The sequence below is a fragment of the Triturus cristatus genome, chromosome 3_1 (assembly GCF_964204655.1).
Source record: "Triturus cristatus chromosome 3_1, aTriCri1.1, whole genome shotgun sequence".
Lineage (NCBI taxonomy): Eukaryota > Metazoa > Chordata > Amphibia > Caudata > Salamandridae > Triturus > Triturus cristatus.
In genome coordinates this window covers 273,822,302-274,110,659 of record NC_140583.1, presented here as the reverse complement: position 1 = coordinate 274,110,659, position 288,358 = coordinate 273,822,302, and the positions used below count along the sequence as shown (strand labels likewise).

The following is a 288,358-nucleotide window of genomic DNA, read 5'->3' as shown; positions in this document are numbered from 1 at the left end:
AAAGTAGAAGACTACAGCTTGCAGCCAGTGGCCTGCCATCTTACAGCAGTGACCAAACGTCTGCAATTTTGATAACTAAATATTTTAACTCTGGGGTTATCATGGCTTGCATTTTAAAAGCTCAATTATGATTTAAAAAGCTAATTTAGCTAAACAAAATGTGAATCACAATCAAAGGGCGTAGTGCACATCTAACATTTGATGATAAATATGGTAAACATAAAATATATTCATGCTTTATATTTCAATAACACGTCATTCAAAACATATTCAACACCGGCTCACATTTCTCTTATTTTGGGTGTTATTCGTACTTGTGAACCAGAAACTAACTAAAGGAAGATGCTTAGGATTGGACTGAATTGTTATAGTCCCTTTTCTGTTTCCATAACATCTCCTGTATCAATGAGTTCTGATAAAAAAAACAGAGCATTACCTTTCCTCACCTATTGTACCTACACTAGAAGCCATGCCGGGTGACACAGTAAACTGTGGGACCTGATCAGGCCGGACTTCCTGGACCTCTACGAGGAAATGGTGGGCAAGGGCAGTATGCCGCAATCCCTGCGAGAGGGTATGATAACACTCTTGTACAAACAGAAGGGAGAGAGAGAAGACCTCAAAAACTGGAGGCCCATCTCTCTCCTCAATGTGGACTACAAGATTCTCGTGAAGGTGATGGCCAACTGCCTAAAGAAAGTGATAGCGAAGATAGTTCACCCTGACCAGTCCTGTGGGATATCGGGTCGGCAAATCGCAGACAGCGTGGCTCTGGTCCGGGACACGATCGAGCACATCAAGGGCCGCAAGATCCCAACGGCCTTGGTCAGCCTGGACCAGGAAAAGGCGTTCGACTGCGTTTTCCATGAGTTCATAGACCGGACACTCAGAGCACTGGGACTGGGAGACTTCTTCTGTGACGTGGTGACCACACTGCATAGAGACATCTCCAGCACGGCGTTGGTAAATGGCTGGAGAACTGACCCCTTCCCCGTCCTGTCAGGGGTGAGGCAGGGCTACCTGCTCCCCCCCTCCTGTTCATCTGCATTATTGAGCTCCTCGCCGAACGCATTTGGCAGAACAAAAAGCTCAGAGGAGTGAAGGCACCAGGAAGCAGGGGACAAGGCAAAGTGAAGTGCTCCCTCTACATGGACGACGTCTCAGTCGTCTGCGCGGACGGACCATCTGTGAAAGAGCTGGAGAGGACTTGTATTGAGGTTGGGAAAGCATCAGGAGCAAAGATCAACAGCATCAAATCGGAAACCCTACTCTTCGGACACTGGACCCCCACCCAAGACCCACTGTCATTCCCCATCAAGCAGGACTTCCTTAAGATCCTTGGCGCCTGGTTCGGCGGAGAATGTGCAGCAGAGAAGACATGGGAAGAGAGACTGGCGAAGACGAGGCAGAAGCTGGGACTTTGGAGCCTCCGGAAGCTGACGATCGAAGGGAAGTCTCTGGTCCTGCGGAACGATACTCTGTCAGTACTCCCGTACGACGCTCAAGTGTGGCCTGTGCAGACAGCCAAGGCCATCACGAGAATGATCTTCTACTTCATCTGGAGCTCAAAGATGGACAGAGTGAAGAGAGCGGTGATGTTCAAGACCCACGACAAGGGAGGCTAGGGAGTGCCAGATATCACCACCATCCTGAGGGGGATCTTCGTGTGCCACTACATGAGAGCACCCGGAGGACCGAAGATGAGAGCCATGTCAGCTTTCTGATGGCACGCATCTTCCTGTTGCGAACGTGGAATCACCTTGGATGAGCAAAGTGGGTGAGCGCCGACCCTTACACCTGAGAGACCCTGTGGTTCTACAAGGAAGTAGAGAAGTTTGTGAAGGAGTTCGGGTTGGAGGCTGCCGCCCCGCCACATGGACCCCGAAGCTTGTACAACACCACATATGATCAGTGAGCCGATCGGCACCCTCCCCTCTGCCACAGCAGACCACGTGTGGGGAGAGGTCGCATCCAAGCGCCTGACGAACCAGCACAAAGACATCGTCTGGATGGCCATCCAAGGAGGACTTCCCGAGGGAGCCTTCATGCACGCAAGAGGACTCAACCGATACAAGACCTGCCCGAGAGGGTGCACCACGGACGAGACAACAAACCATCTCTTCTGGGAGTGCACATACGCACAGGACCTGCTGAAGACCCTAGGCCTAGATCTTAGGGCCTGGATTCCTACTTCATGCATCACCACAGACTCTGTGATGCATGGTTTGTTCCCAGGGACACATGCACTAGGTGACCTCCAGAGCTGCTGGAGGCTCCTGTGCTGTTTTAAAGATGTTTGTCTGTTTTCCAAAAACTGCCTGGTAGTAGGGAAGAAGGAGACATCGACCCTGGTGTGCCGGAAGATGATCTACAGCATCCTGCGTGACTACGCTGCACTGGACGGATCAGATGAAAACAACGGCGACGACTGAGGACCCAAAAGGCTCACTTTGTATCATAGCATAGGGGGCCCTGGAGCGGCCACTAACCTATTTTTGTCCTTTTTAGGTCTCGGCTGCGAAGGCTGCGCTTGCGCAGTCTCGCTCCGAGATTTAATGACTTTGAGAAGAGGGGCTCGCACCCACCCCACTTCTCTCCTGTTCTCCATTGGCTGGCCTCTTAAATGCTGGCCAGCCACTGGAGAAGATGTCCAGTCACTCCGTTGAAGCCCCGTCCTTTTCGGATCGGGGGGCGTGTTTTTTGCGAGAAGTCTCAGGGAGGAGACAACAGCAAAACACGCCCCCAAATCCGAAAAGGACGTGGCGTTTCTCCGAGGCATTTTCTGCTGTGCCTCGGAGAAAGGCGGTGGTGTCCCGGCGTTGCTCCCTCACCTGATCTCCTTCGTACTCCCACGCTGGCTCCTGCGTGGTGTCTCCGGTCTTGCTGTTTAGGCCCAGCTCGCCCGGCAGCCTATTGCCTTCCTCCGCCATCCTTACCGGAAGTAGATCTCGCCCGCCACCGGCTCCTAAGGCACCGGAAAACAGACAGCACAGACTGAGATGGTGGCCCTTTTCTGAAAACATAGACACCTCCCCGTGATTCCTCCTGGTTACAAACGACACCCACATGCGGGGTTGCACACTGAGGAGAGTGCGCGAGTTCCCGCGAGAACTGGCTGCCTCGCGAGAACTCAACGGTCGTTTCCCAATCGAGGTTCAGCAACCGAAAGTACGAAGCGTCCGAAGTACCAGTGGAAAGAGACGGAGATACCGAGCCAACTGACGACGGCTGCTAACACGCTAAAAGCAAATCCTGACAGGAATAAATCTCGTTTCCATGGCCATAGAAACAAAAGGACAGTTTTTGTGTCACGCAGTCCTTTCAATGTAACGGGGCCTACCATCTTGGGATAGTGACGTGTTTCTTAATGACTCTCCCATCAATTACAGCATCTTGAATTACAAGTTGGAAGTGCTCCAAACATATGGCATTCTACCAGGCCAAACGAACATTTTTTGTATTTGTATTCTTTAAAAATTGTGAAATGATTAACACTCGTGAGGATGATCAAAGTTAGACATGGAGTGTTTAAAAATTATTTGCGACATGCTTCTCAGATTCACACTCGTTTCTCGTCAAAGTGCTTTTGATTGCCCGGCCTCTCTGGACGAGGCTTACAAGATGGCTGTCGTTCTTGCTATAATGTGCCCGTTTTTTCCAATCGAGGTTCAGCAACCGAAAGTACGAAGCGTCCGAAGTACCAGTGGAAAGAGACGGAGATACCGAGCCAACTGACGACGGCTGCTAACACGCTAAAAGCAAATCCTGACAGGAATAAATCTCGTTTCCATGGCCATAGAAACAAAAGGACAGTTTTTGTGTCACGCAGTCCTTTCAATGTAACGGGGCCTACCATCTTGGGATAGTGACGTGTTTCAGAACAAGCATTTACAATGCAATGGTCTCGGCATTGGTTAAGTTAGAGCTATTGGCATTGCTCATGACAATGCCGTTTCTTTACATGTTTTAAAAACAAAAACATAAACAAAAATAATGTCATGAGCAATGCCAATAGCTCTAACTTTACCAATGCCGAGACCATTGCATTGTAAATGCTTGTTTCTTTAACCCAGGAAGCGGTTGACGACAGGGGAGAGGAGAAGGCGGATGAAGACAGGTGGAGTAAATGTAGTTATTTACTGTATGTATTTGACTAACGTGACCTTTTCCCTTCACAGGTAAAATGTCAATGGGATAGCTTTCGCACTTGTTGCCAAGTTTGCTACCAATGACTGAAAAATAAATAGGGTGTTGTGGAAGGTGACGATTGATGTATCTGAACCAGAAACAACGCCCTGACAAGAGGAAAAAAAACCTCCTTTGGCTGAAACTACAAAGCGGGCATGGGTGAAGGAGTACTGTGGATGCATGGAGAGGAATGTGGATATATGCATTAGCACATTGTGACAATAAAGTGCTGTGACCATAAAGATGTGAGGGAACGGAAAGAGCTGCGGATTTGAGGAACTGTGTTTGAGTCTCTGCATGGGCTCAACATTCTGTGATCCTGGACACATTACGCAATCTCCCCAGTGGCTTAAAAATCAAATAAAGCACTCCAATACCTTTGTTTCATGTACAGCAGGAGGTGGGGTTGTGGTCAAACTATGGGAGTGGGTGAGGGTGAAAGAGAGAACTGTGGAGGTAGGGAGAGGACGCGAGGCACAAGTACTCTCTAAGAGTGCATGAGGAAAATTAAATAAGGTGAACACGCAGTGACCGTCCTTTGTTCTCATTCGTGCTTCACAGTGTGAGAAATGTTAAACTGAGCACTTTTACCTGGGGCTGGTGGAACGCGATTCATTTTGCAGGATCGAAATTCAACACGTTTCCCATACACGTCAGAGTGCAGCCCATGAACTCATAAACAGATAAGCAGAGACATTAAAACACGAGGCAAATCCTGCAAGCCCGGTGATGTTTGTCAGGCAAACACGCGAGATATGTGAGGTGGGTGTAATTGGGTGCCACTGCGGACAACATCGACGGCCTGAGGTAGTTTAATATATAAAATCTGGGTTGTAGGCGACATGCCTTGTTAATTATCAGTCGGGAGGTGCTTCTATTTCATTGGCTTTAGCCGGCCCGCTGGGTTGTAGGCGACATTGTCCTGTTTTGCCCTGCCTTGTGTTCTGCCAATAAAATTGATTTAATACTAAAATCTGTTACCGAATGCATTGCGCGGCCCGTTGGGCACGTGCATCCAGGAGACTGTAAAGCCACGCCAGGAACTGTATCACATCAAAGCAGCGTCGGTGATGTCCACGTGAAGGGCAGCGAGAAATAAGCGCTGTGAATTGTAAACCTTGGGCTAAAGCAGTGTCTGTGAGTACCAAGCCCCGATTTCCCTTTCTCCCTCAATTGTCTCTGATTGCTGCATGCAAAATCTGGGGGCGGGGCTCAGGGCTGAAAGCGAGGCTTGGGAATGATGCGTTCCAAGCCTCGTGGAAGAGAAATTACAGTTAAATAGCAAACACATAAATTGCCCTTTGACATGCATGCTAAAAAAGGTTAAATAAAAGACATTGGAGAATGCAGGAAAAGCAGGTATCAAGGGAGTGATAAGGAACAAGCATTGGTAAATGCAGGAAAATATGAAACAGCTAATAGAAATGAAGTAAAAGAAAGTGGCAAGCAGAGGAACCAATGAAAAGCCAATGAAAAGCCAGGAAAGCAAGGGAGCGGGATGAAAGCCCCTTTTAAGATTTATATTAAAACAATAGATACAGCAAGCGCTGTGAAGGAGAAACCTAATAAAGGATCCAATAGTGTCATGTAAGCATCTTGCCCATGATCTGCCCTTTAGAACGATAGTCCTTATACAACCTTTGAACACAAACACATTAGTAAGTTCTTGTTCATGCAAAGTCGAGGTATGCTATAAGGAAAAAATGACTATTATACTTTTTCATCATCTCACTAAATAATTGGGGAGAGGATGTGGGGTTACGGGCAGAGCTTCTGACTTAGGAACTGGAAAACCAGGTTTGTGTGTCAACCTGACACCGTTGAGGGGAAGGAACCGCCGGACAAGGAGTCTTAGGTTCTACCCGCCGTATTAAGATGCGACCGCTAGCACCATAGGTTGGCGGTTTTGACACCCTGCAGTCGCAAACTTCCATTTCCATCGGAAGCTTGTTGTGCGGCGGGCGGAAACTGCCCACAGAACAAGCTCCCATTGGAAAATGGAAGTTTGTAAACATCCCTGCCCATGTGGCAGGTAAACGTTAATGGTACACAATATAAAAAAAAAATGCCATTAATAATATAGCAATTCAATAGTATAAACATGTAGAGGTGACAGGTGTTAAATGACAGTTTAAAGTGACGCTGTAGTTAGAAATTATAATAATATCTATATTTACACTTTTTTTTTTTTTTAAATCACTGAAGAAACCAAGGGGTAACATCAGGCAAAACATAATGTTTTACACTAACAAAATCGCTGATATTTATCAGTTATAGTTGAGCAAGCTAGCTATAAGTTGTGCCACCCATGCACTGCTAATAACCGCTCTCATTACATCACTCATGACATGTTTAATAACATTGTTGATGATACCTCAAATGACATCATTGATAACATCACTGTAGACATCTTGCCCCAACTACTGTTGAATTTACTCTAGATACCAATACAATCTTAAAAAAATATAAATAAGTACTAAATGGAGCAGAAACATGTAAACCATAAATTACACGAAAATATGTGCTCATATAAAGTAATTGTACTTCAGCCCACTCTGTCTTCACACAAGCACCATTAGATCGAGTTGAGTCCTATTCTCTTTGGTTGGTTGATGGTTCAATGACATGCAAAGGCACGAGTGCGTATCTGTGAGAGTTGACATCAGAATGATGAGCGGGCAATGATGCGCAATGTGCTGGAGGGCTCATTCACTCCTCGCAAGAGTCGGCAGGATGATATAGTAAGTATACTCTGCATATTAGCTTGGACAAGCATGGATTGTAGTCACTGTGCACCAAGAAGCAGCGAGCGATGGTCAGCTCCAATCACTCACTCATGTAAGCTTCGGTTCGAGGGTGCATGCAGGTACCATTGGGTCAAACTGTAGTGCATGCCTGTATTTTCTTAACAGAATTGGTCCTTATTTGAAATCAAATGCAAACTGAAGACACATAATTCTGCTTCCTGTTGTAGACTCCCCCAACACCGTATTATTATTTATTTATTATTTAAACATTTGTTAGGTGCAGGACGAATCATTTCAACAGGGATCTCTCGGCACCACAAAGTCAGAGGCAGAAGGGAAAAGAAGATGAATAAATGACTAAACAGCCATGTTTTCAGACTTTTTTAAATAGCCCAAAAAGTAGGGCTAGCATGGACATTGTCTGGCAGCCTGCTCCAGTGGTAGGGCGCAAGATAAGAAAAGGAGCGCCCTCCCATCCTAGTTTTGTGGATCCTCGTTGGACACAACAGACCGCAATTGCTTGACCTTAATTGCCAGCAGGGTATATAGAGTATCGTTTTTTTCCTAAAGTAGACCAGACCCTGCCCCGGTAGTGTTTTAAATACCCAACAAAGAAGCTTAAACAGAGCTCGCTTCCTAATGGGCAGCCAATGAAGTTGGCGCAGAAGAGGTTCCGAAGGCGAGAGGGATGGCCGGTTAAGAGCAAGACGTGCAGCAATATTCTGCACGATCTGCAGTCTAGAAAAAAGATCTTCCCTGATTCCTACCAGTAAAGAGTTGCCGTAATCCAGCCTGCACCCTAGTAGAGCCTGAATGAACGACTTTCTTGCAGAAAGGGGAAATCCATGGGAAGATCTTTCTAAGCATACTCATCAGGCCAAAGCAAGTGCCCGACATGCTGTTAACGAGTTGTTCCATGGAAAGTTTATTATCCACGATGACACCTACGTTTCTAACCCATTTTTTTGAATCTTTCTCTGGTCAATGCGGGATCTGAATCGATGGTAATAATCAGTTGTGTATCAATAAGATACGGTGTTAAAAACCACAAGATCTAATAATGGAGGCCAGAGAGGATACATAGATGTTAAATAACGTGGGGCTTAAGATGGAGCCCTGTGGGACCCCTTTATCCACAGCCGAAGTCTGGGAGGTAAACGATTCCAGCTGGACTTGCTGCGTTCTGTCTGCAAGGAAGCTTTTAAACCAACTAAGTTCCTTTCCTCTGACACCAATCTCTCGTAGTCTATACATTAGGGTTTGATGAGAGATGGTGTCAAATGCAGCCAACAGATCAAGAAGAATCACCATGGCAGGGGTCCCATTGTCCAGAGTCAGCTTGATTGTATCTGTGACTTCAGTTAATGCAGACTCTGTACTGTGTGATGCACGGAAACCTGACTGGGAGGGATCAAGCAGATTATTTGATTTCAAATATTGAACTAACTGCTTATTCACTAAGGCTTTCATGACTTTAGAGAGCAGAGGGAGAAGAGAGATCGGTCTTTAATTTTGAAGGTCCGATGGATCAGCCGTAGCTTTTTTTAGCATAGGTGTAATTTGCGCCCGCTTCCATTTCTGAGGGAAAGTGGGCGTGGATAAGGATAGATTACATAATTTCGTGATGGGAGCTGAAAGAGCTGGGGCCAACACTGTGGTAATGAAAGGGGGGGGGCAAGTCAAGAGGGGAGCCAGATTTTAGATAAGCCAATAACGAGTAGACTTGGTCCACAGTTATAACCTCAAAGGTTTCCAAAGAGGCATCGATGGAATCCTCATGGTTATCTAATACCCCACTAGGGTCTACCTGTGGGTTAAAGGAGCTATAGATTTGATCTATCTTTAGCTTGAAATTATTGGCCAAATCGTCACAGAGCTGTTGAGTCTGCGGGGAGGATGGATTATTAAATCTGGGGTTAGTGAAATCTTTCAAGATTTTAAACACTTCTTTGGACGAGTTCTTTGCTTCGGTAATTTTTGTCCCCAAGTAAGACCTTCTTGCACTCTTGCATTTCTTTAGGTATTTTCTGAGAGCCATTCTATATACTAGTTTATCTGCCTCCTGTTTGGATTTTCTCCATATCCTTTCCGTTTTCCAACAGCCAGCTTTTTAGGTCTCGCCCGACCCAGCGCATGCGCTGGTCTGGCGAGACTTATTGAGAGGGTTCCAAAAAGTGCTACCAGGCCAGCCTAGAGCTACAGTGCATGTGCGCGGGCGCGCGCGCCACTTTTACCGCGATTACTTTCACTTTCGCAGCCGCACGGCCGCTTTGACGTTTGATCGCGATCACTTTCAAGTGTTTAGTTATGCAACTGTTGCATGGCTAAACACTGATAAGGTCCCAAAGGCGAGACCTATTGGCTATGCCAATGATTGTTCTTTCTTGAGATTGTCATTGTACCAGGGTGCTGGAGCTGGCTTTAACCTAGGTCTTACAGAGTTTAATTGGGGCGATCGGGTCCAAGGCTTTGGACAGGGAGCCCTCTAGTGGTTCCAGAGCCTCATCACTGTCTCTACAGTTCTGAAGGGCAGGAGCTTCAAACACAGGGATGAAAGAGGCTGGGGTCACCTTCCTCCATGATCTTTGTAGTCGTTGAATAGGATGAGATTTATTTTTCACCCTAAGTAAGTTAAACTCAAATTTTAACGCCGAGGGATCAGTCCAAGTCAGGACTATAGGGGGCCACCACTACATCCTGTATATTAGAAAAGATGTTGTCCAATGTGTGACCTGCTATATGAGTTGGGCTAAATACTTTGGGAAAAAGACCAAGAGATTCCAAAGCTGCTATCAGCCCACTGGAGTCTGGGTCGGAGGTAGAGTCAAAGTCCTATTGTTGATCACTTCGTCACGTGATGTTAAATACAAAGTAGGATCACTCATACTCCCAACAAAAGCATTGCGGCAGGGCAGCACTTGTCAATTTCTGTAGTGTGCGTCCACTGCACAGGGAATCATTGCAGTGCAAAAGTGGTTTGTTGAGGCCCCTAAAACGTAGAGTCATCAGTACTATTCAAGGAAATACAAGGGTATAACTTGCACATCGAATGCAATGCTTCTGACCTCTCAAAATTTATACCAATAAATAAATACCAATATATAACACCTAAAAGCTAAATGTGATCTAACAACAACACATAAACCATTAATGATAATACATTCGTAGTCATCTAAGTCACAGTGGTAAGGGTAATGTGATACGTAATGTCATCTGTAAAATGGTTTACATTTGTAATTGCATTTTTTTCATTAAGGATGAGATCATGAACATTACATTTGATATATAAGTTATTGTTTGATTGACTGTTTGAGTTATGGATTGTGCTCATATCTATAACTTACGAATGTCATTGTTTTTTACATGTAAATTCTGCACTCTGCATTTTTCTAAGTTGAGTGTATAGGCACATATCAGAAAACCTTCATATCCGCACGCAGTTCAGTGTGTGGTTGTTTCTCTGCATCCACATATGCATGTATATCGCTCTGGAACCCGGTTGGCTTGAGTTTGCTATGGAAGACAAGGACATAAATACCACTAAGTCATTATGGTAAATGCTGCCCGATTCAACCTGCATTTACTGTGGGAAGAGCTACTGTCATTCCTTTATATACATTTCTTGAATTGTTCCTAGGGCCGGCACTAGGGCGCTGTGACCGGTGCCACTGCACCAGGTACTGACTTTGGGTGAGGGCGCCTGTTTGCAAGTATATTATGGTTTTTAAAGCACCTGCTGCAGCGTTCCTGGCCTCCAGCAATTTTCAGGCAAGACTAAAAATGTCAAGATAACTCCAGTAACTGATGCTCTTCCTGGCGAGAGATCGGAGTTTTGTCTAGAGGAATTTTTGACTCATGGAGGTTTAGATTCATCGTTAGGTAGCGCAGAGGGTTAATATTTCTGTTGCAACATTTACCATGCAGATCATAAAGTGAATATAATATAAATAGGTCAGTGGGTTACTGCTTCTGTCAGAGACTTCCTTTTGTTACTTGCAGTTTATAAGTTAAAATCCTAATATAGAACAGTTTTCTATGAATTGTCATAAAAGGACTGCATGCAGACTGAAAGGTATAGATTAGAGCTTTAGGATTTTATCCCCAGTCTTTCATCCTAATGTTGCAAAAAGAGTTCATTTGGGTAGAAGTCAATTATTATTATTAAAGAGAACCCCCAACCATGGTGCTATGTTAATATTCTGAGGTTGTGCTTCACCAGACCAAGCATTCTTAAAAGATAAGGCTTACCAGTATGGATGACAGGTGACTCCTACACCTTGTAGTCTCTTATGTAGCATTTCCTATACACTGATGAACACAACTATGATTGTCTCTGTGTGTGTGATGTAAAGTGCTCCGACACCTTTCATTTTTAGGTCGAGGACTACCGGTCTGCCGAAGGCAGAACCGGAAGTCGGAAGATTTAATGTTTCCTAGAGTGGCTGTTTAGCCCGCCTCTCTTTTAGCTTCTCCTCCATTGGCTGGCTTCCTAAACGGAGGCCAGCCATTGGAGGAGAGAGCCGTCCCTCCAAATAGGCTCCGTCTTTTCCAGATTCGGGGGCGTGTTCCTTGCTGTTCTTTCCACTTTTTAGCCACGCCCTTTTAGAACAGCAGGAACACGCCCTCGAAGCCGAAAAAGTTTTGGAGCTTCCATCCGTCCTTTTCGGATTCGGGGGCGTGTTTTTGTTTTTCTCTCCTCCAGCCAATGGCAAGAGGAGAGAAAAAGAAACACGCCCCCGAATCCGAAAACGTCACTGCGTTTCTCCGAGGCATTTCTGCTTCGCCTCGGAGAAAGGCAGTTGGTTTAATGGCGTCCTCTCCCCCTGCTCTCGGTCCCCGTGTGGTGAATTACTTGGCTGGCTGTTGTTCCGTCGTCCTGAATGCACTGTCTGTACTTGTTGTAATTGTATCGCATCCTCGGCTGCTAGTAGGGGTTGACAATTGCGCAACAAAGTGGCTGCTGGTGGCAGGACAGGGCACTGAGATCCGGCCTGATTAGACAATCGTTAAAACCGATTTGGCGCTCCAAAGGTAATCTGATGTCAAGGCTCCGTGATCTGCATCCGGATTTGTTGTGTCCGCCGAGAGTTCTGCAGGCTGTGACGGCTGCATGTGTAATGGAGTCTGATGTGTTGAAAGTAAACTGCAGGATTCTTTACCCTACTGAAGCTCAGTACGTCAGTGTGCGCTGGGATTTTGGGAACCGGTTAGTCGGCGGTGCGCGTTTTCCCGCAGCTTGATGTAAAAGTGCAGCCTGTAAACCCCCCCCCCCCCCCCCCCCCCGCCTTCGTCCGAACCATGAGCGTTCGGAAGCTGACCATTGCTCCATTTGTCAGTGCGTCCCGATCCAGTGTACCTCAGTGTAAACCTGACCTGTCTTTTGCTTGGAGCCTTCCAACGCTTGCGCAGTAATCCAAGCATTAAAAGCATACGCTGTCACTGTTTTTTGTGCCAGGTGGCGGGATGGCTTTTGTATTTCGATTTTCTTCTCCACCCGCCCCCCCCCCCCCCTGATGTTCGCATAGCTGCTGGTGCGCTCTTTCCTCAACCCACCCTTGGGAATGTTGGCCTCCATGTTGAGCACTGTTCCATGGGGCTCAGCTCACTGAGATGCCTCTGCACCAGTGTGCTTGTTTCTAGCGCTCATTCCACTGCACGGGCCATTCCCTTGCTTCACCTGACACTTGTACCCTTATTACAATTTAGTGGGAAACAGTATCTTTATTTCTCATAGAAGCCAGACTTGTTCCACGAATTAAAGAGTCACTTTAGCTTATTTTTAAAATCACCTTTTTAAAAAAAATGCAATCAGTGGCCACGTTTTCGAGTCTGGGCAACATAACTGTTGTCTTATTTGTGCTGGGTCCTGGCAGCCACGGGTGTTCCTCGTTCTGGAGGATTCTTTTACTTGCCCCACGCATGCCATCTCTGGTTAAAGTTGTGGCGCAGTAGAGCCGTGTTACCTAGGCCAGTGTTCTAGTTTTGTGCTGGGCCTTGGCCCAAGGTTCTACGCTGAACTGGTACAGTGTGACTGTATTGTGGCATCTGTGGACCGTGAAGGGCTGAGGATTGGGGCCTCTCTATTGGAGCTAGGCTTTCAGAATAAACTAAAGGGCATGTTTACGTCCCTTCTAGTGACGTTCTGGTAGTGTTCACTCCTTCGCCTTATTTACACAGTATCGTTAAGCCACTTTAAGTGGCTTAACCCCGCCATGCAAATAATGCCCCTGTTCACGCAGCACTTAGCGTGAAAGGGACAGGCAACGGACAGGCAACGGGTGTTGCAGTGGGCTTTCGGCCACAACACCCATTGGTTTTTGATGCTGACCCATATCTACAAGCTATGGGCATGCGCCAAAAATGAGGCCAGGAAATACCTGGTCTTAAACAGGTGCTCCACAGAGATGTTTTATTTCTCATCTTGTATTACTCTTTCCACGTGTGCTGCATTCTGCAGCTCACATGGATAGAGCAAATCGCCTGTTAACATTATGTGCAGGAAGATATCCATTCCTTCACATAAACAATTGCTCCTGCAGCACAGGCACCCAAGCAAAATGGCAGCAGAGTGCCTGCGCTGGCGCTAGGCTGCTCCAGCGCTAAGGGAAATGCTGGGGTGCACCATATTTTTGTAAATACGGTGCATCCCTGCGTTTTGAAACTGATGAAGTGCGGTGTTACAATTTTTGGCATAACACCGCGCTTGGCCAGTTTCTTGTACATACGCCCCTAGGTTTGGTTTTAGCCCCTATGTCCTGGAGTTTATTGGACAACACTTCAAGCACCTGTTTCTGAAAGCAGTATTCAGTTAGTACTCCAAGAGTGAGTTCAGGTTCCCGAAGTGACAAACCAGTTTTTAATTTTTTACTCTTTAGGTCATGCAGTATTGAATGTTCTTTGAAATGTAGTGCGTTTGGTCTTTTTACATCTCTCCTGAGACCGCGCATGTACTTTAACTTGCAGGCCTTTTTTTTTTTTTTTTTTTTAAACTTACAGCTGATTTGGAGAGGGCTCGTTGCTTACCACTGGTTGACTTCTTCGTTTCTCATTTCCTTGTTTCTTTGGTCTGCACTTGCTGGCTTCACTACCTCTTTGTGTGTTTGTCCCTCAGCTGGAGCATTGTCCAACCTTTCATTGTAATTTTATTATTTTAGTTTTTTTGTTGAAGGGCTCCATAAGAGTGCCTAAGCTTGCAGGCAGTCTCCCTCATGTGCTGCTACATCATTTCGTTCTGTTGCATTCCCCCCTCCCACCCTCCTGTCCCTTTGTATTGTCACTTGCTCTCTTTCCTTACCCACTCCCTTATTGTTGCTTGCCCCCTCCTGCTCCTTCCTACTTTGTTGCATGCCTACCTCCACCCTCCTGCATTGTCCGCCCCCTCCTGGCAGGGGAACAAAAAAAGCATTGACAAAGCCAGTAGTTCTCACCAACACAAACTGTTGGTTTTGTCCATGTTAATAGACAAGTTGCACAAAAGTGTGGCTGCAATGCAACATGGCTAACAAGTAAAAACAAATTTTTAAAAAAGCGCTATGATCTGGCCAGAGATGGCTCACTCTCTCTCTGCTAATGCATTAGGTATCACATATGCAAAAAAAAAGCTAATGCCAATAGAAATGACAATGCCATTTATTTAGGGATACAAAAATAATAAAAAAATAATGAGCAATACCAATAGCTCTACCTATAATATTGCCGAGACCATTGCATTGTAAATGCTTGTTATGTATGACGCTATAAAAAATAACTAAATACATCTCAATGAGAGTGATCGTAGAGCCCTGAGGGGCAGTGCTAAAGGGTGGTAATGAGGGAATCTGTGGTGGAGGTGCTCACTGGGGGGCGCCAGCAAACATTGTCGCACCGGGCCCACCAGCGCTAAAGCAGGCCATGATTGTGGCGACTGCTTTCAATCCGTACAGGCCGCATAACTTGTGTCAACCTAGAGCACGGCAACACACGGGCAGAGTGGAGGAAGCTGCAGCTCATCAGGGCAGAGCTACGGCCAACTGACTCAAATGTTCCTTGGCGCAGACAGAACTGCTTACGTCGTAGAGAGACAAGGAAAGTGTTCCACACACACACAGCATTCCGAAAGAATCAAACTAAACCGAGGCAATAACACCACAGAACCCAGCATGGCCTCTGAGTGAGTAATGCTCTGTGGCAGCCAACAGCTCCGTTCGGAGAGGCCCTGCACACACCCGCCTCCCGTTGGGGGCTCTGTTTGGAGACTCCTGGCTGCCTCCCGTTGGGGGCTCTGTTTGGAGACTCCTGGCTGCCTCACCGCGTTTGCTGTGCGTACAGTGCAGGTAATTACACTGCTTACAGCCTCTCAGAGGCTAGCATAATGCAGCTGGAAAGGAAGCATCTTATTAACTTCAAAGCCCACCTTGGCAGGAAGGGCCTGCATGAAATGAACAGCAGTTTCAGGCGGCACCGAAGAGCGAGGGCCCAGAGCGGAGGGCGGCTAGGCCGGTCTGGGACGCAAGCAGTAGCTGCCGTGGAAAGGTTAGGGGTGCACACTTACGCCGAGGCAGGGCTGGGACGCAAGCAGTAGCTGCCGTGGAAAGGCAGAGCGCAGGCGCGCAACACCCATTGGACTCACAGGGCTTCAGACCCCCCCCCCCCCTCGTGTGTGGCAGCCCGGGATGAGACACCTTCCCGGGCAAAAAAGCAGCCGCACCCGAGCACTTCACAGGTCTTTAAAAGACCATTTGCATGTTAATGAGGCCTTGCTGTTGTTTCACCCCTTCTAAGAGCCCCTGCAGCTCCACTCTGCCTATTGGTTAAAGTTCAGCCCCCCCCCCGAAATTTTTGCTCAGCCCCCCCCCCGAAATTTTTGCTCAGCCCCCCCCGAAATTTGGCTCTAGTTGCGCCTTTGGGCAGAGGTGCACACTTACACCAAGACAGGGCTGGGACGCAAGCAGTAACTGCCGTGGAAAGGCTAGAGGTGCACACCAGAGGCGCAACTAGAGCCAAATTTCGGGGGGGGCTAAGAAAAAAATTCGGGGGTGCTGAGTCTTTCAAGCCATAGGCAGAGTGGAGCTGCAGGGGCTCTTAGAAGGGGTGAAACAACAGCGGGCCCTCATTAACATGCAAATGGTCTTTTAAAGACCTGTGAAGTGCTCGGGTGCGGCTGTGTGTGCATCGCGAGGCTGTCTCATCCCGGGCTGCCACACACGAGGGGGGGGGGGGGGCTGAAGCCCTGTGAGTCCAATGGGTGTTGCGCGCCTGGTGCACACTTTCACCAATGCAGGGCTGGGGTGCAAGCCGTGGAACGGTTAGGGAGGGGTGCACACTTACATCGAGGCAGGGCTGGGGGTGCAAGCAGTAGCTGCCGTGGAAAGGTTAAGGTGGGGATGCACACTTACACCGAGGCGGGGTTGGGATACAAGCAGTAGCTGCCATGGAAAGGCTAGGGGTGCACACTTACACTGAGGCAGGGCTAGGGTGCAAGCAGTAGCTGCAGTGGAAAGGTTAGGGTGGGGATTCCCTCAGGCTTTTGGCAATTTTGCACGCTCTGATCAGAGCTATCAATTCAGCAGTTTTGGCAGAATTTACCCCTTTTAGACAGGATGCTTCTAAAACGCCCGCTATGGTGCAAACAGCATAGGCAATGCATAATGCACCTTTCTCATTCCTTAAACATGATCCATCAACAAACATCTCACAGTCTGATTCTTCCAATGGGACATCGTCTATGTCTGGCCTGGGTTTTGTGCACAATTCTGTCACATCCAGACAATCCTGATCCGCTCCCTCTCTCAATTCCTCAGAATATGAATTCGGCAACAGGGTTGCAAGATCTACGGTTGTGCACCATATCACAGACACATTTTCAGCTGACTAGAAGATATGTACTGCGTCCTCTTGCGTGTCAAAAGGATCTCAACTGAATGCAGCACATACACCTTGACTGGATGTCCCATCACAATTGCTTCACTCTGTTCCAGACTCGCACAAGTTGCATTCTACTGCTTTCAAACAGCCTGGTAACGCTGCCGCCCCTGAATCCAAAGTAGCAGAAAAATATGCTACTGGACGTCGTACCATTCCATGTTTCTGAGTTAGGAATGAAAGTGCACACCCATTTCTTTCACAGCAGTTCAATGCAAAATCCTTGGCACAGTCTGGCATTCCCAACGCAGGTGCTCGACAAAGACTGTTTCTCAATTTAGTAAAAGCTTCCATACTTTCATCATCCAGAACAATCGGATCTTTCACATCTTTTCGTGGCAACCTCTGTAGAGGTTTTGCAATCAGTGAGAAACCACTGATCCACTGCCTACAGTATCCAACCATTACCAAAAACATTCAAACTTCTTTCTGAGTTTTAGGTGGGCTCATTTATTTAATCACACTAATTCTTTCTGGTGTCACCTTTCAATGAATCAATCAATAAGGGATTTATAAAGCGCACTACTCACCCGTGAGGGTCTTAAGGCGCTGGGGTGGGGGGGGGGGCGGGGTGCAGCTCCGGTTCAGTCGAAGGGCCAGGTCTTAAGGTTCTTCCTGAAGGTATGGAGGGTGGGGGAGCATCTGATGTTGACAGGGAGCTGGTTCCAGGCTTTGGCTGCAACGTAGGAGAAAGCTCTTCCACCTGCTCTGGTTCTGCGGATGCGGGGGGTTTCTGCAAGGGCGAGGTCTGCGGAACGAAGGTTCCTCTTGGGTACGTGGAAGGAGACTCTCTCGTTGAGGTATTTGGATCCGATGTTGTCGAATGATTTGTAGGTGTAGGTGAGCAGTTTGAAGGTTACTCTCTTCTCAACGGGGAGCCAGTGGAGGTCACATAGGTGTTGGGTCATGTGTTCGAGCCATGGGGGTCCGAGGACAAGTCTGGCTGCGGCGTTCTGGATGGTTTGGAGCTTGTGGAGAAGGGTATTGTTGATTCTGGCGTAGAGGGCATTGCCGTAGTCCAGGCTGCTGGTTATGAGAGCGTGGGTGATGGTTTTTCTGCATTCCGGGGGTATCCATTTGAAGGTCTTGCAGAGGATCCGAAGGCAGTTGAAGCTGGTGGAGGCGGTGGAGTTGATCTGGCGGGTCATAGTGAAGGACGAGTTGAGGATGATGCCGAGGTTCAGTACGTGGTCTGTCGGGGTGGGCGGACTTCCGAGGGGGAGGGCCACCAGGTGTTGTCCCAGGCAAAGGTGGAGGGTCTGAGGATGAGGACCTTGGTCTTTACCGAGTTGAGCTTCAGGCAGCTGCTTTTCATCCAGGCGGCTACGTCCCTCATTCCTTCCTGGAAGCAGTGTCTGGTGTCCTCGGGGTTCTTTGTGAGGGAGAGGATGAGCTGGGTGTCATCGGTGTATAATACTATGCTAGAGCCTGTGTTGTCTGATGATAGCGGCGAGGAGAGCCATGCAGATGTTGAAGAGCATGGGACTGAGCGATGATCCTTGGCGTACTCCGCAGTTGATCTGTGTGGGTAGGGAGACGAATGGAGGGAGTCTGATCCTCTGGGTTCTGCCAGAGAGAAAGGATTGGATCCAGGAGAGGGCGGTTCGTTGTAGCCCAGAGTCGTGGAGTCTGGCTGCAAGAGTGCGATGTGAGACGGTGTCAAAGGCTGCGGAGAGGTCTACTAGGATGAGGGCTGCGGTGTGTCCCTCATCTAGTAGCATGCGAATGTCGTCGGTGGCAGCGAGGAGGGCCGTCTCAGTGCTGTGGTTGCTGCGGAATCTGGACTGGGAGGCATCTAGGATGGAGTTCTCTTTGATGAAGGCGATCAGCTGGGTGACTTTGGCTGCGAAGGGGAGAAGAGAGATGGGCCAGTAGTTTTTCAGGTCTGTCGGGTTGACCGTGGGCTTCTTGAGGAGGGGTTTGACCTCTGCCCGCTTCCAGTCATCGGGGAAGATGCCAGATTCGAAAGAGGCGTTGATGGTATGTCCTAGTTTGGGTGCGATGGCGGCGACAGGCCTGTGGTGGATGTGTGGTGGGCAGGGGTCCGTGGTGGCTCCTGAGTGAGTGCTCTTCATGGTCACTGTGGTGTGTTCGACGGTGGCCGAATTCCAGGTTGTGATGATAGGCTCTGTGTCTTTGGTGGTGGCGAGAAGGGGGGTGTCCGGTGTCTGTTCACTGAAGATGTCGTAGAGGGCCTTGATCTTCAGATGGAAGTAGGAACTGAGCTGGTTGCAGAGTTCCTGGGATGGTGTGATGTCGGTGACTTTGCTGGGGGGTATGGTGAGTTGCTGTATGACGTTGAAGAGTTCTTTACGGTTAGTCACGTTGGTGTGGATCTTGTTCTTGATGAAAGTCCACTTGGTGTCTCTTAGGCGCTGGTGGTATTCCTTCAGGGCGTCCCGGTAGCTGTTCTGGTCTTCTGTGGTTTTCTGGTTTTGTTAGGTTTTCTCGAGTTGTCTGCAGGAGTGCCTAGCTACTTGGAGTTCGGTGGTGAACCAGGCGGCTTTCAGGGGTCGTTTTTGCCGGGGTGGCGGAGAGGTGCAAGCTTGTCGGCGCAGCTGGAGATCCAGCGGTGAAATTCCTTGGCTGCGGAGTTGGTGTCGGTCATGGCACAGGGTGGGTCTAGGAGAAGGGTGATTTTAAAGTGCTCATCTGTGATCTTGCTCCGGGTTGCAGGGAAATAAAAATAAAATTAAATACACCAGGGGAATGATATCTGTGGGTAGCGGGAGGGAAACGAAAAAAGGCAGGCAGAAGAAGGCAGCAAGTAGCAGACGGGAACATATGATGTTATCCCACTAACTATTACCCTGCATACTATCATTTTGTGCAACAGGGGTGCAATTACTCTGCAATACCATCACCCTGCAAACTTTTACACCGCATATGACTTTACCACGCATGCCATTACAACGCAAATACATGCATGGTGAAGTCATAAACATTTGTAAAAGTACTTACCCTATATATATATATATATATATATATATATATATAAATATATATACATATACATACATAAATATGTATATGTATATATATATATATAAACATATTTATATATATTTTTTAAATATATCCTAAAAAAAATAAAAATTAAAATTATATTTATATATAGATTTTTTTTAATTACCCTTTGCACCCAAAAAACAAAACCCACCCTGATCCCTTAAAATACACCTGCACCCCAAAATCCTAACACACCCTTCCCCCTAAAAATACCCCTGCTCCACAAAACCTAAACCCACCCTGACCCCTAAAGCTTCCCCTGCACTCCAAAACCCACCCTAAACCCTAAAAATGCCCCTGTACACCAAAACCCACCCTGATCCCTTAAAATACATCTGCACCCCAAAATCCTAACACACCCTTACCCCCAAAATACCCCACCACCTCAAAACCCAAACCCACCCTTAACCCTAAAAATACTCCTTCACCCCAAAACCTAAACCCACCCTGAACCCTAAAAATGCCCCTGTAACCCTAATCCTAAATACCCCCTAAACCCTAAAAATACCCAAGCACCCCAAAATCCAAGCCCACACTATACCCTGAAATTACCCTGTGCACCCCATAACCCAAACCCACCCTTAACCTTAAAAATACCCCCCTGCACCCCAAAACATATACCCCTACACCCCAATACCAAAACCATATACTTACCTTAAACTTAAATTTAAGAAACATATGCTTTTACCATTCATGCCTTTACGACTAATTTCATTGTAAAAGCATGCGTGGTAAAAGCATATAATATGAAATGCCATGCGTTATAATGGTATTGCGGGGTAATGGTACTTGCGTTATCTTTGTATGCGGAGTGATGTATGCGGGGTAAAAGTTTTGTTGTAAAGGTTGATTACCAGGAGAGGGAGCACTTCTGTTCACCTCTGCAGAGGAGCGGGCTGCGGGTGCGAACCCTGCTCTGGGGAGGTGCTCTGGGCTCGGGCGATGCGGAGGAGGAAACAGAGCTGCTGGGGAGTCTGCTGGCCTGGACCGAGGTCTAGGGTCACAAGCGCTCCCCCGCAGCGGCCACCATTAAGTAGGGGCGGGATTGGAGGTAGGGAGGCATGGGCTGTGTCGGAGGAGGGGCCGAAGGGGAGCAGCAGTAGGAAAACCGGCGGGTTGCAGGGAAAAAAATTAAATTAAATACACCAGGGGAATGATATCTGTGGGCAGCGGGAGGGAAACGAAAAAAGGCAGGCTGAAGAAGGCAGCAAGTAGTGGAGGGAGCACTTCGGTTCACCTCTTTAGAGGAGCGGGCTGCGGGTGCAAACCCTGCTCTGGGGAGGCACTCTGGGCTCGGGCGATGTGGAGGAGGAAGCGGAGCTGCTGGGGAGAGTGCTGGCCTGGACCGAGGTCTAGGATCACCCCTTTCTGACTTTTGTGTACTAGGTATTGGACTTCCTGCTTTCTCAAATTGTAATTTTGCTAGTGACACTTTGTGTCCTCCTTCTGCCAAATGGTTCAATAAGGCAACTGTATCTGTCACACATGCCTCTAGTGTCTTTGATACCAATAACAGGTAATCAATATATTGAAGTGAGACTGAATTTCCTGGTATGATTAGAGTCTCCAGACACATTTCCAGAATCTCATTAAAAATTGAAGGACTTTCTGTGTACCCTTGAGGAACTCGGCACCATGCCAAAACACGGCCTCCGAACCGGGATGCAAATAAACACTAGCTTTCCGGATGTAAAGGAATCGAAAAAAATGCTTGGCACAAATCAATTACTGTGTACCATTCAGCATCACAGGGAATTTGGTAAAGGATCACTGCTGGATTTGGCACTACTGGACAACAGAGTGCTACAATTTTATTTATCTTTCTCAAATCCTGCACTATTCTGTATTTTCCACTGGGCTTCTTAATTCCTATAATAGGCGAATTATAAGGACTGCCCAGTATTTCTTTCAGAATTCCCTGTTCAATCATTTGGTCAATTACAGGAGTGACTCCTGCAATTACTTCCGGACTCATTTTGTACTGAGGTGTATTTGGATACATAGCACCCTCTTTCACCGTAACCTGAATCAGATCTACATTTGTCATTAGGTCAATTTCCTTTCCTGTAAAATCCCACACATCCGATCTTACTGCACTTTTTAATTCTTCGGGCAAATTCTCTTCTGTGAGAAGTGAAAACAACTCATCCACTTCAGTCCTTTGCTTCGCTAGCATCATCTTGAATGTGACATCCTCATCAGGAGTCTGAAACGCAATACTATCTGGAATACAATAGATGGTACAATTCATTTTGCACAATAAATCTCTTCCCAAGAGATTTACTGGACTCGAGTCACATACCACGAAACAATGCATGTCTCTGAAATTCTCAATATGAACTTCTTTTGGATATGTGACTGGTGTTCTAATATGCTTATTCGAGACTCCTACAACTTGGATAGTTTCTCCCAATAGGGGTAGGTTCGGAATTTCTGCTGCTCTCACAGTAGAACGGGTAGCACTAGTGTCCACTAAGAAAGTAATATCATTACCTTCCACCTTTCCGTAAACAAATGGACCTGACTGATCTACAGCCAAAGATACACCAGGTACACACTTTTCCTCCCCCCTCAGGCACCGTCATTGAGATGAGTTTGAATCACTCTCATTGCACTGCAACCAGCATTGCGGAACCATTTGCACAGTTTGATTCTTACCAACTTGATCACCTCCGTGAAATCCTGTGTTTGCACTGTACCTCTGCACTTGAGCATTCACATTATTTGGCATGGGAGCTTGTGGCACCTGTTACTGTGGAGTAACTACCTGCTGCTGCTGTTGATTCACAACCACTGCATTCTGCATCTGTGGATTTAAATTTTGATTTACCCCATTATTCTTTTGAGCAGATCTACACTTGTTCTTCCAATGTCCATATTTTCCGCACGTATGACAAAGAAGTTTCTTCTTAACTTCCTCTCTACTCATTTTACCACTACCTTTACCTCCACTGGGTACTTGACCATTTTGATTCTGACCAGTCATCTGATATCCTGTTTGAGAACTATTGTTTGTTTCTTGTTGCTCTGCTACCTTCACTTGCGCCCACATTTTTTCTCTTTTAACTTTTTATGTCTCGAATCAATGTCATCACTACAATACTTCGCATACCTTAAGATTTCGTCAATTGTTTTGCTCTGCCAACAGATCAAATGCTGCTGAATCATATTACTAATCTCCTATTTCAATCAAAAAAAAAACGATACACAAAATGTCCCATATCTTTGTCTCCAATATTCTCAAATCCACTGTACTGTTTGAATACCGGCAACAACCTTTCAAAATAGGCATGTACTGATTTCATTGGTTCTTGGGTCGTTCTGTTAATCTTAACCCCCACCCTGTTTCTTTTGGATACATTTTCCCTTTCAAAAAGGTGGTTACCTGATTATCCTTTTTCATCACTTCCTCAGATGGTGCACCTGTTTTAGGATCTCTAGGATATTCTTCTTTTGGCCAATTGACAGTGATTTTACACTCTGTCCACAAATCTGCTGGAACGACAATCTCAAACAAACCATCTAGATCCTTTAACAACACTTTTGAAACTTTCACAAACCTCTCTACCTGTTTGTACCACTCAACTGGTTTCTCCCTTAACCTGGGAAAATCATTTTAAAAAGATAATATATCCTGTCTCGTCCATTGAACGTGAACATATCCACGACCTGGAACTTCTCTCATCAGACACGCCCTTTCAACTTGTTCTGTCTCTTTCAATGGAAACATAAACGCTCCTTTACCAGCTGCTTCTTATTTCTTTCTTGTCCATCTACCTTTCCATCGTTCTACATCTCCCCATTTCTTCAAAATATTCATCAACTCCTTTATCTGCAACCTTTTTCCAGACGCATTCAAACTCTCTAAATCCTTATCAGTAAAGGCCAATCTGTATGATTTGTGCAACACCTTTGCCTTCTCTATGTCTTCCATACTCACTAGCAGCTTCTGATATTTTCTCATGAAGATTCCTCGGTCTCCAAGTATTATTTTCACACAAAAACAACAGTTCTTCATCTCGGTAAGTCCCTACTCTGTCTGGATTCATTGTAACCATAATCATCTCTTCAAAATCTACTTTCAATTGGCTCACATTTATACTCTGTGGTTGAGGTTTCGGCTTTACCATTTCCTTTATCCAATCATTTAATTCCTCTGGTGAAGGACCTGCTGAACTCCCTGCCATTGGAGTGACACTCGGCCCTATTCTCCTTTGGACTATTTGTATACTTCTTTTAGGGGTTTCTGTTATCATCTTACAAACCGGAAGATCTATCAATGTAGTATTCGGGTCAGCCTGTCCACTCTCATTCGCTACCGTCACCATTCCACTCCTTACATTACTTTTTGGAACTGCCAATGTATGTACTTTTGATAGATTCTTTTTTTCTCCATATAGTGGAACTACGGGACCAATTGTTATCGGTACGGTCAATGCTTCTGCATTCAGACTTAACTGAGTTAATTTCTGAATCTGATCTATTCTTGCCTTATTCAATAAATTCATTTCATTTTCTCGTACTACTCTAGCTATTTCAGTGACTTGTGGAGTTATTGGGGTTCTCATTTGTGGTGCACTTGGAGTCACCTCCCCTGTATTTTATTCATATGGCGGAGGTCTTTTGGTCATAATGTCCTCTAACAACTCATCATCGGAATCATTTAGATCATCCCTTAAACTTGAAGTCTCTATATTTTTCTTTTTCTCTTTACATTTGCCTCCTGTCTGGTCTTCTGCAACTAAAACTGGGTACAAACCTTCTGTTATCACAGCTCCTCTCCAGCTTTTCAGCTTATCTTCCCTCCTCTCAAAAGGATATCCAAACATCATATTTCTATAACTTCTGTTACCTCTAAATTTCTCTCTTTCGAATGCCTCAACTTCCCATTCCTCTAAATCTTCATACTGTGTAAGTCTGTGAATCAGTTCTAGTGAATTCATTTGCTCTCTCAAATTCTGCAATATCCTTACATTAAATGAACCATACTGTGGAAAACCTATAACACCATTATCCTTTGTATATTCTGCTCAATTCTCTAACCAAGTACACGTATGATATCCTCACTCCAACATCATAAGAGAAGCAGGCGTTCTTGGAGGTGGAATAGGAATTCCCTCTCTAGTCACAATTGGTTTATCCTTGTTAAAGAAATCCTTTATTTTCTTAAGCAACTTCATTTTTCTGACTCTTTACACTAATGTATCTCAACAAAACAAACAAGGAAACCTTTCCGTAGTTCTACTTATTCTATTTGTCAGTTCTCGTCCTATACCCGCGCGATTCACACCAACCGTCCAATCACGTCTCTCTACATATCTGCTATCTCGACCAATACTAGTGCGGCTCACACTAACCAACCAATCAAAGCCCAGTACACGCCCGCTGCCTGACCAATGCCAGAGCGGCCTTTTTGTGACGTCAGTATTACTCCTAGTACTGACCTTCCCTTTACAAAATGTCACAGCAATATTTTTCTAAGTTTAATGAATCAAAATGTCTTGTTAGTAACAAAATAAAATAATGCTACTTTGTCTGCTCCACTAAATAAAGAGATAGTCTTCACCTTTTCAAAGAGAAATTCTTTCACTTCAAGTAAAAATAATGACCAGCGTTATTTTACCCTTCAGACAAGCTCCGGGAGGACCTGGTACTCCTCCAGGGATAAGGCCAAAGTTTCACAAGCGGACTTTATTTAAAGAGGTTTTGTTACCCCCCTGGGGATAAGGCTATAGTTTCGGAAGTGGGCCCTTCGCTATTTCAGTCACTCTACTCATATACAAAATTGTCCCTAAATATAACACCTACAGCCCTCCGTAGCTTCGGTATTATTACAAAAGATAAAGTACTTCTGCAGTGTGATTTCTTTATCCACTCTCTTCTTCTGCCTAATTCAGGCTAAATTTCCATTCCCGGGATTCCTCAGGTAACTCCGTACCTGTACTTCTCGACAACTTAGAAAAGGACACTAACTTTTCATGTTAAGTACATATAATCAATAATCAAAAATCATTACCAAACGAATCAATAATTAAACCGTCCTCTGCTACCAGAAAACTGATCCAGCACTAATAGCTAATCAGGGATCAATACTCAATAACATCACAATACAATGGCCCATACACATTCAACTAAATCCCTGATGTGTTCGGGTTCAAGTTTTAATGACGTTACTATTTGTTTTGTTCACAGGTTCATGTTTAACATCTCTAAATACATGACTAAACCTCAGCTACCGGAAGATCACGCTCTAGACCACACCCATAAAGGCACCCCAGTTATACCCTAAAACCTACATGACCGTCTTACATCAGTTGAAACAATTCACGAAATTCGACAGCTCATTGGTGGATTTGGGAGGTGGTCTGTCACACCACTAGGTTCCAATTCAGAATTTCTGCATGCTCTTTGTTCTATATCCTTTCACATGACATAAGGTTTGACTCGTTCAGTTATTCCAGTACTTGAAACATTTCATTATTTTCACATAGAGTTCTCAGCTTTGTCCGCGGAAGGAGTCTTTTAGTCCCACGGCCAGTCTCATCTTTTGGCAGGCGAACGATGCACTGTGAGCTGAACATCCTTGAACTTTTATTTTTCCTCTGCAGTGCTCAGCGCTTCTGTCTGTCTTGCCATGCCATTCTTGCTCACTCTACAGCCCCTCATCTATCAGGCCAATTTAAGAATAATGGAGGCCCATTCGGCTCAACATGGCAAATGAAACAAACATTCATTAATTATACAGAAATGCACTTTTCTCTACTTACCACCCACTTTTGCATTATCCCATGTTAATATATTTTTTCCTAGCAAAGTTTCAGGTAAAAGCGCCATTATTTAATATTTTGAAGCAAGATGTGGCCTAGTCATGCCATATTTCTCGTTTCTTTCAAAGTACAATGTAAATACGACTTAGTTCTTTCCTGCATTATTTTATGTTAGTGCATGCATGCGCAAAGCAGTTTCCCACATGTTTCATTGTGTTTTCGTGTGTTAGTCTTTACTGCACACTGTTAGTATGTACTATGGGGAAGTTAATAGGAGCAGGTTTCATTTTGCAATCACCCTGCTCCATCAGGAGTGATGTCCACTAACTCTCGGGATGCCGCAGAGTACAGTTTCTATAGTTGCCTTGGCTTTCTTAGGTCGTGTGTCTACCAATAAATCGCATTAGTTACTGCTTCTCCTAAAAGCAAGTAGAAGTTTCTAAAGATTTTCTTAGCCAGTATTTAAAATGTTCCAGTGCTTAATAATTAAACTTTTAATGGTGTTGGAGTTACTAGAATATGTACTCACCCGTACCAATCTATCTGTTGGTAATTTAGGGATAAAGTCCAACAATGCCTGTCTTTTGTTATTTTTCACTCCTTTACACGCTTTCTTGATAATATGCTCGGGATAAGATCTTTTTTGTAATTGTTTGTGTAAAATATCAGATTCTTTGATGAATTATATTTTAACAGAGCAATTACGGCATAAAAGCAGGAACTGCCCGACTATAAGATTGTCTCTTAGTGCTTTTGGGTGTTAACTATCATAACTTGATAGTGAATTCCTGTCGGTTTTCAAAAAAAGAATTGTGGCCAACTACCAATCTTTATGATAAATCAAAAGATCCAAGAAAGGTAAACTAAATTTGTCAGAATGCCAAGTAAATGTTAAATGTGGGTTAAGAATATTGATCCACTGACAGAAATCACAGACATTGTTTGTATCTCCAGTGGATTGGGATGCAGCCCGAGTAATTACCAGTGGCCAAGATTAATTCAAGCATTCAATCTATCCCTTTTGTGTATAATTCTGTTTGTCGCCCTAAGTGGGATGAGTATGCCCAGATGTGGGTCCCGTGCACATTGTGTACTGGAATCAAGCGATACCCGGCTGATAAGACCATAACTAGGGCAAAATCGGTCCCTGGGCTGCTTGTGTTTTCCAGATCATTATATGTTATTTTGTTCCACATCATTATATGTCAGAGTTATATTTACTGTTTAATTGGTTCTAAGACCTTTGGTGGCAAACATGTGGGTATATATATATATATATATGGAAAACCAAAAGTCCTGGAACGGGTTTAGATAGAACCCAAAAGCAGGTACGGACCACAGCGTGGGGTTCAAAATTTTCTTTATTTAGTTTGCAGATTTAAAGTGCATGGTGCCTAAAATTCACTCGCAAGTGCTCAGCCTGACGCGTTTCGACTGCCTCACGGCAGTCTTGATCACAATATATATATATATATTTCCAGACCACCATGTACATAAATGCACATGCGCAATCTCTCCGCCAAAAAATTATCACGTACTCAGAAGCGCTTGGGAATCCTTTTAATTTTCATAGCACCAAGCCGAGAAAAACCCAACGCGTTTCAGCGTCAACACAACCTTGCTCACGGGTGAATTCAATGTGTTACAATATAAACATGTATACACATTTTATCACGTACAACGTGACCTCACAGTAAACACAAAAAATTGACAAATAGTGAAAGTGTAGCAGCAATCAGTGGAGAAACATCGGCCATTTTGTAGTATGTTCATAAATCCATAATTAATACTTTCAGTATTCTAAATACTATATCACTCCTGATTTTCACAAACAAAAAATTATTAAGCTGATGTAAAACGATCCACAGATACCCTTAAAGCATCTAATGGAAAATTATTATGACATCTATGACAAATACAGTTTACATTAATAGTCTCTTCAAATTGCGATTCCCAATACTATTCATTGAGAGTTGATAGCAACAATCAGAACCATTTCGCCCCCAATTTCTTAAAATAATAATTTAAACAAAACCTTTAATGAAACACCAATATGTTAATCAATTAAACTTCACGCTACTCTATATTAGTCACATGACGGGCATTATATATCTATTTCATGTCATTTACTTTCAATATTGCGAAAACATTTTTGAAACTTTGGTTATCAATGATTTAAAACTGTTAGCTAAGAAAAGGAAATGGCAGCAAGATAACCTAAACAAAGAAGAGAGATTGACTTTTAAAACGTTACAAATGGATCAAAACATAGTCATTCGCCAATCAGATAAGGGCGGCAATGTTGTTGTTTTAAATGTTGAGGACTATGTACAGGAAAGATTACGACAGCTAGAGAACCTTGAATGCTATGAAAAGGTCCCCAAAGATGATATTGAGAATGCTAATATGACTTACCATGGTATGCTAAAAATGTGGCAGACGCAGGGAATTCTGGAATGGGATGAATATTCTTATCTGTTGAATCGTTCCCCCAAGAGAAGCAATTCTCTACTTACTGCCGAAATTGCACAAGAACCTGCTCAGACCACCGGGGAGACCCATTGCGTCATCTATTGACTCACTGTTGGAAAAAACCTCGAGATATATTGATTATTTTTTGCGTTCGTATGTAGAGACACTTCCGTCTTACATTCAAGACAGCAAGGACTTTTTAAATAAGACTAATGGTTTGACATGGCAGGAAGGCTACATATTGATAACTTTAGATGTATGCAGTTTGTATACATCTATCAAGCATGCCGATGGTATTCAAGCTTGCAAATATTTCTTAAAGACACAGTAAATTTCCTTCTTGCAATATAATGAAATGATATTAACGATGATCACGTTTTGTCTTGAGAATAATTTTTTTATTTTTAATGAAGCTTTCTACAGACAAAAGCAGGGTACTGCGATGGGCAGCTGTTTTGCTCCCAGTTATGCCAACCTCTTTATGGGGTGATGGGAGCAACGGGTGCCCAGAGCTTACACTCAATATATTGACCATGTCAAGATATGGATACGTGATATTGACGACCTTTTTATCATTTGGCAAGGCAGTCAGGAACAAGCAACAGAATTTGTTAAATTTCTTAACACTAACGATGTCAATCTTAAATTTGAATGTAATATGAGTAAGATCAATGTTGATTTTTTGGATTTACAGTTGAAAGTGGTGGATGGCCAGATTACATCTAGACTTTTCCGAAGAAAACTGCAGGAAATACACTTCTCCATGCAGAGAGTGGACACTCTAGGACGCTTATTCAAAGCATACCATATGGGGAGCTCCTTCGATCTCGGAGGAACTGTAGTTTAGAGAGAGATTTTGAAAAGGAGTGTGAGTGCATCACTAGTAGATTTCTAGAGAGAGGCTATAATGCCAGATTGATCAAAAGGGCACTTGAGAAAGTAGCAATCCTTGATAGAGATGAACTGCTAGCTCCTAGGAACACTGACACCAAGAAGGAAGCTGATGATGTAATTAGGTATATAACTACCATTAATTGCGGCTCACATGAACTGAGAATAATTGTTAAAAAACATTGGAAAATTCTTAAAACTGAGTCTACTTTAGATGAGGTGTTGGAAGAATCTCCTAACATCTCATTCAGGAAAGCTAATTCTCTTAAAGATAGGCTCTGTAGAAATGAAGTTTCATTAACTAAAAATTTGAAAACAGGGATTCAAGTTTTTTTTTACCTGTATGGCATGCAAGGCGTGTAAATATAGCTCCAATATGAAGAAAGTCTTGTATCCTATTACTAACACAGAAAAAGACATAGAAAAACTTCTGACTTGTCTCTGACTTTTGTGTATATGTGCTGAGATGCCCTTGTCCCAAACAATATGTGGGCAGCACAATGTTCCCAGCAAAGAAACGTGTGTTGGAGCACATGCGGGCAATTAAAAACAAGGACAAGGGATCTCCAGTGCCACGCCACTTTGAGGAATCCCATAGAAGTAACCGCAATCTCTTACACTTTTTTGTAATTGATCAATTTCCGACTAACATTAGAGGTGGTAATAGGATTCGCCGTCTCCGTCAACTAGAATCCAAATACATTTTGGAGCTAGATACAAAAATTCCACGAGGCTTGAACGCGGAAGAATTGTCCTGGTTCTTAGGTGATTTAGTAGTAAATAATGAGGTCTACATCTGGATATTTAAACAATTGTCTCAGCTTATCTCCTTTCAATAGTGATCCTAGAGATTACGATTATGTGCAGTCTGTATCAGAAAATAGTGTTTTTTAACTTGCACTATTGTTTAGCGTAGCAAATTTTATTTGGGTAGAATAGGCCTTGACATATGAAGTTGAAAACCTTCTGATTTTTTCTCTTCTACTTAATTGGACAGTAGTGATATTGATACAGTATGAAGATCTGTTTCGATTGTGTATTATGATGAAAGATATATTTGACGAAGAAAATTGTTTGGGTTTGAGAGGCTTCGAATAATTAGGAGGAAAGCAAAAAGCTGGGAATTACTTCTATTAGTGTATTATGATTGGACATTATGCCCACTTGGGTGTTATAATGATTGACATCTCCGGGTATTTTGATAAATTCCGTTCCTTTCTTTACGCCTTTCCCCCTGTTTTTCTCTTCTCTGTCGCGTTAGGTCATTTTGCTTATCACCTTTTGGTCCCACTTGGGATAAATGTATCTATGTAACTAAGCATGAGTATAGGTATATTTGTGGAGTGATAATTAAAATTAAAAGCCACTTGGCAGATTATGTTTTCGCAATATTGAAAGTAAATGACATGAAATAGATATACAATGCCCGTCATGTGACTAATATAGAGTAGCGTGAAGTTTAATTGATTAACATATTGGTGTTTCATTAAAGCTATTAATGTAAACTGTATTTGTCACAGATGTCATAATAATTTTCCATTAGATGCTTTAAGGGTATCTGTATATCGTTTTACATCAGCTTAATAATGTTTTGTTTGAGAAAATCAGGAGTGATATAGTATTTAAAATACTGAAAGTATTAATTATGGATTTATGAACATACTACAAAATGGCCGATGTTTCTCCACTGATTGTTGCCACACTTTCACTATTTGTCCATTTTTTGTGTTTACTGTGAGGTCATGTTGTACGTGATAAAATATGTATATATGTTTATATTGGAGCACATTGAATTCACCCGTGAGCAAGGCATGTTGACGCCAAAACGCGTTGGGTTTTTCTCTGCTCGGTGCCATAAAAATAAAAAGGATTCCCAAGCGCTTCTGAGTACGTGATAATTTTTTGGCGGAGAGAGTGCGCGTGTGCATTTATGTACATGGTGGTTTGGAAGTAAACACAGGGACGCCTCGGACCCTGACGTGCACCGCTACGAAGAGTCCCGGATTACACGAGGAAGTGGAACGGTAATATATTTATATATATATCTTAGGTGACAAAGGCAGCTGCGCTGTCGAAATGCGTCCTGTACGTTGAAACCTGATGTAATAAACACATGCTGATCTTCATCCGCCCCAGAGTGTGGTTTCTTTCATGAATTGGGAAAGATTGTTGGAATATATTTATATATATATATATATATATATATATATATATATATATTATCTACTGGCGGTCGCCAGTAGATAGTTATAGTTAGGACCGTGTTTCCATAGGAAATCTCAAAATTCTATTTTGAATAACTTTGGCGCCGGTTGACGAATCTTCGCGAAATTTTCAAAACTAATGGGGCGCTCCGCTCAGCTCCTACCCTGAAAGTCTCGGGGGATTCGTCAAGCGGGGGCCGAGAAAAAAGGGGGGTCCCAAAATGCGTTTTCCCCATGCATTTTCCCATAGGACCTTTAGTCGAAGGTACAGCCCGAACGGCTGAACAGAATTACTTGAAATTTGGCAGAGAGGTAGTCCTCAGGTCAGGGAAGTGCCTTTTGCATATATGGAGTCAATCTGTTCAGTATTTCCAGAGAAAATTGCATTTAAAAGCACATACATATCTATAGCCACGCACCATGCGCGCACCGTGCCCGAGCGTAATTCTGATTGGTTGTTACCTGTCAGTCAACGTTCGAATCGGTCGAAATCAGGAAGTGTCGGCCGCCATTTTGTTTGTTTTCAGTGCGAGAGTGGAAAAGGAAGGTGGCGAACGTGAAAAGGGGGCAGGGTAGAGAGTTCCTGACCCCCTAGCCTTTGTCAGTTCTTCTTTGCACCCGAGGTATCGGATTGCTCCAGCCCACCACGTTAGCACGAGTCAAGCAGGGTAGCTGCCAACCGGCAGCTCGTGACTTCACGGAAAGGTTTGGATATTTTACCGGCCTATGATTCGGCTAAACTAGTGCTGAGGTGGCTATGACGTATGCGGGGACCCAGGGAAGCCCGAGGACTTCATTTGCACTAGCACCAGTGCGCCCCGCTCTGCAATGCACCAATATCACATGAACTTGAATCATCCATTCCCCTCGCAGCACCTACCCAGAGATGATGCTTTCTGGGAGCTGTAGGACTGACAGCACTACAGCAGGTGAGCGATCACATGGCAGGGGAGGTGCTTCCTCTCTGAAGTGGGAGGTCTGCAGTTGGATTTTAAAGTGGAGGCGTGGGGCTGGTTCTCAGTGTGGCAGTGGCATCTGAGGAAGACCACAAGGTCGAAATGCATTATGCCTTACCTGCTTGTCCATTAAAGGCTTCTTTCCTGAATTCCTCGTGTGGCCTCTTCCTACAGTTCTGCTGGAGGGTTCGTGGACATTTTCAGCGTCAGCCAGGGACGCTTCAAGAGGCCCCGTCTGTCAAGTGGCTGTAGCATTACTGGCGTCTGCGTGAGCAGTTCTTCTTTGCACCCGAGGTATCGGATTGCTCCAGCCCACCACGTTAGCACGAGTCAAGCAGGGTAGCTGCCAACCGGCAGCTCGTGACTTCACGGAAAGGTTTGGATATTTTACCGGCCTATGATTCGGCTAAACTAGTGCTGAGGTGGCTATGACGTATGCGGGGACCCAGGGAAGCCCGAGGACTTAATTTGCACTAGCACCAGTGCGCCCCGCTCTGCAATGCACCAATATCACATGAACTTGAATCATCCATTCCCCTCGCAGCACCTACCCAGAGATGATGCTTTCTGGGAGCTGTAGGACTGACAGCACTACAGCAGGTGAGCGATCACATGGCAGGGGAGGTGCTTCCTCTCTGAAGTGGGAGGTCTGCAGTTGGATTTTAAAGTGGAGGCGTGGGGCTGGTTCTCAGTGTGGCAGTGGCATCTGAGGAAGACCACAAGGTCGAAATGCATTATGCCTTACCTGCTTGTCCATTAAAGGCTTCTTTCCTGAATTCCTCGTGTGGCCTCTTCCTACAGTTCTGCTGGAGGGTTCGTGGATATATATATATATATATATATATATATATATATATATATATATATATATATATATATTTTTTCTATTTTTCTATTTCAGGATTTGGTGAAGCGCAGCAGCTACCCCGGCAAAGGGGTGTCCCGGCGCTAAGAACAGGCGCGCAAACTGAGGATAGAGGGGGAGGGGGGGAGGGGGAAACTAGGGAGCGGGGAATAGGTGAGTCTTAATTGCTTTGCGAAAGGCAGGGAGGGAGTCAATGGAGCGAATGCTAAGGGGGAGATCGTTCCACAGTGTGGGGGCAAGGACGCTAAAGGAGCGGCCTCCAGTTCGGCAGAGTCGAATCCTAGGGATTGTCAGGAGGAGTTGGTTGGCAGAGCGTAAAGCACGGCCAGGAACGTAAGGTTGGGCAAGGCTACGGAGCAGAGGGGGATTTCCTTGTTTCACGATCTTAAAGATCGTGACTAAGGCCTTGAATTTGATTCGGCGATCCACGGGCAGCCAGTGGAGCTTACGGATGGTAGCTCTGGCTGAACATCTGCGTGGGAGGCCAACCAGCGTTCTGGCTGCCGCATTTTGTATGCGTTGGAACCTAGCGGTATCCGCTTTATTAGCTCCCAAAAGGAGGACGTTAGCGTAGTCCAGGCGCGATAGAATGGTGGCCTGGACGATAAGCTGGCGGGCCTTAGAATCGAAGAGCCCAAGTATGGGCCTGAGGTTCCTTAAAAGGCCTATGCAGGTGGCGGCCACCTTTTTGGTGTGGGACTGGAAGCTAAGGTTGGCGTCAACCCAGACTCCCAGATTTTTGACACAATTTTTGGGGAGTGGAGTGGCGCCTAGGGATGACGGCCACCAGTGCTCGTTCCAAAGGCTGGTGTTACGGCCTAGGAGGAGCACCTCGGTTTTCCCGGCGTTGAGTTGGAGGTAGTTGTCCGTCATCCATCGGGCCACAGCAGTCATACCCTCTTTAAAGTTGGATGCCACGAGGGACGGGCTTTCCGAGAGGGTGACAACCAGCTGGGTGTCGTCCGCGTACGAGACAAGCGTGAGCCCCCACTCTCTAGCCACGTCCGTGAGTGGCTGGACGTATAGATTAAAGAGGGAGGGGCTCAACGCTGAACCCTGGGGGACACCTTGAGCGATGGGGTGAGGTTTAGAAAGATAAGGAGGAGCCGACACCTTGAAGGATCTATCCTTAAGAAAGGATCGGAACCATGCAAGTGCAAGGCCAGTCACCCCGGTCATCTCCAGACGTTTCAGAAGGATGTCATGGGATACCGTGTCAAAGGCCGCGCTGAGATCAAGGAGAATCAGCGCAGCACTATGACCGGAATCTAAAATCATCCGGAGATGCTCCGTAGTGGCCAGTAGGGCAGACTCCGTACTATGGCCTGCACGGAAGCCATTTTGGGAGGGGTCTAGAATTCCATGACTTTCCACATGTTTCGAAAGAATGTCATTAACATGGGTTTCGGCAATTTTGGACATCCAGGGGAGAAGGGATATGGGCCGAAAATTTTCTGGCTTGGTGGGGTCGAGGGTAGGTTTTTTAATTATCGGTGATACCCATGCTTGTTTCCAAGCTATGGGTACGAATCCTGTAGAAAAGGAGAGGTTGAGGATGTTCAGCATGGGGGATAGAAAAAAGTCCATCGAGGCCAGGAAATGAGAAGGACTCATGGGGTCGGCTGGGGAACCAGTCTTCACTTTCTTGCCTAGTCTGATCAGGTCTGCAGCGGTGATGGCAGAAATTTGGGACAGAGGTAAGATGTTAGGGGCTGTGGTCATAGAAACTCCATTGAAAGGAGCGATCTGTGGAAAGGTTGCATAAATTTTCTGGACTTTTATATATATATATAATATATATATATAATATATATATATATATATATATTATCTACTGGCGGTCGCCAGTAGATAGTTATAGTTAGGACCGTGTTTCCATAGGAAATCTCAAAATTCTATTTTGAATAACTTTGGCGCCGGTTGACGAATCTTCGCGAAATTTTCAAAACTAATGGGGCGCTCCGCTCAGCTCCTACCCTGAAAGTCTCGGGGGATTCGTCAAGCGGGGGCCGAGAAAAAAGGGGGGTCCCAAAACGCGTTTTCCCCATGCATTTTCCCATAGGACCTTTAGTCGAAGGTACAGCCCGAACGGCTGAACAGAATTACTTGAAATTTGGCAGAGCGGTAGTCCTCAGGTCAGGGAAGTGCCTTTTGCATATATGGAGTCAATCTGTTCAGTATTTCCAGAGAAAATTGCATTTAAAAGCACATACATATCTATAGCCACGCACCATGCGCGCACCCTAACGTGCCCGAGCGTAATTCTGATTGGTTGTTACCTGTCAGTCAACGTTCGAATCGGTCGAAATCAGGAAGTGTCGGCCGCCATTTTGTTTGTTTTCAGTGCGAGAGTGGAAAAGGAAGGTGGCGAACGTGAAAAGGGGGCAGGGTAGAGAGTTCCTGACCCCCTAGCCTTTGTCAGGGGGTTCCTGAAGGACCCCGAAGGCAGAAAAAAACATTTACATTTTTTTTAAAAAAATCGCGGGGGTGCGCGCACCGTGCACGCACGGTGAAAAACCCCCAAAAAAATGTTATACGTAGTTTATTGAAAAATAAATAAATAATATACATATACAAAAAAATACATACATAACTTAGCATTTAAAAAACCTTACAAATTCACTGAAAAAACCATAGGTTTCACACACGTTATAGTTAGGAATTAGCATTTAAAAAACCTTGCAAATTCACTTAAAAAACCATAGGTTTCACACGTTATAGTTAGGTGGATATTTCACTCGTAAAAAACCAATGAAATTCCCCTGTTATAGTTACTTCAGATAACTATAACTCGCGCGACCGCCACTCTATCACAAGGATGATGTCATCAGTGATGCCACTGACCATGTCATGAGTGATGTAATATGTGACGTCATGAGCAGGGGATTATCTGAAGTAACTATAACGGGGGAATTTCATTGGTTTTTTACGAGTGGTTGTTGCAAGGCGAGTCCACCGTAGAATTTACAATACACAGGATTGACAACATGTTACCATTTACTAAGCATGCTAAGAGGTTTTCCACCATTGACCTATCTTTGGCATCTCACTAGGTTCCCTTGCATCCAGAGTTCGAAGTGCATTAAAGGAAGTATGAGAACTGTTATTATGCATGCAATGGGGGTGAGGGTAGTGAGAGTGGGGGTGGGGTCAAAGGTGTGACCAAAAAACCCTAAAATATGTACTATTTTGTTCTTTCGCCATCAGGTAGCCACATATAAAATAAAATGCAGCATAAATGAAAAATACATCTTAAAAAATGTTACTCAGTGGGAAGTGCACTGTGGTACATTATGAAACCTCTATTAGTTAATGCACTGCAGAGGTCTGTGTGTAACCAGAGAGCCACGGAATTAAATCTTGGTTGGTCCAGTGGAGAATACTGATTTGTGTGTTTTTAGTGCTGCAAAGTCACAGATAGTGACAGAAAGCACTGTGGATACCCAAGTCATTATTTTAAACTTGTATTACACAAAGTATAAAATAGATTGCTACAAAATAGGTAAAAAGGTTTAAGATAAAATGGTGCTTCCAAAATACAGATTTTAGTAATACCCAGAGTATACGTATTGCAATTGTGTTACATAACTGTCCCTTCAACACCTCATCTGGGGTAGTAAGCGCTATATAAATACAATTACAATTAAAAGCATGCACTTCACAGCTCAGTTGCCTATTCTCTGCACTACCACTTAAAAAGAACACATCTTTGTCAACACAAAGCATTGAGTTGATTCGACCACTTAAAGCCAGTACAGGCTTCTAAGCACCCTCTGCATTTGCAGATTAACTTGTTGCTCACATTTACATTTCTTTCATGCACTCTGGCAAAAAGTCCTAATTAGCTATCTGCCTGGCTTCGGTTTACCAGCACAGACACACAGCTGAAGCATTTAAACTATCGCAATCGACCGTCCTCAGATGGTTGTCTTTTATACAAAAAGTAGGGGGAACGGTTTCTTATAAATCAAAAAAGTATGGGCATGTCGTGTCCCTCCGATCATGCCCACTTCGACCTCTGCTTGTATCCCGTTAGTAGGCATTTTTTACTCCATTTGATTTTTTTCAGTTCCGTCGTATGCCTTTTGGCCATGCTTCTGAGGTTTTCCAAAGATTTATGATGGAACCGTTTAGTGATATTTCGGGGTTTGGGTTTTACCAGATGACATTTTAGTCATTGGTCGTAGTATGGAACAGCACGAGGAAAGGGTGAGAAATATTTTGGGTGTTACGAGAGAAATGTTTGACAGTGGAAATCTCGAACCTATTTGGGTCATAAAATTAGTGATAAGGGTATCACACCCAACGAAAAATGTGTGGATGCCACTGTGAATGCGCCCGACACCCCAACCAAAGGATGATCTAAGGTCGTATTGGGGTTTGCTGGGATTTTATTTTAATTTTGTGGATAATTTTGGTGTGGAAACGCATGCCATGGAAGCTTTGTTGATAACCAATGCTAATTTTATTTGGTCCAAGGAATGTCAAAGTTAGTTTATGGCAATCAAAAATGCTATTACTAGAGCACCCAACTTACAAGGGTTCGATCCTGCAGCTATCACTATATAACTAAAGATGCAAGTAGTAAAGTATTGGGAAGTGTAATCACACAACCTGATGAGCAATGCAAAGAGGTGTTTGTTGCTTATGCACCCTGTTCACTGTCACCGACAGAAGAAAAATATTCTGTTATCGGAAGAGAAGCTTTAGCCTGTGTCTGGGCTTTAGAACATTTCTACAAATGTTTGTGGGGACAGAAATTCACTTTCAGAAGTGATCACAATCCTTCAACCAAATTAATAACTACTGAAGGGTTGTTCAGAGCTTATGCCAGAATAGCCAGATTGTTCATTCACCTACCCGATTTAAGATAGGATGTTCAATATGTACCAGGTGCAAAGACTGTTACTGCTGACTTTTAAAGTAGAATGGCACTTCTCCTCAAGGAGATTGATAAAGAACCATGGAATGAGTACTCACTCAGTGAATGGATTAAGCTTGGCACAGTGGGTTTAGATAATTTGAGAGGATTTTGGGAAAGGATGAGCTTGCTGTGTCATACTTTTGTGGTTAAAGGAGATACATGTATCCCTCCCAAAGGTATGCGTGAGAACATTATTAACCTTTGTCATGAGGGACATTTTGGCATTTCTGGAACTAAACATAATGAGAGTGAGTTGTATTGGTGGATTAAGGTGGGTATGTATTGATTGTGGGAGAGAGCTGATTAGACTCAGAAAACCCTAAACCCACCACTGACTTCTTTAGGTTGTCCTAATCTACCTTGAGAATAAGTAGATTTGAACATCATGAGACCAGTTAGATGGCTAGATCGATGTTTTAGAATCATTATAGTTTTAGTTGATATTTTCTAGATGGATAGAATTGTGTGGTGGAGAAAGTTGTTGCTAAAGCGGTGACTGCATTTTTTAATGAAGTAATTTTGAGAGAGGGATTTCCTGCATTTATCCTTACAGACAAAGGTGTACAATTTAAGTCTGTAGAGATGACAGATTATTGAGGGTCTAGCTAGGTCAGTCGCTTTCTGGATTACGTTCCCCCTGTCCCTTATGGGACGTGTGGCAGTGGCAAAAATGTTGTTTGTGCTGCGCTGCCTTTATGCCCTCCAATACTCCTTTGACACGCTTCCAAGAACAGTTTTTAAATACGTTCACTCCCTGTTAATAACATTGGTGTGGGCAGGAGATAGTAGAAGAGTGAACCGAGAGATACTTCAGTTGCCTCTGGGAGATGGAGGGTTGGCGCTCCCCAATACGGAACTGCACTACTTGGCCTCACAGCTGCAGCACCCGGCACACAGGATGACTGAAGGGGATAATTGGGAAAAGGATCTACTTGTAGATGGAACAAGAGTAAAGACCTTGTCATAGTTGCTGCACGGGGCAGGAGCGGTCAGGAGGTGGTCCCCTATTTAATCAAACATACCGCTAATTTATGGGAAAGGGTGGTGAAGATGGTGCTGAAGCGTGCCTCCTTTGCAAGAGTTTGTATTCTGGGAACTCCCAGCATTCCTCCACCTGATGTCTGATATTACTCGCTGGAGAGAAGAGGCGTGTTTGACCCTGGGTGACATTTACCCCATTGACACTTTTATCACATTTGAGGCCGTGCAAAAGACCTTTGGGTTGGGGGGGGCAGTTCCTACTGTATGCAAGCATTGCAGACATAGTCCGTGGTATCTGGCCCACATACCCCGAGGCACCCAGATCCTCTGACTTGTTTAAGATGCTCCTGGAATTTGGAAAGGGTAGGCACCTGGTCTCCCACTTATACAGAGCCATGATTACGGATAAGCCTAAGCCAGTGTTTCAATCTAGGGCAGTCTGGGAGGAATAACTAAAAGCCCCGATAAAGGACCTGTGCTGGAAGGGGGCCTGCATGTAGGTTAAACAGGGCACATGTAACACACGGTTCAAACTAGTCCATTTCAATTACATACATTGTACATACATCACCCCGGTGTTATTACACCGCATAGACCCGTAGTAAGTAAGTAGACACTGCTAAATTGGACAGATTCCCTAGGTGCCAGGCCAGCCCAGCCCAGCCACCTTTCTCCACCTGGCTTGGTACTGCCCTCTGGTGTATGCCTTTTCAGAAACTTGTGTTCCAAAGATTGCAACGTATTGAGGGGGTAGCACTCGAGCTGAAACCTACCACATGCCTGTTGGGGACTATCAAACCGTGCAAGGGTGGGAAAATGCAGTGGAAGTTTATGCAACTAGCCTCTTGCTGGCAAAAAGACGGGTGGCTATTACATGGATGAGCCCAGTGGGTCCGAACGAACAGGGATGGATTAGGGATATTAAGAAATGGGTGGTGGCAGCGGAGGTCCGGCTTCGCCGGTGTAGGACAGACGAACATGCAGAAGAGGACTTTAGTAGTTGGGGGGAAGTCCTGATGGGCTTCAATGAGAATGAGGAGATGCACACAGCTGATGGCTCAGGACCTGAATAATGGGGTTAACTCAGTGCTTATAGAGAATTACATGAATGTGTGGGTGGGAGGCTTAGATGTTTTAACTACTGAGAGCACTGTCTGGATTATCATTGGTCCATGTCTTGGGGGAACTTTCTGACTTTTTTACAAGATTGGGAGGGACGGCTACTTTGTTTATGTTTGACTTTGTTCATGCTACAAGGTCATGAAATGTACTCGAGAAACTGATGAAATGAAAATAATTACATTAAAATTTTTTTTAAAGATCTTCTGGTACGTAAAATTGAGAAGAAGATTCAGCAATTTGAGAATGACATGAGCCCCTGGTGTCTAAGGTGGACCAGATCTTCAATGATTAATGTCCCCGAGTAGGAACCTCTGGGTACTTGAGCGTGGCCAGGCACCACAAGTAAATGACAGTGAGCAAGAACCTTAGCATGCCCTGGTGAAACAAAGCCATTGGGACAAGCAGGAGCCTTGAAGACCTCGGAGTGAGCAGGGTTTTGGGTAGCTTGGAGTAAGCATAAACCTCAGGACCGTGAGGGTGAACCTGAGGCTCGGGGACCTAAACTCAGCTATGCCTATGAAGCATATGTCACCTCCCAGTGCCCACAGCGAGGATTGAGAGTGAGCAGGAGCTTCAGCCGTCTGGTGGTGACAATACACCTCATGCCCTTAGGGGGAGCAAAACATCAAGGAAGCTATACGGATATATAAATAATGTGGAATCTCATGGTAAACATGATCTTCAAAGAAATTATGATGTCCTGGAGCTTCCAAGTAAGAGGGAGCAAGAGCTACAGGGTCTGACAGTGAACAGGGAAATCAGGTGACCAGATGATAGACTGGACTCCAAAGGCAGCTGAGAGTGAGCTGGAACCATAAGGATCTGAGCCTGAGCAGGAGTCTCAGAAGACCGGAGAGTGAAAATGAGCTTCAGGATCCTTTTAATAAGCGAGCACTTTCGAGGCCAACTGATGGTGAGCAAGAGTCTAAAGGCCTTAGGAGCAGCACCTATGGATTCTTAAGTGTGAACAGGAGCCTACAGACAAAAGGATACACATGACAGGGATGTGGAATTCCTATAGCCCGACGCCCAGGACATATTGTTTGGGGTCAAGGGCAACAAGTTTTAATGTGCATTAATGTAAGTTCTGACTGCACTACTGACAGTGGTTCTAGTATATAAATGTGTACAAACGGTTTCAACGTTTAGCAATATGAGGCTATGCATAATGCTCCCAGAATGCTCTCTGATTAGATGCAAATATTTGCAGAAGCTTGAAAGCAAGATTAATGATTCTTTGCTTTCAATATAAAAAGTAGGAAACATTTTTTTTTGCTAACCTACTGTAAAATTTCAGGTAACATTTCTTTTCAGCATCATTTAGTAAAATGTGTTGATGCATGCTAGTATTTCCCAAAAATATTCATATTGGAAAATCAGTGTAACCAGATTCAATAAGATTTTGGGAAACATAAAAATAAACAAGCATTGGCAAAGCCAATAGGTCTGAAATGGTGGTCAGCTTTTTAGTTTTGGCAATGCGTGACTTGTGTTGGCATGGTTTTTGTAAAACCTTATTGATGTGAGAGCTGCCATTATAACAAACATTGGCAAAAGCAAAAATTGTTTCTGGTCTCAAAAAAGCACACACTGCCACATTAGTTACTGGCACTGAACAAAACTAATTTGTGTGCCGATATGCTCTTTGTGAAAGAGCAGAATGCTGTCACTCACCGTGAAGCCAGGAGAGAGAGAGAGAGAGAGAGAGAGAGAGAGAGAGAGAGAGAAGGAGAGTGAATTTTAATAAACACAAAAGGTCAGGGTTAACGCCAGACCAAATTAGGGGCCCAATTATTAAAGAAAGTCTCAAAAGTGCACCCTTGGTATATGTCCTTGCATTAAGGGCAGCAATATGGCTTTCGTGAATTCACAAGAATTTACATCAGTAGGGCAAGAGATAGTACTCCTAGAAAATATTTTTGCGTAGATTTGCTCATGCGAAAACCTGAGTGTTTGCAAGATTATTTTCCCTCTAACCACTTTTTTCCCATTTCTGGAAGAAGGTTTACTTCTGCCATTGTCAGGAGTACATTTCCAACATTTCTCAGTATAGGAAAAGATTAGAGAAATGTTGTAGAAAACCCTTAAAACATGCAAGTTAGTAGGTTTGCACAGATTCAAAAGGACATTCCAACCCTTGAACTATTGTTTACCACTACCTTCAGTCCCAGTATGTAGATCTGCGGAAACGTAGCAACATAAAGGGATTGCTAGTATTCAAACACTATTTTGGTATGAGCCCTGGCATAATCAGAGAGGCTATATAAGAGCTCTTATATAATGAGATTGCTGCCATAATTTGTCGCCGCACAACATGGCACCAATGGGACAAGTGGATTTTGTTACAGGGTAAGTAGATTTATGAAGCAACCTGCCCCATGGACAATTAGATATTTTAATAAATTCCACACCCCTGCATGAGCTTCTGGAGTCATGTTGGTCAGGGCCATGCTAGGATCCATAAGAATGACCAGGAGTTTTAGGTCCTGATTGCAAAGAGAGGATTCAGAGATCGGAGGGCGAGTGAGGGCTTAGAGCACAGTTCTTCAATCAGTGGGGCGCCACCCACAGGGGGGCTGTGGAGTCATGGGAAGGGGGTCGCGCATCCCTAGTTTCAATTGTCCCTAGCTAACCAAAACGTTTTGGAAAAAGACAGTGGGAGGATCCTTATCAGCTGCTTGCCTGAATGTGTGCACTGTAAGTTAATCCAATCTTTGTGATGCTTTTCATTTTAACTGCATCAACACAGCTCTTAGTACCATTTACACACCCTCTGGTATTACTAAAATCTACATTTTATTGTTAAACTATTTGCACGTTTTGCAGCATTCTATCTTACTATGTGTCATGCAAGTATAACATATTGACTTACATATTCACAGTGCTTTCTGTCACCGGATGTGACCTTGTATCACTAAAAATACACATCACTATTTTCCACTGCACCAATCAAGATTTAATTCTGTAGCTCTCTGGTTACACACAGACCTCTGCAGTGCATTAATTACTAGAGATTTCATAATGTACTACAGTGCATTTCCCACTAACAACTTTTTAAATTTATTTTTAAGTTACGCTGCCCATTATTTTATATGTAGCTACCTGATGGTGAAAGACCTAAAAAACGTACAGAATATTTTGGGGCTTATTTATGAGAGGCTTGCATGGCCAGAGCATCACTTTTTCGACGCTCCAGTGGCGCAAGCGTCTCAACCATACCTATGAGGCAGTGCAAAGTCACCCTGCATGACTTTGCATGGCCTCATAGATATGGAGTAAGACATAGCAGTGCAAGTCACTGAGTTACCTTACTGTGCACCAAGGAGGTGTTCCATGAGCTTTGCGTAGGGTTCCCACACAACACCCATGGATTTTCATGCTGCCCCATATTTACAAAATCACGTAAACCTGGGAAAGCTCCAAAAACTGACGCCTCCCCAGCGGAGGCATAATGAGGAGAAAGGTTTTCCTCTTTCCATGAGTCCTGCATTCTGCAGCTCACACAGAAAGAGTAAACCGTCTCTCTGGATTGTTTTTGTGAAGGAAGGTGCCCCTTTCTGTACAAAAATAATCCTGCCTATATTGGTGCTAGGCAGGAATTTGTGCGCCAACACAAGGGAAAAGAACTGAAATGCAGCGTATTTCAAAAATACGGTGCATTACTGCCCTTTCACATAGGCATAGGGCAGCACCGCGCCGCAAAAAGACTTGAGGCGCTGCCCTACGCCAACTCATAAATGAGACCCTTTGTTTTTAGCTACACCTTTGACCACGCCCCCATGCTCACTTTGGTTTGCTAAACACTATTTAATATTATTTCCCCATCGTAAAAATTATTTGCTGTGGGAATTGGGGGCGTTTATTGGTGTCGATAGTTGTCGAAGGAGTACCAGGTTCTAGAAATGTTTGTCAGAAGGGGGTCCTTACGCTTAAAGGTATTTGATAAGGGGGTCTCGGCATCAAAATGTTTGAAGACCTCAGGCTTGGAGGATCGAAGAGTGAACAACCAATTCAGGGACAGAAATATTGGAAGACGTGTGAGTGAGCTGCAGAGAAATAAGTGTTTCCAGCAAGTGGATAATGCTAACGGTCCTAGAACATTTGAAAAGTTTAATTTATCACAAATGTCTCCCCAGATTAGCTCCCTGATACTATCGAAGCATAAGTTTGTCCGCCACCTGGTACCAGGCAGCCTTAAAGGAGGCAAATCTAATTTGTAGGCAACTGGAAAGGAAATGGTGGCGGCATTATCTAGATGAAGAAAAGATCCATATAAAGATATCATTAAATGATTACAAAAATTAAGTTAGGAAAGTAAGAGCTGATTACTACTGTGGGTTAATTTTGGCCGTCTCTAATAAAGCTAAAAAGATCTTTGAAATACTTTGTGATCTCACAAACCCTTCCTGTCTCAAGCAAGAGATCACATCATCACAGAAGCTATGTGATGATCTATCAGACTTTGTTTTAAAATAAAATCAGGTTAATTTTAAAAGATAATAAAAACTCTTATGAATTAGAGACTTCAGCCTTCAATACAGGTGGCTCACCCTGGCATGCCACCGACTTTAACAGTGGTATCAATGAGCTTCCCAATCTTTGGAACAACATACCACTGTTGTCCGACTTCTCTAAAGCAAAGTTAAACAGCTTCTACCCAATCACCAGAGGTGTGTTTAACAAACTATTTAGTTCGATTAGGTCTGGATCCTCTTGACCCCCTTGCTCCAAAACAATGGAAAAGATGTTATAACTTTGTAACCAGCCACTTGAAACCAGTATGGTGCCAAAATGCTGGAAAAGTGCTATAGTCAAGCCACTATTAACCCCTTCAGCGCGGCGGGAATTCCCCCGCGGTGCTGAAGGATTCGAGCGCGGGCGGGGCCATGACGGAACGGTTCCATCATGAGCACAGCGCAACCGATGCTCATGACGGAACCGTTCCGTCATGGGCATGGAAGGGGTTAAATAAAGCCTCAGCGGATCCTACAATTTTGGCCAGCTATATACCAATCTCCCTCCTCCCTTTTCCAGTAAAGATACTAAACGACATGTTACCAAAATTGTGTCCAAATTTTTGGAGTACCACTCATGGCTAGAGGAAGAGCACTGTGCCATGGCATTGAGATCACATTGCTGAAAAGAATAGGATGACAGATAGCTGGCACTCAGGGGTACTAGTCATCCTTGATCTGTCAGCAGCCTTTGACACGGTGAACCACCACACTCTACTTTCTAGACTATCCTTAGTGGGTGTTGGTGGTCCCATGGCAATGCGGCTAAAGCCATATTTACAGGCTGTGGCTATACCCCCGTTCTGCTCTAAATTCAGAACAATTCAAAATGGCGTGCCCCAGGGATCCTCACTCAGTCCAATTTTGTTTAATGTCTATATCAAGCCAATAATCTCTCTCATCAATTCCTATAAGATCAAGATTAATTATGCAGATGACACTCATCAGATTCTTTCACTTAACAATAATCAGTTGAACCAGATTAGTAATTTTCAGGCCTCTATATTAGACATTTCTAATAGGATGAGTGTAAATTCCCTCAAGCTAAATGGAGGTAAAACTGAGCTCCTCTGCTGTCCTCCCAGTAAAATCCCAGAATCTGTACCCTCCAATTTTTGGCCTCTGCCTACAGAAACCCCTCTTGGTGTCTCAACGATGGTCCAGGATCTGGGAATAATGCTAGATGAAAATCTTTCACTTGAGAAGCACGTGAATGGAGTAGTTGGGGTTTGCATCGCCCTTGTTCGGGGACTCAGGAAACTTTACCCAATGCTACCTGCCTAAGCAAGATCCCTAATTTCCAGGTGCGTAGTACTCAGTAGGTTGGATTCTTGTAATGCCCGCCTTCTGGGAGCCCCTAACTACCTGTTAAAGCAATTGGAACTAGTCCAGGTAGTTAAAGCCACATTAACATTAACAGACCTCTAAACTCCTCCGCCTCTGGTGCTCTTAAAAATCTCCATTGTCTACCCATTGAACAGAGGATTATTTTCAAATCACTCTGTTTTGGTTCTAAAGCTCTGAAAAATAGAGAACCAACGCTACTGCAGGCTAGGCTAAGGAAATAGATCCCAGGAAGGTCGCTTCCTTTAGCCACACTCAATTTTGTTCAAGAAAAGACATTCAACAAAGTGCGTCAAGGAGGATGTGCCTTTACTGTCAAAGCGGCACAGATATGGAACAAGTTACCATCCCGAGTAAGATCCCAGACTGACTTGCTCAAGTAAAGGAAGGCCCTTAAAACTTGACTCTTCCCTAATTAACATTGGCAGGACATTTTGGACTTCTGCTGCTGTATCCTTTTCTCTATTTCTGCTCCCATCTATGAGTTTTAGTAATATTAGTGCCAGGATACCATTCTGATCACATTGCGCTCTATAAATTACAGATACACATGTTTCATGAAAGGTTGCAATCTGCAATGGTGGGCCGCTTGCTTTTGGGTTCCCCGGCCAATTTTTGGTCCTGAGTCAACTCAGGACAGAGGCTACTTTCAGGGCTGGGGACAGGTGTGATGTCAGCAGGGATGGTAGCTGTTGCATGCACAAATGAACAGCACAGATATCCTGAACACTCTCACATGCTCCATTTGCATCATAACACTAAGATTACTTTTTTCAAAAGCACATTACCTTATGTATTTAAGTGCTTTAAAGATAGGTGTTTTAAGGTTCATAGCGCACACCCGTTGTACCGTTAACGCCTGTGGATGCCTTTTTTTATTATATAAGTGGCTAATCAGAGCTAGTGCACAGTTTAGTGTTGTCCAGTCTGAATATGTTTGTTTAGTACAGGGTGCTGAATTTCTGTTTTCCAGAATAAAGCTTCTTTTATTACTTAGTACACGTTAATTACCATTTACACATTGCAAACCAAATACATGACACAAAACAACCGGACAACTCAATACTAGCAGTTTAAGCATGTTGTTATTTCTTCCACTAAGAGGGAGATGTGAATGCTGTAAGTATTACCACTACAGGAAAGACTGCCAGGGGCTACAATGGCCAAATAGACAATAGCTCTGGAAAAAAAACTTGGACGGACTCAAAACAAATGGGAGATAGACCCAGGCCCCGTTGAGAATCGGTTTTGAGTATGACAGGCAACGTTCGTTATGGCCTGTATTGTGTGTGTTGATTACCACAACTGGTGAGTTTCCTTAAGTTTTGCACTTTTGTCAAAAACATAACTCAGTTTTTAACTGTGTTTATTTAATTACAGTGCACAGAAAGGGAGGATAAAATAATTGTAAACTATGCATTATTTTATTAGGTACGGGTGTGCAAAGTTGTCAGAGGGCTTACTGCACCACACTTTTAAACTTCAGTGCTTTGCAAACTGTAAAACGGACAATTTTGTTTTTATAAAAACATGAAAAGCTGCAGAGATGTGTGGCAGCAGGAATGTACATGACCAGGAGCAGGATGCAGCATCCCACCCCTTACACAAAGCCAGAAGCGAAGAAGGGAAAGCTAAATAGGTACCTCGTTGGTTGGTAATTGTAGTGTTAAAATGTCAGAAGTTTACAATGTCAGTGCTCAAAATATGAGATTTGTACAAAACTTTGTACCACTGCCCATTCATCTTCGTGGCCCACTCATCTGTTATGTTGTGGGGATCACCCATATCGGCTCGCTATTGAAGTGGTGTCCTTTATACCCACCTGTGTGTGTGAATAACTTGGTACAGCCCAGAGCGGAAGCTGCGGAAAGTAATAAAGTATAGGTCATGACCGGATATCCGGGTCAGATCGAGTTTCACACCAAGAAAGTGTTGGTATCTTCTTCAATTACCCCTGCCGATAATTACAATCATCAGGCCGCAGTTGCTAATCAGGGAGCCCCCCCGGGCACGCAACAACTGGCGACGAGGGAGGTCTCTTTTTCATAGGACCCGCGAGCGCTGTGCCTGCGCTCGCGTGCCCGCCATGTTTTGGTGCGCATCAACTGTAGGATTGGCTGCGGTGCGGCGAAACATCATCGGGCGCCGGACCCACCTGTTTCACGGCGAGCGCCCTCGCCTCTTCTGCGCGTCCATTAAGCCGGACCCCCATACGCCCCGGAGTGGCTGCCCGGCTGCATCAGAGGTTTAATCAGCACGACCCCCGCACACGTGGGCTGTGTGCGCGTGCACGCCCTGATCAGCGCGGAGGCGGGGGGCGGTATCTGAATTGTCTCGCCCTGCATTTGTCCGTATTCACGGCAGGCAGGGACTCACATGGAAACCAGGGCATGGACCCCTGCGGAATACCCAGAAATCTCACAGCGTAAAGTGTTGAATGTGCAAAGAACAGGAGAGCACAACGTGCAGATACATTAATCGGCCATCTTCAAAAGAAATAAGAAGGGGTGCAAGAATCATTCAGTCAGCCCGTGCAAAGTACTGCACCTCTACCAGGACATCCAGTGAGCACTCCAGGGGACAAGTTTTTTCCCAACCAGCCACCAGAAGGCAGCTCGAAGGCGTGCAGAGCTGTGACGTGCTGCTGCATGGTCCAGACCCATATTTAATTAACCACAGGCGTGGTCCTCCTGCTTCAGGTTGGGTTAATTCGATGACGTATCCCTGAGTGGACTGGAGTGTGCAGTATGGCGACTGTTCCCCCTGTTGTGGCTTTTGTAGTCGATGGCCCACCTTTTGCGCAGGTGGCCAAATGGAAAGACTGGCTGGAGCTCCTCAAGAACTACTTCGCTGCGGTGGGCCTGAAGCAGGAGCGCCAACGACCCATGTTGTTGCACCTGGGCGATCCTGCGATCCACAAGTTGGGTAAATCAGTAGTGGAGGCTGGTCCGTCCCACACCTACACTACACTCCAAGCTGCACTCACCTCGCACTTCGAACCTCTAGCCAATCCAGATTTTGAACGCTTTCTATTACGCCAGGCACAGCAGCTCCCCGAGGAATCGGTAGACACATTCTATGCCCGCTTAAAGGAACTGGCAAGCATGTGCACGTTGCCGGAAGTGGACGATGAAATAAGAGCACGGTTCATTCAAGGGTGCTCGTCCATCAAGCTGCGAGAAAACATACTCCAAACCCCAGGAATCTCCATGGCAGACATCTTGACGATGGGCCGGTCCAAAGAACTGTCGAAGGTGCGTGCTGCGCACATGGAAGCTGCCCTCCAACGACAAGTAAAGATTGAACCTGTGGATGCGGTGACAGCCGCATCCCCTACGAGACATTCCCCGAGGAAGCCAGAACGCAGCAAGCCACCATCCACAACCAGGACATGCTATATGTGCGGGGGAACTTACCCTCATCAAGGACCGTGCCCTGCTCAAGGGAAGAGATGTTCATTGTGTCGCAGGCTAAACCACCTGGCAAAGGTGTGTCGCTCAGCTGGGCAAAGACAACAGCAAGGCCGACATGTCAACGCCGTGGATACCCCGAATACAGGAGAAGATGAAGATGACATGGATGACGATGATGTGGAGGGGGCAGTCCACGTCATTCATGCCCTGCAGCCGAACGGACGCCCCAAGCGGTGAATCCCAAAATGCAGCGTAAGTGTTGCTGGACACCCAATACAGGCGATGATCGACACAAGTGCCTCCATAAACATTATGGAGCAGTCCATGCTAAGGGCGCTTCCAATACAGCCGACCCTGCGACCAACTTCCACACAGGTTTTTGCGTATGGCTCCACGACGCCTCTTTCTTTGGCCGGCGTATTCACAACGAACATCTCACACGAGTCAAGATCCACCCGCACCAAAGTCTATGTCACTCAGGAAGGGTCTGGGATGCTACTAAGCTGCCGCACGGCGGAGCACTTACAGCTGGTAGCCTTTGCATTCGCTGTACACCAGGAAGATGTGGAATCTTTAGTGGAAGAGTTAAAATCCAATATTTCTTTATTTCGGTATTTCACCATCAAATCCCTCTTCGAAGGCATAGGGTGCCTCAAGGACCATATGGTGCGGCTCCACGTGGATCTGTCTATCCAGCCGGTTGCTCTCAATCACCGACGAGTGGCTTTTAATCTGCGGCCAAAAGTCGAAGAGGAGCTAAGGAAACTAGAGGCAGCTGACATCATTGAGCGCCTGGAGGGTACGACTCCCTGAGTGTCTCCTATCGTGATAGCCCGAAAACCTAAGCAACCAGGTGAGATCAGGATCTGTGTCGACATGGGCCTACCGAACCACGCGATAAAAAGAGAACGCCATCTCACCCCTACGGTAGAAGACATAGTCGCTGAAGTCAGTGGTTCGCAGTGGTTTTCAAAGATAGATCTATGGGCGGGCTATCACCAGCTACTGTTAGACCCTGAATCGAGAGCCATCTCCACTTTCTCCACACGTGGGACTGCGCAGATACAAGCATCTCAGTTTTGGTGTCTCCAGTGCGGCGGAGGTTTTTCAAGACACCATTAGAGAGGTGCTCTCTGGCCTCAGAGGAGTCATAAATGTCAGTGATGATATTTTGGTACATGCCCAAACACTAGAAGAACACATGGACTGCCTCCACGACTTCTTCCAGAGACTGCAAGACAGCGGCCTCACCCCACATCGCGAAAAATGTGCGTTCCTCCAGAAGGAAATAGCTTTCTTCGGATACCACTTCTCCAAGCAAGGAGTGTCAACTGATCCTGCAAAAGTCTGTGACATCCAGACCGCACCCGCCCCTACCACCGTGACTGGTGTGAGAAGCTTCCTGGCATGGTCACATGCTGCAGCCGATTCATCCAGAACCTAACAGAACTAACTGCGCCATTGCGAGACCTCACGAAGAATATCACCACTTGGGAGTGGGGTCCTGTACAAGAAAAAGGTGCCCTCTCAGCGGAGACCACGTTAGTCTATTTCAACCCGGCGTACGAGTCGGAGCTGCCAGTCGATGCCAGCCCCATCGGACTCGGGCAGTACTATCCCAAAAGCAGCCGGACGGGGAGTGGGTCCCAGTAGCATATGTAAGCTGTGCTCTAACAGACACTGAACAAAGATATTCACACATCGAAAAAGAAGCAATTGTGATCTAATGGGGGTGCCGCCACTTCCATCTGTACCTGTATGGTCAAACGTTTACCGTCCACATAGACCACAAACCACTGATTCCACTCTTCATGGGAGTCTCATCAAAACCACCACCAAGGATTGAAAAGTGTTTCCTGCAGCTAGAAGAATACCAGTTCAATGTGGTCTATCCCTCAGGAACACATAATCCAGCCAATTTTCTGTCCAGGGATGCGAGGCCGGTGACCAAGGAGGAAAGCAAAGCGGAAAAGATTGAGGAATATGTGAGACTGGTGGTGGAGCGTTCTCGCCCCCGTCCCATCTCGCTGGAAGACATCGTAGAAGTAACCAAAGCAGATGGGAGCTGGGAGATGGCGATCTCTGCGGTAGTATCAGGGAAATGGCACTTTCTACTTGACAATCTGTCATGCAGGACTGAAGAAGCACAAACGGCCCTCAAGGCTCTACATAATGTCCGCACAGAATTGGCCACTTCCCAAGAAGGATGCTTAACGAGAGGGACCCGGCTGGTCATTTCCCGAACACTGCAACAACAAGTGGTGGATCTGGCACACATCGCTCACGGCTGCTCAGCAGGGTGTGGTTCCCTGATTTGGACAGCATGGTAGAGCAGACAGTCTGATCTTGCTCCCTATGTCAAGCGGTTGGCCCAGCTGAACCACCGGCACCGATTGTGACAGAAGATGTACCACCTCACCCCTGGCACAGAGCAAGTGCCGACTTCGGGAGTCTACCTAATGGGAGGCACATGCTCGTTATCGATGATTTTTCAAAATATCCGGAGGTGGAGACTCTAGAATCAATCACCGCGAGCAACACAATACCACGGATAGAGAAAACCATGGCCACCCATGAACTTATTCGAGAACTACGCACGGACAATGGCCTGCCGTTCTCTAGTCACAAATTCACTGACTACCTCCAATCCCGAGGTGTTCGACATCACAAAATCACACCTCGGTGGACCCAAGCAAATGGGGAGGCAGAGCGTTTTATGCGCACCCTTAACAAAGTCCTGAGGATAGCTGTTGCCCGAGAACAGAATGTGGAATGTGCCCTGTACACATTCCTGAAAGAGTACCGTTTGACACCTCACTCCACAACCATGGTCAGCCCTGGGTCGCTATGCATTCACCGGATGGTGGAGGATGTCATCCCTCATGTGACTCCATCCTCTAGTCTTAGTAATCAGGTTGTCGAATGGCTTCAACAACGACGGATCAAGAATGATCACATTTCCCGGCGACGGCGTGCAAAGAGATGGACTCTGTCAGTCGGCGATTTGGTGTTAGTTAGGAATTGACATCCATGAGGAAAGTTCTCACTCTCGTTTGAGCTGGACCACTGGGTCATCCAGGCAATAAAAGGCACGATGATAACTGCTAGGAGAGATGGTGAAACAATCACAAGGAACATTTCACATTTCAAGACGTATCAACATCCTGTGTCTCCCAGCGAAGGGACGCTAGATCCTGATGAGGTCGAATCCACGGTCTAGCCTGCACCTAAAAGCATCGTGCTGCCCACACGGCAAGAACTGTCTCCATCCGAGTTTTGTTGCGGCAGTTCCTCGAGGATGTCCCACGCGGAAGACTGTCGAGAAAGGGATATACGTTGCGGAGGTATCACCTCCGGACCAATCCTGCGGTGTCGTCTCGACTGAGAGGTTTCGTATTGGATTAAATGTTCTTACATGGACAATGTTCATTTTCCCATGTTATGCATCGCTCATTATTTTCTCTCTCTATATCTCTCTTTTTCTCTATCCTGTCTCTTATGTTACGCTAGATGTTTTTTGTTGTCAACCAATTTGTGGTAAAGGAGGAATGTTATGTTGTGGGGATCACCCATATCGGCTCGCTATTGAAGGGGTATCCTCCACGCCCACCTCTGTGTGTGAATAACTTGGTACAGCCCAGAGCAGAAGCTGGGAAAAGTAATAAAGTATAGGTCATGACCGGACATCCGGGTCAGACCGAGTTTCATACCAAGAGAGTGTTGGTGTCTTCTTCAATTACCCCTGCTGATAATTACATTTATCAGGCCGCAGTTGGTAATCAGGGAGCCCCCCACCCCCGGGCACGCAACACCATTCATGTTCATAGCCCTCCCTGAGCAAGAATACAAGAGCCGGGCCTGGTGGAGTCTTGGCCTCAGATAACCCAAAGACTTAAGAGGGCAGCGGGAAGTAACAGGTGCACAAAAAAATATTTTGGCAAACCAGAAACTCAGGAAAAAGCAACGGTTGACAACTGTGTTTAAAGCATGGAAAATCAAATGGCCAAAATTGGAGAGGTCTCTGAGGGAGTCAGGATCAGGGCTCCACCAACCTGAGAATCGAGTAATATGTACAGAGGACGCAATGGTGAAACAAGATTAATTTAAGGGGGAGGGGGGCAAATGTATTGTTGAAGCTATTTAGCTGGGTTAAAACCCTGCAGAAAACACAGCGTAGAGCCCAAATATAGGTTTTAGAATTTTCAAAGATGGGGTTAGGCACATCAGTCAGAGAAAATGGAGCAAGTTTCTTAAAGAATATTTTATTACTGGCTGCTAATGAGATTCAAGCATAATCTGAGCCTCCTATCCCAGTGGCGGCTCCTCCATAGGGGCGTTTGGGCGCCGCCCCCCTGCTTTCTCGCAGTGCGAGAAGGCAGAAACGTAAATGGTAATAACTACCAATTATGTTTCTGCCTTCTCGCACTGCGAGAAAGAAGAAGTGCCTGGTCGGGGCTGGGCGGTCCTGCTTGAGGGCAGGGGGGGGGAGTGGCTTACCCACTGTTGTGCACAGGGACTGTTTGGTCGGCCCTGGGGCCGATCAAACAGTCCGTATGCACAACAGTGGGCAAGCCACTCCCCCTACCCTTGAGCAGGACCGGCCCACTCTCCCTTTTCTCTATGTAGGCTGCTGCATGCAGCAGCCTACATAGAGAAAATGGCCCAGGTAGGGCGCGATCAGATTCGCCTCGCCACTTCTGATTGGTGGAGGGGAGGGAGGGCGGCTGCGTTTCCCGATGACACAAGGAGAGCTGCAGGCAGCCGGTATTCTGCTGGTGTGAATTCGGCGGCCGCGCCAAGTAATGCTGAAAAAAAAAGGATTCCCGGGCCTCTTGCCAGGAGGCACGCACCAGCCATTTCTTCTGTAACGCTGCCTAAAACAGTGAATTACTAACCAGGAAGTGGGGAGATGTGGCCTAAGGTCCGCAGCTGCTTGGTTGAAAGATGTGGTGGAGAGAGTGGAACAACCTTGTGACCAACCGATGCACTGTTCAGTTTGCAAGAATTATGCTCCGCTCCTGGGACTAGGTGAATAGCAATCCGTTGGTTTCTATTTTTCCCCTCCTATTTCTTACCTTTATTGGTAAGGACACCTTGGTCCTGAATAATCAAATATTTACCGATTACAATGAAAGTCACTGTATGAAGGATAGTAATATGTTTAGATCGGTTTCAGTTACATTGTTAGAGTCCTGGGAAATGGACTTTGGCCTTAGAGCATGAGTGGTTAGGCTCTTGTCTAATTACGTCGGCACGTCGTGAGCACCAACGTCAGCCGCGGTGGAAGCAAGCAGCTCCCGCTTTGCGCCTGAGCCTTTGGATTTGGGAAGACAGGATACCAGATGGTGCTCCCCTACTGCGGAGGCAGCCCTGTGTGGAGGAGACCTAGTGCAGCTTGTGGGTTATGGGAGTGCCTGTTACGGTGCTCTGTTCTCGGGTGGCGAGGAGGTGATTTACCTGACTACTAACCTTAACTTTCGCCACAGCCCGTAATTCCTGAGGTGCGTGACTCAGAAGGACCCAGAGGCCTACCCTGGTGAGGAGGGAGAGACTGGGATGTGAGGTGATTTGGTTTGGTTTTTCGCCTTAGAGGTTTTCGCCACCCAATCTTTGGCCCTAATGGAGACCTGAGGTGACATATAGCTCATCTTTCTTTGGCAATAAGGTCAGGCGGCTAACGCCAATGTCTAATATCGATAGTAAAATAAGTTTTTTCTCTAAGTCTATGTTCCCGACTCTAAGGGAAATCTAATCATCGGGAGGGGCACAAGAAGTCCGGGCCCATTTTCATTCAAACAGCTTCAATCAATCAATCAATCACGGCATTTGTAAAGCGCGCTACTCACCCGAGAGGGTCTCAAGGCGCTGGGGGAAGGGGAAATATCACTGCTCGAACAGCCAGGTCTTGAGCTGCTTCCTGAAGGAGAGATGGTCTTGGGTTCGCCGAAGGTGGGTGGGGAGGGAGTTCCAAGTCTTGGCTGCCAGGTAGGAGAAGGATCTTCCTCCGGCGGTGGCTCTGCGGATGCGTGGAACGGTGGCGAGGGTGTGGCTGGTCGATCGTAGCTGGCGGGTGGGCGTGTAGAAGGTCATGCGGTCGTTGAGGTACTTGGGGCCCAGGTTGTGGAGACCTATGTGTGTGTGGGTGAGGAGTCTGAACGTGATTCTCTTGCCGACGGGGAGCCAGTGCAGGTCTCTCAGGTGTCCGGTGATGTGGCTGTGTCGGGGGATTCCAGGATGAGTCGTGCGGAGGCGTTCTGGATGCGCTGGAGTCTTTTTTGAAGTTTGGCTGTGGTTCCGGCGTAGAGGGTGTTCCCGTAGTCCAGTCGGCTGGTGACGAGTGCTTGGGTGACGGTCTTCCTGGTTTCGGCGGGGATCCATCTGAAGATCTTGCGGAGCATGCGCAGGTTGTTGAAGCACGAAGATGTGACGGCGTTGACTTGTCTGGTCATCGAGAGGGAGGAGTTCAGGATGAAGCCCAGGTTGCGTGCGTGGTCTGTTGGTTTGGGAGCGGTGCCCAGGGCCGGGGGCCACCAGGAGTCGTCCCAGGCGGAGGGTGATGATCCCAGGATGAGGACCTCCGTCTTGTCCGAGTTCAGTTTGAGGCGGCTGTTCCTCATCCAGTCGGCGACGTCTTTCATCCCTTCGTGTAGGTTGGCTCTGGCGGTGGTGGGGTCGTTGGTGAGGGAGAGGATCAGCTGGGTGTCGTCGGCGTAGGAGATGATGTTGAGGTTGTGTTGGCGTGCGATGGCTGCGAGGGGGCTCATGTAGACGTTGAAGAGGGTTGGACTGAGTGAAGATCCTTGTGGTACGCCGCAGATGACTTCGGTGTCCTCGGATCTAAAGGGGGGGAGGCGGACTCTCTGGGTTCTTCCGGCGAGGAACGAGATGATCCATTCCAGTGCTTTCTCTCGGATTCCAATGTTGCTGAGGCGCTTCACTAGGGTGCGGTGGCAGAAAGTGTCGAACGCCGCAGAGAGGTCCAGGAGGATGAGGGCCGCTGTTTCCCCGTTGTCGATCAGGGTTCTGATGTCGTTGGTGGCTGCGATTAGGGCGGTCTCGGTGCTGTGGTTGACCCGAAACCCAGACTGCGAGGGGTCAAGGGAGCCGTTTGTCTCGAGGAAGGCGGCAAGCTGTCTGTTGACGGTCTTCTCGATGACTTTGGCCGGAAAAGGAAGGAGCGAGATGGGACGGTAGTTCTTGAGGTCGGTGGGGTCTGCCGTTGGTTTCTTCAGGAGGGCGGTCAGCTCGGCGTGTTTCCAGCTCTCCGGGAAGGTGGCGGTTTGGAAGGAGGAGTTGATGATGTCCCGGAGATGGGGTGCGATGATGTCGTCGGCTTTGTTGAAGACGTGGTGTGGGTAGGGGTCGGTTGGAGATCCGGAGTGGATGGAGTTCATCGTGCGGGTGGTGTCTTCGGTGCTGATCGGGGTCCAGTTGCAGAGGGTGGTGGTGGCGGGCGTTGGTTGGGTGCGTTGTCTGTGCGTCGAAGCTGTTGTGTATGTCGGCGATCTTGCGGTGGAAGAATGAGGCGAGTGAGTTGCAGAGGTCTTGCGAGGGAGTGATGTCGTTGTATCCGGCGCTGGGGTTGGAGAACTCTTTGACGATGCTGAAGAGTTCCTTGCTGTCGTGGGCGTTGTTGTCAAGTCGTTCTTTGAGTGCCGACTTCTTGGTGGCGCGGATCAGCTGATGATGTTTTCGGGTGGCGTGCTTGAGGGCGGTCCTGTTGTCTGTGGTCTGGTCAGGCTTTCTCGAGGGTGCAGCAGTTTTTCTTGGATTCCTTGAGTTTGTTGGTGAACCAGGGGGTTTTCTTGCTGCCGGGTCTGCTGGGAGGGTTCTTTAGTGGTGCGAGGTCATCGGCGCAGGCAGTCAGCCACTTGGTGAGGTTGCTGGCTGCTTCGTTGTGGTCCATTGTGCTGGCGGGAGTGTTCTGGCTGAGGGAGGCGTTGAGCTGCTTGGCGGTGATCTTGCTCCAGCTCCGGCGGGGGGCCTGTTGCGGGTGGTGGTGGGTCGTAGTTCTTCTGAAGCTGAAGTGGACGCAGCTGTGGTCGATCCAGTGGAGTCCGGTGACGTGGCTGAAGGAGATGTGCTTGCTGGATGAGAAGACGGGGTCAAGCGTGTGGCCGGCGTAGTGGGTGGGGGTGTTCACCAGTTGCTTGAGTCCGAGGTTGGCGAGGTTGTCCAGCAGGGCGGTGGTGTTCCTGTCGTTGTTGTTCTCCAGGTGGAAGTTGAGGTCCCCTAGGAGGATGTAGTCAGCGGAGGGGAGGGCGTACGGGCTGATGAAGTCTGCGATGTCTTCGCTGAATTGTGTGCGTGGTCCCAGGGGTCTGTAGATGAGGGTGCCTCGGAGGGTGGTCTTGGGGTCAGTGTGTATCTGGAAGTGCAGGTGTTCGGCGGCGGTGAAGGTTTCGTCGGAGTTAGTCGAGATGCGGATGGTGTTCTTGTGTATGATGGCGATGCCTCCTCCCGTCTGGTGGATGCGGTCCTTCTGGGTGATCTTGTATCCGTCCGGGATGGCTGTGGCGATGTCGGGCGCTGAGGAGGCGTTCATCCAGGTTTCGGTGAGGAAGGCGACGTCAGGTGCTGTCGCGTCGAGTAGGTCCCAGAGTTCCACGGCGTGCCTGTGGACGGAGCGGGTGTTGAGCAGGATGCACTTCAGGTGGTTGCTGCTGGTGCTCGACTTGGTGGTGCAGGTCCGGTAGCAGGTGAATCGGCAGGCTTGGGAGGCGAAGGGTCCGTGGGTGCGTCTCGGGGTGGCTCGGTATCAGGCAGGGTTCTGGCCGGCATGGAGTGTGTAGAGAGTGGCGGCGTCGTAGGTCCGACGGGTAGTCTTGCATCGGCGGGGGCCAGGGGTTCCGGCACTGGGCGCGGACGGGCGCAGATGGGCTTGCCTTAGGAGTTTTTAAAAATCTCCTGGATAACCCTAACCTCAGTAAAACACCCGTTAACTGTCTGACACTGTGAGCCAAATGACTGTGGGACCATGAGATCCGGTCGCCTGCGTGGAGTAATAATTAGAAAGAATGACGGTATCATCATGTGAATGGAATTTAAATCTCTGACCTTCATTTGTTGTTGTCTAGGCTTTAATGCAAGGAAAACAAGCATTTGATTTCTGCTGAACTGTGAAGCGCCCAATGGGGGTTTCTTCTAGTCCAAGGTAGGCCACTTTAAAATGTTGGCAATTGCTTTGTCTGCAGGGAGCGCCAATGACATTCGTGAGCTACTTATCTTTAACTTGCATTTTCAAGAGCAGCCTATGTGCTGCTAAATGAAGTGTAACATGTGCATCTGGCGATTATATTCAACCCTATTCTTTTAAAATAATGCAGTCAGGCTAAATGGATGGCACGGGTGGAAGCAGGAATGAAGCACGATATGAGACAGTTTTAAATGTGTTTAATTATTTCAAGTCTACATATCCTACCTACTTTTATAAATATTCTTGCTTTCTGAAATGTGGTTTAACAATTAACCTGCACCATTTGGTCCTTTTTTTTGTTCTTCAAAGTTTCCTTGGCGTGAGGGTCCTGCAGTTCCCCTTTAGTCAATCAGGCTCGCTACGACACAAAAAACATTTAGACCCTTTTTTTACGCCCTCACCACTTTCAAATGTCACCAGCCACCACTGTCCTATCCTGATACACAATGGCACCCGTACGTGCACTTTTCGCCTTCGTGGGCACAGTACCATAATACTGAAGCGTGTGTACGAAATGTTAGGCGTCAACCTAGGAACAACATAGGAAAAAAGGTGTTCCTTAACTATCACCCGGTACCCTCCCGAGTCCCGACCGCATCATGTATGGATGTCACAAAAAATACCAAATGGACTTCTTAAGACTATGTCATAAACGCCCCATTACATCCACTCGCAAATCCTGCAGCGCTACTCCACTTTGCTCCCTCTCCCTCTCCTCAGTCTTCTCATTTCCAAAACAGCAGACTGCAGCAGCCTATCCTTGCCTCACCGGCTTGAAACGGGCTGCCCATTTCAAGTACAATTTATCTCGAGCGGAGTAACAACTAATACCCATTAGTGGCTGTCACGCTTTTACCACCCGCCGCCTGTAAAACGACAAAAGCAAGCGTAGAATCCACAGCCAATGAACACTTCGCAATTCCGATTGGAGCAGTACGATTGGCTGGTGTGTCCCTAGCTCGCGAATCCTAGATTACCTTTCAAGCCTAGCAGTTACCGACCACTTCCAGACGACTCCCAAAATACGTCCAATCGTGGGATAGGTTGGTATGTGACCCGGAAGTGCTAACATTACAGACAAATGTTCGTCTAACGATCAGAAGAGGAGACTGATGTAAAGCTGAATTTATCGGCGGTCCGTGTAAGTAGCGGACGGATTTCAACGTAATTCCTCCTACCACCACAGATCCTCTAGTTAAAGAAAAGCTAAACCTTAGGTTGACCTGTGTGGGTATAGGCCCATTCCGTTTCTCACGTTTTCACTAATCAAAAAAACGCTTTAGGGCAAGCCACTCCTGGTTTATCTACATACTCCAAATCCCGCTCTGACCGTGCTGCATAGAGTAGTAAATTAGGGGAAGAGAGCGAAAGCTTCACAATAAATGCGCGCATGTATTCTGTAAATGTGAAAACAAAGTGAGAAAAGCGACCACGTTTATTGGTCTGTTGGAGGGATATAGCGTTGATCAGAGAAAACTTACTGATATTGCACTAAACTGTTCTTTGCATGTCAACAATTATATTAGACGGTAACCTTGTACTGCATTTTCTAAGTTTTATCCATCTTTGCAGATGAGTGCTATAGGGACGGGCCAAGAAAGTGATTTGCTAAAGATCACACCTTTCAGTCGTGTGGTGCTTTATATGTCGTGTCGATGTGGAATTGACCCGACTGTCCTGCCCAGCATACATTGATACCATGGTAATGTGGATATATGTATTGTCCTTTATAAATCAGACTGTGGTGCTGATCAGACTGGTACGTATTTAACCCAGATCTGTGACTGTGGGTGAATGTTTGACAATGTAGGCCCAGACTTGGGTGCCTCGCTCGATGTGTCCCTGGATTCAAGCTAGCCTGGATGATGTGGGGTGATACCCTGAAACCGGTCCCAGGATGCTTATTTTTCGGTTCAGGGCAAACCTGGCCTGGCTGTTCGGGCTGGACTGTTCCCATGAGGAGCAAGGTCAAGACTAGTTTGCATGTGTCTGGGTTCAAACTGGGGTGGCATAGTGAGCAAAAGAACAAGGGATTAAACCCAGATCTCTTGACTGGGAGTGAGTGTCTGACAAGTTTCAGCACTCCGTCCATCATCTTGTTGTGTTTGCTATACTGGTCCAACAGCCTGGTCTGTATCCACATTGGCCCATTGAGTACAGTATCTCATTTAGGACAGTAATGCCCTCATTTTATTGGGTCAGCTTTGGACTTGCAGTGGGGCCCTTCATAATGGGTTATAGAAAGTATCTCACCTTGTTATAATGCATTATTTTCTGAGTCAATGTGGAAATCTGTCTCGTTACACCAATTTACATGCTGTGCAGTACTGGCCTTGCTATAGTGATATGTATACAGGATTAATGTTGGACTTGATATTGTGCCTGACATACTCTGTTAAATCTGCATTTTTTATTATCTTTCACATCCTGAGACTTTGTGGAAGCTAGTCTTATTCTTGGGCAACATGGATAGTAGTCTCTCTGATAACCACCAGAGATGGTGAGCTTGTCTGCAAGATAAGTGGGGTGCTGGTGATGATAGTATTTTTTAAATGATGTAGCTGTTTATGAAAATGGTGTGGGCTGGCAAGTTGAGCCAATGGAGTTCCACCAGGATGGGGGTGATGTGAAAATATTTCTTCAGACCCTGGAGGAGATGTTCTGCAGTTTGTTGGATTTCCTTAAGGGTGCTAGTGTGAAGTAGCTGTTTTGAAGTCGCTTTCTGGAAGAAACATTCACTTTCTTTAGAAGAGAGAGCTATTACCATACCCTCTTTGTTTGGTGAGGTTGGTGTCCAGGGTAAATCCAGGTAACTCTGAAGTTGATGAAAGTTGGGTTTTGAAGCCATCAAGGTTCATGTCATTGAGCCAGGTTTGTACTGTTTCATGTTTGTTATTCATGTTGAATAACACAAGTTCTGTCTTTATTGGAATGAGATTCAGGTAGGTGCTGGACATCCAGGACTGGAATATGTGCATGTGGTGTTGAGGAGTTGAGTATCTGCGGCCGAGGAGAGTTTCAAGTACATTTGTCTATCATTGGCATATTGGTGTTTCCTGATGCTGTTATCGGTGAGTAGAGCACTAAGCAGCTCCACGTTTAGGATTATGATAGGCTAAAGTATGGAACCCTGGGGGACTCCGGAGGTGTTAGGGGTCTTTTGGGATAATTTTTTTTTATCCAGAGGACTTCGGTTCCCATTCAAGCCCTGCTGCAGTTTCATTGCACCTACTGCTCGACAAGGTTGGGAAAGGGTCTGCGCACTGGTTCTACATTCCTAATTCCATGGAGCCTAGTATGGCTCTGTATCCTCCTCTTAATGTAGTGGGGGGGGGGGTGTAATTGGCTGCTCTCTTGCTTCCATCGTGCTAGGATTGGTAATGGGCTGCCCCTGATTTTTAGCCCGCTCAGAGGTTAGTGCATGGACAGGCAGATGTTAAGTACCAAACTCTTCTATACTAATACACTGGAAACAAAATGATATTTTTCCCTTCATTTTGGAAATTGTGTGTTTTTGCAGAAGTACTCTCATGAAATGAAGTGAAAAGAACATTTGTGAAGCGCATAAAACTCAAGAGTAAGCGTGAAGCCAAGCAGGACACAATAATACAGACCGGCAACACTGCTTAGGAAGAAAAAAACATGTTTTCATCTATTTTTAATTTTAAATAGACCAAAACAATTAAGCTTAGCAGTGTGTGCCGGTAAGGTGTTCCATTTCCTTGCGGCCGGCCTCGAAAAGAAATAGCCGCCCCATCTGACCATGTGAAACCTAGGAATGATTATATTTTTTGTCTGAAGAGGGTCTTAGCAACCTGTGAGGAACATAGCAATTAATAGGTGCAGAGAGTTGTGTGGATTCGGGGGTATCCTCAGAAGACCACCCAAAGGTGCAGGGTCACCTTTCGTCCACGGGTCCGGAATACAAATTGAGACCAACACTGGTGCACGGAGAGAAAAGATGTTTATTTCGATCTCATGAGAGAGAGAGAGCATCCGCAACACACACCCATAGCTGTCTGAGGAGGCAGTCTGCCGGGATCCTCAGTTCAGTATCTTTTATAACCCTCACCTTTACCCTAGGTTTCTCATACAGAGAGAACACTTCATAAACACATTGTTGTTGAAAATAACCCTTCTGGGGTGGTGTATAGGCTTTGTAAATGGCGCAAATCTGATTAGGGGTGGAACGGTCTTCCAGGCAGGTACGGGCTAGACCTTCAAGGGCAAGTTTTTCCGTTTGGGTGACACAAGGTATTCGGGATCGGGCAGAGAGCGTTGGTTCGGTGTCAATTTGGGCGGGAGGAGCAGTGAGATCAGGAGGTGGGGGCTGAGCATTCTCGGGGTGTCTTTGCTCGTCCATCTGTGGGGGGGCACTGGTAATGTGAGGGACATGATATGGTGGTGGTAACGGGAGGAGGAGTTCCTCTTCATGGGGGTCTGCTAGCGCTAGTGGCGCATAACGCACAGGATACTGACCAGACACATTCAACCTGTGTTCCCTGTCCGCACATGCGACTGTCTCTCTCAGCTCCCTCCTTTTTCCATTGGCCTAGGGCGTCAAACATCGCTTGTCACGACCTTCGTCTATGGAGTTGTATTTCTACAGTCTCAATTTTTTGCGCTTCAAAAGAACCGTATATGGGCCACTGGGTCTCTATATCTTTAGATGTGTATTTGTGCCACAATGAGTTATATATTATGGGAGAAATACCATATCTATGCACATATCCCTACTCTGGGTACCCTCCAGGGGGGCTGGCTGACTTTCTTCCAACACCTTTGAGCAAGATGTGCAACAACAGCACCATCTTACAAATTTAGTAAACACGGGCATGTTTCTCTATGTTATCTTTACAGGAAAAAATCTTCTTTTACAAGTTTCTAAGTTGGACAAAAAGTCCACATTACATTACCCGTCTACCTTCACTTTTTTGCAAAGAGTGAACAAGAACCAGACAACAAAACGAACAACAAAAAGGTGTCGCAACCCAGCGACTCTACCAGAATCCTTTGTCTCGTTCTCCAGGTGGTCTATGTACTGCAAGGATCGTTCAAGTCTATCGGGAGCCCGAGTCAGGACCTGCGCCATTTGCGGGGGTCTTTTCAGACGTAGTGAAGGTCAGGTAGTGGCTACGAGGATGAGTGTCTTTTTCGCGTAGGTATACCCCATCACCGTCCGTTCAACTTCCTCGTTGGGATCCTTGGGATCCCTCGACCGGGCAGCCACGTTACTGATGGGGCCCCACGTTGGGCGCCAATTGTGGATTCGGGGGTCCCCTCAGAAGACCACCCAAAGGTGCAGGGTCACCCTTCGTCCAGGGTCCGGAATACAAATTGAGACCAACACTGGAGCACGGAGAGAAAATATGTTTATTTCGATCTCATGAGAGAGAGCATCAACAACAGACACCCGTAGCTGTCTGAGGAGGCAGTCTGCTGGGATCCTCAGTTCAGTATCTTTTATACCCCTCACCCTTACCCTAGGCGAGCAAAAGAGAACAAAGGAACCATGATTATAAAAACAGTGATAAAATCAGCAGGAGAAATACCATAATTATACAAGCAGAGGTTATTCTGATAAAATCAGCAGGTGGCAGCCGTTGAGACTCTGCAGGGTGCAGCGTGTAGGATGGAGGCAGTAAAGCACATGGGGAACTCCCTGCTGAACCGGTCTCACACGGATCATATCAGCAAACTGTAGCTGTTGGGCCCCTGTAGGGCGTAACGTGCAGGGTGAAGACGACAAGCAGGTGAGACACTCCCTGTTCGACTGGTTTGAACGGGAGCCTGACTGGTTGTGGCGGGTCGAGGCACATAACAGGGCATGTGTGTCCATGCAGGAATCAAGATGTGAAGGCCCGAGCGTTTGTGGTGCTGGTAAAAATGGCAGAGCGAAATGGCAAGGTAACAGACCTACTTTTCCTTCATGATGAAGGGCTAGAAAGACCAGGCCTAAAGCTTTAAGCCCAACCAGCTTTCTGGCAGGGAGCCAATGTAACAAGCGAATACCCTCTCTAACAGAGACACGTCTAGGTATGTTAAGAATGAGGTGAGCAGCCGCATTCTCCACCACTTGTAGTGTATTTAGCAGGGAAATCATTAATGTTCAGATAGAGAGCATTGTAATAATCCAACTTGGATACATTTAAAGCAGTGACCACTGAGTGACGCATTTCAATCAGGATAAAAGGACAATTATTTCTCAGTGTCCTGATTAAATGAAAGCAAGTACTTGCAGTATGATTAACCTGTTCCTCAAAAGTCAAAGAAGTATCAAAAATGACCCTGAGGTTTTTAGCTGCTTTCCCACGAATAGGCAAAGAAGCACGTTCTACAGCTCATCTACTATTTGTCCAAATCGAGTCTTGAGCACCAAAAACCAGGACATCACTTTTATCTGTGTTGAGCTTTAAAAAACAGATCTTTCATCCAAGTGTTTATCCTGGTCATACAGATATTGAAATTGTGATCTACAGGGCTCATGCTTTGTCCTACTAAAATATCAGTATAGAAAAGTTAATTACTGAGCAGTTCTACATATTAATTTAATGTGTACTGATTGAGGCGTGTATTTGTCACTTAATAATAACTGAATCCTGGATGAATGAATTAAACTCATGTACTTCTCCAAAGTAGGATGGTGTGCCTATTTCCAGTTATCAGTGCTATTTCACGAAGATATGCTTACAACCAGTATAAAATTGTATCCTCTGATACAACTGAATAATTAGTCATGACATGTTAGTACTCATTTTAATAAGCCACGCACCTAGTCTTGCAACATGATTACATTTCAGCATAACTTGAGTATTGTTACTTGTGCTGCATATATATTTCACCACTATATCATTTGTTGCATTAAAAGCCACATTGAATATTTTATACAACTACATAACATGCACCTATATATCACAGGAAAACTACTTCCTGAGTATTTTATTTGACTAAACACTTGCACCTAACTGCATCAAAATATTTATATAACATCATAACCAGAACTTGACCTGATTATAGTTTATTACATGAAGTTGCACCTTTCATGTTTTACATAGTTCCATAACGTACCCACATTTCATTTATAGGATAAAGTTGCACCTTGAATACGATGTAGTAGTGTATAACTTGAAAGAACTTTTTACTGACTGCATAAAGTTGATTGTTGTACATCACGGCATAATTTCCACTAATATTTTGTTTACAGCAGTAAGCTATACCTTGAATATTGTACGTCACTGCATTACATGCAACTAAATTTGACTTTAGGTCCCAAAGTAGGTCCGTAAGTACCCATTACCCAACTTGCAACTAGCTACTGTTTATTACATTAAGTGGTGCCATGAATGTTTAATGTTATTGCTTCATTTGCACAAGATTATTTATTCCTTTAAGCTCATGTGATTATTTTATGTTACTACTAAACCTCCACCTAGATATTGATGGCTGTATTAAGTTATATGTAAACTTCATTTACGATATGTTTGTTCACTTATAACTGTATATCAAAAATGATTAACTGAACATAAGGTAACCACTGCACCTTTAATATTCTATTGTTTATCTCTAGCACCCTTCTTAATAGCATTTTAAAACTGATGTGGACAGTGTCAAGGCAGAGTTTACATCCTTCTAGTTAGAATATATGTTACCTCCTATCTACTATTAAAGTATGTTGTCTAGATAGTCTATCAAATGTAAAGGTATGTATGTTGAAAAAAACCTCAAAAACTATTAAAGCACCACACCCATATCACAAATCCTCATTGCTGCCAAACATGTTATCCACATTAATGTAGCAATAACATTTTAACTAAAGATACTAATAAAAGAATCACATGTCTGTGACATTTCTTCACTAAAAATCATGACAGTACCATACTGCATGGTCACAAATTGTGTCCTGGGTCATGATGGCCACTTAGGAAACTACCTCTTACTATGCATGATAAGGGGAAGTTCATGGTGCAAGCTACAGAGATCAGCCTCTGCCTTTCTCAATTGTTTACATAGAACTCAGGCATATGCAAGGATTTATTATAAACTTGATTGCCTTGCAGGTAAATCCATTTGCCAGAAGAATCTGTCATATTTAGGCAGCCTGTTCATAATCTCATCAGTGGCATAGCATGCAGCCTCCGCAGGTGCGAAATAAGCATCGCAGGGCTGAATACAAATCCAACCTATTAAACGTCAGAGCTATGTTTCTTAATGGCCAAATCAAAGCAGCTAAAAATCGTGCTAGGAAACTCTCCGATCTTCTTAAAGCACAAACTATTAAATGCTTAAATCTGGCCTTTTCCCAGAACTGGCATGCTTCTATAACAACACGAAGCTGGACATTTGAGATTGAATTGCTTCAACAGGGCAAACGTTATCTTATCACCCTTAAAACACAAATAAAATCTCCTCCACTAAATCCCCAATCTACCCGAAGAACTCCATGCCACTCAATCTTACCAATTCAGTTAAATACTGTCACCTCCCCCTTAGGTAAAATATCATTAACTCCGCTCTCAATCAGGATCTTGTTCACATCTCTTTAGAGAGAGGTGGAATTAGAACGTATTCTAAAAATCAGACAATGAAAAACATGAAAGTTATTGTCAAAATCATGGAAAACGTATTGTTAAATAACGTAACTAATATATTAATGAAAATGGTTCACTGATTAACTTCTAGTCTGTCTTCAGTTTAGGGGAACAGATTGGACTGGATTCCGTTCCTAAGGCAGCTAGGCGTGAGTAGTCTTTTTCACTCAGTGTCTTTTGATTATTAATTGGGCATTGCGGCCTTCCATGCTAAAAAGTTGAGTATGTTTGAGTCTTCACTGGCATAACCATTTAGTAAACATGGTCATCAAAATTTTACATTTGAATTACCACCATTCACATTAAAATTGATTGAGATCTGCTATTTTGCAAAATGCAACATCATCCTCAGGATGGTCTTATTTTCAATTGACAATTTAAGACTGAAACGTCAATGTCTTTCCACACATTTCTTAATGATTTTGAGTGCCATCAAGGACTACATGGACACTAACCTATAGAGAACAGATTCTCACATATACATGGGTCACATATTCATGTATGATCTAATTATTGTAATTACACATATGTATATATGTGCTTCATTTTAGATCCCATTTGATTTTGTTTAATTTAGTATTGAAAAAAATCGACTAAATCTTCTCTTCTTTATCCTATAAGATTGTGTAAGACACTCAGTTATTAGAATAGTTTTAGTTTATATGATTGTTCTTCTAATGAAAAGTATGTGTAAGGATACAAAGTTACTCATCTCTTGATATATTGAATGAATCATGAGGTAAATCCATAAACAGTTCCTGCGGGATTGCCAGTGCGTTTATGTAGCTTCAGTACAGGGAACATCACCAAAATTGCTATTTTCAGTATTTCGACAAAGTGTTGCAGATGTTGGCTTCAGTATAAGTCACATCCAAAACTTGTTTGCACAGCATTGCTGACTAAGTGTTGCAAGTATAACAGAAAGGAAAACCGTAGCACTCTAAGCTAAATGTTCGAGAAATGAATAATAGTCCAAACAGTAAAGACTTGTATAAAACGTTTTCTTTATTGTGGAAAAACGTTGTTTATCACTCAGTATAGTCTTGTTCCACAAATCCTTATTCTCCAGTTTTCAATACATTGATAACAGGTGACGTGATTCGTCACACAGTGACTTTTTCAAGGTTGTATAACATTAATAAATAGTATTTTAGAAACATTATTCCTTGCGAAATGAAGTCAATATAAAAGATAGAAGATGAAACAGGCCTCTAAAAGAAAGCTTTTATTTTGAATTCATAGTTTCAAAGTAGGGGACTGAGTGTTGTTCCGAGGGCAGCAAGAAGTAGAGTAAGAAAATAGACCCACATCCATAATGTGACTATGTAGGTTGAGACGTGAAAAGCACAGTGGATATTATGTAAGGTGTGTGCATAGTATGCGAAAAGAGACGTGATGCAAATAGATAAGAACCATTGTGCGTGAATGCCAAGAATGAAATTACAAAATTATGTCCAAACTGGTACCCAATTGTGTCAAAAACTAAAGATTTGACCGTCTAACCTTAAATGTTACAATTCTTGGTGGTGGCAGAGTGTGCCGAACAATGCTAAACTCCATTTTGAAGTGGTTCTACCAATGGTGGCCATGTGTTCAAGATACCAACGGCTGGTCGGGTGAGAGAAAAAAGGCAGGTCTAATGAGAGTGCACCAATATCCGGTAACATAAACCCCATGTTGCCTTTATAACTTTCTGTAAAAACTGTGTCATTCACATGTGAATCACAAAATTAGTCGAGACAAGACGATGCGTATTCTATAATGGACAGTAAGTCCTCTTGTACGAGTTCACTGGCGGATCCTATGTGTTCTACACGGTTTTCAACTATAAAAGGAGTATATAAGTAAACATAAATCTCATTCTAAAAGGGAAAAGTACTAATGAGTTCACATTGTATAGCACAGGACTTAGTGGCATTTTAAGGACTCAATATGGGCTCTCTATACATTTAAGAACAAGCATTTGCAATGCAATAGGTCTGCCATTATTAAAGTTTGAGATATTGGCATTGCTAATAATAATGCAACACCAATAGCTCAAACATGCAGTAATGCGAGACCTATTGCATTGCAAATGCCTTTTGTTGTTGTTGATGTTTTATATAGAGCGAACTCGATCCAAAGGTATCAGAGTGCTTTATATGTGCACCAGTTGCATTACAGACGGAATAGAATGTAAACATTTATGAATTAGAAATGTGAATTTACAATCGTAAATCATGCAACTTCTTGGTGGAAGTCACAAATGAGCTGTAGAAAATGCAAAGCACTTAGAGGTTCAAACCAGGGCAAGTATTAATTACTAGTGTACGCATGTTAACACAAGTACTAGAAGTGTAGAGCTTCTAAACTTATACTTTAGAAATTTCTGAATGAAGATGCCAAAAACTCTGAACATGTGCCCCTAAGAGCAGACTCCAGAAATGTAGGAAGGTAGACCGTAGAAACCGGGGAATATGAACCTGGCACACCAGTAACGCAAGACATTAAAGTTTAGTCATGTATGTTGCAGACAGAGCAACTAGTAACAAATCCTAGAAATTTAGTAACACAGAGCTGAGAATGTGGAAACCCCTTATGTAAAACACACTCACCAGCACTACTTCCCCTGTGCTGTGTACGTCCTGGGGTTCCGACAGGGTCCTGGTGTGTCATCCTATGTATTTCTCTTCTATCTCATGCGGTAATGAGGCTCTAATAATTCCATATCCCTATAGTATCAGTAGCGATTGGTGGAGCAGGACAGGATAATCTGCTAATTAGAAGGAAGACCCTAAAATAAGTGAAATGTGCGTTTATCAAAAAAATCCCCATTGACCTATAAGACACTTTCTACCCCAAAATATAGACTTTAGCGGACTTAAGGCTTTGAGAAACAGAATCCTTACTAAACTAGTGTGGTGGCAAGAGTAGTAGTTAGCAGCAGTGCGCAGTGTTTGAGTATTGCAATTAATAGTTGCTTGGACGTTGCGTGTTGGTAAAGTTAATGGGATGTTTTATTATTTGTCGGCAGTACCCTGTGTAGAGTATTTAGCCTGTTGCTTACAAAGGAACAAGAGAGACAGCACTACACAAGATACACTTTTGAAGGCTTTTTAATGTGATGCTCTTCATTTTGTCATCAGACCCCCTCCTGCCACACCTACCCCTAATGCACTGCATCATATGCATACTGCACAAAACATAAGGAACACAGTAGCCCTGTCTGCAATAGAAGTGCAAAAACAGGGTGCATAGGCATGAAACATAGCAGTAGGCAATGTTCCCAAAGCACAAATATGTGGCGTAATGGATAGAGCTGTGAAGCGGAAAGCTTAACACGAACAGCTATGGGGGCTCTGTACACCCCAGTACTGTCCGTGGGGTAAAATGTTCCCACTACACAGGGAGCACTGGCAAGTGGTTAGTATATGCACACCCCGACTTAGTATACGACCCTTAAATCTATATACAGCCCTGGGGTTGCAGGAATAGCACATTGCATATTGTTCCAGCACCTAAAGATGAAAATGGCAGACAAACTGGTAGTTGTACATGCAAGAAGACGCAATGATATTGCATTTTTCTATTTGCAAAATCCATACTGATACTGCTGCACGACTGTAGCAGGGTACTAACATCAAATCATTAAGGGCAAAATTAATGCTAATAGACACCAACTAAGAACAGAAAGACACATAAACATAGTAAAGCAAAAGCACTATAACAATATAAACAAGAAACACGACAAAGCAAGCTGCTAGAAACAAACGTGCCAGACACAATACTATTCAAACAAGACAGACAGATGGCTGATGCAGCCTCGAAGGCCTCAATGCACATGGTCTATACAATAATCAGCAACGTTCAATATACATGGGGTTAGGCAGGTGGCACAGCCACCAGAATTGTAACTGTTTATGGGCAATCCACGGGTCAGGCTTATAGTCAAGGTCTAACAATATAAACAAGAAACGCGACAAAGCAAGCTGCTAGAAACAAACGTGCCAGACACAATACTGTTCAAACAAGACAGACAGATGGCTGATGCAGCCTCGAAGGCCTCAATGCACATGGTCTATACAATAATCGGCAAAGTTCAATATACATGGGGTTAGGCAGGTGGCACAGCCACCAGAATTGTAACTGTGCTTTTTATGGGCAATCCACGGGTCAGGCTTATAGTCAAGGTTTAGGGCAGTGGTTCTCAAACTTTTTTGACCCGTGGCTCCCTTGACCTAATTGGCAGTTGACCGTGGCTCCCCCCCATTTTTTTTTACCGTTGGCCGGGTGGGTGGGGATGTAAGCCTGACCTCAGGAGTACTACCTGTTGTCTTCCTTAAATTAATTGGGATGCAATGAAGGCATTTATTTAATCATATTTGTAACAAAATAAAAAGATAACAGTTGTAAAATGGTAAAAACACACTTTTGTTTTATGTGCTGATACGTTTTCTCTCATCGAGAATGTAAATGCGGCGTGAACTCAGGAGTGGGAGGCTGCATTGAAGCCAGTGACCATACTGATGTTTCAGTAATATTTGAATGTATTCCCCTTTCAGGGACCATCCGAGAATTCTACTGGGTTTGGTCTAGAATAGATTAGAAAAAGGACGATGGCCCTATCTGTAAACGCACATTTGAAGATGTTTTTTAAACGAAATACACTTTTTAAAAAAATTATTTCGTTTAAAAAACATCTTCAAATGTGCGTTTACAGACAGGCAAGTGTTGAAATATCGCGCACTCCCTTTTAATCTCTGATGTGTATTGAGTTTACTCGAGTAGCGGCGTGCTGCTAGAGGAGCGACCCCTGAACCAAGGTCGAAGAAATAACGAGAGTTGCACTATCCCTGCTAGGGTGGTGTCCCTCTATGCGCACAGCATTGTGGGGTAACGAAGTTACCAAAATTCGTTTTAGTTAAACCAAAGTTCATTTATTCATGGTTGAAAAGTTGAAATTCATTATTCCATATGACAAATTATGGCATGTTGAGTCAACAAAGGTACTGATGGATATCCTCTATGCATTTCGGGTAAAAACCCTTCGTCAGGAGGAATCCTGTAAACAGAAACAGGAGAAAAAGTTGCATATCCCCTAATCGGGTTTGTATTCCATTGAAATTAAAATGTTAAAAATGTAGAAAATGAGAAAAATATGTATCCCAGATATCAAGCTCCGAAAAAGTGCACAACGGAACAGTGTTAGAAAGAACTACGCAAACCATATTGGAAATTACACCCGAGTGACCCGGTGTTTTTCTGAAAATTTACCGCGTGTGACTCAAGTAGCAAAACAAATACAATGATAGCAGCGTATTAGTTGACTACGTTAAAAGTTGTGAAAGACGTGTACTAAATTTACCGCGTGTGACTCAAGTAGAAAAACAAATACAATGATAGCAGCGTATTAGTTGACTACGTTAAAAGTTGTGAAAGACGTGTACTAAAGTCAGGTGAAATCGTCATGCCGGTGTATAAAATAAGGGCGTGTCAAAGAATAGAACCTCATACCAAGAATCGGTACAGGGCAAGAAAGTTACCTCAGTTCACCCGTTCATGTGAGCATATCCAAAGTGCTCTGGTCCGAAGAACCATTGTTGAGCATGTGGCCGGGTTAAGAGTGTGTTTGGTAAACAGAGAAAGGAGACTCTGATATTGGCGGCCATCTTAGAATGGTCAAAAAACACTTGAATAATGATTCAAAAAAAATGACTCGGGAAGTTGGTGGAAAGTAACCAAGGTAAAATGTGAATAAAGAAAAGTGTGTGGAAGGGTGAAAATAATAAAGTTATTTTTTTAAGAAACGTGAAAAACGTAGAGAAAATATGGGTGAAAGATAGATGTAAAAAACAATTTAAATGTGAAAACGTGAAAAACGATGAACAATTTAGAAATGAATTTGATGATACAGATAAGTGTAAACTTTAGGGCATTCTGACAGACATCAATACAAAGTTAAATAAAGCAACCCAGTTCGAGACGATCATTGAGTCCAAGGGGTACCATGGAGTTCATTTTATAAATCCAAAAAGTCTCTCTTTGGATCAGAAATTTTCTGTTGTCACATCCTTCCCTTAGCGGGACCGTTTCACACACTAAGAAACGTAATTGACTGACGTTGTGTTTATGTTCGTTGAAATGTACAGCTACTGTCGAGTTCAGGTTGTTGTTACGGATATTACTTTTGTGTTCGTTTAATCGAGTTTTCATTTTCCTTTCAGTTTTGCCAATGTAAGGCAGGCCGCATGGGCACTTCAGCATGTAAACAACGTTTTTGGAATCACAGGTTGCAGATACGAAAAGTTTTATGTTGTATCCTTTGGTTGGATGTTGTATGTTCGTGCCTGTGATGATGTTGTTGCAATTCCCGCAATTATAACAAGGTCTGGTACCCTTGTATTCAGAAAAAGGCTGTGAGGAGCTAGTTGATTTCAATACCTCCATGAAGTTTTTACTCCTTTCATAGGCGAACAGAGGTTGCTGCGAAAAGATGTGATTGAAGTCAGATTCCATTTGTAGTAGGGGCCAATGTTTGAGAATGGATTTCCTGATGTTATAACTTTCTGTTGAGAATTTTGTGACCATAACCATTCTCGTGGCTGTGTCTGAGGCTGTAGGTTGTTTATCCAACAACGTTCCCCTTTCTTTGTTAGATGATTTGACGATGGCTGTTGACAGTATTTGTGATGGATAACCTCGTTTAGCAAAGCGTTGTTCCATTTCCAAAGTTTGTTGGGTTAGTTGTTGTGGTTCAGAAATGATTCTCTTTATCCTGAGAAATTGGGAAAAAGGTAAGTGTCGTTTCAGAGAAGGTTGATGAAAACTCGAATAGTGAAGTAAATTGTTTCTGTCAGTGTCTTTCCTGAAGAGTGTGGTTTGAATGTGATGATCCACAATGTAGATGTGAACATCTAAAAAATTAATGTCCGTTTGACTGATGGTGGAAGTGAACTTGAGTCGATCATTGATGGTGTTGAGATTCGTGATCGCTTCAGACAATGTGGTTTTTGAACCTCTCCAAATTAAAAAAATATCATCGATGTAACGGACAAACAATAACAAATGATTCTCCCATGGTGTGGTATGCAAGATATGATCCAACTCGAATTTGTGCATAAACAGGTTTACAGACAGGGCCATCGTCATTTATCTAATCTATTCTAGACCAAACCCAGTAGAACTCTCGGTTAATCTGTAGTTAAATTCCACCAAGTTAAGACGGAGCCACTCGGTGTTATCATTGCATACTGGAGGAAAAATGCACCCAACAGGCAAACACGCACGCCCAAATTCATTTAATACACCCCTGTCAACCCTCTCCCCCTGCCTGCCAGAACCCTGCCAACCCTCTCCCCCCTGCCACCCTCTCCCCCTGCCTGCCAGAACCCTGCCAACCCTCTCCCCCTGCCCGCGGATGCCTCCCCCGTCTCTTGTTTTATGCCTTGTGGCTGGCCCTGCGCTAGGAGTGCCGTTCTGTCAATGCTTGCTCCCTTCGTGACCTCTCCTACCCCCTCTACCCATGTCTGTCCCCCTTCGTGTCTTGAGACTGTCACTTCTTCCCATGCCTGCTCCCTTCGTGTCCTCAGACCACCCTTCTCTCCATGCCTGCTCCCTTCGCGCACTCAGACTACCCTTCTGTCCGTGCCTGCCCCCAAACCCCCTGACTACCCCCTCTGTCCATGCCTGCCCCCGCGCCCTCAGACTTCCCCTTCTGTGCATGCCTGCTCCCTTCGCGCACTCAGTCTGCTCCTTGTGTCCATGACTGCTCCATTTGTGCCCCCCTGATTGACCCATCTGGCAATGCCTGCTCCCACCGTAATTTCAGACTTCCCCTTCTGTCCATCCAGCCTCCTTCGTGCTCTCGGACTACCTAGTCTGTCCATGCCTTCTCCCTTCGTGCCCTAAGACTGCCCCTTTCCTCCATGCCTGCTCCCTTCGTGCCCTCTAACGATCCATTATCTCCATGTCTGTTCTCTTTGTGCCCTCAGACTACCCCTTCTTTCCGTGCCTGTTTCCTTAAAGCGGCGGATTTTCCATGATTATGCAGGTGGCATTTCTAGCGCTGCGGCTGCAATTTCCCACATCGTGCCACGGCGCCCCTGGCAACTAATTCCGGCGCACCGGGGTGCCGCGGCGCACAGTTTGGGAACCACAGATCTATCCTCTTGTTTCCTCATTCATCCATCATTTCACTCAACCATTCATCATTTCACTTACTCATCCACCCACCCTTTCAATCCACTCGGTTCTCCCACTTATACATCATTTACCCTTCCACTCATCACCCATCCTTTCACACATTCATCCATGCATCTATCATCCATCCTTTCACTCGCTCATCCATCCATCCTTTCTCTCATCATCCATTCACCTTTTCTTTGACACATTCATCCATCCATTCCTCCCTTCTCCCTTTCACTCATCCATCCTTACATACATCCTTTCACTCATTCATCCACGTATCTATCCATCCACCCCTTCACTCAACCACTGATCCACTTTTTCACTCACATATCCACCCACCCATCCCTTTCGTGTTAATGCAGGAGCGGCTGTGCACATAAGAGCTGTGTGACGGTGGGGCCGGGTTGAGGGGGGATTCGACAGACGACCACGAGAGTATTAAATAAATAATTAATTTCCCCTCGTCTTTGTCTGTCGAACCTGCCCCACCGCTCTTACCTGCACAGGCGCTGCTGCGTTTAATAATGAGTGAGTAGCAGACTGAAGAGGCCGTTCAGAACCCCCACCCCCGCTGTGCCGTGCCTGTATCCCTGTGCTATGCGTAGCTCCACGTGCCTGTCAGTCTTTGTGCGTGCCTGTATCCCTGTGTCATGTGTAACTCCACCTGCGTCTGTCTCTCTGCCGGGCATGGTTTCTTGTGTGCTGTGATTGTCTTGTCTATTGCCCTTGTACGCCTGTCTCACTCTGCCTTGCGGCAGATTTTCCATGATTATGCAGGTGGCATTCCTAGCGCTGCGGCTGCAATTTCCCACATCGTGCCGCGGCGCCCCTGGCAACTAATTACGGCGCACCGGGGTGCCGCGGCGCACAGTTTGGGAATCACGGGTCTAGGGACCCACTGACCTTATCCTCTTAAGCACCCCCCTCGAATTCCAGCTCCAGCCAAACAAGTCTAGCTGCTGTGTAACCAAGGTAGGCACCAATCAAGGACTGATGACCAGGCTGACCTGACCAATGGAGGGCCCACGCAAATGTGCACCAAGAGTAAAGAACCCTCTCCAGTGCATGCAGGTTAAAGCGAGTGAGGGGAGATGAGAGAGAAACGAAGCAGGCCACAAGAGAGTGCAGTCTCAGGCGTGATGCATGGATGGAACGGGGATGACAGAAAAGTGATGTTATATAGGCATAAAATCAGAGAAAGGAAGAGAGCAGGGCAAGACGTGAAGTAAAGGCGCAAGCAAGAATTGTGAACATGGATGGTGTAATGCAAGATAATGAGCAGTTATGGTGGAAACAGAGAGTAACGCCAGAAAAATGAGTAACGAGTGAAAGAAAAGGAGGAAATAAAGGAACCAAAGGAGAGAAAGACGATGAGCACGGGTGATACAGAGTAAAGCGCATGCAGAAAAGGAGGGAAATAAAGAATCGCAGTGACATAAGGAAAGTGGACTTAGAGAGTGTTGAATGGAAGAAAGCGATAGGGTGGGTAAATAGGAGGAACAAACATGCAACAATTGAGACTAAAAGGATAGGCAGAAAGAGCGATGAGGCAAAATGGAAGGAACAAAGGGGACGACAGAAAAGCAGACAGAGGGAGAAGAAATGAGAGTGAAGAACACTGCACACAGTGTGCTTACCTGGAGGAGGCGTGTACAGAATTCTGGGCCTTTGGTGACTGGGAGAGGTGCCATCAGCGCTCCCGTTGAATGAGGACATTCCAGGCCTGCTGCAGCCTAGCAGACATGATCTTGAAGCACACTGGGGACTGGCGTGACGTGTGCCGCTGCTGACTTGGCACCACCGCCTGCCTGCTGGTGCCTGTGGACGGTGATGGTGACCCCTTGGTCGTACCCCGTGTGCTGCCGGTGCCCCGCTGGGGGGGGGCGATCTGGACTGCCAGCTGAGGAGGGGCAAGACGGACCTGCAGGAACAGATGCACCGGTGAGTCCCATGGTGCGGCTTGACTTGCGCTGTGCGGCCTGGAACACTGGACGGGGCACAGCGCCGAAGACCCCGGGGGCCTTCAGTGCGGCCTCCTTGCTATCCTGGTACCGGTGCGAGTGCTGGCAGCCTGATGGGAGGTGCATGAAGGATGGTGCGGCCCCTAGCACGGCAGAACCATTCCGGAATCTTCATGATGGCAGGTGCGGTGCCCCATATCATGCGCAATCCCGCTGGTATAACCGACACAGCAGACCCACTGCAACCACTCTGCTGTTCGACCACTGGGATAACCAAGTGCTGCTGCGCAACATTGCGGTGCCCCCCCCCCCCCCCCCCCCCCCCCCCGGTTAAAAAAATCCAGGGCGAACACATCTGCTGCAAGCCGCCACATGCTGGAATATCTGCGGGCAGCGACGTAGACCACACGCTGTTTGCTCCTCTGGGGTGCACAGGATTGAGGAGATATCCAGAGGCCTAGGGAAATGGCCAGAAATATAAGACTGTCAATACCACTGCAATGGGAATGAGTGGTGCGTCCGCGCGCGCCACAGCAAGCCATGTGGTTTCACTTATCGCGCCCGTGCCTGGGCACGATAATTGAAACCACATGGCATGAATGCGCGTAATAAACACCAATAGGCCAAGGGCGCCCGCCTTTGGCCAACTGCGTGATGCTTTAAATAAAAACACGAACGGAAAGGCCAATCGCGTGGCCCAAAAGGAAAAGCACACGCACGAGCATGTGCAATTCATAGGTACGTTTTGCAGACCCCCTACAAGAGGTCTCTCGCTGCGCGAGCAGTGCTGCGCCTTGCAACTCTAGGCGTGAGACCTAAAAATAAGCATAACAAAACACATGGGAGAAATCCCTGTGAGAAATATGTCCACGTTGCATGGGCATCAATGCATGCGAACCTGTAACAATTTTCGCTAGAAAAGTATTTACAGCTGGAGCAATCAGATTTTTACCAGGCAAAGTAATGTAGTATGTCAAAAGACCTTGATAAGTCCCTATGTGAAATAGAGAGAAAGACGTTATAGCCGTTATGTCAGCTAGTTAAAATGTAATAGTATAGACACTCCGAGTATTCTTACTACGCTTGGTAGGAGATTAACCGTCCCCGATCATTCAAGTTCTTAATACGCTTGGTAGGAGATGAACTGTTCCCGAGCATTAGAGTTGCCCAAAATTTCGGGGATGAGCATTCCGAACAAGAGCCCTGCAGACTAACGTGTCCAGTGCGAGATCCTCCATCATGTGAAACTGCAGATTTGCCGAAGCGGACAACATATTTATGACGTCTCTTGGCGAATCCAGAAAGAGACAAAGGACGTAATGGCCTATGTTTAGTCCTACATGGTGGCGGCCATATTGTGCGTGTACAAAAAATAGGATGAAAGTGAAAAGTACAGACAGAAGAGTGGTGATCCAGACGAAAGTAGTGTTCGAAACGGAACAAGCCAAGTAGAAAACAGATTGTAACAGAAAAGTATAAGTATCTAGCTGCTCAGCATTATCACATTAAAATCAATAGACAAAACTTGATCCATATAGACATTACGGAAATTATTATAGTACATTCTTGATTTCACTGTGTGTATAAAGAACAGTCCTATTGATTGTCTGCCTCATTGGGAAAGCAGTCACCTTTCCCCCTAGTTATTGATTAGGAATAAGGGTATCAACATTGCATTGCACATTATTTAAAGCGTTCTGGGTACTGCCTAGTTACAAATAAAATATACCAATATGCATGAGGAGAGAAAAAGATAACATGATCACTTGGAGAAAATATACATGCATAGTGCCTAGTGCAAATATCACATCGTATTCACCATATCATCATCAAAAATTATAATGATAAAATATGAAACTTTGTATTGTAGTAACACGGAGGACATAGATTGTACTTACATTATTTTGTTAAAAATACATGTAATTCCCTATCAATATTTAAACCCCTTTCTACTGTTTCCATTTTTCTCATGGTTAAAACCCTATACCCCCCCTCTTGGATTAATTATTGCTTGTGCTATCCCATGACATTTGATATTGGTTACTTCCAGATTAGTATTACAGTTGGAAAAAATCCATAATTCTAAATTCACTGTTTAGTAAATGGAGCCTCACAGAAATTGTATGTAAAGTTGCACAATAATTTAACGTTTTGTTTCTTCAAGTGGCAATTTTTGTTGTCTATATTTTATTTTGAAAAGCAAGCAATCGCCATTCTTACCTTCATGCATGCATTTACATTTAATCATGGAGCATTCTGGGAGCCTGTATAAATTGCCTTAAATTATAAAAGTTTGCGACAAGATTTACACCTTTGTATGTTGAAACCATGGTCAGTAATTCCAGGCGTACTTGCAGCATTTCCTTAGCGTTCCTATCCTAGTAGTAAAGACTTTGCCTTAATGTTTCATGTATACAAGTTTGAACAAGTTACACATATGGATGCAAATCTTGCTATAGGAGCAGACCATCTGGTTTCACATATCCATTCTGTTGTACTGTAAACTGACAGCCAAAGGATTTGAGCTGTAGGGGGTTAAGCTCATCTGTACAGAGGACAAGCTAAATATGTAAGCCTGTTGCCCTTGACCCCAATCAAGATACCCTGGGCATCGGGCACTGACTATCTCTTGAGTTGTTGTAGAGATCTTGCCCTAGTACTGGCGTGTGAGAAACCCATAGTGCTCTCATCAGGGAGTTGCCATACACCCACCTCTACCCTGTCTCCAAAATGGGTGATGTACCTTTGAAATGCGACGACTCTACCATCATTCCCATTCTTGCTCTGGGATTGTGTTAGGAGAAGGTACCCTTCACATGAACCACCAGTGAATTCAAATGGGCAAGTCAGATACAACTGCAGACTCAGAAACTAAAACTCTGCTATGCACCAGTGGTTTTTCTTTCAGAAAAAAATTAAACTGGGTAGAGGTCCTCCTGACAGTATGGAGCAGCCTTCCACTTTCCATAGCCCAAATTATTCTGCTTTAAGTGCCTCTCTTGTGGCAAAATACCCCAAACTCGCCCATCAAGGGAGCTAAAATAGGCCTACACCACAGAGATAATTTTTTTTTACAAATGACCGATACTATGCAAAGTGTTGAGGAGGGAGCCAGATGGGAAATAAGGAGATTGAAGACTGAGGCAGATAGGGAGGAAGGACTTGAGGCAAGATGTGGAGATTGGGAGGGGTTGTAGGGGGCAGGGAAGAAAGGTAACCGGCGCAGCTAGGAAGGGGACGGGCAGGTGGTCAAACTTAAAGAGGGTGAGGAGCATGAGCACATAAACATGACTTCTGTATATCTGTCTATATATATGTGTTTGTTTGCATAGGTGGTAAATAAAATTGATTAGCCTAAATTCCCACACACCATCTGCATTTCATCTCCTGCATTAATCTCAGTAATCCAAAACTGAGGATCGAAAATGCTCCCTAGATATTGGGGATTTGTTTTCCTCCAATGGTGGATATGACAGCAAGGACCCAGCCTTCATGATACAGGGTGTTGTTCCCTCTGACACCCTTCCCCTCCTTTTCTGCAATGTATCTCAATTTGGGGATAGAAGATGGAGGGCCTTGTTTTCTCTTGTGTCCTTTGTGCCAGAGTCTGTCCCCACCCCCCCATGGACCTGAAATACCTTTCCCTGGAATATAACAGTATATTGCCATACACTTGCCTTGATTACAAAAAGTTGCCAGTTTTTGTACAGCGAACACTGTTGTCATTCTCAGAAAAAACATACTTTCACATGCAGCTCCTTTTTGACTGAAGCAAACGTTTTGTTTTTTGTCTTGGACTTATCCAAAGTAATTTTAAAATCTTCTATTTTTCATTACGCTCTCCAGCTTGTGGGGAGACGGACACAAATATAATCTGGGTATCATTTTTAAAAAAAAATATGAAGGTTAACCCCTTCGATGCTGCGCAGATTCCGCCGCTGTGCTGACGGAATCTTGCGCGGGTGTGGTCATGACGGAATGGTTCCGTCATGAGCACAGCTCAACCGTGGGTCATGACGGAACCATTCCGTCATGAGCACCGAAGGGGTTAAAGCAGGAATTTATCGAAATGTCAATAAAACGGCTTTGGGGAGAAGCGTTGGCAGGGATATTTAGCATTTACAGTTAAATGTGTGTTTACAAACTAATATGGTATGTTCTGTCTAGGCCACCGTCAAAGAAACCATTTGGATTCCCACTTGACCAGCGACAATACCACGTGTCAAGGAATTTGAAGTTTGTCTACAGGTAAATCTTATTACAGCTTGATGTTTGCATTGCTTGGAATTGATTCTCATGTTTGCCACCATTTAGTAAGTTCCGCCTAGCTGTGAAAATCCTGCAGTGACAACCATGGAAGCTCAGTAGATCTACAAGAAAACCTTTGCACCAGGTCGCACCTGTCCATCTTACTGTCATGTGGATCCTTATGTTATAAGCAGGGTTTTCCCTAAGACATCCTTTATAAAAGACCAAGGGCCAGATGTAGGTGGCTAAATACCGGTCTGTAACGCCGGAATTCAGTAAATGTCAGCGTTATCGACCGCTATTTAGCCATTCCTAATGTAGGTAAGGAATCGGTAAATAAGGAATCGGTAAATACTGATTCCTTATTGCTCTTGCATTTAAGGAATCGGTAATACCGATTCCTTAAATCAATGTAGGAAGCACATTAAAGAGTGCTTTTGAGCCTTAAGAAATCGGTAATTACCACCAACTTCAAGTTGGTGGTAATTACTGATTTCCTTTAAAACATCACTTTTTTGTTTTTTGTTAAGTGCCATGTGCCCTTAGGGCATGTATGTGCACCACATGTGCACACATGCACATTTCAGGGGTGCTACAGGGTGTCCTTTTGACACCCTGGTACCCTTGAAAGTGCTCCCGCTATTAGCAATTCGGTAATACCGAATCGCTAATAGTGACTGTCTTCACATTCATTCCTATGGGCCTCCAAGCCCATAGAAATGAATGGGTAGGTATTCCTTATTACCGAATCTCAATTACCGATTCGGTAATAAGGAATATTAAGGATTTGGTATTTTTTACCGAATCTTTACCTACATAGGAAATACCGATTTCCTAATAGCGAATGGGTAAAATGCACTATTAAGAAATCGGTATTTCAGATTTACCTACATCTGGCCCCAAGTGCAGGTGAACTTAGGCACCTTACGTAGACAGCACAGTTTAATGTTTGCATGTTAACTGTGCTTGTTGATCAGTGAGCTAAAACATTGACGCATGAATGTGTGTCTGAGATGACTTGTCTATCTTATTTCAACTAATTATTTTTCTTATTCATCATCCCGGGTTTCCCAACAATTCATCTTTAACTTGTCATACAGACACTTGTATGTTTTACACCTGGATTTACAGCACGTAGTGTTGTTTCAAGCTGTGCAAAGTCTTTTACTTAACTCCTTAATTGCAGTGAAGGCCTCCTGCATCACCCAAAAATTCCATATACATTTGTCGGTTAACAAACCGATAAAGACTCGCTCAAAGGATATTTCGATGTGTGCTCCTTACAAGAAAACTGTTAATATACTTGCTATTCTTAAGTTTGCTGTAGTTTCAGTTCTGTTGACATACAGTTGAATTTTTATCTGCCATAATGCATTTGAAACCAGTTCTGCAATTGTAAAGCAGTTGATAGACTAGTGTAAAACACACTTGGACGTTTAATAAAATATATATTGCAGTGACTGCAAATTTGAATAATGCGCAGTACCATTAATATTTATTTTGGGATAATACCCCATGAAACAATAAAACATCCCTATGTATATATCATAAAATATATACATGGTGATATTCTTTTAATATCTTGGTGTGGAAACTTTTGCTGTGCCCGGTTGCCTCTGGCTTCTGCCCTTGTTTCCACACATCACTGTGATTCTGCTGTGCTAGGAATAAATAATCTCTTATTTTCTTACATGTGACCATGACATTTCTGGGAGTTTTCTAGGTTGAAACAGTGGAAAAACATGGTGGCGATAAATGTCTTGGTTGTAACATGGCAGATATACGTTTTACATTGTAACAGTCATTCAGATTTGAAACAATGGGTTTCATTTTACAGCTTCCCTGCCACCTCTCCCAGTCTGTCTTCGCAATTCAACCCCACTCTACCCCGTTTTGAATATTAGGGCCATGATTGAAAATATACATGCATGTTTATAGATCTCCCACTTACCATGCCAATTAAAGGTTTTACTTTGATTAACTATTACTATTGGAGAGAGTTGTACATTAATAAACTTCATTCTAAAAAGTGTTTGAACACCTACACCAATCCTTCCAAATGTGTTCTCGTGAGTGTAGCTCGCTGCGGTCCGAGTACTAAATACATACATATGTATAGAGATGTCTTGCACTGGCAGTACTTGAATTTGTCTATGAATACTCACAGAATGTGAGTAATTTAGTGCTTTGAACTGCATTTACCATGATGCATTTAGGAAAACTTGTGCGTGTATGACTTCTTTGTATGCACCTCATTATTGTCCTAAATATCTACAGTTGAACCCATATTTTATGGTAATGCAATTTTAGTATAAATTGTAAAGTTGTGGACCAGTTCAACTGCCCGCTTCGCCTTAAAATTTGTTCTTACCTACTTCTCATAAGGATTACTTTTTTAGCATTATTTTATATCGAACAGTACGTGCCCTTCTCCGGAACCTAATCACACCCCCTCTCGCTTCCAGTACCTTAGAACAGTGCCATATGTTTTATCATGGCAAACTAATCCAGGTGTTCGTGGATTGCCAATTATATTCTCACATATTAAACTATATGCACCTAGGCCCAGACCACTTTAGCTTCAGGCCAAAACGAAAAAAGGACCTAAGCTGGAACTCCAGGTTTTTGATGATCACCTCCTCATTCTGACTAATCGTCGGTTGTGATCCATATTGATAGTTCGTTAGTGTCTGATATGGTGGAGAATGGAGGGGACGTGAAAGCAACAGGGGGAGGGCAGTAGTGAAAGCAACACGGGATTGGAGTAAAGCAATATTGAGGGTGTGTGGGGGAAGCAATGGGCAGCAGCACACTGGTGAGTGCAAAAGGCAGTGGGGTAGTGAGAACAAGTCTGCCATCAGAACAACACAGAATGCAGGGGAAGAGACATACGAGGGAGACCAATCAAACACACGTCCACTAATTGAGTACGTTATGCAAAAGAAAACTGTAGTGCTTGAAAAGCAAGCAATGCAAACAGCGATGCCAGACATTCAAAGTGATTGTACAGTGGCCACGCTACATCCGAGGGACAAACAGAAGATTGACAAGCTGAGACACAAATAGAAATCTGGGAAATATGTGAACAGGAAAGCCAACTAATGGTTTGCATTGGACGGGCTCCAAGCCCATCTATGTTCTTTGTAAGCCACAATATGCCTCGCAACAGACAGTACATGAGGTGTCTAGTAGCCTTGACCTAATGAAGTGTCCTGCTTGCTTGTGTTCTTAAACAGTCAGTAGTGTCCCTTCAAGTCAGTTCTTGATGGAGCAATCTGTTTAGTTGTGGCAGTAGGGTGACCGATCATATAACTTAATTCCATTTCGAGCTGAACTTTATTTTGAACTAATGGAAGCTTAAATTGCTTCTAGAATTGGTTGCATCCCTCTGCATTCTCCCTTATCCCCTGGAGAAGTGGTTTAAGGTACAGTGCGAATAGCATTGTGGAGAGGTGGCATGCCTCCCTTGTGCTTTTTGGATTGGAGTTCTGAAGAATTTCAAGCCGTTCACAATGACCCTGGCCCATGAAGCATCATGTAGAGGGTCAATCCAGTCCCTAAAACGTTTTCCGAACTTTGCCTCGACAAGAGTTGTCTTCCTCATGTCCCAGTCCACTTTATGTGGGACAAAACAGCATCTTCTTTATGGTGCTTCCGGGCTGGGATGATAATATTAAGCGTTTGTTTTGTGTCGGCTGTGGACCTTGACGGTACGAAGTCTTCCTCATCTGCATGGATCAGAAGGGGCAGTGAACATTCTAAGCTGTCTGCCAGAACCTTGGCCATGATCTTGATGTCTATATTTAATACAGAGATTGGCCTATAAGACTGGCAGAGTGTTGGATCTTTATGTGGCTTCTGGCTCAAGGTATTTATTGCCTCTGCCATCGTAGAAGGCATTCAGTGTATGCGGGACGCAAGTAAAAGAGCTAAGAGGGGCCTGGACTTTTCCTGGCTTCAGGGGCTTAATAACAGTAAGGATTTCAGCTACACTGATTAGTTCATCTAGTGCAGACTTTTCAGAGTCCGGTAGTCTGCAGAGTGAAACCGATTGCAAGGAGGTTGCCTGGGCCTCATTATAAGGACTTATTGCCATATAGTGATCCCTATAGTAGCCATGGAAGGCTTCAATCTTACCCTCCACAGCGGTATAGGTCAAGCCCGCCCTATTCTTAATCCCCCTGGGAAAACCCCAAGCTTGCTTAACTCATAAGGTTTGTTAGTAAAGGGCCAAACATGCAACCACCCTCTTGAAAATGCGCTCCCCACTCTATTTAAGATGTAATTTGGTTTGTCAAATTCGAGAGTGTAGATCTGGCCACCAATGGAGGACAATTGTCTCCAAGTCTTCGTGGAGGAGGACTGCTTGTTTTTTTTCTAGCTAGATCTGTTCATCCCTAAGCCACAGGAGCTTCGCCTCGCATATACGACAGAGGCGATTGGCTTGCTGAATACATATGTCTCATTACTGCTTTGGGGGCATTCCAGATTACTCCTGGGTCAAGATCCCCAGTATGGTTGAATGTAAGGTACTCTTTGATGGCCTCCCTTTTCTCATGAAGGACCACTGGGTCCCTCAATTATTAAGCCACCATGTACCTCACCGTTTGGGGCCATGTTGTTTCTTCCTTTCAAGGTTAAGTTGCAACGTTCCAGCTTCGGAGATAGTGATTAGGCCTTATGTGGTATCCTGAAGAAGCGGGTGATACTCTGGTCAAGGAATGAGTAATCAGTTCAATCAATCACGTTTATTATAAAGCGCGGCTACTCACCCGTGAGGGTCTCAAGGCGCTGCTGCATAGTTTTGATAAGTTGTTGAAAAGTGGGAGAAGTCTGTCGTCAGTGGATGCTAATGCCACCAAGAGTCAACCAGATCATCTAGCTTCTGCCAGTCATCCGCAGAAAGGACCGGAGTTCCCCCCACTCTGTGATGTGATTTTTCTGCTGTGGGGTGCATTACACAGTTGAGGTCACCCCAAATGATCAAGAGTGAGTTGGTTAGATTGATCAACATGCATATGGTAGGGATTAAAGATTGATTTCTGTCCAACATTGGGTGCATGTTAGGAGGCTATCGCTACTGGGGTGTTATCCCACTCCCACCCCTTGATAATAAACCATCTGCCTTGTTTGTCTGCCTTAACCAGCTTCTCCAGGAAGTTAACCTTGTATCTAATTGATACAGCGACCAAACCCTTTTTAGAAGGGTCCGAAGCGAAATTCTGTACAGGGAATAATTGGGAACAGAGGCAGTGTTTGTCCTCCTTAAGTATATGAGTCTGTTGTAGGAGACATATTGACACCTGACCTTGGAATTTCATCCAGGATAATTACGCGTTTGGTGGAATTGTTGTATGTAAGTATTTTCAACGTCCAAATTGTGGCATCTGGGCAGTGTGAGTGAAGTGGTGCCTGCTTGGGGCTAGGCCTTGTGTGCCGCAATGGCACCCCTGGGTGCCTGGTACTGTGAAAGTGAAGTGGTGCCATGAACCAGCCCCACCCAAACTCCCCCACACCCCCAGCACATGTAACATTGGAATTAAACTTAGTGATAAGAACAGAATAAACTGTAATAAAGGAGAAAAACCCATAATATTACGTGAAATTAAGGTACCGCTCACTACCATAGCACGGTTTGAAAGTTAAACTGCTCTCAGGGGATGTATCAGCCCTTTCAGGCCTCTCAAGGGCCCCACTAGGGAGTTCCTCCTTCCATCAAACATAAAGAAGCAAATTCTAGAGATCAAGGAGCTAAAGTGAAGGACTCAATGTGGGCCGGCATCCGCTTTTCCAAGTCAGTGTGCGTCAGGTCCCAGCTCAGCGGAGGGTTCCTATGATGTAGATGACTCCTCAATCACCTGGAGTTTGCTTGAGAAGACACTTTACTTGCTCCCCGTTATTTCTGTGCTGTCTGGTTTCTAGTGATGCTGCTTGCTTGTCCCAGTTGTCCAGTTTTGTCTCGAGGGTCGGCGGCAGTCGGGGGATAAAGGCGAAGTTGTCTCCTCGCCTGTGAGAATATCTAGCAGTTTGCAGACTTCCTCTAGGGAGGAGAAGGGTCATAGTTATCCCTTCCATTGAAAAAGACATTGGACGGGATGGCCCCATCCGTACAAAATCTCTTGCTGCCTTGAAGTGCGTGATTGGCTGGAAGGAATAATGTTTAATTAGAGTTATGGGGAGAGATCATGAAACAGCTCGAGGATGATTCAGTTAAAGAAATCGGTCTACTTTCCTGTGAATTGGTCACACTAGCTTATTTATCATCCTAGTAGTGAACCCAGGTGAGCACATCAGTGGGGGCACCTTTGGATGGGTGTTGTTGATTAACTCGGAGTCCTGTCCAGTTTGATGTGAGGGGAGTCTGGGTCTTCCAAGATAGCTTCAAAGAGATCTTGTACATAGTTGGGAAGTTTTGAAGCTGCAACTTTGTGCAGAAGCCATCTAATTTGAATATTATTTCAACTAGATACTCTTATTTCTACTGCAGAATGGTCTGCTGTTCCTCTAGGACACAGCTTTCCAAACTTTTCATGTTGGTGACACACCTTTTAGACAATCTCTACCTAGCGACACGGTAATGCGAGCGAGCGTGGCCGAACCACTTAAAGAGGGTTCGGGGGGGGGGGGGGCTCTCCCCGTGAAAATTTTGAAAAAATAGTGGGCAAACGGTGCATTTTCAAGCAAATTTGAGAAAGCAGGAAGGTTAATAAAGCAATTGATTGTGAATCTGTTCTAACAAAGACTGTCAAAACTGGGTGTAAGCAAGGTTAGGATTGTGCCTGAAACAAGAATATAATGATGCACACATTGACACATGCCCCAGTGATTTACGGCACAAAAAGGGCGGGTGCACGCTCTGCCAACCCTTTCAACCATGCACAAAGTCCGCCTGCTGCCTTGCTGAATATGAGTTATACAAAATTCCGTTCAGGAAGGGGGAATTGTGAGTGTTAATACAATCATTTAACTTATCAGCCGGTCTCTGCGCATTGAACTCAGATGGGACCGCTTTCCTCAGCGCATCGCGCCAGAAGGCAACAGAAAATAAGACAATTCATATGTTTTTCCATTCACTTTGAGGTAAAATTAACTGCATATAAGAGATAAGGACTAATACATATATGTCATAGAAATTGTAAATATCAAAATGTATGGGGACACAAAATATCTCACGGAAACCTTTCATTGATTTTGTTAAGAAAAAATATGGTTTGTAATATAACACACATACATTTCCAAAACATGTTGTCCTTTATGAGTAACAACATGTAAATATGTGCAAGAATGAAAAAGTTTGAATGAAAACAACAACACTTACTATTTTATTGAGATGAATGAGTTGGATAGGATGAACACAGCTGGTCAATATTTGGTGGAATATTAGATAAAGACACTCGCATTTCATCATTAAGTATTTTCAAGCTTCCAAATTTCAGTGTCATGTTTAATTTCAGCTAATTCTTCTTCAGAAAGTGAAAAGTTCCCAGTTGCAGTTGAAAGAAAGTATTTCTTATGCAATCATTATTTTTGGATTTCAAGGTTTGTGAAGTAATGATGGAGGTTCTCTCCGAGCAATGTTAAATTGTCAACAATCTGTGGGCTGATATCACATTTCAGCGGGCACTCAGCAGTTTTGGAAAACATTTAAAAATGTCCTTCTTTCACTTTGCTTTTCCAAATTGCTCTTTTGTCTCTCATAGCACCTGAATTACAAAATTGGATTAAAAACAACAGCACTTGTCTTACTATTTTAATGAGATATATGAGGCTGATAGGATGAACACAGGTGGTCAATATTTGGTTGAATATTAGATAAAGACACTCGCATTTCATCATCGAGCATTTTCAAGCATCCACGTTTCAGTGTCTTTAAGTTTGTCATAGTTGAAAAGGATACTTCACAAATGTATGTAGTAGAAAACTGCAGGAGAATTTTTAACACTTTTGTACCTATATTTGGATGCATTTTTGTAGCACGAATCCAAAAGCAGGCTAAATCACCCTCTGCATGCATCATGAACATACTTCGATCATTTTTTATTTCAGCTAATTCTTCTTCTTCAGTTAGTGAAAAGTTCCCAGTTGCAGTATAAAGAAATGGATTTCTGATCCAATCATAGTCTTGGATTTCAACATTTGGGAAGTAATGATAAACTTTCTCTCCGAGCAATGTTAAATGGTCAACAATCAGCGGGCTGATATCACAATTCAGCTGGCACTGATCAGTTTTGGAAAAACATTTCAAAACTGCCTTCTTTCACTTGCCTTTCCCAAATTGTTATTTTGTCTCTCAAAACACAAATTTTATCTACTGCTGTTAAGATATTTTCTCCTTTTCCTTGCATACTGGTGTTAATTTTATTCAAATGTTCAAATATGTCAGCAAGATATGCCAATTTTGTGCACCAAAGTTTGTTTTGAATTAGACCGCTGAATTTGTGCTGCTGATTGTCCTCAAAAAGTTTAAGCATCATTTCCCACAATTCGTATACACGACAAAGCACGCGACCTCTTGAGAGCCAACGAACGTCTGTGTGCAGTAGGAGCTTTTTAAACCTTGCCCCCATTTGTTCACAAATATGAGCAAATATTCTTGATTTAAGAGGTCGGCTTTTAATGTAATTGACCATTTGAATAACTTTGTCCATAATTTCCCTTAATTAACTTCCAATGGTTTGCGTGACTAGTGCCTCGCGATGTAAAAAGCAATGAGTAAATATGATATTTTCATTTTCTTTCTTTGCTAAAGCTATAAAACATTTTGTTGAGCCAACCATTGAGGGTGTACCATCCGTGCATATCCCGACACAATTTAACCAGCGCAAATTATTTTCCTTCATGAAGCAGTCTAAAGTTTGAAATATATCCTCACCTCTAGTTCTCAATGGAAGTTCTAGGCAACACAGGAATTGCTCAATAATTTTGTCAGTTTGAACGAAACGTATAAAAACGAGTAATTGAGCTAACCTACTGAAATCTGTTGATTCGTCTAGTTGCAATGTAAAGATCATATTGTCGTCTTGAAAAATATCCTTCATTTGCAGCTTAACGTTAGCAGACATATCTTAAATCAGTCTTCCAATTGTGTTATCTGCCAAAGGGATTTTATTAACTTCAATCTCTAATTCTGGCCCAAGCATTGTTCGAACAGTAGCACAGCAAGATTGCCTTATTGTGGTTTCGGCAACAGTGTGTTGTTCCTTGTTTTTGGCAATTATTTAAGCAACCAAGTAACTTGCCTTTTGAGCTTTCTCTGATGTCTTCATTCTCTTTGTGAATGATGCAGACTGCTTCCTTATAGATTTTGCAAGCTCAATAAAGTATTCTACTGGTTTTTCTGACAAATGGCTGTGTTTTGTGGTAAAATGGCGTAATTTATTTGGTACCATACTTTAATTTGCAAGTATTTCCCCACAAATAAAACACTGGGAACGAGGATGGTTTTCATTACCAGAAAATGTGAACCCCAGTTTCATATAAGCTTTATTATATAAACGGGGATTGGCGATTTTCCCTTTACACTTCTTACGTACTGAGACAGACCGTTCAGTTGTTTCTTGGGTACTTTGCTCAATAGCTGCTACATTTTGTTCTTCGCAAACGTCATCGTCACCAGCTTTTCGCTTCCGAATTATAAACTTATCCATTTTGAGTTTCTGTTTGCCTTCCGGGGAAAATGAAGAAATGTGGAAGTCTAGAGATAGGAAGAACATGAGATACGAAGTTTAACAATCATTACACCTTGCTTACAGTCTTCATTCTCTCCAGTAACATTTCAGGATTTGAGTAGTAGATAATCATGTTAAATCAGAGCTTTGAGCATAAGGTGGGACAGAAGTAATAACTGCATTGACGCTGGCTCAGGCAGACTCAGGATACCAAGTGAGCTATCCAGAACCCACAATTATATTCCATCCTTTATCAGAAGGCCCTTACATTTACATGCCATGGTCTTCCCCGCCAAACTAGATTGCTTACTTTCCTAAAACACAAATCAATGTCTCATTTTTAATCTACTTATTTGAAATGGAGCCAATCAAGAGATAATCACATAAACAACCACATATTGCTCCGCTATGACACTGAAGCCTTTTTGACTGGATCAGAGATAGGCAACCTAAATGAGGTAACAGTGCGGCACATGGAAAACATGCCATTGAAGGTGGAAGCACCACGCCAACATTGCTCATGGGAAATTCTAATTAAGTTGGAGGACCACGTTTCTGAAACCTCTAAAATGGTTGGGAAATCAAACTGTTGCCTAAGCTGTGTTAAAAATAATGGCTGACATCTTTCAAGAATCTAGTTCTAATCCAGTCAGTCATATCACAGGATTTGAGATTAGTCTATAAAACAATAAAGCAAACACCAGGAGATGGTGGGCGGAGCGCTGAAACTTTACAGACACTCACCCCCAGCCACAGATCTGGGTTGAATCCATCATCATTCTTTAGTTCATTTCACCACCACAGTGAAGACCCAGCTATATGGCAATAAATTTACACTGGAAGAGTAAGCAGTAAACACAGAGCTGGAATCTCAACCAATTTTGACAGTCAGAAATATAAACAAAGCATTTACTTAACAGCAAAAAAAAAAACCAGGTTGCTTGAAACATGAATTTCAGAATGTACAAACAACCAGAGTGCAACACTATCTTGATGGCTAACTGAACAACTCTAGTTTTACAGTTATATTCACAGACATCTCAATCCAGCATACAGTAAGGCTCACTTTAGTGCACAAGTAACTGAGCAGTCATAGGATGGTAAGCATGTAACACAGGTTTTTTGAACATGGTGTTTCAAGTGCGCAGCTTTACAAATGAATGTCTAGATTAGAATTAGAGAAGCCGAACTGAGGCAGCTTGCTTCTGTGACTACACTCCCGGACCACAAACAATGCCTGCATTCCGCAAAGGTAAATTTGACCCCAGCTGTTAGTCAAGACCTCAGTAATTAGAATGCGTGTTTCTCATGTATGGAGAATGTTTATGAGCTCGTATGGGGGTCAGACACTCTTAAAGTGAGGAATATGGATAGGCGTACCTATAAAAATGAGCTCCATCTATGACAAATAGCAAAGATTGTCTGGCTGCACAGGCAACTTGAAATGAAGAAGCAAACATCAGTCCTGTAACTTCAAATTACTCTCATGTCTTCTCGGGCCAAAGAAAAAAGGTGGCTGTGTGTTTAAGGCACATGGTCTAGAAAACAGAGCTAAAGTCGCGACTCCCTCACCTAATGTATATTTAACAGAAAAGAAGCGTGCTCTTCTTAAAAGGTGTAAGGTTCAGCGATCAGCAGAGACCCAGTGGAAGAGTGCAGTATAAGAGTAAGACCCCGCACCACACCCTTGCCAGGCGCAGCTGGTCAGCAGAATAACATTATCCAGTGATGACAAGAATCAAACTGAAGCATGTCATTAATGAGAGTAGCACAAGTGCTGATATTGCACATGCCAGCCTCGAAGATACGCCCCTTCCAGACCCACCCCAAGCAATGTGGTGAGTAGTGGCGCGTCTCTTTTTCCATTTAAAGCACTGCGTAAGGTTCATCGCTCCCAGCTGCAATGGTAACTAATGTGACCATACAAAGGAGGATAATGGCATAGAAAGGAGGCTGGCGAGAGAGTGGAGGTGGAGATCAGGGCATTCTTCAACACAACCTAAGAGAAAAGAGGAGAAAATGCTTTGATGAGGCGCGCCATCATCGCAAGGGAACCGGAGAATATCACCAGTCCTGTTCGACAACCAGTGGCGGCTCCACCATGGGGGTGTCACCCCACTGCTTTCTCGCAGTGCCAGAAGGCAGAAACATAAAATGGTAAAACTATCATTTTATGTTTCTGCTTCTCGCATTGCGAGAAAGCAGAAGTGCCTGGTTGTGGTAGGGAGGGGGGGCGGTCCCGCTCGAGGGCAGGGAGGAGTGGCTTACCCACTGTTGTGGGTACTGACTGTTTGGTCGGCCCCAGGGCCGAACAAAGCAGTCATGCGCACTCCCCCTTTTTCGCTATGTAGGCTGCTGCATGCAGCCTACATAGAGAAAATGGCTTGGCTGGGGCGCTATCCGCTGCGCCTCACCAATCACACCGCTGCCATTGCAGCATTGTGATTGGCTTAGGGGAGCAGGGTGTGGGAGGCTGCCTACAACTCGCCAGGACTCCAGAGCAGCAGGAGCTGAGGCAGTGGCACTGTCACGAAGAACGGTAAGATTTACTTTTTTTATTATATATAGATCCCTCACCCCTGAACCCACCCGCCTTTGACTGCTCGTCCCATGTGGTCTTCCACTTGTAGAATCCTCAGAGGTGTGTGGCGTAGTAGAGGTTCTGTGCATGAACGCTTGCACTAGTGTGCACCAGTGCAACAGGGAGCTGTGCTGTGCCCCGGATCCGCAGGGATCATGCCGTACGTGCACTTACAACGAAGCACCACTCTACCTGTGCAAGTCCTGGGAAAAAGAAGCGAATAGTTACTCGGAGCACTAAGCTGGGAAATCTGGGACTTGAGCACCTGGCGAGGTTTGTGTGTGTGTGTGAGGGGTTCTCGGTGCTGGGCTCGATAGATTTTCCCTGAGAGCATTGAAGTGGAGGAGAGACCTTTGTAATGTTTTCCTTTGGAGAAGCTGTGTACACGACCTGAGTGATGGATGACCCCGAAGGATGAATATGTCTGATATAAATATTATATTGAGCTGAATGCGAGGGAAGGTTCCATGCAGCTGTACCATTTCTATCTCCCGGCGGGCGGGTGTTACAACATGCCTGCCTCTTTGCTTAATGACCGCTTTTTCGAAGAAAGAGGTGTAGTCCGTATTTTTTGCAGTCATCTCTTCTTGCTTGACCTTGAGGTGGGTGACAGTCAGCCTACAGTGCCCTAACCAACCGAACACAGCAACACACCTCGACTGCGCAGCCTGTGCTCACTATTTCATTTGCATACAGACAGAATAGCTTTGAAGTGCACTGATAAAATCTCGTTTTGCAGAGGTGTTTCTTTTGCTTTCAAATAATGATTTTCTTTTTCTATACATACATATGAAAACAGAATATTGAAATGATCTGTGTATTTTAAATGGTAAAAATATATGTAATGCTGCAACCCATGCCAATGGTAGCCTATCTGCTGGGTATCAAGACTTCAATTATTCCTGTCCTTATTAGGGCCCTGCCTTCTTCGGAGACGAGAATACTGTTGATAACTAACTGCATCAGGTCTATCGATTTGGTCTCCCATTGAGGCTTTCGTGGCGCTAGAACAATTAAAATGCACCATTTGCCCAAAGTTTTTTTTTTTTTTTTTTTAATTCTCCGGGGAAGAACGCCCTTCCACAAACCCCTTTTATGTCAATTAGGCTTGTTCTCAACATAACTTCCACCTTTAAAACTATTACGCCCTGCCACTTTTAAATATCAGCAGCCACCCCTGTCGACAACACATGAACTGTCATTAAATGGAGGGAGTGAGCAACAAGGTGACACAAGTCCACACCCAGTACATCTGATCACACCAGTCAAGCCACAATGAATCCTGTTCAGGGGCAGACATGCCACACCCACCGAACAGTTTGAGGTGGCACAGACCTTTTAAAATCGTAATCTCATCTGTCTAAAAAAGAAAATATGCTTTAAGTCTGCATGTGACCTAAATGAGTGCCTCCCACTCGCAGCTTTCCAATGCAGCCATGCTTACTGCTCATGTAGCCAGCGGCAATAGAGGGAATCTGCAAGGCACTCAGCTGCTATTTGCTGCAATTTTGGCTAGTCAGATAAATGAAAGCCGTCTAACAATTATTCTTAAGCTTTCCAGCAGTTAACTTAGAGTTTGTCCTTGTTCAAAGGGGTGTAATTTCTGATATTTGTGTTACCCTCGTCTTCATTGCCTGATTTTTGCTCACTAGAAAGTGTCACGCATAGTCATTGAAATGGCACTCAAATTTACACAGAAATTATCAGAATATTTAACATGGCAATCTAAAACCTTGGCAGCTATGCACTTTTCTCTCTCCACAAGCTCTAGGGCCCCTCCGGCACTGTGCACTGGCGGCGGGCCCCTGGCCTTGGAACTCCAGACTGGCTCGGGGGTGGAGGAGTCAAGGAGGCCCCTCCATTTAATTTGCAGGTTCCGGGGTAACGGTGATGCACTATTTCTTCCCCAGCTAAATTAATCCAGTCGTCCAGGTCACTGCACCCTGGTGAGGCAGAGTTGCTTTGGAAGCAGCACAGCAGTTTTGCCCCCTTGAACCAGGACTCGCTGTTCCTCTCCACACCTGACGGCCTCGAGAAGCACAATAAGCTGTGCACGGTCCAGGCTGGGGCAAGCAGCGCACTGACCAGACTAACTCCAGTGCAGCTCTGCTCCACGGCCTTCGTGTCCTAATCTGTGTTTGTCCGACGGGGCTGGGACAGTCAGGCGTGCAGTTGGGTGACTCAGCCATACAAATAGGAGCGTACCGTTGTGCCAGTCGAGCTATCAGGGCAGGCCTAGGTGTTGGGAGTGGGGTCTCTCACAGGGCCAGCAGCGGGGCTAAAATAAAGCTGGACTCAGTCTCCCCCCTCAGACTGAACTATCGGCATGTATAGTAGAGACTGTGACCACCGCACAGTTTGAGGTGGCACAGATCTTTAAAAATAGTAATCTTACTTTTATGGCAATCTAACAAGTTGGCAGCTATGAAGGAGTTCGAGAAAATAAACACCGCGGTGCGATCGAGAATTTGGAGCCTTTTATCTCACAACGCAAACACAAGAGCTTTGTCGCGCAAACCGCAGGGCAGAAAACAACAAACTGTTTTTTGCAATTACAATGTAAAGAGAGACTATGCGAACAGAGCGCTCAATGGAAAACCAAGTTACAGGCTGATAACCTTACCGAGTGCCTGGGATGGGGCTCCGTGGTCACTGCTTCTCAAAGAGAACACGGCGTTCTCAGCTCTCGCTCGCCAAATGCTTCTCCTTCCACCGCCGCATACTTACCTCTGAACGCAAATGCAACGTCCAAGAGAGCATTCTCCTAATCTGCCACGCAGACATTATCGTTGCGCGACACACCCACACATGGGACGCGACACAGTACTGTGTTGCGACACACAGTTTTGAAAGCTGTGCCCTATTCTGCCACGCAGACGTCATCGTCGCGCGACACGCCCACACATGGGACTGTGTCCCGACACACAGTTTGGAAAGCTGTGCTCTAGGATAAGTATCCACTGCTAAAGTTGTTAGCAGTCATCCAGTTGCTCATGGAGGCCCTTTTCCACTTCCTGAACGAGAAAGCCCAGGTCATTTACATCCATCAGCATTTTTTAGGAGGTCCCTACAGAGGACTGTTTTTAAAAGGTCCTGGAATGCTGCAAGTAAAAAAATCCTTAGTAACTCCAGAGTCTGCAGCTGTACGTCATCACTGGGCATAACCTATAGTGCCCTCTACATCTCCTGAGGGAACCATTGTGGCTCTATGATAGACTGAGTGTTGAAGAAGGCTTTTGATAGTTTGATCCCTCTCAGCTCTACCTTTTACCATGGCTAAATCACTATTGTGGAGTGCATCATACCTCACGTGGAAGACCAGAGGGTCCTTAAAGCACTTAGTGGAAAGGGTCCTGAAGGAGTGTTATCCGCAGCAGGGGATTGTGTGTATTGTAGATCGAACGAATGGTCAGATCTCGCTATAGCAGTTGTGAGGAATAGACACTGCTGTAATATTCCCTCCGTATTCGAGGCCAAAAGGTCGAAAAATAGCTTGTGGTAAGAGGCACACCCCAGAAGTTTATACGGCGTCCCGCCACTTTTCAGGCTACTCTCCTATGGTCTGAATACTTGGGGTGGTGTGCATCTCATGTCCAGTAGGAAGCTCCTTTGAAGTGCCGGCTAAGCAGTCCGTGGTGGCTTCTAAGGTATGTTCAATTCCTTTATGAACTTAACTGGCGCTGGACATTTTCCATAGTGAGTTGAGCAGCTTGCTGTAAACTCCGAGCGACCTTCAGGGGACTACTGTGAGTTTATGAATTTGCATGGCTTCTTGATTTTTCAGTGGCACTCAAGATGCATTGTGTAATACATACAAAATGGTGACCGTCCCACCCATTTTCTATTACATTTAAAGTACAGTACACCTGAATCTATTTGATAAACCTCACACTCTATTTTAATTTCATTGCATTGTGTTTATCGATTTCAAGAATAGAGAAGAGCACATATCTCGTTCCTTTAGTTTGTAAGAAAGGTCTTTGGTAAATAAAGCATCACCTCATTTTTCTCCAAAAAACCTTGTTGGTTGACCTCCGCTTCTAATATGCGTTACATGGTTTTAGTTGGACCAGAATAATTTATTGGGTAAACTGGTTAGTTTATGTATTTGAAGTTTGAGTGGATGCTGTGGAGTAAGATTGGCAATGTATAGTTTCTAATTGTAGTAAGAGTCATCTTAATTGTTCAGCTCTGCCCCACCACGCGAGCATTTTGAGAGCAAGACTGTAATGTATGTACTGTTCTTAATAGTAAATTCATAATCAATAGAAGTGGTATTCTCTAGGTCATTAGAAAAGTAGAGATCAAGTTATTTAATTTAACCCTTTTGCCATTTTAGCCTTGTATCCATTCTAGAGTATTTATACAATATATATTCAATGGTATAACTTGAGGTTTGGATTGTTTTAAGGGAGTACTGTGATACAGAGGAACAGAATCTAATAACTTCTAATATTGTGGGGACTAAGGATTATGTTGGGTTTGAAAATGATTACCGCAAACGAATTATTGTACAATTAAAGCCCCTCTCATCTTGTAGAGCCCTTATAAAGGCATCAGATCTAATAGCAAGGGAAATGTGGATAAAGGGCAACACTGTCTGGAGCGCTGTTTCAATGTAAAAGATTCAAAAGGCTACCCGTATGCTCTGATGTTTGTTTTGGACTTGTGATAAAGTGTTGCAACAATGCTGGTGAACTAGTTTCCCAAATTTGCTCTCAACGCATTAGGACAGAGAGGTGCTTACTACATTCATCAGGAACCAGTTTGAGGTACTGGGTTAAAGGGATGACACTGAAGTTGACTATGGGGAGGGAACCATGGTAGGAACCCAGGAAGAGAGAGCTGTGGATTCAGAATGTAGGATCCCCTTAGCACAGATATATCGACACAACATACACATTACGAGTGTGTTCCCTAATGCATTTTCAATAGTTTCACCAAGACATTCACCGCCTTCAGTTTCAAGAATATATATCTCAGATGTGTACACCACCTCAAATTTCTAGGGTTCCAATGTCACCACTTCCAAGGGTGAATCCCTTGGGTGGGTTAAGTCTAGCAGAAACCCTGAGCTTGCTGTTGGCACTTCAGAAACCTAAGGCTGACGAAGATGAAATGGCCAGAGAATTCAAGAGGAAGAAGCTAAGACTAGCTCACTGGGACTAAGGTGAGAGGAGGATGGAGAGGCAGGAGAATGGGCCTGGGATGAGAAATGATGAGAGAGAGAGAGAAGGAAAACAGTGAGAAAGGGAGGAGAAGCAGACAGAGTAGGAGGGGAAACAGAAGGAAAACGAAAGAGAGCTGGAAAGGGAAAAGAGAGCTCTTGAGAGAGGATGTCAGCAATGACAACTCCATATGGGATAAGTGACTACATCCAGGTCAGGCCAGATTGTGGCCAAGGTTCCAAAAATCGTCTGCATGTAAAAGTTCAGAATATTTTGTAATGGTTTGTGGGCTTTGAGGTAGCTTGTAAGGTGCAGGCCTTAAATGAAGTTTTTAAAACGGCTGCTTTAATGGGGTGCATGCCATTAGAAGTGACAGCCGTCAGTAGGAGGATACCTGTGGCAGACCAGATGGTCTATGAGCTAATAAAGGAAGCTCTCAGGCAGTTTGGGCTGAAGCCAGCTCAATACCTGCAGAGATTCCGTGAATGCAGGAGAGCGCATGGTGTTCCGTTTTGAGACTTGGATTCATGGTGTATTACGTGATTGGAATGAGTGAGTCAGAGGGATGGACGCTAAGGATTTTCAGTCCCTTACCCAATTGATGGTGACAGAGCGACTCAAGGAGGAGTGCTCTACCCCGCTTAGGCAATACCTGTCTGATCTGACAGAGAGGGATCCAACAAAACTTGCAGTGTTAGCTGATAAATGGTTGGCTAACAGAGTTCAACAAGCATTGGCAAAGCCAATAGGTCTCGCTTTTGGTACCTTATAAGTATTTAGTTATGCAGCTCAATATCCTTGGTGCAACAACATCAACTGTTGCATGGCTAAACACTTATAAGGTCCCAAAGACGAGACCTATTGGCTATTCCAATGATTGTTGTCTCTTCCACTCAGTTTTTGGCGCTGTGTTGGAGGCCCTCAGCTCCAGCATAAGTTTCTGTCACAAATCTTCTGCACTGCCCTGTCACAGCTCAGAGTTGAGGGTTCAGCACAAACCCACAGCATTTTCAGTTAAACGCCAATGAAAACATTGACATATATTCAATGAATAATAATTGTTCTTTTTTTTTCTTTTATAAAGCCAGCGGCGGCCGTAAGTGTTTTTATAGCCTTGCGGAATTTGAGAGGCCCTCTTAGGTCAGGCTGCTCCATTCTAAATGCATGCCTAACATACAAGTCCTGACTAATTTTTTTTTCTTCTTTAAAGGTAAATTACCGCTTTGTGTACGCAATGCCCGTATAAAATAAAGGATGTTGTGTGATGATTTAGTTCTTTTGAAATGTACACTATTCCCATATACAATTTAAAGCAAGCAAGCACTTCATATGAGGCAAAATGATACACTAAGAGCCAACAGCATCAGGTGAGAGTAATACTCCTCGGGGGATTAGCAAAAGCCCACTGTGTAGATGTTTAAGTAATAGTAACAATATGTATCCTGTTGCCCCTGCAGGCAGACCTAACAAGATCTTGCTGGAAGACACTCCAGTGGTTCTTTTTCTACTAAACATTTGCATGAACTGTTGTAAAAGGCGTTGCATACAATGCCAGGTGCTCCTACATTTACTACCCTGAGTCCACCTTCAAAGCACATTTATAAAAACCCTATTTCGGAGGGGTATTCTTACGTGCCAAGCGGCCAACATACATACTGTGAGGTCAAATGTGGGTGTACTTGTAAAGCGCACTGTGACTCCCGGGAGTATCCTGGCGCTGAAGACCGCTGGGGAACCCGTCCTGGTTTTCCCTGTGAGATGATCCCTTTCTGGGTATCTCCAAGGTGAAACCAGGCATCCCCGACGTCTGTGGGGGGCCGTTGTAGAGATGAGGCAAGCTTAATGCCCAGAGTTGCCGAGTGTGTTCCTGGTTAGAGTAGGTACCGAGGCGAGAATTATCGAGTCCGTTTTGACCCTGGTCCACGACCCTGCCGCGTCGGGAATTGAACCCTGGTCCCTGGCCGATTCTCTGCTTATGGGTCTGCCGCCTCTAACCAGTGAGCCACACCAGTGAGCCACACCTCTCAAAAACAAAATGCACTCGGATACAAAAGAACATGTGGCGCCGTCAGCGTCCGCAGCAAATAACATTATTTAAATAAAAGCAGCACCCATTTTACAGTTAATACACATCATGTGGCATTTATGGAAGATTTCGCCATGCCATCCCTGTGTTCTCAGGCTGCTTTGCGTCATCTCACGATCAAAAGATGACGCAATAGTACTTCCGAAACTTCAGGAATTGAGGCACAAAAGGGGGAAAAGGGAACACCCACATTCTTACATGGTTTAAACTTGAGCTGGAGTTCACACAATGTGCGCAGAAAGCTTACAACAGCGTGGTCACGAACTGACACAGATTCCGATTAATTCTCACCACTGTGCACAGCGTTGGCTGCTGAGAACATCCCCGGAAATTGCGAAATCTAACCCCACGTGACGTCTTTGCTGCAAGAGAGCTGTGTTCAGAGAAAGCCAGGTGTACCGTAACAGAAATATCCCCACGCCTTGCACCGTCCTTCTACAACCGAATGCTATGGCATGCCTGCAAGCAAAATGCAGAGCGGGCAGCTAGTACAGGCAGAGAAGGAAAGATGAAATGTGGTTCAAAACAAAGGTTGGGGTCCCTCTGCACACCTAGGGTAAGGGTAGTATTTTTAATACCAGTCAAGGTTTTACGCAGTACATGTTCCACTTTGTAGTATGTAGTAATATAGAATCACGGAAGGGTTCCTATCCATTACCCTTCAGCCTATCGCATCAAGAGCGTTCCTTATTTTCTCAAAGTTTATTCTATACGGTTGTGCATATTCGAACTTAATCATAGGTATTGAATTATATCAAAGAAAGTAATATCAACATTTCAATCAAGGTAGTGCCGACGGAGTAAAGGAGTAAAGAAGAAATATAGGCCACGCCTACTGCAAAGGAAACAAGAGAACCCTCCGCCATTGCGGCAGAAACCAGGAGAGATACCGCCTGAGACAGGATCCAACTTCTGGGCCGAACTGGGGAACTGACGCCACCGCGCTAAGTAGAAGGGATCCGGGCGAAGCTTGGAAAGAAGTGCGAGGCCACAAGAGAACTCTTCGGCATTGCGGCAGAAACCAGGTGAGATACTGCTGAGATGAGATGCAGCATCAGGGCCCGAGCTGAGGAACTGACGCCGCTGCGCAAATTAAAAGGGATCCGGGCGACAAAGCAAAACGTGGGGAGACCGGTTGCTGGCAAGGAACACCGCACCGTAGCATACTTGCACAAATCGGCTAAAAGATATTAAAAGTGGGCCAAAAAAGTAACAAGCACTGAAACACAGCGAAGAACAGTCCCACCAAACCGAAAGCCTGAAAAAGTGTGCGATGTGAGCCCGGGAGTGGTGCGCGCGCAGTCTGCTCATTTTCAAGCACTGCACTCGTGCTTGTGGCGTGCCACTGCACGCTCCCGCAAGGTGGATGCCGCCACAAGCACGAGTGTGTGCTTGAAAATGAGCAGGACGACGGCTAAAGGCCCTCCTATGCAGTGCATGCGCGCTGCGTAGGCAAGACCTAAAATGGGCTGGAGCAGCATAGTTCTAAGCCAAAGGGGAAGACAAACTTTCCACAGACTGGTTCCAAACTAGAGGGTAATGGCAGGGGTAATTCTCATGGGACTTGGGAAAAGTCCATGAAACATAGGAATGGCAATGGTGTAGCCGGGAAGGAGCATCATGAGATAGGAAGGCAAGGAATCCCTTCCAGGTCCAAGATGGGGACTTGTTTTAAGTGCCACAATGCGGGACATTAAAAGGGAGATTATCAAGAGCAAGAACATACTTGACCCAGCAACACCCTTTATAGCAGGCATGTTACATGTGGATGAATATACCAGAGAGAGAGAGACTGGTTATGCTCAGTCTAGTAGCCATGGACATTTGAGAGAGGGGCCCAGATGGTCTACAGCATATCCATCCTAATACAATGGGATTTATGCAAGAAGTTAGTGTCAGTGGGAGCAAAGTACCTGCCCTGAGGGATACAGGAGTCTTCTGCACTATGGTGATGAGGAAGAGGAGATACTCCCTAGACCAAGGATACAGGTTTGGTAGCCAGTGAGCCAGTGGTCGAGGGAATGGAGTATCTGCTTGCCTGGGTTGAGATTGAGCTCATTGGCAAGGTGGCCACGATTGATGGCGGGGTAAGAGAAAGCAAGGAGCTTGATGTGTTTTGGGCAATGAAGTGATTGCCCCAGGATTTGTGCCAGGAGCAGAAACCTTTATGGTCTGGACAACGTCAGCTGTGTTTACCAGAGTACAGCCTGCACGTCAGTCTCCGAGTGAGGCTGGGATCATCTCTGATTGTCAGGGACCAGGGCAAGGTAGTTTGCAGGAAAGGGCAGGCTTTAGAAAGCAGTGGCCTTGGAGGTCATCGCTTCTGCTCCAGATAAGGCCCCTGAAGTGGACTGGTTGCTGGAGTCTGGGTTGTTTCCAGAGCTGCAGGGTTTGTTAGTTGCTGGAGGAGCCTACCCAAGAAGCCTTACGTGAAGCACAGGAGGTGTGGGACTTAGGAAGAAAGCCCAGGAACAGGTCAGCAAAGGAGTGGCTGGGAAACACTGTTGGCTGGGAGTTTCTACTTTATAGTGAACTTGTAAATCCTGAGCCAGGAATTAGCGAGAGGCTAATGGCTCCATTAGTGTATAGGCACTTCCTATTGTTACTAGCCCATGAAGTGCCCTTAGCAGGAAACTTGGGGATTCGAAAAACCCAGGATAGTTTGGACCCTTTGTGTCTCTGCACATCCCTGGCCAGTACACTAGAGAGGTAATGTGGAATCTGTCCTGCTTGCCAGATTAGTAGTAAGACAGGAGGGGAGGAATTGGGCACCATCAGTGCCTCTGCCAGTTAGTGTTTTTCCTTTGCACAGCCTCGTATTCAAGCAATGGAAACTTAGGAATGGTATGACCGGTAGGCTACGCAGACTATCAGGAATGTCAAGAAGTGTTGGTGCTTAAGGCTGTTTGTCCCAGGGCTTTGGAGAACAAATGGTGTGGGCCATGCAAAATATTTCAGAAGGAGTCTGAATTAAACTACTTGGTGGACACAGGTGCCACAAGGGAACCCAACAGGGTGTTCAATGTGAACAGGTTGAAGCCTTACCACCGGAATGCCATGTCATGGCTACAGCTGAGGAAGTGGAAGAAGACAGTAAGCCTCTTAACTTGCCACATAGTGACATGAAGGATGGCACTATGGAAGCAGTTCACTTGGCACCAGAGTTAACGCCTGAGCAGAAAAGAGAGTATAGAGAGGTGTTCAGACCCTTTGCCAACCTCTTCTCCCTGACTTCAGAGTTGACACCTGCCTGTGTGCATTAAATAGACACTGTTGACAGTCTATCACTGAAGGGCAGAATATACAGATTATCTGACCCGGTTCAGGGATGCATTAATATGTAAGCTAGCAAGATGCTGGACCTGGAAGTCATTGAAAGATCTCGTAGTCCTTGGTCGACTCCTGTCTACAGATTTGTTGTTCAGTGTGGACTACCAGATCCTTAATTCCAATCCCAAGCGGATGAGCTTGTGGATCAGTTAGGGGCTTCAAAATACTTGAGCACCTTGGATCTGAGCAGTGGATAGTGTCAGATCCCTTATGCACCCAATGCTAAGGACAAGACTTCATTTTCTATGCCAGAGGAACTGTATCAGTTCATGGTGGTGCAGTTTGGGTTCAAGAATGTTCCTGCCATGTTTCAGCACCTATTGAACCATGTTCTCTCAGGGCTGGAAGAGCTCTGTATTGTTTACTTGGATGATGTTACAGTGTTAAGCAATTTGTGAATGACATATGGAACCTTGGAAAGGTGTTGGCAAGGATACAGGAAACGAAACTGACCACCAAGACAACTAAGTGTCAAATTAGGTAGTCTTCTGTAGTCTACCTCGATCATGAGGTGGGGAATGGGAAGATACGACCGTTGTATGCCAAGATTGTGTCTGTGATGGAGTGGGAGTTACCTGCTACCAAGACTGAAGTGAACGCCTTTTTAGGACTCACCTGGTATTACATGAATTTTATGCCTATTATCAAAGTATAGTTGCTCAATTGACAGATTTGACATTAGGAAGCAGCCCAGGAAAGTAGTATGGACTGCATAGTGTCAAAAAGCATTTGAGGACCTGAAGATAGCCCTATGCACTGCACTGGTACTGAAAGCACCCGACTGCAGTAAGACTTTCTGTGTACAGATAGATGCCTCTGACAAAAGAGTTAGAGTGGTGTTAGCTCAACTGGATGACCGAGGTAGAGTGTGTCTGGCAGCCTTTATTGGTAGGAGATTAATACCCAAAGAGCAGACCTGGGCGGCTATTGAGAAGGAGTGATTTGCCATAGAGTGGGCCTTGCGTAAGTTCTGCCCATATTTGTTTAGCGTATATAAATCAAGCGGAGGGAGAAAGAAGGAGTTGCGACCCACTCAGCTTCTTTAACAAATATCTTTAACAAATATCTCTTTCCCCGGTATACCGGGGAAAGAGAGGTAGCGGCAGAACCAGTCGACAACTCCCTAGCGCAAGAGCGGGGTTTAGCCTCCTGTCCCCGAAGGTTTCCTCGACTAGAGTAAACAAGGTTCAAATTGAACATATTTGTGTTGGTTGGACAATTCACTCCACCCTCCTCAAGGATTTCTATGAAATTTAGATTCCTCCACAATAACACTAGGTCCTGATGAAAGCCCACCTGACCCTTAGGGGCACAAGATAGGGCTGAAACATGTCGACCACTCTTTTGGACATTCTCACTTAGTGCATCAGACCCTAAAGCGTCTGATTCTGCACGTAAATTGTTTTTAACGAACCCGAACCCAGTTTTATTAAAACTACAGACTGGTTTTACGAGTTTTTTAACCCACACTCACTGGGATTTTCTCACCACACACGGCTTTATATTTTCACTTCTACGATCACTACTGGAAAAACCAGAGGCAAGAACCTCCGGGTGGAGGAAGCACACAGTAACCCAATGATGATGCTGTCACGTTGTTAAGCACTAGCGGATAATCGAACATACCGCTACAACACCACCTTGCGATAAACGTGATTGAGGGTTTCTTAACAGTTCATGAACTGTTGATGCTAACTTTGGTTCTTTCGGGACCAGTGATCCACTCTCAACCTGATATCTACATATTTGTTTAGCACCACAGATCTTAAGCCGCTGATATGGTTGATGGCTTTGAAGGGAGAGAATCCCAAGTTATTTAGAATGTCTGTTTCTTTGCAAGGGTTAGGCTTTGTAGTGGAGCACAGAGCCAGATTGACCCAAGGGAATGCTAACAGACTTCCCACTGGTTTTACCAATCTGACCACCCAACCTCTCCAGGTCAGGAGTTGGTTCGAGGTGTTCTGATCTGTGAGGGGCTTTTGTTGGGACGGAAAAGTTCTCTCCATTATAAGAGACTTGCATCCCTGCGCTGAGTACTATTGTCTGGATCCCTAATGCTGATTTTGTTTTGTGTCATGGGCAAAAATGGTTCATGCGTGTGCGCCATGACATACGCCTGTCTCACAGATAGTGGTCTTCTTGGACTGGGAAGGGTGCCCAAAGCACTACTCTCATAGTGTTGAAAGGCTACCGCCTTCACCGAGAGTTAAGCAGCATGAGCGCGGTGGTGGCAGCATACGTACAAGTTCATTCACCTTTTTAAAGTTCCGCTACTGCGTGCTTAACTCACACTTAGCCTACATCAGGTAGATGTAGAGTGCTGCATAGTGCAGGAGTAGTGACTCCGCGTTGGATGTGTGTGTACCTAAGAAGTGTACAATAGAAAGGAACTGCATGGTTTGTGGGCGGGCCTCTGCTAGAGAACCTGACACGTAATTACAGGAAGCGCGCTTTTGTTAAAGATTTTAGCATACATTTTGCCCTCTCGATTTAGAAAGGATATTCGTCATAGCTTGCCAGGTTTAGCCGGTCCTTCCTCTTCTCTGGTAGCAACGATTGGAGGCTTTCATACGCATCCCAGGTACCATAACTGTGATACTAAAGTGATTAAAGAGGGATGGACCTGGCATTTTTGTTTTGTGTAAAATACATTGGCAAAGCAATCTTTTTCAGATATTGAAGCATTTAAATAATCCCTTTCCTGCTGACATATGCTATATGGTTGAATAATGTCTAAAATGGTACAATATTATATTTGCCACACTTATGTACAATTGTGTAAGTTGCTCATAAAATGTTTTTATGGTCTGTAGTAGTGCATTGTAAAGTGTCAAAATTTTATTATTCTTTTCAGTGGCATTAATGAGGTCCATTTTTCCACCTGTCTAGAATGAATTCGTTTGCCACAAAATCTGAGGCAACCCCTCAATTTTCTTATGGAGACTTCTAGTCACTATTTCCTCACCTCTTGAATATTCCCCAGGTGTCATACTAGATCCAGAAACTTATCATCGGTACCCCTGCCAACCGAAAGGTAGCAATTTGCGTTCCACTCTGCAATTGACATACGGGGCCAATACAGGTGCCACTCCTGTGTGCTGATGTCGGTTCCTTTCTTTCCGCGCCTCCATATGCAGACCCGGATCTCCCTCTCATCTCTTGCAGGCATTTATCTCGATTTTTCTCAAAATTCTTCAGTGTTTAAGTGATGTCTCCCCCTTAAATGACAGGTTTTAAGCCCGATAGGGACTCTTGCTTATAAATGTCTGATATAGCTCCCCATCAGGTATGTTGGTGGTGCATGTGTTTGAGCCACGAATCCAAGGTCTGCTGAGACTGTGCTCTGATGAACCAGAAGGCCAACAGGCAACTCGAGGCAAGGCTCTACGCCAAGCATACGACGACTCAGCGACATCTCATTTCAATCCCTCCTCCGCGTCCAAACTTAGCTGTCGGTCACGTTCCCGGAGCAGTTGGACGACTATATAGGTTGTCTTTGTCATGCTGCAAGTCCCCAGGTAAGCATAAAAAACACAAGAAGTTGAAGTGGGAATCCTCTGCCTTGCACCTCTTGCATTCTCCTGAACAGGTACGGGGGCCGTGCCATCCTTCACGATCTGTTTCTGGAAGTCAGTTGACTCTGGAGCAGGATCTGCAGCATGTACCGATGCAACCTGAGTTACTTGGGTCTTCAGCCATGCCGCATCAGTTCGAAGAGTTCCATGCAGCAATGCACCGGAACTTTGGATCTCTTCTGACTTCCTCTGTCACGCCTTCGGCCCCCAAAGAATCTAAAGGCCTTCAACCTGGGATACCACTTGTAGGTTCGACCTCTGCTTCAGCTGCACCCTCCACTCTTTCTTTGCCTCTGGCTCCGAATCTGATGCTGGTGCCACAACCCATGCCTGTCCCAGGCACATAGAGCTGACTTCACTGCCCGAAGACGCAGCCTGATTGTCCTCTCCAAGGACAGTCCAATCTCAGTTGATGTCCCACAGAATCTGCACGAAACATTGCTTACCCAGCTAAATGTTCAGCCTTGACAACATGCTCTACATTTCCTTTTTGGGACTGGCTCTGAAAATGATTTTGACATGCTTGACGAGCTTGCACATCCCTATCAAAATGACAATTGGTATGAAGGCTTACAAGAGGCTGGTGGCCTCAATACTTCTGCAGGAACAAGCCTGTTTTCTACAGCTGGTCCAACCACAGAAGAATCTGGCTCCTAGCCATCGTAAAGCGTAGGGCGACAAAAGTAATTGATCACCCCCCCTCCTCCCTTTAGACTGAAAACTAATGTCTTGAGGGGAGTTCTCCCTCCGAGACAAATGTCCTCTGAGCTCCTTCTGCACTTTAAAGAGACACTGATAGATACCTTATTGGAAACTTGGGCCAAAACTTTCTCTGGCACCCCAGTCAGTAGTTATATTGCCAGGCACCATTGCCCTGCTCTGAACGACCCTGTTTTTCTTTCAAAGCACTCCTCACCAGAAAGCCTAGTGGTGCAGGCTTCCACCAGCTGTTCTAATCCCAACATGTTTTCCACCACTCACCCAACAGGAAATCTAAGCTAGAGGAAATATTAGTCAGATGCGTCTTTTTTTTCTACCAGCTTGGACATCCGATCTGTTAACGCCAGCTGTTTTTTGAGACGTTACTCCCACAAGCTTTGGGACTGCGTGGTACAGGACCTCCCTGATCTGCCCAAAGACCTTCACCCCATTCTTTCTCAGGTGATCCAAGATAATTGTTGTATGCTGCCAAGTTCATTCCTTGCGGCTTGCACACAACCCATTCAATCAGACAGGCCATCAACGTTGCCATTCTACGCCATGCGTAACTGCGATCGACCATGTTCATGGCGACATCCATTCCTCCTTAATGGACATGCCCTCTGATGGGACTCGCCTGTTAGGGGAGAAAGCTGATTCCACTCTTGAGTACTTTCATGAGAGTTGAGTTGCTTGCTGTGTGGGTCTTTCCATCCGGCCAGCCCCAACAGTTCCACTGTTCTTTTCGCGGCTTTGACTGAGGCACCCTATACTGCCAACCTACCCAGCCCCCCCACAGGGAACCCAGTAGCTGTGCAATAGAGCCTATGGTGCCCAGCACCCTAAAGGCCAAGCTCCGTGCGTTGCTTAGCCCCATGCTTCCACCCCCCGCGGCACCACCTGCCAAACCTCTCTATCGTGCCCTTGCAGTGACAGGTGGGTGGCAGGACCGACAGACAATTCCATCCGACAGGTGGGTCCTGCAGATTGTTCCAAGGGATATGCCATGCCCTTTATCTCTGCTGCTGCACCTTCCCCCGTCCCACATTGACTGCCGAAGGGCCATCTCTCCGTTTTACGACTGGAAGTGCAAGCCCTTTTAACCAAAAGGCAGTCAAGAGGGTGCCAGTGCCAGAAGTAGGCGTCACTATTCCTGCTACTTTCTGGTGCCCAATAAGGATGGAGACCGTTGACCTATTCTAGACCTGGACCCTCTCAACGCCTTCCTCCAGAAGGAGAAATTAAAAATGTTCACTCTGGCCCAGGTTTTTCCTGCCCTCAACCCTGGAGACTGGATGGTGGTGTTGGACCTGAAGCCATATTCCTGTCCTGCCGACCCATCAGCTCTACCTGTGGTTCATGGCGGGAGAGGAGTATTTTTAGATTGCTGTGCTGCTCTTTGGTCTCACTGGGGCCCTTGGTTCTTTACAATGGTGGCGGCTCACTTTCGGATGAAAAGAAAAATGGACCTCATTAATGCCACTGAAAAGAATAATGACATTTTGACACATTACAACGCACTACTACAGACCATAAAAACATTTTATGAGCAACTCTACACAATTGTACATAAGTGTGGCAAATATAATATTGCACCATTTTAGACAATATTCAGCCATATAACATATGTCAGCAGGAAAGGGATTATTTAAATGCTTCAATATCGGAAAAAGATTGCTTTGCCAATGTATTTTACACAAAACAAAAAAGCCATGTCCATCCCTCTTTAATCACTTTAGTATCACAGTTATGGTACCTGGGATGCGTATGAAAGCCTCCAATCGTTGCTACCAGAGAAGAGGAAGGACCGGCTAAACCTGGCAAGCTATGACGAATATCCTTTCGAAATCGAGAGGGCAAAATTTATGCTAAAATCTTTAACAAAAGCGCGATTCCTGTAATTACGTGTCTGGTCCTATAGCAGAGGCCCACAAACCATGCAGTTCCTTTCTATTGTACACTTCTTAGGTACACACACATCCAACGCAGAGTCACGACTCCTGCGCTTTGCAGCGCTCTACATCTACCTGATGTAGGCTAAGTGTGAGCTAAGCACGCAGTAGCTGAACTTTAAAAAGGTGAATTAACTTGTACGTATATGCTGCCACCACCACGCTCATGCTGCTTAACTCTCGGTGAAGGCGGTAGCCTTCCAACACTATGAGAGTAGTGCTTTGGGCGCCCTTCCCGGTCCAAGAAGACCACAATCTGTGAGACAGGCGTATGTCATGGCAGGAACCATTTTTGGAGGACAAATGGAGGGACAGGAGAGGCCGTTTTCCACTCACAAAGGAATGGGAGGTCCAATAGAAACAGGGGCCCTAGTACAATAATAGCAAAAAATGTTCCTATAGTTCCTCAGAGAAGAAGGAGACAGAGTAGTGTAAACGCAAGAGGCTTTAGGAGGATAAAACACACCGTACAGTCAGTGTGGAAAATCCTTATGTCGGATATAAATGCCCTCACACACCCTTGCAGGTGTCATGCTTCATCATTTGGGCTGCTCCTCGTCGGGCCGGCGGTGCAATGCCCGACGGGCTCCCTAAAAAGGGGCTCTTTGGCGGAGATCTTCAATCCGACTGCCGTATAGATGAAGTGCAGGTATGGGGCCAAATGAATGTAGATAAAGATAAGTGATATTAAAATAGGGTAAGGAATGCCTATTTGAGGTAAATTTTATTCAGATGGCTTCCTACCTTAGTTAAAAACGTGTATACAGAGCACTTGTGTGAGTGTAATGTCTCCTATTCAAGTGGTATGTATATTGCAATACTGGGTCAACATGTTTCTCGCAATGAGTTATACTCGCGATTCTTCAGGACCTAAGGGGGTATGTTAACTATAAACTATCTACATTACACAACCTGGTTGGTTGGGGTTAATGATCAATCTATGTATTGAATACCTGTTGGTACCGGGAGCTACCCTAGTCAGTCAATATCCAGGTATCAACAGGACTCGGTGGAGAGGGTAGGTCGTGACATGGTACTCGAAAGGAAGACACCCTCTTAATCTAGAGGAAGTCACATTCGTGTACAACCCACCGAGTACTGTTGATACCTGGATATTGACTGACTAGGGTAGCTCCCGGTACCAACAGGTATTCAATACATAGATTGATCATTAACCCCAACCAACCAGGTTGTGTAATGTAGATAGTTTATAGTTAACATACCCCCCTAGGTCCTGAAGAATCGCGAGTATAACTTACTCATTGCGAGAAACATGTTGACCCAGTATTGCAATATACATACCACTTGAATAGGAGACATTACACTCACACAAGTGCTCTGTATACACGTTTTTAACTAAGGTAGGAAGCCATCTGAATAAAATTTACCTCAAATAGGCATTCCTTACCCTATTTTAATATCACTTATCTTTATCTACATTCATTTGGCCCCATACCCGCACTTCATCTATACGGCAGTCGGATTGAAGATCTCCGCCAAAGAGCCCCTTTTTAGGGAGCCCGTCGGGCATTGCACCGCCGGCCCGACGAGGAGCAGCCCAAATGATGAAGCATGACACCTGCAAGGGTGTGTGAGGGCATTTATATCCGACATAAGGATTTTCCACACTGACTGTACGGTGTGTTTTATCCTCCTAAAGCCTCTTGCGTTTACACTACTCTGTCTCCTTCTTCTCTGAGGAACTATAGGAACATTTTTTGCTATTAATGAACCATTTTTGCCCATGACACAAAACAAAATCAGCATTAGGGATCCAGACAATAGTACTCAGCGCAGGGACGCAAGTCTCTTATAATGGAGAGAACTTTTCCATCCCAACAAAAGCCCCTTACAGATCAGAACACCTCAAACCAACTCCTAACCTGGAGAGGTTGGGTGGTCAGATTGGTAAAACCAGTGGGATGTCTGTTAGCATTCCCTTGGCTCAATCTGGCTCTGTGCTCCACTACAAAGCCTAACCCTTGCAAAGAAACAGACATTCTAAATAACCTGGGATTCTCTCCCTTCAAAGCCATCAACCATATCAGTGGCTTAAGATCTGTGGTGCTAAACAAATATGGGCAGAACTTACGCAAGGCCCACTCTATGGCAAATCATTCCTTCTCAATAGCCGCCCAGGTCTGCTCTCTGGGTATTAATCTCCTATCAATAAAGGCTGCCAGACACTCTCTACCTCAGTCATCCAGTTGAGCTAACACCACTCCAACTCTTTTGTCAGAGGCATCTATCTGTACACTGAAAGTCTTACTGCAGTCTGGTGCTTTCAGTACCAGTGAAGTGCATAGGGCAATCTTCAGGTCCTCAAATGCTTTCTGACACTATGCAGTCCATACTACTTTCCTGGGCTGCTTCCTAATGTCAAATCTGTCAATTGGGCTACTATACTTTGATAGTAGGCATCAAATTCATGTAATACCAGGTGAGTCCTGAAAAGGTGTTCACTTCAGTCTTGGTAGTAGGTAACTCCCACTCCATCACAGACAGAATCTGGCCATACAACGGGCGTATCTTCCCATTCCCCACCTCATGATCGAGGTAGACTACAGAAGACTACCTCATTGAACACGTAGTTGCCTTGATGGTCGGTTTAGTTTCCTGTATCCTTGCCAACACCTTTCCAAGGTGCCATATGTCATTCATGAACTGCTTAACACTAACCTCATCCTGCCTTCCCCCTACTCGACGATGGGCTTGCCCCAGGTGGTTCTCAACAACCGCCAGACTATGGCGAACCTTCTGTCATCTTTGGGGTTCACTATCAACATGCTGAAGTTTCACATAACGGCTCCTCGGATGCTACCTTTCATCTGTGCCATTCTGGACACAGTTCAGTTTCATACCTTTCCCAGGAAAGAGAGTTTAGGACATTGAACCTATAAACTAGATCTTTTTTAATAAGCCTCAGTCCTGGATTTTAGTGAGGTCGACTATGAAACTGTTGTGACCCATGGCCGCTTGCATCCTGCTAGTCGAGCTCACCAGGTTGCATATGCTGGCTCTGCAGTTGGATTTGAAGTCACACTGAATCCAACATCAAGAGAACCTTTCCAACCACATTCATATTTCAGAAGAGACTAGAAAAGATCTGCAGTTTTGGTTACTGGAGCACATTAGGGTCTGTGACAAATCCCTTTCCCCCCTGACCTCCACCCCCATCCCCCAAACCTTACATTGATGACTGATCGCTTCTGGATTGGGGCAGCCACATGGGAGAGGTTGAGATCAGAGGCCTCTGATCTACCGAGGAGTCCTGGATACACATCAATCTCTGGAGCTGAGGGTCATTCACTTGGTATTGAAAGACTTCCTGCCATCCATCAAAAAGAGACTGGTTCAGGGCTCAAGAACAACAACACCGCCATGTGGTGCTGCAGCAAACAGGACAGGTGGGGGTCATGAGCCCTGTGCCGGGAGGCCATTATCCTCTGGACATGGCTGAACCACCAAGGGATTTTCCTGGAGGTGAAACATCTGGCAGGATTATTGAATGCCAGGGAGGAGGAACGCAGACATTGACGCCTAGTGGATCACGAATGGCAGCTGTACCGAGACTTGGCACAAAGTCTCTTAAGGGAATGTGTAGAACCTTGACTCGATCTGTTCACTACTGCAGAGAACTTGCAATTTGAACAGTTCTGCACGTTAGAGTTTCCAAAGCGTCTCTCTCTCACAGACGTCATTTGCTATGAACTCAGGACTCTTAAATGCCTTTCTGTCTATACCACTCCTGCTACGGGTTCTCAAGAAAATCAGGCCCATGTCATCCTAGAGGGTCCGGATTGGGCACATGGAGTATGGTATCCAGAACTTTTGGGCTCGAGCATGTGTTCTAAGATCAGACTGCCCCTCCGGGAGGAAATACTGTTGTAGCAACCGGGCAGGGTTCTGCACCCGGACCGCTGTACGCTCTGATTTCATGTGTGGAGATTGAGTGGCGACAGCTGAACACCTTCGACCATCCTCTGGAGGTGGTTGATGTCATTTTGTCAGCCAAGCTTACCTCAATGAAAACTGTATTCGCCTATCATTTAGAAAAATATTTGTGGCTTTGTGCGGAACACACCAAATTGACCCCCTTCAGGCCTAGTAAGCTGACATTCTGTTATTTGGTGCTCTGTCTCTTGCCTGGCGAGACTTAGCTTTGGGTTCAGTTAATGGTTCTCTTTCAGCCCTTTCGGCATTGTTTAGTTGCCAGATAAAGCCTTCGTTGTTGAAGTCATCCGATGTGAATCAATATTTTACAAAGGCTGCAACCCTTTTTTTCCCTTTTCCTTTTGTTATGCCCCAATGGGAACTTAATCTTGTCCTAATTTATCTGATGTGCACTCCATTCAAGCTGCATCACAGCTGTCCTTTATGGCTCCTTGCTATCAAGACTGTGTTCCTCATTCAGGCTCTTTGTGTCAATCTGACATACACTTCTTTCTTTCCAGAAAAACAGGTTCTGCGGAGATTGGTATCCTTCATGCCAAAAGTTGTGATGCTGTTCCACGTCATCCAAACCAACACCCTTTCCAGCATTCCATGCTCCTCTTCACACCACTAAGGAGGAGGAGAGACTTAATCGCTTGGCCCCCATTAAAGTGCTGAGCTTGTACATAGTTCATACCAAAGACCCCCAGGTGAGGGATCAGCTCTTTTTGGGTTTTGCTGGAGCAAAAAAAAGGAAAGGATATTCATAAGAGAACTATCTCTCGCTGGATTATGATCTGCATTAAGATCTGCTATGCATTGGCAATGAAGCAACCTCTGGAAGGACTGTGTGCTCAATTCACCAGTGCCAAAGCTGCTACCACTCACTTCCATACATGCACGCAGCACTGCCTGATCAGTGCGGTACGCCAAAAGTGGCATTTTGCCTTCTTGGGCCAGCAGGATTTTCTGGTTTGTCTATCCACGGGCTCACTTCCGATTAGGTATTGCTTTAGTATCTATTCAAAAGAGGAGGAATCTGCCGTTAGAAGATGAACAAGTTACTTACCTTAAGTAAAGCTCTTTCCGACCTTCCTGTTCCGTGGTTGGGCTCTATCCTTTTATAAGATCCCAAGTCTAGGAAACTGCACACTGCCTATTGATTAGCTTTTTAGGCTTTACATTTGGGAGAACGGATAGTCTCGAAAGCAGCTGACGTCTGGGCGTGGGAGTACTGCCCATATAGGCCCCGCACGTAATTTCCGGAGTGGAATGGTGTCAGTGCGGAGCCACAAGGTGGCACCTTCCAGCGTGCAAATTTACTGCTGAAATGTTTCTGGTACCAGTCTGACGCCTGTGAAACATTCAAAAGGTGAGGAATCTGCGGCTAGATAGTCTCTATAAAAAAGCATTAAAAATGCAATAGGTCTCGCCTTTTATTAAGTTAAAGCCATCTCCATCTGATTTGCTATACAATACCATTTGCAAAGCAAATGGCTTTAACTGAATCAAAGGCGAGACCTATTGCATTTTCAATGCTTGTCCTTATGGGAAATAATGTCCATTACACAAGTGTCCTGATACCGCAGTCAATAGTGGCATTTGTCGCAGTCCAACGTCCTCAGGGTCGCACGATGCTGTAAGGGGTCCACCTCCCGATAGCCCCTTGGTCTGGTATGTATATGACAGACACAAAAGGGTGATCAGGCGAGGGAAGGAAAGGAAGGGGACTGCGGGGAGGGAGATCTGAAAGAAAAAGCACAAGGCAATATGGTTAGGACTACCCCTAGATTCCCGTACTCAATGTTTCCCCTATTTTCCCCTGCTGTACCTGTAAAGGAAAGAAAGCACTCCTGACTGTGAGACCTGGAGAGCCGAGGAACAAGGCAGTTCGTGACCTATAGAAAGGACATGGTTTAGCCACAAGATACCCCTACTTGCTTTTTCCCTCCTTCTCCTTTATCCCCAGAACAAACGGACCTACCACAATTCCTGAACCTCGGGTATAACAGGGGGTGGGGAAGGACGTATGTCCGAAGTCCTCTCCGCCCCTGTTGGATACAAATAAACAATTGAGGTGCAGCGAAGCTTAAGCCCTGTTTGGTGCCTGCAGCTCCGTCACCGGCTTCTGTACAAACTCAGAACGCTACTCCCATACTCCTGGGATAGCGTGAACTAAAGGGAACCCCAGCGGGTGGGCCTACTATCGTTCCCCGAGAAGGTTTCCCTCTGACAGGAGAAAAAATAGGAAAGGCTCCAATCCTTGGAGTCGCTGGTATGCAATTACCATAAGCACAGTGCAATGTCTCACCGCTCGGGCGATCCCGCAATGCCTTGGAAAGGCGTCCAACGGAACCGCAGCGGTTCTATTTCACCCTCGGATTTTTAGCACGGACCGCACACACACTAGTGCGCGACAAAGGCAGCGAGAAGTCAAGGCTGGTGCGAAGCACCCCTACCAGAACGCCACTTATCGTCCGCACTCGATCTCGTCCGCACTCGAACCTGGAAATCCAAAATAACCGGCACCCGCTTGATGCCGGAAGTTCCTTTTCATCGTCTTCGCGCCGTGCGCGATGACGTCGGAGCGTCATCTCGCAAAGCGCGCTGGGATATGTAGTTCATTACGCCCGTCTCCTACGGGCATGTCGCCCTCGGGCTGTCAGTGCTCTACGGTGAGCCACAACAGCATTGACAAACAGATGTCACGTGTATTGCAGTTCCTGATCACTAAGGCAACCGTGAAAGGCAAAACCGTACATGCAAACGGACAAGGGTCAGAGGATGAAAGACTAGCGAATTTATGACAACACTGTACACTCTGAAAAGGGGCTCTATTGAACACTTGGCGGGAAGGCATGGACGCCTCTGCATTCCTCCCGGAAGGTAAAAGGAGGCACTGAACAGGTGAGAAGAGATGAGGTCCCAGACCTCTCAGAAATACAAAGACATACCACTATGAATGGCCGAGCACTCCAGGACAATAATGTAACCTCTTGGAAGCGAGAAAGCACAGCGCTTTGAAACAATCCGAGACCTGGTTTACTCTGGTCCACACCCCCCTGGCAGTCTACCCATGTAAGAAACACTAAACGTTCCCGCCCCCTCACCTGCTCACGAACCCCTGCGGTATGGTATATAAAGGTTTGTTCCATATATTGCAGTGAGAGGCTGCCTTCTCTGCCCACATTACCGCTCCTCTGTGGACCCCTGCTGGACTCACTTGGCGCACTCGTAACCTGGGGCATGGACACAGCGCAAAGATTACTCAATCAGTCTGCACAATGAAGCCATGCTAGATCCACTATCACTGGGGCGCAGCCCACTTTGTGGTACTGACTCCCAAGGAATATAAGGCGTCACGTCATCCCGTCTGCCTGGGACGGTTGTGCCACACAAAAGAATCTGTGTGGCACTGGGGTTGCCCAATGAGAAAAAACACCCCACAAGTCCATATGGGGCGGTTAGGAGCGTGCACCTGTACAGGCCTCTATAATTTAAAAAAACGCCCTGAAAAGGACAAAAATGAAATGGGTGTATGAAGAATGGCCCCTTCTGGTCATAAGGTCCCTGGTGCATGACGGATGGCAGGATGAAAAGAGGCTTTCAGCGGACGGTAGATTAATGAGTGCGCGGCCTTGACCCCAAAAGGTAAAGGTTAGCGATTCCTCAATGGTAGCCGGGCTGCCAATTTCATACCCCAGGAAGGTGACTGACAGCAACTGATGGTTTTGTTCTGAGAGACAAGCTTGTGTAAAGCTCATAGCTTTCACCCACCAGCCCCTCGTTTGGAATTCATCTCAGTGCCCTGCGGAGCCCTCACCCTCCCCTCGCCATTATCCGCTCCATGACAGTATAGCTTCCAGTTCAAAAGTTATGGCGCTTCAGCTGGGATTCGGTTTCTTTCGGTCAGCCGGCAGGGCCCCGTACATTTCAAGGGCGATAATTTACATGAGTCCTGCGCACAAACTCCAGGCCTGTGCGGCGGGAGCTCTGCTACTATGCCCTGCGCGCGAGGTCACCGCACGTGCATACGTGCAGACAAACGCTGAGCACGTGGCATCACCCCAAGCACCACTGAACAAACAACTGGCTTCCAAGGCCTGAGGTTTCTTATCTTTATGGGGCCATGTGTTTGGCCCCATAAAGTAGATAAGAAACCTTTTACGCCAGCAGGAAGTCAGGTGAACCAGTCCAACTGGGACGGCTCTAAAAGAGAAAAGTGTACGTCACTGGAAACTCTTTTCCAATGGCTGACCACCGTTTAGCATAAACAGTGACGCCAGCCAATGGAAAAGAGGGGCGGGGCTTAAACCCCGCTAGTGAAAGCTACCCAAAAACATAAAATCTCGCCAGCGAGACTGCGCATGTCTGCGCAGCCTACGCTAGCCGAGACCTAAAAAGAGCATTACTTATGGTTGCTCATTTTACTAGATTTAACATAACATTAGCTGTATACGTCTGTCAGTTCCTGCCATTGAGCAGTGTTGTCCTTTTAATATATAGTTACAACATTTGGAGTCGTGTTTAGTGGAAAGATGCAAAATATTTGGTTACTTCGGTAGACTGTAAGGATAAAGTGCCACTTACTGGACATAAGAATTCACCAAAAGGAGATTCTGAAATTGCATACAAACTGAGCTCACAACGTAATATTATCAGAAGAGTTTGCAACAAAGAATAGGCACTTAAAAATCAGCAACTCCGAATGCAACAGTAATGATTGTTGCTCAATGGTCCACTTTGTGTGGAGAGGAAGATTTGTTGGTAATGAATGTACAAGTCCTGAAGATCGATTGCCCCATAGTTTGTAAAGAGCTGGAGAAGAAATTGCTTTGGATATCAGCAGACTCCATTGTCGGGTGATTTCAAGTTAGCTTATGATCGAACACTGGCCGAGTAATTGAATCACAGCTACAGACTTCCCAAGTCTCGTAAATACCTTTGTTCTTTGCAGAGAAGAGGGTACAAAGGTGAAATTACAGAAGGCCAGGGCAGTCTGAAAAGCAGTGCTTTAAAAGTGTCGTTACTGTCCAGTACCGAGTACCTGCATTTCTTTCATGTGAAAAGCAGAGTACCGGCTCGTCTTACCACTGCTGCAATACACTAACTTGGAGAGTACGAGCAGTAGCGGTCCGAACCCTGCTAAAGTGATGCGTGGGACAGAGGAGGAGGGGAAAGGTGGGGAGGGGAGAGGTTGTGGGGTGGAATCGGGGCTTTTTTATTTTTTTAAACATACCTCAAAAGCCGCCAACGCCGCCGAATCGCGCTCTTCCTTCTGAGCATTGGCTCTCAGCCTGCACTGCGCCAATCCTGACGCTGCATGAAAGCAGCATCAGGGTGGGCCTGAGTGCTGGCAACTTGCGCTCCCAGGTAGACTGGGAGCCTGTGCCTGCTCTTTCCACCCCCAGCATTGCACATTGAACATATGACGAAGCCAGTAGGTCTGCCTTAATTAAAGTGACACACCCTTTTAACCCCTTCGGCGCTCATGACGGAACGGTTCCGTCATGAGCGTCGGTTGAGCTGTGCTCATGACGGAACCGTTCCGTCATGACCACGCCCGCGCAAGAAACGGTCAGCGCTCAGCGGGAATCGGCGCCGCATGGAAGGGGTTAAATTGTTACTTTGCAGTTAAAAACAAACTCAGAAATTGATGTTATAGTTGGGTGAAACATTTTAAAGTTTAAAAAAAAATGTAATTCAGAAATTATAGTGGAAGTAACTTTAACTCGCACACCCATCTTGCACTGCTAATGACCTTACATATTGCATCACTATTGACCTATTCTATGACATTGATGACCTCTGAAATTACATAATTGATAACAGCACTATGCATTTAAGATACATTTTCAAGTCTTTCAGCAGTTGTGACATAGCTGCCAAGTGAATGCATGTTATTTGACACCTTATCCACTCCTGGCTTTTAACGAAAATACTTACGTTCTGAGAGTTGTACATTTTATTTTAGCATTATAAGTACTGAAATGAAAACATCCACATGCAAAGTATTGCAGACTCCACAAAACATGTTTTGCTGTTTTATTGGATTACAACTAAGATACAGAGAGTGGGAATGCATTTTCGGCAGTTAGACATTTGAAATGTCTTACATTCTATGTATGATGCTATATTTGGTTACTTGTGTACCCATACCAGTGTCGCGGAATATTGAAATTCAAATGCTTATAAAATAAATATTTTTTCATGTTAAAGAATTTCTGTATAGATGTGTTTGATTTCTGTTTACTTCAGCTTTGTTATGTCATTTCTGTGAGTACAAAATATTTAGTTGCAGGATTCACTTGACTTTTTTAGGTCGAGCCTAGCACAGAGCGCATGTGCTGCTCTATGGTAGGCTTATTGTGAGCACCCAAAACTTCTCCATGTGGCTAGGACTCCCTCCCCCGCTCCCCCCCCCCCCCTGCATTAGGTTGTTTGTTGCCTGTGTCATTTATTTTTTGTAGCCTGCAAATGATTAAATGCGGGCGCATGTCCCACCTCTTTAGCAAAGGTTCACTCCCGCAGTGTTTTGTTTGAGGGAGCGAGCAGAGGCGGCAGGGTGGCAGCTGCATTCCTTATATTCCTTACAGTGCGCACGCGCACCACTCGCGGGCTAGCAGATGACCCTTTCAGCAGCACGTCGCCACTTAAACAATAGCAGCTGCGCCTAAAATTACGTGCTTTCTCTTTCGCTTGTTATTTCATGTAATACAGTTAAGTGGGGTAATGCTTTTGTTGCAGATGTCTTAATTTAGCCTGCATGTCCCAAGTTACACTCGGGTAAAATGGATCTGTGATTTTATGTCCCATTAACAAACTTATGCATGTATGCTGTGCCCCTCCTCCCTTCCCCCCCCCCGACAACATTTATGATGCCCGTCAAATGACTTTAACTCCCTTTTTAGCCACTTAACGTTGATCAGGTTGGTCGGTTGGATAGTCATTACTGTCAAACATTTTAAATTTCTTGTGTGCTATGTAAATGATTATAGATCAGCGTACTTAACATTCTACAAAGCAAACATTCTTACCAACAGAGCGCTTGGGTCTCACTTAATCTGTTGGAAACGTCTGAAGTAACAACCTGAGTACCAAGGTATGTTGCCCAACTTGGAGATCAGGTTCCTGCTGGTCCCATGAGCTCCAACTGTTTCCAGCCAAACACTCAACTGGAACAAAAGGAATTGGTGTTTTTCCTCAAAGTGCACCAGGTACTGCTTTACTGCACCTCCCCGTGCAGGTTGCAGCATCGCACGGCGAAGCAAGCTGAGAGTAGATAAACCCCCTAAGTGTTTTAACTGTTAATTACACGCCCGATGCTTTGTGCACGGTCTGGTAGCCTTATGGCAGTCAAGAGAAACCGACGATTCACCCTGTGGTTTTAGTCACCAACACACAGCGAGTACTCTCAATAGACCTAGTGCATGATATTTTTCATATTCCTCAAGGTTTTGTTTTCTTTTGTTATGTAACCCTTTACTGAGATGTAACCGAGTTCACACACTTTCATCTCCGAGTCAAGTAAGGAGGGTTTATATACGTTCACAACGTTTAACATTTCTGAGATGTAGCGTTTTTCTATATTGCTTTATCAGGTTCGTAGTAAGTACCATAGGAACACGGAGTGGTTTTCAGCAATGCAATATTAACAATATATTGATTATTTACACAGAGTTTGAGTTAACTGAGTCCATTGTACCTCGGCTGAGGGCACAAAGTATAGTTAACATGTCAAACATATTAGTGAATCTTATTTTGACCATGATTACCGCAGTAGACAGTTTAGATGAATTGTTTTAGGATACATACGATACTGGTTACAATTGGATGAGATTTTAGAACAGGAGCGCCGCCTCGCAGCTTTCCTCCATCTACTCGCCTTCAAATGCAGCTACTTAGAGATTGGAGATGCAAACCCAAGGGAGCTCTAGGGACAAGGCTGCGTGTCCTTTCCACCCACCTTCGGCATTGTTTGTTCATGCAGATACTGAAGGAGGTTGACATGCGACCTATTTAAAACCTAGTGCAAGGCTTCATAAACGTGTGTTTTCAGTGATAGTAATAAACAGCCGATTATTGCTGATTGATATTTACAATCTACAGTATACTACTACTATATGGCAACATTTAGAAGCAGAAAGAAGGGCGTTTTTGAAAACTAAATTGTGAGAATGACCGGATTATTAACGGGCTAATGTGCTGCATGGCTAAACACTTGTAAGGTTGCAAAGAGGAGACCTATTGGCTATGCCAGTGCTTGTTTTTATGGTGCAACTCATGCTGTGGCTCTTTGCGCTTAGCTTGGCTCTCATGATTTTGCTGGCAAGCCCATCTGTAGCCAAAGCTCGCTAGTGCACATCACCCTGAAGACCACTGTGGCGCATCTCATTGTGCTCCTTGATGCACACTGGGGCTTGGTGGGCAGGCATCTGTGTATTGGTTTGTTCCATCTGTAAATTGTATGCATGTACTTTACAAAAAGCAGGTACACTTAATTTGTCCGAGCAAACCAGGAAATTTCAAATAACAAGCATTGTTTGCTTCCACTTACATCACACCTATAATTTCAAATAACTGACATTGTTTGCTTCCACTTACATCACACCTCACTAAACTCCTCCTTTTTCCTCTCTCTAACACGCATCTACTGAGCGCTGCCCTCTGACATTTTCCAGTTAGATTGGTAAATATTTTGAAATCCGAAATAGCCGCACGAAAGTTCCAGCTGCCTCTAGGCATCAGATAATATTAAACCCAGAGGTCTCTGTCATATCGTATTTCAATCCTATCCCTGACTGAAGCGCAGCCATCTCCTGCTGTTAGACTGCTGGAGTTCAGGAATACCTATGAGCACATGCAACACAAATATCATTGTAGCTTTATGCTTTGCAGGCTTCCTTATCTACCACTCTTCACTCGATGATGTCAGGCAATTTCTTTTGACTGGATTGAATTTCTGGTGTTATATTTGTTTGACTCTAGTACACGGCAACACAACTCTACGTTAAGATGCTGGAGATTTACTTTGAACCAGCAGTATCATTCACATTGCTTCAGGTTCTAATAGCCCGTCACTGTATGACTTGGCCTTTTTGGTTAAAGTTCCGTAAATCTTTTGCTTTCCCTCAGACCGTTTTTCTGACATAGAGATGCCAATTTAGATGCTTTGGGTACTTTGCCACTGCTAATCAGTGTCAAAGTACAAGGGTTCCCTATGTAAAGTGTAGTGGTAATTGGTTGGCCATGATTGGTATGCTTGCCTTACTAATAAAGTCCCTAGTGATGTGCATTGTGTGTGCCAGGGCTAGTAATGCAAGGGCGCACAGAGAAGGGAACTCAGGCCTGCAGTGTAGGTAGGGCCTACGCCCACAATGCTAAGTTAGCATATTGTCCTGACGAGTGCTACCACTTATCAGGCCTGACTTTCCCTTTTACATACACATTGGGCGCCCCTGTGGTATGTCCTAGGTAACCCCTGGGCAGGGTGCAGTGTAGGTAAAAGGCAGAACATATACTGAAGTGTGTTCTATGTTCTGACAGTGAAAAACTCTTGATTTCCTTTTTCACTGCTGAAAGTCCATCCTGCCCATAGGACAGAATGGGGGATGCTGGGTGTTGTGTTTGTTAGCCTAGTTTCCTGTCAGTTTATAATGGAGAGGTGAAGTTTAATATATATGAACTCACAGTGTCATAACGCATCTTTCTGTGAAGGTGGTTTTGTCACTGTGTGTTCAGAAACCACTCTTTTAGAAAGTGGCTGAGTTTTGTGCTCTAGGCATTTCTGTGTGTCTCTGCTGAAATGTAGATTTTCTGTCTGGATCTGTGAGGTGAGAGGAGCTGGGAGAGGTCTTGACCCAGGAAGGGGGTTGAGATGGCACCAGACTGCCCTGCATCTGGAGAGTAGGGGGAGGAGAAACCCAGGAGGTGAAAAGTCCTGGGCTGGTGCTATAAGCAATTTACCCATCTCCTGCTGAGTGATTAAGGATCCAGACCCCCAGTATCAAAGGGAGAGTGGTGACACTGGGAGATAGATGCCCAGAACTGATTTACGGAGGGGTCCGGGACCCCTGAGCACAAGCGAACTTCAAAGACAGTAGGGGTTATAACTATGAGAGCTGAAACCCCTGAACGTTGGTATGAAACAGATATGGATCGAGACTGAAAAGGCTTGGACCTATTCTGTGGTCAAGAGGAACCTCTGCTAAAGAAGCAGCAACTGAAGAGCCTGCTGGGGAGAGAGCAATCCTTGCTTCGTGATCTGGGGCTGGTCCGCAGTTTGCTGTTCTAACTAAGGGAGAGGCTGTTGGGACTGTGCTTGGAGGCGCTGGATCCCCCTGCTTGAAGAAGACTGTGCTTAGTGCTGTGCCTTGTAACCCCAAGGGCCCGAGGTGAGCTGGCTCCTTGTTTGGAAATACAGGATCATAAAAGGTTCCGGAGAAGTCCCAAGCAACGCGGTGTGCACGTGGTTTTGCGGCATGAGACCCTCAGAAGTTGTGCCTTGTGATTGTGGGCACGCAGGAGTAAGCTAAATCTCGGATGCGCAGAGTGTGTGTTGTGGTGCAGGCCAAGGCGTTGGTGAGGAGCACCTGGTCGTGGTGTGCACGGGGAGACGAAGTGAGACTCGGACATGCAAAGTGCGTGTCGTGGTGCAGCCAGGGTGTTGGTGAAGAGCGCCTGGGCATTGAGTGCACCAAAAGAAGAAGTTAGTCCCGGACTCGGGGAGTTCGTGTCGTGGTGCAGCCAGGGCGTTGGTGAAGAGCACCTGGACATCGTCTGCACCGGGAGAAGAGGTGAGACTCGGTTGCGCGGAGTGTGTGTCGTGGTGCAGCCAGGGCGTTGTTGAAGAGCACCTGGACATCGTGTGCACAGGGAGAAGAGGAGATACTCGGACGCGCAAGGTGCGTGTCGAGGTGCAAGCGGGGCGTTGGTGAAGAGTGCTGGGTCGTCGTGAGCACCAGAGAAGAGGCGAGTCTCGGACGCGTGCTGTGCATGTCGAAGTGCACCCTGAGGCTCTGGTGAGGAGTGCCTGGGTAGGGTGTGCATCGAATATGAAGTAAAGTCTCCACAGTGCTGAAGGCGGATCTCGGTGTGGACTGAGACCGCTGGAAGGTGGGCCAAGTCATTGGGCCCTCGGAGTAAACCAGCAGCGCCCCGAACTGGCAGCCCCAGAAGAGCTGAGCCACAGGCCGGAGTCCGCCGCACCCCGTGACAGAGTTTTGGATCAAGGCCCAAGTCACTGATGTCGGAGAGTAGAGTGGGGTTGCGCCCCCCCAGGTAACGTGGATCAACACCTGGGGTGGGGTGCGGGCCAGGAGGGACACTCTCTTGGCCTCCCGCTTCTGCCAGCTGCACAAGCCGTTGCTTCGGCTCAGATCACGGCCTGTGCTGACCCAAGGTGGGGCAATACTGGGGCCGGAGAGGGAAGCAGTACTTTTGTGTCATCATTTGATCAATAGCGGGGGCACTGTTAACGGAGCACCTAAATCTGTCGTATTACACTTTGCATTATTTCTGTTAACGAACTATCGAACTGTCGTATGACGCCTGACCTCATTTGTGCCCGACAAACTAAATGCTTGGTGTGCTACACACTGCGTTATTTTTCCCTTGCAGATTACCTGATTGTAACCTGATGTATTGCATTATTTCTCCAGTGCACAGTATCTGATTATAACGTGGCGCAGTGTATTATCTCTTCATTGCACCGTACAGGATTGAAGCGTGGCGCATTGCTTTGTTTCTTCCTGGTACAGGGCATGCTGGTGGTGATGAGCAATGCATTATTCTTTCGATTGCAAAGAACATGACTGTGGCGCTACGTATGGCATTGTTTCTCTGTTTCACAGTATAAGAGAATATCTATACGCATTGTAGTATTTGTTTCCTTTTGCAACGTGTGTGATTCTAGCAATAAGACTGGCTTAACCTTCTGAATACGGTTAGAAGTGAGCTTAGCTGTTGGTTAGAAGCGGTGGTTGGGATTAGAACCTACCAACCCACCGGAAAGAATACTACCCATTCTTATATGTTGATTTTGTATTGTGTGGTCGTATCGTATAATTTCTTATATAATTTTTAAAGACCCGCAGGATATCTTTGGCTTCTGTATATACTTTGTCATTTTCTTCCATCCTAGTGATCGTGTTTTTAACTCTTTCCTGCTTGATTTGCAATGCCAACAACCTGCCTGCTTGTTCACCTGTTTCATATCGTTTCACCCTTGAGTTTTGATATTCACCTTTCACCTTCTGCGTTACCATCTTTTGTAAATCAGCTTTAACTGCCACCAGTTTCCTTTGGCTCTCCGTACTGTCCCCGTCTTGTGCTATATCTATAGTGTGTTGTTCCTCTGCCATTGCTAATTCCATCATTAATCTTTCGAGCTCGCTTCTGTCCTCTCTTCTCAGTCTGGCCGCGCAGCTTATTATTTCACCTCTTACGGCCGCCTTAAACGTCTCCCAGACCGCGTTTCGTGAGGTACTATATCTATTAGCTGCAAAAAAATCCCCCACCCACTTTCTAATATGTTCTACGAATCTTTCATCCAACAGTAGTCCCCTTTCAAAAGTCCATCTATTTCTTACTCTTTCTAATCTATCCAGTTCGTATGTTAATACCAATGGGTTGTGGTCCGATAATACCTTTGGGAGCTTGGATATTGCTACCCTATTTATTTCTGAAGCTGACACGAAAAAGTAATCCAACTTGGTATATCTCTGAGATGGGTATGAAAAATATGTGTAGCCTGGGTTTTTAGGTTCCTTAATTCCCCATACGTCTAACAGCCCGTGAGAACAGATAAGGGATTTAACAGCCCTAAACACCCTTGGCTTTCGTCCTAAATATGCTACATTTGGGCCCCAGTCTGCTGAAATGTTGAGATCACCACACAATATTATTGGAGTTGACCAAGTGGCTAGCTCTGTTTCAAGAAAATCATAAATTTCGGGATCGTCATAATTAGATCCATAAACTATACACAGCGTTACACCTTTTACCAGCTCGACTAAGACCCATCTCCCATTACTATCCGCTTTGGTCCGTCTAGCCCCTCCAAGGAAAGTTCTAACCAGAACTGCCACTCCCCTGTTTATCGAGGATTGTGTTGAACAGGCGACTAACTCGTAACCTCTCACAGTCATTAGATTCCTTTTAGCCCAAGAGAGATGAGTTTCTTGTAGACATAAAACGTCCACTCTATTGTGTTTCAGAAAGAGGGCTAATTTTTTACGTTTCTTCCAATCATTCAGCCCTCCAATGTTGATTGAACACACCCTAATGCTTGCCATCCTGAAAATCTATTTGAGCAACAAAAAATACCTGAAACCTTAACTGATTGTCGAATACTACATCCTTGCGCTGACTATTAACACATTCATAATATTCCAAACTGCCTCTTTTCCCACCATTTTCCAGTTTGACCCCCCCTCCGCCACCTCCCACCCCTTCCACCCTCTGTCCAACCCCCTCGGTCCCCTCCCCCCCACACCACCCCAATACAACCCCCTTTGTGAGGCGCTCAGACCTAGTCTGTGCACGTGATGGTCTGGCGGTGCTTAGCAGTGAGGGCAGACATTTTCTTGTTTATAAGAAACAACCAATAAACACCCTTAGATCAATATCAAATCGATACGTGCACCGAAAACATATCTACTAAGCATTCTGCTACACCATCCCCTGAAGAGAATATAGACACATTAATGCCATCCTTAAAAATACATAGCTCAAAGTCTAATTGCTTAAAGAGTCCAGATACTCCTTAGCTTTGATTTCTGAAGCTAAAAATAATATCTTGCCATCATTGATCACTTTCAACTGGGCTGGATTGATCAAGAAGGCTTGGCTCTTCTTATCCTGGAAAGGCTTAATCATCTCCCTAAGTCTCCACCTCCTCTCTACAGTTGAATGACAGTAGTCAGGGCGGACAAAGAAAAAGACCAAGACCGCTCTTGGTTTATCACTTTCTCTTACGTTCTTACGGATTTTGAAGGGGGTATGATGTACCCGCTGGATCTCAGTAGCCCAGTTCCAACTAGAGAGCTCTGGGAACGCTTGCTCAAAGAGCCTGATGATATAAGCCTTTATGTCGGAGCCCTCAGCCCCCTCCGCAATTCCCAATACCCTCAGATTATTCCGACGTAGCCTATTTTCCATCTCCTCCATTTTCCATTGAAGATCAATCACCTGGGCGCATTGGGCGTTGACTTTGAGAGAAGCCTCAGCTGCCTCGGCCTCGGTTGCTACCAGCCGTTCTTCCAGGTTTGAGACTCTGTCTCCAGTATTGGCACAAGCCTCAGAGAGTTTCCTGACCACGCCCTGCATCTTCCTCATTGCGGCCTGAGCTTTTCGGTTGTCCTGGCGGGTCTCTTCTCTGTGTGCTATTATCTCTTGGTGGATTGTCTCCAGAAGTGACAGTTGGATATTGTCAGTGCCCGGACTTCCCTGGAGAGACAAGCCGGTAAGTTGATCCTGACTTAGATCCAGGTGCTTATGGCTCTGAGCCTGGCTCCTTGGCGCCATTGGCGGTCTTACAGCTGTTGCTGGAACCTCTAGTTCTGGATTGCTCCCTGTATCACCCTCTGATTCAGAGTTTAAACTACCCTCATCATCCTCAGACCAACCTGCCCCTTCAGACGTAGAAAAGAAGCACTCAATGGGGTCCTTCTCCTTTTCACTGCTTGCACCTAACAGATCTAGGTCCGACTCTCCTCTTGGGAACCCCATGTCTGATAAAGCCCCTAGTGGTATTAATATCGGTGGCCCAACATTAGTCGTCGTAAAGTCTATCCCTGGTTTATCTACGCCCTCCAATGTCGTGTTATGGGGCGATAGCGTATTACCAGCTTTAGTTTGGGACAAGGGGTCGATAGTTACCATTGTGGGGGGTGACACCCGATCCGAAGATACATTGCCGCAGAATAAGGGGCTCTCATCAATATTATGCCCAAGTTTCGAATCCTCCTCTTTGCTTCTTATTGCCGGTGTAATACCGCCCTCTGCTTCCATCTCGTTAACTACCTCCTTCCCCTTCTCCTTACCAGCTTTGGGAAAGATGTCCGCGATTGAAGTGGGCCCCTGGCGAGTCCTCCCAGTGTTTTGCTGGCCCTTTTTTGCTTTCTCAATAGATGTATATCCTGGCACTAGGGCCTCGCTCCTCTCTGTCATGCCCCCAGCGTCCTCTCGTAATGCTTTCCTCCTTTGGGATGCAGGTTTAGATCCAGCCGCTATCTTAGGTGCCATCTTTCTTTTCCGCCTGAAATCCAAGCCGCTGTCACCCCCTTTCACCAGGAGAGAATCTGCTCTGCTCGTCCGGGGTCCAACACTACTCCGTCTCCGTCTTCTCCGAAACCGAGCTGTTCCGCGCTGTTCCACCTAGACTCCGCCCTGTGTTTCCACGAAGTCTGTGTCCAGACGGAGATGCCGAGAGCGCCACAGCGACTGCCCTAATTACGAAGCAGACACTACTTTCTAGATTGGGTGCAGACAGCAGCAACAGCATCCTTACAGGGGGCACAATCCACTCAGAGAACCTGTTCGGCACGTATCGATCTCTCCGCCGGTCCCGTCTCCTCTGCCCTCACTGCCTCACAGCACCTACGGCCGCTACGGAGCCGTCATCTTGCCTCGAACACCGAGGAAAATACAGGAGGTCTCCAAAGTGAGGAATATATGGACAATGGCCCTCGACTTGATAACATAGTCAGGGAAAAGCTAGAGATGGAGATTTGCGAGGGTGAGGTTATAGCAGCCTTGCAGGAATTATCCACGGGCAAGGCCGCGGGCCCTGATGGGATTCCTTTGGAGATATATAAATGCTTTGAGACAGAGATTACCCTGCTCCTTATAGATCTATTTAATGGCATAGTATGTACAGGGGTGGCCCCAGACTCATGGAGGGAAACAAACATAGTTGTTTTCCATAAAAAGGGGAAACCTAGTGAGAAACCGGGATCGTACCGCCCCATTTCGTTGATTAACGCGGACACCAAACTCTATTTCAGAATCTGGGCTAAAAGGCTGAGCGGGATCATAGGCGGCCTTGTCTCCCCTTGGCAACATGGGTTCGTACCTGGGCATGGTACTACAGACCACACTAGAAGAGCAATAGCCCTGTTCGATGCCCAGCCCATCGAGGGAGACGGGATGGCCATGATCCTGCTCGATGCAGAGAAGGCTTTGGACCGAGTGGTTTGGAGCTTTCTCTGGGGGATCCTAGAGGGGAGGGGATTTGGAGAGAAATTTATAAGAGCACTTAGGGCAATGTATGTCAACCCGGTTGCAAGAGTGGTGGTCATGGGCGAGAGCTCCGATAAAATTACTATAAATAGAGGCACGCGCCAGGGCTGCCCCTGCTCTCCAATCCTCTTCTCTCTGTACATTGATCCGTTCATTCGAAAGATACTGGGTTGTCCAACAATCAGACCTGTGGTTTGCAAGGGGTACGAAACAAAGATTTTAGCGTATGCGGATGATCTGGCTGTAGTCACCCCAGATCCGCAGCAGGCACTTTTGGTTTTGACACAAATGGCAAAGGATTTTGGCAAACATTCAGGATATCTACTAAATGAATCTAAAACATTAATAATATGCACAAAAAATATTGTCAAAACGGATGCAAGATTTGTGGACTCAGCGAGTTATCTGGGGGTCAGAATTAACGCCTCGATAGATAGAATAGTAGCTGAGAACTTTGGCCCCCTGAGTAAATCTATAGATGCAGACCTAAAAAGAATCAATGTATTACATCTATCGTTGATAGGGAGGGTCAATGTATTGAAAATGACGATGTTCCCCAAAATTCTTTATCTGTTCCGGGCCATACCTCTCTTAATTGAAGAAAAAGTGATTAAAAGCTTGGAATCTATCTTTATAAAGTTTATCTGGCAGTACGGGAGGATAAGGCGATCTACCAATCTTATGTCTCTCCCTAGGGATAGGGGTGGTCTGGCCTTACCAAATCTGAGGCTGTATCATTGGTCGTGTTTACTGATGCATATGTCCATTCTGTTTCAGTCAGAGCCACAATCTAGTCGAGAAAATCAAGAAACTCAGGTGCTCCCCTCAATTTTTGAGCTATTAGTAGGGAGAAAAGCCCTTGGTCTCTTAATGCGTGAAGTTGATCGTAGATACTATAGAAAAGACCGCTTCAAGGTATTGGGTGGTGCATGGGGGGTTTGGAGGGCAATATCAAAGTTTTGTGGAATCCCCAAGGTAAATAAATACCTTCATTTAAACAATTCTAGCTTATTCCCACAAATGGCAGCCAATAGGAATCTGCAGGTATGGGAAGAACTAGGAATTAAGACATTAGGGGAAGTAATGAGGGGAGGGGAGATTTTGGGGTTTGATGAGTTGCAGAATAGCGTTGGTATTCCCTCAAAACACTGGCTGTTGTACGTCAAATTAGTCTGTAGGCTGAAGGCATTAAGACCGAGGATTACATCACTAGCGGAATTCCCTATTGTAGATTTATTGATGAAAGGGTGTAATAAGATAAAGGAAATGTATAGTCTACTCAACAGAGAAATTCAAGACGATATAGAAAAAACCGAATCCGCTTTGGCTATAAAACTGGGAAATCCCGACGTTGATCTGGATTTGGCCCTCCTATCGAGCAAGAAAATATTACGTTCCACCAGCTTGAGGGCACAGCATTACAAAACCTTGTTCAATTTATATCACACGCCAGCTAAGTTATATGCCTGGGGGGTAAGGGCGGATGATAGCTGCCCCAGATGTTAGGAGGGTCAGGCAGATCTGCTTCATATGTTTTTTTATTGTGGGTCTCTGGCCGGTATTCAGAGGGAGATAGAAAAATTCTGGGAGGAGTTGACAGGTCAAACAATCGATATCCCCTACCCTTATGGTATTAGGTTGTGATGATATGTTGAAACTGGGGAAAGCGGAGGAAGCTTTGGTTTTCATCTTCGTCGCAGTACTTCGGATTTTAATTTCTGCTGGGTGGAAGGATATAGCAGCTCCCTCATTCCAAATGTGGCTCTCGAGATTACTCGGTTTGCATAATATTGAGATCTCTTTGTATGCTCAGAAGGGAAAGAAATCAAGAGATTTTGGGGAAAGTATCTGGGCTCCTATCTCAATCTGGAGGGGGGCCGGAATGTGAGAGGAGGAGGGAAACACGAAGAGTAACGATTGTTAAAAAGCTCTAAACAAAGAAAATGTGGCTTCTCACCCTGATTATGTTAGGTTTTGTATGGGTAAAGGATGTTTCATTACGGTATTATTACTTTCTATGAACTCTTGCACTGACGCAATGCTGTAACTATATGTTAACTGTACAAACTGCAAATAAAAATAATAATAAATAAATAAATAATTTCTTATATAAAGATTATACTCATTTTATCAAAACTCGTGTGGAGTCTATTTGTGGTGACATCATTGGGTTACTGTGAGCGTGGTTGCACATACTGTACACTCGTGCCTTGGAGATAAGCCTGGCTGCTCGTGCCAAGCTACTAAGGGGGTCGTGGACTCCCGCCTCCAGCATTTGGTGGCAGCGGTAAGCGATAAGAACCCCCACTTCCAACAGTCACCCTTAAAGCATCTCAGTAGTGGGAGTTTGGGCTTTTTTACCTGGATCCCTTTAGCTTTGAAGACCAGCTGATCCTTTGAAGAAGGGATTGCCCGGTTATTCAGTACTAGCCCTCATTCTGAAAGGGAGCATGATTGTTAACATGTAGAATAATCTTGGGATTATATGCAGTTTGCTTGCTTCGGTCTGTGGTGACGCATGAAGGAACAGTTACTTTCCGCTGTAGTGTGTATCAGTATATTCTGATATTTGAGACAGGAGAAGTAAAGGGTGAATATAAAGCCAGGTGAAAATAAGAGTAATCGGGGTGATTTATTTAGATTGTCAAATAGTAAAATAAAGAGTCATGAGAGCACTGTACTAGTCTCTTTGTGCAAATTGGATCCATCACTTTTACTACGTAGCTAATCCGGATTGCTGGTCATAGGTTTAAAACATTAGGCATTCCACCCATATGTTGTATAAGAACCGTCTTCAGTACTGGGAGTCGCTTCCGGCCACTGGTGGTATGAGTAGAGTAAGTCGGTGTGGTATTAGTGATTCAATATTGACATATTTGGCTTGAGAGTAAAAAGATCCTCTGTGTACAGAAACTGGTATGTTCGAGTGGACAATTTGTTTATGGCTCTTGACCAACTAATCAAAAAGAGTGCTTGTAGTGGCAAAAGGAATGGTAGTTAGACACCGCACAGCCCTGCCTCGCACCTCTGAATATCTTGATCAGTTTGACAGAAACCCACCACAGTTGATCTAAGCAGTTAGAGTTTCATACATCTGACTTTAGCAATGAAGTGAGTGCCCAAATCCGCCATCTCCAAAGTGTGGAAAAGATAACTCCAGCCTACCTGGTCGAATGCCCGCTCCGTATTCAGGATGAGGGCTAGTATCTCTTCGGACTGTTCTTTAGTTTGCCACAGGAAGTAATATGACATTCACAAGTGGTTTCCATAAATGGACCCCGGCACACAGCCCACTTGTGACAAGTTTACAAGTGATGGGCTAGCTCCCTTTATCTCTTTGCCAGTATCTTGGCCAGTACCTTGACGTCTGTGGTAATTACAGAGATCGGACAATAACTGTACATTGTAAGGGTGACTTACCCTCCTTGGTGAGTATGGAAATAGTGGCCTTGTAAGATACAGGATCCAAAGACCCTGTGTCTTGTATTCCGTGAGTATATTATATAGAATGGGCGCCAGTAGTTTATTCCAGGCTCTGTAGAATTCCCCAGTCAAGCCATCCGCTCCTGGAGACTTGCAAGTGGGGAAGTTTGAGACTTTCTTTTGTCTTCAAGGAGAGAGCTGGATCAGGCGCGAGGTACAGCCAGGATCTGGTGACACCCTATCAGCCCAGGCAGACACCGAGATCAGGGAATCGGGCATTATGCCACATGCTGGAATCTGCCTGGCGCACACGGGAGTTCCACTCGTTTGCATAGCTGGGTCCAGAATTGTGGAGCACTCTCTCAGAATGTCTAGGACAGTGTACCTCCCTGTCAGTATTTCGTAGAAACCTGAGGACCTGGTTATTTCAATGGCCTTGTTAGACATTTCTGCCTATGCGTAACGCCCTGAAACCCCGTTTGGGTAAACGTGCGCTGTACAAGTTGGAAATAATAATAACTGTCTCAGTTTCTTACAGGGTTATTTTTCAATCGAAGAGTGCTCATATTCTGATGTCAAGGTGGGTAGGCCCAGTGAACTCGGGAAGATGACTTACTCCTCAGAAGTGTAAACTCAGTCAAGTTATTTAATTCCCAATATCACTTGGCATTTTATTCTGTAATCTCACCTGGCTGAGTAAGCAGTGGGCTTCCACAATTGCATTTTGCCAGTATCCATACTTTTGTTGTAATTGCATGGCTAGTAGCCTGCCCACTTGTTCCTCTGTTCATAATGCCTATGTCTAAGTTTCACCCTAGGTAATGTCATAGGAGTGGGGTTGGTTTTGCATCGATTGGTAATTCTGCTTCACTGCCCACACTCTGCAGAGTTGGTATCTTGGACCCATTTTCGTGTTAACATAAGTAGATTTGCCAGCTTAGAAATGGCCGTGGGGTTGAATGACTCCTTCAGCCTCAGCAGTTCTTCACATTCTCGTGTCCATTCTTAATCTACTCCACGAATGTTGGGCTTCGAGGCAAGAAGCTCAGCCTGCCATAGAATATTCTTCCTGTACGGCTTCATAATAATTAATTCTGTATAAAATATATTGAACTTTAGAAAGACCCACGGTATTTTAAATCTCACATACCTCCTTCCTCTAATAGATTAGTCTAATACCTATCTAACAATATTGTATGTATGTGTTACCTGCCTCCATGGTTATTGCATTGTTTGAACTATTAGTAATCTCCCTAGATATTTTATGCTAAGCCAAGTAACTATCCCCACATACCTCCCAACGATATAAATCTGTTTGAGGGATGTGCAGGAGTGGTCTTTGGCGAAGGAGATACATATGAAGGCGATTAGAAAGGACGACGAGGTAGTGGAAGATGTTAATTGTTGGAGAGAGCTGTGTAGGGAACCACTCAATCCATCGGGAGGGTGGAGATATGCATAGCTGCTCTAGTATTAGTGGCTTATTTTAAAGAACAAAGGTCCTTAGCTAAAAGATAGATAATGGAAACATTTCAACATAGACTTCAATAAGAACTATGGATCGTCTTCCAATGTCCAGCCGGACAGAGGAACATTTATTTAGAGCAGATGCAAAAGGAATTAAACAAAGTGAAAGCAACAAAGAGAGTGAAACTCGGGCACAATCCTGTACTGAGCTTACAAGAAGAAAAATGAGAAGAAAACAAAGTAGCAGGCAAAAACTTTGGAGCAAGTGGTTGCTTACAATACAGTACAATCTTAAGTAATCTCTAACCAGCAGTTACCACAATACAATTTACACAGTGGATAAATTGCGGTACTGTTTGAAAAGTCGACGTTTCGATCCCTAGCTCCTAATGCAATGGGATCATCCTCAGGACTAAACAATAAACAATTGCCTGATTTGATTTAGACGCCTTATGAGTGGGCTTGTGGTGTGACAAGCCCAGGAATCATGGCACGTAGTGAGGTATTGGATCACCTTGGATTAGGGTATGTTGATTTCAGTCTGGGAGGATACGATCACGTTCTGTGTGCCCAGCCGGGCACGGCGTCTACGGGAGCGATGCAGGATTCGAGGCAGCAAGCAATGGCTACTGATATGCGAGGAGCTCAATGGAGTCTCTTAAAGACGGCGTCTGGTCTACCGTTCCTTACAGCATGGTAGCTGGAACATATTAGTGGCAGCGAGTCAGGTGATGTGCCCGGAGCAGTACCCGAATACAGCTGAAACTGCATTTATATATAATATAATGTTAACAGTCCATAAACATAACTGAACAAATTGTGTAAGAACAAAAAAGTAGATAATACCGTGTGTTACCGGTCTCTTCAATGAAAACGTATGTACTGATTGTAAGCTAAACCTGTCTGTGCCCATCCATGCTGTATGTGATTTAAAATTTAATAAAATAAAGTTTGTAAAAAACTATCCCCACATACCTCAGAAAGTTGTCTGGCCTAGATGTTGATATTGATGCGAACAATCGGCGTCTGTATCTCCCCACCAAAATCCTGGGTCTCTTTATAACTTTTTTGCTTAGGGATTTTCTCTGGAAAGGAGAGGGCAATACCTGTGCAGCCTTTAGTGTCTGCACATGAACAAAGCCTGTCAGAGACATACTCGAATGCATACACACACTCAACAGTTAGTGTCCTTCATTTTGGCATTCAATTAAATCTGGTTTGTATGTAACCCGTATATATTACCAAGAACGTCCTCCCATGTCCTTTCTAGTTTATTTGCATAGTGCTTCATGTTTGACCGTGCATCCATATGTGTGGCTTGTGAGACTGATTGTAAATTGTGTTCCTTTTTTGCATGTACATTGTAGGGTAACTGATTGTACATTGTGTTGCTTTTCTGCATGTACATTGCAGGGTAACTGTCTGATTGCATATTGTGTTACTTTTGTGCATTTATATTGCAGGGTAACTGATACAGCTCACTTAACTGCATTTTCTTCCATCTGCTTCTTGTTTGTCCTATCCTCTATGTCCTTTGAAATAACATTGTTCAGATGAGTTAGTAAAAAGCTCTTTAAAAAAAAACTCCCGTTATGAATTTACAAATTGGCTTTTTTATAATTAATAGATTTATTTTGTTGCTAGGCTCTGCACACCCCAAGAGACCCAATTAGATTATTGTATCATTCCATGCAGTTTCCCTCTCGAGGTTATAAATTAAATGATATGTGGTTTGAGTCATGACATTCTACATACTGGTATTTTAATCTGTTTTATATGGAAGATCGTCCATTACATTTGAGTAATTGCATTATATCAGGTACAGAATCGGCTTAAAATTAGATTCACGTTCATGCTTCTCGATGCCACAGAATCTTGCATCTTTAAGAAATGCTATGCAGCCTCTGCAGCATTCATCAAAAGTACAAGTTCAATTGCCGTAGTTGTCCTCAACCTGCCTTATTAGATAGCAAAACGATTGAATTACAAGCAGTGGCGTTCTCTGGTCTAATTTATAAACATAGTGGTGCGAAGGCCCAACATTTGGGTCATTTAAATGATCTTCCCAGGTTATTGCTGGACTGCACTTACTTCCTGCTTCTGGAGACTCGGCTTTCTTGTTCAGGAGGCAAATGCTTAATTTGTAAAAATATATATATATCTATTACAGGGTCTATTACTGATGTTTAAAAGACAAATGCAGTACCTGCTTAAGAATACTATGCACGGGTTTGGTGAACAATAAAATTACTTGCTAATGCCGCCGGATCCGTAGATGTGCAATAAAATACCTGCCTAATTGTTGGACGTCTGGAGCTGTTCATAAAAGTAAAATACCTGTATGCGGGAGAACTATGTATTAAGACTCTTAAAAACAACTTGGTCAAATAGCTACTGTTATTGAACTAAGCTACAAGGTCCCACATGAAGAACATCATCCTGGTAGTGCAAAACAATAGCAAACTGGTCTCCTCTTGGCAGGTCAGTTTATGGGAAGTTAAAATGTCTCAAGAAGGTATACTAGATCGAGTGTCTTATTGCATTTCTCAATCAAAGAGCTGCCCAAATATCGTAGCTATAATCTTGATGTCTTTATGTCACCAAATTGCTAGATGTCTCGATATTGCCTGTGGCACTCCCCGGTTGGTTGCAAAGGCAGAAAGGATGGAGCTCTCACTGATACAGAACCACCCAGGGTTATGTTCAGAAAATATTCTACTTGTTCAGCAAGCCTCAGGTCCTTGAACTAAAAGGGCATAAACGTAATGCCTTCACTCTCTTGTCCGCCACCCATGCTCTCATTAAAAAAATGGTTTAACATGTTATTTCGATGTAACTGGGGATTATTTAAATAGCCTTAGCTGCAAAATGTGATTGAAATATTTATTGTGATCATATAATTCATCCATTCCACCATACTTGAGGGGGGAGGTGAAGGGGGTGCAAAAGCAAGTCTATATCGTAATAATCTACACACCGGCCCTCAAAATTTTCTTCCGTGCCAGCTGGCTGGACCAAAATCTTCCTCCTTTGCTGTTAGATCTGTGCCATCTGGTACCATCCACCGGTGTGCATGTCCTTCATAGTCACACCCCCATTTAGAGGTCTTCACCTTCTCAGTTTTGCGATTTAGCAAGTCTGCCATTGCCCCAATTCTGCCTCCTTCCCCCCCTCCGCCACACATCGGTTAATTTACCTGCATTCCTGAGCCCCCTCTAAATTAGTTTCACAATGTTCTGTTTATCCATATACCATGTCCTTTTTTTAATGAACATCTGTGGTGCATTTTAAACATTTGGCTTTTAACGTTAAAGAAAACCAGAAAGAACTGAGACATACGTTGATGGGAGAGAGTACAAGCTTACACCCCTGTTGGGCGTAAGGCAAGGCAGGTGTTTGGTGAAGTCTAAGCATAGATGTTCACCCACGGTTGTGTTCACAACACTGTTACGATTTTATCATATATTGTTACAGTATCAACTGTAATCAAATGACAGAAAACCATACAAAACACAGTAATCCAACATACGTCATTTTGCTTGCAAATGGTAATTTTATGTGAGTACCGACCAGTAGTTGAAGTAGATGTTAGACACTGCAGTTGTTAAGCCTCCACATGTCTAAATACACTGTGTATCTTGTGTCTGATCAGTAATGTTTGTGAAGCTCAGTAATGCATGTAGAACTTAGGATCATGTAGACTCCTTGGTACAGTACAGCATAGTATGTGTAGCCTGATGACTTGAGGTTTACAAACTGCTAGTGTTTGGATACACTAAAAGGGTACTCATCAAAGGTGTAGGGTCACTTTTCCAGTCCAAGCAGGGTTACTTTCTATCAGCAGTAATTGTTGAGGTTCACATACCTAGACTTTCAATAGCATCTAAACCACAGAATGAAGAAACTACAGAGGCAATTTAAGAGTATCGGTGTATCCAAGTTTGTACATTCACTGAAGGGCACTAGAGAAGCACACTGACCTTGGGGGTGTCAAAGTGGAAAAAGTGTTCAAACATTCAGGAGCACACACAGCTCACAACTAGTCAGCATGGTTAGTGTACTCAGCTAGGTGGCTAGTGCTGATGGGGCAAGTGCTGGACAGCTACACAGCTCAGGTCAAGAAAAGACGGACACAAAATGGATAATGTGGAAAATCGTGTGCGTGCTTTGCTTTTGACTCCTAAAACATGGAAAAATTGGCTAATCCCTGATTGGCCTGTTTAGCTTTTCTAAAAGCCATAGTATTGTTGCAGGGATTCTGCACATATACAGAACTATGCACAGGAAAACAGGACGTCAGTGAATAGGGGTGTACCAACCTACCACATTAGTACCCAAAATCCCAAACCGATTAGCTATAGTGTCTCATTCGTTCTCCGTCTACAGTGAAGCTACCAATGATTAGAAAACCCAGAACACATCACTCTCTCTTGGGAATCGCGGGAGCCAGACACTCTTTCGCTCACTCACTCGTACTTGTCCACAATGCAAGTAATCTGAGACGCGGTATAGTTTAAAATGTTTATTTCAAGTAACACGTTCTATGGTACAGTGCACGTGCCAATACTAGCAGCAAAATACATAAACACAATATAGTCAGCATTGTTACAATTCCATAGAATACAAACGGGGATATCATTTTATAAAAAACAGTGGAAAAGGACTAAATGACCTAACCACCCTCCCCGTGGTAAGAGATAGTTTATTATAAAATCAGAAGACCTCTGTGCTTTGTCAGCAGACCCCCATACCTCAAGGCCTAGATGCAATGTTCACATCGCAGGACAAACACAGCTCTTGTCTTCGGAAAGGTGTCCCTCCAAGTGTGTCACAACATGTTGCGCTTGCAATATTAAAGCACACGATTTCCAGTAATGCAGCTGTGTGTGAGTGTTCTGTCTAGGTGCGAGGGATTGACCAGAACGGAATAACAAGGGGTATTGTTGATCGACCTTGAACATCGTGTGCAGACTAAACCACAGAGCACAGCAGAGAACGAGCAAAGTTGACAGTTCTCATGTGAAAGGGACACAGAGTTTTTTCGAAATATATGCATGCAGTGTTGTGCGCAAAAGCAGCCTCATGGCAGCGAAGTTCATGCTAACTTAGTATATGGTGTGGAAATACATACATGGCATGAAAAGTTAACTGTCACCTGTGGGCTGCAGCACTTATTGTGCCATCCAACTGTTGAACGGTAAAAAATGTATTTGTTAAGTTAGCCTCTACTCCTCTTCCATTTTGTTTACCAGCCCCATTTCGTGTTTCTGCGGGGACTTTTGTAAGTTAGAAGTCACATGTTCACTGGAAAGCTGGTTGTACTGATAATACCTGCGTGCCACAGTAAGGAGTCCTGCCCTGCCAAAGGGCCAAAGTGCACAGATGTCTAATCTGTTAGCCAACCAATGCCTGTAATCTCCCTTGCCTATCTATGAAAGTGACGTGGGTAGGGCTTTATCAGGATTCAACAGTTCCTACATGTGAAATTTCCTATGCATACACTTGTATGCCCAACATCTACACCTGAACATTATTATTTTACTCTTTCACTGTTAGATGAGAAATAGGTTTTCTTACCAGAACAATTCATTTATTCAAATGTTGCATTATACGCATAGTATTGTTAATATTTTTGATTGTTGGGTTTGTGAATTGTTGCCTGCAGACGAGGAAAAATGGGGAACTCCTCTCGTACCACTCCCATTCCCCCCAATGGCTCTTGCACGGCTTGGTTTGGAGTTTTATGAGCAGCACATGTTAGTAAGATTTTTACCTTTGGTATAGGAGGTCTTAATAAAGAGCTAAATATAGCATGTTATCCAGATGATGATGGTTACCCACAGGCAAAAGGATCAGATTTAGAAGTGGAGGAATATGGTGGTCATGGTGATTATATCACTAAGTATGTTAATATGTTCTCTTTTATGCTTTCTGTACTCATGAAGTTTTATGTATCTGTAATATATATTTGTTATTATTTAATTAGACACAATGTGTTTAGTAGAGTCTAAAAGGAGGGACTGTTGAACAGTAGAAAATGTATGCTGTTAAGTTAGCCTCTACTCCTCTTCCATTTTGTCTACCAGCCCCATTTTGTGTTTCTGCAGGGACTTTTGTAAGTTAGAAGTTACATGTTCACTGGAAAGCTGGTTTTACTGATAATACTTGTGTGCCACTTGCGTGCCGAAGGGCTAAAGTGCACAGATGTCTAATCTGTTAGCCCACCAACGACTGTACTCTCCCTTGCCTATCTATGAAAGCGACGTGTGTAGGGGTTTATCAGGATTCAACAGTTCAGCATATACACGTTATGTACGCGTTATGTAAAAATGCCATAATAGGGTTATGTAACGTGTGATGTAACCATGACAAAGGGATTGTGTAAGCATTATGTAACAATGACAAAGTGGTTTCAATGTGTTTCACGAGGCACCGAAAAGTATAAATGCCATGTATGAACTTTTACTTGCCAACACTTTCCCTCCGGCACTTGCAGTGTCTGAGTGATGAGACTCCTCTCATGAGATGTAATAAACTTGTGTTTTGTTCCACTCCAGTGTCGATCCTCTTTTGTGAACCCGTAGACTAAGGGTGTCCCTGCACCAGTGAGACAGATAAAAATCTCACTTCTACACAATAGTATGACAGAAGAAAAAGTGGCTTCAGGCCTACCTTTGTAGCTTGACTGCTGTTGTATAAAGCCTGCAGTGTAACCTGTTAAAATAACCCTGTTTGATAGGTAAAATCCTCCCTTTTAAATATTAGTAAATCACCCCGGTGTACTCCTAGTAACCCACAAGGTAGGGTGCATGATATTTAAAAGTGGGACATGTAGGAAAATGTTACTGCGTCCCCACTGAAAGCTATTTTCACTGTGTCAGGCTTATATGCCCTATGTGGTACAGATTAAAATACTAATACTCTTATTTTGGGAATGCTCCCAGCTAGAAAAATATTATACCACTGTTTTAAATAATCAAAATTCAATTCAATAGGGAAATCAGATTTTTAATAAATATATGGAAAACAACTTTGAAAAATCTAACGCTTTACCTGACTGAGTTTCCTGGAGGCTAATTTTCATTAGGTCTCTAGCTTCTCAAAGCCTGTGCTCAGCCTTGAAAAAGTTTGAATGAGGTGGGAAAGGCCTCCAAAGATCACACAATAGGATGACCTGAATGGACAGACATAACGCCTCTGAAAGCCATAGACAGGTCAGAAGATCCTGTGAGTCCACACTGTCAGATCCTGCTCGAGAGGTCTGTTGAATTGAAAGGTTTTGCCTTCCCTTTAGGTTTCACCTGCACAGCGATTGCGCTGTGCTTGTGAAATTTATTGTATTTAATACTATTGCTTTACTTTTTTCCCTTGTATATTACTATTCTCCTTGTATATTGTCTGTAAAGGTTGCTATTTACATTCTGTAACGTGCTCTTATTTCCTCGGGCCAATTTCGCGCTATATAAAACTCTAAAACTAAATAAATAAACATAGAGATTAGGATGCCAAGGCTATTATTGCAGCTCCTCTGTTTGGTTGCTGAAGGAACCTGCTGGTGGCGTACCAGATGTCTGTCTCTGGGTTTGTTATAGGTACAGTTCCTGCTTCAAACTGGAGTTTAGTGTTAGATGTGGGAGGCACTGGTGATTTCCCTATGACAATCCTTCAGAGCACAGGTTTGGTGTGGCCTATGGCTTTCACCATCTTCAAACTGCTCAGACAGATTGCCTTACTGAAAACAGGCCCAAAAGGCTAACAGGAACTACTGAAAAAGTGGGTAGGGTTGGCTCCAGTAACCCTTACTCCATTGGTTAGGGAGTGCCTAGGAGTGACCCCTCCCACTTGTTGGTAGCAGGCATAAATGTTCCTCCTCTAGCAACCCACTTTATGGACCTGCGAAAGATCAGAAGAGGACTGAGCCTGCTGTCGGTCACCTGAGCGGAGCCCTAATACACTGGACCTGCACCGACAACAAAAAAGACTCCAAGGATCCTGGGTGCCTTTAGAAGTGTACTTCTCTGGCTGATTGTGACTCAAAAGACAAAGTCAGAAGGCAACATTTTTAACCTGAATGAACCTGGTTCGTATATCTGATACACGCTCCTTTGCCGTAAGCCTGAAATTGGACCGAAGCCCCGTCTACCCTGTCCACAGTCTGTCAAGGGCACCTAGCGTTTTTTTGGTGCTATTTCAACTTTAAATTATAAAAAAAAAATGAATATCTCTGGTTTCCCTTATTGGATTTTTCTCCTTTTATTTATTAAATTCTACTCTATTTTTCTAATTCAGTTTGAAATTTTTATTGTTTGCCATTTTGACTTTATTACTGTCTTTGTACTGCATAAATACTTAACACATTGCCCTAAGTTAAGCGTGTCTGCTCTGCCATAGCTACCAGGGGGCTAAGCTTAGATTAATATAGTGACTTTGAGGATTCACCCTGATAAGGCCTGTGATTTTCCCTAGAAGTGCCCAGTCACTCACTCTTAATAATCACATTTCTTCCAGCTAGCTGGAAGAGAAGTTGGTGCAGAAATGGGTGTGCTCGCCAGTCATCAACATGTCACTTGTGCCTTGTAGGAGTTGAATTCTTTGGCAGTCCACCTAAGTGTCTGATGAGGCTCCCAGTAGATATTCACAAACATTAGTGTCATCAAGATCAATTCTTTCTGCAGCTAATCTCCATCTTGTAGTGCAGTGGTCTTCAAACTTCTTAATGCTGCACCCCGCTGTGTAAAAAAATAAACAATAAAAAAAGCTTGGAGCCCCCTCACTTTTTTCACACTTATCCTGACAAATTGGCAATGTTAAAATATTGGCAATGTTTAAATATGTCTAAACATATTTAAACATTGCCGTTCAGCTCTGTTACTCCTTTTTACACATACTCCCAGTCAGGATATAAATGACAAAAGTTGTTAGTGATGGCCCCTTAAACAGTGGTATACTGCCGCTCATGTTTTTAAAATTCAAAACAAAGCATAATGCTTCTCTTGGCCAGAGACTGGCACCCACCCTGAGGTCACTAAAGGCCCCTAGGGCCCCCTCCAGTGTGACGACCTCTGCTGTAGTGAGAGGTAGCTCAGGATTAGGCTCTTTTAAGGGATGCAGGACTTTGGGTTCAGGCTGGTGGCTTCTGTGCTGGGCAAGATTCACAGCAAAGCAAGGCTTAAGGTTTAGTCAACGCCAAAAGGAAGTTGGCAGCACGGCGGATCCACAATCTGTGATGAAATTTATATTTTCAAAGCTGTCCTTTGCCCATCGAAGACTCTTCTTGGAGAACTAACAGGTCCTGGTGGCTGGCAGGAAATCTTCCTCCACTGAGATTAAATGGCTTCTAGTCTGCCGAAGGCATTTATCTTTTCAGTTTCCATGAGTTGCTGTTTAGCTTGGCTACTCGTGCTTTCACTGTCATATTTTGGCGTTCCACATTGACCATCAGAATGCATGGATGGAAATAGAAGGTTAAAAATGACCTGCCACACACAGATATTAATCTTGCAGTCTGTTAGGGTATGTATGTGTAGAGAATATTGTTGAATCGCTGGCTGTGCGAAAAGTCACTGATAATGGTAAGTGTTGTGCAATCACTCACTTTGGAGGAGCTAGCCTGTGTATTGCATAGGAACGCTACATCTTAGTGCACTACGGTATGCTGTTGAATGACTAATAACTGGTTGTGGGAATTATGCCATATCTAGGAAATGGTGCTAAATCACTCTCTGGTGACAAATGCAACTATGCAAAGTAGTAGAGGAGTACTGGAGGTGAGTAAGTTAGCAGATAGAGAAAGCATGCTAAATAAGTAGCTGTCGAAGTGTGTACATTTATGGAATTTGGACTGTAGCACTGCATCAAGAAATACTTGCAGTCAATTCCAATTGACAAAGTAGGACTGACTTTAGAGGCTCTCTGCACAGCAAGTACTGTAGAAGAAGTGGTCATAGGTGAAGCAGAACCGAGAAGCGAGGCAAAGACGCTTGCAATCAGATTAGTTGGTATTTGCAAGCTGCTATAGGGCGCTGGCCGACGTTCAGATTGCACTCTGCGTAGAAATAAATGTTTGATAAATATATAAAGGTGACATAAATAAAGAGTCTGAAACGTGAGCTGCAGATTTAAAGGCTATTCAGAAACCATCACATACATGAACAGAGCTAAAAAAATCCAAACCTTTTTACTAGACCTGCAGGTCTAGTGACTTAAATAATCGACTCAACCTAATTATAATGCTCTTGACCCATAAACTGGTTTCAAATTATGTGATCCTGGGCAAGTATTTTAATTCACTGAGACGCCATTTTCTTCTTTATCAAATATGAGAGCACATTCAAATATGCACGTTCTGCACGTTTTCTGTACAGAAAACGTTTTTGTTTGATTTAATAGACTAAACATTAGCTCCATATAGAAGGCAAATCTAGCCAAATATAAGCTACCCTTGGCTGCAGACTTGCCTCTTAATTCATTAAATGCATTGTCATCAGGGCTTGGCCAGGAATGTCTCTCACATCATGTTTAAAAACTACCACTTTTAATAAATACATAACAAAAGCATAAAGTAGCAGCCCACTGTTATTTACAATCAGCAGATTTTACATTGAAATGTCCACAGAATGTGTCACTGACATGTTGTTTTAAAACTATTTAGTGTACAATGCTTGGAAATAAAGTTTGTGCAAATATTTGTCATTTGCACATCACCAAGTAAAGTGTCCTGATTTGTTTTTCTTCAATTTAAATCATTGTTTGCATCACAGTTCTGAATTACAAAACAAAGTTCTTTCATAATTTCTGATCTACTTGTACTATTCATTTACAAGCTGTGCAAATGTTGTTTTAGAGAAAAAAACGGGCATTTTAACGCATTTAGTTTCACACAATTATTGTCAAATAGCTCACTTGACAAAAAGCATTAACTGTAAAAAGAGAAAGAGAAGTAAACATCATTTTCCAGGAACACATGAGCAACAATTAGTAAAAAGACAAACTGACATTGGACTTCTGTCCTTGAGCAGTTGGCAAATGTGTCAAAATAAAAACAAGATTTAAAGGCATCTTAATTTCTCATTCACTTTCTGAACAAAAAGAACACCTGCTTCTTCCAGCTGAAGTTTACTCGCCAGTAGGTTCGAATACGTACTAAAAATAGCTCGACCTGCTAAGATTGAATACATCTCTTTACAACAATGTGCTTCAATGCATTCCATTACAACGCGGTCGTTACGACTGTTATTACAACGTGAACCATTCCTTCCTTCGCAAGTCGTTTCAACGACTTGCTGTAGGGGGCGCACTGGATTTAGGAATAGTATAATTTGATATTCCTACTCCAGTTTGTGCAACAGCAGGGAAGGTGTTGGATTATAAATCCAACACCAGCGCGCCCCCTACTGCAAGTCATTGAAATGACTTGCGATGTAATGGTTCGCGTTGTAACAACGCGGTCGTTGTAACTACCACGTTGTAATGGAATGTGTTGGAGCGCATTCGATGTAAACGATGTCTCCCGCAAATATTTCACTGGCAATTGCCATGGGGTGGGGATGAAAGTGGTGATTAGATTTTTCGAGGCCTGATGAATTTCACGTGTTAACTATTGTATGAGATATTTCTGACTTATAATGTCTGGTTAGTAACATTAACTTTTTGCATTAAAAACGAAAACGCTTTTGAAATCAAAGATGTGGCCTTGTAGTGTATAAAAGATGTAGGTTTATTAAGTTCAGATCAGGATGCAAGTAAATGAGGTTAAACAGGTAAAGCCCCACCAGGAGCAAGCTCCTTGCTGCTCAGTCCATCCACTCCAGCTGAACTCATCCAACCCCAAACACTCAACATTCTAATGACCTCACACACCGGCTGAGTAGCAGGAAAGAGAACATCGCTGGACAGCTATGGGGAGGATGCATCATACTTCACAGTAGATTACAACTGTACTTTACAGAACCATGTTTTTCTGGCATTAGCCAAGCTAGGCCCGACTCATCTTGAAATTTTTACATGACCACGTTTTCATTTCTTACTTTTTTTCACATGCGGCAAAATATGCACAAATGAAATACTTTGTTGCTGTGTTGTTCTTGGTGAACTCTAGAGGAAGCCTTCCAGCACAATGTAACAGTTCAAAGTTCTTCCTGACTGTTTTCAATGGGTCTATTCATATTAGGAGTCTGCCATTGTTTGTAACTCCATCATATCCAGTGATATTAGGGAACTAATTATTATTCATTTAGGGGATGGTGTTCAGGTCATGATGTATTAATCCTGTAGTGTGATCCTTTGAGCCTATGAACCTTTTGCTCACCTCAGACTGACTGTTATTTTCACTGAGTATTTTCCTCCATGTATTGCGTAGGGAGTGCTGGCTAGCAGAACCGGTTTAGCTGCGACTTGGGAAGCAGTGTGAGGTACTGGACATGGGAATCATACTGAGGAGAAGATGGAGGATTTATCTTTCCCTATGTAAACAACCTCTGTTTGGCGCCAGCTTTAAATATATTCTGTTGCTCAATGTGCGAATATAGTGCCAACATGCTCTGCATACCTCCTCCCCGCTCTCCCCCCCCCCTCCCCCCCCCCCTCCCCTGTGAATGCTTGGTGGGCTGTTCCAGACCCTCTTAAATCCTGTCAGCAGGGTCAGGCGAGAGGGGTGTACATTTTCTGTTTGGTCTTAAACGTAGACGTGACTGTGTGTGTCAGGCATGAGCTCTCCACATCCCTTCTCCTCTCTGACGCACTCCTGGTAAAGCGATCAGCAATGACTCTCTTCCGCGTCTGTCCGAAACCACCTTCTCTTGTGGCTAATCCTTTCCATTCACAGAACTTACAGCAGCGGGAACTTGCCTCTCTGAGCTTTAATATAGTCATCACTCACTCAGCCAGACAGTCAGTCATATAGATGTCAACTGGATGTACATTATCTTTTACTCCTGCTTGATTTTCGTCTACCACGGGGCAAACTGGAGCTTTCAGGCCTGGTTTCTAAGGCGAAAATTGAAACTTCAGGTTCAAGAAAGCTGGGTGCTTTTGGCTGGAAGCTGCCTAATTTGGGGAAAATGGACAGCTGTGTACTCGCTTGGTGTACAGAGTGATAGTCTAAATTTATAACCACATTTTCGCTACCTTGCTTGATCCATGGGAAAACCCTAGAATCCTAAGTGGCTGTTATAGGAAGACTAATATGCTATTTTGCTTGTGGAAGAAATTCCTCACGTTCCGCTTTGTTTTTGAAGGAAAAACATCGCCACCGAAAGGAACTTTAAAAATACTGTGTAACCTTATTGGTGTTTGCTCAGTTCTCTTTGGTGTCTGCTTGTATAAATGTGCTATTGTGTTTAGGAGTGTAGGGGTTTTGGACTCTAAAAAAAAATGCTAAAGAAGCACTGCTAAAAAATAAATTAAAAAAATGCAAAACAAGCACTGCTAAAGCCAGTGTGTGGGGTTTCCAAAGCTTGTTTTGTCAGAGCAGGCAGGCACGTTAGAACTGGGTTTCCTATTCTTTATGAAGAATGCAGTATGTACAAAGGCATTCAGAGATAGCAGCTCAGGAGTTGTTGTGCAGTACCTTATTCGTAATAAATAGGAGAGCCCATTTTAAGATGGCGGCAGCCAGCAGTTCTCTCCAGAATGTGACAGATGGCCCGGTAGAAATGCCTCGGGATCTGCCGAGCCCTCGCAAAAGTTTGAAAATAAAAACAAAAGTTTGCTGTAAAGAGGGCACACTTTGTTCCCTAGCTCTGAAGGGAGCTTATTTTATGATGACTTTGCACAAGAAAAATGCTTTTATTCACTTTGAGGGGAGCACGTGTCTCCATTGGACTGACCAAAGCCCCAAGCATTATTGTGTGCACCGTCGCGGCTGTACGAGTGCATCCTGCTTGTTGTCTATGGCACATCTGCAACCCAGACCGTCCAATGAATGAAACAGCCGAGTGCTAACCTTTCTTTAACCCCAATACAGAGACGTTGCTTATTGTTTGTTCGAGCATTAAAAATTGTTTTGCAAATCTATCAAAAAACATTTTCTTTGCACGTTTATTCCCTGTTGGGAAAGCCTTGTTCAATGGGAATTTTATCTCCAGTGTCAGACCTTGTAAGACTCGTCTGTGAGATAGCTGTTATCATTTAACAAAAAAAAAAAACTTTAAAGATGTAACGTTCTCAAGCACAGTGTGTCATTGTTTTCTGGTAACCCCACCCTTAAGGTTTCGCTACCGCTTTAAGTATTTAGAAGTAGAAGAGAGGGATTGCATGTTACTTGATTTTACCATATTTGTTTTTTTTCTCATTTATTGAGTTTGAAATGTCCAACTTTCAGAGCATTAGAATCATCTGGCCTCTCTGAAGAACAGATGGAGCACAGCTATATCAGTGCATCCTTTCCCTTAATTGCAGCAATGTAAGGTTCACGCATACAGTATTCCAAACTGACTGACAGTTCAAGTTCAACCTACCCTCACTCACCCGTTCCCTCCCAGGCAGCAGCTGACCCTTCCATCTCATGGGAAACATATTACCCATTGGGAAATAGTAGTTCATGCTATGGTTCTCTCATGAATAAACAAAATACCACTATAGCTCCGTTGCCATAACAAATTGTATAAGGAATAAACAACTCTATCATTAAAGTCCTCATATTTAATAAACTGGCTCCTATGTACAGCTTTTGCCGCCTCTTAATAAAAAATAAAAAAAAGAACGCTGTACATCGGAACAAAAGCCGATGTTTTTAGCCTAATTAAAGTGGCTGTTGTAGCTGGTCTTGATACTGTGAAAGTGCAACCGCCACCTCTCCTGGAATATCTTTAGAGGACATTTAAATGAAATAAAATCCTTCTTCACACTAAGCAATTAAAGTTTTAAAATTTGCCTCAAGTTTTTCGATACAGAAGTCCATGTCTTCAGGCGACCGATAAATTGACCGGATCGAACCGCGTCTATGCCATCCAATTAGAGAGGACAGCACATGAACTGACAAAAGTCAGTTGCCTCAAATAATAGAACCGCTTTCCCTCTAAGGCCATTTTTACCCTTACCACTTACTTTGTGAAAAATACAGTAGCCAAAAAAACTGTTACACTTATGTATGGCTGCATTGAATCATCGTGGAGCGAACAAGCTATTTTAATTGTTTATTGCAGATATATACACATGTTCACACTATATGGCACTGATGGATGTTTTTGGTACCACAGCTGTAATGTATAATTTCCTTTTTATTGCTTAACATACTCTTTATGCTTATTGATGATTCATTGTTTAAAATGTGTTTTACTGTTTTTGTGTGTATGTATAAGAAATTGGGTTATTAGTTGTAATATACGTGAGTCATTCCCAAGTAATTGATCCGCAATAATCTGCTTACTTGGAACCAAGTAGCCCATTGTAGTACTTGACTCTCTCCCGATAGAGTAGCAGCGCAGCCCATGGCCTACTCGGGGAAGGTGGTGTGGGCTAATAATCTCCATTTGCTGGTACGCAGCAACACTCAATAAATTGTCCAGTCAATGCATTAAATTACAAATATATACCTTTGTCGACACCCTCACATTGAATTTCACCTCTAGTGGGTCTTAAGGCCCATAATCAGAATGCCCCCCACCTATACCAAATGCAACACCGCAATATAAGGGAGTGTCACTTCAAAGCAGGTCTATTGTTTTTAGGAAGGGGTCATCACATCATATCACAGGCCTATCGACTTTGACAGGATGTCACCACCGTTTTAAAACCATAAGCATCTGATATGATTCACCATGTAAACCAGTTGAATCAGTAATCAAATGCATTCTATGCAAAAATGCATGGCAATGTTCACTATTACTAGTATTTATAAAACATTTGAATTTAAAGCAATGACCAACATATGGGTAAGAGTCTTTCTTTTACTCTCCTCAGGACACAGAATGCAGCCATAGGATCAACCAAGAGGGGTCCTCACTTCCCGAGCTCTTTGAATTTTTTTTTGCTGCCCTCGGACCACAAGTGTGTATTGTATTGTTGTAGGGATGACCTGGTCCCACCTGGGACACCCCGATTCTATGGTGGTTGTTGAGGAAGCTGTGAGGTAATCTCCGACGCCCATGCAACACTGCTCGACCTGCGCTGCTGGTTACCAGTGGCAGAGCCAGTATCTGTATTCTCCCTGCCTGCTCCATGCGGGCTGGACATGGATATTGTGTTGCACGCCCTGCTTGCTCATGGCACGGTGAGTGGGGGCAGCACACTGCTACGTGGGGGAGGGCCGGGTATTCTCCTCTCCCTCTCCTCCTCTAATCAGGGGAGGCAGGGGATTCAGTCCCTGACCCCAATCAAGGTTGCACTGGGCACCACATAGTAGGGTCCCACCGCTCACTTTTTGGTCCTGATGAAGTGCCACTTGACCCGCTAGGGGCAAAAGGGCACAAAACATGTTGACCCACTACACTGTGATAGCCCTTTAGGAACATTGCATCCACTTAGGGCTTGTACATATTTTAATTAACTGGAACTACCTTAGTGAATAAATTATATGTGAATAGGACTGCTCCAGACTTATTTTAATCCCATCCTCTTGTGCACTACCCAGCCCTCACACCCGCAAGCATCCTATGGCTTCTTCAAAAGATATCCGCCAAAGAGCCCCGTTTACGGGAGCCCGTCGGGCATTGCAGTGCTGGCCTGACGAGGAGCATGGCCCAATGATAAAGCATGACATCCCTCGGGTGTGTGAGGGCATCACGAAGAAAGACCTCCCTTTCCCCACTACTCCCCGTTAGGAACTGCACTCTTTGTGAAGTTACAGGTTCTGCTAGTCCTGATAAGACATGTTGAACCTTTTTTTGCTAAATGCTGTATAACCCATGGGGCAACAGAATGACAAAACCGCTTCCACAAGAGGTTCTGCGGAACGTGCTAGTGTAAAATGTATGCTCATGAACTAGAACTGGCTATGAACCTAGAATTGAAAGAGACCCTCACAATCATGCCACGCTCTTGGTGAAATGCAATTCATTACTGTACCTGTTTTTGCTTGCCTACAGACAACTTTAAGAGTCCCACTGTTGAAATACCTTTTGTGCACAATTCCAGAAACTTATAGTGGGCTTTGAGCTTTGCCTATTGCTTACCATTGATTGGCGTTCTTGTCACTTTCATCTGCTATCTTGCTTTTTCATTCGTTTCTCTTCCTCTTATTCTGTTTGTTACTCCTAGGGAGCATTAGGCCTTCCTAGCATCCTTTTGACCATTTGCTACTTCCATCCTCTTATCCTTGATCCCCCCCAACACATTCTGTAATTCTTCCTCCCCCAGCTAGTCCAGTTCTTTCCTAAACCAAAAGCTTCTCGATTTTTGTCTCACTCCCCGTCGCTTCCCTCTGCAACTTCACATCTCACCCCTTGCCCATTATACACCCCTCCCACCCCTGACTTATGCTAATGGGTGGAATCACTTTTTAACCTCCTGCTCTCCACTATTGCTCTCCTGTCCCTCTGCCGCTACTCTCCCACCATACCCATGCCCCTCATTGTAGTTTTTACCCCGCCCCCTTTTTAGGAATTCCCATCTTCAGACACATCTTGCAGCGGTAAACAACAACACTGTAGGCAGTTTCAAGCACGTCATTGTGTCATTTTTATGCTGTACAGCTACGTCAAAAACATTTTTTTCTCCTTGCCAGTGTTGAACAGCATTGGCAAAAAGCATTGCCAACGCCGGTAGGTCCTCATTATCAGTCAAAAGGCAAGACCTATTGGTTTTGCAGGTGCTTACTAAAGTCTAGCTATGGACAGAGCCCTATTACTTTATTGGAGATCTTTGCGCCCACTTGACTGTCCTTCCTTTATCTTTTACGCCATGGATGAGTTTTATTGTTTAGAAATGTCACTTTTCTGCTGTGACCTTATTTGGCTGCAGGTGTGCTTAGAGCGAAGTGGGTGTGTCGTGACCCGGTTAAACGTGATGTTACGGTGAAGTGCTTCCAGTCGCATGCAATTGGACGTCCCAGAGGTATTTTCCCGCCAGAAGCGGCGGATAATGCATTGCCCTTTTCGGGCGTCCTCGCCAACCCTCCTTCTTATCTTCCCAGCACCTTTCTGCATCCGGCGGAATCCGGATCAGCCGAGTCAACGCGCGCGGTTTTAAGTTGAGCACCGGTCCTGTGTCGACGCCGCTGCCTTGTTTACCATGCCGTTGTGCCTGCTCCCTCGTGCTGTAGCCCAGATGTTTCTGCTTGGCTAGAGGGTAGCTGCTGCTCGGATGGCAGCTCCAGATGTTCCGCACAGTGCGGAGACAGCAGTTCTGCGCAGATGGGAGCTGTTGCTGCCATGCCCAGGGCGAGCACTCGGAGCGTACAGCGGTAGAGCCTATGAGACGACCAAAGCAGCTATTTTTAGCCCTCAGTTTGAACGCTGGAGTACAATTAAAGTTTTGATTTCGACAACGCTGGACTGTGGTTCAAGTCTACCACCTGTATATTTAGTAGACATTTATCTGCAGCACACACGTGCTAAGTTTTCAGAGTTTGTGTAGTTTATGGTCTAGTGTGTGCCATTTGTGTGCCCTCGTTTCGGTGTATGTTGGAATGTTTATCTCTTATGTCGTTTTCTGGATAGCTCTAAAGTACTGGGTTAGTTCCAGTATTCTGTTTTCAGCGAGGGTTTGTGCTCTCGTTATTAAAAGAAGGTTTTATCGGCAGTAAAATAATTGGTTGGATTTTGTTTCTACTTGAGGCGATGCACTATGCCAGCGCCCCGTATGTTTCCGGGCTTATACTTAACTTTTACGGTGCCTGTTGTAAAGATGTTCATGTTACTATCTGGGTTGCACACATTAAATGTTGCGGCGGTGCTCAGATCACATGGACATAACATCTAAATGTGAGACCGAGCGCAATAATGATGGCAAAGCAATTGTACACTTACGTACCCCCAACATTGACTTCCCCGTTTATGTGCGTACCATTAAAAACGAAAACGGAAGTGTATTTATGGGAAAGCATTGAACTTCGACGGAGTTCTGTGCTTTAATGCGATATTTTACTCATTATGTGTAACATTATTGTAAATTTCAAATCACATTGTACATACCTGAAAGAAACATGGAAACTCTACCCCAGCTCAGAACAAGCATTTTTTAGTGCAATAGGTCTCGTATTTGCGAGAGTTAGAACTATTGGCGTAAATGACAATGACCTTTACCTATGTGTTTTGGTTTGGAGTGTAATGGATGTATGTGGTGTGGAGAGGAATTATGTGGGTTGTATTGGAATTGTTACTTGTGGTAAGAAGTGTAAATCTGTGGTGTGTATTGGCAGTATGTGGTGTGTTGTGGAATTGTGTTGTTTGGTGTGGAATTATGTGGTGTATATTGGAAATGTGTGTAGTTGAATTGTGTGGCGGGAAGTGTGTGGCGTTGAGCGAAATCATGCTCATTGGAAATGTGTTATGGTGCATTTATGTGGATTGCTGGTATGTGACAGAGTGCATTTATGTGGGGTGTATTTAAGTTGTATTTAACTAGATTGTAATTATGTAGCGCTGAGTGGTATTATGTGGAGTGTAATTATGTTGTGTGGTGCAGAATTATGTGGTTTTGAATTGTGTATAATTTTGTGGCATTGTTTCTAGTGGTATGTGGCATGGTGTGGAGTAGAATATTGGGTAGAATTATGTGGCATGTTGCAAAGGTGACATTTTATTTGTAGAGTGTAATTATGTGTTGGAATTGAGTGGATATATGAGTAGTGTAAATAAATTGCATGACATGTAGATTGGAGTGTAATTATGTGTATTGGAATTATGTGGAGTTGAATTGTGTTGTGCGAAGTGTAATTATACGGTTTGGAGTGGAGTGGAATTCTGTATCAGAGTGGTATTATGTGAATTGGAATTTTGTGGCATGGAGCCGAGTTGAATTATGTGTAGTTTAATGGTTTGTAAATTATGTGGGATGGAGTGGAATGATGTGGTGCGGAAGTGTGTATAGTTGAATTATGTGGCATGTTATGAGATGTTAAAATGTGTAGTGGATTTATGCAGCATGGATTTGTGTGTTGTAGCATTGTGTGACACCTTAAGCCAGTTCTGAAGCTTTACCCCAGATGCTTTACCCAATAGAAAAAGTGAAACTACAAGTTCTGACAATCAAAATGCTACTGAATATGTATTTCACTTACCTATATTATCAATATTAAAACATTTTTTTATTCAGTGCCTAGCATATTTTGGAAAATAAGGGAATACAAAAGGATGTGTTTAAAGTTAAAATTTTGCAGTTGAAATTCCTAATAACATTTATTTTTTTATAATTCTTTTTATTAAACATTTGCTCAATACATCTACATATGCAATGTAAATACAAGGTATGACGAATCAGCGGTGGCTGAGGGAGTAGTACCTGTTCAAACAATTAGTCTTAACCCCGTCTTCACAAGTTTATAGTCACCTGTTTAAACAATTCCCTGGCTCTGTACAATTAACTTCTGTATTTTTCCCACTGGGTCCAGATCTTTTCCCATTTTTTGGGGAACCCTCTACTTTGATAAACCACTTTCTCCGCATGCTGACACCAGTCTAAATCTTACGTCCAGGCTCCAACCCGTGGTGGATCGGCTACCCTCCATGATCGTGCATTATTTCCTTTTGCCACTCCAGAGGACTATAAAAGTCATGTTTTGGTATATTTGGGTCAGGTTGACTCCCCTGTCACTCCCAATAAGTGCCATTGTGCCTCAACTGGGACCTGCGTGCCCACTACAGTAGATATGAACCTGGACACCTCATCCTAGTATCTTGGGATATCGGGACAGGCCCAAAGTATGTGAAAGTAGGTACCCACCTCCCCTAATACATTAGCTGAAATCACACCGGCCCAAACTGTGTTGGAGTGTTCGCGCAGTATATGACCTGTGTAGGATCCTAAGCTGGATCAGTCTGAACCTCGCCTGTATAGCAATTTCCCTAGGACTCTGAATGGCCTCATCCCAATCATCGTCTTCCAATAATCCCAGGTCCGTTTCCCACGCTTCTCTTACTGGATCCAGTAAGTTGTTCATTAGTTTACCGTATGTCAGCGAAACAACCTTACCCAGCATCGGGTCCTGCAACAGCCTATCCTCTAGTGGGGATTAGTCGGGCAGTAGCTCTCCCTTCTGTGTATGACACCGCAGGGCATGTCTCAACTGTAAATATCGGACAGGGGTGTGGAATTTAATAAAATATTTACTTATCCATGGGGCTGGTTGCTTCATAAATTTACTTGTCCTGTTACAAATTCCACTGGTCTCTTTTGTGCCATGTAATGCGGCAACAAATAATCACAGCAATCTCATTATATAAGAGCTGTGATATAGCCTTTCTGATTATGCCAGGGTTCATACCATAGCAGGGTTCGAATACTCGCAATTCCCTTATGTTGCCATGTTTTTTCAGATTTATATACTAGGGCTGAAGGTAGTAAGGAATAGTTCTAGGGTTGGAAGGCCCTTTTGAGTCTGTGCATACCTACTAACTTGCATCATTTAAGGGTTTTCACCAACTCTTCTCTAATCTTTTCCCATACTGAAAAGAGTTGGAAATTTACTCCTGACAATGGTAGGCGTAAAACGTCTTCCAGGATCAGGGAAAAAAGTGGTTGGAGGGAAAGTGAACTTACAAGCTCTCAGATTTTCGCTTAAACAAATCTCCACATGCATATTTGCTCATTCTAAAATGCAGTTCACAAATATTTTGTAAGAGTACTATTTCTTGGCCTACGTCTGTAAATTCTTGTGAATTCACAAAAGCTGTATATCTGCACTTAATGCAAGGACATATACAACGGGTGCCTTTTTGAGACTTTCTTTAACAATTGGGCCACTAATTAGGTCTACTGTTAACCATGACCTTTTGTGTTTATTAAAATTCTCTCTCTCTCCTCTCTCTCTCTCCTGGCTTCACTGTGAGTGACAGCCTTCTTTCTGTTCTAACACAAGGAGCATATCCGCACACTAAGTAGTTTTGTTCAGGGCCAGGCATGAACTTCTATGCCAATGTGTGCGTTTTGAGACCAAAAACAATTTTAGCTTTTACCAATGTTTGTTATAATAGTGAGGGCCTGGCAGTTCCCACACCAATAATGTTTTACAAAAACCATGCCAAAACAAGTCGCTCATTGACAAAACCAAAAGGCTGACCACCAATTTCAGACCTACTGGCTTTGCCGATGCTTGTTTGATTTTATGCTTCCCATAATCTTATTGTAACTGGGCTCACTGATATTCTATTATGAATATCTTTTGGAAATACTAGCGTACAGCAACACATTTAACTAAATGATGCTGCAAAGAAATGGTGCCTAAAATTTTACAGTAGTTTAGCGTAATTTTTTTCCTACCTGCATTTTTCTGAAAATGGTATTTCGATAGCAAAGAATTAATCTTGCTGTCAACCTTCTGAAAATATTTACATCTAATCAGAGAGCATTCTGGGAGCATTATACATAGTCTCATATTGCTAAACTTTGAAAATGTGTGTACACATTTTTGTACTGGAACCACTGTCTAGTGCAGTCTGAGCGTACAACATTTAGTTAGAGAGCTCACCCTAATAATAAAGGCTTTGCATTAATGAACCATGAATACAAGTTTGAACAGTATTAACACGTGGACATAAATATTACCTTAACTATAGACAATCCTCTTCCTTGATCCATAATGTGATACTGTAAACTGGCAGCCAAAGGGTTTGTGCTGTAGGGGGTTGTGTGTACTTGTCCCAAGGACAACATACACATTAAAAGTTGTTGCCCTTTACTCCAAACAATATATCCGAGGTGTCAGGATATAGGAATTCCACATCCCTGATTGTAACCGCTACCCATCTGACATCTAATATGTCTAGAATTCCTCAAATGTGATCATGGCCCTTTCCGCCAGACATCTCCAAGGTGGTCAACCCGATGAGAGCCCACCTACGGAAGCCCATCAAGTGTCCGACCTCTCCCAGGTGATCGCTGTCCACAACGGGGTGGTGTACATTAGTCTGGACTCCCACCCCAGTAGTCTGTTCACCATATGCCATGCTTGTACTACCGCTTTCGTGTGTGCCGGAAAGGATGTCTTGAGTCACCTACGGTACAATGCCGCTGGATAACCCCTAGGAGATACGCTGGTTCAGTATATGGTGCATAAACCCAGTCGTTTATATTAATAAGCTGGGACGCCCAATAGTAATTCCTGACGTCTGGTACTGCCAGTCCCACTTCATAGATTCTCGTTTCAGCTTACGCAACGCAATTCGGGAGCCGCGCCCTGCCCAAAGTAAGGTGCACAGCTCTCCCCCAATCATGCGAAAAACTGCACTTGTGATCCGGTATGGGGTATTTTAAAAGCACATAGAGCAAGCGTGGGAGGGCCATCATCTTGAACAGGAGAACCCGACCCGTAAGAGAGACCGGCAACTTCCGCCAATTAGTGACGTCTCTCCGCAACCTTTCCAAATGGGAGTACAGATTCAGCTCAAGAAAACTCTTCTCTGATTTGGTGACCCAGATACCCAAGTACTTGAACACTTGCCACATCAGGCCCGAAAGGCTGACATCAGTTGTGGGATCTCACCCGCCAGGGGTAAAACCAGCGATTTATCCCAGTTTATCTGGTACCCGGAGTAATTACCAAAGGTCCTGAAAATGTGCATGAGTCTATGGAATGTGTGGCACGGTTTGTGTGCGTAAAGCAAGAAATTGTCCGCATACAGGGAAATTGTTCCTTCCTAACTTCTATACCATGTGCTAGTGGGTCCCTGCGCACTCATGCCGCAAGTGGCTCAAGGGCCAACACGAAAACCATAGGGGAGAGTGAGCACCCCTGCCATGTGCCCCAGTGGAGTGTGAACGGTTTGGATATAATTCCCCGTTAACCCGGACTCTTGCCAATGGGTCCGAGTACAGTAGATGGACCAAAGCGCAATATTTTGGTCTAAAGCCCATCCGGGACAGGACCGCAAACAGATACGGCCACTCAATACTGTTGAATGCCATACGGGCTTCCAGGGACAGCACCGCTGCTGCCTCTTTTGTGTGGGTTGTTGTCACATGCATTGCCCCATATAAACGGCGTAAATTCAATCTAGTACTTCTCTGCGACATAAACCCAGACTGATCCGAGTGTATTATCGTGGAGCTGATGGGGGCAGTCGATTGGCCAGTACCTTTGCCAATACCTTGACTTCAAAATTAAGAAGGGAGATGGGCCTATATGAGCTGCTACTCCGGGGGTTTGCCTGTTTTCGGAATGACCACTATTGTGGCTTTTCTCAAATCGTCTGGTAATCGTGTTTGTTTGCACACCTCTAGAAACATGTTAAGCATCGACTGCGCTATCAATTCCACCACACATTTGTACATTTCTACTGGCAGCCCATTCGGACCCGCCACCCTCCCAGATTGTAGCTCGCTTATGGCCCAGAGACCTGTTCCAGTGCTAGGTCTTGGTCGATTGCCTCCCTATCCTCTGCCGCAAGTTCCAGCAGGGCGATACCTTTCGGCAACTCAGCACTATCCTCCCCCGTCTTATCCGAGACTGCCTGGCATGTTGCTTCATAGTACGATGCAAAAGCCTTCGCCATTGCCGCTCTAGTCTTGCACAGCAAGCCATCCTGGCCCGAAGCTCCAGCACCCAGTTCTAGTCCCTGTCTCTTTTCTCCAACCATGCGATTAACGTATTGGCCGTGTCGCCCACATGATATTTAAGTCTCTGTGTGGTAACAGCATGCAAGAGAGCCACATCCTCTTCAATATCTCTGTTATTTTTGTTTGAGCCGCAGCTTATGTTCCAGTGTGGGGTCAGACACCTCCTGTTGTTCCAGTCGTGTGCGATTAGACTCTCCTGAGGTATTTTCCCGCCATATGAAGCGGATATTGCATTGCCCTTTTCGGGCGTCCTCACCATATTTCTCTTATCTTCCCAGCACCTTTCTGCATCCGGCGAAATCCGGATCAGCAGAGTCTCCGTGTGCGGCTTTGAGGTGAGCACCGGGACTGTGTCCACACTGCTGCCATGTTTACCTTGCCGTTGTGCCTGCTCCCTCGTGCGACAGCCCAGATGTTTCTGCTTGGCTCGAGGGTAGCTGCTGCTCGGATTACAGCTCCAGATGTTTCGCACAGTGCGGAGGCAGCAGTTCTGTGCAGATGGGAGCTGTTGCTTCCATGCCAAGGGCGACCACTCAGAGCGTACAGCGGTAGAGCCTATGGGACAACCAAAGCAGCTATTTTTAGCCTTCAGTTTGAACGCCTGGAATATAATTAAAGTTCTGATTTTGACAGCGCTGGACTGTGGTTCAAGTCTACCACCTGTATATTTAGTAGACATTTATCTGCAGCACACTCGTGCTAAGTTTTCAGCGTTTGTTTTGTTTGTGCTCCTGTGTGTGCCATTTGTGTGCCCTCGTTTCAGTGTATGCACACACACTGCGAGTCAACCGAGCCCAAGTTTTCTGCGAAGTATTGTTCTGTGCGCTCCCTAAACTTGTCCTGGAAGTCACAGTCCTTAAAGTGCCATGGATCTATGCGTTGTGAAAGACCGTTATATCTGCTATTCCCCGCGGGGACACCTCAACCGGCTAGTGATCCGAAATACCTCTAGCTTTATGCTGTACATCTCGAAACTGCCCCACATACCCACACTGCGTAAAAATGTAATATAGTAGTCGTGCACCCCTGCCATATGCTACCGCCGCCGGTATGTGTGTATACTGTCTAGTGGATGGATTGTGCACTCTCCACAGGTCAGCCAGTCCTAGATCTTCCGGAAACGTCCGCAATGGCTTCTGGCTCCCCGCCTGAGAGGATGAAGTCATACTATCTAGATCTAGGAACATCGTATTGTTCATATTCTCTCCCACCTCCCCCTGCCTCCAGAATGAGAACACCCGGGGGTAAATCAAGCAGCAATTTGCTGAGCTGCAGAAGTGTCTCGCGATGTAACTTCGGGGGTAATTTAGCGGAGCATTGGTTAATAGCACGACCTTTCCATATCCCAGCCATTGCCACATATCTCCCCAGTGGGTCATGCCAGATGCGCCCTGGAATAAAGGGTACCGAGTTCTTAGCCAGAATTGCAACCCCTCTAGAAACAGATGTAAACCCTGCATGTGCCAGTAGAGTAAACCCAAACCTGTTGAGTGCCAAGTATTGATTGCCCCGCAGGTGTGTCTCCTGTAGGAAAACTAGGTCAGGGGATTGTCTGTGTGAGTATTGTAACACCATGGTTCTTTTATTTTTGTCGCCTAGACCATTGACATTACATGATAGGACCCTTAGGGCAGTTCTCACCTGAGTAGCCATGTTTTAGCCAGGCAATTATTACCCCAACTTCCCACTGCTCCACCCTCTCCATTTCCCTACATAGCGGATTTTCCTGTATCCTGTCTTTCGGCCTAATGAGAGCAAAAACATCAAAACATTAAACATGCATAACCCATGAATATCCCATTCCATCCCTATAACACCCTCCACCCAGCTACCCTGCACCGTAGGTCTAAAACTACCCACCTCCCCAATTTGCAGAGCGTCTCTCGTCCCACTGTAACAAACACTATACAATGCGGTCAGCTAGCACCGCCACGTCCTAACAAGTGCCAGCCCGTCCTCCCACCCCACAGTTCTAGCATGTATGTATGACCCTTTGTGTATCAATAACTGTCCACAACCCTTGAAAGGCCTTTAGAGGTTGTGAGAACTTAATTTTTGTCCCCGATATATAGATCATCTGACACAGCCATGGGCTATGTCCAGCCTCTAACTACCTTGCTGCTCCTCTCCAGAGTCTGAGCCTGATCCCACCCCGACCACCCCACTCACTCGACAGGACTTGATTGACCGGCATCCAGAGAGTCTTGCGTCCAGGACATCCTCGTGTGACCCTCCAGGAGAGCGGTCGGCTCGATCCCCACGTTACTGTGGGTCATGTTCCCTAAGTCGCTGTCGGTCACGTTTCCTCCGTTGCTGTTGCTTGGCCGGTGTCCCGCTCTCCAGCCAGTGCCATGCTTCTTCCAGTGTGGTAAAGTACTAAGACTTTCTGTTGTGCAGTACCCTGAGTTTAGCAGGGAATAGCATTGTGTACTTAAGATCTTCCACGTGCAGTGCCCTCTTCACATCATCAAAGGTGCGGTGCTGGCGCTGCACCAGCAGGGTAAAATCCGGGATGGTAAGTCACCTCTGGAGCGAGCTGCCTGTAGTATAGCGTCATGATCGGGGTAGTTAAGGATCCTGCCGATTATGAATCTTGGGGGGACTCCAGGTTTAGGCATAGTAACGGGCGCCCTTTCGATGGAGAAAAAGTTTGAGAGTCGTTTGGGCTTCAGTTGTTTGGTGATGAGTTTCTTCAAGAAGAGGTCCATACAGGCGCCCTCAGGCATCACAACCACCCTGATTTTGTTCCTTCAGGCCCTCCCTTCTTGGTCTTCAAGCTTCGCAGCCATAATCTTATGTTGATGTGCCAGATGCTGCACCCGCTCCTCCAATTTCCGAGTAGCATATTGGAGCTCAATAATGTTTGTCTCTGCCTCCGCTACCTTCTCAGAGTTTTTATTTATGTCCTCTCTGAAAACATTTGCTTCTATAGTAACTTTATCCATCTTGGTCTCAAGGGTCGTTCCTAGATCATGAATGGCCGCCATTATTGCCCCCAGTGAAGGTTCCTGTGCTTCCTGCCCCCCTAGTTCTGCCGCTCCCTCCGTGGTTGCCGTTCTAGGCACTGCATATTTGTCGAGTTTATTGGTCTGGGTCAGTGGTGCACTCTTCGGCCTCTTTATTGCTGTGCCTTCCGTTTCCCCGCTGTCTCCTGAGGGGTGGGGAGGGGGTTTGTTTCTCAAAGAGAGGGAGGTTGGTCTCCCAAAGGATAGTCTGTCCCCCCCCCTTCCTAACTCAGTTTAGTAGCTTGGAGGGGCCAGGTGAGTTTCTTCTAGTTTCCTCGCCTCGTTGCTCACTTGTATGGTGCCTCCTTACCCTATCTGTATGTCCCTATGTGTCTAGTGGAACACTTGCACCCACCCAATTCATTACAGCCCTGCACCAGGCCCTCTCCCGCTTTCTCACGGGTGGTCTTGGCTTACCCTCTCCCACCCAGTGAGGAACGGCATCCCGGTTTGCCCTGTGATGCGGAGTTGGGCGGATATTGTACGGATATTAGAGGGAAGAAGAAGGGCTGCTGCGGAGCTTCTCAACTACGCAGCCATCTCGGCGGGTGCCACGCTACAGCCCCCCCCCCCCCCCAATAACATTTCTTGTGTTAGGACTGCATTGACATTTAAAAAGTTGCAAGTCTGCACCATAGGCAAAACAATATTTTACTATGTCATGCTCTAAAATGTATTGCAGATGAAGGTAATGCTTTGGAAAAACAGCACTTATGGAGTAACAGCGCAACCTAAGAACTATTTCTTACAGCAGTAATCTGAGAGTATGTCTGGGTCACTAACATTTCGGGAAGTTTGGGGTGGTGGCTGTGGAAGTAATGGGGAGAGGGGCCATCCTTCACTTCAATCCTAAACTACAAAAGTTTTCAAGCAAGCCAAGCATTGCCTTTGGGACCAAAGTAAGTGTTTGGCGAGCGCTCTGCCAATTTTTTAAAGTTATGGTTTAGAGCAGTGTTGCTTCTGTGTAGCCTGCTAAAAAGTGATAATAGGAATTTGTTATATGCATTCCTGCCTATTTATATATAACCAAGAAGATACTCTGTAATATTGAACAATCCAATTAAAAATAGACAACACATACAAAAAGGTGGTTTTTTTTGTTTGTAATGCTGGTAACTTTTTTCTGCCTGTTAGATCACTTCTTTGTAATATATGTATTTTTGTTTTGAGGGGGTATGAATAACGCGATAGTGGATGTTGGGAAATCGTATTTGAATGATAGTAGTTGGAGACAGGTAGTAGGGGAGAATAAAGAGATGCTATATTCCGAGGTCTGACTGCGTTTGTGGTAATGGGACAAAATATAAAACGTGTGGACATAGTGGTAAACCAGTATAATGTAATATATATAGAAGTATTTAAGTCAGAGAGAGAATGAAACCGTGAAGTAAGAGGGTCTGTGTAGGGCAAAGCAATTCTATGTGAGTAAGAGTGAGTTAGTATTTGAGGAGAGCAGTATAATGCAAAGAATGATAGCCAGAGGAAGGAGATATGGTGGCAGATAAACAAAAACAAGAGAGCGAGAGGTAGAATAAGTGTTTGCAGTTGAGAGAGCAAAATGGGTGAATATGAGTACATGAAGTAATTTTAAAAGAAGAAAGAGACCGAATGAAAGATCTTGCACTCCACCTACAGGTGTCAAGCAGGCCACATCATAGGACCATACCCAGTCACCAGCAGCAGATGAACAGTGTCTGCCTCGACACTGATGCAACCTGTCCAAGGAACTCAACTCTTGTCTGCAGTAGGGCGGCAGGAGGTCTCTAAGGAACATGAAGCACTCCAGTGATCAGTCAGGCCAGCACAGAGGAGCGTCCGCTGTATGCACTGTCCTATTAGAGAGTGGGGAGTTTTATTTGAAGGCTGTTAATAAATGTTTGTGTGGATTGCACAGTAAGTCACAAGTCCCTGAAACAGTGCTGAGGGGTAGGGTAGTGTGGCACACTTTGCTCGTCATGCGACATGCAGTGCTCAAAGGCTCGGGGCAATGACCGTTGCTATTGAGAGTAACCTGCACTCAGAACCCCAAAGTCTTTAGAATATACGACTACAGGCGAGTGACTCGACTGCTCATGGATGCATGGTGTGGACAGTGGAGTAGGAGAGACTGAGAAGAGAGCCAGTCTGCCTTACTTGTGACCCCAGACTGACCTTTAGAACAGAAGCCAAACAATGAGTAAATTACATAGCTGCTTATCGCAGTTTTCATGACCCCTGGGAGGGCTAGAATTAGAGGCACATTGGATGTAAGGCCAATTTTTTGGTTATGTGTGCATTTGTAAAGTGCATTATATTTTCCTCAGTGCTTTAAATGGAAACATATGAGTGCAGGTACTCACTAGTACCTGTTTGCCCCTTAAAACTGCTAGAACTCTCCTGTCAAATGTATTGCAGCAGTGTTAAACAGTGCAGGTACTCTCCCTTTCAAATTTAGTTTAAGAAGCGCAGGTACTCAGAACCGGACAGTACCAGCCTTCTTTTTCTTTTCCAGTGTAAAATGCTATTTATTACTATTGGTGTGGGAAGGAGCCAGGACTCACGAAGGCCATAGCCTTAACTGCATAATGACAATCCTACCCTCTCTCAACAGTACCAGCCTTCTTAAACCACAATAAGCCCTGCCGTGGAAAAGAAACCAGAAACAAGCTCATCCCCAAAACAACTAAAGGCAATGTTGACATACGTCTTTACTTCTTCCGTCTACTTTTGAATTGTCTTGTTTATTTATTATCATTATTAGTATTGGAATGATGATTAAGTCTGGTATTTTGAGACACGGCGGGTGCAGAATAAACAAGCTTCATTAATGTCACCTTTCACCAAAACAAGTATGGTCTTCAAATTACGGGTCTGAGAGGATGTGGTGTAATATACAGAGCTGCCAACTTTGGTACTGGAGAACCGGGTTCGGGTCTTGGCTCTCCCTAAAAAACAGGCAGATCGTTACAAATAAATATAACCAATGGCAATCGAAACCAAATAGGAATAAAACAAAATTACAAATGCTGGCCCAACTACGGTAGTGGTTGAAGCAATGGTTGAACTCTCTTCGTGAATGAAGGCATGTGTGCTGATGCAACGAAAGCTGTGGTTGAAGCAATGGCTGATCTCTCTTTGTGAATGAAGCAGCGGAAGCTGATGCAACAAAAGCCGCGTGGGCTACAAAAAGCTTTTCACTGTAGAAACGTGTTCCCCTCACCTAGTTCCTAATGCTGCCAGCAGATTGTGTTTTGCCCGCCAAGCACAGAAAACACCACGTTCCTAAAACCCGAGCGAGAGGAAAAACAATAAGCATTGGCATAGCCAATAGGTCTCGCCTTTGGGACCTTATAAATATTTAGTTATGCTTCACAATATCCTTGGTCCCAAAGGGGAGACCTATTGGCTATGCCAATGCCGTAATACGAATGTCTTGTCAGAGCTTCCGACAGATGAGCCTATTCAAGCAAAAGGCTTGTCCTGAGTGAGGAGAGGGCCCCAGGGAAAAGCAAGCCACCATTGGTGGATGGCGTTCCCACGTCTTAAGAGGACTCCTTTGGAATACATGTACAGCTATTCAGCCTTATATCTAGTAGAAGTTTGGAATATTTTTTTTGGGGGGGCATGATTGGCAACCAAGTGACAGTGACTATACATATGCGGCAGCCATTTAAGCTTCATCCATCATTTTTCGCCCCCTTTTATCTGTGATTTCCTTAGCGGAAAATGAAGTGCTGTGCTCCAAGTCTCAATTAAAGTGCTTAACTCATCAAGACCTTCCTAAAAAACCAAAGTACTAAAGTTGCCACCCTAGTAGACAGAGTATTGTCCATCGTGGCCACCCTGTGCAGGCCGAGGCTGGGCCCATGGGTTTGTGAACTGTTGTGCACAGTAAGACCTACAGTCAAGAAATGTGGCTCGCCTCTACTCTAAAACGTAGGAGAAACTGCTTAGCGCAGGGTGTCGGCCTTTTCAAAGCAAGCCCTTAATTGCATTTAGCAGGTTTTAGCACTCTCTTGTCCACTTTACTAACGCTTTCTGTCCGTGGTGTGCATCCACGCCCATGTGCGTGGCCCCAATGGAGTACCCTTCCCGCTCGGAGAGCATTCATGATTCCATTAGAGGTGAGATTTCAAGATAGAGGTAAGTCAGTCAGCATACAGGTATACGGGTAGAGGGGTGGAAGCTGAACCGACATCACTGCGGTGTCCGTGGGTCTGCGGTGGCGTATGCGTATGTAGGTTGCAACACGGCCTACAGTGACGTAGTTGTCTTCTGAGACACGGGTGTCTGTAGTGTCAGTATCTATGTCTGCTGTGATAGCGTTTATATGACAGCTTGTCCTGTTTAGACATCACTGCCTTAAGATACATCACTCTACATTGTCTTTAGTATCTGTGGTGACATAAGGGTATGTCGCAACTTTATTTTCTATAGTCTTGACGCCGCTTTCTGCAGTACCTTCAGTATGAACAGAGATATCAGTGTGCATGTACATTACAGACTATAGTGATGTCACTTTCGGTGTCATTGTTGCCTGCAGTGTAGCAGTATAATAAGCGCTTATATCAACGCCTTACCTGTAGTCACATTACTTCTTCAGTGACTTCTTTGTACGTAGCGATGATCCTGCCTCTAGGCATCACTTCCTGTAGTAGACTAACTCTTTTCGATGACGTCAACTTTGGTGACGTTATCGCCTACAGTAATGGTATTTCCTGGCTTGTGCTATCTCTGACGACAATGGCACAGCTGTCTCTCGCAGGGTTAACATCTTCAGAGGCACCATTTTGTAGGGCATCATCGTCAACAGTGGCATCACTGTCTGCTCTGACATCTCTGGTGACCATGAAATCACTGTAATGCACGAGGGCATCCGTCCGTTGTAACATGGCAGTGGTATCACAAGCAATAGTGACATCATAGCTGCCAGTGTCGACACAGCCTCCTGTAACATCAGTGTGCTTGTGGGTTAGGGGGGCGACGTTACTGTCTGAAATATTATAGAATCAGCAGGTAATGGCACTCCCTGTGAGATATCACCCTCAGATTAAAAGAGTTAAAAAACAAACGGGGAAGGCTGGAGGCTGCCAGCAAAGGGGAGTGGGAGAAGGTGTCCGAGGAACGGTGGACCTCTGGAAGGGAGGGCGTTGAAAAGTACAATTATAACAATTCCGCGAGTGCCACAGCGAGACATCTGGTTTCAATTATCGGACCCGCGTCTGGGCACGATAATTCAAACCAGATGGTGCCTGTGCGGGTAACCACACACAATAGGCCATGGCCAGAGCAAAGGCGGGACATGCACCTGTCTTTGCCCAATTGCGTGGTGTCCTTATTTGAAAGACGCACGCAAACCCCATTAGCCTGTGAGGAAGAAAAAAAACACACGCACAAGCTTGCGGTGAGCTTGGGGAGATTTCTGAAGCCCCTTACTAAAAGTCGCGCAAGCAGTGCAAGCGCACTGCTCTAGGCTCGACCTAAAAATAGTGCACTGCAGCGAGCACAAATCGACAGAAGTGAAGAGTACATGCAGTAGTGCCAGTCGCTGTCGGAGGGAAGTTTAGTTTAAAATAATGGTCCATCGTACCTGTTCTAAATTAGTGTTGAGAGATGACCATTTCAATCGCCATTGAATTGGTAGTGCTTAATGTATAATAGCAACATAAAAAGATGATGGACAGAATGTTGAACATTATCAAACATTCACCTCCAGTCACAGATCTGGGTTAAATCCATCTTTTTTTGCTCACCATACCACCGCAATTTGGACCCAGCCATTTGTAAATCAGTCTTGACCCTGCTCCTGAACTGCCAGGCCAGGTCCTTCCTGGACCGTAAACAAGCATCCTGGGACTGGTTTCAGGGTATAACCCCTCATCAGCCAGGCTAGCTTGAATCCAGTGGCACAGTGAGCGGGGAACCACATCTGGGTATATCCTCCCCTCTTAGGGCAACTACAGCAACACAAAAAGATGGACAGAATGTTGAACATTGTCAAACATTCACCCAGCCATATGAAAATTAGTCTTCACCCTGCTGCCCATAGGAGCAGGCCAGTCCGAACTGCTGCACCACCGATTCAAGCTTGCCTGGCTGATGAGGAGTGATACCCCGAAACTGGTCCCAGGATGCTTGTTTTCTGGTCCAGGGAGAACTTGGCCTGGCAGTTGGGGTTGGACTGTGTCCTTGGGGGGCAGGGTCAAGACTGATTTTCATATGGTTGGGTCCAAACTGGAAGTGTGTTGTGGGCAAAAAAACGATGGATTTAGGCCAAGATCCACGACTGGGTGTGAATGTTTGACAATGTTCAACATTTCGTCCATCATCTTTTTGTATTGTTTAATGCATAATATCGGATTACGTTAGCTTTTCTTGAAATTATAATACACACACATACTAGTGGAGGTGACTTTATTCCCTGGAATGAGAGTGTTCTGGATAGGGGTAGGCGGAAAGTTTCCATCTGTCCGCAGAATTGGCGCAATTTTGCTCATTCTGCGTTAATATTTAATGCAGAGTTTTGGCCAGAGTTTTGTCGCCACATGGTGCAATTTTTCTCCGATGAGGCTCCAGAAAATGCAAGCAGGCGCGTGAGATTAGGCATCCCCTAGCGTGATATTTTTAACGCGGGCAGTCGCGGTCAGAGGGCTGTCGCTCGAGCAGATGTGCTGCCTGCAGCAAAGTCAATTCAGATGAGCATGCGCTCTTGCGCAGTGCATGGTGCAGTTTGCACTGTTTTTTCTAGAGCTTGTTGTGCTACTGGCGCTAAATTACAGCGCAAGCTGCATGTTTTCCTCCAGTTTAATGAACTCTGAGGAATCTTGCATAGTTTTTTTTATGCAACTCATTCTGCGGATAAAAAATCCACGATTTCTGCCCAGCCTTAGTTCGAGGGTAAATATCCAATCACCCTGTTTGCCTGCCCTCTGTGAGAGGCATGGACACCTGCCTCTAATGTAGAAGACCAGAGAATATGTTGTCTGACAGATCACCGAATTTGAAAAGCCTTCAAGAACAGCTCAGCATCATAAGACAGTGCGTTTTTGCATTTTTTTAAATGATGATTCAAATCTGAAGCACAGTGCTTTACTAGTGCATCTTGTTTTTAGCTTCATCTGTGCACGTTCAGTTTCAACCCTAAGATTAAACAAAAAGGCGTCATTATATTATCTGTAGCGAAGGTTTAGATCGTAAAATAGTTGTTGAGTTCTGTGTAAATAAAATGCTGCAAATCAATCAATCTGTAGTTTATTTCGGCTGAAGTAATCTTAAAAAAACTTTAGATACACATAGTTATTCTTATGCAGTTAAAAATGGACCAATAATAAAGCGAATGAGAGGTGGAGATAAAATATGTGAATACAATATAAATAAACCCCTCTGCATCCAGTAGTTTTTGTCACGTCTGAGCAATGTTACAAGAAATTTCTTACAGAGACGCACATACATCCTACAGAAAAACAGCGTGGTCTGTGTTAAGAAATTGTCCCAAGGGCACAAGAGTGTGGGGCTCCTGAGCCAGTCCTAATTGAAGGTAGAACATAGTCGAATGATGGTTGGCCCAATATAGGCAGTGTCTGCAGTGATTTGTTTTCGTTATTTTTGAGTAATTCTGGATATATATATATATATATATGAGAGACTATCTTTATTTGTCGACCTCCACCTCCAGCCCATTGTACAGGAACTTCCATCATTTGTTAAAGATACCAGTCACTTCCTTCAGATTATTGAAAAATTAAACCAATCCTACACATTTGATGATGATACTCTTCTGGCTACATTTGATGTTACATCATTATACACCAATATACCACACGAGGATGGGCTTATGGCATTATCTGAAGCTCTTGATAAAAGAACTGTGAAAAAGCCATCAACAAATGTGCTTACCAACTTTGCAAGAGTTATCCTTAAATCCAACAATTTTACATTCAATGGTAAACACTATCTGCAGATACAAGGGACTTCCATGGGCACTCGGATGGCTCCATCCTATGCAAATATCTTCATGGGCAAACTAGAGAACTGTATACTTGCTACTTCTAGCATCAAAGCACTGGTATGGCTACGATACATTGATGACATATTTATAATATGGAATGCAGGAAGTAGAACATTGGAACAATTTACAGCTTATATCAACAATATCCATCCTACCATCAAATTTACCAGCAGCAATACTAAACAGAAGCCTCATCTCCCTTTTCTGGATGTGCTACTCACCATTCATGAACACAAAATTACAACTGATCTGTACCACAAGCCTACAGATGCTCATTTGTATCTAAACTGGACTTCATGTCACCCACACCACACTAAACTGAGCATCATCTACAGCCAAGCAGTCAGAATAAAACGCATCTGCAGCAATGAGGAAACCTGTAAAGACCATCTACAGGAGCTTGCTACATTATTTAAAAGGCGAAGCTATCCTCTGCATGTCATACAGCAACAAATGGACAAGTCTTTGCAGTTACCCAGAGAAGCACTTATTTGGAATACCAACGGCAGAAACAAAAGTGACAGAACTCCATTTGTAGTTGACTTTCATCCATCAGCTCCTAACTACAGAAATATAATGCAAAAAACATTTCCCTTACTGTCCACTTGTGAAAAATTGCAAAAGGTTTTTCCAAAACCACCAGTCATTGCTTACCGCAGAGCTCCAAATTTACGATCTCTTATTGTGAGAGCTGAACCCAAGCAAGCTGTAACAAATGCAGGGGTTTATTGCTGTGACTCTAAAAGGTTCATCACGTGTGAATATCTTTTACAAACATCATCTGTAACTAGTTCTGTTACGAGAAGGACCTATGCAATAAGGCAGCATCTTACATGTCGCTCAACATGCATTATTTATGTGATTCAGTGCCAACGGCAAAGCTGTAAAAAACAATATGTAGGCCAAACAGTGAATGACCTCCATACACGATTCAGGAACCACAAATCTGCAATAATTAATAAGAAAATTGACCAGCCTGTAGCCAATCATTTCAACCTTGTGGATCATTCACTATCAGATTTGAAGATTTTCCCCGTGGAACATGTTTCAAAGGAAGAACTACTGGACTCCAAGGAAAACTTCTGGATGTACCGTTTAAAATCACTGCATCCAGATGGACTGAACATTACTGACAACACAACCTGATTACTGCATATCTCAAGAGCTCTCAGGACTGCATTGATTCCACATTCTAAATGGAATCTTCACTCATGATGCTTTTTGAAAATTCAGCTGTCATCTGTGCAGCCACAGAGCAAACCATCTTGTACTACCTGAGGAAGGCGGAAACTGAAACGTTGTAGTGGAAATATATTGTTGTTCTTTGGTGAATCTATCTGTTTGAGTCACTTCTTTCTTGGAATATATATATATATATATATATATATATATATATATATATTACCTACTGGCGGTCGCCAGTAGGTAGTTATAGTTAGGACCACGTTTCCATAGGAAAACCTCAACATTCTATTTTGAATAACTTTGGCGCCGGTCCACGAATCCTCGCGAATTTCTCAAAATAGGTGGGGCGCTACGCTCCGCTCCTACCCTGAAAGTCTCGGGGGGATTCGTCAAGCGGGGGCTGAGATAAAAGGGGGGTCCCAAAACGCGTTTTTCCCATGCATTTTTCCATAGGACCTTTAGAACGAGCTACAGCCCGAACGGCTGAACAGAATTACTAGAAATTTGGCAGAGAGGTAGTCCCTAGGTCAAGGAAGTGCCTTTTGTAGGTTTGGTGTAAATCTGTTCAGTAGATTCTGAGAAAATAGCCTTTAAATCAATATATATATCTGAGCCCGCTTACGGTACGCTTACCGTACGCTTACGGTAAGCGTACGGTGGCGTGCGCGAGCGCGATTCTGATTGGCTCTTAGATCTTAGTAAACATTCGAATCGGCAGAAACCAGGAAGCGGCGTCCGCCATTTTGTCTACCGCACTGAGTGTTATGTATCAAACATGATGGCCAAAAACATGTTATGGGGATGTTTTGACAACTCCCTCTCACATAGTCATGTTGAGGGAGTCCCCAAACATCCCCCAAGAGCAAAAACGGCATTATTTTTTTTTCGGCAATTTCGCGGGGTACGCTTACCGTACGCTTACCGTAAGCGTACGGTAAAAAAATAAAAATAAAAAAAACACTATCCACACTTTCTCCACCCCTTGTGCAAATGGTGGCCGAAGGCCACCATTTGTGCATGGCTTATCAGAGCACAGAAATTTCCCAAAAAATTTCAACAGATTACCTATCACAAGGAAGCGCATAATATGTCCTCCATGTGCGCACGGTGCGCGAAGCGCATCGTGCGTACATGGCCCATCTAGCGTAACGTGGGCACGGCACTAACTGCGTAAAGTGGGTGCGCGGTGCGCGAAGCGCACCGCGTGCTCACTGTGCGCGCACGGTGCGCGAAGCGCACCGTGCGCGCACGGAACGAACTGCGTTAAGTGGGCGCGTACGCCACGAATGGCGTAAAGTCACTTAGCATTTAAAAAACCGTACAAATTCACTGAAAAAACCATAGGTTTCACACACGTTATAGTTAGGAATTAGCATTTAAAAAACCTTGCAAATTCACTGAAAAAACCATAGGTTTCACACATGTTATAGTTAGCGGAAATTTTACTGATAAAAAACCAATGAAATTGCCCCGTTATAGTTAGTGCTGGCAACTATAACTCACGCGACCGCAATCTTCTGCTGATGACATATGTGTCTTTATGAAAAAAAAATATTTGTAATATATGTATAGCTAAAAATGTATGGAAGAAGACATGGGCAAATAAGTGTCTAAATACAGTATTAGCATCAGCAGAAGATTGCGGTCGCGTGAGTTATAGTTGCCTGCACTAACTATAACGGGGGAATTTCATTGGTTTTTTATCAGTAAAATTTCCGCTAACTATAACATGTGTGAAACCTATGGTTTTTTCAGTGAATTTGCAAGGTTTTTTAAATGCTAATTCCTAACTATAACGTGTGTGAAACCTATGGTTTTTTCAGTGAATATATATATATATATATATATATATATATATATATATATATATATATATATATATATATATATATATATATATATATATATATATATATATATTCCAAGTGTTCCCACCAGTTTACCATGCACTCCAGCAGCAGAGATTCCACGCAGGTCTCACAATGCACAGGCTGTAGCCGACGCGTTTCGGAGAGATTCCTTTTTCGAGGCTGGTTCACCGGATGCACAAAGTTTCCAAACCGCACCTCTTATTGCCATATCCGCCTGCTACAGCCTGTGCATTGTGAAACCTGCGTGGAATCTCTGCTGCTGGAGTGCATGGTAAACTGGTGGGAACACTTGGAGCTTGTATATATATATATATATTTTTTTTTTTTCATTTTCTGTATTAGTAGTAATTATTTTGTTGATGATGTTGTCTGACCCCCTTTTTAAATGCATCATTATTTTTGCTTCACCTCTGAATTACATTGCATATATGATGAAACATTGTTTCCTGAGTGAGGCCAACTGTTGCATGGGATAGAAGTTGTGCTCGTCTCTACTCCTTTAAGGGGAGTCAGTGGGACTGTTGAACTCACTCCTCTGTCTCACATGATTGTGCTGCTTCAGAAAAGCTCACTCATCTCAGCCGGAGACTGCCATCCAAAGGTCAAAGACCGAAATGTAAAGGAAACTCCATTTGGAGGTGTCGCTGTAGAGCTGTGTAGTGAGAAACCTTTTGGCTTTGCACTGTGTGGAGGAGACTTATATTGGCGTGCGCCTGTTTAACAAACCAAATGGGTCGTCTGCACTTCACCAACAACTTAAATTATATGTAAATCAACACGTTTTATCACAATGGCATCAACTAAATATGCATGCATGTGTTAGCATTGCATACAAAAAAACACGCAAGGGTCATATCGCTGCATACAAACCAACAGTACTAAAGGAACTTGACTTTTTCTTATTTACATATAGTTCTAAAATGTTACTCCAGATGAAGGCACTGCTTAATCATTCGTTCTGTGATACGCATTGCACACCTGATATCTTTGTTCATGTACCGTAGAAATATAAACCTTTTTCTGTTTTGCTGTCCGTCTTTTTGTGGTCACCTTCGCCTGCTGCAATATCTTGCACTTTATTTTATTTAAATACTTTCCACTGATACAACCAATCTTCTTTTCGCCATGTGCAGAGATGGACAGCTCAGCCATTCCGAGGCTTTTACCAGATGATGACGGTTCCAAGGACAGCAGTGATGTACCTCCCTCCAGGTAAGCCTAGGGCAGGTTCAGCATTTCGATCATCATTGTAGTAATCTTTTTTTTTTTTTTTAGGCGTGGAAAAGATGGACAGTAAGGGTTAGTGTTGGACTTGAAAAAAGCTAATATTCTGTTGTCATGTTGCTTGATGCATTTGGGCCTCTTAACCCATCGCCAGAAAAGTCAGGGAGCTCTTTTGGTACAAGAGACTTGTAGTAGAAAGAAGCTCTTGCATAAATCTAACTGAGTGGCTTGAACCTCATTCTCAGTTGAAGCACGTTCAGCTGGTGTTCTCCATCACCTTTACAGCGCCTAGGTTGCTTTTAACATAAAGTTACCCAGTATAACTTTTAGCCCTGGTGCCTTACTTTGTTAGATCTTCTCTTGAGAGGCTGTAGCAAGGCCATCAGCATGATTTCTAAAAGAAAAGCACCACAGCAGGAACATTCACGTTTTTCTTAACTTTGGTACTGTTTGTGGACCCACTTTAGACAATCCGCAAGGTTTGCTTCTTTAAGTGTGAATGGTGGAGATGAGAAGAGCTAAAGTCACGCTCCACGCGATTTAATATAGCTGGGGTGCCTTGATCTGGCAAGCAGCAGTAGACATGACTGTTTTCTAAATTTAAAGAATCAACTAATGATGGATTTTAGTTCACATAAACGTTGCCTTGAGGTTGAAAAGTAGACTTGGTTGACTTCTTCGCAGTGGGAACCAACATCTAGGAATCACACTGCCTTAGAGAAGGATACTTTGCTTTCTATTGTGATATGTTTTCTTGTGATTCCAGATGCTCGTCGCCGTGACCATTTCCACCCTATAAAGGTAAAAGTCAGACTTAGAAACAAACCACAGTGGCAGGATTGTGGATGCACACGTTGAAGTCTCTCGCTCTTACTTGGCGTTTTCTTCATTGTTTGTCGTAGTAGCAGACATTTGTACAGCCAGTTTAAATGCAGTGTTTAGTTTTTTAGGAATCTGATGAGGGCAGGGCTTAATGACCTAATTTTGGAAAAATTGGGACATATCTAGAGAATGAACACCCCTGGCTCAATGGGACATACTCCTAATTTATAGAGCTCTCGTAGTAGGCAGGTAATGTACTCTCCATAATGGAACCAAGTAGATGACTAGACCAGTCCTGGGGGTACCACTGTGATGTATTCTAGAATTTTGAGTGAACATGGACTCCTTGTAAAATCTTTGATGTGATGCTTCTTCTCCTAATTTCGTTCTCATTTTACTGACTTTTCCAGTTCTTCATGCTACAGATTTATTTTTCTGAGGCTCATAGAAAATTTAATTAAGGGCATGCATGTAGTGACTTACTCAAGGTTTGTGCACTAGTCAGAGTGTGCCAATTTACATTGGCAACTAAGGACTGTGAAGTCTGAACAAACGGGCTTGATTACCTCCTATGTGATATACCTATTCAAGCCATAATGTGGCTTATTGTGAACTGTACAGGTACCACATGGCAGCAACAACATCCCCATCATGTGAGAGTGCCTTACGTCTCAGAAAAAATGTGCTCTTCTCATTAGTTCTTCCACTCATGCTAGTAGGCAGAAGTAAGGTTCCAAGAAAACATGAAAACATTAATCTTTGGAAACGAGGGGGTGAAAGAATCTGTGATTGTGGAAAGGTTTATGGTTCAAATGCGAAAAAGTAACCTTTACTGCATGTCTTTAATCCTGTGCCAAGAAGAATCGACATTAATAAGAAGAATAGACATTAACTTCCCAGCTCCTTTTAATGTGTGGTTTGTTGGTGAAATTGTTAAACAAAATATTGTCTAGTATTGAATCTTTCATAGATTCCAATGCTTGAATCTTTCGGTGTTATCAGTCTGAGAATACCCAGTATTTTAACAGACCGGTAACCAGTGCTCAATTTGAGCTGGTGTTTGCCAGTGAAGGGCACTGACACTTACTTTTGGGGACCGGCACTTATTTTTCTGTATCAGATATTTACTGGGTACAAGAAAGGGCAAGACAAACCGATTGTTAAGACAGAGAAAGAAAAAGACTGCAAAATCACTTCAAACAGAAAGGGGACACCTGCAAGAGCGAGAAACGGAGGCAGGGAGTGTCTTTCTGGTAGTGGATTACACATTACCGGCCTTGGTATTCCGACTGCCGCTGTTTAATTGCACCGGCTGCCAGCTTTCAAGCAGAGCTTTGGGCTCCGGCACTCTTTTATTACCAAATTAAGCACTGCCCATAACTAGTTTGAATATTCCTTTAGGCAAATAATGTTGTTTCTTTAGTTTCTCATTCATCTCAATGGAAACTACCCAAACTTAAGCTGGATATGCTAACCGCTTCCGTCCCCAAAAGACCACTTTAGAACAGAATGTAGCATGTTGGTGTTTAGAACTCTGCTCTATCTAATCAAGAGATAACATTTTAAGTGTTTAACATGGGGATTTCACTTTCTAGTTGCAGCCTCAGGTTTCACTGTCTGTTGGTTGTTCTGAATTTCACTGGGCCAGGGGAGACCCTCAGTCATCATGGTTAATACTCTTTTCAGGGAGAACATTATTTTTCATCTTCATTCCATCTATACCTAAATATGATCTATTCAAATGACCTGCACCTGTAGTGCTTTTATCAAATATATCCCCACCATAAGGCTAAACATAGTGATCTCTGTAAGCAAATTGCTGCTAATATCTTTTATGATAGAGATGGACATCTGGTTGGATTTTCAAAAGTGCAGGTGAAAGATCCAACTTCAGGGGAAGAACTATTGTAAAGGGCACCATTCTACACACCCAGGAAAGAGGCACATAAGCATTGAGATGTCCACTTTGGACTTTGTTGAACATGAGCCCCCTTTAATTGACATCTCCAGAAAAATGTCTCCTCAAGTTTATCTTCAGAAAACGTATAAAAACCTGTCCAAATGGAAGTGGTGCAAAAGAGTCCATCCTTTGAGATGCTTCTGTTTTTCCTGCCTACATAGCATGCTGCAGATTACTCTTCATTGAGAGCCCATGTCTTCATACTTTTCAATGGCATTGACAACTGTCCTGTCATTGACTCCATTAAAGAATGTATGAGTAGTTACATAGATGATAGTCGCCCGCTGTTACGTTTGCGTTCTTGACTTTGACGGCAGTAGTCATTTTTTTGGTCGTCTTTCTAGATTATGACCTTTCTCTTTTAGGGCGTGCTTAGTGATGCCTGCAGCGTTGACATATTCTGCGGGTGCTCCATCAGCGGCATAGTCTGTGATAACTAACAGACATAGGTTTCTGCTGCAGTGACAGTGCATATTTTTCTTCTTAAAATTGTGAATCAGTATTCCACACTGACTCTGAAGAATCATAAGAGAGTGACCATTACCAGGATTAAATTGCTGCCTACATCCTATGTCAATTAAGTGTGCATTATCTGCCACATTATTGCAGTAATAGGGATGAGGAGGAGTGCTGCCCCCTGTGTTATGAGGCTCAGTACCTGCATAATAAGCAACATGTGCTAAACGGTTCAACCTCTAGATTACTCATTGTAAATCTCTAACTATTCAGGTTTCTATCAACTACCTGCAGTTTCTGCAACATATGATGGATGACCTCTAGTGCTGTTTGTTGCCAGCACTGTCCTCTCTTCAGCAGGTAGTGTTCCGCCACATTGCATATCCACCTCAGCAGTTGCTACGTCCATCAATTTAGGTGATACCTCCTTTTTCTGGAGATGTGGAAGGGGAAGAGGGTGACAAACATGTTATGAGTGAAGAGGTGCCAAAGATTATGAAGAAGAAGGGGGCAATGATGAACATGTTGATGAAGGATGGTATGCCTATATGGTTCACAGGAGGGGCATAAAGCTCCATAAACAGCTGCCTCTCCCCCACGATATTGTGAGTGTTTGGATTATTAATTACGTTGAATGACTGCGCACTTCAAGGAATGATCACAACCCTTGTCAGGGTGAACCCTCAAAGTCAATAAATTAACTTGAGCTCAACTCCCTAGTAGTATTGGCCTCGAGCAAACAGGCGTGCTGCAACCAGACCATGGATTAACAGAAATTATTGTGGCATCCTGTTCTCTGCCTTTCAAATGCGCCCCAAAGACTTATACCTAAACCCAGCAGACCTGTGAAGCAGGCTACAACACTATAGTCAAAGGATGCTCACAGCCCCCACCCTGCTTATTCTGGTAGGCCATAGGAGTCGTATATGCCCATTGAGACCTGCCTATTCTTTGCTCCTATTAGGCAGTGTACCCCGTTTTCCACAGATATTCAAGTGCTAATTAGTGTCTGGGAGAAGTTTGAGAGCAAATGCAATTTAGCCTCTAGGAACATCAGAGAGGGAAAGGGTAACTTTCTAACATTTACTGTTCCTTAATATTTAGGAAAAATCTGACTTTACCTTTGAATTGGATTATTAATAACTATTAAAATAGTTGTTTAATTATTTTTCTAGCTAGTCCCATTCTGCAGGTACCATATTAAGACATTAATCTGTACTCTGGATTTCTACATAAGACATCTAGGCCATAGTGAAAACAGGTTTGTGGGCTAGTCCCTATACGGAAATGTTAACATTGCATTTATTACTTTTAAATGTCATGCATCCTGCTTGGTGGACTATAAAGCCTACATAGAGGTGACATACTCATATTTAAAAGAGATTCTTTGATCTGTCAAAAGGGTTTATTTTAACAGGATCTTTGTAAATTGTGGTGTTCCAATTACTTGAACAATAAGCTGCGGTACCCTTCTACACCACCCTGCAGAACTACTTGCAGTGACAGATTACATTCCACGTAATCTCTATTCTCTAATATACTGTATTTCCCAACATAAAAGATGCTAAAGTTAAGAAGGGTCAAGTGAGTCCTGTACTAGAGCCCCAAAAAACCAATTCCTCAGTAATGGTAACTTGGAGTACAAACTGCATTGCATGGGATGCCTACTTGACATAACATTTGGTTCTAGTTCATGGCATCTTTATTGACATTTAGGTGTGCTCTGGCATCTTCATTGACATTTGGGATTGCTCAGTTTATATGAAATATCTCAGCTCACTTTAAAAAGTTTTTTTAAATTTTACATTTAATGCCCATCTAAAAGGACATTTTCTTTTTTTAGATATAGCAAATGTAACATCCTAAAGGCAGCAGCCTCCACCATTCTTGATGCTTCTTTTTTCATTTAAATCTAAAGAGCACAGCCTTAAGGCGGGAACAATTTTGCTCTTCCTTGAACTCCAATTATGGTTCTATAATCTCAGCAGGCGCTGATTAGTAGTTACTTTCACCATTTATACATTTCGAATCCCAGAATGCTGGCCAGTGCTCTTTATTGCTTGCATGTGGGATGTTTCACCTGAAGTAATTTTTCCATCTTAGGACTTTGCCTTCACATCCTCTTTTTGTATAAATACATTAATGGTTTAATTTGAAAACCCACTTGCTTTTTGTATCCTGGGCCTTCTCATCAGTCTTGTTAGTCATGAATGACCAGTAAGATGTAGAAAAATTGTAAAGCTTTTCGAATTGTAGGCCTTCAGAATCTGCAGCAGATGATTCCTGTGCTTCTTCAAAGGAAACATCACGGGAGAAAGCTGTAGCAATTCCTTGTGACAGTACTTCTCCAGTCATGCTAAGTACAAGGTCGAAACAATTCCATTTGAATCAACCATTATAGGAATTCAGTTAATTACAGCAAAAGCAAGCGATTAAATAAATAGTGAAACCATATAAAAAGAGGAACACACCATATAAAAACAAAGATAAGTACTTCTTGGTGCAAAACATGACCCAAAATAGGAATGCATATCAATCTTGGATCTAAGATCCGCAAACTAGTGTGTGAAAAAAGAGAACAGAATATACATAATCTTATTTTATTGCACCCCAGTGGGTAAATTGTGTGCCAAGATGTCGATTTTAATACTGAACTTCCTCTGAAACATAGAACATTTTTAAGGTTTACAATCAAAGAGAACACCCAATTCAAGCCACACCTTTTGCACTCAAGTCTGCCGTTAGAGGCCACGTTTACAGCTCTAGAAGGTATCCTAAAGATCTTGGTTTCTCCTTGTTCGGTAGACAGGTTGAGGAAGGCTGGTTCACTGCACAAAGCTCTTCAAGACTTCCAGATCACAGTGAAAGTGTTATTATGTGGTATACAAAGTTAAGTATATTCATGACATAAGGGTTGTACTGATAGACAAACTAAGCAAAAGTGTATCCAGGGGTGGGGAGGAATACGATTTTCCATTCAAAGGAAATCTCAGTATCTTAGCATAAAGGCTCGTCCAATTTTTTTGTTGTAGTCCCCACTCAATTAATTTTGAAATACAAACTGCGTTTGATGCCGCTACACCACTGTTTTGGAAACTGAGTAGACAAATCTCTGAATTGGTGGCAGCTTTGTAATCTTTATTATGGTGTACTGAGGGTGAAGTCATAATAAAAGGTGTAAGATATTAGAACAAACTCCTTTCTCAAGCTGTATTGGTGTATTTATCCTTACTTGGGCAAGGGGCTAAATTGAGGAAGCCTCATGGTCTGCGCATGGTCCCAAAAGGAAGAGTTGTTGCACACAAACGTGTGGCGGACAGCTGTTCCCTTAGTCTTAAACTCCTGTCCAGCTCTGAAGCTCCATGCTAATACATATTGACAACTACAGTTGTACTGTCTGAGAAAGCAGGGAATGTTAAGATCAAGAACCATATCGAAGGAAACTGGGACCACCTGGCACTGGCTTGCTGAGGCCATCTGGTACTGGCTGACTGGTTTGGTGACGTCTCTTTCGTCAGGTGGACTACAGTCCACCTGACGAAAGAGACATCTCACAGATATCCTTTACCTACTGGTTCAGTTAACCAGGTGATTGGCATGCATGGCTCCTGAGCCTGGTAGCCTGGCTCCTGAATTTCTCATGCAGATTCAATCAAACCTACCACCAGACTGCATGAACATCCTGAAGATGTAAGATAATTTCCACCAGATCATTGTATATGTTTAATTATTAAAGATTCCACTTCTTATTCTTGAAATGCCAGGAAAAAACAGTTTTACCTTAGCCTTGATATTTTCCGAAGTCTGGCCTTTATTTCTCCATGAAGGTCCAATTAAAACCCATCTCTGGCATATAGAAAACTCCATTTCCTATTTTTATTTTTCATCGTCTCGATGTTTAAGATATTTGAAAAAAACTTGAAAGAGTTTTCTTCCCTCATCATAAAATCCAATCTTCCTGAGAAACTGAATATCGTTTTTCAGTGCTGACAAGTCTTTCTTATAGGTCTGTCCACATGTGGTATAGGACTCTCTATAGAGAAGAAGATAACTTTAAATACCCAATCTGCTAATGTTAGCTCTGAGTGGTATTGAAATTGGAGGACATCACTGCCAACTTTCTTTTCAGATCCTTTGCCCAGGGCAGAACAGTCCGTTTTAACCCTCAATTTAAACAGAGTTCATAACTTATAAATTATAATCAGTTATTTGCCAGTTATGATCACATCCATACAGTGATGGTGATACCCCAGATGTTCACCTGCATTATCACAGCGTGGTGTGGTAGTATACATAGCAGATTTGGTGACGAGTTACTGCCCTGATGAGAATATAACCACATGTAACATGAAGACAAATGTTTGATTTTATTATTGAGGAGAAAAATAACCTGTGGAACAGCAACAATCTCAGGTCTTCAGGAGCTGCTGTAGCAGCATTTCGGCATATAAAGAAACATTTTACAAGTAAGTGGTACCTGGTAAATGGACATGTTTCTGTTATTACAGCCACGCATCGGCAAATGTGCAAGTGGACTCACTCTCCTGACTGCGAGATGAAGACAACAACAAGAGGAGAATATATTGTCTGACACGTCATCACGTAGCATCAGGGAAAAGTGACCTTGCGTGCTACCATATTGGATGTAGGGAACCATCCACTGTTAGAGGAGACTGTTACGCGACAGAATTGAGTCTGGAGTGGTTTTGTACAGTAGACTTAGCTGCGGCCTATCTACAAGTACCACTGCACCCCAAATGTAAGAGTCTGATGGCCATTATAATTTCTGTAGGCTGTTACAATGTTTTTTTAAAGAGCTTTGTTTGTTGTGGCATCCGCGGCTGCAGTTTTTTAATGCCGAATGTATGAGACCTTCAAGAAAAATACTTTTTTTCCAAGATGCCGTCATTCGGAAGGAGTCTATAAAAGGAACATGATCCAAGATTAAGGGTAGTGATGGAAAACCTAGAAGAAAAGAGATTAACAGCAGAGCATTCACAATGCAGTTTTTCCAACAGCAGTGTGACATACCTCGATCATCGAGTTAGGTAGTGATTGTATCAAACCTTAATGCTTAATACTGGCCATTCATGATTCACCTCCACTAAAGATGACAGGAGGGCTTGCATTGGCAGAGTATTACTCTAAATTTGTTGGACATTTTTCAGAAAAATCATACTATTAGGCAGTTATTGAAAATTAAAACTGAATGTTCGAGGCATATGAGCTGTAGATTGTATACTTATGCATAGATCGCCATCTGGTGTTGATCTCGGATGTTTGCACTTTGATTTTGTCTTGGAAGAAGTCTTTGTAGTCACGAGGTAGGGGACTCCTCCTTAGGACGATAGTGCGCATGGGCATCGACTCCATCTTCAGATTGTTTTTTTCCGCCATCGGATTAGTATGGGTATTTCTGACGTCCGGTTCGGGATCGCTTTCGAACCCTTTTGACGCGCAGTCATTACCCCTAAACGGTATTGTTTAGATCACGGATTTCCCCTTCGACGCGCATCGTTGAAATCCAACAACTTCGATCGAGAGCTTCGATGCGGGCCGCAAGGCCTACCCTCGCCGACCACGCCAGCAGTCGATGGAATGGACTCCATTTAAAAAATGGCCCGGGTGTGGTGCTAATTTTCCACACACAGACCTACTCGAGGTTTGTAATCTGTGCCTATCCCCAGAGCACGAAGAAAGTAGCTGTGAGGCCTATCGATCATTCCGATTGAAGTAAACGATTCGTGACCGTCGGACTCGATGTCACGAGATGAGACGCGGCACTAGCCCGGTGCTGGACATCTTCAGAGAACAGGGTGATTCTCATCAGCACAGCGCCGAACAAGTGGAAGAAATCTCCGTGTCTGAAGCTGACGACATGGAGGAAGACTCTCACATCATTCCAGGTCAACAAACTGTGAGTAACAAGCCCCAAGTCCCCGAAAAACACATGAAGGCAACGGTACTGCCTTCGCCCTCGGGCCTAGGGAAACACCAAAAACATGGTTCAGATGCCCCGCCCTCCGGCCCGGCTATGAAACCAAATGATAAAGCCTCCGGCTCGGGATCGAGCCGTCCCCACGGTATCGAAACTATCTCCGGCACCGAAAACCAAATCCAAGCATGTATCCGATGCTTCGATACCGGCACCGAAGTCATCTTCAGCACCGAAAGACTCTGACCCGAAATCTCATAAACCAAAGATTTCGGAACCTGCAATGCCTAAACCCAAATCTTCAGAGCCGAAACTCAAAGATAAGCCTTCGGATCCAAAACCTAAAGACAAACCTTCGGAACCGAAAGTTCCAAAAGACAAGCCTTACACAAACCTTCGGAGCATAAACAACATGCACCAAAGAATTTGGAACCGAAAAAACAGACTACCAAAAAAATACCCTCTGAAACGCCCAAAGAGAAGGATTTACCACCTAAAGAACTTCCTTTACAAGAACCAATGGATCCCAAGCAAAAGAGACTGCATATTGATCTAACAACTGGACATCTTGTAACAACCCTTCCTAAGAAACGAAAACAGGACTTTTCAAAGGAACACCATATACCTCCCAAAAAGAGTAAGGACGTGGGTACTAGCACCTCTTCCCCTTACATACCTACCTCCCTCTCCTACGCCTATTGATCCTTGCTTACTAATATCTCCATATAACTCACCACCACCTCATTTCTCTCCTGGACCACAAGGGGATAATGACACAGATGACGATACTGATATGGATGGGGACAAGGAGGGGGATGGGGATACTGACCATCACACCATACCAGAAGACCCAGATCCATGGGACGACTATGATAAAGACCCAGACAATAGTAATGATCTGGACCTATATCCCTCCAGACCATCACCACCTGATGATAATATAGGATTCGCACAGCTTATCAATAGGGATGCTCTATATCATGGAGTGGAATTACACACTGACCCATTAGAGGAGGATTTCCTCATGGTAACCTTCGCTCCATCCCAAAAATCTACGAATACATTGCCAGTGTTAAAAGGCATGCTAAAGCATACTAATGAAGTATTCAAGGACTCAGGTAGAGCAGGATCACTTACCCCAAGCGTTGATAAAAAATATGAAGCTGCTCCTACGGATCCAGTTTATATTAGAGGTCATGTCCCCCTGGACTTCCTTGTTGTATCTAATGCCCGCAAGTGAGCCAATTCACAAGCCACAGGCGACACACCTCCTCCTGCTAAGGAGTCAAAGTTTATAGATGCGTCAGGCAAACAAATTGCGTCACAGGCCGCTAATAGTTTGCATATTGCCAATGCGCAAGCCCTCCTAGCACGCTATGACAGAGCTCTATGAGGAACTAGAAAAGCTAATGCAGGATTTACCAGATCAATACAAGGGTAAAGCCAACGACCTCATTCAAGAGGGTAAATTAATTACAAATACCTCTATAAAATGTGCACTTGATGCCTTTGACATAGCATCCCATGGCATTAACACCAGCATCTTGCTACGCTGCCATGCTTGGCTTCAAATCTCCGGATTCAAGCAATAGGTACAGTCAGCTATACTAAACCAGCCCTTTGACCAACAACATCTTTTTGGACCAAATGTAGACTCTTCATTAGAAAAAATAACGAAAGTTCCAGAAACTGCCAAATCTATCAGAGCCCTACAATTACCCTCTAACAGCGCTCCTTTCGTTGCTGCTTTTATAGGGGCGGCTCCAAAACAATGTCATCAGAGAATACCTCCTCTAATTACAAAAACCAAAATCAACCTTCCTCAGGGCTCGACAAATCCACTCGCATTTGCGAGGGAGAATTGATGAGGACGAGCTATTTTTAGGTCCTACTCGCCCTTTCTGGCGAGTAGGAAGAGAAACTAACTTTTGTCCTCTGTCTTTGAAAACGAAGCAAAAGTGACAAAATAATAAGATTTAAAGGCATTTTTATTGCTTACAAAGGGAATGAGCAATAAAGATGCCTTTAAATCTTGTTATCTTGTCACTTTTGCTCCGTTTTCGGAAACGGAGGTCAAGTAGGTTGAAGTGAGGTCGAGGGGATTTTCCAAGGCACTAAACCTGCAGGACTAGTACAATTTTTCGGATTTTTCGAGCCCTGTTCCTCCTCCCGAGGGTACTATCAAGGAGGATATAAAGGAAACAACAATAGGGGAAGAGGCAAAAATAATTGCACACGCACTTCCCCCTGCTACCAAGCAGTGACTTCCCCCGGACCATTCCACTCCTGTCAGGGGAAGCCTATCACAGTTCCTACCTGTCTGGAGTTCCATTATAACAGACAAGTGGCTAAAACAAATGATCCAGTATGGTTGTTGCCTGGAACTCACTGGTACTCCAACAAACATTCCTCCCAGCGAACACCCAATGTCCTCAGAACATCTCACTCTTCTCAAACAAGAGGTTCTCTCCCTGTTACAGAAACATGCAATAGAACCAGTCCCTTTGCCTCATCAAGGCACACGAGTGTATTCTCTATACTTTCTAATACCAAAAAAGGACGTCTCTCTCAGACCAATACTGGACCTCAGGCCATTAAATCTATACATTCAGTCAGACCATTTCCATATGGTCACTCTCCAACAGGTACTTCCACTACTCCAACAAGGCGACTTTCTATCCACTCTGGATTTATAGGACGCCTTCTTTCACATTCCCATTCACCCCGCTCACAGGAAATACCTCAGGTTTGTGATAAGCGGCCAACACTACCAATTCAAAGTCCTCCCATTCAGAGTAACCACAGCACCCAGACTCTTCACCAAGTGCCTCGCAGTAGTGGCAGCTCACTTACAAAGACAACATATTCATGTTTTCCCTTACCTGGACGACTGGCTCATAAAAGCCAAGTCACACAGCAGCAGTGTTCAGCACACATACAAAAACAATAGAGTTACTGCACGATTTGGGATTCCCAGTCAACCTCTCCAAATCCCATCTCCAACCGTCCACAACACAATGATGTCTAGGAGCTACAATAAACACTTCAAAAGCTCTAGCATATCCCAACCCAGTCAGAATAAGCACCATGCACGCCCTCATATCAAAATGTACGCCTCAACACTCATTACCAGCTCGAGTGTTCATGCAGTTAACCGGGATGATGGCCTCTTGCATTCTCATAGTCCCTTACGCAAGACTCCAGATGCGTCCCTTACAGGTGTGTTTGGCACGTCAGTGGAACCAGGCTCAAGGTTAGCAAACAGATCTGGTGTTGGTGGACTACCGCGCACATCGCTGTCTGCAGTGGTGGAACACTCAAAACCTTTCCAAAGGGCGGCCGTTCCTCAACCCGGTTGCACAGATAGTGCTCACAACAGACGCATCGCTCACCGGCTGGGGAGCTTATCTTCAAAATCATACTATTCAGGGATATGGACCCTTCAACAAAAACAATTCCATATAAATTGTCTGGAATTGCTAGCGATCTTCCTAGCATTGAAATCATTTCAACTCCACCTCGTAGGCAAAGCTGTCCTGATCCGTACAGGCAACATGAAAGCAATGTATTACATAAAAAAACGGGGGGGTGGGGAGACACTTTCTGCAGCTTTCACACCCAGCTCAAAGCATATGGAGATGGGCTATTCCGCAAAACATATACCTCTTTGCAGAACACCTCCCAGGAGTACACAATCAGATTGCAGATCTGCTCAGTCGTCAAAGACAGCAGATCCACGAATGGGAACTTCAACATCAAGTTCTGCTTCCATTCTTTGAAATGTGGGGCTACCCAGAAATAGACCTATTCGCCACACACCAAAACGTAAAATGCCCAAGCTTCGCATCCAGGTATCCACATCCATTGTCCAAAGGCAATACGCTATGGATGAACTGGTCGGACAAATTTGCTTACTCTTTTCCGCCTCTCCCACTCATTCCGCTAGTGGTTCGGAAGCTCAAATAGCATTCCCTCACAATAATCCTGGTTGCACCAACATGGGCCCGACAACCATGGTTCACAACCCTCTTGGAACTATCACTAGTTCGTCATCAAAAGCTATGTCTCTCACCCAAGTTTCTCACTTAGAACCATGAAGAGTTAAGGCATCCAGATCCCAGTCAACTCAACCTTGTGATCTGGCTCCTGAAATCTTAGAGTTTGTCTACCTCAATCTCTCGCCAGACTGCATGAACATCATTAAACAGGCTAGTCGTCCTACCACTAGAGCTTGCTATGCCGCTAAGTTGAAAAGATTTGTAATTTACTGTACAAATAACAAAATCAACGCACTAGATGCTTTTATTCAAAATATCATCTGTTACCTCTTGCATCTACAACAATGTAACCTAGCGTATACATCCATTCGACTACATCTCGCTGCAATAGCAGCCTTTCTCCAAAACAGACAACATTTGTCTTTGTTTAGAGGACCAGCTATCAAAGCATTTATGGAAGGACTCAAAAGAATAAACCCACCTAGAGTTTCACCCTCACCAATATAGAACTTAAATGTGGTCCTTACCAGACTCATGGGCTCCCCATTTGAACCTCTGCATAAATGTGAATTACAATTTCTCACCTGGAAAGTAGCTTTCCTGGCTGCAATCACCTCTCTCAGAAGAGCCGGTGAACTCCAGGCATTAACCATACAAGAACCATTTCTGCAAATTCATCATAACAAAGTGGTTCTTAGGACTAACCCAAAATTTCTACCTAAAGTAGTGTCTCCTTTCCACCTTAACCAGTCTGTAGAACACCCAGTGTTTTCCCTCTACCAGACTCAGTCCTAAAATCCTTTAGAAAGACAAAACAACTTTTTGTAGCTTTCTCCCCACCTCATAAAGGCAATCCTATCTCAAAAACAGGGATTGCAAGGTGGATTGTTAAATGCATCCAAACATGCTATGCTAAAGCTAAACGCACCTTAACCATTCCCCCAGAGCACACTCCACACGTAAACTAGGGGCGTCTATGGCATTCTTAGGGAACATTCCCCTAGATGACATCTGCAAAGCAGCAACTTGGTCTACACCACACACGTTCACAAAGCACTATTGTGTAGACGTGCAAGACCCAACAAGCTAACGTGGGCCAGGCTGTATTGAGAACACTTTTTCAAACCACTGCAACAGATACAGGTAGCCACCGCTAAGGAGGTAACTGCTGTATAGTCTATGCATAAGTATACAATCTACAGCTCATATGCCTCGAACGGAAAATGCTAATTACCAGTATGCATCTGTTCTTGGCATGTAGAGCTGTAGATTCGTATACACCCACCCCTCTCCCCGGATACCTCTATCTGTTCCAGTACTATCTTACTTAGATACATTACACATGGACATCCTTTGGTATTTCTTGCCAACTCCATCACAACCCTCCGTGGCAAAACAATTTGAACATGGAGTCGATGCCCATGCGCTCTATCATCCTAAGGAGGAGTCACCTACCTCGTGACTACAAAGACTTCTTCCAAGACAAAAACAAAGTGCAAACATCCGAGCCCAACACCAGATGCGATCTATGCATAAGTATACAAATCTACAGCTCTACATGTCAAGATGCATACTGGTAAGTAGCATTTTCTTGTTTGCTCAGCAGAGTGCCAAAATGAGTCTGACAAACTCAAAAGTGACATTTGCAAATCGCTGCCTCTTCAAGAAAAAACATCTTTAGTGACTGCAGACATGGGTTGCAGAGGACTAGGTTCAGTTCTGTCACAAATTGATGAAAAATGTAAAGAGTTACTCATTGCTTTTGCATGTAGGTTATTAACGCCAACAGAAGTAAGATACTTGGTTATAAAATGAGAGATATTGGCATGTGTTTTGGGTTTGAAACATTTTTGTCAGTTTGTTTTGGGTACATCTGTATAACTAAGGCCTAACCACAAGCCATTGACAAAAGTATTCACCACTCAAAAAATGTTTAGACCATCAGCTAGAATATCAATGAGATTGGAAGATTACCATTATAAAGTAGAGTGCGAACCAGGAGTGAGAAATAGGATTACCAAATGTTTTGGGGAGCAGGATACCGATGCCAGTGAATGCGATTTCTTATAACAAATGCTGTCAATATGAAGTTTTGATGAAAGATTTTAAAAAAGGTGAAAGAGGCAATCACCGTGGAAGATCAGTTAATAGAGAGGAGGTCTTGTGGTTGCTCCACTTAGAAAGAAAATCTTGGATGCCATGCATGAGGGTCACTTAGAAATTGTGAAAACAAAGAAAAAGAAAACTAGTGTTTTGCAGTTGCCTGATTTAGATAAAGAAAGAAAAGTAATATTGCGTGTAGTATGATAATTCTGACAAGAGTCAAGTTACATTTAGGTCCCCGTTGTGCTCATTAAGTTGTCTAGGTTACGCCATGAGAAAAAATAGGAACAGACATCATGGGGAGAAGGAGTAGATTTTAATGATGTGTTTTTGATGATGGATCATTTTCCTAAGTGGCCAGATATTGAAGTAACAAAACAAGTCAGTACATGTAAAATGTAAGGTTTATTGAGATTTCAGTTTGAAAAATGTTTAGTGAGTGACAATCAGTGTAAATACTGTATAAATTTTAGCCTTTGACATCAAGATAGGTGCATTGGTAATTACCCTATACCCCATGCTTGTTGACACAGTGTAAGCTTAGGTTTAGCAAGGTGGGGGAATTCTTAAAATGGAATGGATTAACTTATATAACCACATCAGTGTGTCACCTGTAAGGGATTGTTACTGTTGAAAGCTTTAACAGAATAATAAAAGTAGTGATCCAATAGGTAAAAAAAAATCATTTACACTTGGAAGATGACGTATAAGAAACAAATGATGCGGCCCAATAGAATAACTTTGAATTAAGTGATGAGCTATAGTTGCTTCACCATCATGAATGGAAGAAATGCTTTTGATAAAGATAATCTTGATTGGATGAGTGAGTATAGACAAGTGGAATGGCCATCTGAAATTGTAAAGAAAACATTCAAGAGCCTCAGGATGTGTATACAGATTGATCCAATAGGAAACGGGATACAAAAGAAATTGATTTGGAATTGGGTCAGATAGTCGGAGTTAAAGTAGACAGGAGAGCAAAGATAGATGATTGTAAGTTTTCTGAGGCATTGTGCATGGAAAAATATTCCTTGACTTTGTTGAGTTATATAAGAATGTGGCATTTGAGCAGATTATCAAAGAGAAAAGTTGATAAGAGTGAAGAAGGAAAGGAAAATCATTTTCATTGACTGGGCTTTTCTTTGCTAGAGGACTGTGAAGGAATTGGGAAGAGAGAAGTAAATGGGAGTGAACCAGATAACTCTAGGAAGGAGAGAGAATAGTCAGGAGGAATTAGACCGTTTTATAGAAGAGTGATAAGACCTAGGAAACTGAATGATTATATTTGCATTGAATATATTTTAAGAAAATGTAATTACTATTTTAAATACATGATGGCTAATGATGTACTGTATTATCTAGTTTTGTATCATCTCTTCCTTATGTATTCTCATGTGACTCTTTACTTTAAAGGGGAAAGATGTGTTACCTTCGATTCGGATAACCTTATACCTTTTAGTGGAATAGATTTGTATGTAGATATGTTGTTTGTGATGTGTTCGAGAATCTCGTTCTGTTAGCTGCATTTGGGAAGCTACAGTTCTGTGCAGGGCCAGTGTAAATGAATATCACTAATTCAGGTCTATAATAATGACATGTTTTTCATCAAGGTATCACTGTGTGGTGCGGTAATGTACGTAACCCCTGTCGAGTGGATTTAAGTGGATAGCCCCAAACCAAATCATAATGTTTCATTCAAACCTCATGACGCAGTTAATCAACTACTAAAGAAGTGCTTGATGAGAATGAAGTATTAGCCAGTGGGCTGAATGGAAGATTGTGTTTATCTCTGTAAGGGTTTAGTGCTTATATGTCTCTTTGTTTAATTTTTTCATTTCGAAAAGTAGTGATAAGATAGGTTAGTGGGTGCTGGCTGTATTGACTGGCTAATGGTTTCATTGGCATATGTGTAAAGTGTTCTGGTATTCAGTGTTAATGGATTCAGTTAAGATTACCAAAATAGGCAATAAGGATTACAGGTAAGTCACCTTTTCTTGTGTTAATCTTATCGTGCTTTCACTGTCACGTTGGTGAGGTTTGCCAGTCACAGCTTTTTATTTGAAACGTCTTTTGTGCCTCACTAATTGTAAATTTTGCAAAAACTCCATCCATCTGTGGTGTATGTGTGGACTGTGACGTATGGTTCTGCTGGGAGTTGCACCCCTGAGTACTACAGTGCCACATATTCTTCGAAGCAGTCTTCTGCCTTATTTTCTATTCTTAAATTGGATATTTCTTGTTTCCTTAGCTTGGCTCGCTCCGAGGGTACATACAATGCCATGCAGTTAGCAAACCATGCACAGGACTCTTCGCAGGCCCTACTACTTCAGAACGAATCGTCCAACACTGCAGAGAGCAGCGAGCAGCGGCATGAAGATGAAGTGCCACGGGTGAGATCTTTCTACTGCATTAGGAATTGGCCATAGTGGGAGATGAGGGATGGAGATGACATGGATTCCTGAAAAAATCATTACTCCAAAAAAGGAGAAGGGAGGTTTTAGTTATGGAAAGCATTGCCAAAGAGAAATAATGTGCAGTGTTACATTAAATAATGTGCAGTGTTACATTCCTGCTAGTGTCCCCCCAAAGGAACTGATTTAGTGTAGGAGAAATTCCTTCAGAAGAAATACTTCCATCCACAAAATTAGAGAAGCGAGCAGAGGCGACTTCTAACCAGTCATGAGTGCAGAGTTACAATGATACTGGGGAGGGTGATTCTACACCGAGGAATATTTCTTCCTGGAGTCATGGTATATAATTTAATCTGAGTGTGAGATGGTCCTCCTGCAGAGGTTTGGATATAGGGGTGACAGTTATGCAAAAAGAATGCTTATTTTAAGGTGAAGTGGAATGGGAGGATGTTCTTCCTGTAGAGCAATTCCATTGAGGGGCAGCTAAGCATTTCTGCAGAGTAATAATTGTAATTAAGAAAGAGGTGTCATTTTTGAATTTGGAGTTATCATTGCGTCAAGTGAAATTCTATCTTGCAGAGGGAGCCATTCTATGCAGGGTGGCGTTATCCTTCCTTCCAAGCATTAATTAAATGTATGGATGTGTAGGCATTTCCAGAGTTGATGCAATTGAGGAGGGATTGCTTTCTGCAGTAGGCTAAACTATTGCAGGCAGGGGAAATTGCCTCTCAGGGACATATCCCATGCTTGAGGCACTATTTTCTGTAAGGAGGTATAGCTTGAATCAGTCATACATTCTACAAAGAACTAAATGCATCTTTAATGTGTTCACATACCAGTGAGATTGAGAATAGGGCGATTTGTGCATAGGAATCTTTCTGTATTGACAGGCTGTTGGAAAATAAATGTTCTGTTCTAAGGGATTAAACGTACTCTTACATACAAAAGATGTTTGAGAAAGACACAAATATAAGGAGTAATATAGCGGTGAGACTGTTATGGGTCAAACAGAATAGAAGTGGGTTAAGATGAAGGCAAAGAGAGTTAAGGAAGAAACAAATATAGCCTTGTGAAAAAGAAGGAAAAGAGTGAGAAAAACAGATGATTGTAATATGGTTGAAAAAGGGGGGTGTTTTAATAAGGGAGATCTAACATGATTCGAGAGTAGGAGTGATCGAGAAAATAATTTTCTGAAAGCTCTTTGTTGGAACTATGTTTTTTACAAGAGGCTGGGGATAGCTGTGTACATCAGGTCTGCAGAAGAGGGTATAAAGTTGAGATGGCAAATAAGATTAGACTTCCGAAACGTGCTTTAAAAGAGAAAGAAAGACTGCTCTATTTTAGGATTATGATGCAAGACTGGAAGAAGTTTGTAATTGTAGATGAGAAATTAAGTAATTGAACTGCAGTGGTACAGTCAAGAAGAAAATGGACATCAGTGAAGGTATAGCGTATAGAGTTAATTCTTGTTTCGGAGATGGTACAGTATTGGTATCGTCATGGTCTCACCATCGCTCCTGCTCTCATCTCAGCCATGTTTTATTCACCTTCCCATCTTGCAGCCAAGAAGTCGACGAGGGGGCTGGTCCAAAGGGAGGAAGAGGAAGAAGCTCCCCCGGGACAGCAATGCCCCCAAGGCTCCTCTGACCGGATATGTGCGGTTCATGAATGAGCGCAGAGAGCTGCTTAGGGCAGAGAGACCGGAGGTCCCTTTCCCAGAGATCACCAGAATGCTGGGCAACGAGTGGAGCAAGCTACCCTCAGAGGAGAAGCAGGTACTGCTGTAGACCTAGGTGTCAAACTGGCATTAAAGACGGGCATCTGACAAATTTGGGTCGGTACCCCAGCAGTAAATGATCAGGGTAGTGTGGTAAGGTCTTTTGTAGAACCATCTTCCTCAACAGTGTTGGAGGAGAGATAGGACGTAATACTTAACTGCCTTTTATTGTGATTCCAAATACTTAATAGGCATGGACAACAGCTTCTCATCCATGAAGCTCAAACCATTTCCTCCTATAGTGCCTTCCATTCTGACCAACCGTTTCAACCTGGATCTTCTTAGAAATGAAGTAAGAACTCCTACAAATAAAAGCTCAACAAATAGAGTCCCGAGTATACAGAAGAACAAAGACATATGTTCAAGGTACATCTAGGCCAATAAGGGCGTACAAGCAGAATTCGGATTCCTTCTGATTTGAATAACAAGTAGATGAAAAAAAGCTCTGATCTTCCACAGATGCTGCAAGACTGCGTGTGCTAAATAGATATTCAAGTTCTGTATATTTATGTCTGAATTTAACTCAAACCGAAAGTTTCTGAGGTGCGATGTTCAGAGAGAGTGTTGCGATGGGAATGTCCACTGCATGGTATCCAGGTGTATATCCCTGCCTTGAGTGCTAAATGTGTATGTCAAGTATCCTGACAGTCAATTTTTAGCTCTGGCATCACACTTATCAAAGCGTGTGTGCAGATGACTACTCGTGTCTCCAAGTGAGGTCCTGTAATTACCTCTTGACCTGGATAATTGCAGAAAGCATGCTCAATATTGCTGGCAGTGAGCTGTTTTCCCTATTGTGGGTATAGTTTATAAAGTGGTGGTGGCAGCTACCGCAGTTAATAGATTTCAAGGTATGTCCTGGCCTTTTTATCAAGTGTGTGTCTGGAGTGTAAGACATGTATGGTGTATGAGTGAGAAGGAGTAATGGAGATCAGTGGGACCCATTTCCTGTAGTTGGAGGGAGGAGTCCCAGTCACTGAGGCAAGGAGGAATGGAGACAAGGCTACCTTTAGAAATTTCATTAGTCCTTTTGTTTAGCAGAGAGCTGCTGATTAGATTTTCTGCGTATTTCCATTTTGTGGATGGTAGGCTTGAGGGTGGCACTCTAGACTCTGTTGTGAGAGGTGAAGATGTATATAGGTGCCCTGTCCTTTTGTCTGCCCCTGATTACTCCTGCACTTGGGCTGGTGAAAGGTGCAGAAACCTCACATCTCTTTATGTCTCTGTCAAGGAATCTCCCGGTTGGAGACAACCCTAGTGCTACCTGCTGTGAGGAGCATCACTCTACACCATGGGTGCTCTCAAAGATTTTTCGAGGGGCCAAAAAGATTGGTCTGTGATGTGACAGAGGGCTTTTTTGGTGGACAGAGGGAGAATGGGGATGTGAGGATTAGGATGCGGAGGGGGAGTTGGCGGTAAGGTGTGTGTAAGGGAAGCAAAGCATATATACATCTAGTGGCTGAATCACACAATGTGAAACCAGAAAACGTGGGATTAATCCCGACTTCTGCACTCTACCAAATTGTGTGGTCCTAGGCAATTGTTTGATTTCACTTCCCCTTCTTTTTTCTTCGTTATCACATATGAGAGGACCTTAAAAAACATGACTTAAGGATTTGCACTCTACAAAACTTACTCCAGTGTTTGATGTAATAAGCTATAATTTTGTTCATGTATAATAGGAACTCAGGCCACCCAAAGAGACCAGTGGGACCCATCGGTCTTAATTCACAATTGGCATTTTTTTCAGGGGGGGTGAATAATGTTTTTAAATTCATGTTTGAAAGCTATCCCTTTGAAAAAAATACTTCTCGCTGCACTGATATAATCTGATGTACTAAGATGAAATGGTTCTGCATGTTAATGAAATACACTTTTTGAATTCTGAAGCAGCGTTATCATATGTTTACACTTTTGCTGCAAGATGTCTTTAAAAATGAAGGTGTTCCTAAAGTTACGAGGGGCAGGACTTCCTAGTTAATGTCTTTCTTTAGCTTCAATTAACTTTTTAATAAATGCTTGCTTGTTTATTTAACATCTTTTTAATATTATTGCTGAGTCGAGCAAACAGCAGTGCTGCTGTTTGCCAGGGGGCTGCATATAAATGTCAGGAGGGCCGAATGCACCCCAGACCATACTTTGCATATAACTACTCTACACTAGGGTTGTGTCTGAAAAACAGCCTGAGAAAGAAACATGAAAGGAGAATCACGCCAAACCGCTCTACAGTTGAGACAGTGGATCCATGTCACCTTCCTAGAAGTTGATTATAAAGTTGGGGCCCAAAACACCCCACTTTGATCCAGTCCCATGCCCTTTAAACCAAGGCAGGTAGTGCCCCACAGAGTTCTCAAACTGCTGCTGTGCAACTAGGGCTGATGTCTGTCAGCCAGTTTCTCAGAGGTCACGGATAATCAGCCGAACTGAAGAAGCTGTGGATCTGCCCTGGAGTGCTGTGTCTCATTGGATACCTTGGTCATCAAGCTGCCTTACAGTCATAGTGTACTTTTTATCTTGTTTATATAACCTAATGTGTTTGTATGCCTATCCATCCATTTGTATTTAGTCTTCCTTATTTAAAAAGGGGAAAGGTTTCATATTTAAACAAGTGTATTTTGTTTCTTCGAACCCTCATTGAATCAACAAAATAAAATATCTGGTTATTTGGATTGGACCTAGTGATATTTAGTATGTATTAACAATTCCACAGTTATCCTACCTTCGTAAAAGACTAGCCTCAAAATCAAAACATTGACCTTACGGATAACTCTCATACATGAGAGACTGGTTTAAATTACATTGTTTGCTATGTTGACCAAAATACCAAGAGTGGATTCTTTCATCTGATCATGTGTGATGCACATTCGATTGATAATAGTTTTCTCACTTTTTCTTTTCTTTTTCTCTTCTTTAACTTTCTGGCAATATATAAATGACTCAACAAAAAAGGGTATGTTGTTAGAGATACCTCTGTGTAGTTCAAAGTATGCCAGAGAATGTCCATAGGTGTGTATACAAACTATGTGCATCAACAATGAAATGTTTTGATATATAACGTAAGCCAATAAATGTTTTAAACCTAGTATTATAAAAACGTTTTTTGACCTAGAGATTTCTCTAGTTAAATAGAGTTCTAGGATTCTTTAGAGATGAAGTTATTCAGTGCTCATGGAGTCAACAGAGATTTTTATGTTGGCGAACCAAGATTTAAAAAATCAAGGAACTTATTATTTTTCTTTTTCTGTTCTAATGAGACATTGCTTCTATTTTGTTATCATTCGTTTCTGTTTTTTTATTTTTCTTAGCACAAAATAATTTTTTTTCCCTACAGATTATCTGAACCTTTATTTTTGCTTCAATTTGACAGTGGTTATATTTCGATTGATCTTTCAGTTGTTTTTATACATTCTACAGCATTTTTACTCCTCTGGAGAAATAGAAATGTGGCTTTAGCTCTGTTTGTTCTAGAAAAAGGCAGGAATCTGCAATCATAACCAACATTTCATGATTCTAAAAAGCATTTACTTTGGTTTGCTCATATCTGCTTAACCCCTAACTGCTGAGGATTTTTCTCCCAGTGTTTTTAAACCCTAGCTATTTTTTTGGCTAATTGGGGTGCTTCGTGCTTAAGCGTTCATAACTTTTTTTCTCCATAAGATATCCATGCCAAATTTTTGGGTTTGGGGAATTTCTGGAGGGGACTGAGAATTGGCAAAAATAGCAAAAATAAAGCTAAATTGTGGGTTTTTAGGAAAAAATGGAAAAAAGTGCTGCACAAAAGGTGTGTCTCCCCCCCCCCCCCCCCCCCCCCCAAAAAAAAAAATCCCATCAGTGAAAGATTTGCTTTACTAAAATCATCATCTTCTCAGCTTTCAGGAACATGCTGAGCTGTATCAAAAAACACTTTTTGTACCACAGTTTTTAAGAAGTAGACAATCTTTCCTAGTCTTTGAACTTTCAATCTACTTCCAGTTTGTGGTGGAAACAGTTGTGAAACTCATCTCATGGATGATGCTGGAAAGCTATATGTGTCTGAAAAGTAGACAAAATTCTGAATTCCGCATTGGGTAATTTGTATAGATCCCTCAAGGTTTCCCCAAAGAAGCTGTCGTATAAAATAAATTGACAAGTGAGCAGGAAAAATCAACCATTTGTAACAATGTTTTCATCTGTAACATCATTTCACATTGGTCGAATTAAAAAAGCAGTTCACCGGAACGTCCGCTATACTCTCTTGGTCACGAGGATCTATCTGGTTGTAGGTTCTCCAAGTACCCAAGGTCCCATAGCCAACGACTGAGCAGCACCTTACAATGGTTTTTCATTGTATCGATTAATTCATATGGTAAAATATAAAGAATAAAAAATGGGTATGGAGGGAACCTATGTACTTCTGAAATGTAACCTGGTGCAGTGGTTATGTGTACATCTCTGCATTTGTAGGTACCCATACTAGCACATGATTCATAAGGTATTTTTCCAAATGTCTTCTTTCTTTCACACTGGCTTATATTAGGAAGGCACACATGTAAAGAAATCCAATTGGTAATAACACATTTCTACTATTTTGTGTTTCCATACATCTCCCAATAAAAATGGGGCCTCACTTGTGTGAGTGGGTGTTGCGCCGGCGACAGGAAAAGGCCCAAAATGCAACACTGACACCGTAACATTTTCAACTCTATACGGACCCTTTTCTGCCATGTTGGTGGCTTCGAAGTTTGTGCCTTAGTTCAGCTGCTACCCAGGGAAACCTACCAAACCTTCACATTTCTTAATACTAGACACCCAGTAGAGTCCAGGGTGGCATGACCTTTGTGGCTCTCACCAGATTTACCCAGAAGCCCCTATTGACCTCATTTGTGTTGCTGGGCCTAGCAATGGTGATACAATACACCTCAAAAAGCGACCTGGAGGCCTCATATTTCAAATAGCTGTAGGTTTTGAGCCGCCACCCAGGAAAGCCTGCCATGCACAGACATTTCTGAAAATTAGATACACGGGGTGTCCAGGGTAGTGTAACATTTGTGGGTTTAATGAGGTGTGTTTACCCAGCCATTACAAACCTCAAACTACCTTAAAGCACCGATTTTCCTTACATTTCTATCAGGGAATGTTGTGGAAGCGGTAGGGTTCCACAAATCGATACCAAAGGGGATGATGGACGGAGCGTTTGAGCAAATCAAACACTCACCCCCAGTCAACTGATCTGGGTTTAATCCATCATCATTCTTTAGCTCACTCCACCACCCCAGTTCAGACATGGCCATATGCAAATCAGTCTGAACCTGTGCCTCATGGGAACAGTCCAGCCCGAATTGCCAAGCAATGTCTTCCCTGGACCGGAAACAAGCATCCTGAGACCGGTTTCGGGTTCATAACCCTCATCAGCCAGGCTATCTGAATCCGGTGGCAAAGTGAGCAAGGGACCCACGTCTGGGCATACCCTGCCAACTTAGGGCGAACAAAGCGATACCAAAGGGGATGATGGACGGAGCGTTTGAGCAAATCAAACACTCACCCCCAGTCAACTGATCTGGGTTTAATCCATCATCATTCTTTAGCTCACTCCACCACCCCAGTTCAGACATGGCCATATGCAAATCAGTCTGACCCTGTGCCTCATTGGAACAGTCCAGCCCGAATTGCCAAGCCCTACCCTCATCAGCCAGGCTATCTGAATACAGTGGCAAAGTGAGCGAGGGACCCACGTCTGGGAATACCCTGCCAACTTAGGGCGAACAAAGCGATACCAAAGGGGATGATGGACGGAGCGTTTGAGCAAATCAAACACTCACCCCCAGTTAACTGATCTGGGTTTAATCCATCATCATTCTTTAGCTCACTCCACCACCCCAGATCTTGTACTGAGGTGAATGTGTGACATTGTTCTGCATTCTGTCCATCAACTGTTGTTTCCACAAATTTTATGCCACGCTTTGTTCACCCCTGTCTCCCGATAAAAATGTTACTTTACTTGTTTGAGTGGGCCGAACCCCCTCAACAGGAAAGAGCCCAAAACGCAATATGGAAACATGAGAATTTTCCACTGAATTTGCAATTGCAATTTGTTAGCTGTGGTGTTTGGTCCCTCACTCAGCCGGCACCTAGGAAATCCTGCCAAACAGGTACATTTCTGAAAACTAGACACCTGGAAGATTCCAGTGTGGCATGACCTGTGTGGCTCTTACCAGGTTATTTTACCTAGAAGCCATAGCAAATCTCAAACTTTGGCTAAATGCACACCTTTTCCTCACATTTCTGTGATTGGATGTTCTGGAGTGGGGAGACACAAATATCATAACACTCAGTGTTCCCCCAAGTCTCCCTATAAAAATGGTGTCTATTTGTGTGAGTGAGCCTTGAGCCAGCGATATGAAAAGCCTCAAAATGCAACATGACCGCATCAAAATTTCCACCCAAAAACCGACCCTTTTCTCCAATGTTGGTGGCTGTGGAATTTGTGCCTTAGTTCAGCAGCCATCCTGGGAAACCTACCAAATGTGTGCATTTCTAAATGATATACAGGAGAGTCGAGGGTGGCATGGCTAACGTGGCTCTGGTTATTTTAACTGGACGCCCAATCAGATCTTAAACTTGGACTAAAAACACAATTGTTTTCTCACTTTTCTATGATGGAAAGTTCTGGAATCTGCTTGGAGCCACAAGCATCCTACCACCGATTGTTCCCTCATGTCTGCTGATGAAAATTGATAGAAAGCTGATCTGCTGCTGTACCTGTCTGAAATCCTGTGGCCTAGGGACAAGATGAATGAAAATCTATTGACTCCCCTTGCCTACCCGCACCATCTGAAAAACCAGCTGCACCATTTATAAACCCATTGTGATCAGCAACTCCTCTTATCCCACAGACAAGCTCACCATCCCTGGTGGTTCCCGGCACATGCGGACAGCATCAGACAGACTATGTAGTGTAAAATAACAGAAAAAACAGGTGGGCAGGCTATGTACCCAGGATGTGGAACATCCTCCCCGTATCCATCAACAGAGCTTTTACGCTGCTCCAATTTAGGAAAGAATTGAACACACACATCTTTAAACAACACCATATCACGATGCTTTAAAACTAGCTACCTCTCCTATCACTCATTGACTGTATTCTTGTCTTTGACGCCTATTGAGCGCACTGCTGCCTTATGGCTAGGCTTGTGCTATAGAAATACCAGAAGTATGCATGCATACATGCATATGTTCGAGGCATATGAGCTGCAGATTACACACTTGTTTATAGATCGCCATCTGGTGTTGGTCCCGGATGTTTGCAGTTGTTTTCCTCTTGGGAAGTCTTTGGAACTCACGAGGTCGGTGACTCCTTCTTTGGATCGTATTGCGCATGGGCTTCGGCTCCATCCTCAGATTGTTTTTTTCCACCATCGGGCTCGGATGTGATCTTCGCGCTCCGGTTCCGAACAGGTTTCCAGTTCAATCGACGCGCAATCCTCACCCCAATTCGCGGTATTGTTTCAATCGCGATCTCCACACTGGACGCGGCTCTCATCGATCAACACCTTCGATTCCAGTCGTCGACGCCGGCCTTCGGGCCTACCCAAGCTCCGGTCCTGGCTCATGGAAAGGACTCCCTTCAAGAAGTGCCCTTGATGTGGGTCCAAATTCCCCCACACCGATCTCCACGAAGTATGTAATCTCTGCCTCTCCCCTGAACACGAGGCTCGAGACTGCCCGGCGTGCAAGTCCTTCCGGTCCAAGAAAACTATTCGGGACCGAAGAGCAAGAAGGACCATGGCGCACTCGTCGACGGCGATTCCAGATGACACCTTCAGAGAGGGCGTCGACGCTCCGGAAGAGCAGCACACCGACGAGGGCCTCGTCAGCACCTCCGAAGCTGACGATTCAGAGGTGGATGACATCACTCCGGCACAGAGGGTCGTGAGTACCAATTTGCCCCCTCCCACACCCTCTGCGGCACCGAAAAAGGCTTCGGTCACGCCATCGCCTCCGGGCCTAGGTAAGACCAAAGACACTGCTTCCCACACCGCACCTTCGGGACCGGTAAAGAAGCCGATTAAGCCTTCCGGCGGCTCGGTATCGAGCCAGCCCACCGTCGGTGCCGACAAACACTCCTCCGCACCGAAAAAGAAAATGGCCTCCTCTTCGACACCGAGCCCCATACCGAAACACTCGGTGCCGAAACCCAGTTCCACCTCCTCGGTACCGACTCAGTCTTTGAAACCGACAAAAGTACACAAGGCCACCGGCACCGAGATCTCGAAGCCGAAACACATCTCGGCACCGACCAAACAAAAAGCCATTTCCAAGCCGCATAATTCCAAAAGGACATTAAAGCCAGAAAACCAATGGCCCTGACGCCTTCGGCGCCGACAAATAAAACACCTTCAGAAGAACTCTTTACACCGGATCCCTTAGAAAAGACATTGACCAAGGATCCCAAATCCGGACATTTGATGCTCAGCATCAAAAAGAGACAGCTGGAAAAACCTACCCCAGCTCCACATCCAAAGAGGAAGGACTCTGCTACATCACCTTTCAGAATGCCTTCCACCCCTTCCACCTTCTCCCCTCCACCTTCTCCACCCTCTCCTCATCATTCCCCAACACCCCCTCCGGATGATGATGATCATGACGATACATATGATGACATGGTGGACGTGCCCCATGATTTACCTACAGGAGACCCCACTCCCACAGGCTCCCCAGACCCATGGGACGATTATAACAACCCCGACATCCCTAACGTCCCACAAGAGGATCTCTATCCCTCGAGACCATCCCCACCAGAAGACTCATTGGGGTTCAACCATTTACTCCAGAGGGCGGCACACTATCACGGGGTAGATCTCCATACTGACCCCGTGGAGTAGGATTTCCTCCTCGATACTTTCGACACCATGCATAGGGCCACCTCCATACTGCCCATGCTCAAAGGAGTTGTAAAACATGCGCCAGAGGTCTTTAAAGACCCAGTCAGGGCCAGGGTTATTAACCCGCGCATTGACAAAAATACAAAGCCACCCCTACAGATCCCTCCTACTTCAGAGGGCCAGCACCCTTAGATTCCCTGGTAGTATCCACAGCACGGAAGAGGGCCAACTCCCAGACGTCAGGCGATGCACCACCACCGGACAAAGAGTCAAAACTCTTGGATGCATCTGGCAAGCGCACTGCATCACAAGCTGCCAGCATATGGCGTATTGCCAATACACAAGCGTTACTGGCTAGATATGACAGGGCCCATAATGAAGAGTTAGAAGCCATAATGCAACACCTCCCTGACAAATACAAAAACAGGGCACACAAGTTAATTCAGGAGGGTAAAATCATCACTAATACCTCCACCCGTTGTGCCCTAGATGCAGCAGACACCGCCTCCAGGGCCATCAATACTAACGTCCTCCTCCGCCGCCATGCCTGGCTCAGGATCTCAGAATTTAAACCAGAAGTGCAAGCTTCCATCCTGAACCATCCATTTGACCAGGAACATCTGTTCGGCCCAAAAGTGGATGAGGCCCTAGAAAAAATTTAAAAAGACACCAACATGGCCAAATCTATGGGAGCCTTACAATTACACCCTCCCAGGCGTTCCTTTCGCCGTTCCTCCTTTCGGAGCACATCCAGAGGCTACTCCTCTGATACCACTTCCACGTCATACAAAGCTCCTACCCAATCCACCTTCACAAGGGGTTACCAAAGAGGCGGCTACAGGGGCAACAATAATAAAGGCAGAGGCAAAACAAACACCACGCACTCTGCCCCCACACCTGCCCAATGACTTCCCTCCACTCCACCCAGACCATCCCACTCCGGTCGGGGGCAGACTCCAAAATTTCCTTCATGTCTGGGCTAGCATCACCTCAGACAAATGGGTGACACAAATAATTTGGTCAGGCTACTGCCTAGAGCTAATGTCTACCCCCCCAAACATTCCACCCAGACAACGGCCAATGTCACAGGAACATCTAGCATTACTAAAGCAGGAGATTATCTCCCTCCTACAAAAAGGGGCGATAGAACACGTTCCTACCAACCAACGAAATCTGGGGGTTTACTCCCTATATTTTCTTGTACCAAAAAGGGACGAGACTCTATGGCCCATCCTAGACCTCCGACCCCTAAACGCATACATACACTCAGACCATTTTCACATGGTAACACTTCAACAGGTACTTCCCCATCTCTCCCATAACGACTTCCTGGCCACTTTAGACCTAAAGGACTCTTACTTCCACATTCCTGTACACCACGCTCACAGGAAGTTCCTCAGATTCGTAGTGGACAACCAACACTACCAATTCAAGGTACTCCCATTCGGAGTCACAACAGCACCACGGGTATTCACCAAGTGCCTAGCAGTCGTGGCAGCACACCTCAGGAGACAACACATCCATGTCTCCCCATACCTAGACGACTGGCTGATAAAAGCCAGATCATACAACCAGTGTGTACAACACACACATGCCACGATCCAACTACTTCACCAACTGAGCTTCGCAGTAAACCACGCAAAGTCCCATCTGCAACCGTCCCACGTAAAACAATACATTGTGCCACCATAGACACCTCGAAAGCGCTAGCCTACCCCAGTCAGGCCAGGATCACAAGCATTCAGGCTCTACGCGCAAACTTTATAGCACAACACTCCCTTCCAGCTCGAGTGTTTATTCAACTAATCGGGATAATGGCCTCTTGCATATTCATAGTACCTCACGCAAGACTCCAGATGCGTCCTCTCCAAGAGTGCTTAGCGCGCCAGTGGAACCAGGCCCAAGATCAATTAACAGATCTGGTGTTGGTAGACGGTCGTACCCATCGCTCTCTGCAGTGGTGGACCACTAAAAATCTTTCCAAAGGGCGACCGTTCCTGGACCCAGTTCCTCAGATAATACTGACAACGGGCGCATCGCTCTCCGGCTGGGGAGCTCACAGAATGTAGGGCAGATGGACACCTCAACAAAAGTTACTCCACATCAACCATCTGGAGTTACTAGCAATAGTCTTAGCCCTGAAATCCTTCCAGACACAGATTTCAGGCAAGGCAGTCATAGTCCGCTCAGACAACATGACAGCCATGTACTACATTCAAAAACAAGGCGGCACAGACTCTCCACAGCTCTCTCAGCAAGCGCAGAGTATATGGAGATGGGCCATACCCCAGAAAATCTTTCTCCTGGCCCAACATGTCCCAGGAGTCCAAAATACTATGGCCGATCTACTCAGCAGACAGGCACAACAGATCCACGAGCTACATCCACAAGTTCTTCACCCGTACTTTCAACTGTGGGGTCATCCACAAATAGACCTCTTCGCCACCCACGAAAACGCCAAATGCCCAAGCTTCGCTGCCAGATATCCACACCCATTGTCCAAAGGCAATGCGATATGGATGAACTGGTCAGGCAAATTTGCATACGCTTTTCCACCTCTGCCACTCATTCCATTAGTGGTGCGCAAACTACAACAGCACTCCCTCACTCTCAAACTAGTAGCTCCAACTTGGGCCAGACAACCGTGGTACACCACACTGCTGGAATTATCTATAGTACCGCACCAAAAGTTACACCTTTCTCCACACCTCCTAACCCAGAACCATGGAGAGATCAGACACCCGGACCCAGCTCAGCTCAACCTAGCGATCTGGCTCCTGAAATCCTAGAATTTGGTTATCTCAATCTTCCCCCTGACCGTATGAACGTCATCAAAGAAGCTAGGCGACCCACCACTAGAGCGTGCTACGCCGCCAAGTGGAAACGTTTTGTTGTCTACTGTCACAACAGTACCATCAATCCCCTAGATGTGTCCATTCAACACATCATAAGCTATTTACTTCACCTGCAAAGATGCAATCTAGCCTATACGTCTATTAGACTGCACCTTACAGCCATAGCAGCTGATCTGCAAAACAGGCAACATCTATCACTTTTTAGAGTATCTGCCATTAAAGCCTTCATGGAAGGCCTTAAAAGGATAATTCCACCCAGATTGCCACCCTAACCTGTGTGGAACCTAAACATCGTTCTCACCAGGCTAATGGAGCCTCCCTTCGAACCTCTGCACAAATGTGAACTCCAATTTCTAACATGGAAAACCGCTTTTCTTGTAGCCATCACTTCCCTCAGAAGGGTCAGTGAAATACAAGCACTTACCATTCAAGAATGTTTTCTGCAAATGCACCATAACAAGGTTATTCTCCGTACCAACCCAAAATTCCTCCCTAAAGTCATTTCTCCCTTTCACATAAACCAAGCGGTGGAACTACCAGTTTTCTCCTCGCAACCACAAACCGTTGCAGAAAGAGCTCTTCACACACTAGATGTCAAAAGAGCCTTGCTCTACTACATACAGAGAACACAACCTTTCCGCAAGACCAAACAGCTGTTTGTCTCTTTCTCTCCACCACACAAGGGCAACCCCATCTCCTAGTCGGGAATAGCTAGGTGGATTGTCAAATGCATTCAGATTTGCTACCACAAAGCAAAACGAACGCTATCCGTTGCCCCTAAAGCCCACTCTACACGCAAAATAGGGGCTTCAATGGCATTTTTAGGGAACATCCCATTAGATGATATCTGCAGAGCAGCTACATGGTCAACACCGCACACTTTCACTAAACACTATTGTGTAGATGTGCAAACTAAGCAACAGGCTAGTGTGGGCCAGGCTGTACTCAAAACATTATTTCAAACCACTGCAACAGATACGGGTGGTCGCCGCTAAGGGTGGGTACTGCTATATAATCTATGCACAAGTGGGTAATCTGCAGCTCATATGCCTCGAACGGAATATGCTTCTTACCAGTATGCATCTGTTCTTGGCATGTAGAGCTGCAGATCTACACACGCCCACCCGCCTCCCCGGCTACCCATATCTGTTCCAGTTTATCTTATTTAGATACAACACACATGGGCATCTTCACTGTTTATTACTACGCTCCATCATTTCCCTGCTGGGGAAAAACAATCTGAGGATGGAGCCGAAGCCCATGCGCAATACGATCCAAAGGAGTAGTCACTGACCTCGTGACTTCCAAAGACTTTCCAAGAGGAAAACAACTGCAAACATCCGGGCCCAACACCAGATGGTGATCTATGCACAAGTGTGTAGATCTGCAGCTCTACATGCCAAGAACAGATGCATACTGGTAAGTATCATATTCCATATATAGATACACTTAAAAATTTTAAACAGTGGTGAAATGGAAGCTGAGCCATAGATGTTCTGGGCCCTCTTCTTTGGCCATGCTTGTTCCATTAGAAGAGAAAAAGACCCTTACAACGTTGGAATGCCAAAAAGAAAGCCTTCATTACACACACAACGAGAACGTAGTCCATTTCTTGTCTCAAAATCCATCTTCATCTCGAAGCTTAGTTTGGGTGCCTGGTTGTTGTGCATAGGATCTGAAGCTGCTGACGTACGGTATGTTGCACTAAAATGCAATATCAGTGACACAGTAGGGCCTAAAGTGGACTGTAGAAAAGAGCTCTCTATAGTGGCGGTTTTTTAAAATGAAAAATACACTTAACAGAAAGTGCACAGTACGTATATGACGAAGATTATTTTACCCTTTTTGCAGTGCCTTCAAAACTGCCGTAGCCTATTCATAAGCTCTCTAGGACCTCTTCAGAAAAGGTTATCTGGGCTCCACTTGTTGTGTCCATATTTGGTATCTGCTCAAAGGTGTTTGACTGTTGAAGTCTTGCTGGAGAGCAGCCACTGAGCTGTGGCACTGGTTCCTTAGACCAACCTCTGCTTTTCCGTCTTTGGTTGTTGTCAGCTTCCTTTGCCATACACTTCCTGTTCCACACAGCAATTAAGGTGACTTGGGTGAGGGAGGTGGATATGAGGTACTTAACAGCATCAAAATCATGCCGAGATGTTGGTTCTGAATCTAAGGACGTACTGAAGTCTACTTACAAAATGTTTCCCTCTGAGATCAATGTACAAAGGGCCCAATGGGATTTATGATCATTTAAAAGGTGAAGAGTAGAGTCTTTACCTTATGGGGCGTGTTGTAGTAATTGTTGTTGTTTGTGCAGACTCTATTCATTGACGTATAAGCAGAGATGTAAAAAAACAAAAGTGTTAATGAAAAAATATGGTCTATTTTGCAGTGAAAGAAATTGATTAGAACAGGTTTGTAATAGATACTTGCAGTATTCAAATACCACACCTCGCCGCCTTGTTTATTAATCCAATTCAAACTTTTAATTTTTTATTTTAATTAACAATCAAGCATCTTTTTTAGGATATTAGTTGGGACACTGAACTCCTCAGAATTATTCCTATAATTATCATGGGTCTGTTAAAGATAACTCTGGAGAAATGTTTTTACAGGTCAATAATATTTTCCCATTGGGCACATCAAGTCATAGATACAATATCTAGATCTTCCGTGCACGGGTTAGCATTGTTTACATATTGATGTGTTTTTTCTTTTGTTCCATGCTGTGTATGCTAATTACCATTAGCAACATTCACTTCTCATTATCATACTTGTGGTTTATAGTTGGCAAGGCTGGTGAATACGAACAACAAACATTGTTCAGATTCAAATTCTTGCATACCTTTAACTGCATCGCAATAGCTTTTAGTACCGGTCTTCTATATTTCATTCAACTACAGAAGATATCAGCCACTAATCGGTCTTTGAAGACCTCATGCACAAATCATTAAGAGCTGTGCGATTACTTCATAAGAAAGTTAGGGTTAGGTCTTAAACCTAGAGAGTGCACAGTTGGGTTAATATTAGGGATCCAGACATTGAGCGTGTAAATGAGGAAGGGAGGAATTGCTTAGCCAAGTGGGAGACCCATGCAGAAATAGGCTTAATACGCTTTTACTTGTATACTTTATAAGTTGCCTTGCTGTTGACAATTAATATAGATCGTGCCATCTCAGAAAACTGGTATCTGATGCTTTATAGCGGACAATCAATGTTTTAGGATACTGCATCCAACTTCTTTGGAGTTCACTGTCACAGCCGTAGTGTGGTATTTCGAATAGAATAGAGAATTACAGAAAAGCAAAGTGATGAGGTGTTCATTTCGCTCAGAGTGATGTGTGTTGCAATTACGAAGATCGAGGGAGCAGATTTTTGGTGAAAGTTATTGTTGAAAATAATATTAATCTGTCTCTAACCTTAAGTTCCTTCTCTGGTTGCAGCGTTATCTGGATGAAGCAGAGCGGGACAAAGAGCGCTATATGAAGGAATTGAAACAGTACCAGAAAACTGAGGCCTACAAGACTTTCAGCAGGAAAGCACAGGACCGACAGAAAGGCAGGCAACACAGGCAAGGTGAGGAATGAAAGGGATTTCTAAAGCGTGCGGCTACTCCGAGGAGTGTCCCGCCGCTGTATGGGAACTGAGAGTCAGAAGTTTAGGAAAGAACTCATTAAAGAGGAAAAATCCAAGTCTTAATTTGCTTTTTGAACGATTGTTAATTGTTAACTTTAGTACAACAGGCAATTTATTCCAGGCTTGAGGGCCCCAAAGAGAAAAAGATCTGCCTCCGGATCCAGACCGTTTTACCCTCGGAACTTTGGCCAAGTGAAGAGCACAAAGATCTAGAGGGAGAGTAAAATTGGATTCTAGAGGACAGATAATCTGGACCAGATTGGTGCTGCATAAGGGGTAAAGGTCTTAAATTAAATCCTATTTCTGGCAGGAAGCCAATGCAGATTCTTCAGGTGAGAAGTGATAGAAGGTCGCTTGGGTACATGTAGGGCCAAGCGAACGGCTGCGTTTTGAATAGTTTGTCATTTTGGCAGTAGATATGAGAGTCCTACATAAAGGGCATCAACATAATCGAGTTGAGACATCACCAAAGCTAGAAGAACTGTGATCCTAGCTGGCAAGGAGAGGATTCGCAGAAAGATTTTGGCCGCGTTTAGCCGTCCAAAGCATGTACCAACTACCAAATTTATTTGGGTTTGTAAAGCTGGTAGTCTGTCAATCTTGACACCTAGGTTTATCACTGCTTCAGTTTGGGCATTAGGAGACTGCGCCTAGTCTGGCCAGTGAGTTTGTAAGGCGAAGGTAAAATTGTGTCCATAGCTAAGAATCTCAGTCTTAACAGTATTGCACTTGAGTTGATTAAAGCCCAACTTCTGAAAGACCGCAGATTAGCAGGATTTGATGGCTTTTTGATTGTTTGGCTCATCTTTCTTGAAGGCAAAGAATAACTGAGTATCATCGGTGTAAGATACTATCTTGGCACCAAAGGACTCGACCAGGGTAGTTAACGGTGTCAGATAGATGTTAAACATGGTTGGGTTGAGGGCCAAGCCCTGGGGCACTCCCATCGAGACTTTACTCGTGTTAGAGGAAAAAGGTGGCAGCCAGACTTCCTGGTGTCTGTCCTCAAGAAAGGAGGCAAACCATCTGAATGCCGTGCTGAGCTGAGAACTCAGTGCTTGACTGTAGTCAGTACAGGTTTTCTTAATTGATCTGAAGGTACACTTTCATTGAACAGAGGGAAGAGGGTGCTCTTTCTTGGCATTGCAAGTTTGGGGCATATCATTGTTTTTACTGTGCAGAGCAGGCTTACTTCTTGACACTGGTTGAAAAGGTTTTTTTTGTGGCATGGTTTGAAGGTAGGTGGCGTTATTGTTCAGTTCTAGTGATCTGATGACCTCAGTTTTGTCTTCTTAATTTACTGTCTTTAAATAACTAGAGTTAGTAGCTGCAACGGTGTGGAAATCCTTCACTATGAAGTGGTAGTGGGGAAATACAAGTTTGACATGAGATGAATTACAAAGTGTTTTTTTATAAACTTTAGTAATATGCCTCATACCTGGATGTAAAAAGGTTATCTTAACAGTAGAATCCTGTGCAATGAATACAGCAACTAAACTCTTGACGAGGAGATATGCATAGTGGGCTAGTACATCTGCTTCAGAAATGTGTACTTGTAAATCACAGATTATGATCCTGGCATGACTGGCACACATCTCAATGCAGGATGATAAAGTGAACACAGGTGAGTTGGATTTTCTCAACTCCTGGTGGTTTTAGGGCTTCAAGGTCGAGTATCTCTGGCAGCAAGTGTTAATCTCAATCAATTAGTTAAGTAAACTTTAATGGATTTACAGTAAAACGTGTACTGGAAAAACTTACAGACCAAAGTTCAAATTATTCTTCCTACATACAGTAGTTAAATAAATACAGCACCCATTGACACTGGCCAGAAGCTTCAGGTCTGTTAAATGCCTCCACTTCAATAGTAACATGGGAAGGGAGCAGGTGGTGTTGGTAAAATAAAACCAGACCAGGTGTACGAGAATCACAGAGACAAGAAGCAGGATAAAAGCAGTAGTGCCATGTGTAAGCTAAGCAGAATGAGTGGATAAGTGGGAGGTAACCAAAAGTTTGTGGCAAGAGGAGGTCCCTTGATCGGACAGTCAGAACTTTGAAAATGCTGAAAAGTGCATTAAGGAGCGATGGTGCTGCAGACAGGACACCCAGCAACTAGGCGGAAAGGAATGGGGGCAAGAAAGCAAGGAGAATATGGAGTATGAAGCATGTTCTTGCTCATAAAATGCACATTTGGTTAAATTAAAAAACATAAAACACATAGCTGTCATTTGGGACTGCTGTCTTGGGACTTGTGGGGTGCTAGACATTGGCTGGAGTCCCTTGGGGCCCTGGCCACTCTATCTCCTTTGGTAAAAAACTTGGGAATGCTCATGGAATATAAACTCTCCATGAAACCACAGTGACTAGAGCCACTCCCACCTGTTTTGCAGTTCTCAGATGGCTGTAAAAGATACTCTGGCTGATTCCCCTAGCGGCTTAGATAACGTTGATTCAGGCCATAATCATATCCATATTGGATTAGAGTAAAGTACTGTAACTTGGTGTTGATAAGGCTCTGGTCCAGCCCCTTCAGATTGTGCAAAACGCTGCTGCTATGTTGCTCTTTCATCTACCAAAAACGACCTCAGTTTCCCATCTATTTCCGGAACAGCACTGGCTCAGCATTTCTAAGCACATTGAGTTTTAAGCACTGTGCTTTATGTTTAAAGTTAAACGGGGCCTAAGAACTCGTACATTTAGGAATTGATGGTTCCCTAACAGTCGACTCGTGCTTTGAGATACTCAAACCAAACTTTGTTCTCAGTACCGAGGTCTCGCTTAACCCGTATGAAAGGCTGTTCTTTTGCATATCTTGGCCCCAAATTGTGAAATTCTCCATCCGCATCCTTAAGGAACTGCAGCTCACTCCTGACTTTTCGTAAAGGTCTGAAGGCTTGTCTATTTTAGCCTACTGCACTGGACTCTGATCTGTACTCTGCATTGCACCGGAAAACCCTTCTGGGTAGCTGTGCGCAATACAAGCCGCATAATAATAATCCATTTGCAACGCACTAGTGCTTAGAATCGAACTCAAGGATGGATGCTAAAGTAGAACAGGCATCTTTACGTAACATTCATGCATTGGCTGTTAACGCGCCAAATTACTCTGTTTGTCTACAATCTATCTCTTGGTACCACCTTTATAGAAAAAGTGTGCTGTTCCGGTCAGTGTTAATGATAATATTAACCCAAAAGAACATTTGGCTGAGAACACTATTAAAGCATTGTACACTACATTTAATAAAAACAGGAAATTGTCCCGCTATATTAACACCTCACATAGTAAGATTCAGCCCTGCTTGTTTAAGTACCTTGGAAGACTGTACTGTCCAATTATGCCCAGATGGCTCTCGCCTAGACAGCTCGTTGTTGGGAGCACAGGGGCGGTACATATGCAAAGTAATATGTTTAAAATCGTTGGCCCTGAAAGCTGGGATGTTTGAGTTTTTGTGAATTCAGAGGAAATGCCCATGGTGAAGAAACTTTTCCTTCTTCGCCATAGGATTCCCTCTGATATTCATAAAAGGCAAAATAGATTAGCAAGCTAACTCAACCATAAAAGCGTAATCAGACCGCATACTTTAAACTTTAGGCAAATAAGTTATTAGGAGAAGGCTTACTCACCAAAGAATTCATCCTGGAGTTTAGCAAAGGTGTAGACTAATTGCTGAGTGACCGCCTTACAGATGTCAGGAATGTTGGCAGCATCAGAGCCGCAGTAGTGGGTTTTCCCCGCATGGAATGGACCTGGGCTTACTAAGTAAAGATCTGTTAGGTTTCTCCTAGCAGTTAACAATGCAAGAAACTATCCACTCGGCTATGGTTTATTTAGAGAAGGTTAACCTTGTCCGGACAGCACCATAATTGACAAAGTGCTGCTTAACCATAGGACACTTTCTAGACTTGTCCACATAATAACATAATGCGCTCTTTACATCGGTGGTATTTAATTGCCTCTTTCCAGACCAGGCACCTTGGATTTGGGGAAAAAAGCGGGTACATAAATAGTCTGATTATTGTCTAAATCTGCAGCAGCTTTTATAAGAAAGACTTGTTATGATGAAAGACCTTGTACAGTGCTTAGAGTTTACTCTACAGTACACAATATGAATTACATTTTACACTGAGGGACTAGATGATTTTGGGGAAGAAGCATAAATCTTTGAGTAACATGAGGCTAGGACAGGATAAAGAGTCCGAATTGTACAAAAGGGCTCTTGCATATTAGGTCAAAATAATGTTTTCAGCATTTTCCTGAAGGACAAAAGGTTTGGTTGAGTGTTTTTATGCCAAAGGGAGTGAGTTCTACTGCTGGTGCAGCGAAGGATTGGTTCAAGACTAGCAACATTTTAAATTTTGGCATTTCCAAGTAGAGGTAAGCCTTTCCAAGGCCTACGGGTGCAAGGGTTCGCCCTTCTTTACGCACTAGTACTTGGACCAACAAATGGAGATTGGCACAGAAGCTGTAATATCAAAACAATAGTTTATTAAAACCTTATGAGTGGAACTACATCTATACAGAACCCTCAGGCAATGTATGAGGAAGTACAAGGAGTACAGAAACCATGGGCCTTTTATACCCACTTTGTAGCTGAGTAGGCATGAGAGCTCAAAAGGAGGCGGTACAAGTATACACAAGAATAGCTATTCACATATATGGAGTAACAGAAAATACTTATTCAACAAAGTAGGAGGGGTGATGAAGTTACTGACATCAGTTGAAACAGCCTGACAGTTACACACTAGGACAGGTGCATTCAGCTACAGGTCTTTCTGAGCATGTGCAAGGCTCTGACTCAGTGCTGAAGGAGTTAACTGTAACAGATGACACAAGCAGAATACAGGGGCAGGCAATAGTGAAGAGGGAGAAAGCACATGGTGAGCACATGGCTAACTAAAATGGCTGCCAAAACAAAAAAACAAAAACAAAATGGCTTCAGCTCATGCTTCAGCTCATGCTAACAGTGATCTGTTATGTTATGTTATGTTATGTTACTAAGTTTTATACCGCGCACAGCTGCCCCAGCAAAGGGGCGTCCTGGCGCCAAAGGTGAACACAACAACACAGTATGCAGTGGGATTACTTTGATTTATTAAAAAGAAACGTTTTAATAGCCCCTCTAAACCTGGTTAGATTGTCCACAGCACGGATTTCAGCAGGAAGAGTATTCCAGAGCTGAGCAGCTACCACTCGGAAGGAGCGGCCACCCGCCCTGGTCAACCTAAAGCGAGGAACAACCGCCAAGTTCTGGCCCAAAGATCTCAACAAGCGCGAAGGGGTGTACGGAGTAAGGAGATTCATAAGGATAGGAGGGGCCAAGCCCCTCAAAATTTTGAAGGCCAGGCACAACACCTTAAACTCAATACGCCGCACAACAGGTAGCCAGTGAAGAGTAAATAATGCTCCGGACACTGAGCAGCGTTTGGGCAACCCAAGTATTGCTCTAGCCGCGGCGTTCTGAACTCTTTGTAACCGCGCATGTTCAGCCTTGTTCGTGCCTGCGAGCACTGCACTAGCATAATCTATTCTAGATAGAACCGAGGCCTGGACCACCAGCTGTCTCGTACTGGCGTCAAAAAATTTGAGCACCGGCCTAATGCTCCTGATGATGCCAAAACAAGAGGCAGCAACCTTCTTCGTATGGCAGGTAAAACTAAGTGCCGGGTCAAGCCATACCCCAAGGTTCTTTAACTCCACTACCGGAGAGGGGATCCCACCTAGCTCAGAAGGCCACCAACTTTCCTTCCAACAACCGGGGCGCGAACCAAACACCATCACCTCAGTCTTCTTGGTGTTTAATTGGAGACAGTTCTGATTCATCCAATTGGCCACCGAACGCAGCCCCTCACAGAAGTTACGGGCATCAATAACTGAGTCCCCACTTAGTGTGACCGCTAGCTGCGTGTCATCCGCGTAAGACACCATTGTCAGGCCCCAGCTTTTGACAATAGCAGCCAGCGGCCTCACATACAGATTAAAAAGAGTGGGGCTCAGAGATGAGCCCTGAGGGACCCCCGTCGTGAGCTGATGAGAGGTGGACTTACCGGGTGGTATTGCTACCCGGAAGGATCTGTTAGAGAGAAAGGAGCGGAACCATCCTAATGCCAAACCCCTAACCCCAGCTTCCTCTAGCCGCCGCAGCAAAATGTCATGGGACACCGTGTCAAAGGCGGCACTCAGGTCTAACAAAAGGAGTGCCGCAGTATGACCGGTGTCCAGCACGGAGCGCAGATGTTCAACCATATACAATAGAGCAGTCTCCGTGCTATGAGCTATCTCTGCCAACTTCCGTGCTATGAGCTATCTCTGCCAACTTCCACAGACGACCCTTTTAGCATTAGCTGAAGTCATCTATGATTTAGAAGGAACAATAAAAACATCTTGTATGTCGATTTGCATCATGTCATTAACTCCTTGGTCTAGTACATATTGGGCATTCACTTTCCCAATGCTATGTTTGGTAGGTATACAAGCAGAGGCACAAAGGGAACAAAGCATTGGACCACATTGTAGGCACACACAGCATGTCAGCAGAATTGCAAATAATATACATAATATTGTGAACAATTTCCAGCCCCAGGTAACAAATAGTGTCCACAGCCAACCAGTTAAAGTCCATGTTCCGGTATTGGGGTGAATCTCAGCAGCGATTTTATGCAGTTTAGAGATTGCATCAAAAACTGAAGGGTCGTGATCAGGGATATAAACACAACAACTGCTCCCGATGATGCGACATGCACCACCTCGATCAGCCAGTACAATGTCGAGGACCATTCGGTTTTGGAGCGCCACAATCCTCGCAATTTGTAGTTCTTCTGTGATGTTTGCAAGTGCCATAGCTGTTTGGTTAGTAACAGCCTCTACAACACGTGTCAAGCGTCTGATTTTTCTGCTGTTCAAGGCAGCACCAGCAAAGAAGAATAGTCCCAAATTAAAATCAACATATTGCTGCAGTGCAGTGTCAGTCTGATTCACCTTATCATGATTTGTTGTCCTCTTGAATCTGGTTTTGGAAATGTCATTAAACAGTTTATAGTCCTTGTGATATGATGCAGGTGCCAAAAACACAGGTGGTAACAAAAAGGACACAAAACAAGTACCAGACCAGCCAATGGGTAAATTAGAATATCCCTTATTTCCACATATAAAATAGGTATTATGCGATGACGTAAAACTGCTGTTATTTACTCCAGTAATATTTAAAATCAGAGTACAATCACTTTTTCCCACGGGAATTTTGCCTACACTGTTCACACACAAGTCTGCTCGAGCCCTTGTAACAGCTATAACAAAAGGTCCATTACCCTTAGCAGTTCGAGTATTTGGGAAAACATAGTGTGTAGAGGAATTTCCTCGGCGATACTCCTCCATTTCCCATACAGTTCCTTTAGCCTGCGGATCTCTTTCCTCATCAGGAAAGCACACTTTTTTTAGCTGGTAGTTTAGTCTTCCTACACCAAAATCAGTGATATTAGCAACATGAGTGGCCCACAACCGAGCAAACCAGGCTCTACAGGAGCCATTGTGAGAGAATGGCAGAGGAATGAAAGGTGTTCCTCCCTTTTTCTGATGAGCTGGCATCATTCCACACACCCAACAGTCGGTAATGTTCGTAGCATTATGTGTGTTGTGCAACATCTGGATGAACGTGTTGTTAAAATAAGACTGTCTATGCATCTGCTCATGATAAGGGAGGGTGAAGTAGTGGTGCTCAATAGGTGCTGGAGTAGTGGCAGTCAGTGTTCGTCGAGCAGGAGCCACTTCCTCTACAACCCAAGTTATTACTGCCATAATGATCACAGTGACAGTAAACTCGGCAATGCACATAGTCTTCTTGTTGCAGATTCTTGCAGCAGTCGATGTCTTTTCCATAGGCATTTTTATCTTGATGTTGAAATAACAAAGCAGATGGAGCTCTAAAGTCCTGGGCAGCCGTTGGTTTCTTCACTGAGTTTGAGACGGGTGTCACTAATAGATCCCCCCCCCCCCCACGTCCCCCCCCCTCTTTGCAGCTCAGTCTTTCACTAACCCAGGAAGGTTGCTCAACCAGTTTTTTTCAGCAATGCAGTTTCTCTCTGGGGCCGCAGCTGATATCGAGATGCACCAGGGATCGTGTGGTCTGGGAAGTCTTCCTCAGGTTCTTCAGATGATATGGCTTGGCCTCTCTCTGTGTCCAGGATGTCTTGATGGTCGGTAAGTGCAGCAGGTTCCACCAGGGCCGATGGCACCTTCTTACAGTGCGTGGAGTGAATCCAGTTCTTCCGATTGGTCACTCGGACTGCAGTTCTGGTCGCCAAGAGCACCTGCTCAGGACCTCCCCACCTCGGTTCCAGGCTATTCGACCTCTGGAAGACTTTGATCATCACCTGGTCACCGGGCCGCAGATCATGGCCATCACCTCGCGACCTGTCACGAAGAGCTTCTCGAACCTGTTGATGGATAGAAAGCAAACTGTCAGTCAACTGTGGCAGATAGTCACTCATCAGCACACAAGGTACATCATGTATTGGGCGTGGCTTAGGAATCCCCGAGATATTCATTGGCCTTCCAAAATACTCTCATACGGTGTAAGGCCAGATCGTGTATGTGGCACCGATCTAATGGACAATAATGCCAAGGGTAGTGCATCAGGCCATTTCAGAGATGTGGAAGCCTGGATTTTAGCCAACTTAAGTTTTAGAGTAGAATTGTATCGTTCCACTACCCTGCTGATTGTGGGTGGAAAGCAGCATGACATTTCTGCTTAGTTCCCAATCCTTTCAAGACATACTCAACAACTTGCCCAATGAAATAAGGTCCGTTGTCACTCCACAAAAGTCAGCAAACACCAAATCTGGGGGAAAACTCCTTTAAAAGCACCTTTGCTGTAGTAAGAGCTGTATTATCTTTCGTAGGGTACGCTTCTATCCACTTACTGAAGGCACATACCACTACTAGGACATACTTTAAGTTATTACAGCGTTCAAGCTGGATGTAATCCATTTGCAGAACCTCAAAAGGTGCAGTTGGTGTGGCAAACCCTCCTGTTGGAGTTCGTATTCCCTTTCCAGGATTATACTGGAGACAAATCAAGCAAGACTGCACTATCTTTTTAGCTGTGCCAGCAATTTCTGGATGATCCCAAACTTGCGTAAGCAACTTCGCTATTGAGGACGCTCCAACATGTGCCGGCCCATGTGCCATGTGAATCATAGGATGTTAGTAGGCTGTGGGCAATCTCCATTTAGTCATGTCTTTATTTCTCCAACAGCCCTCATCATCCAATGTTCCCTCCTTAGACCATTGTTCTAGTTCATCAGCAGAGGCAGATCGCTGCATACCCAGCACTTCTTGCCTGGCATCATGCCAACGTTCAGCCTGAGACTTAACCATAAACATAGATGTAGTGCTTCGCTGCATTGCAGTCTCACGGGCTGTGTGATCCGCAAAGTTATTGCCCTGTCCTATTTTATCAGTCACTTTCTTGTGTGTACTACACTTAACAATCGCTATTTTCTTCGGATATGTCAAGGCAGTAAGGAGATTATGTACTAATTCTCCATGCACTATTTGTGTCCCATGTGATGTAAGGAAGCCTCTTTCCTTCCAGAGCAGCCCAAAAGTGTGAGCCACTCCAAAGGCATAGCGGCTATCGGTATAGATGTTAATAGACAAGTCAGTACTAAGTTCACACGCACTCGTCAATGCTATCTGCTCAGCTGCCTGAGTTGACTTCTGTGGAATGTGAGCTGTCTCAACTACCGTCTGAAGCATTGTGATTGCATAGGCAGCTAATGCCGTGCCATCCGGTAATTTCAAACAGGACCCATCAACCCATAATTCTCCATCATTATTTGAAAGAGGCGTATCTTGCAGGTCAACACGACCCTTTGTCTGTTCCACAGTAAGGAATATACAGTCATGAGGCTCTTGCGACTGAGACTGAGTAGATGGGGATGGCAATAGAGTATCCGGATTAAGAGTCGAACATCTTTTCAAGGTGATATGAGGGGCCAAGAGTGTCAATTCATAACCTGTCAAGCGAGCACTAGTTAAATGCTGTGTTTTGGGCGGGTTAAAAAGGGCATCAACTGCATGGGGTACTAACACAAGCAATCTATGTGACAAGACTATCCCCTCACTCTGACGTATGGACACAGCTGCCGTTGCCACAGAGCGAAAACACCCAGGCAACGCATGTGCGACTGGATCGAGGACAGCTGAAAAATATGCACAAGGATGCTGATTATCACCATATGTCTGTACTAAAACTGAGAGTGCGCAACCATCCCTCTTGTGTACATAGAGTGTGAAGGCCTTGGTGTAGTCTGGAGTGCCTAGTACTGGTGCAGAACATAGAGCTTGACGTAACTGTTGGAAAGCATTCTGACATTCAGTAGTCCATGGAAGGGGCATTGGAGTGTCCATAGTCAAAAGGGTCAACAAGGGTTTAACAATATGTGAAAAGCTAGGGATCCACTGCCTACAAAAAGAAGTAAGGCCGATCAATGCACGAACATCTTTCTGAGTACGGGGCACATGCATGTCTAAAATAACTTCGATGCGATCTGGTGTGAGTGCACGTCCCTCCTTAGACAGGAGGTGACCTAAATAGGTAACCTGCTGTCTACAAAATTGCAATTTCTTCTTAGAAACCTTATGATGGTGAGAGGCAAGAAAGGAGAGCAATGACAATGTTCCTTCTTCACATTGGTCAGTGGTGTCTGCAGCCAACAAGATGTCAACATATTGTATGCGAACTACCCCTTTTGGCCCAGGGAAAGAATCAAGCTGTCTTTTCAATGCCTGGCTATAAATGGTAAAACTCTCAGTATACCCTTCTGGAGCTCTACAAAATCTGAAGGATCGATTATTCAAAGTGAAGCCGGAAAAAAATCGGCTGTCAGGATGAATAGGTATGGAAAAGTAAGCGTTCTTCAAATCAGTCACAGAGAATGTAGTTGCAGTCGGAGGAACCATGGTAAGGAGTGTCGTGATGTCAGAGACTACCGGTAATTGGGGCACTACAATCTTATTAACTTCTCGTAAGTCAATGATAAACCTGTATATTTTAGTATCAGTGTCTTTTTTCAAGATGGGAACGATAGGGCTATTGAAAATGTTGTAAGGGACTTCTTCCACAACCCCTACTCCAATCAGATCTTGAACAATACGTATTAATGCCTCTTCGCCTTCTCAAGAAATGTTATATTGAGGCAGTTGAGGCAATGAAGCACCCTCCTTCACTTGAATATGGACTGTTGGGATAACCATTTGACCTACATCAGTAACTGATGTAGACCACAAAGTACTAGGTAGTGACGCCAATGCAATATCTTCTTTAATGAGACAAGACCTCTCAACCATGGGATAGTTATTATTCAAAATAACACGCACGCCTTCTGGGGAACAACGTATCGTAGCACGAAAATGTTTGAGCATATCGAGACCCACAATATTGTCCGGCGTGTTAGGGGAAAGCAAAAATGGACATGCAGCAGAGAATTTATCAACATGAAATGCAAGTGGTTGTGACAGTGGGCTAAGGGAAGGTGTCCCATCGAATCCTATCGATGTGATTGTTAAGCCAGGAAGGGGAGCCCTAGGAACCAATTATTTAGACAGGGCGCTACGGGTAGCTCCTCTGTCAACCAAAAACCGATCAGTAGAACCCAAAACGTGTGCGTTAACATAGGGACCCTTTTGATCTACTGGGACTTCAATTGATTCCTTACCCCATCCTAGGCATTCCTATGCATAAGCAGAATCCTTCAAATCAGCGGTCGAATAATCGGACATTTGATATTGGTTGCGTCTGTCAAAAGTGTTAGAAGAATTCTGAGTATGCTCTACTGCCTCAAACCTAGTGCAATTATTCATACCTCCCCTATTTCCTGAGTTCCCTGGGCGGCTTCTCATTTGTCCTCTACCACGCTGATACTGCTGACCTTACAAATGTGAACACTCAAAACGCCAATGTCCAATCTCCTTGCAATAGGCACACTGATCAGAAGACAAAGTAGCTCGATGTAAAGGGGGTGCACTAGGGCGGTACATCACATGTCCGCCTCTACCGCTACCTCTATAAGATGGACCATAAACCTGAGCTAACATAACCTTTGTTTTTATATCCTTAGCCTTTTTATCCTCATTGCCCTTCGCTTCCAATTCCTGACGTTCATAATACTGAGCCATAGTCAAAAGAGAGACTGGCGAAGACGTAGTCCATGAACTCTCACTGGCCTTTAGGCGACTAGCTATTCCTGACAACTAGTTGGCGACAAATTTGTCGACGAACAGATGCCTGCCCGTGTCATCTGTCAATGACTGGCCACTAAAGTCATAGAATGTCTCCTCAAAACGTGTAAAGAATTCAGAAACTGACTCATCTGGTTTCTGCTTACAAGACGCTAGCATAGTCCAATCTATCTTTTTAGGAGGTATGAGAGTTTTCAACTTAGTTATTATAGCCTTTGGGAGGTCTAATATTTCTTGTTGCGGTTTCTGTGCAGGTTCCCTTTCTGCATCTTTCCTCTCTATTGCCCTCCAAATCTCTCCAAAAGCTGCATGATCATCTACTTTACGAATAGATCTCCACATATCAGGAGGTAAAATAAGCCCAAAAAACATGTCAATATCAGGCAAAGTTATAGTGCAAGAACTAATAGCTCCTTCAACTTCTTCATAAAAAGCAGCCGGATTTTTCCACGGTTCAGGCAAAGCAGCTTTAAGAGCCATGACATCCGTTCTACTCCAAGGGGTATAGACCCAATTGTAAACAAAATATCCCTTTGCATCAGTTGAATCTTTATCGTCATCTGTCCCTGGATCTCCATCCTGTGGCACGGGGGTCTGAACTGTTTGTTCAGCTGTAGCAGCTGCCTTTTTCTCCTCTCGCAAACGGAATACATCAGTTCGTAGTTTAACCACACGTCTAATTAAATCGGCCACCTGGGAAGGGAGAAAAAGACCGTCAATCGTTTATGATCATTTTTTATATTAACAGGCTCTAATTCTTTGGAATGTTTCCTGAACCTTTCAATTACCTCTCCAGTAAACGACTGTAAAATATAACTGCTCTGACTCCGGCCATTGCTGAACATTTGCTATAAGATCTGGAGCGGAATTGTCAGCACGAGCTGCTTTTCGGGCAGTAGATTTAAGAGTGGCCGCACGGTCAGCGGTCAGAAGGGAGCAAGTCTGTCGTTTAGCATCTGATTCTGTCTTTCGATGATCTGAGAAAGATTTGTCATCATTAGAATCAATCTCGGGGGCAGAGGGAAAAGTATATGGAGGCGGAGAACGATCTAATAGTATTGAATCATCCTGAGGTTTATTAAGTAGAGGATAAAGGGGGTGCCGGACAGGGTATTGGCCATTTACCTGTAAACGACGCTCCCTATCCTCTTTCTCTTTTATTTCCTTCATTTCTTTATTTTTCATCTCCAGCGCTTTCGCATAGATATTTTTTCGCAGTTCTTTTTCTGCTAAAGCTTGCTTTTTCCTCACTCTTTCACGCGCTTCTTTCTCCCACATTCGTACACAGTCAAACATATCTTGTCTACTTTTGTGCTTAAACACACATTGTTCCACATGCTGAATTTTTCTAAGATCAAATGACCCATTTATTGGCCATCGCAAATCAGGATCCTTGCTGGTATAGTTGTTCCATAGTGCACTATACATTATGGAAGAAATACCATTTTTAATGTACTTATACCTATTTGGTGTCTCCTCAGGGGGAGCCGGCTGATTCTGTTCTAGATCCATATTGGTACCTCCAAGAAAGCAACACATCCTACGAAGTGTGCTTGAAACAGGCATGCCAAAAGTATTATAGCATATATAATATTATAACAAAGTAGTACTTAACACCAATTGTACCGTTCAAGAATTCAAAAAATTAGAGAAAAATCTCCTCATTACCTGCCTATATAAATTGCAATTTATATATACCCAAACAAATCCAAGATTTTGGCCAAATAAACAAGAAGTGTCGCATCAACCGACCTTACCCAACAAAAGTCTCCAGCCTCCAACTGCCAACCTCTGAATCGACCAAATGGTCTCTGCACGACGAACGCCAGAAGGGATCTCAGTCGGGGACTGGCACCACCTGGAGGGTCAAATCGGAAAAATTGGAAAAGCACTTCGGTCTGCTAAGACAAGGGTCTCCTCACGCAGTGTACATCCTTAGCGAGATTCCAAACCACCGTCGAGGCCACTCCTTCGGGCATCCGAGTCACCGATGAGCCCCACGTGACGGGCGCCAATTTGTTGAGGTAAGCCTTTCCAAGACCTACCGGTGCAAGGGATCGCCCTTCTTTGCGCACTTGTTCTTGGACCAACAAATGGAGATTTCCACAGAAGCTGTAATATCAAAACAATAGTTTATTAAAACCTCATGAGTGAAACAACATCTATACAGAACCCTCAGGCAATGTATGAGGTAGTACAAGGAGTACAGAAACCATGGGCCTTTTATACCCACTTTGTAGCTGAGTAAGCATGAGAGCTCAAAAGGAGGCGGTACAAGTATACACCAGAATAGCTTTTCACATATATGGAGTAACAGAAAATACTTAGTCAACAAAGTGGGAGGGGTGATGAAGTTGCTGACATCAGTTGAAACAGCCTGACAGTTACACACTAGGATAGGTGCATTCAGCTACAGGTCTTTCTGAGCATGTGCAAGGCTCTGACTCAGTGCTGAAGGAGTTAACTGTAACAGATGACACAAACAGAATACAAGGGCAGCCAATAGTGAAGAGGGAGAAAGCACATGGCGGGCATATGGCTAACTAAAATGGCTGCCAAAAACAAAATGGTTTCAGCTCATGCTAACAGTGATCTCTGCCAACTTCCACACCAGTGGTAAAGTCTCTTTTTTCCTACTAGAGATTTCTGTCGGTGGTTACGTAAGAGTGCCATGTAAGTAAGATAGTCAGTGTTAAACTTAATCCTGGCCTTGCCTGTATGGTATGTAATGCGTACAAGCAGCCTATAGAAAAGGTAAAAAAACCATAGCAATCAATACAATTCATGCAAAGAAGAAAGCTGAATAAAGGAAGCCTGCTACAAAACCCTTATTTAAAAGTCAAAAGGAAAGGGAATATGAGGCATTCTTAACCAATAGGCTGCATTCAAAGAGTAAATAATAAAAAATGGCACTGTGCGTTTAAGATGCTCACAGTAACTCTGGATCCCATCATGACCCACAGGTGACAGGTCAGTTAATTTTTACGGCTCCTTCAATTAGACTCCTGGAGCATTGAGCTCTCATTTTTTTAACTAAAATAGTAAGAAAAATCATTTTAAAACAGTTTCTAGCCACTTACTCTTGATAGTTGCCGGTTTCTGCTATACTGGCAACCCTTTTTCTAAAAGAAAATATTTTTTGTTCTGTCACAAATGCCTTCACTCTTTGTGAAGTGCCCTTCCTGCGGGAAGAAGGCGGCCCAGACTGACCCTCCTACATGGTCAGTGCGGCGCTCGATGACGGAGCACACCCGGCACTCGACGTTGAAACCCTCATCACAGTCAGGAAGGCATTGCGCACTAATGTTGAAACACTCTTCAAAGCCTTCGCCGTCAATTTCAGTAATGCAGCATACATAGATGTCAAAAACCCACACAATGTCAAGACATGCTACACAGTTGAGTTGAGACAGCTGGAGCCGCCCAAGTCAACAACATTGAGAACGCAGTCGTCGACAACATTGAGGCATACAGATACCACCCATGCACCGTCAAAAGAGAAACGCTAGACGTCGACACACAAGGATGTGACAGAACGACCTCAAATATCACCTACAGAGGCACACATTGTTGGATTGACCATAACTACACCTCGAACACCCTCAAGGTGTCGTTCACAGTCCCCAGGCTACATCTCGCCATGTTGGAGGGAAACCTTGAAGAAAACAACGCTGCCTGTGACATTTGATTCTGAATATTCTTAGGCATACTCTCCATCCAGGCCTCGCACTCCGTCTCCCAAGAGAACATCACCACAGTTGTTACCAAGTACTGCATCAGTTCCTCAGTGCTACATCGTGCATTTACCACATCCAAGGTCTAGTAGCCCTCTGCATCACTGCTCTAGATCTCAAACAAAACCCAAGACCAGATCCCCGTCTGCAAGATCAAGAACTCGCACACATTCTACAAGGCACAGACTCAGGACACCATCTTGCGCTACATCTTCCAGATCATCAGTTAGAGACTACTCGCCTACCCTTTCCGACACACCATCAGCAAGAGTGTCACCGGTGGATGACCTATTGCCATTCATTGAGGTTCTAAAGACTGGTGCAACAAAGCTAAAAATAGACATCCCTACGCAACCTACAACATCTTCTGTGATCTTCGAAACATTGCATCACGGAACAGCGTCACGTTCACTCTTGCCTCTTGTACCTGTCTTCTGAAACCAGCAAGTGCAGTTGTTCCTAACGACAGCAGCCTTAAGGTCTGCACCATCGCAGATCCGGAAGAAGTATAAAGCTCCTGATCAGGACCCATTTTTTCTCCGGTCTGACCCCTTCCAGATTCTGTTATTGTTGCAGCAGCACATCATCACATTCTGCTGCATCTTCTTCATCCCTTGTACCACTGGACATTGAAAGCTCACAGATAGATGCACCAGGGAAGAAAATGTGTGGAACATTGGCATCCTTCATGAAGGTGGCTAGTGCATTGGCTCTACTCGGATGATATGACAAATCCCTTTAGGATTCACTGTCAATATTCACTGAAAAGCTTCCCAAAGAAGACAGACAAGGTTTCCTGGAGGTTCTCAATGAAGGCGGCTGTGTCAATTCAGATCATAAGCGCAGCTGCAGATGAGTCAGATCTGTTAGCCCACGGCTATGCACATGGTGTATGTACAAGAAAATCTTCCTGGCTATGGTTCACAAGGTTAAAACCTTGAGGCTCAACACTGCACAATGGACCTCCCATTCTCTAGTAACACTCTGGTTCTCATGCGAATGAAGAGATGTCCAGACCGAGCTAGACTTTCTCAAGGCTGTAGGCCTAGTGAAGAAAAAAGAGTTCTGTATGCGTTAGAGGCCTTACGATAGGAGGTTTTTCCAGCAGAGGGTTCAAAACCCCTCACTGGCAGCAACACCAGCAGTAACACCATCAGCAGGCAAGAGTCCACTACCATCCTCGTAGGCCATCCAGAGGAAAACTTGCTGCAAAGCAATGAATTGTTACTTCCCCCGTCTCTGTTCCCCGCTTCGGTGGAGAGGGAAGTATTGCCAATCACTTGGAATAGTAAAAATCCATCACAGATGCCAGATGAAACTTGAATATTGTGCAGAATGGCAATTCTCCCCGCTTCAAGTCCTCTCCTCTGACAGTCCCTCTGGCAAAAACATCCCTGTACCAGGTAGACCTCTTGCAGTCGGAAGTCAAAACCTTGCTACAAAAAGAGGCAATAGAAGAGGTTCCATGTCATCTAAGGGAATATATTCTTGTTACTTTCAAGTAAAAAAGAAAGGACTAAAGCAAGGGTTCATACCCATCGTAGACCTCCGAGTACTCAACAAGTACATCCGCTGAGACAAATTAAGAAGGCTGGCTCTGCACCAAATCTATCCACAGTTGCAGCAAGGGGATTGGATGTGTGCGATCAACCTTTAGGATGCATGTTTCCATATCCCGATCTCTGCACAGCATCACAAATTCCTCCGGTTCAAGTTGGTGTCTCGGCATTACCAATTTAAAGTACGCCAATTTGGCCTCCGATCAGCCCCAAGAACATTCTCAAAGTGCATGGCCTTGGTCGCAGCATTCTTAAGGAGACAGAAGATCTTTGTATATCTTTGTATATCTCATTGTGTGTGTAAAGACTCTCTCACACCTCGGTCTTCAAATCAACCTTTCAAATCAAAAGTCCTCCAACATGACCACACGATCTTTGACTCTAATGACTTTCTTAGGTTGAGAAAATCTAGATCAACCTTTCACCCAAATACCTGGAAGCCAAACTCTGACCAAAGCTCCTGGTTTGATAGACGAGGTATGAGCCCTCTCTAGCTCCACACCATCAGCAATCTTCCTCTGAGAAATCTTGACTCTCCGCTTTACTGGTGCTGGAGACCTCTCCTTTATAGAACCCACTCATCCAAGGACCAGCCTTGAGTAGAGGTAAAGGGGACACACCAGTGGCCGCATTAGGAGTGGTGCGAACTGCCATAGTAAACCCTTCATTTCCTTGCCCCAATCCAACCCTCTGGCAAAAGATAATTGAATGTTGTCCTTAATGACCCAATTACACCTCTCAACACTGCCATTACTGCGAGGGCGGTACAAAGACGTTTTGGTGCGTTTAACACCCCCAATGAGACAAAAATTGTTGAAACTCTTCAGTCGTAATCGTCTGATCTCACAAATTCTACCTCAGGCCACTTTGAGAAATAATCAATAAGCAGAATTCTATACATACAGCTCTCCTTCACCACATTAATGGGTGTAGTAATGTCGATCTCCAATTTGGACCAGGCTCTGTTAGGAATAGGTGCAGCCTCCACTGGACTAGGCACAGTGACTTGTCACTGATGGCACATGCGATGCATTCCCTCACAAAATGATCTACCTCCTTGTTCAAACCTGGCCTCCAAATCTGTCTCCAGTTCTTTTCATTGCTCTAGTCCCTACATGGGCGTTATGTGCTAGCTCTAGCACCTTACCATGTAACCCACTGGCACAATCAAAGTATCACCTCTTCTGGGCAATCTGTCAACAACATCTAATTCTGAAAAAAGAAATGCTTGTAAGCATCAACGTGCACAAAAGACTTGCCCTTGTTCCAGTCTCTGCGAATGAGAATTCTGGTATTCAGCAAATCTTTGTCTCCCTCCAGATCTGATCTCCACTCAGCCTCTGAAATTCATCTATTGCTAATGCTAGCTATGGCACCCACTATGCCAAAATCAATATCTGTGTTGATTGACTGATCCAGTCCAAAAAAGTGCACTACTTAGGGACACACTGGATACACAGTTCGCAAGAGTGTATCCTTCAGAGGAGAAACTGTGATCCTTGACTCTGAAATTTCACATTCATCTGCAGTCTTGTCATTGTTCTGCTAGACAGATAGCTTCTCTGTTGGGGTCCACTTCCATATTTATTGTACCAAACGCAAGGTTGCACATGAGGCTCCTACGTCCGTGTCTGTGGGATCACTGAAACCAGCTTTCCAACCCTGGGAGGACAAACCCAGATTTTCACAAGATGCACGACAATCTCTCCTATTGTGGTCTCAGCAGAACAATCTTATGGTGGGGGTGCCATTTCACCAGGAACCACCCAGTCAAACACTGACTGCAGACTCCTCCATCCAGGGATGACGAGCACTCCTGGGTTCCCTTCAGACTTAGGGTGTGTGGTCAGACAGAGAACAAACGTACCACATCAACATGCTGGAGCTGAGAGCAGTCCACTTCGCTCTTAAATCTTTCCTTCCAGCTCTCACAGCGAAATGCATCCTTATCCAAACCGACAACACAACAACCATGCATTACTTGAGCTAGCAGGGAGGAACTCACTCTTGTCCTCTCTCTCAAGAGACCCAGACTATCTGAAAATGGCTACTAGCCAGGAATCTCACAATAATGGCCATTCATCTGCCAGGAATTCAAAAAGGTCAGGCAGACCTTTCTCAGTTGCAATTACAAAGACAATCACAACTTGGTATTCAATGATGACGTCTTGCAAAAAATCATCACTCAGGACCATATCCTGTTAGTGGCCCCCATCTAGGTGTGTGTTTGATGCACATTGTAGATACACTGGAGGTTTGTGTAAGTTTTATGTTTTTTGATGTGTTCCTACACATTAGTAATGAGAGTGGCTACTACTACTAAACAGCCACCATGTCTCACCCACATTTCATCAAATTCACGAAGAATAATTTTCTCCAAGACAGAATCCTCTCCAACGTCCACAACACCAAGGAATTCATCTCCATCATACAGAAATTTGCCCCACCCAACAGCGAGACAACAGATGTCGCCCCCCACCCCCGGCCCCAAGACCTCTGCAATAGAATCAGCTCCTTCTTCCACCTCAAGATCAAGACACTTTACGATAACTTTGACCAAGACCTCTGCACCGCCTCCACCCCCAACCCCCAGCGAAGGCTACCCAAAAGACCCTACTCACTTGGACCCCACTCATGACAGAAGACACCCTAAGGACCATGAAGAGCATCCACTCCGGAGCACCTTCAGACCCCTGCCCGCCACACATCTTCCACAGGGCTGCCACAGCCATCGCACCCTAGCTACATCAAACCATCAATTGCTCCCTCAAGACCACCACATTACCCGACAACTAGAAGTGCACCAAAGTCAACCCCCTCCTGAAGAAACCCACCGCAGACCCGGCGGACCTCAAGTACTTCAGGCCCATCTCCCTGCTTCCTTTCATAGCCAAGGTCATCGAAAAGGCCATCAACACCCAGCTAGCATACTTCATCGAAGCCAACAACATCCTAGACAACTCCCAATCGGATTCCGCAGCAACCACAGCACCGAGAGCACCCTCCTTGCCGCCACAGACGACATCCATGCCCTCCTTGACCAAGGTCAAACTGCAGCCCTCATCCTCCTGGACCGATCAGCAGCCTTCGACACTGTCTCCCACTGCACACTAGCCACCAGACTCCACAAGGCCGGCATCCAAGGAAAAGCCCTAGAATGTATATGTTCATTCCTCACTGGTAGAACACAGAGAATAAGACTACCGCCCTTCCTCTTGGAACCTACAGAGACCAGATGCGGAGTTGCCCAAGGATCCTCCCTCAGCCCCACCTTCTTCAACGTCTACATGGCCCCCCTTGCAACCATCATCAGAAACCACAGACTCAACATCGTCTCCAAAACCGATGACACCCAACTCATCCTCTCCCTCACCAAGGAAACCGACGTCACCAGGCACAACTTCCAAGAAGCGATAACAGCCGTCGCAACCTGGATGAAGAACAGCTGCCTGAAACTCAACTCAGAGAAAACATAGTCCTCCTCCTCGGGCCCCACTCCCTCCGCATGGGACAACACCTGGTTCCCCCCGCCCTCAGAAACCCACCCACCCCGACAGACCATGCACGTAACCTCAGTATCCTACCGGACTCATCGCTCACTATGAATCGCCAGATCAACGCAGACTCCTCCGCATGCTTCAACACCCTCTGCATACTACTCAAAACATTCAAATAGATACCCCCCGACTCCAGGAAAACGGTCATTCACGCCCTCATCACCAGCAGACTCGACCACGGCAATGCCCTCTATGCCGGAATCAACAAAAAACTAATTTGCAAACTCCAGACCACCCAGAACGCTGCGGCCCGACTAATCTTCGATATCCCACCGCGCAACCACATCACCCAACACCTCCGCGACTTCCACTGGCTCCTCGTCGAAAGAAGAATAACTTTCAAGCTGCTCACACATGTCTACGTCATCGGACCGCAATACCTCCACAACCGCCACTCCTTCCATACCCCTAAGAGAAAACTCCACACAGCTGACCTCGCCCTAGCCACGGTCCCACGTTTCTACAGGAGCAGAGCAGGTGGAAGGTCCTTCTCCCACCTCGCAGCCAAGACTTGGAACGGCCTCCCCATTTATCTCCGATGATGTCCGACACTGCACCAATTCAGGAAAGACCTCAAGACCTGGCTCTTTGAATGACCCCAACAGAGCTGCATGAGGGTTTGCATGTTCAGCATTTGCCATTACAAAGCAACTGTTCCATCTGGAGCGTAAATGTGTCCAGTTCAGTGAGGCAAGGCAACAAAGAAAATGGGGATCTAGAAGGAATTCTTCATTGTCTTCAAGAACCTATCTAGACTTGAGTGCTTAACTTAAATAATCCTTCACCCAACAATTAGGGATGAGCTTTATATCAGCTTCTAGGCATTGGATCTCATTCACAAAGCCATGTAAGGCTGTAAATCTTTGATTACATCCAAAATGGCTCAATATACTCCATAAAACAAAAATAGGGAAGGATAGGTTTAATTCTAATTAGATATTGTCACAGGTAAAGCTTCCCCATCAAAGTGTGTAGAACAGCAGAATGAAAGGCCATCAAATAGAAGGGAATGTAATGAGTCCTCTAATTTAGAGAGATGAGTGGAATTGTTATCAGTTAGATGTCCTGAACTCTGAGTTATCACCTAAAAAGGATGGTGACCCTCCCAAAATATTCAAAGCTCATCATCACGCCTGTGTTTTTTTACTTCAATAAGTGGCCTAAATCACTTGTTACCTAGTGTCGCTATTGGCTCCCCATTCAGAAACACTGCCTATTTAAGGTAATTTGCTTTTGTCGCAAAGCCAGCCACAGTCCCACCACTGTGAACTACACGTGTTTACTGTTCTCTGCATCCACTCCTTCAAACTTCCTGCGCCAAAGTGCTGCCTACTTCATGCCCGTGCCTAGATTTAAAAGGCATACATGGGTGGCCGTGCCTTTTCAGTTATCACACAGAGGGCCTGGAATATTCTTTCTTTGTAATGTAGATCTGAGAAACAGCGGATTAGTGTTTGTAAACTGACGGAAACTCATTTTCGATAGCCGTAATGCACCTTTACCTGGATGGTTGCATGCCTTATAAATTAAACAATATCTGTAGAAAAATGCTTCATGATCTGGCCCCTCCTTTCTGTGACCTTCCTCTGAGTGCACAGTGAACTCTCTGGCTAGCTCTCAGCGAGGGCAAAGATCATTTTCACACAAATGACTATAGTTAGTGGTCCTCATAGAAGTATTCTAATGCAGTTCTCATATACCTCCATCGTGGTAAGTATTGTGTACTGGATCTTTAATAGTTAGTAAATGATATGGCTATCTGGGATTGTAATTCATTGTCCAGTTTATTCCAAAATGTCCCTACAGTCTCACTGAACAATGCCCTAAGCAGTTTGTATGGGTAAAAACACCATGTTTCTTGCCCTAGTAAGGGCCATGCACAGGTCCAGCATTCTTCAGGACTGGTCTCTCCCCTCTCCTGACCCTGTGTTTTCCTCGTATGTGAAGGTTATCCGTGTTCAGTATGGGAAGAAGAGGAGAAAGAAAACCTATGCCTGAAATCTTTGTGGTGCAGCTTCTGTTCTCTTCACCTGTATCATTGTAAAAACCTTTCCTTGTTCACGGAAAAGCACTATGCTAATTATTTATCATACTCATTATAATGCATTAGTTGTCAACTTTCTATTCATATATCATGGGATCAGTCTGAGGGCACAGGCGTTCATTGCATGATCACACATGGAAAAGAGCTATATCACATGCAGAATGCATTGCACATAAAGTTAAGACTTTCGAAAAAACCTTTGTTTATATCCTTGCTTGGTCGTATTTATGCATTTTGCATCCACTGTGGCTAAAGTTGAACCGATGATCCTTTCACATTGTTAACACATCGGTCCTCGACATGACGAAACTGCTGCTGTTGAACTTCTCCTTTCTGCTTCGGCTCTGTCTCCCTTTGATGGGTGGTGACAGTGGAATGAAAGACTGGCAGCGTTGAGTTCATGAGACAGGAGAGTGTGTTTACACGGGCAGAGAGGATCTTGCTATATTGCTAGAAGGGACATGCTTATTTCAGGGTGAAAATAACTTCACTTCATGGCAATAGTTGATTTACTTGTTGTAAAGAGGGTCCTATTATTTCAGTAGTTTAACCTATTTCATTTTCTCTCGCGTTGTACTAAGGGCAGCCTTTTTCATGACTTTCCTATTTCTTATCTCTATTAGTGGAGATTTTTTTTTATTCAGGTTACGAGGGACATGTTATGTTGTGCAGGTTGAGAATTTCAAGACTATGTAATAGAAGAAGAGTGTTAAGACAGACCCCAGATTCACACCACTACTGTTCATATGCATAGTTTAATAAAATGCTGATAAACTATAGCTCCACCTCAGCATTTCACTCTAAAGTATCGCCACTGTTTCGCACCTCTTAGTTTCTACCTGTGAATTCTAGTTTGTTTACTGGGTCACCAAAAGTCGAAGATGTCCTATCTAAAGGTTCATAGTCTTGGCTGCTGGTACTGATATGCAAGCCTGCCTTTTGAACTTATTGCAAAAGTCAAAACGACCCCAACAGAATTTTCCTTGTCTATTAAAACAAAATCTTCGGAGAAATAAGAAGGTATTTTCCAAGCATGAATAGTTTTCCAAGCATTTATAGTTGCCAAAAGTCTAAGGGACGATTTAGAGTCTGGCGGTCAAAGACTCGCAGTGGTGGTCCTGCGACCACCCTATAAGGAGGCGGCCATTTGAACCGCCTGTGGACTGCTCCAGGGATCCCCCGGTCCCTTGCGGTGGTGCAAGCGGAGGGCTAAATTATAAGCAAGGCCGGACCGTCGCGGTCCTCCAAGCATATTATGAGTTTCCCCTCCGCCAGCCAATTCATGGTGGGCTTTCCGCAATTAAAAGGCTGGCGGAGGGGAAACAAAGGGGGCCCTACAGGGTCCCCATGCCCCCGCTGCCATGGGGATGCATTCCTGTCTGCTTGCACCCCTAGTTCCTGCACGGCATGAACTTCACAGTCCATGCCGTGCTGGAACTTCTTTTGCGTTCCCATTGCGGTGCCCGTTTTCAGGGAATCGCCGCGAGAACGCAAAAGAAAGGCCCAAAGAAGCCCACCAGACACGGGTTGTACTCATAATCTGGCGGGCGGTCTTTGCCCAGCTTCAGCGGTGCTGGGATGGCGCAGAGCCAAGGCAGCACCACTAAAGTCGAAATCGGGCCCGAAGTCTTTGTGGGGCAAATGGGCCATACTCCAAAACCGGACGAAGGCAATCAACATGCCACAAAAATTAACCACTCAGTCCAGACCGTGAGCACCCTTACTCTACTGCCTACATGGCTCAAAAGATTTGCGCTGAGACCAAATAAGAGGAGAGCTCATCCGAGGTCCTATCGCTAGCATGGATCCTCAATAACTGGTGGTTGAGTATGGGCGAGGTCTTCTTTTATAGGAAGGCCCCACACAAGTCAGCCACCGCCTGCTGAGATCTTGCTTGACATTGAAAGAATTCCCAACCCTCCAGGAGTTCCTGAAAGACCCGTGGCAGGATACTGGATATTTTTTTACTCTGCTAAAAGAGGCTGCGAAAGGTTTCAATCCCCTATGTCGCAGGGTGCTCTTGAGTCAACAACCGCAGTCCTGTAATCCTAGCGGTGTTGGCGGTGTGGTAAAGGGTGCAAACAAGATGCGGCTGCGTTGTCATCCTTGTGTTGTCAAGATGCAGCTGTGGCACCATCCTCATGTCATTGTGGGCTCCACTGGGGGTGGAGCACAGTGTGGTAAAGTCATGACCGTGAGCTTTAGGGCTTAATCTTGTATTGAACAGGAATAGGAGTGTGACTCAAGGCTTAAAAGGTGTGCTTGATACATGTCTGAGGGACTGTAATGCAGAATGTGTAAAGTGGTGTGGTGGGAGGAAACTGGTTATCAACTACTCTTCTAATTGGTATGTGACTCTTTGTTTTTTAGATGGAATGCAACAGACTGCTAATGACCATGAGGTAAATGTCTTTTTCTGCAGTTACCTTGACGGTATTTTCATCTGTACAGCCTTCATTTCAACTTTGTAACATATCTGTCGATTTTCTTACAAGAGTTGTGACCATCAGCATACCCTGAAAACATTTTTTGGGGTGGTTGGATACTCCCCAGTAGAATGTGGAGGGAAACGTTGTACTGCTTTAATTTTTGCTTGGTGTGCCAGAGTTGGGTTCTTATCCTGACCTTGGGACTGACCCAGAAAAGTGTAACTGTGGACACATCCCAATCCCCTAACCCTCAAATTATAGGTGTAGTCCAAAGTATGTGATGTAAACATTATTTTGATCTCTTGTACTATTCAAATTCCTTGTTTTCTCCTCCTCACATTACATTGTTGTTTCTGTAATTTGATTTTAATGGGACCCTCTGTGTTTTCCTGCTGCAATACAAGATTGTCTGTAAAGTGTTCCTCTGCCTCTTTGGAAAAACCTGTTACGTTAATTGCTCTTAATTAGATCAAGTTCAGTGGAACTCTGCGTTATCTGATCATCAATTTCCTTTATTTGCATTGTCCAAACATAAATTTAATAAGGAGTAGTAGTTACTCAGATCTAATGCAGCGTTCTCTTTGTGTTCTTGTTATCTCTTCGAAAGTGATGCTATTTTCCCTCTACTGGCCATCTTTATTTTAGTATCTTTATTGCTTTGTAGAAAAGACAAGATCTAAATGATAGACAGAAAATTCCAAAACATGATATCCAAAATTAGGTGCATATTTTCACTCATTCTTTGTTATTGTCTGTTAGTTCCTACAGGAATCTCCAAGATTGTGAAATCAGCTAAATCCCCTGGTTTCTCCCATATAGCACCCTCAGTTTTGATCTCCATGTCAAAGAAACCACAAATTGTGCTACATTTCAGCTGTTGCCACTTAGTGTCATCAGACCCTTCATCACTAAACAGGACTTCCAAGCTGCTGTACAGGCACTGGTGATACCAGCTTAGAATACAGTAGCTGTCTAACAGCCAGTCCTGCCTGAACTTCTCAAAACTCGTTCGTTCTGTCCAGGCTGATCACCCAGATGAGATAATTCTACATAATTCCTCCAATTTTAACTTCCTAAAGTGATTAGCCCATGATACTCGCGCCATGTATAAAATAGCTGTTATGACGTACAATGTTTTGTAATGCCTTAATTTCTTTCCCCCATCTCACACAAAACTGGAAGTGTCCGGTAAAAAAACACAGCCAAAGAAGCCAATCTGAACTAATAAAAACAACTGATTTAAAAAAAGAAAAGTCTACCAACAGGCGTTCCTTCTATGGATATGCACCTAGGATATAAAATGCCCTCCAGCCCATATAGGACTTACTTGCTCATTGCAGTTTCTCAAGGCCTAAAGTAAAGGATCAATTAAACCTGCCATGATATCGCTTATTTTGTTCATACTAATAAACCTGATATAAACTTCTCACAGTTGAGCTGCTGTTGTACTGCTACTGATCTCACATATATAAAATCTGTCAGTAGCAACCTCGCTAAACACATCATGCCAGATTCTTAGTTCAGTAGTTGAGCGCCTTATGTACTAATTGCATGTTCACCCCATCCTCTTTCCTACCAATGTTGCTTATTACAAATGTATATAGCCTATCAATCAATCAGGATTAATAAAGCGCAGTAGATAACCCGGGAGGGTTTTAAGGCGCTGGTGTTGCTAACTCCTTCGCGGAGAAAGCAGTGGAAAAACAAGATAAAAGCAGGAGAATTCACTCAGAAAAATGGGGGAGAGGAAGGCGAAAGCAGCAAAAACACAAGGCAAAGTTGGAGAAAGCACTCAGTACAATGAGGGAAAAGGACGGAGAGAGCAGTAAAAATGAGGCAAAAGTAATAGAAAGCACTCATAAAAACAAGGGAGAGGAAGGAGAAAGCAGTAAAAAACTACAGGAATTTGGGAGAAAGCACTTAAAAACGGGGGGAAAGGAAGGAGAAAGTAGTAAAAAAAATATTTAAAAAAGCAGGAGAAAGCACTCAGAAAACCAGAGGGAAAAGGAGAAAGCAGTAAAATAAAAAACGAGGTAAAACCTGGAGAAGCACTTAGAAAAACGGGAAAAAGGAAGGAGAAAGAAGTAAAAAAAAAACGAGGCAAAAGCAGGAGAAAGCACTCAGCAAAATGGGGAGGAAGCACAGCTGTGCAGCAGCACGGGAGAGCTGAGTCTGGGCCCTATCTGTCTTTCTTTTGTATTTCTGGTCTCTTTATATGTTTAGTCACCGCTGACTCCAACTGCATGAATATTTTGAACAACAAAGTATCACAGTGATTCCTTCTTCAAATGGATATAGCTTGAACTTGCCTCACAAAAGTATTTATTAAGTAATTTCTCTTCTTCTTGCAGATGTTGTGCTAGTTCTTATACTATTACTCTTTGTTGCACTGCTCTCTGTCACTCTTTGTGGTCTGGCAGTGCTGTATCAAATACACGTAAAATAAAAATAACGTTAACCTGAAAAAAAATAATTGCTGGCAAGAGAGTATAGGAGGAAGTCACCCATCATCATCAATACCTAATCACAGTCCCCCAAATCATTTTGACGTAATTTTTACTTCCCTATTTGATTTAATCATTTTAGTATTCTCTTTGTCATGGTGAGTCTTCTTCATCTATGTTCTTCTCACTGATGCTTAGCCACCCTTCTGACTATCTACCTCCATTAATCCCTAGTCATTTTGTATTTTAGCTTTAATCACCTCTGTATTTTATAACAGAGCACTGATTTTGCAGTGAGAAGGGCTAAGTGCTAGTTGCGTCAGTGAGAATGCTCATAATTAAAAAAAAAAAAAAGCATTTGCAATTCAATAGGTCTCGCATTTACGCGAGTTTAAGCTATTGACATTGTAAATGACAATGCCAATAGCTTAAACTATCGTAAATGCCAGATCTATTGCATTGCAAATGTTTGTTTAACTTTAAAACTGAGCGCGGCGCCGCTTCAAGGACATTGGTTTCTTTCTTTTTTTTTTTTACTTTAATACTGAGCACCGTGTCTTTGAAGCGGGTGTCACGCTGAGTGTTAAAGTTAAAAAATAAATGAAGAAACTGAGCGCAGTGTCCTTGAAGCAGCGCTATGCTCAGATTTAAAGTTAAAAATACGGAAACAGAGTGCAGTGTCCCAGAAGTGAACGCCGCGCTCCGCATGAAAAATGAATAAAATTGAAAATTATTGCGTTGTCCCTAAAGCGGGCGCCGTGATCATTATACAAATTCCCCAAAAAGCAGCCACCAGTGTCCCCATCAGTGGCAATAACAAAAATATTTCTCACCCCCTAGATAAAGCAGGCCGTGTAACCAGCCAAGTAAAAGGTCCAGTCGTTATGGGCCGTAACAAATGGAGACAAGGTGGGACTTACAAGTCCATTTACGAATCGGAAGCCACCATTTAAGAAGGACAATGACGCAAAGCCAATGACAAATATGGGCAGAGAGTGGAAGACACTTCAACAACATATCCTAATACAGCATGCCTCGCAGAGCGAGCAATGCATGCACACTGCCGCCAGGTTCGACCTAAAAACTGAAGTCATTGACATGCCACCCAGGCAAGTGTTTTAAAAAAATATTTATTCAACACAGTCTGAAAGTGGTAGCTCTTAGACTGAATGGTTAGTCTCATCGGGACATATAGGTCACTTATTTATAAGTCCTAGCTAGTTTATTGAATGAAACCTGATAAGTAAATAAAACTAATTACACTTAAAAAAGAATTTCGAGAAACAATATTCAGTTAAGCTTTTTATACCATTACCAGTATCTTGTTTTTTAATTCGTTCTTATTTTGAAGTATTTTCTCACACATTTTAGTTACCTGTAATCATTGTTCCTGCAATATTCTGCTACCGCTTATTAAGCATGTTCTTGCAAATTATTTTCTTGCGTTTTCTTAATTAGCTTAATTTGTGCTAGGTAATTGTAGGGTATTCACATTTTGGATTACTAATTGGTATCAGCTGAAGTTATGAATGAGATTCACTGTATAGTTTACAAAGAAGGTCATTCTGCCAGTATAAAAGACATTATAAAAATTACATTTGCGAACTGCAATATGAGCTTTAGCTCACAAATTGAAAAATACTTTAAGGAAATGATCACCTTGGCTATTGTGTAAAATTAAAGATAAAGCCAGTGGGCAGACAGGTTGATGTCCTTGTCTGATTTGCAGAAGGTTTTGGTTTATGAGATGTGCAGTAACTACTCTTTGGTTTGTCTCGATGGTATCACGGTGATATACAGTCATTTGTGAATTTGTATAGAGAATAATTGGCCTTGATCTACATGCTTGATTTCACCCAGTTAAATATCTTATAGTGTTTTTTTTCTTCTCTGTGTAGAAAGATATCGATGTTAAAGAGAGGTCGATATTCGATATCCCTATCTTCACAGAGGAGTTCCTGAATCATAGCAAAGGTGAGCACCGACCATTTTCGTAATTTGTTCCATGAATTTCAGATTATTTTAAACTGCCAACAAATCTGTATTACTCTTCTAGGCAACCAGAACTTTAATCTGAAACAATTCTCAATACCAGGCTTTCACAACAAAGTGTCCCGTTATTAGACACCTTCTGCTGCAGCGGTTATGTGTGGAACTTGACTGTCGGAGGCCTGTGTTTTTATCCCATAGAAGTGAAAGCCATTGAACCTCTTAGAATTAAGAGCTGTCAAGCGTGTGTTACAATTTCTTTCATTTACTTGAGAACAGAGCATAATGACCCAGACAGACAACGGAACTTGTGTTACATAGATATGTGGTGGCATGGACAGAATGTGGGCCAAAACTATATAACAAAAATGAATGTGTCCTCATGTAACGCAACTGGTGCTATGTAAAGCGCTCTGACACCCGATACCTTCGGGTCAAGTTCGCGCTATATAAACCTCTGTAAAAAAAAAAAAAGGGTGTTTCTCAGATTTTTGTCTTTGTGCGCCACCCTGGAATCATTATATCCAACTCTTCAGAAAACCAAATGCTTATATTCACCTCTTCAGAAAACAAAATGCTTCTAATATTATGAAACACAGGGCTTGCCAGGACACAGTTTGATGCAGATATTTATGTCCGATGACTCCTTCATGCTTTTCCTTCAGTTATTTTGCTTCGGAAGATACCATTGTTGATTCCTGGTGGCGTCCTTATACTTTATTCTGTTGAACCTATCGAGGATGCAATTGGTCTAGTCTTTCTGGATAGATGCATAGCCAGCATTTCAGGGAGCACGAGTTAAACCAGAGAAGGATCTACCTCCTTTCGACTGGCAACATACAGAAGGAACAATTAGCGGGCACTGTGTAAAGAAACAAACAAACTAGTTCATTTCTGCCTTCTTTGCTTAAAGAAACTAACTCTTGGAATTCTATTTTCAAAAGAGATGGATTATTCGTAGATCAAGCAGTATACCAAACGAAATATCTTAAAATGTACTCTCTCTGTCTATATAAAAAGGGGTGAATTGGTGTCTCTAAGATGATAAAGCACATGGTTGTTTTTACATACGCAATAAATACTAGTTGACTGTATTTTGAGCTGACGAGAGTTGATCTATCAGGCAGGCTTAAGATCCTAAGTGAAGTATTTTTTTACGTTTTGAACTTATGCCAGGGATTTAATAATCCTTCAAAAGTGCCAGACTTATTTTACAAAGAATTTTAGATGATAAAAACAAGAAGCCATGTTGACTTTTACACTGGGATCTTAATGAAATGTTACCTAGAGTACTGGGGAAGAGCAGATGACCATCTCAGTAGGGCACCACTCATAACTCTCCTTCACAGTGGTCACCATTTCAGGACTACTTCACCAATGCTTTTTCCTTGGACATGACCCAGAATGACATGATTGACTGTGCCAAATTTTGTGAATGTGCCACTTAAAGTACTTATCAAGAGGGGTGCTAAGACTGAAAGCATTAGTCTTTAGATTAGTAATTTAGCCATCCAAATTTCTAGATTGTTTATTTTTGTAAGGACTCTAATTTAAAGTTGGCTTTTTTGTGTGATTCTTGTTTATAAGGAAAGTACATGTGTGTTCCATAGGTGTGACATACCCCAGACACTATAGGAAACCTCTCACAAAAAATGTGTGTTTGGATAGGGTTAGAGGCAAATTTCTTGGACCTGCCCTATGGAAGGACGTGGTTTCACCCTCTGAAGGGTGGTCAAAGTGAAGGTCTGTTGATGGCCTCAAGCGTTCTCTCTCACCAGCCGGAGCGAACTAGAGAGGAGAGACACTGTAATTAAACTAACAGTACTCTGTAACCACAGTGAAAGGATAGCTAAAACAAGGAAAAAGAACTTGGCACACAAGTTCAGCTCATAAACACATAAGAAATAAAATAATGAATTACATTTTAAAAAACACAAGGAGCGACTATGGCAAGCTGTTCTGTGCTTATTGTTGGCATGACATGTTAAAAAAGGGGGGAGTTATATGATACTGAAACAGCTGCAACATACTGAGTTGTCTGAGACATTTGTGTTTCAGTGTAGTAAAGGGTTATGCGGTCTGTCTCCATTTGCAAACTCAGGCCAGCAGAATGGGACATTGGGCACCAACTCACCAGCTGAAGCATGAGAAAAGAGGGGGAATCAAGGTTAATTAAAAAAAAAGGGTTTTAGGAGTTTAAAGACCTAGGCAGCTGAACATAGAAGAGTCTTGTGAATGTAGAAGTAGCTTGTAACTCCTTTTGCCTTTAGTTTCTTCTGCATGCCTGGAACATTGTAGAAGTATACTTCTGTGACTGATACTTTGAAGATTTAATGTTGCATCTTAAAAGGATAGTGCCCCCTTGAGACCCAAACTTTCGGCTACACATCCACACAGCTGCAGATACTTGGGACTAGTGGAAATAGCTTCTGCCTTCATGCAATAGATCCTAACCCCTCAGAAATGTCATGTAAAGCATGCACATTTTGCCCTCAGACTCTCCTCAGGCATTTCAGGTGGACAAAAGAGTAGACAGGGTTGCACCTGTTCCTCATTAATTGTAGATCTTTGGGCTGCCACAAACTGGATGTCTTCCCTCTAACCAGGATAACAGGCTAGGCATCCCGTTTCTTACGGAGACGTGGCTACATGATGGCCCGAGCCGGACACAGTCCAAACCATGCCCCCAGGATACTGTGTCTCTCAACAAGATCGTGAAAACAAGGGAGGTGGGGGGCTCTCTATTAACTGAATGACAATTTTAGGGTGTTTTTACTCCCCCACTCTTCAGGATTGCAAAGTTTGTCCTTCGCAATCTCACTCACACCGACCTTTATCTTTTCTGGGGCCCTACTTTATAGTCCATCTGGTTCTACGGTTCATTTCCTCAATACACTCCCTCAGATAGTCGCAGACATGGCTCTCAATAAGATCAACTTCTCCTTGCAAGGAGATTTTAACATCAATGCTGAGGACTCCACTAATAGCACCTCAAAAAGCCTACTCCAGGACCATCCCTCCTTACAGTTTCAAGATAATTTCACAGGTCTGGCCCATGAGAAAGGGCATAGTGTTGATCTGGTATTTAGCAACATCCTCAATCTACAGGTACTACAACCCACGCCAGTTCTATGGTCAGACCACTATATGAGTCCCGTCACCTTGTATCATCCCTCCTCTACTAGCGGTCCACCCTGGTCTATGAGGAAGGATCACTGCTGGTCAAAATTAGACAGCAAGGATTGGAAAGATATCCTCCTTAAGTCTACGCCCGATTTATGTGAGCATATACCTGTAGCATCCCAAGTTCTTTAAGTGGCTTAACAACTCCCTGGACCAGATCATTCTGGCGAAGGCGTGCAATGGTATACATCAAAGTAAATAATCTTGTTGGTTTACCCCTTGGCTTTGGTACTTAAGAAGAAGTGCAAAAGCCTAAGGAGAAAATGGAGGAAGTGCAACAATGAACTTAGTAAGCTTGTGTATCGGGATGCAGTCAGGCATTATCATTCTGAGACCAGACCACACACGCTTCTTATTCCACCACCAAAATTGAGAAGGCCTTCAACTCGCCCAGAGAAATGTTTCAAATTCTGAAATCACTTATGGAGGTTAAAACAGACTGTTCACCACCAGAACCAACAGTTGCTCGCTGCAACATGCTGTCCACTGTCTTTTCCAAGAAAATCACAGATATTAACTCCTTGGTTCTTGACTGTACAAAGGATATTGAGTTGTCTACAGGCAGGCAACCCGGGGGCTGCCCAGTACAAGACCTTTTCTGCCAACACCTTCAACCAGCTTTTGGCCTTTTTTAACCTAGTCAAGTCAGCTTTCCCTCTTGATCCAGTCCCCCTACGTATTTTAGAACAAGGTTCAGAGAGCATTTTCCTGTCCTGCTAGAACACCTGAATCTATTAGTATCCTATGGTTCAGTTCCTAAGAAATGGAAACACGCACTGGTAAAGCCACTGCTAAAAAAGCCAAGCCTAGATCCTTCGTGTTTGGGAAACTTTAGACCTATCTCCCTACTGATGGGAGTGTTTAAGCACTTGGAGAAACATGTTATTCAACATCTTTCCTTTTTCTGGAATCTAACAGTCTTCCTTACCCCACCCAAATGAGTTCATACTGCAGCATAGCACTGAAACTGCACTGTTGACCGCGTGATAGAAGAACTCAGGCAACTCTTAGACAAAGGAGGCTCTGTGGCAGTCATCCTATTAGACCTCAGTGCTGCATTCGATAATACGGTGGACTCTTGTTCAGGGGATTACAGATGAAGGGGTAAGTGATTGTGCACTTAAATGGCTGACATCCTTCCTTGAGGGTAGAACTTTCCAAGTGCTGGACCAAACATGCTTCTCAGACGTCTTTCCTCTGAAATGTGGAGTACCATGGGGCTTTACTGTAAGTCCTACTCTCTTCAACCTTTACATGTGCCCTTTATCAGAACTAGTGCAAACTTTTGGATTGACAATAGTTTCTTACGCAGACAGCACCCTATTAGTTGTCTGTGTCTCCAGGGACCACGGTTCCAACTGTAACCAACTTGTCCCCTACTTAAAGGATGTGGGCAACTGGATGGCCAGGTGCTACCTCAAGTTAAATAGTGACAAGACTGAACTTATGCTCCTAGGCAACAATAGGGTTATTAGGGCATTCCTCCCTTGGCCGGAGTGCCTTGGGAATACACCTAGCGCTGAAAATCTAATAAAAATCTTGAATGTCTGGCTGTGTGACTGCTTACCATGGAGTCCCAGGCCAACAAACTAGCAGAAAAATGAAGTGGAATATTAACACTGCTGAGGAAAGTGCTAGACCTGCTGCCCTGCCTCTCACGAAGACTCATTGTACAGGCCTTGATCATCTGCCGGCTGGACTGTAGGAACTCTTTATATCTAGGCTCATCACACTATGGTAAATGAAGGTTGCAGATCATTCAAAATGCGGCTGCCCACCTCCTCCTTGAAATTACAAGGCACCTGTCAGCAGTAAGGGCTTTGGTCGACCTTCATTGGCTCCCCTTTGAGTAGCGGGTGCAGTTTAAGGCGCTTCATCACTCATAGGACCTTCCATAACAAAGGACACTAAATACTATGTGCCCTCATTGAGCCATATAACCCCAGAAAGTCCCTGAGATCTGAGACTTCTCTCCTCTTAGCGACTTAAAAGATTCAGAGATCCAGATTGGCATTGGAAGTATTTGGCTCCTAAGCTATTGAATTGTTTGCCTCTCGAAAGGCGTCAAATAGCCTGAATCCGTTTTTAGAAAATCCCTGAAGACCTGATTATTTGTCAATTAGATGTTCCCTCAGCGTGCGGGGGGTCGGTTCAAGAGTCTGCTGGTAGGAGTAGCTCTGGGGAGCCTCCGGGTAGCCATGCGCTTTACTAGTAGTCCATTAGATTAGACAAGGTTGTTTAGCTTAATTGTTTGTGGCTGGTAGTACACCAACTTTATTGTTGAACATTTTAATTCATGACCAGTGTGATAGTATCAGAATTAAATGACACAGCGGGCACAAGGTACACCATGTTTTACTTTCATTCTTTTCCAGAAGTTCACAGCAATGAATATGGTTCTACCACGGAATTGCTTACATTTTTTGTTATAATGCAAGTAAGGCAGTGCAGTGCGTTCCTGACAATTAGTATTTAGATTGGAGGACTATCTTACTAACATTTCAAACACAATGCATCTTTAAGAGGTCCTCAAGTATTGCTTAAAAAACGCACTGTGACAGAGAAAGGAGTTGCCTTCAGTGAGCCTAATCCATTGCAATCTCAATAAATAACAATCCTTTGGATTGATGATAATGAAACCTTAATTTTTTAATTATAAAAGAGGAATTGCTGTGTAGTTAAAACACAATCATCACAGTGGGAAATTCCTTAATGTACGAGTTATTTTTCTTCTCATGAGGACCACTAAATTGTGATTGAACACTGCCACCCATTATCCAGGTTTGACTCCTGTCGGTCTGCCCTGCATCAAGCTGGTGCTAATCCTTGTGTGATGTTGGTGGCATGCGAGTTAATGCTAGTGCCTACAACAATTTCAGCACCCAGAAAACTCACAATTGTTGCTTCGTGGACCTTGGTTCTTTCAAGAGAAGCAGAAATCCAGTAAAGGACAGGGATAAAGAGAGAGGCAATGGTCTTGAAAACCATATTCCATTTCATCTAGTTTGTCAATATTTCGTTCTTCCCAATAGCATCCTAATCTAGTCAGGTTTATGATGGGGATGAAAAGAGGTGAAGTGGTAGAACTGGTTTACTGTTTATAATTTATGATGTCCCCCATTACTGCTGTCAGGTGGCATTTTTTCAAACGACCTACTAAGAGTTCTCTGGCTCGAACTCTGCATCATGTACGTGCAATAGAAAAGGTACAGGTATCTCCACAATTCTAAAAGTTTTACATCAGCGGGCCTTCGACCAAACTGCCACCTTGGGATTATCAACGGACTTCAATAAAAGTTGATTGTGTTGACTTTGTAGTAGATGCCCTCAGTTGAGTGCCTTTATTTAAAACCCATCCAAGTACTGTATTTCCCCACTGGTAGAAATGTTAGATTTTGTTTCTGGAGTGTCACTCTTTCAGATTGCCGTCCTTGTACTTTACATTGTAACAGCTGTAGGGAACAAAGTCTACTCCAATTAACATGTACTTTGCACAAACCTATGTCAAAAAGTGTCTCAAAATAACAGTTGAAGGTAAGAGAACTGCTTCTGACCTGTGTGGAAATGGGTTGCGGTAGGGTGCGGGTAAAGAGAAGATGCTGAAGATAGGTAAAATTGTGGGAGAACATAAGAGACCACAGAGCACAGTGGTGGTAAGCAGCATAAATGATTTGAGAGGGAACAAGAATTTGCATACAGTGTGTCAGTTAACAGGCAGACAAGAGGCAGAGTGTCGGAGGGAGAATAAAAGTAATGAACCAGAATTGGGAAATAATAGTGATGTGAGGATAGTATATCAGTCAAGGAGTTGTAGGGTCATCAAAGCTAGTTGTTTATGAAGAGTAACGTTTTTGCAAAGATGGTGTGGTGTGTAAGCATGAAAGAAAAAGCAGAGGAAGGGGCCTGGAAGGAAACTAGACAGATAAGGAATGTGTAAGGGAAGTGGCATGCCAATTTAAAAGCTGGTGGGTCCGAGATCAGATGATGTTTGAATAGAAATGTTTCAGAGAGGCGAAGTGTTGAGTAGAATGCTTGAAAGATGGCCCCGTGTGTTTTCAGCCCATTCCAAGTAAATATATGCACTTTTGGAGTTTGGTTCTGCCTGACATTTATAGGATTCATAAAGTGTATGGCTTTGATGATTATATATTCTATAATCTATATTATGCAGAACATTTTAAACTATAGACAGTTTAAAAGTGGAATAAATGAAAGGTCACTTAAAAAGTATTTCTCTCCCGCGCATACTTTTAAATGATTTTTTTCCACTGCAATAAATGAAAAGTTTTCAAGCAACAGGTGAAAACCAACAAGTCGGCACATCAGACGGATTCTTCTTCCTGCAGCTGCCTTATTTTATTAATATTCTTCATGCACCACACTGGACCTACATTTAGCTTCCAGTTTTGTCCGATGGTGCTGTGCAGTCTCCGCTGCTAATTTGCCCAGCCAAAATGTGACAACGTGGAGAAGTGTAGCTCACTGGTTAGAGGAGGCATACCCTGAAGCAGAGATCAGGCCCGGGACCTGGGTTCGATTCCCGACGCGGCAGGGTCCAGAACCCAATTGTCCACGGACTCGATAATTCTCGTTTCGGTGCCCACTCTAAGCACGAGTTCACACTATGCAGCTCTGGGCAACAAGCCTGCTTAATCTCCACAACGGCCCCCCGCGGCGGGATGCCTGGCTTTCACCTTGGGGATGCCCAGCACGGGTTAATGCCCAGTACAGGTTATCTTACAGGGAAAAACCAGGACGGGTTCCCAATGCAAGCGCCAAGATGCCCGTAGGGTGATAGTTGCGCTCTGTAAGTACTCCAATCAATCAATCAATCAATCATTGAAGTACATAAGGCACTAACCAGCTCTCTGCTATAAGTTTCTGTTTTTCAGTGCCTCATTGACTCTGTTTTGGAGCTCTTCTCAATGCTTAACGAATGAAACTCCTTAGCTTTTGACAGCGCTCAAGTAAAATGTCTCCTTAAATGTTAAGGTTCAAACCCTATTGAAGCTGTCTTATGTCTAGGGTAAGAAAAGTACCTCTCTTCCTATGATTCTTGTTTGTTTCTGCACTCGAAGGTGATCTGAGGACAGGAGGCAAAGCTATTTTTGGCCAAGGCCCACAGGGATATGCCTTAGCATTGCTCTTCTCCTTCAGGTAAATCCCCACCTTAGGGAACGATCTCTCAAAAGATATTCCCACAATAAAACACCTTAGGAAGAAGAAAGCCTCTCCTTCCACAGGGAAATGATCCTGCTCTTAAGATGATTTAGCGTTCCAATGTCTGGCTCTTTCTCACTGTCTAAGCCAATTCTGATGTTAAAAAAGATGAAACTGGAATTTGAGACTCAGTCTCCAGTCCTGTGCATACTGATTCCTTCTGCAAGCCATGATGAATGCCTTGAGAATGACCCGTTACCTTGTGGCTTACTTCCCAAGGATGGTGGACCCACTCCTGTATGCTTGACATTTTCAGCACCTCTGCCTGACACATCCCGATTCCGCACTCCTTAGGGGCTCAGCCTTAGCACCACTTCGAAGAAGCAAGGGCGAAGAGAGAGTGGCAGAGTCAAAGTGGTTAACAAGGAAGTAGGTCCTCCTATGGATGGATCAGGATTCTATAAGTATTCTATAAGCAAAGTAACATGGCTGTGATTACAGGGTTGTTATTATCAGAGTCCTCTATCTGAGTGAACTTCCAATATTGTTGTATGGCATCAGACTAGGGTGACCAGATGTCCCGGATCTGCCTGGACAGTCCCAGTGTTTGAAGGACTGTGATGGAGTACTGACACTTTCTTCTAAAACACAATTTGTAAATAAACAGAGTAGGTAAGGAAATGTGGCTCCATTTCCATATTGTAAGGGTACACGATAGCTCAGAGAACACCAAATGCCAAAACCTTGCTTCTTCAAGAAGAACAGTTTTTTAGAAGCACTCCTTTGGTCCTCTTGAAAAAAAGCTTACAATACAGGGAAAATAAAGTAAAATCTTAAATGACCCCTGTAACAAAGCTGCCAAACTCACTTATGCTAGGCACTGAAAGTGAATTGTCCCCTTACGCAACAGGGTTAGTCTGTTTTTAACTTGATGTGATGGACACCGGAGAAATAGGTTGGTTTCTAATATATACAACCATAATGAAAATGCCGTTTCTGGCAGTTTCGCTAGTTTAACCTGGAAGAATTTCTGCACTTCAGTTGTGAGTAAAGGCAGCATAGAAATTGAGGCACTTCAAAAGCTATTGGCCCAGAAGAAAATGCTACTTATCTTGCGTAGGAAAACGTTTGGTGGATGCAGATACCTTGCCCTAATAAAATCTTCTAGGTTCCACTCTAGATCCTTACAATCTTCCACTGCAGCAGCTCCTGGCACATGTGGCCTTTGCTGTTCCACCACTAGCCAATCTTATGATGACACCTAAGTGCATATGGTGCCAAACCGCGTGCTGGCATAATTTCCAGGTACTTTTTCCATGCCCATTTAAGCATGAGAAGAGGAACTGAGAGAGCATCAACTAAAATACCAGTGAAGCATATGATGCAATTGCATACCTTGGGATCTTATTAATAACAGCACCAACTTAAAGGGGAGAAAGGATGCAGTGACAATCTTGCAGGAAGATATAGTATCCACGAGAAATATAATTACTGATGGTAACTAACTTTTCTTCTGGTGGATACTTCCTCCCACAGATACCTAACTTCATTAATGAGGTTCCAAAGTAATACCTTCTAGGAGGCTAGATTGAATGATATTGTTTTGCCGAAGAAATCATTAAATACAGGTTTGTAAAGAAACTGTCATTGCATCCTTCAGGTGGAAGGCAGTAATGTCTAGCCAAACATTTGTAAGAAGATTTCTTTGCAGTCTGGGAAATTGTCCCTCTTTCATAAGACGCTGCACCTGGGTACAGTTTATGTAGCCTCTCGTCTTATGTGGGATGAGGAGGAGGAAGGAAGAAAGACGAAAGAGTGATCTATTTGAAAGACAGATAATGCTTTCTTTAAGAAAGATGAGCAAAAAATAACCTGTTTATCTGAATAAAATACTACGACTGTTGATAGACTGAGAAGACCTAGAGTTCACTGATCCTATGGGCTGAAGTCATTTTTCCAAGTGAGGAGTCAAACAAGGCAACTGTGCAGCAGCATGTTATTACACAGGATTCAGATCCCTCTGAGGAAGAATTAAAGGAACAATTATAGGTTTGAAAGACAAAAAAAAGATTGCTTAGGGAGACACATGAAGGTGGATTAGGTGGCAAATAATCCTTTACAATAACCACGGGTTAGGTCCAGCTTTTCACGAGAGAAAACACAAAGAATAAAACATTGGAAACGTGTGATTGAAATAGACTCAGGTGTTCGGACTCGTACCACTGAAGAAACCTTTTCCAGCACCTGCATAAATGTAATTTGTTATGTGTCCAGCTAAGATGATGTCCTTAACTTTAGATGGCAATCAGAAGGACTCTAGTTGACACCACCCAATCTCCACACAAACAGCTGCAGTATTTGGGGATTGAAATGAGTGAACTAATTACACTGCTGCAAGAACAGGTGAACCCTAAACGGGGGAGAAAGAGAAAGCAAACAGACCGGCATACCAAACATTAATCACCTATTCCAAGGTGTGCAGGAGCAGTTGTGCTCAAGCCCCCTGCTTCTTCTGTGGGAATCTGGACATAAGTGGTATTAGCAGGAGGCTGTAAAGCAGATCCCAATAAGCAGTAACCACGGAGGCATTATCCAGGGAACCCTTCAAAGGTAATTATATGGTACAAAACCAACACTTCAGGTTCTGGGCAATGACAAAGAGATCTGCGCATAGACAACCCAGTCTGAAAAACATCACTTTAGGATGAAGTTCCTGCTTGTGGTCCTCCAATGAGGAGTGACTCTGCATCTGCTTTGTTGTGTGTGCATGCAGGGGCACTGTGTGCATGCAGGGAGTGCCCCTTGCAAGAAAATGGCCCGGTGCTGAGACTACCGCCACAGACAACTCACCTCACAGGGTTAATGGCCCCACGCTATCCTTTCTATTCACATAATGGACAGTTGTGGTGTTGTCCAGCAGAACCCTACGATGCAGTTGGAAGGGCTTTATGGTTCAACGGACCGCGTTCAGCACCAACGCATTTATGGATAGGTTCGTCCAAAACCATCAGTGCCCCATCTAAGGATGCATAGGCATAGCAGCCTGTGTTAGCTGACTAGAGGGCGAGGCTACTAGAGGCACATATTTTTCAGCTCTAGAGTCCAGCCTGATAGATTCTCAGTCTGAAGGGAGTGTAGGACAGGTATTTGAGTTCAATTTAGAAGAGGAGGCTTAAATCACTAGATTCTCCATTGAGGGATGTGTGAACAAAAATGTTTGGTCGCAGGGAAGCGGATCTGTGTCGTTAAATAATAAGGATTTCTCCCAGGCAGTCAGTACACGCTCCAAAAGTGCCTTGTTAAAAGATTGTAAATACCCTGAAATTGAATAGAAAGCTTGCAATATTTCTGACAAAAATTTAGATTTAGCATCAGCCGTAGGCAGTGTTAACTACAATGTTTCTGTTGCTTTTCATTCCACCAAAGAGATTAAAGACTTTCTTAGAAGGAGGCCAAGACAGTATGTGAGATCCCCTTCAAGAGACTTATCCAAACCACTTGCTTTTTGCAAGTCTGGGAAATGGCCAGCTTTTGTGTTCTACAAGGGAAGGAAAGGTCATCCATCGCTTAATGATCTTCTCTGTATGGTCATAATCTTTATCTGGTGTGACGACCATCGGAGTCAGATCCGAGGAGTTTCTCCACACAGACAATTCTGTGGTACCTGGTGGGATGCTGTGTCAAAAGCTCGGCATCAAAACAGGGTCACACCTTTTTGACTCACTGATAATTCTGCTGCCTTCAAGGGTTTCTGAGGTGGCACTTAGAGCTGTGTTGGTGTTGTAGGTGGCGCTGAGCACACAAGTATCAACATCCTGAAAGTTACAGGCCAACACTATAGTATCAATTGCTTTGAACAGCAATCACACTACCTTCACTCACACACCGTGCATGAGGTGTAAAAGCTGTTCAGCATATCCTCCTTATTAATAAATACTTCACAATCACTTTCTATGTTTGTTCTTTGGATTGTATCATAGTTGGCCTCTGTACCATTTGTGATCCTTGACCTTCCACCTTCCTTCTCATGCTCCTTGGTAAACTCATCATAAACAGAAAGAGCACCCAGAGTACTATTCTCCCACCTCTTCTCATTCCACTACATTACATATATTCGTTGTGCTCCTGCTGTAGAACTTTAGGCACCATTTTTGCCTGACTCCTTTTTGATCATATACCATTTGCCCTCTTACCACACCCAACTCCACTTGACAACTAATGCCTCCCTGCAGCCACATTGCATAACACTCCTGTATCTAAAAGAAAAAGCTCTCCCCATTCTTAATACTTACTTTGATTAATAGCACCATTACCTGGCCCCACTTCTCGCCTCCACCTTATAACTCTTCTTCAACTACACTTCAGTCAAGTAATTGCTTCATTTGTCATGTTGATTGAGTTTTTGGTCTGCCTGACAAGGTTTTATTTGCTTTTTTATAACAATATAGACTACAAGCAGCAATTAATTCATTCATTGTTTTGAAGTGGCCAAACCTGATTATATAGCCCTATAACTAACAAACATGTTTCTGGTCTTAAGAATGTCTTTTGTTTTCACTAAGTAGAATTTGAGTACTCTCCCAAGATCTAGCTTGTGCAAAAATCCTTTTTCTTGAGAGGAGGGATTTCAGAAACAACTTGGTAGAAAGATGGACTTGATAAAAATGGAGGTACGACACCAACTTGGGAATTAAACTAGGGTGAGCCCTCATGACCACCTCATAGTGGACTGCAGTATAGAGTTTATGAGAACTTATAGATTGGTTCTCATCAAATCTGCATGCTGAACAGAAATAAGCTTTCTAATAGATATGCTGGAATAATGCCTTGGGGATTTGCTAGAGTTTCGAAAGGCTATTTAATCTCCAGTGCTGATGTTAGTGTGGTGTTCCAGAGTAAATGGTATCCTGTGTGCGTATTCCTAGTCACAATTAAATCGTGGTGGAGATTTCTTCATATGACATAAGTCCTGAGGATGTCAATGGTTTATACCTACTGAGGCGTTTCATAGGGACCTGAGGTATATATTACATTAATGACAACAGGAGTCCCTATGGAAACAATAATTCAGCTATAATAGCAATAAAATATAGAACAGTCAGAACGATGTTTTTTTTTCTTTTAAATATTCAAACAATATGAATAAATATATGAAGACAAAGTTGCAGCGGTTGGTTAATCAAACTTGACATGAAGAAGTGCTCATGCAAAAAAAAGTTATCAAAATATGAGCTTTGTATCACAAACGAATCAGTTAGAATTCAGCCCCTCGGTTTTATAATGAATTAATGCATAGAAGTGTTTGTTTATAATGTCTACAGCGGTTCAATCTTTTATACATGATAGGATCATCATCCGGACAAGTTTATATATAGGAATGAGTAGTTATTGTACATATAAAAATGACAAACATACATACAAAAAAAGAAACAAACAAAAAAAATAAGTTTCACAAAACTAAAAATAAAATGGAGCATAAGGCATAATTATGAACAGGCTACAGAGAGTACCTAAATGTTTCTTCCTTCTACCTGCAAATTAAAAAGAAAAATCTATGATGTGAAGCACATAGAATGAATGATTGGCCATTTGTAAAGGGAAAACAGCTGCTTCAAAGTATTCGTCCCAGCCCTAACTTGCAGACAACAATCTAATCTTACACTTCATTAAAAAGAAAGGACCTCGGCCTCTTGTTTAAACAACACTTCGGAGATGGTCAATCTCAGTTCTGAAGAATCTGCTAGTTTTGTAGATTGTAGGCCCTCGAAACAGTCCCTGATTGGAGGAACCAAGTGCTCTAGACAAAGAATATCCACAAAATCTATTGCTGCGATAGAGAGGACCCTGTTTATGGACAGCTCTAAAGATAATTAACAAGGTGTTGAATTTGATGATTTCACTAACCGGTAACCAATGAGGTTTAGTCAGACCCAAATATATTGAACTGCTTCCTAGGGCAATTAGGAGTTAAGTGGATAGCCACATTTTGAACCAGTTGCAATGTATTTATTAGATAAACAGGGGCCCCTTGACATAGAGGATTGGCATCATCTAATGTTGAGGTCACTAGGCCCAATGCAACTATTTACCCGGTATGCACTGAAAGAACTTTTAAAGTTTTAAAAAAAAGATTTCCATATAGAGAAACAGCCTGCAGCAATTGCTCAAATTTGCGGTGTAAATGGAAGGTTCTGGTCAAATCTAAGAGGGACCGAATGTTTCCCAAGATCAGTTGCCCACCATTTCAATAAATCAAGTGGGGAGTAGTTGCCAAAAACAGCATCTCTGATTTATCAGCTTTTAGCTTCAGACATCTCAATTTCGTCCAGGCAGCCACATTAAAAGAGAGCCTTGAAATCTGTCTTCCAAAGAGTCATCAATTTGCAGAAAAGGAAGCATTAATTGCGTATCATCTGCATATGACACAAGATTGAAACCCAAACATTCCACCACCATGGCCATCTTCATGTTGGATACTCAATGCTACTTAGGATTACTATTGGAAGTCTCTTGCATGGGCATGGTGGGGTGCAACAAAGGTGACAAAATGCAGCTCAGTGAGTATCCTCTCTGTAGTGCACAAGACATAGACACAAGAATAGCTTTTACAAATCTGGGGCATGACCCTATCAAGTATTCCGTTAACAAAGAAGAAATATAGTACCTGTTCCAATAGGTGTCCAGTGTGTGAATTACTACCACAATACTCTTGCAGCCTCATCCTCCTCAGACCAATCCCTCAATCTTGATTCTTCTTTGGAAGGTTGTGCAGCTCTGGTTTAGCTTGTGAATTATAATTTTCTTCACATACTTTCTGTCGTATGTGTTCTGTTTCAGTCTTTAGTTAATGATATATATTTAATTTGTAGCACGTGAGGCGGAGTTGCGACAGTTACGTAAAACCAACATGGACTATGAAGAGAGAAATGCCGCTCTCCAAAAACACGTGGAAAGCATGCGGACAGCAGTTGAGAAGCTAGAAGTAGATGTGATTCAGGAGCGCAGTCGCAATTCGCTCCTACAGCAGCACCTGGAGACCCTACGGCAGGCCCTGGCGAGCAGCTTTGCAAATGTACCCTTACCTGGTAAGATATTAAACTCTAACCCAGGGAGAAGACCATGGATACATGTTAGCGAATAGAATTTTAGCAGTTTAAAGACATCCGGTTAATCTGTCATAGCATCTCATGGTGCCTTCACTTGGTAAGGTCTGGATTTTATACACACTGTTGTGGCTCCATAAGTCAAGGTACCCTTGGTCCATTACTCTGGACCTTCCTAAACAACAAATCCTCCACCTTGCTTATCCTAGCTTACCGCACACAGACTACAACAAAGAAGTTCTTTAGCTCTGGCTAAACTCTAATCTTCAACCTTGCCTATAGCAACTAACACCATGCACACTATAATCTGACATGCAGCACACACTTATGGCTACACTCCATGATCCTAGGTGCATCTGCTCTGATGTGACTTACAACAAACAGAATTAATGCATGTCATTACACGATGAGAATCATCTGTTCATTATCCTTGCCATTCTCTAGGGAGACCCTGAGAAGTTCCTCTAACATGATCAGATTCCATTAGAGAGCAATATAGATAATCGTAATATGATGAGAGCCACACAAGCAGAAAAGCCACTCTCTCTTTAAAGCAATACAGTGCTGTTAAAGGAGATACCCCTTATTGATACATTTAGAGGTGTCCGGGCAATATTCCCCCCATCCTCTAACACATACACGTACATACCTACCTGGACGCCAGTTCAGCCTCAGGAGACCCAAGAGCTCAGCACCTCATAGTTTTGTTATGATTTATTTTTACTTTTGCCTTATGGGACAGGACTTTTGTGTATAGCTCAATGAGTGGTGGATTGGCACATATGGTTTGCAGTAGGGAGGATTACAGTGATTTTGATCGGACCAGACAATTTAAGGATAGCAGTTGATTAAGCAATTAAAGAGCTTTTGATTTAATGAATTAGGAGGCAAAGGTTTCACACTTCTTCCACATCCCTCAACAATAATTGTTTCCTTTCTTTCAACTATCCAGGCAGCGGTGAAACCCCAACGGTGGATTCCATTGATGTGTATATGAAAAAACTGCACAGTATTGTTTTAGCCAATCCCCATGAGCATGAGAATCTTATTGCTACTGTCCGTGAGGTGGTGAATCTTCTTGATCGCTAATATGGCATAGGGTAAGCATCTGGACTGATGAATGGTGTACTTACCAGGCTGTGCTGATGGTGATGTTCTGATTCCCAGGAGTTAAAGTAGAGCTGATTCAGTTTGTCTTCTTGTTCTTTGTTGCTCACATATGTAAGTTTCACACATTTTTAATCATAGCCTCAAATATACTGTATGTAAAGATATTGAAGACAAGTGGATTGTTTGCAATGTTTCTCATTTATTTTAATTTCCTTATGTAATAAGGCAGCAGGCTAAGTTCAGAAATAACAATTTTCTTAAAATTAAAAGCACAATTAGGAGTATCTGGGTTAAAGGCTGCTAGACACACAAAACATAGAAAGAAACACATTCCTATTGGCTAGTCAACTCTAAGAAGAGAGTCAAATAAATAGATGGTGTTTACTAAGGGCAACCACAAGACTAATACTTAACAATGTAAAGGTACAAATTCTACTAGTCAGCCTGAAGGAGCTGTGTTTGTGGCTTAGAACCGTTTTTAAGGTGCAAGGACCAGCTCTTTTGTGCTCTATTTCCTTCAAATGAACTGCACAACAGTGTGCTGAATATGCTTCGCCCATTGGCATGTCTTTTGTTGTTCCTATAGTTAAGAATTGGTTAAGACCAACAAGATTTCACTACTGAATAGAATACTTCAGTAGAAGAGTGAAACATTGGTAAACAATTTCAGTTAAAAGAGAATCGCATACACCTTCACTTTTAAGGTTTAGAACTTTCCCATTGATATTCAATTTAACTGTTTTATTCCAACCCATAACATGTGAGGCTTTTCTCACCTGTGTGGCTGTTGCACATAGAAGGATCCTTCTGGCCCTTGGGGCAGCTCACACTCGGAATGTTGTATTGCATGGGCGTTCAGCTATGCTTAAGTATGTCCAAACGTGCAGGGTTTCTAAATGGTTCAAGTTTGGACATATTCAAATGATTTAGCTTCAATTGATTTAGTTTCCAGAAAAAGCAAACATAGTAAATCTACAAGTGAAGGCATTGTAAGTGGTAGCTTGTCTACGGGCAGCTTTATTGGAGAAACTTTACCACAAATTGTACCCCTGTATTAATTTCACTTTTTATTATTAATTTCCTTATACATGCTTGTAAGTAACCAGCATAATGGTTGCAAAAATTGGAGAACTAGAAAAAAACTACACACTAGCTTAGTACTTTTGCACCAAAGCAACTTGTATCTGAGCCACACAAAGATCTGGAAGTAAAGAAACTGCATATACTAATTGTTAGAAATGGGGTTTCTAGTTGGCTAAGGTGTACACCCAGGACAGGCAGAACCCGCCACTCTAGTCAGGCTAAGCTAGATACACAACTGAGATAACCTGTGCTCACCCTCTGGTAGTTTGGCACAGAGCAGGCAGGTATATCAAAAGAAGCAATGTGTAAAGCATTTGCACAACACACCCACACAGTAGCACAATGAATAACCACAAAATGACTCCACACAGGTTTATAAAAATAGCTTAGTATATTATAATCAACATACGACCAACACAGCAAGAATCCATTCGTACCCTTTTGTGGGCCATTTATTGATTTGAGTTCTGCGTCAGAATGTTGACTCGCTCAGCTTGGCTCTAGACTTGTTGGCTATTGTTCATGTGTTCATTTGTGTGAGGATCATCAAATCTCTCCTGTTTCATACAATAGCATTCGTTTTATACATTATTAGAAGACTCTTCAGTCCCTAAAGTGGGATGAGACTTTCCTCTGCAGTAGAGAGTCTCAGAAATTCAAGAGAGACTACCACAGATGTAGTGATGTTTTTTTAGTCAGACTCTCCTTAGTAGACATTCTCATACCAGCCTAGAGATTTGTAACATTTCAAGCCATCTGACACAACACTGGGTTTATCAGAAGACTGCATTTCTTGCCAAAGTAGGGCCAATCTCCTAACATGGTGCTGGCCAATCCTTTCTGACTTCAGTGGTCTGAAGTCTTGGTTAGAACATACTCTTCAAAATTTGATAGAGTGGGCTAGTAGGCTAATTCTAGCCAAGTCTTGGTGAGACTCTGTTATTAAAGACAAGCTGGAGTTAAATCTTTGGATACGAAGGGCTTTCTCCCTACAGCGTGACCACAGATGCATTACTCGCCTCCATAATTCTACAGTGTTTTGAGGTGACTTGTTTGTTGTTACATGGCCGTTTTATTAGAATGATGAAGTAGCAACATTCTGGTTTATGGTGAAATGAGCATGAGAATTCTAAGATGAGTCAATTAGTGGCTGACTTTGGTTCCCCACTTTCCTGACATGGTCGCCATTTGAGCCGATGCACAGTTGTCCTTTGCACCTAACGATTCTCAAAACAATCTACGTCATTTCCAGTCACACTAGTGTTGCGAACTAAAATTGGATTTTTTGCCAAATGTTATGACCCTTTTTCATAGTGGATAGTCCATCACTCTTCTGCCATTCTTTGTTCCTCCTCATCCCTCTTAAGAGGAGGAGAGACTCAACCACTTGGACCGTCGAAGAGCTTTGAGCTTTTCCATTGATCATACTAAATTTTATCCTGTGGATGATCAGCTTTTCATGGGGTTTGTTGGGGCGACGAAGGGTAAGGCAGTGCAGAAAATGACCATAATAATGTGGATAGTCCTCTACACAAAGAAACAGCCCTGAGTGAGCCTGAGGGCTCTTTCAACCAGAGCCACGGCTGCTACCACTGCTTTGGCACATGGAGTGCCTCCTCTGGACATCTGTGAGGCTGTGACGTGGGCTTCATTCCATATGTTCATGAAGCACTACTGCCTCAAAAGCTAGGACAGTGGAAAAGACACTTTTCTCATTTGGTCCTGCATGATTTCCTCGTCTGAGCCATTTCATCTCTTGGGAGGTACTTTTTTGGTACTAATTTATCTAGGAGGAATCAAGAGTTAGAAGTATCCATTAAAAGAACAAGTTACTTACCTTCGGAATACTCTAAATACAACTTCTGTAGTAGGGGATCTCTGTGTATAGTCATAATCTAGTGAATAGTCCCGCCCATGTGCGCGGACCCCGGAGCAATAAAAATAATCTCTTAAGGTGTCAAATCATGCAGACCTGCATCCACCTTTAAGAGAGAATTTAATTTAAAGACAGATAATGCAGCCTATACCCACAGGCTACACTGTCCAGTACTTCAACTAGAATTCCACCAACATCCACAAACAGCACTGCCTGTCCAGCTTTTCTCCACACAGGAAAAAACCCTGCCTCTACCAGCAAAAGCCTCTGGAATGATAGAGAGGAAGGCATGGCCAGACAAGCCCCATAGGCTGCCATTATGTGGCTGAGAACAGGATACTGTGCCTTTAAGAAAACTTTCCAGATTTCCAGAACTTTCCCAGTATCCCAGAATGCACAGCAGGTCCCTTCTACCTTCAGTTCTTTTTTCCGGCTCCTGCTAGCAGGACCCTGGAGCATTAGCTCTTCATTTTTTGAGCTTTTATTCATTTTTAGTGATTTTTTTTTCTGGATTTTGAAGTTTCACTCGACGTCTTTGGCCTTTTTCTACATTCTGCTGTGGTGTTTTAGCAGAATTTCTGCAGTTTTCTTGTCTCTATACAATCTGGCAAGGGCTTTGACTGCGGTAGGAAATAAAGGCCACAGCTGAAGCTCACAGAGTTTGTCTTCTGTGCTTGCCTGTGTCTTATGTCTTTGACACCTGTCTAGGCATCTTCTTCAGCCTCTGGGTAAGGAGAGGGTAGCTCCTCTACCACGTCCCATGCTGTGGCCACTGGGGCTTTCCCCAGTAGGAACGCGACTGTAAAACTACGCGATTCCGGTCAGCATCGAGGACGGTGACGTTGAGAGCAGGTATGACACCGAATGCTCTCCGTCGCCCCAAGAAAAAGCCCACGTCAAGGAGTGACGTCGAGGGCTTGACGTCGAGGGCTTGACGTCGAGGGCTTGACGTCGAGGGCTTGACGTCGAGGGCTTGACGTCGAGGGCTTGACGTCGAGGGCTTGACGTCGAGGGCTTGACGGCGAGGGCTTGACGTCGATGGCTTGACGTCGATGCATGACGTCGATGCATGACGTCGATGCATGACGTCGATGCTATGACGTCGACGTCTACGCTTGACGTCGATGCGACGCTTGACGGCGACGTCGATGCTTGACGTCGACGGCGATGCTTGACGTCGACGCTTGACGTCGACGGCGACGCCGATGCTTGACGTCGACGGCGATGCTTGACGTCGACGGCGATGCTTGACGTCGACGGCGATGCTTGACGTCGGCGGCGATGCTTGACGTCGGCGCTTGACGACGGCGACGCTTGACGGCGACGCTTGACGTCGACGGCGATGCTTGACGTCGATGCGACGCTTGACGTCGATGCGACGCTTGACGTCGATGCGACGCTTGACGTCGATGCGATGCTTGCCGTCGACGCGATGCTTGACGTCGATGCTTGACGTCGAGGCGCAGTGATGCTAGCCATCGAGGCGATGCTTGACGTCGAGGCGATGCTTGAAGTCGAGGCGATGCTTGACGTCGAGGCGCAGTGATGCTCGGCGTCGAGGCGCAGTGAAGTGAGGGTCGACACCGCTGTGGTGGTGACGTCGCAGTGATGGTGATGTCATGGGGAGGTCCCGTTCTGGACCTTGCTCCGTAGTGAGCCTATCATCATAGGCGGGGACTTCGTTTTCCCGGCAACGTCGACTCTCGACGCTGAGCTGGGGTTGGACGCCGAGGAACCCTTCGGAGTCGGGGGCTACTGACACGTGGTCCGCTCAGAAGCGAGGGACGTTGGTCCCTTCGCTTAGTTGGGAGGGTCTGCGTACCGGCTCACCATCTAGGTCGCCTCCTGCTCCGCCCCCCACGGGTGATACCACGGGGATGCCGCAGAATTCTCTCCGGTTCATCTCCCATTCTCCGAGGGGCCTGTGGCTCCTCAGCCGGCATCGGTCCCATGGACTCCGCTGTCTTCCATAAGGTCCCGTCGTCACCGTTATGGAAGGTCTTGGGGCAGGCATGCCAGGGATGCATCTTACGTGAGTAGGGAGAGGGGCTCTCCTGCTCTTACGAATTTCCCCCTTAGCGGGTTGTTCACTGGTGTGTGGTACTTGACTTCCAGTAAAGGAAGTTTCGTATGCTGTCACCGGCCAGTAGATTCTGGCTTCGGAGTGGCCTGTATAGTTGACATCAGTGATGCGTAAGACTCTACAGATGAAACCTCTTGCTGGGCCGTTGTGATAAATCCCTGTGTGAGGTCCTTCCCCAAAGGGTGGATCTCCTGCCCAGAGACAGGGATAGTCTAGAGGGCATGATGGTTGCGGATATCTTCTTCGGCTCTGCAGCAGATATTTTGCTTCAGGCGAAACCTGGGCATCGCCATGGTTTTGTTCTACGGCGACATACTTGTCTTCGTCTGACATCTCTGAAGCCTGCGGCACAGCAGGGTGTTTCTAATCTCCCGTTCTCTGCCGCAACTCTTGTGCTCCCATGCGGATAGCGAGGTGACCCGCATGGAGGCAGAGGCTTTGAAGGCTGTAGGTTGGGAGGGGCATGGAGAACGGCTTAAGGCCGCCTGCCCTCTCCAGCAGCGTTATGCCTCCCAGATTTTGTTTCTGCGATCTCGGGCCGCCATTGAATCATTCAGGTGCTGAATGTCGTGCGACTCTTCCAGTTCTCCTCCAGCCCCTCCAACTCAATCGCGCTAGATGCGCAAGTTGTAGAAGGAGGCCACCGCCCTCTTCCAGTAAAGGAAGATAGGATCGGCTCCTCGGGGACGGAATGGAATGGGATGGTACTCGCTGTTCCTTCTAGTGTGCAAGGGAGACATGACCGAGTTTGGACCCGTGTTCGGCGTGCGACAAGCCGACTCGTAGGGTCAAAGAGTAATAAATTCCGGTGGAGGTCCCTGCATTAGATTTCCCCTCGACTTCATCAGGGAGACGTACTATGCGCATTAGATCTGGAGGCCACAGATTCTCACGTACCCCTGGCGGGGAAATTATCGCGAGTTCCTGCTTTTCACAGTGGGCAACAACCATTATCATTGCGTTGTGCCTCCTTTCGGCCTGAAGCCAACACCTCGGAATGTTCCATACGCAAGGACGTAGTGGCTGCGCATATGAGAGTAACAGTGTCTGTCTATCCGTTTCTGGACGACTGGTTGATCAAGGCAGCTACTTTCAGGTAGCGCGCCTGCATTTCACTCGGACTCTCTCTCTCTTACTTCGTTTGGGCCTCCGCACCAACCTCACGAGGTCTGTCTTGGCTCAACGACTGTGTGTCCTTCGGAGGGGAGGCACTCTTCGATCCTTCGGAAGGCTCGAGTTCTCATAATCATGCCCTCCCCAACGGTGGGGCCGGTCTCGCCTCTGACGATTGGTTGATCAAGGCAAACTCCTTCTCGGAAGCACAAGCGCACTTCCAGAAGACGTGCGTTCTCTTGAACAAGCTGGGGGTTCACGTCGACGTGTCCAAGTCTGTCCCGACGCCGGTCCAGTGCATACAGTATGTGGGGGCCTCCATCTCTACGCTGTCAGTAAGCGTGTCTCCTTCGGAGGAGGGACGATTGTCACTCCTTCGGAAGACTCAGGCCCTTATGACCGCTCCATCGACAACAGTGAGGAAGGTGTCTTCGCTGCTGGGATCGATGGCATCATGTATCTTCCTCACACACGGCTGCACATGAGGCCACTGCTGGAGGGCTTGGAGGATCAGTGGGATCAGAGGACAGGTTCTTGGGACGACAAGATACGGCTGTCGCTACATGCTCTTCAGTCTCTGAAGTGGTGGTGTTCGGCGGAAAACCTCCTCAGGGGGTTCCCTGCCACAAGGTCATTCCCACGAAAAGTGTTGTGACGGATGCGTCTCTCCAAGGCTGGGGAGCGCATTCCGGGGACTTGCAGATTCAGGGAACGTGGTCCCCGTTGGAGTCGACGTACCACATCAATTTCCTAGAACTCAGAGCTGTCTTCCTGGCACTGAAGGCCTTCCTGCCGTCTTTCCAGACCAACTCGCTGCTGATACAGACGGACAATACAACCACTATGTATTACCTCAACAAGCAGGGGGGGTCGAGATCGCGTACTCTGTCGCAGGAGGCGCAGGCGATCTGGCACTGGCTTCTGGCCCGAGGGCTGACAATTACGGCCACGCATCTGCCAGGGGTGCAGAATGCTCAGGCGGAAGCACTGAGCAGGCTGCTTCAGGAAAACCACGAATGGGTCATAAAGGACGAAGTACTAGGAGAAGTCTTCGCAAGGTGGGGGACTCCAGACGTAGATCTGTTCGCCACCGCCGAAAACAGCAAATGCCGAGACTTCGCATCCAGGTACTGCCAGCGGGGGACGCTGGGGAATGCGCTATGGATCGATTGGTCGAACAGCTTTCTGTACGCTTTTCCACCCATTCCCCTGATTCCGGCAGTGTTCATCAAGCTGTTCCAGTCCAGGGCGCGGATGATCCGGATCGCCCCGGAATGGCCCAGACAGTGGTGGTTCATGGACCTACTTCACCGGTCTCTCCTTCCTCGCATACGGTTGCCATGCAGGCCGGACCTTCTCACGAAGTTCGGGGGGCGGATGGTGCACCCCAACCTCTCGTGTTTGAGTTTGGCGGCATGGCTCCTGAAATAGTGCAATATGGCCATCTGAATCTGCCAGAAGATTGTATGGACATACTGAAGGAGTCTAAACGGCCTTCCACTAGGACGTCTTAGGCCTATCAGTGGAAGAGGTTCTGTATCTGGTGTAAGTCCAAGAACTTTGATCCTACGACATGTAAGGAAGATGTCATCCTTCCGTACCTTTTGCATTTGGCGCAGTCTGGCCTTAATTTCCATTCCATTAAGGTTCATCTGGCTGCTTTGACTGCTTACAGGAAATGCCCTTCACAGACTTCCTTCTTTCAGATCCCTGTGGTCAAGGATTTTTTGGAAGGCTTGAAGAAAGTGTTTCCTCCTGTCAGACTTCCCTCGCCTTCCTGGGACTTGAATGTGGTGCTGTCCAGACTGATGAAGGAGCCTTTTGAACCCGTTCACAAGGCTTCATTGCAGCGCCTATCCTGGAAGGCGGCGTTCCTAGTGGCCGTTATATCGGCCCGCAGGGTGAGTGAACTTCAGGCATTATGTTGTCATGAACCTTATACTGTATTTCATGCTGCTAAGGTTGTGATGCGTACTCACCCTGAAATTTCTTCCTAAGTTTATCTCTGATTTTCATGTCAACCAGACCATGACTCTGCCTACGTTCTTTCAGAATCCCTCTTCGCCAGCGGAAAGGTCTCTCCATTCCCTGGATGTTCGGAGGGTGTTGAAATTTTCTCTGGATAAGACCAAGGATATTCGTAGGTCAGACCAATTGTTTGGTAATTATGGATCAGTCGGGACCGGTCTCGCGACCTCTAAGCAGTCCATTTCTCGGTGGATTGTGTCCTGCATACAATTGTGTTATCAAAAGGCTAATAAGACCTTAGGGGGTAAACCTAAGGCTCATTCCACCAGGGGCAAAGCAGCCACGACTGCTTTGCTGCGTAATGTTCCGATTGCAGAAATATGCAAGGCGGCCACTTGGAAGTCGGTCCATACCTTTGCTGCGCATTACTGTCTGGACGTGGATGCCAGGGCAGATGCTCAGGTTGGGCAGGCTTCGCTGCGAAATCTGTTCGCACAGTAGTGGTATTGTCTTGTTTCTTCTCCACCGCCGTTGTTGTATGGGGATGGGCTTGCCATTCTATTCACTAGATTATGACTATACACAGAGATCCCCTACTACAGAAGGAGTAGTTTCTTTTCTGTAACTCCAGTTCTGTAGTAGGGGTATCTCTGTGATAGTCATAAGCGCCCGCCCTCCTCCCCGGTGGAGAGATAATTCTTCATGTGAGGAATGCTACAGGTCTGGCGAGCTACGCCTTCAAAAAGAACTGAAGGTAGAAGGGACCTGCTGTGCATTCTGGGATACTGGGAAAGTTCTGGAAATCTGGAAAGTTTTCTTAAAGGCACAGTATCCTGTTCTCAGCCACATAATGGCAGCCTATGGGGCTTGTCTGTCCATGCCTTCCTCTCTATCATTCCAGAGGCTTTTGCTGGTAGAGGTAGGGTTTTTTCCTGTGTGGAGAAAAGCTGGACAGGCAGTGCTGTTTGTGGATGTTGGTGGAATTCTAGTTGAAGTACTGGACAGTGTAGCCTGTGGGTATAGGCTGCATTATCTGTCTTTAAATTAAATTCTCTCTTAAAGGTGGATACAGGTCTGCATGATTTGACACCTTAAGAGATTATTTTTATTGCTCCGGGGTCCGCGCACATGGGCGGGACTATTCACTAGATTATGACTATCACAGAGATACCCCTACTACAGAACTGGAGTTACAGAAAAGAAACTACTCCTTCCTCACCTCTTTCTTTTCTGTGGAATGGACCCTTCTCACCATCCTTAAAGATACCAATTTAGAGATCTACACACTGCAACTTCTGAAAAGTTAATAAGCTCCACGTTTGACAGCACTGACCGAGTCAAGAAAGAAACCGACGCACGCACGCAGATGTGGTGTTTATAGTTGACTCAGATGTCACTTCTGGGGCAGGGCAAAGCAGACACTGAGCCACGCAATGCATCGGTTCAATGCTGAGAAAAATCTCTAGATGCAGTTTGGCACTTTGGGGTATTCATAAGATGAGGAATCTGCTCGTAGATCAAGTATCCACCAGAAATAGTGTTACCGAAGGTAAGTAACTTGTTCACCTATGCCACTGTGGCCTCAAGTTCGGAAGAAGGTGAAGAGGAATTGGGCTGAGCTTATCCTGATAGCCCCAGACTAGACCCAGAGAGTCTGGTACGCAGATCAGTTGAGTCAAAGCATCTTCCCTTTGCTCACTCTGCCTCTTCATGAGAACCTCTAGCCATGGGTACTGTTAAAGGTTACTTATCAGCCCTTTTTAGCCTGTGTTTGCCTAATAAGGTCTTTTCTTATAAGTCACCAGTTGTGATGAGTTTTTTGGAAGGGCTTAACGTAGGTTTCCTGCTGACCCTTTTCTTATGCCACTTTGGTACTTTAATGTGGTCCTTTTATCCTTGATATGCATCCCTTTTAAACCCATGCACAATTCTTTGAGGTTGCTGACCCTAAGATGTTTTCCATATTGCAGTCACAAGGGCAGCCTCATTAAACTACCTCTAACGTGTCAAGTTGCTACTGGCATCCTTTCTTCTGAAAGTGGTGTTGCCGTTCTGTATGGGGTTCTGAAGTCTTTTTTTTCTGCCTTTTCCCTCTAAGATGGGGGAAGAGGCTTTACAGTTAGATCGCAAGAGAATTCTTAACTTCTTAGATTGATCACCCTCCGCATCAAGATGTGATATGCCGTGACCAAGAAGGGTCCTCCCTGGGGACTTCGGGCTCATTTTAGTTTCCAGAGCAACTACTAGGACTTTTGTTGTGGTGGTGGACATCTGCAAGGATGCTACATGGGCACACCTTTACAATGTAATACTGTATCTTTGCTTAAGTCTACATGGAAGGCTGTTTTGCCTCCTTGGTCCTGAGGGGATTTCTAGTTCGCTCCTCAGTCCCATCGCCTTCACAGGGGATTCTACTTTGATATTTACTCAAAAGTTGTGAAATCTGTGATTAGAAGTATCTATTAGAAGTACAAGTTACTTACCTTCTGTAATGCTCTTTCTGGTGCCTACTCTTTACTGTAGGTACATCACACTTCTCTCTCCTCCCTGGTCTGTGGAGTGGACTTCGGATGAGTCACAAGGTCCCAGTTTAGATATCTGCGCACTGCTCAGCAGCTGCTCTGCTTCTGAGGTCAGTCACGGAATTAGTCTTTAAAAACCGAAGTCGGCTCAGAGTGATGGCTCCTATGCACAGCCCAGTGTCATCACTTATGGAGGTGGGATTACACTAACATGGAGTCCCATAGTGCCGTACATGGGAGCTGTTGTAGAAAAAGTTTCCAGAACCAGTCTGGCACATGGGGGAATTTTAGATGATGAGCAATCTACAGATAGTGTCCTCCAGAAAGAACATTACTAAAGGTAACTAACTACTATGTCTCCAATACTGTCAATAAAAGCCATTGTATTGGTTTTTCTCTCTACTTGAGAAGCATTCAGCTTTTATGGGGGACCCATTTGATTCTCTGATGCCTTATTCATATGTAGCTTGAACCAGTTAATGCCTGTGTGCTCTGTTAAGAAAGACTACCTTCCTGGTTGCCGTTACTTAAGCAAAGCCTATTTGGTGATTTTCATTTCAGGCTACTTTGCCTTTGAAAACCAAACCATTTTCATTAGGATAAGATGGTCCCATCCCCTCACGCTCTAATGTCCCAGAGATGTTTACTGAGTTACATTGCACCCCTCTCTGAGAACATTTTGCATACCATTTTTTGTTATTTCACTTTGCTTTGCTAATTCAAAACTGACTTGGAATTGCCTGTAGTTTGAGATTGAGTATTGGAAAAAGCTTTTGGAGAAAAGCCTTTGATGGGACAGAAGCTTGAGCGTTCCTATACATTTTCTATTCCTGTTTTATTTTTTACATATTGTCTTAAGGCTTTTCCATTTGTATATGGTCCATCCTTTTGCTACCTCCTCTTCTGAGAAAATAATTTGCTTAATTTTTGTCTTCATTGACAAGTGCTTACCATTGGCGCACTGGAATTCCACCAACAGAATTAAGTTGTGGGTTACTTCTATCATTTTAGTGCTATCCCCTGCCCTCTCTGTGCAAACAGTTGCCATTGGCAAAATATAGTGATAGTATTCCATTAACCATAACAGAAGAAAATAAGGTGTGGGACTACAGATGATAAAACATAAAGTACTGTTAATTGTTTTAACTTAAAAATCTACATGGGCTCAAGGATTGAAACGTTATTTTAATGTTATAACCTATTCTCATAACATGCAAAATCTTAGTTTTTTTTCATAAAACCAACATCTTGTTTCATCACACCCTGCTCTTACTTGTTTCTCCTTTTGTCTGCAGCTAAGGCGGCCAGTTGGACGGATGAAAGTTTTCGTTTTTGGTCACTCGAGATTGACATATGTTGTTTCTGTGTCAGAAATGGATGTGCTTCTGGAAAGGGAGCAGAACATGAACTTGGCTACCCAATAGTGCGGCAAAACGGATGTCCTGTGCAGCGAGAGTGATACTGGTCCTCATCTGCATACATGTTTGATTTCCAATTTCCTGCATTGTAAAGCCCACTATTAACTTTCTTAAACATCGCCATAAATCATATGGGGCTGTGTTTTTGCCTTTAGATTCGGATACTGCCACATATCTTCTGGGTGAGGTGTGATTGATTGGGGGTATAGAACCACACCATGATGGACATTTTTAACTTTTTAAACCCAGAAGACTATAAATATACCTTCAGTGACTAGTGATACCCAAATAACTTTTCCACTAGTGTTTGTAAGTAGAGCAGTCCTGTCAATCTGTAGTGGAGTAGAGGTAGGTATGTAGGTGTGGTACTCCCATGAAGCGTTGCTTAAAGCTGAATTGCAGCCTTTTTGTATTGTTTGACTTTTTACATCATTGTTGCTGGGTTGTGCTCTTCGTGTAATAAAAATGTTTAAATTGCTTGCTATATCTTTGTTTTTAAATTTTTGAAGGTTTTAATCCATTCTTAATTTTTACTGCGGCGACTTTGAGTAGCTAAATTAGTTTGGTGCTCTAAAGTTTCAAATAATTGTGTTGCTCTTCTACCGCAGAATCCGTGGCAAATCCAGGGACATAGACGTGTTGGTAATGATATTTTGATTTCCAAATGATTTCTGTGATCCTTTTATTATTAAAAAAAAAAGTTGCTAATTATTTCATAATTTGGATTTTTGTTCCCTTGGTCAGAACCACTGTTGGAAACTCATGTGCCTGTAATCTCCAGAGTTGGTTTAAATAGAAATATTTCCCATTATTTGTTGCGCATTTTGAAGTGATAAATCAGACTTATGTGAGGCTGTTTTGTGCCTCGAGGATATTCACCTATGTTGCTGTCTAGTTAAGTTGAAAGTGGGAAGGTTTAAATATTTCTGTCGAATTGGATCAGGGTGGTGGGAGAGTTTGTCCACTGAGAAAATGTTGAAGGAAAACAAATCTATGCTGACACAGAATTTTGCAACACAATTTTCAAGCAATTTTGGTAAATAGCCAGACGTCCTGAAGCAGCAGTAGTGAACTTTTCCAATATATTTGTGCTTTGAGGCATGTTTACCATTACTAGTGGCATGCCCCTCCTGAGGAAAACTTTTAGAAAATTGATATCCCATGTGAAAATGTGTAACCAGTTTTTTCTAGTGCCTCTAGCATTTTTCTTCACTTCATTATTCCATCTTCCTCTTTGCAAGTTATGACTGAGCATCTACTTGTCGAAAGACTCCTGATTTGAGGCAGGAGGAGTGGCTCTGTTAGGGAATCAAGTGTGTGGCTCTTCCCTGAGGGGCCCTGTTTGCCTGTGGGCAGCTCAGTCGGCGGATCTCGAGATCATCTAATTTTTGTGGACATACATATGTGACTTCGGCCATTAGTCGGATCCCTGCCAAACTGATTGCAGGTGTGGACCGGGACCCTGGCTGTCTCCCTGGTGACACTTGGTGCCTAAATGCCTTTCGAAGTAAGGCAAAGGAGAGTGAAAGAGTCATTTTTATTTCTTCCTCAAGGGGCCAAGACAATGTAACTTTGTTATACACTGTAGCAGCCAGAAAGACTGGGAAAACATTATTCTGCTTGCGTTTTGTTGTTTAGGAATGTCACTGAAATATTGTGTTCGAGGCATGTGGGCTGCTGAATTCATATCTGTGCATAGATCGCCGCCTAGTGTTGGGTCCGGATGTTTGCACGTTGTTGTCCTGGAAGAGTCTTCGAAGTATCCTTGGATAGGTGACTCCTCCCCTGGACTACAGTGCGCATGGGCATCCTCTCCATCCTCAGATTGATTTTTTCCGCCATTGGGTTCGGATGTGCTATCTTAGCTCAAGTTAGGAAAATATTTTGTCGAGGCCAAAAGGCCTTTAGTTTGCGTCGGTACTGTTTATCGATCGGGTTTCGATCCAATTCTGTTAGTTTACTAACTTTCAGCACCGACTTTTTTCGCATTTACCTGTCCATCGACTACTTCGACGATGGAATCGAGGACGCCATTCAAAAGGTGTCCGGTATGCAATGCGAAGTACCCACACATCGACGTCCATCCGGTGTGCAACAAATGCCTTTCGCCGGACCACGACGAATCGACATGCATGGCCTGTGCCCGGTTCCGTTCGAAGAAGACTCTACGGAACCGACGAGCGGCGAGACTCGAGGCGCAGCACGCGGCACCGGCCCCAACAGACATCTTCAACGAGGCCGAAGACGTCGAGGAATCAGAAGTCTTGCCCTCCAGTCCCGTTTCCGAACACGACCCCGGATCGGACGAGGTAGACGAGTCACTCTTCCACAGAGGTGAAGACGACACCGAGGTAGGAGACGACGAGGAGGCCTTAGGGGCCGAAGAGAGTAGCTCCAATGATGAACAAGGCCTACCTGTTCAAACCGAAGAAACACCAGTGCCACAGCCTATGGCTCCGGTCGAGGGATCGCCTTCGGGCCTTACCCGAGACCCATCCCGCAGTTCTTCGGCCCCGCCCTCGGGCCCGGCCTCGGACGTTCAGCGGCAGCCATTATTGCATAAACAAGCTGGTTTCCCTACCGCGAAACCGAAAGCTGCTCCGGTTCCACCGAAACCGAAACTGAAAGTGGCGCTGGTCGGATCGAGGCCTTCGACGCCAGCGCAACGCGTCGGCACCGACCGCACCAAGAGAGACTTCGGTGCCGAACTTGAAGCGGGCGACGTTGGAGTCGACAAACGGAAAAAGGCCATCGGCACCGACAAACCTGCTCGGCTACCGGCACCAACGACACCGAGGGCCGTAACGCCTGCTGAGTCTCGCATCGCTCCCTCGACGACACCTAAGCCTCACGTATCGAAAACTTCGACGGTGATCTCTGCACCTCGACTCGAAGAACCGCCGGCGCCGAAAAAATCCACGGCCGCCTCTACGAACCTGGCCGGTGCCAAAGCCTCAAAGGCGCCCCAAGTACGACCTGGTGCGACGCAAGGCAGCAAAACCACGGCTGTCCTCCAGGACACGTCGGGTTCCGGTTCGATCGGAGCTCCAGCAGCCTCTTCGGTGCCGGCCAACATTACCTTCGGCTTGCCTCCGTCGACAATCCCAAAAATGTTCCAACTCAGGACACGGGTCACCCAAACTACGGTCGCACCTGCTGAGACGTCTCCGGCACGCGTCATCGACGCCGACACTGGCAGGATGGTTCTCCACGACCGAAGGATAACTTCGGAGCCGCCACTGGACCCTTTCAGGATCCCACTAAAAAGGAAGTTGCCTGTAGAATCAGAACCTCTCCTTTATGAACCCTTCCATTCATCCTACCAGGATCCACACCGGTTCTCCCCCACACGCTCCGACACGGACGCATTGGAGGACTACATGGATGACCAAGTCCCCTACCATGTAGACACGGACCCTGATGACCAGCAGGACCCTGATCAAACTTGGGGCGACCCTGCAGACCCCAGTGCACCTCTCGATGCACAGGACCAACAACTCTATGGGGCAAAAACATCTCCTACGGAGGATACTGCGGCGTTCAACGCTCTTATTGAACGTGCTGCAAATAACCATGGGGTACAGCTTCACTCTTATACCGTCGAAGATGACTTTCTAATGGACACCTTTGCATCCTCAGAAAGACATGTAAAAACTCTGCCAATGTTGAAGGGGGTCCTCAAACCAGCTAAGGACATTTTCAAGGAACCCACCAGGGCACGAGTGATAAACCCCAGGATTGATAAGAAATACAGATCAGCACCTGGGGATCCTACTTACATCAGAGGCCAATTACCACTCGACTCCATCGTCGTAGCGAATGCACGCAAGAGGGCACACTCGCAAACGACAGGTGACGCTCCTCCCCCGGACAAAGAGTCCAAAGTGTTAGAGACCTCTGGCAAGCGAGTTGCCGCCCAAGCTGCCAACATATGGCGCATAGCCAACACTCAAGCGCTCCTTGCTCGCTATGATAGAGCGCACTATGACACACTGGAGCAAATATTCCAACATCTCCCTGACCAGTTCAAAGAAGGCGCAGAAATGCTCATCAGAGAAGGACAGCTACTCACGAACGCTTCCATCAAATGTGCACTAGATGCTGCAGACACGGCTGCCAGAGCCATAAACACAAGCGTCATGCTGCGACGACATGCCTGGCTACGGATCTCAGGATTCAAGCCTGAGGTACAAAACAATATACTGAACCAGCCCGTCAACCCCGACTATTTATTCGGGCCAGAGGTTGACACCACCCTCGAAAAGATAAAGAAGGACACGGACACTGCAAAGTCCATGGGCGCCCTACAAACTCAGTCCTTTCGGAGCGGCTCCTTTCGTCGCCCCGGAAACAAGGGAGCAGGTAGAGGACAGGGGTCACAACAAACATATAACAAAGGCAATACACAGACCACCTACGATAAAAACACCCGAGGTGGATATCGTGGCTCCAGTACAAAGGGCAGAGGACGTGGCTACGGCAACACCAGGTCCTCCCCCAAGAACAAGCAGTGACGCCCTCTCCCTTCCTCCCGACCACATAACACCTGTCGGGGGAAGGCTACAAAGGTTCCTGTCCACGTGGAACTCCATCACCACGGACAGGTGGGTCAAAGATATTGTAAAATACGGTTACTGTCTGGAGTTAACCTCCACTCCACCCACAATACCTCCAAGAAGCCGTCCTATGTCCTCAGAGCACTTAACGCTCTTACAGCAAGAGGTGCAAAGTATGCTTCTAAAAGGCGCTATAGAGGTCGTACCCATCCACAAGCGGGGTACGGGAGTGTACTCCCTCTACTTCTTAATTCCAAAAAAGGACGGGTCGCTCAGACCTATATTAGACCTGAGACCCCTGAACCAGTACATTCTTTCAGAGCACTTTCACATGCTCACTCTCCAGCAAGTCCTTCCGCTTCTCAAGCAGGGAGACTTCCTAGCCACACTGGACCTCAAGGATGCGTACTTTCACATACCCATCCACCCCTCGCACAAAAAATACCTCAGGTTCACTGTTCAGGGGCAGCACTATCAGTTCAAAGTCCTTCCCTTCGGCGTGACAACAGCGCCCAGGGTTTTCACGAAGTGCCTAGCTACGGTGGCAGCACATCTACGGAGGCAGCATATACACGTCTACCCCTACCTAGACGACTGGCTCGTTCAAGCGAAGTCAGCCCAGCAATGTGCAAGCCACATGTCCCGCACTATTCACCTTCTTCACAGTCTGGGATTCTCACTAAATTATCCAAAGTCCCATCTCCAGCCCGCACACGTACAACAGTACCTAGGTGCGACTATAGACACTCTGGCGGCCACAGCTCAGCCAAATTTAGTGAGGATCAACAGCATACAACTGCTGATCTCCAAGTTCCAACCCAATCACTCACTTCCAGCGCGAGTGTTTATGCAGTTGATAGGCATGATGGCCTCCTGCATCTTCATAGTCCCGCACGCGAGATTACATATGCGCCCACTTCAGGAGTGCCTAGCACGTCAGTGGAATCAGGCTCAAGGACAGTTAAAGGACCTAGTGTTGGTGAGCGGTCGGGCATACAACTCTCTGCATTGGTGGAACCCACAAAACCTTTGCAAGGGCCGACCATTCCAAGAGACTGTCCCACAGATAGTACTGACAGCGGACGCGTCTCTCCAGGGATGGGGAGCTCATGTACTCCACTACACAGTGCAGGGACTATGGACAACACAACAAAAGAAGTTGCACATCAACCTTCTGGAACTGATGGCAATCTTCCTAGCCATGAAGGCATTCAAAGTACATCTATGCAACAAGGTCGTGTTGATCCGGACGGACAACATGACCGCAATGTACTACATACAGAAACAGGGAGGAACACACTCTCCACAGTTGTCTCATCTGGCTCAGAGCATGTGGAAGTAGGCCATTCAAAGGAACATGTTCCTCATGGCGGAACACCTCCCTGGCAAGGACAACCAGATGGCGGATCTGCTCAGCAGACACAGCCACCAGATGCACGAGTGGGAGTTACACCCATCAGTACTCCAACCGTACTTCCAGCAGTGGGGTCATCCGGAGATAGACCTATTCGCGACAAGCGAAAACGCAAAATGCCAAAGCTTCGCCGCCAGATTCCCACATCCGCAGTCGCAGGGCAATGCGATATGGATGAACTGGTCCGGCAGATTTGCGTACGCTTTTCCCCCAGCGCCATTGATACCGCTAGTGGCCTGCAAACTCCGACAACACTCTCTGACACTCGTCCTAGTTGCTCCTACGTGGGCACGCCAGCCGTGGTACACCACCTTCCTCGAACTTTCCGTGGTGCCGCATCAAAGGCTGCGGATCAAACCCGCGCACTTGACGCAGAACCATGGAGAGGTTCAGCACCCAGATCCGCAACAGCTGAACCTGGCGATCTGGCTCCTGAAGTCCTAGAGTTTGGCTATCTCAACCTGCCACCTGACTGTATGGACATCATCAAGGAGGCCAGGAGACCCACTACCAGAGCTTGCTATGCAGCCAAATGGAAAAGGTTCATCATTTATTGCGGTAATAATGACATCAACCCGCTGGACGCATCCATCCAAAACATCATCTGTTACCTCTTACACCTATATCGATGCAATCTGGCGTACACCTCTATACGTGTCCATTTGACCGCAATCTCAGCCTATCTGCAAACCAGGCAGCACCTCTCTCTATTCAGAGTGCCTGCCATCAAAGCATTCTTGGAAGGACTCAAACGAGTCATTCCACCAAGCCACCCACCGGCTCCAATGTGGAACCTCAACTTGGTCCTCACACGCTTGATGGGTCCACCCTTTGAACCTCTACACTCATGCGAGATTCAATTCCTTACCTGGAAAGTGGCCTTCCTTGTAGCGATCACTTCCCTAAGAAGAGTTAGTGAACTCCAGGCACTAACCGTTCAAGAGCCATTTATACAGGTTCACGCCAACAGGGTCGTACTACGTACCAACCCCAAATTCATGCCCAAAGTAATATCGCAGTTCCACATGAATCAGACTATTGAACTGCCAGTTTTCTTCCAAAACCCACAAACTGTTGCAGAAAGGGCACTACATACACTAGATGTACGGAGGGCCCTCATGTACTACATCGACAGGACTAAACCCTTCAGGAAGACAAAACAACTGTTCGTTGCCTTTGCCCCACACCACAAAGGTAACGCCATCTCCAAAGCAGGGATAGCCAGATGGATAGTTAAGTGTATTCAAATCTGTTATCAAAAGGCAAAACGCACATTAACTATTCCACCACGAGCCCACTCAACACGCAAGTTGGGGGCTTCCATGGCTTTTCTAGGAAATATTCCCCTGCATGATATATGCAGAGCAGCCACATGGTCCACTACACACACATTTACAAAACACTATTGCGTAGATGTGCAGTCAAAACAGCAGGCAGCTGTAGGACAGGCTGTTCTCAAAACACTTTTTCAGACCGCTGCAGCTGGCACGGGTAGCCGCCGCCAATAGAGGGCACTGCTATGTATTCTATGCACAGATATGAATTCAGCAGCCCACATGCCTCGAACTGAATATGCTACTTACCAGTATGCATCTGTTCTTGGCATGTAGGGCTGCTGACATTCATATCGCCCTCCCTCCTCCCCGGCGCCTGTAGCAGCTGCAGCTCTCAGAATTAATGCAAGCATGGTCATCACTTTCTGTATCTACTCCATCACTGCCACAATGGCGAAAAACAATCTGAGGATGGAGAGGATGCCCATGCGCACTGTAGTCCAGGGGAGGAGTCACCTATCCAAGGATACTTCGAAGACTCTTCCAGGACAACAACGTGCAAACATCCGGACCCAACACTAGGCGGCGATCTATGCACAGATATGAATGTCAGCAGCCCTACATGCCAAGAACAGATGCATACTGGTAAGTAGCATATTCATTCTTCTTCCTTTTGCTTTTTCAGTTTTGTGGTCTTTGGTCTAAAGATGCAGGGTTTAGAAGCATGTTTTAGGTCTTGTTTAATAATTCTATAAAGTGTAGAGAATCCGGATGTATCGAAATCATATTTGATATTTTGGCTACGTTTGATTCTTCACTAATAGGTAAAATTGCTGGATTCATACAAATCTTTCACAATATGTACCATCAAATACATTTACCCACAGAGAATGGGTAAACACCTTGATACTTCAGCCCCCTTTTCTAGCGAGTCATTATTGATAGTAGGTGAATTGCCAAACACTCCAGGCTTCAAACATCTGGTATAGAGGTGAAAACATGCCACCAGACGTTTGTAAAACATGAACAGTGTCACTTGGAATGCTGCTGCAAAAAGTTCTTACCAAGTTCAACAAAGATTCGAGTGATTTTGTTTATATTTGCAGTGATTCAGCTACGTATATATGAAAATGTTGTGTGATGAACTGTCAAAAACGATACCCGAGATGAAGTGCTTCCCTGTAAGAGATCATTGCCACTTACTAGATGGTATGCTGAAAGCATCTTTGCAATCTTCAGCCGTAATGAAGAATGCTATCGACTTTTTAGTCAATTCTGGTGCACTGTTTTGGTATGCGCTGGAGCTAAAACACAAATATTTCTAATATTGTGCTTTGTGTGTCATCAAAGAAAGAGTCATCCCAACTGTGACATTTAGCTGGTGGTTCTCAGTCCTAGAGGCCATGAATGCTATATTATCTATGTGCCAGCCGTTTACAGACTTTTTGCTGAGTGATGATACCAAAGGCAAGAAATGTGAGGATCTTCTGTTGCATATTGATAGTGATGTGAAACAAGTACTCTCTACTCCATTCTTAGATTTTTATTGGAAAACATGACTGCTGTAATAAAAAAAAAAAAACAGAGTCTGAAAACCCCTTTGTCTACCAAGTGTTCAGCATAATTGGTGTAGATGTGAAACATCTCCTTGAGAGTAGGCTGGGCGACACTTTTAGTGACTTTGGCTCTGGAACATTTTCCATGTGAGAGTGCTTGCCATATGGTAAGCAAAGAAATATTGAGGGGCAATACAGGGAATTTTATTTTACAATGTATTAGAAATAGCTTGCAATCATGCATAGAAATGTCCCTTCACCAACCATGGCATTTGAATTCAATGAAGCCTGACTGTGGTACTCAGCACAAATTCTGGATACCTTCCGTAAAGGGGAATTTTATCTAGACTTTCAAAAGTGCTGCTTCATTTTTGACCTCTTCAATAACACTGAGGGCTTATGCGCCCAGTTCAATGCATTTGTTGCAGAACCTGTCCCGAAGAATCTCAATCTTGTGGTGTACTAGTATTGGCATGGAAAGCTATGTCAGTGGCGAGAGATAGTAAATTGTGTTCTGGCTATTTTGGGGTTGCCCGTCTCAAGTGCCAATGTTTAGAGGGCCCTTTCACAGATAAAAGTTTACATGGGAAGGAAAGAGTGAGTGGGCAGGCTAAAGACTCCTTGAAGAAGTATTGTATGGTGTACTACTGTAAGCTTGATTTGTATAAATGTATGTGGACCTCATATACAATGAACGTACATTGTTTTTATACCATGTACCATCAGTGCAAAAAGCAAGCAATGATAAAAGAAAAACGTTCCATAAACACCGGAAAAGCACTGTTTCTTTTCTTTTTAATGGCGCGAAAATGTGTAACCTCTGATAACCACTGTTTTCCTAAGGTATTGAAATCACTTGAAAACACTTAAAAAAAAAAAAAAAAGATTGTTCGAGGCATATGAGCTGCAGAGTTGTACACTTAGCATAGATCGCCATCTGGTGTTGGGCCCGGATGTTTGCAGTTTGTTTTTGTTCTTTGGACAGTCTTTGGAAGTCACGAGTTCGGTGACTCCTCCTTCGGTCCGTACTGCGCATGGGCTTCGGCTCCATCCTCAGATTGTTTTTTTCCGCCATCGGGCTCGGATGTGATACTTCGTGCTCCGGCTTCGAACTTCTACGGTTCCAGCCTCGACAGAAAATCCTCTTTCTTCGAGTTTCTTCATCAATATCTTCATCTCTCGAAGCGGCACTTTTCTCCATTCCGTACATCGGCACCGGCCTTCGGGCCCTCCTCGACTCCGGTCCCGGCCGATGGAAAGGACTCCGTTCAAAAAGTGCCCAAAATGTGGGTCTAAATTTCCCCACACCGACCTCCCATCAGGTGTGTAACCTTTGCCTCTCTCCAGAACACGAGGCCAGAGACTGCCCCGCCTGTAAGTCTTTTCGATCAAAAAAGACCATCCGGGATCGAAGAGCTCGATGCACCATGGCGCACTCATCGACCGCAGCTCCACCGGACATCTTCGGAGACGACGCCGAAGCTTCGGGGCAAATACACACCGAGCAGGAGGACGACGTCGTCAGCGCTTCCGAGGCCGACGACTCCGATGTGGAGGACATCACACCGGCGCAGCGGGTCGTGAGTACTGTACCCCCTCCCACCCCCGCGCCCAAAACCAAAGAGACTCAGGTTACACCCTCGCCTGCAGGCCTGGGTAAAACCAAGCACACAGCTTCCATCACCCCACCTTCGGGCCCGGTCTCGAAGCCTCAAAAGTCTCACGGCAGCTCGGGCTCGAGCCAGCCGACGCCTGGTGCCGAAAAACACCATCCGGCACCGAAGAAAGTGATACCCAGCTCGACTCCGAAGCCACCGGTGCCGAAGCCTGGACTCTCGGTGCCGACCAAACACAAATCTGTCGGCACCGACGCTCCGGCGCCGAAAACTCCTTCGACGCCGAAAAAACCGGAGGCTCCAAAAAAGCATGGCGCACAGAAACCATCGAAGCCCTCGGCTCCGAAACCATCGGCGCCAGCGGACGATTCGGCGCCACTGGATCTGTTTACACCAGACCCTTTGCAAAAGACTCTATTTAAAGATCCAAAGACTGGGCTATTGACTTTAATTATCAAAAAAAGACGCCTTGACACTCCGGCTCCTCCTCCACCACCCAAGCGGAAGGACTCTGCTACTTCTCCTCTCAGAGTACCTTCCCCACTACCTCCTCCACCTCCTCCACTTCCTCCACCCCCTCCCAGGTCTCCGCCACCCTTACCTCATCACTCCCCGACCCCGTCCCCAGATCCGGATTACGGGGATCCAGATTATGACCCAGCGGACGCCCCAATGGACCCCACTCCACCGGGGACCCCCGACCCATGGGAAGACTACCAAACCCTGACATACCGGATGTGCCTCAGGACGACCTATACCCATCCAGGCCGTCTCCTCCAGAGGACTCCTTAGGGTTTCACCACTTAGTGCAGAGGGCAGCACACTACCATGGGGTGGAAATGCATAGTGAACCAGTGGAAGACGACTTCCTACTGGATACATTTGACATTCAGGACAAATCCACATCTATCTTGCCCATGCTCAAAGGTGTCACCAAGCATGCTGCAGAGGTGTTCAAAGATCCTGTCAGGGCCAGGGTATTGAACCCTAGAATAGAAAAAAAGTATAAGGCGGCACCCACAGACCCTGCATACATTAAGGGCCCTGCTCCCTTAGATTCCCTAGTTGTGTCCACAGCTAGAAAGCGGGCTAACTCCCAGTCCTCCGGAGAAGCCCCGCCGCCGGATAAAGAATCCAAACTTCTAGACGCGTCTGGCAAACGCACCGCCTCCCAAGCTGCAAACATGTGGCGCATTGCAAATACACAAGCGCTACTTGCGCGCTATGACAGAGCACACTACGACAAGCTTGAGGCTCTTATGCAGCACCTCCCCGAAAAACACAAACGCAAAGCTCATGAACTAATACAGGAGGGCAAACTAATTACTAACACCTCCATTAAGTGTGCCCTCGATGCAGCAGACACTGCTTCTAAAGCCATAAATACTAGTGTCCTGCTTCGTCGTCATGCCTGGCTCAGGATCTCAGGGTTCAAGCCTGAAGTCCAGGCGTCCATACTAAATCACCCCTTTGACCAACAAACTCTCTTTGGGCCAAAGGTGGACGAAGCGTTAGAAAAGATGAAAAAGGACACAGACACAGCAAAGTCTATGGGGGCACTACAATCACAGGCCCCTAAACGCTCCTTTCGACGCTCATCCTTTCGTAGCACAGGCAGAGGCTACTCCATCGATAGCGCCTCTACCTCCTACAAGTCCCCTCCTCAAAACACCTTTTCAAAGGGCTACCAAAGGGGTGGTTACAGAGGCAACAACAATAAGGGCAGGGGCAAAACTAACACCACCCGTTCTACCACCCCGCCTGCACAATGACTCCCCTTCCCTCCCCCCAGACCATCCCACTCCGGTCGGGGGCAGACTGCAAAACTTTATCCACGCATGGGAGTCCATAACATCGGACAAATGGGTGACCCAAATTATTCAGTCAGGGTACTGTCTCGAGCTAACATCTACCCCACCCAATATCCCACCAAGACACCGTCCAATGTCTCAAGAACATTCCACATTACTCAAACAGGAGGTGCTCTCCCTCCTCCAAAAACACGCTATAGAGCAGGTCCCCGTCAATCAGCAAAATCTAGGGGTCTATTCTCTGTATTTCTTAATACCAAAGAAAGACGGGACCCTGAGGCCCATTCTGGACCTCCGGCCTCTAAATGCCTACATACACTCAGATCATTTCCACATGGTCACCCTACAACAAGTCCTCCCGCTCCTCTGTCAGGGAGACTTTCTCACTACCTTGGATCTGAAAGACGCATACTTTCACATTCCAATACACCCTTCTCACAGGAAGTACCTCAGGTTCGTGGTGGACGGTCAGCATTACCAATTCACGGTTCTCCCCTTCGGGGTCACCACCGCACCACGGGTGTTTACCAAATACCTAGCGGTAGTAGCAGCACACCTCAGACGTCAACATATTCACGTCTTCCCGTACTTAGACGACTGGCTGATAAAAGCCGCGTCCTACCACCAATGTGTGCAACATACAAACAGCACCATCCAACTGCTCCACCAGCTAGGCTTCACGGTGAACTACCAAAAGTCCCACCTCATACCGTCTCACACAAAGCAATATCTCGGGGCCACTATAGACACCTCCAAAGGTATTGCCTATCCAAACTCAGCCAGAATCGCAAGCATACAAGCCTTGCGCAAAACTTTCCTTCCTCAACACTCTCTTCCAGCAAGAGTGTTTATGAAGCTCATAGGAATGATGGCGTCTTGCATTTTCATAGTCCCCCATGCAAGACTCCACATGCGTCCACTTCAAGAGTGCGTAGCACAACAGTGGAACCAGGCCCAGGGTCAGCTGACGGATCTGGTGTTGGTGGACGGCCGCACCCATCACTCTCTGCAGTGGTGGAACACCACAAACCTTTCCAAAGGGCGGCCGTTCCTGGACCCGGTTCCTCAGGTGATTCTAACAGCGGACGCATCGCTCTCCGGCTGGGGAGCGCACCTCTTACACCTCACCATGCAAGGTCTATGGACGCCACAGCAAAAATCGCTCCACATCAACCATCTGGAGCTCTTGGCGATCTTTCTAGCCCTAAAATCTTTTCAAAAACAGATTTCGGGCAAAGCAGTCCTCATTCGCACAGACAACATGACTGCAATGTATTATATCCAAAAACAGGGGGGGACACACTCTCCCCAGCTCTCCCGCTTAGCCCAGAGCATATGGAGATGGGCAATTCCCCAAAACATCTTTCTCCTGGCACAGCACGTTCCAGGCGTACAAAACACCATGGCAGATCTGCTCAGCAGACAAACGCAACAACTACACGAATGGGAACTGCATCCACAAGTTCTTCACCCATTCTTCCAACAGTGGTGGCATCCTTAGATAGACCTCTTCGCCACCCACGAAAACAAAAAATGCCCAAGCTTCGCCGCCAGATACCCACACCCATTGTCCAAAGGCAATGCGATATGGATGAACTGGTCAGGCAGATTTGCATACGCCTTTCCACCTCTCCCACTAATTCCGTTAGTGGTAAGGAAGCTACAACAGCACTCCCTCACACTCATTCTGGTAGCCCAACATGGGCCAGGCAGCTGTGGTACACCACACTACTACAGCTATCGGTGGTGCCACATCAAAAACTGCACCTGTCCCCATGCCTCCTAACCCAGAACCATGGAGAAATCAGGCACCCGGACCCAGCTCAGCTCAACCTGGCGATCTGGCTCCTGAAATCTTAGAATTTGGATACCTTAACCTTCCCCCTGATTGCATGAACATTATCATGGAAGCCAGACGTCCTACCACTAGAGCATGCTATGCCGCAAAGTGGAAAAGATTTGTAATTTACTGCCGTAACAATACAATCAACCCTTTAGATGCATCCATACAGCACATCATATGCTATCTGCTCCATCTTCACAGGTGTAACCTGGCATATTCATCCATACGCCTACACCTAGCAGCGATTGCTGCTTATCTACAAAACAGACAGCACTTATCACTGTTCAGAGTGCCCGCTATTAAAGCCTTTATGGAAGGCCTTAAACGAGTAATTCCTCCCAGGGCACCACCTTCCCCTGTATGGAATCTTAATGTAGTTCTCACACGGCTAATGGGTCCACCCTTCGAACCAATGCATAAATGTGAGCTACAGTTCCTCACCTGGAAAACAGCTTTCCTCGTAGCTATCACTTCCCTTAGAAGGGTTGGTGAAATACAAGCGTTCACTATACAAGAAACCTTCCTACAAATACATCACAGCAAGGTCATACTTCGTACAAATCCGAAGTTTCTGCCCAAGGTCATTTCCCCCTTCCATCTCAATCAATCGGTGGAATTACCTGTCTTTTTCTCGCAACCTCAATCTGTTGCGGAAAGGGCCTTACACACACTTGATGTTAAGAGGGCTTTACTGTACTACATACAGAGAACGCAACCTTTCAGGAAAACTAAACACTTGTTTGTTTCCTTCTCTCCACCACATAAAGGCAACCCCATCTCTAAATCAGGGATAGCTAGGTGGATTGTAAAGTGCATACAAATTTGCTATCAAAAGGCAAAAAGAACATTATCTGTTCCACCTAAAGCCCACTCTACTAGAAAGTTAGGGGCTTCTATGGCTTTTCTAGGGAACATACCCTTAGATGACATCTGCAAAGCAGCCACATGGTCAACACCGCACACCTTCACAAAACATTACTGTGTAGATGTGCATTCCAAGCAGCAAGCTAGTGTGGGCCAGGCTGTACTAAAGACACTTTTTCAAACCACTGCAACGGATACCGGTGGTCGCCGCTAAGGTTGGGTACTGCTATATAATCTATGCTAAGTGTACAATCTGCAGCTCATATGCCTCGAACGGAATATGCTACTTACCAGTATGCATCTGTTCTTGGCATGTAGAGCTGCAGAGTTGTACACGCCCACCCGCCTCCCCAGCTACCTGTATCCGTTCCAATCCATCTTATTTAGATACAACACACATGGGTTTCTCACTGTTATTACTACGCTCCATCATTTCCCTGTTGGCGAAAAACAATCTGAGGATGGAGCCGAAGCCCATGCGCAGTACGGACCGAAGGAGGAGTCACCGAACTCGTGACTTCCAAAGACTGTCCAAAGAACAAAAACAAACTGCAAACATCCGGGCCCAACACCAGATGGCGATCTATGCTAAGTGTACAACTCTGCAGCTCTACATGCCAAGAACAGATGCATACTGGTAAGTAGCATATTCCTTACCAAAAATAGAAAGTGAAAACAGGAAAGCCTAGGTATTCTGTTTGTGCATGTTCTGGCTGGTTTTTGGTTTGTGTTTTTCCTATTGATGTCACCTTTTAGGTCTCGCCTGACCCAGCGCATGCACTGGTCTGGCGAGACATTTTGTGAGGGCTCCAAAAAGTGCTACCGGGCCAGCCTAGAGCTACAGTGCATGAGCGCGGGCGCGCGCGTTGCGCTTTACCGTGATTACTTTCACTTGCGCGGCCGATTTGATGTTTGATCGCGATCACTTTCGCATCCGCACAGCCGCTTTGATGTTCTCCGTGAGGCTTCAATAGATTGCAGCAGTTAAAACAAACATTGGCAGAGCCAATAGGTCTCGCTTTTGGGACCTTATAAGTGTTTAGTTATGCAACTGTTGCATGGCTAAACACTTATAAGGTCCCAAAGGCGAGACCTATTGGCTATGCCAATGCTTGTTTCAAGTTACAGTGCTGGAGCTCTTGGAGCCTCCCCATGCACTACACCCACCCTAGATGACTCCAGACCTCACTTTTGAGACCCAAAGAGTTATACAGTATTATCGTGGAACGTTAGAGGGCTCAGTGACATTGTTATGTTGTATGTTAACCGCTGTCATGTTATTCCTGGAAACCCACTTGCTGGGTACAAACTGCTCCTCTTTTGGCAGTTATCACTACTCTAGAGGGTACCACTGGGTTACAGGCAGGATTAACGATGGGTGGCTGCCCTATTGAAGAAAACGTTTCGCATTACAGTGCAAAAGGTATCCCCGGACCTCGTGGGCTGCTACTTTGTGATCTCAGGACTCCTGGACTGCTATGTACGCACCCCCTTTATTTATTTATTTAAAAAGTTTTGTATAGCGCGAACAAGACCCCGAGGGGTATCAGAGCGCTTCACAGTAATGGAAGGGAGGAACAAAGTAAAGGGGACAATGAAGAGAGGGTAAGAGAGGGTAGCATAATGAGCTACTAAGATTGTACAAGGAAGTGAACAAACATTACTTAATGAGGTAAGGCAGAAGATCATGGACATTACAGTTAGGCTAAATAAATAAAAAAAAGTGACATCAAAGGACATTCAGCAAAGAGGTGAACCATGGCCAACTAAGGCAGGAACTTGTTCATTAGGATTGATTTCAGTAGTAGAGAGTTGGCACTTCTTGATGATCCATTCCCTCCTGATAGTTCCAGTTTTTGAGCCAGGAAGTCAGGGGTTTTGAAGTTGAGGGCTTTGTGCGTTAAACAAGAAATCTTTAGTTGTATTCTTACTTCGTAGGGTAACCACTTTAGAGATCTTAAGGCTAGGGATATGTGTTCATTTATTTTTGTATCAGTGATCAGTCTGGCTGCAGCATTCAACGAAGCCCTGAGCGGGGCTAATGTATATTTGGGGAGGCCACTGAGCGTTGCGCTCCCATAGTCTTGCCTCGGTAGGACAAGCGCTTGTACCACCTGCTTGAAGTCATCTTGGGGGAGGAATGATTTTAGGTTTCTAAGAATCCTCTTTTGGTGGTTCGCACCCTTACACATCTTGCTAATATTTTTCTTCATATTCAAGTGTGAGTCTAGGGTGATTCCAAGAGATTTAGCTGAGTCGATGATAATCAGGGAACAGTTGAATGTAGAGAGATGTTTCAACCAGAAGTCAATCTTGGGGCTGTTCTTAGGAGGGGAAATGAAAAGGAATTCTGTTTTGGTGGTGTTCAGCAGGAGGTGGTTTTCGGTTAGCCAGTTTTGAGTAATCGTCAAGGTGGAATTGAGTGAGATGAAGTCTTCAGAGGAGTTGATTTTCAGATAGAGTTGCGTGTCATCCGCATACATATGGAAAAGAATGTTCATGGATGATAGAGCGTTCGCTAGTGGTGTCAGGAAAATATTAAAGAGTGTGGGAGAATGGGCAGATCCTTGCGGGACCACCATGGAGACTGTAGACGGTTGGAATAAGGTATGATTCGCCTTAACTCTTTGGGATCTATTGTGCAGGAAGGAAGAGACCATTGCGGTACCAGACCGGTAAGGGCCGTCCAGTGTTCCAGAGGTTAGCGTAATTGACCGTGTCGAATGCAGAGAAAAGATCAAAGAGGATTAAGAGGCAGGATTCATAATGGTCTAACATTTTTAAGATGTCATCCATGATGTGAATGAGTGCCGATTCAGTACTGTGACCACTCCTAAAGCCAGATTGGTGTTGATCCAAGAGATTGAAAGTCTCGATGTGCGAGCAAAGTTGCGATTGAACTCATTTTTCTAGGACTTTAGCCAGAGTAGAGATGTTGGCGATGGGACGGAAGTTGTTGAGATCAGATCTATCCGCATCAGGTTATTTGTAACCTGAGCTGCTTTTGAGAAATCGGGGATCTAGCCTTGAGATAGAGAAGCATTGACTATCTTAGTCCAGAAAGGGATGAGGGCCTCCTTGATTTCTTTGAAGACTAACGATGGCAGTGGGTCGCTGAAGTGAGTAGAAGGGTTGATGCTTAAAAGGGTTTTGTAGATGTCGTCTTCACTGAGGGGAGAGAAGGAGTCCCAAGTGGCCCTATCTTTAGTGCTAATCCGGAGAGGCTTTAGACTTGCCGAGATGACAGTATGAGCTATATTCTCAAATGGTGTAAGTAGGGCAGTCTTGGCTTCAAGGTCAAGACTGATGAGTTTAGTTTTCTATGTAAAGAAGATAGACAGATCAGTGCAAGAAGGTGATTGGGTGCTGTCGCTGATTTCCGTTTGACAATTTCAAAAAGTTTTTTAGGGCGATTTGAGGCTTGTATAAGTTGGGCTCTGAAGTAGTTGGCCTTAGTCATCTTTATTTTTTTATTGTAGGACTTTTAGATGGTACAC

The 288,358-nt window shown here is 44.6% G+C and overlaps 1 protein-coding gene across 7 annotated transcripts; it reads left to right on the top strand.

The window, feature by feature from the left end:
- Positions 1-60,501: 60,501 nt before the first annotated feature.
- HMG20A (high mobility group 20A) lies at positions 60,502-270,411 on the top strand. Of its 7 annotated transcripts, none has more exons than XM_085643875.1 (13): positions 60,554-60,634; positions 74,285-74,375; positions 80,808-81,013; positions 82,376-82,456; positions 176,413-176,491; positions 194,026-194,167; positions 195,751-195,963; positions 211,122-211,254; positions 236,817-236,848; positions 241,218-241,293; positions 256,521-256,736; positions 257,707-257,854; positions 269,805-270,411. In XM_085643875.1, the coding sequence occupies exons 5-12, from the start codon at positions 176,415-176,417 to the stop codon at positions 257,841-257,843; spliced, it is 1,026 nt and encodes a 341-aa protein (XP_085500001.1). In that variant the 5' UTR covers positions 60,554-60,634; positions 74,285-74,375; positions 80,808-81,013; positions 82,376-82,456; positions 176,413-176,414; the 3' UTR covers positions 257,844-257,854; positions 269,805-270,411. The 7 variants fall into 7 exon arrangements, with proteins under 7 accessions (XP_085499997.1, XP_085500000.1, XP_085499998.1 ...); XM_085643873.1 differs by lacking the exon at positions 80,808-81,013 and adding an exon at positions 68,184-68,230 and having other exon boundaries at positions 60,571-60,634; positions 74,285-74,349; XM_085643876.1 differs by lacking the exon at positions 80,808-81,013 and adding an exon at positions 68,184-68,230 and having other exon boundaries at positions 60,572-60,634; positions 74,285-74,324.
- Positions 270,412-288,358: the final 17,947 nt, after the last annotated feature.

What these genes read in the sequence shown, in the direction of transcription:
- HMG20A (XM_085643871.1), top strand. Translation starts at nt 176,415, where the DNA reads ATGGACAGCTCAGCCATTCCGAGGCTTTTACCAGATGATGACGGTTCC. An exon ending in TACCCTCAGAGGAGAAGCAG is followed by an intron (nt 195,964 to 211,121) that starts GTACTGCTGTAG and finishes CTCTGGTTGCAG; the next exon opens with CGTTATCTGGATGAAGCAGA. An exon ending in TGCAAATGTACCCTTACCTG is followed by an intron (nt 256,737 to 257,706) that starts GTAAGATATTAA and finishes TCAACTATCCAG; the next exon opens with GCAGCGGTGAAACCCCAACG.